This window comes from Sparus aurata, chromosome 6 (genome assembly GCF_900880675.1).
Source record: "Sparus aurata chromosome 6, fSpaAur1.1, whole genome shotgun sequence".
NCBI classification, from domain to species: domain Eukaryota; kingdom Metazoa; phylum Chordata; class Actinopteri; order Spariformes; family Sparidae; genus Sparus; species Sparus aurata.
Genome location: NC_044192.1, coordinates 14,120,483 through 14,347,005, shown reverse-complemented (window position 1 = coordinate 14,347,005; position 226,523 = coordinate 14,120,483). Strand labels below are relative to the sequence as shown.

Sequence of the window (226,523 nt, the reverse complement as noted above, 5' to 3'; positions counted from 1 at the left end):
AGGTCTCAGCGTGTCCAAACGAACGCTTGAAACAAAAGGAAGAAAACTGATGTGTGATACAGCATTTGCCGTTTTTTTCTTTCACACAATCAGAGTTCAGAGAATTAAAGATGGTTCTGAGTTTAAATACAAAATTTGATTTAGGATTTAATATAATATCATTTAATATTCAGCATCACTTTCCAAAATTACTATGTAGAATTTTGGAATAACTTCAAATGTTCATCATAATCTCCCTCAATATAAGCACAACTATATATATAGCATATACTGTCAAAAAAATTTCTTGGACCACATGAAATGCACCTTTTTCCTGTGTTCTGATTTTCTGAGGTGAGTTTCTTTTTTTCTCTAGTAATTAAACACAATAAGTAATGTTGACAAGTTGATCTTAATTCAGCGGCCCTGAGGGCAAAATCACAACAACAATTCAGAAAACGCAACATTTTAGAAAAAACAACATTTCACAAAATACATAATTTCAGGAAACACAACAACATCACACAAAACACAAAAACATAAACAAAACACGGTAACACTACACAAAACACAACATCACACAAAACACAATAACGTAAACAAAACACAACAACACTACACAAAACACAACATCACACAAAACACAATAACGTAAACAAAACACAACAACACTACACAAAACACAACAACACTACACAAAACACAACATTACACAAAACACAACACATCATTTCAGATGTGTCAATCAGCAACAACGGCTGTTCGGGTTTTGAATATCAAATGTCTTCAGGCACCAGTGAGACTTTAACATGAATAGGAAACAAAAAATTCTGCTGCTCATTGCTCAAATGTTATGGTTTTCTTTCTGAACAAATGACTCACACCTTTTTTCCACACTTCTGTTTTTGTGAGTGAATCCTGCATGTTTGGTCCTTTTTCCAACCTCATCCACTCGTTTCTGACAACGAATCAAAATCACTGAGCAGACCGAGCTGCACCCCCTCCTCTCCCAGACAGAGCAGCAGCAGCAGCAGCCAGCCTGCCAGACGCAGGCCCCTTTGGCCTACCGCAGATCTAAATTACTGTAATCAGTGGATGAAAAGCAATCAGCAGCCTTGTATGTGCTGCTGGCAGAACGCCTGACCCCCGGCTCTCTCCACCAATCAGACCGCTGCGTCCCATTCACAACTAATCACGACCTGCACTCAGAGCTTGCTGCTTTCCTCACATTTGATGGAGGAAGCGCTCTTCTCCTTGCCTTTTGTCTTTTTTGTACCGGGGCTGACCGGAGTCGGCCGGATTGATGAGGGATGACGGTTCGAGCTGAAGCTCTTTCCTGTGCTTACACGGTGGCAGCCATGGTTTCCCCTCCTGGCACCAGCTGTGGAGGCTCGACCAGATGATGAGAGATGTTTTATGCACAAAAGTAAAGTTTCACCATCAAATTTAGAGTCTAGTCTCTGCTGATAATGATGTGTTCAAGTGCACCAGTGAGGGGATGGAAAAAACATGTAAGATTTAGAGGAGTGTGATGAGGTCATCTCTGATGAACGTAATTCGTCTGAGCGACTGAAGGGTTTGAGAAGTGTCCGTGTAATTTACTGTGGGTTGGAGCGTTAGATACCACTGTAATGTTTCTGTTGATGTCGGGTCTTTAAGTCCTGTTTAAGGACATTTTTACCTAAAGCTTTATGTTTTCTGTCTCATTTCTTTATTGTTTATTTCACCACACACCAGACAGAAAGATCTCTCAGATTCAGGCTTCTTTGAATTACCTTACCCCATCCCATAATATCCACGAGCTCCATCTAGGTACCGTAATTCTTCTGAAACTCTTTAGATACTTAATCCAAGTCTCATTTCAAGGCTTGGAGGTCAATGTTCAGGGAAACCTTTTCCTGTATATCAAATATTATGATCAGACCGATGTGTGATTTTTGAACCCGATACTGGTCATCATTCATAAGAGTTTACAGAATCTGATGACATTTCAACCAATGTTTGTCTTCTTTGATCTTTAACATGTTTTCTTCTCAACAACTTTGAATGAAGAAATCATACTCACAAGACATTTTAAAGTACAAAACGAACTCACAGTGTTTCGAGACATATATTATTGTTCGTATATCTCATATCTGTACTTCAGTCGCCCCAACAATGAGCTGACGTGTGTCAAGTTAGTTTAAAACGCAGCTCATCTGCTGTGGTTGGATCAGTGACCTTCAATGATCATCACTTTTTTTATTCTAATGTTGCTCCGTTCTGATTGGTACGCAGAGGTAAGTGACCTCACCTTTGGCCGACCAAGCCATGCCCACTTCAAATGAGAGAAAGGGGCAGAGAGAATAGAAAATGATGATAATCGAAACCAGATCTGTTCTAACTTTGGCAGAAAATGGCAGTTTCCATCGATCACTGTCTGTGTCCGGGGCTCTTTAACCTGAGAGCACGAGACGTCTCTGGTGGAGACCCTCGTTCCTCTCTTGATAAAGAGTGCAGTATGCAAAAACACATTCTTGGCAGCGTGGTGGAGTCTTTACCTGATCATCTAACTGAACTGCAATTTTATTTCACTTCATTACTTCATGCTGTTTCTTTGTTCAGCATAAATCTGAATTTGATGGTATCTGTGGGCTGTAGACTGAGTGTGATTTTGTAAAATCTTTATTGGGTGTGATGTGGAAACACAATAAACTCTGAGAGTGAGAGACATCGCGTGTCTGCAGGTGGAATCAAAAGCATTGGCTTGTCTCTATAGTCTGGATTATTATTCAAAGTGTTTGTATTTTTCTGTTTGAACAGGATCTTTTTATTTTTTTTTATTTATTTATTTTTTTTTAAATCTGACTGAGTCAAATGTGTAAAACAGACCCTGACCAACTTTTGTGAATAGGAGATGAGCAGGAGGGGAAATGTGGGTCTGCAGGGAGAGGAGAGGGCTTATCTGTCGTGGACGAGGACGCACGCTGTCTTTGTCACATGACTCGCCCTCCCCCTCCTCCACCTCCTCCTCCCCCTCCCCTCTTATCTAGACTCTCCCTTTCTTACCCCCGGCCTCCCCCCTCCTCACTCCTTTCCCACCCTCTCCTCGCCGCCAGGGGTGGATCCCAGCGTTTATCTCTACCATCCAGCCTCGGTGTCTCCTAGCAACCGAGCATGGATCATTTAACTGCCCCCCCCCCCCCCTCCTCCCTCCTCCTGCATCCTCCTGTTTTATCCACGCAGCTACATACAGCGTGCCAACCGCCTTTATTCACATGGTTTTTCTGCTTGTGTTTTCACCTCCCGAGCTCCTGAATCTAAAACCTCTGAGCCTGGTTTGTTTCCTCTGTGCTGTAGTACTTGTCTCCCTGGCTTGGAGCACTCAAACTGTATCAGTGCCACACTTGAGGCGAGACAGACAGGCAGGAGAGGCTGTTCTGTCAGGACGTGTCACCGCAGGATCCAGCAGGTGCACGAAACACACACTAACACACAATCAATGGGAGAAGACAGGACTTGGCCCCCATCGCTCTGAAAGGCCCCCTTCGCAGAATCAATTAGCATTTAAATTAATGAAGCGCGTAATGAAGAGAGCGCTATCTCTCCAGCAGGAAAAAGCCCGACAGACAGGCGGCGAGCTGATTGTGGATCTGCATCGGGGAAGACACACTGTAAGGGACATCAAAGATATTCAAATAGACACTCCGTCCCTTTTTCTTTTTTTTTCTATGAAGGAAATAGAGACAAATTAAAAGCCCCGGCTGTTTTAAATAAACCTTTACAATATGGATGCTGTGTTAATATAATCACATTACCATATAAAAAGTGCCATTAATAAAGCACATAATTAAAGATAAAGTGATTGCATGAAAAAGGGCCCGTCTTTATCTTTCAATATCCATCAGCGCAAATATGCTTAAAGGAGGCTGCTTCCGGTGGCAGATAACCCGAAACTGATTCACTCAGGCTGATGGGAGCTGGGGATCATTTTTCAACCATTCAGAACATACTGTAGTTCTCAGGCTGGAAGATGTTATATTACATTAAAAAAAAATTCTTTTTTTTTTTTTGTGGAAAACTAGAAAAATAATATCGCAATGAGGAGATGAGGCTGAGCTTGTGGAGCCCTGAAACTCACAATTAAACCGGCTAAAGATTTCAAGAAAAAGAGGAAACAAAGAGAAGAACTCATCAACAGTGAAGTTAGGTGGATAATTAATAGAGATATGGAATGAAGTATTAAAGCTTTGGGTCCAAAAGTCCAAACTGTAGATAAAATGAATTAATACTTTTAATTTAATATCGATAAAATTTGTACACAGTAGCTCATTTTCATAATAAAACTACACCAGCTCGTGAAGGTAATCTGACTCCTGCAGTGTGCTGTGAACTGCTGCAGCCGAATTAGCATTAGCTGAAGCAATTTCATACACAAGCTAATGCTAACACAGTTAGTGACAATGGAAGTTAGCTGCAATGAATCAGCAGGGGCTGAATAGTCTGCTGCCCAGAGGATGAAATGAAGAACAGGAAGATGTCTTGCTATTCCAACTTCTCACATTATTCAAATTGTGCAACAAATTTTGTAGCTTCGCGGCAGAGTTAGGGTTGAGGTTAACTTGAAAAAATGAACGTGTCTTTCGCACCCGAGCATACAAACCGAAGCACACTGTAAAGTTAAAGTTTGTTCAAAGTGAATCATCAACTTGTGAGGGGTTTATATTATACTGTAAGGCTTTACTTTTCCGTACACCCCTTTAAACCATTTGGTAGTTGCACACATGAAACTGAAAAACTGAAATACGCATACTCACTGATGATCACTGCAGGTTAATGGATGGAACGATATTTTGAGTTTTTTCCCCTTTTGATTTTATGCATGAGGGAAATGTGATACGTTGCCAGAGAAAAAATAAATGATTACATGTGTGGCAAAACCAAACATAGACTGAATGATCAAACTGATCAAATGTATCAACTGCTCGGAGGTTAAAGGAAAAGTACACATTTGTGATTTGTGATAGTCTTTTTTTCGCACAACGTTATAACGACAACTCTCCTGGTAACCTTTTACTGCCTTTTGTTTTCAGCCTCGGGGTTGTAGCAGAAGAAATTGTGTTTACTGCCGCAGCGGCTTTTGTGTATGTGGCAGCTGATGATGTTCGTGACAAACACACACACACACACACACACACACACACACACGGCTGGCGGCGTTTCTCCACTCACCTCGACAGACATGCCATCCCCTGGGTTACTGCCCACACACACACACACACACACACACACACACATAGAGACAAAACGGTGACACCTTAGACTGACAGCATGTCGCACACTGAACACATCTGACTGTATGTATTCATACTTCACAGAGGAAGAAGGAAACGTGTGTTTGTGTGTGTGTGTACACATGCTGACAGCTGCTACTGAGCACCACATAAACCTTATCGCTACACAACAGTGACAGTAGGGAGCTTTTTGGCCCAGAGCATCAAAAAACCCCGCTGAGGGAGGGAGGAGGGCTTCCTCGACATGACTCATGACTCCCCCGCCGTGCATCACTGTCATCAGAACTGCCACCAGCACCCCCCCCCCAACACCAACACACACATCAAACACACCCCCGTTTGATCCAAATACTGTACAACATTATAAAAGCTGACATTTGTTTTCATGTTTGTTACTACAATGTCTTCATCTGTCACCTCAAAGTTGACCTTTGTGTCTTTCACATCTGGAGAGGAGAGGAGAGGAGAGGAGAGGAGAGGAGAGGAGAGGAGAAGAGAGGAGAGGCCTGGAGTGGAAGAATAGGACCAAAGAAGAGCAGGAAGAAAGGAGCAGAGGTGAGGTGATATTTAAGGAGGAAAGGAAAAGTTGAAAGTAGAAGATGAGAGGAGGGAACGAAAGGAGGAGAGACAGAGAAAGGGTGAGGGGAAAGAAAGAAAGAATGAAAGAAAGAATCTTGGAGAAAAAACAAGGGACAACACAGTAGGTGAGGAGCAAAAAGGAAGTAAAGAAGACAAAGAAAGGATGATATAGGAGACGAGGACAGATAAAACAAACAATGAAGCAAAGATGCAGAGGGAGAGAGTAAGGTAAGGAAGGAGAGAATAGGAGAGGAAGAATGCAAACAGGGAGGGAAAGTAAGAGGAAGAAAGGACGGGAGCCCAGATGAGGAGAAGATGAAGAGGAAAAAGTAGAGCAGAGTCATAGAAGAAGAAGAAGAAGAAGAAGAAGACAATGAGAAGATGAAGACAAAGAAAAGAAGAAGAAGAAGGAGAAGAAGAAAGGCTGACTACGCCTCTTTGTCCTTCAGACGTCTGGCAGCTCCTTTGCACCAGAATTGTGAGCGTGCAGGCGCAGATCCAACAACCAATGAAGGACCACGAACTCAGCACACGCCCACCGACACTGACCACGTCACCACCGCATTGTCCCTTCTGCCGGTTCCTTTGACTTTACGCCATGCGTAGTGTAGAGAAACACCCACGATGCACCGCTCCACCCTCCAGGGGGCTTTTCCTGACCACAGCACGAGGAAGGAGGAAAGAGAAAGGGAGAGAGATGAGGGGAGACAGTAGTAATGATGACAGTGGGACGCCGGAGGTCAGCAGACCAAACACAAGTGTGTGTGTGTGTGTGTGTGTGTGTGTGTGTGTGTGTGTGTGTGTGTGTGTGTGTGTGTTGCAGTGAGGGTGGGGGACACCCCTGTGATGTTAGTGTGTCAGAAGATGATGATGCTGCTGCTGTGTTGTGACAGAGAGACGGGACAGAGTGCTTCATTCAGCTGCAGACAGACTGTGACGTGACACGGTTACACACAACACACAACACACACTGGATTTATTTTCATAGTAAGATATGTTTTACTATTAAAGATTATCTAAAAATAATAATAATACGGTAGAATCCAGTGTTTAGAGCTTACTGAATATCTCTCACGAGTCCTCCAACATAAATGAAATACACTACTTCTGTAACACCACTACTTCTGTACAACTATAGTTCTACTATGACTATATGTTCTGCTGCTTAATCATTGACCTCTCCGTCTGTAGTCAGTCTGCTGATTGGTCAGAATATGTGTTGAGTGTTTTTTATATTAACCGCAAAATCTATGAATTTGAACCTCACATGTAATCTTCAGCTTAAAGGACCCAAAAATGAAAATTCTGTCATTATCTACTCACCCCCAAGCCGATGGACAATGGAGATTCACAACAGGGAACTTCTTTTTAAAACGTAAAATGGCTCCAAACAGCTCATCCAAGTCTACAGAAGCCCTGAGATTCAAAATGTATTTGAAAATAATTTATTTTCACCTTCAGTGTGGCCTAGCTTTGTTAGCTTAGCAGCTACAGTAAAGATTTTGGGCTTAAAAATGGTGCGAATAACTTTCATTCTAATTAAATTTTGCATCTCAGGGCTCGAGGAGACTTTGATTATGCCGATCAAGCTGCATGAAATAATCTTTTTTCTTTTATACCTGTGCAAGGCCGGTTATTTGATTGTTGGTTGTTTGGTTTGTCAGCAGGATAACAAAAAAAATGTACTAAATGGATTCCCACGAAACTCGGATGGAGGATGGGTCCTGACCCAGAATAGAGACCATTATTTTTGGGGCGGATCCAGATAAAGGAACAGATCAAGGATTTAGTTTTTCTTTAATACTGTCAGATACGATGTGTTTCTATTTCTATTTCCAAGTAGAAATATGCACTCTAGTGCTGTTCTAGTTAGATTTTTTTGACTAGAAATTGGACAAAAACTTAGTATAACTCGAGTTTTTGCAGGTAGCTTTTGGCTTTATTTTTCAGGGTTTTGCCAGAACTGTGTCCTAGATCTCTGCCTCCAGCTTCATATATTTGTGAAGTTCATCTAAAAAAGGATAAACAAATCAGATTATGTTGGTGAGGTTGGTGAACCTGGCTCTTACCAAAACTTCAGTCTTATTGAGAGTACATCTCGACCTCTTGTCGTTTTGTATTGCATCACAATGCAGCGAGGTGTTCCCACTATTTTGTCCATCCTTTGCATAATGGGCCTTTTGTGATGCGTGAGCTCTCGCCAGCAGCTGGCGGTGCAGTACCGTTTCCTGCTGCTAGTTTGCAGTGTTGCCTCAAGCCTCCGAACTCATTGTCAATCATCCTCTCTCTCTTTCTGTCTGTCTACAGGCTCGAGACACCATCACACACACACACACACACACAATCTCTCTCTCACACACACACACAAACTGCTCTGCCTCCCAATTATCGTGACCATGGCAACTATCTTGGAATATGGCCTGTGAATACATTCACTATTACCAGGTCACTGCCTTGCAGCCTATCTGTCCCCCTATTGACACACACACACACGCGTATGCACACACACACGCACACACACGCACACACACACTGTCTCCCCACACCCAGACTCTTTCTAGCCGCTGTCGGCTCTAATCATCGGCCGCTGAGGAGGCACAAAGCTTTAACAAAAAAGAGAGAAGAAAAATAACCATGGCAACAAATTTGAGGCAATTTCAGTAATAATATGAATTAGAGGCCAAGCTGAATTACGTTGGAAGGGGAAGAAAAAAGCTCTCAGCTCTCCTTCTGAAGTGACAAGAAAGAAGAAAAAGCTGCGGCTCCTGTGTTTGTGTTTACATTTACAGTTTTAAACCTTAGAAAGTGAGTTTTATTTCGTTTAAGAGGCTCTGATGACCGTGCTTTGCTGTGATGACACTGTTTCTATTTTAGGCCGGATGTGAAATTATGCTGGCCAAAATAGGACACACACACACACACACACACACACACACCCACACAGTCACTCATATAGAATGAATGTCTGAGCATAAATGGCAGCTGGCAAAACAGGTTTAGCCAAGCATGAAAATCAACATGAATTCCCACTCGGCTGGAGCTCGATGCCCTGATGCGGCGCTGCCTGCGACCCGTGTCCACGTCCCCAGACACCCCTTCACACAGCGAAGTGGAGAGCCATGCCACTCCACGAGGCAGACATAATGTGAGAGTTTGAGAACAGGAGGGATCTCAGAGGATCTAACGCAGCAGTACACTGGAGATGATGAGCAGATACACTTAAATCATCTCAGATGTCACATTTTAGCCTGATAAACCTTTTTTCTACCACCTTTATTTCTCTTTTTCAGTGTTTTTTTTTATTGTTAAATATGTTTTCCCTCTGAAACTGAACTAGTTTCTTGACAAATATGTTATCATCAGTCATACATTTAATTTAGTTTACACTATAGTGCTTTCATTTCTTTTTGGAAATGTTTTTTTAAACAATGTGCGATGAGATGCATGAAAGAAAACTGCAGTTTTCCTTTCAGATACCAACTTTTGCACATGTAACATTGACACGTTTCAAGAGTTTAACCTGTATATACAAAATACTCTTTTAAGGGTTTGTTTATTTTTTAAAACTTTAACTTTTAATTTCTCCTGTTCTCTTTCTGAACTTCGCACACGTTGTTAAATAAAGAAGCATGTCAAGTTTGGAAAGAATTTGTCTCGTCAATCTCAAGGAGAAACTTATCATCTCAGTTGTTTTCTCTGTAAATGACACCTGAGCTTGAAAAAGCCACGATCCAAAGCTCAGGACAAACTACTGAACATCTGTTTGTAAAACGTCAGATTCAATACAAACTGAACACACATCTGCTCAGTTTCTGTGACTCTTTTGTTAAGTGGCGCAGAAATGTTGCAAGCCAGAAGAACTGATCCTCGCAGGCAGCGATTCAGCCGTCTGATGTTCACATTCAGTCAGCAGTGGAGAAAAGTCACAACAGTTGTGTCATCAGTTCACATCAGTTAGTCAAGCTGGTGTTTTCCTTTCTGCCTGCAGATATCAGCAGCCACATTGTAATCTGTTGGGCCAGGATTACTTGTACTCTGATGGCACTAAATAGATCAACAACTGTGAGTCTTTGAAAGGTATCAGCTTAACGTGTGTTGAAATTATGAAATAACTGTGAAGCTGGTTTTAAAGGATAAGTTCTTAAAAAAATGAAATAAAATTTCTGGAGCTTCACAGCGAAACAGCATCGAGGCATTCTCCTGAACAACTTAAGTACACGAGGACTTGTTTTAAAACGTGAAGAAATAACTGAATAAAAGCATAAAAATGGTTCCATAGAGCTCTTCTGATGTAATCCAAGTCTCTGGAAGCACTTTTCCACATCTACGTCAGCTGTTTAGGAGACGCTGTAATGCTGTTTCGTTGTGAAGCTCACAAATGTGGTCGAGTAGGTTAAGTATACATTTTTTTTATTTTAGGGTGAATTTATCCTTTAATACAACAAAACATTCTTCCAGCATGAATATCAGAAAACAATGATTTAGTGTTCAGATTGACTGAAAAGCCCAGTGAATTATCTGAAAAATGCATTTTCATAAAACTGAAAAACAGCAATGTTTTATTAACCGATGATTTTGGAGATAAATGTTTTTTCCCAGGACAGCGATGAGATGTTGTAGAACTGAAAGCCAAATTTGGCCAACACATTTCAACTGAGCTGATTTGAACGTTAAAGTTTCCTTAAATTTGACATTAGTAGCTGTTGGATGGAGAAGAAATCCAAAAAGGTGCAGAAACTCTTCCTGGTTGATGTTTGCAGAGAAGGACAGGAAGTCAGCACAGGTTACAGCCCTGATCACTTGTGTCATCTCTTTCTTATCTGGGCCGAAGCAAAGTGTTTTTGCTTCAACCTGCTCGTGTGCCATTTACACAGAAGCCTGCAAACCACTGCTCCCCCTGTGCCATTTAAATCACGCTGTGAGCTGCGCTGCCCTCGGGTCAAAATTGTCCTATTTGTAATTGCAAGAGCAAAGAGGCTCTTTTTGAACAGCACCTTGCTTCTCTCACCTTCCCTTAAACCGGCTTTAAATACGCGGCAGTTTAATTAATGTGTGTAAACAAACTGTTTCAGAAATAATCTTAAGAACATATAAATGTAAAAGACTGAATCAAAGGGGGGGGGGGGGGGGGGGGGGGGGACACTTTCTGAGCCTGCGTGTGACTTCCATCCTCGACATGATCGTCTTCTCCTGAAACAGCCTATAATTTACAGATGCTGCTCAGCAAATTCAAAATGGGACATTCAAATGGATCGGGGTCTTTTCACCCTTCAGAAAGCACCAGCTGTAGGAGACGGCATTGACAGAAAGTGGAGGAAAGAGGGGGAAAAAAGAGGAGAAGGGGAGAGAAAGAGTGAGGGGGGTGCTATTAATCTCTCCCCTTCATTCACTATTCTACAATGAATTGCAGCTGTGGCTGCAGATAAAAACTGAGCTTTTTTTCTTTCTTTCTTTCTTCTCCGGTGATTATCTGCAGTTAGGTGCCCGGGTGGAGGTACGATCACAACAGAGCAGAGGGAGAGAGCACACAGCCCGGGAGGGAAAGAAGAGGAGGTGGAGGAGGAGGAGGAGAGGAGGAGAGGGCAAGCAGAGGAAAAGGGAGGATGAAGTTCAAATAAGAGGACAATGGAAGATGGAGAGATGAGCGGGGTGGTGGAGAGAAGATATGAGGGAGACAATGAAAGTAAGGAGGCAAGTGTTAATGACTGCAGGTGATAGCCGGGGAACGCAAAAGAGAGAAATCAAACCACTGAGAGGAAGTAGAGGTCACCGGACGAATCATTATTTTCATTGTTGAGGATCCTGACAGCTATTTTCTCAATAAATCGATCAATCGTTCGATCTGTAAAGCTGAAAATGTCTATCACAACTTCAGTCCCAACATCACAGACCTCCAGTTTTCTATAATGTAAGACAAATGTTGAAATTATAATCAAGCATGTGGGGGCGGGGGGGGGCATATTATCACATATTAAAGCATGTAATTAACAGGTGTAATTCTTAATTTCTTATGTGGAAAGTTTAATGCATATGTGACAAAAGCAAATCAATTGTAAAAACGTCCGCACAAGATATTATTTTCTTTTCACATGCTAAAATGTTATTTAACATGTGGCATTTTCATCAGGGAAAGCAGCGAACTTTCACATTTGAGAAGCTAAAGCAAGAGAATGTTTAACATTTTGGCTTAAAATGGAATTTACCTGTTAAAACCTTACCGGAATATTTCATCAATAATCTCTGACTGATTAAAGGAGTTGACTGTGCAATTTAGGAGCTTTTTCACCCTGTGAATAAATGTAACACAACTGAGAGTCTACAGTCATGCTAGCAGCTCTGTGGGGCTGCTCTTAGGCATAGTTAGCTCTGTGCTAGCTTTGTTGTTGTTGTTTTTTGTTTAGAAATCTACTTTCCCAAAATTTACTTGCCCCCGATACAAATAGTTTTATGTGTTTGCATTTATCAAATACTAGAGGTTTTCTTTATCATCATGTCATTTATTCTAGTCAATCAGTCAGGTCGATGACACAGGTTGACGTAGATGCAAGGCAACCATCATTCCAGGACAACTGATACTTGCTTGCTCTCAGCTCATCAACATATCTACCTGCCACCATTTAAGCTAGTATTGATCTAGCACCATTTAAGCTGGTGCCCGATTGATACTGCACATGTGTAACTCTTAACAGAGATGTGAGGGAGGAGAAAATATGGGTCTAATCCTTTATCCCCACTTTTCCAGTGGGGCAAGTGAGTTGATAGATTTACGAGCTTGACGTTGCATTTTACTTGGCCCCCTGTAATTGGACAATTCTTATTTTTGAGCACACAAAACACAGCTGAGGGTGATAGGAATGTTAATAGATTGCAGGTTTTTGGCTATCATGGTGGAACATCCAATAGTTGTCGAGACATTTCAAGCTAATGTTGGTCCTGGATGGAAAGCCAGAGCATCACCAAAGTCATTAGGATTCATCATCTGTGATCCCTGAATGTCCAGACAGAATTTCATTAATTCATCAATGTGAGATTTCAGTCTGGATCAAAGCAGCGGACCGATCGTCTGACAAACCAACATCACCATCCCTTGGCCCTGCCTCCTTTCATGACTAAAAAACAAAGAGATGCAGGAGGCAGGAAACACACACAGACTGGTGGCACAAACTGAAGCTACACTAGCAGGACACACTAGTACTCACTGAGAGGACGGGGACGGGGGGGGAGGGAGGGAGGATACAGGAGAGCACAGAGGGCTGTGAGATTGAAATGCAATAAAGCAGCAGTGAGAAGTGGATTGTGTGATGAGAGAGGAGGTTCAGATACGGAGGTGTTTAATATTGTTTGCTGTTTATCTCGGCGAAACACAAGCGCACACAATAGAGATGTTATCTCGCCCTCTGAGGGGGGAGAAGCATTTCAGATGGTGGTGGAGACCTGATAAGCTACATTCAAGATTGAATTAGGGAGAGGTGTGATCTGATAGCTCAACTTCTGCTGCTGCAGACACGACCTGAGGGATATTCAGATGTTTATTACGGGTATTTAAAAGGAATTCCTCCAGATGGACACAAACTCAAAGGCCTATATATCATATGATGCTATGTTATGTTATATTATATTATATTATATTATATTATATTATATTATATTATATCATATTATACAGACATTTCCTTCAAATGATTGCATGTTCACAGACTCACCTCTAACTCTGAATTGTGAATGTGATGTTCTCCTGCTATATAATCCAAATCAAACACATTTGGACTAAATATGCTATTTTCAGGTTCATCTTAATTGCTGTATTTGGAAGTAAAATAAGATGGGAGGTGATATTTTAAGTGTCTGTCAGCAGCTCCATGCTAGCTAACATTAGCCTCAAGGGCTAAAATGTTGACCGTTGCCCGGCAGCACCATCAGATGCTCACTCATTGGATTGTTGTGGTCTGGCTCAGAAAGTAACCAATGTAATCATTGTGATTTGAACTCCTAAATATCAATGATTAATTACACATTATGCTTACCTGTAACCTCATCCCACAGAGATGTTGTCCTCCTTCTCTGTATCCGAAAGTGTCACTGACGTCTTCTCAGCCTTCACCAGTGGGGTCCGGGTGACATTCTTAGGCGGTTTAAAACATTTTTTTACGATATTATTTTCAAGATTACAGACTACGTAACATCTACAGCACTTCTTGTGTGTGTTTTTTTAAAGCAGCTACATTTTACTCCATGCAGCAAAATCCAGAGAGCAGATTCAAACCCCAGGCCTGAAGACGTCGGTGGCTGAAGTTGAAAAGTTGTCTAAAATTACATTGTAAAAACTTTTATTTTGAACCCTGAACGGATGTCACTCGTGAATGTTGAAAAGACGCCTAAAAACTTATTCCGGCTCTCCACTGGACGTCTTTTCATCGCCATGAAAGACGTTGAATGGATGTCTTTCGGAAATGTTTTTGCTCAGTGGGTTACACGCTGCTACGAACTGAAACTCATGTTAACCCAGAAATGTAAAAGGGTGCTTGCTTGTTGAAAATGTGTGGCAGTCCTATTAAGTATGTAAATTCCTGTTAATGGACTAAAATGTGCAAACTTGACTGGTACGGTCCTCTAGGTTTTGTCGAGTTCCGCCCTTCAGCGCTCTCATGGTAATTACACCCAACACCTGCACAGCGACGGGAGGGGGGTGGGGATGTGGAGGAGCTAAACACGAGGCGGTGGTCAGACGGCAGAGAGGCTGCTGACAGGTCCTGATTTGTGTTTTCTGTCAAAACCCCAAAGATAGAGGCGATGGAGAAAGATGAGCGTGGAAATGGAGACGCTCTGCTTTGCATATCGCAGGCTGTGGTTATTTTGAGCCCACGATTAAAAGTAATCACAGTCTCCATCGTCGGCCATTTCAGCCGGGAGTGGCCGCAGTGTAACGTGTTTACAACAAAAGGTGAGTGCAGAAGAAGGCAGACAGAAGGCCTTTGTGTTGCACAATAAAGATAGTAAATCAAGAAAGTATTCAGCACATATCATTTTAGTGATTTAACAGGATATTATTATGAAAACTCGACCTTTAAAAGGTTAAACCGCCCGACTCTGTTTCCTGTGTGTTTCCTGTGTGGTCGGTCGGTCTGCCCTCTGCAGCCGCGCACGTGTTCCTAAATGTTCTGCTTAAACAGTACGAGAGGGAGATCAGAAAGCAATCAGCAGCGGATTGTAGACACACAGGGAGAGCACCCGAGGGCCGGTGTCGAGAGAGGGGAGAGAGAAGTTGGAAATATTGACAGGTTTGTACGAGATGTGTTACTGCGGTCGCCCTCGGGGGAAGCAGCTCTCCGTGGCACAACTCAGGCAGAAAAACAACTGACGGGATCAGCTTCTGGTCTGTCGGTGGAAGATGCATGTGGGACATTACTCCGAACTGTTTTGAGGACATATTGAAAGCCCTCAAAACATTTTTTCTCCATGAAGCGGTGTAGCAATGAGGTATTTGTGCAGGCTGACCCGGAAGTTAGCGTCACCCTGGTTCCCTCGACAGAAAGCCCGCGAGATTTAATGTCTGTGGCCAACGCAAGTTTGTGACACTCACACGTTTTGTTCCGCAAGATAACCTTCATTGATGAAAAACCACCTCTGTGATTTTAACCCAACCCTAACCCTACGCTTAAAATAAATCGCTAGAAGTAAAAAAAAACAACTAATGTTAGGCTATAAACAGACCAGATTGCAGATTGCTACACAATTCCCACACACGCATTCTATAAATGGATCAATGTGCTAGCTGTTAATTAACTAAAGTAGTCAGTAGATGATCCCTGACAACTTCTGTAGTATAAATTAGCTGCTTGTCAGCAACCGCCATTTTTAAGACATGCAAGTGCTTTATAATTTAATTGTGGGACATTTTTTTTTAATGAAGTGTTGTATGCAGTAGAACAAAAGTGTTAATATCTTAAGCCTGAGGTAACCACATATCTTGTTTGAGGCATTTGTAACTGAAAACTATTCGGAAACCTGGTGTGCTTTGAGACGAGGGAAACCGGATGGGCAAAAATGCTGAGTGATTTCTGGTTTTAGGACTACAAACTCTATATATCAGCCCAAAAATATGGAATATCTTTTCAAAGTCCAGGTTTAATCTCCCTGACTTGTCTGCATTTGCGCTTCTAAAAAACTAATTCCACTCACCTGACAAGTGTTCCTGACAGGAGAACGAACTGTTTCATTTCCTTTAACTCGACGTCGGATCAAAAGCTGAGATGAATCCCATGTAAACCGGCGACAGAGGGAATCCCTTTTTTTTTTTTTTTTCAAATTAGCATCGCTGCTTTTGTTTGTTCTAATGCATCCCTGTGTTTTTATTAGTACAACCCGTCCATTTTCTCCCCCCTGTCCAAGCTGAATGATTCATTGAAATGCACATCTTGTTTGCAATTGACTACATTCACAACCTGCTGAAAGCTTCTTTTTGTTCCGGCTCCTGTGATGTCGGCGGGGCCTTCAAACGGCTTTGATTTAATTGAGCCTCGCAGCGCTCGTGCAGAGTGCTCGCAGCTTCATAAAGGCAAACCGCTGGCCATGCTGCACACAGGTTTATGAATAAAAACCATGTACGCTTTTGGAAAATGGGTTCTCCCCCCCTCACCACCACCACCACCACCGTCAAACCGTGCAGCCACTCTGGGGCTGTCATTAACTGCTATTGTCAGCATCACAATCAAGAGCTGGGGGGGGGGGGGGGGGGGGGAATACTCCAGCACTTATCATGAGCTCAGCCACAGGAGCTCACATAAACACACAACACAGGAACACAACGACAAATCTCTCACACACACAGCACACACCGGGAGAATGGATGTTACTATTGATTTCTGGGCTGATGTGCGAGACGTCGCACAAATACAGAAGCCCGGCTTACAAAAGGTGTTTTGTTTTTTTTAGGATTTCGAGAGCTGTAATCGTTCTGCAACACCCCGGCAAATGGCTGGCTCTATATTTAGACAAGCAGGTCAATGCAGCGATGAAACAGACCGATGCACCGAATCACACCAATCTTCAGCTTCATCTGAGACGCTCCCGCCTGCTAGACTTCTTATAGACCACCGCTCCCTTAGAGGGGTTAGATACAGCAGCTCGGCTGTATAATACGTGATGAAATAATGTCACAATAATAATGCGCTGAAAAGCTCGTGTTCTCAGTCTGTGTCACACATTTGACCTCCTTTGCAAGGTTGAATCTGGTGATGTTCTCATCATCGACAAATCCAATAAACAACAACAATGAATTTATGCAAACAAACAAGTAGGATCAGTGTCTTTGCATCCAGACTCTGGTACAGCTCGTTCTTTCCCTGCTGTTGTCCAAAAATGATTTAAAAACGGTGTGGTGTGGTTTACTTTCAGGAAACCTGTAAAGCCAGGGTACATTTTGGGTATGTGTACCATAGACAATTAACAAATTCACAATAAAGTCAATGTCATATGTTCAAAGTAGTGACATATAGATATATATATATATATATATATATATATATATATATATATATATGTATATATATATATATATATATATATTGACCTTTGTGTTCCTTTATTGATAGTACAGGCACAGATATGACAGGAAACAGAATGAGAGAGAGAGAGGGGGAATGACATGCAGCATAGAGCGCCCAGGCCGGGACTGGAACCCGGGGCCACTGCAGCGAGGACAAAGCCTCTGCACATGGGACGCCCGCTCTAACAACTGAGCTAAGCGGTGCCCCAAAACGACATTTTTAAACTCAACCTTGAGATCATAATTCATTTTACACAATATGTCATTTTCCAGTCGAGCCCAGTAGGTTATAGAGTGTATACAGATGTACATGTACCTGTATCTAAAGCTCAACACACACGTACTCCAGTGTGTGTGTGTGTGTGTGTGTGTGTGTGTGTGTGTGTGTGTGTGGAGTGCCTGCAGGATGAAACACTGTGAACCTCTCAGCCCTCTCAGTCAAAGTGTCACCGTGACTCAAACATGAGGAGGAGGGGGGGGTATCCCTGTGAGAGCTGACAACATGCCGCCACTCTCATGACATCAAACTTTAATGAGAACAAAACTATTACACATCAGTTAACCGGCAGCAGCCACAAGGTCTGCTCGTTTATTGACTGAGTGGGACCACACACACACACACACACACATACACGTTTACAGCACAGTCACACATACATCAATACAAGCAATGGAAGGAGTTCTCACTGTAGAAGTAGATTATGTGTGATAGATATCGATGATTTGAGTCCTGATCAATGCAGCAGGGGAGCCCCTTTCTCTTTTGTCGCTCGCTCGCATGATGATGTCTCCTGGGTTAGAACAACTGAGAATAAAAGCGTTTAGATTCATTAAAAGGCAATTTAAAACAATAATTAGCTCTTTTTATTCCATAATTTATTCTCATGGCCCGGAGGCAAGTGTCAGATGTGCACCAGATACCCTCCATCAGGAAGGGGGTGGGGGGTATTCACCAAAACACGCATGGCCATGTCTATGTTTGTTGATGACTGAGATTTTTTTTTTCCTTTTTATATATTTTTTTTTTTTTTTATATTATTTACTGACAGTGTGTGAAAAATCGATGGCATAGCTTTGTGGCAGGCCCCCGCGGCCGTGCGGGGGGCCCCCTGAGGACCGGCTCGGTTTATTGTACTCAAAAAAAAAAAAAAAAGGCAATTACAATGTTAATGTGTCTCAGCAGGAGAGTGAACCCGAAAAAAGGTTTGATGGAGTGAGCGGAGTCAGCGAGGGTTAACAGCCAAACGGCGTCTGGGGAGCTTTTTATATCAAACACACACAGAGGAAGTCTAACCCTGTAGGTACAGTTTAGATAGATAGATAGATAGATAGATAGATAGATAGATAGATAGATAGATAGATAGATAGATAGATAGATAGATCAGAGTAGAAGAATTTGTTACTTGTCTCTGTTGTTCTCAGGCAGGCTCCTCCATGCAGGACTAATACAAACCCCTCTCCCTGGAAGTCTCTCGGGAGCCCATAATAAGCCATTAAACAGACGCATTAGGAGTAATGAAAAGGCTCTTAGTGGTTTACCACCTGGATTTTCTGTGTGTGTGTGTGTGTGGAAGTGGCCGGCAGCGACGGGAGGGAAAACAGAGGAGATGAATATGATGATATCGTGATGTTTGCATGAAGGACAGGTTCTTTTTCTAAACCAGACAGTAACACTCTGCCTGCCTGTCTATCGTGGTCTCAGCCGGTGATGTTTCCTTTTTTTCCCTTTAATTATAAAAAGATATAAGAAAAAAAGAAATGGATTCTTATCATGTGGAGTAATGGCTGACTTTGGAAACCACCCTTCTCATCAGAATACTGCATTACAGCATCTAAACTTGAAAGTCTCATTTATTTGTAGGGATATGTTTGTTTGTGTGACCGGCTGATGTTTTGGTGTGCATCTTGATCTCGGTGAGACTACCTGATTAAATGAAGCTATATATTCTTGTTTATGATTTTGTTTCCTCTAAATGTGTCCCTGGGTGAAAGTAAATTCCAGTACTTTAGCTCCAGCTTTCATGATATTGCAGCTTAGTTTTGAGTTTGTCTGGCTCCAGCATCACCTGTATACAGAGCCATGAACTGGTCTTCAAACAGCAACATAACAAATGTCTTATAGTTTGGTTGATTAGCAGTTCTTCTGTTATATTGTCTTCTTGAGTTTCCTGCTTTTGCTTTGAGTCAAAACACTTATAGAAAACAAAGTCTGTTTTAAAAGGTTTCACATAAATCAAGTAAGGTAACTTTCAGGGTTTGAGCTCACCTAACTTTCATGATATTGCAGCTCAGTTAAAATTCAGATGATGGTTCAGTACACTGTACATCACCTGGACACAAAGTATTCAGACTCACTAGACTAGACCAGAGTCTAGTTTGTTAGGCCGCCATTTGGCTGATACTGATATATATCGGCCAATATATGCATGTTTTTTGCAAAGATTCCTCAAATGTAGTTGCCAAACACTTATTTATAGTCATTACACTGAAACCGTCAACTTTACAGGGAATTTCATCATTACAAATCACCCAAGTGTCTTTTTCTGCACTATAATAGCTTAGAATGTGTAAATATCAGACCAATATCAGACAACTTATACCAATAGATCTGTGGTTGTCTAATATCGGCTAATAATAATATATCGTTCAGGCTCTACAGACAGTCGATAAGGAATCATCCAATAGGAAATAATGAAAGCATGAGGATGGCTTTCAAAATAAACTTAATTCAGGTCAATATCACAACATTCCAATGCCTTTGTCCCTGTGTACTTTCTTTTAAATGTGTCATGACTTTACAAATTCAGGTCTGTTCAGGTAGATTTTGAAAAGAAGGCTTCAGGACGTCTCCAGGACGACTGAGCAACATGTTGTATGTATGAGTATGTTGAGATTCCAAACTGCTGTTCTGCAAACAATAATAGAAATTAATTTAGGGGGTGTTGGATTTTCCCTTTAAAGAAGCTGAACGGAGACAAACGCTGTCCGTGGTGCTGAAGCCTGCTCTCCCACCACCACCAGGCTTTGAGATGTTTCCCCTCTCTCTCCTCTCTCACTCTCTGCGCCCTCCAAACGATTCGCCCGAGCGCAGACAACACCTAATCCAGTCGATAACGCAGACAGCCTGCTACCTGTGATTGTGATGCAAATGTTAATGGACTCTGAGGTCCTCTGATTAGCCTGATGTGGGCTAATTTCCCTCCTCTGCAGTCCCCCGGGGGAGGGGAGAGAGCGCAGAGAGCCCTTTTTCTTTCACCGTCCCCTTATTAACTGATGGAGTGTCGGGGGTGGTGGGGTTTTTTTTCCGGCTGGCTGGGCTGGTGGAGGGACGCAGCAGCCGGGCAGTCATGGGTTAAATGACAGGTAATGTAGCAGAGGATGGATGCTTTATGTTTGCCAGAATCTTTTTTTTTTTTTTTTTTTTAAGTCAATGTATTTGCACCTTTCTTTTTTTTCTCTCTTTCTCTCCCTCTCTCCCTCCAATCTGGGTCGTGCGTCAAGCGATTCCTGTCTCACACTCCTCCCTCTCTCTCTCCCACACACACACACACGCGCGAGCGCGCGCGCCTCGTCATTACCTTGTCTGGCTGAAAAACGTTTAATGGAAGAGGTAATGATAGCCTACAATGAAAGTCATTGTAGACCTACATAATTGCAGGCAAACGGCGCCATGGAAACATAAAGCCCAGTTGGTACAGTTTGGTGTGAATTAAAGGCGCACTGCAGCAGTATTTGAAAAAAAATAAGAATTATAAACAAATCAAATGGCCCGCAGGGTGATCAGGTGTGGAGATATGCGCGTTTTTCCATGTGATGCGTAATCACACACAATAAAAGGCTGAAGCACACTTGTTTTTGCAGTTCTTTGTCGTCAGAATGCTCTTTTCCTCTCATAGTCGTGGATTGGGCTTTTATTTTTGTGGTTCGAGGAAAAGATGGGCGGGGGGGGGAAGGGAGGAGGAGGGGGTACATGAAGGCGGAGAACCTTGTGCCAGCTCACCCATGTGTGTAATGTGAAAAAGGAGAGCCGGGGGTGAAATAGTGAGGAGATGAGGGAGAGAGGAGGAGGAGGAGATGGAGGAGGAGGAGGGGAAACGTGTGTCCGAGCGGGGTGTGGGGGTCCACTGGAGGGGATGAATTTGAGGGCACGGTGAGATCAAAGTGCCATTTTTTATTTTGTATTTTTGGTTTCTCTGACCCAAAAAACAAAACAAAACAAAAAAGGGGGGATATCGAACAAGATGGAGAGTTTGATTGGTCATATCTGAACCGACAGAGAGGATGATCCCCCTGGGGAGGTGGCACCCTGACCCCCCCTCTGATGACTCTCGTGATGGGTGATAAAGGGAGAAAATCACTTTCCATCCTCGTCGCAGATAACAGCGGAGCTCACGCTGATGAGCGCTGACCTGCTGAATTCATTTACAAAAAAGGGTTTGATCCACATCCACCAGCACTGTACTATCTTTTTGTCACATTAAAGGCTCTCTGTTGAGCTTAATTTTATACCAGCTGAGTGCATCTCTAAACTAATGTCAGCTCTCTGTTTTGGAGCAGAGGGAGGATCTGGATTGTGGCGCATGTAGAGTCACATCCTTTGGACTTGGTGCGTAAAATCCCTTCACAAAGACATCCACGGTGCAGCAGCAGCTTTAAACAACAAGGAAGGCCATATTTTCCACATCACTTAAGGAATCACAATAGAAAAGTGACCAATACATGTTAGTTGTTATCAAATGTTACACAAAGCTGCTTTTAAAGGCACAGACTGGCATTTGTTAGGGTGTGGCAGAGCGCCCCCCCCCCACCTCCAAACATCCTGGACGCCCCTCATAATCCTACTGTAAACTACAAGCTCACGTCTTTTTTTCTACCATTAGCAGCTTTTATTATTATCGCTGCACTTGTTACTATCAGTGCAGCAGGTCGTGGGGAGGTGTGTGTGCGCGGTGGCGGTGACCTCGCTGGCTGCCGGTGTCACGGCTGCTCTTTTCATCCTGCAGCGCACTCCATCAGACAGATCAGAGGAGGGCTGCAGCCCGCTGATAACAGCCGCGCTCATTAACTCTTTCATTCACAGGAGGCTGCAGACATGGGTTTTTTTTCTCTCTCTCCAAGGTTCACACAACTGAAAATGTAAAGAAAACACACAGGCACACATAGATAGTGGAGGAGGAGGAGGAGGAGTGAGTGAATTTGAGAGAATTTATTATTTGGCATCGATGGAAAATCAGGGCCTTGGCGCCGCTCGGCCTGCAGGGACCGAGCCTGTCAGTGAAATCATGGCTTCGATTAAATGATGTTTTGAAAAGAAAACGAACAATGGAGCGGATTATTCTTAAATCCTCTTTTTATTTTGCGTATTTGCCTTTGGATCGTCATTGTTCTCCCTTTAAGAGTCGCTGATTTCTAAACCAGGCCTTCGTATTTTAAATGACCAGCGCGCATTGAGTGTTTCATCCTCCCTTTGAATCTCTGTCACGGATCCACAAAAGGCCTCTCGTGCCGGTTCAAGTGGTCACATGACGATCACCAGGTTACAGCCCTATTCAAAGGAGAACCGGTTAATGGGCCACGTTGTTATTTTTCTCTGTGCGCGCAAAAGCAAACAGCCTGCACGCTCCGCCCGCAGAGACAGATAGTGTTACAGTTTACTGTCTGTTAGTCGAGGCTTTGTATCGTGGCGGTGAACTCTTGACGCTGCAAGCCCGAGGAAACACTGAACATGGTGGACACAGAGCGCAAGTGACAAGGCGCTGTCAACAAACCGTTTGGGCCTCGGTTAGTGGAACCACTCAGGGTGCGTTCAGGGACCAGAAATGAAAAGCTTTTCGAGTGAAATTAAATAAGTATAAGCGTTTTTTTTTTTGTTTTTTTTTCTACTTGGATCTGTGAGTTTATTCTTCTGATAACTGTATATTTAACTCTGGTTGGAAGACAAGAAAAGATAAATCAGAAGTAAAAAATAAAATAAAAATAAAAGCTCACACCTTCCGGATCAAACTAGGATCGCCTGATTTAACGCCAACGTGTCTTGTTGAACTGGCCCTGAAAAGATCTTTTAAAATGAACAGCCTGTATATTTTTTTTTCTCAACGGACACCATCGCCATGCTGGGCTCAGACTGTCACATCGTCTCCACAGACACAAGCGAAGTCGCTGAATGAGCGGACGGATGAATGAATGAATGAATGAATGAATGAATGAATGAGCGCGTCCTGAATGGAGACGTTCAGCCGGCGGACGAGGAGCAGATCAAAACTTTACGTCGCTGACTGTGGAAATAAATACCACCATATCTTACCATCATTTAGCAAAGACAAAACGCAAGAAAAAAAAGAATATATTTGTGTTGCCCTAACCAACAAGCGCAACACCATTTTTTTAAAACTCCCGATCCGTTGAAATCCCAGAAAACCACTTGGGTTACTATTCTGTTGCTCCGAGTCCTCCTCTCGTTAAAAAACAACAACAAATTAAATGTCTTTAGAAAAAAAAAAAAATTAAAAATACAAATACAAATCCTAGTTTTGTGTGTTATATAAACTGGTCCACAGTTTGGGTTTCCGTCAAATTCCAGCCTCCTTTTATACGCGTAAAGTTATGCGAGATTTGAGGCCCCCGGAATGTCATTGGACGTTGGGATGAGGTATTATAGATTATGGGTTGGGGAAGGGGTGGCGGGGGTACTACAAGCGCCTCCCCTAGAAATGCAGCAAATCTCTCCCGTTTTTCCTCCTGGTGGGGCACTGGGAGGGCTGGAGACGTGCTTTGCATTGGCAGGCTGATGAGAACACGTGTCTCCTCCCTGCCTCCCCCCAACACCCACCCACCCTCGACCCACCCCACCCCCCGGGCTCCACGGTACCGCATTGGCATCAGTAAAGGCACCTGAAAAGCCCCGACAACCATCTCCTGGAAAACGCTGCCTGCCACCTTATAACCCAAAAGAAAAGCGATATCATAGGCCGAACAGAAACCTGTGGCTCAGCCTTCCTGGGTTTCTTTTTTTTTTTTCGTTCAAAGTCGTGCGTAAAAAGCTTTTTTGCGCACACCGCCAAACTGCCTCAGAGACCGAATAGGTGCGCTTACTCGTCGAGCGTCAGAGCGCAGTGCCAAGATGCAGAGACGGAGCGGCGACGTCTGAAGGTGACATGAACCTGGGGATAATCGAGAGCAGCCGGCTGAACAAGAAGTGGAGATAGCAACTGAAAAACCGACGGTGTCTTGAAACAAAAACTCGCGCTTTCTTATTCCCCCCCTTTCCCCTCTCCTCGTGGCTTCATCTGACGCGGAGAACCAGGAGCTGCCATCCAAAGTAGCCTCGCAATTTGTTTAACTGACTGGAGGAGGGCGAAAAAAAAAAAAGGAACGCTAATTGAGCTGCAGCAGACAGTTGAGATCCAGGAGAGCCAAACGGAAACATGGCGACGTTAATCAGAAGCAAGCTTTCGAATAAACTGTCAAATGCGGCCACGGCCGTCTCCAACAAATCCCAGGCGAAGGTGAGCGGGATGTTCGCCAAGATGGGGTTCCAGGCCGCCACCGACGAGGAGGGTCTGGGCTTCGCCGCCTGCGACGACCTGGACTACGACCACCGGCAAGGCATGCAGATGGACATTCTGACATCCGACGAGCTGGGGGGAGAGGGGAGCGGGGAAGGAGGCGCGCTGGACGGGGACAGCCACTACCAGAGGGACGGCACCGGTCCGCCGCACTCCGCCTCAAAGGACGGGACTCCGACGAGCGACTTGTCTGAAGTGAGACCAAAAATCACCGCTTGGGAGGCGGGCTGGAACGTCACGAACGCAATCCAGGTAAAGATATGAACGCTTTGCGGATTAGAAACTGGGCGACCAGGGCGATCGGTAAACCGTCAGAGTAATAAAGTCACACCTGCGACACAAAACCGGCATTAAAAAGGTGCTCAAAACGTGTTTCTGTGCCTTTGATGGAAACTTCGTCAAGTTGTTAATAATATTCACCAGGGTAACTTCTGCCTGAATAACATTAGTTGTGCTCTCATTTTTATTCTTATATATATATTTTTTTTTTTATCTGAGGAGTGCGGAGATATTCAGGCGTTACAATGTGCTGGAAAAATAAAAGGGAGGTATTGATGCCTCCTCCTCCTCCTCCTCCTCCTCCACCTCTTCCTCTTCCTCCTCTTCTTCCTCCTCCACCTCCCCTCAACACATTCTTTGTCTGTGTAATAACGATGTCCAGTGTCGCCGATGTCCTTCCCTGATAACAGCTCACCTGCTTCTCGAATGAATAAATTAATATATGAAGAAAAAAAATAAACATAATTTTGCTGATGTTGAGCATTGAGAGTCTCAAAGACTAATTTCCTCAATATGTTTTGTGTTTCGTTATTTTTTTTTTTTTTTTTGCGGATATTTAAACGCACCATAATTAATGTAAATGTTTACATGTGCTATATTTACACACATTTTAATATTAAAATGTGTGTAAATATATTAATAGAATATACATATAACACATGTTTTCATGCATTAAATATCCAACTCGTGATTGTGTGCGGAGAGGAGAGTGTGTGTGTATGTGTGTGTGTGTGTGTGTGTGTGTGTGTGTGTGTGTGTGTGTGTGTGTGTGTGTGTGTGTGCGTGCCTTTTTTTTTTTTACTCGAGAGTGGAGTCTATGCGACAATCAAAAAAAAAATCCCTAGACGCAATCCCCTTCATGCCTTATCACGGCCGTGGTCACCGTGACGTCAGAGTGTGTATGTGCGCGCGCGTGCGTGTGAGCGTGTTTGTGTGTGTCTCCCTTCGCCGGCTCGTGGTGACGTCAGAGGCGGGCTGGATGCGCTCAAAGCGAAATGGAAAACCCACAACATGAAAAAGAAAAAAAAATGGAGTGACATCCAACTGAGGCCTAAAAGAGCCACGCGTTTTAAAAAAAATAAAAAATCTGACTTCATGAATTAAAAAATGAAGGGTTCAGAAATGTGTGAATGATTCATTTCTTACAATTTAACCCCATTTTTCTATATTTTTCTTTTTCATTATGTTCACAGGGGATGTTCGTCCTGGGGCTGCCCTACGCCATCCTGCACGGTGGATACCTCGGACTCTTTCTCATTATTTTCGCCGCCGTGGTGTGCTGCTACACGGGGAAAATCCTCATTGCCTGCCTGTACGAGGAGGACGAAGACGGGCAGCTCGTCCGTGTGAGGGACTCCTATGTGGACATTGCCAACGCCTGCTGCGCGCCCCGGTTCCCGGCGTTAGGAGGCCATATCGTGAATGTAGCCCAAATCATAGAGCTTGTGATGACTTGCATCCTGTACGTGGTGGTCAGCGGCAATCTCATGTACAACAGCTTCCCCAACATGCCGATCTCCCAGAAGTCGTGGGCCATCATCGCCACCGCCGCCCTCCTCCCCTGCGCCTTCCTCAAGAACCTGAAAGCCGTCTCCAAGTTCAGCCTGCTGTGCACGCTGGCCCACTTTGTCATCAACGTCCTGGTGATCGCCTACTGTCTCTCCAGGGCCAGGGACTGGGCCTGGGACAAGGTCAAGTTCTACATCGACGTCAAGAAGTTCCCCATCTCCATTGGGATTATCGTGTTCAGCTACACCTCGCAGATCTTCCTGCCGTCCCTGGAGGGGAACATGAACAAGCCGAGCGAGTTTCACTGCATGATGAACTGGACTCACATCGCTGCCTGCATCCTCAAGGGCCTGTTCGCCCTGGTGGCCTACTTGACCTGGGCCGACGCAACCAAGGAGGTCATCACAGACAACCTGCCCCCGGGCATCCGCGCCGTCGTCAACCTCTTCCTCGTGGCCAAAGCCTTGCTGTCGTACCCGCTGCCGTTTTTCGCCGCCGTCGAGGTTTTGGAGAAATCCTTTTTCCAGGACGGGGGACGTGCCTACTTCCCAGATTGCTACGGAGGCGACGGACGCCTAAAATCCTGGGGACTCAGCCTCCGATGTGCCCTCGTCGTGTTTACCTTGCTCATGGCCATCTACGTGCCGCACTTCGCCCTCCTCATGGGCCTCACCGGCAGCCTGACGGGCGCGGGCCTGTGCTTTCTGCTTCCCAGCCTCTTCCACCTCAAGCTTTTATGGAGAAAGCTGCTATGGCATCAGGTTTTCTTTGACGTCTCCATCTTCGTAATAGGAGGTATATGCAGCATATCCGGCTTTATCCACTCGATGGAGGGGCTCATAGAGGCTTTCAAGTATAACATAGAAGAGTAGACGCGTCGCTGGAGCTAGATGTTAACTGCAAACCCCCTCCCCTCCCCCCTCCCAAACATTTAGTGAAAAAAAGATATATATATACATATATAAATATAAAACACACGACTTCCTGGTAAAAAGCGCAAAGCCCCCCTCTGCTTAACTCATGCGTAAAAACGCGCGCACTCATACAGTCTTGCGTCAGTTCAGAAGAAAACGCGCGCACATGCACACACATAAACACACACAGAGAGAGGAATAGAAATAGAGGGAAATCCACAAACACACTATATGGACAATACATGTTGTATAAATATGCGAAGCAAAACGTATACATATTTTCCAGTGGAGTGAACGTTTACAATATTGACCTTAAAACGAAAACGTTGCAAAAAGGGCAGTTTGTCTCTATCGTCGCTCTTGTGGTGCTTCCCTTCCACCTCCCCGCCACACGAGACTTCACTTCACGTAACGCTCCGGTGTGTGATGGCACGGATACCCGACGGCATAATGTGATTCAAACCATGGTTACAAGATATTTAAACGAGAGAATTAGAGAGAGAGAGAGAGAGAGAGAGAGAGAGTGAGTGAGAGAGAGAGACAACAAAACAAAGCAAAACAAAGCGAAATAGAAAAATGCAATTTTTCTGCTGTAGGTACTTTTTTTTTGTTGCAATATGATTATGGGCAGTGAATGTGGTGTTTTTTAAAAAGCCTGTGGACACACACACACACACACACGACACACTATGGCAGTAACCAGCAGTAGAAAAACACCTGAACGCATCTAGAGAGATAATGTTTTCGTTAGAGATGAGGAAATTGGACCTTCCCCCCCCCCCCCCCCCCCCCCCCGAGCTGTTTTGAAAATACTGGAAATGCAAAATATCAAAGTTACACAGCAGCTATTACGAACTATGCATTGAATGTATGATATTTCAGACACATAATGAAACTGGGAAGTGGAAATCAATTTAGAAAAACAACGAAAAAAAATCCCTGCGAATTTCGATTCTCCTGCGTGAAAGTGTCAAAAGCTTTGATATTTTTTATTTTCCAATATTTGAGGTTTATTTAAAAAAAATAAAATTACAATTCAAACGCATTCAAACGCACCTGGCCCCCGAAATTCCGAAAAAGAAAAAGTGATTGAAATCCGGCACACTCAAATTTCACCATAATGCTTCTCATTACCATTTTGAAAAACACACAGTTCTGAAATTAAATCCCGTCTCGACAATTCGGTGTCTGAAAAAAAAGAGAAGAAAAAAATAAAGAGGAAAATGTGCATACAGACATTTTTCATTCTGTGCAATCCAATGGGTCCTGTGGAAATGTTATAAAAAAAAAAAAACGTCTGTGTAGTGTGTTATTGTGGTTTCAAAAAGATGGAATGTATATCTCAAAGTCGTTATCATTATATCGTGAAATTAATATTAAAGAATAAAGACATAAGTGAAAAAATATATTGTAAAAATGTGTGTGGTTTTATGTAAAATGGAAGAAAAAAAACCCGGTCAGAACATGTATTTTTTTTTCTCTATATAATAAAAAGACAGAAAACGATGGAGAAAATAGTCGCATTCATATTATTTTATTTATTTTTCAATTATAAAACAAAAAAACAAGATGGAGGTTAATTGATACCCTGTGAGGCCTCCAGGGCTCGGAGAATGATAATCCTGCAATGTGTTGCTCTCCCTCAAAAATCCCATTATTATAATCATTTTTCAAGATGGAGTTTTTATCTAAATATAAAACATGTTTCCCACCGGGCCTCCGACCCTCCTGCAGCTCAAATGAAGCGTCTTGCGGACAGACTGAGCGCTGCAGGCGGACATCAGGGCCTCATGCTCGACCTGCTCATCTGTGCTGATGTTCCTCCTCCCCCCCAAAACATCTGGAACACAGCGCGTTTTTTTTTTATCCTCTGAGCTGGGTTTCATCTCCAGCTGTTGAGCACGTCGAGCTACCTGGTGCATGTGGATGTGCGGGTTTTTAAAGAGTTTTTAAAGGAGCAGTTCACATGCAGGAGGAAGAGGAGGGAAACGTGGTGAACACCCGAGAGACGCGTGCTGGTGACTATTAAAAGAGAGCGATGCTGCATACATCTTAAAAAGTCCTTGCAAAGCTCTGATTTTCAGGTTAGATCAGTATCCAAAATAAAAACCCGTGTGAAATAATTGCTGGTATTTTCCTGAAGGGATGCGTGAGACGTTTATATTTACTACCAGAGGCAGCAGTTCGAAGACACGGCTGAGGAAAACAAAATACCTTCAAACACACAAACACATACAAGGAGAAAATATTATATCAAACATTAACAAACGATCAGACTCATAAGTAGAATGTCCTCCTATAATCATCTCCAAGACAATAAACATCATCGTGCCTGGGGAGCCACCTAGCGGACACGAGAGCGACTGCATTCAAAACATGAGACATTCCAGCAGGAGGCATTCAAACATGAGACACACACCAATACTAATTGATTCACCCATAGGTGTCATATACTCTGGAGAGGCTGTGAAGTCGGGCTGTGGACAAACCTGTTTTAAAACCATCACTTTAGAGATACATGTTCAGAAATGGGCCACAAATAGCAGCAAGACATGCAAACTAATAATGAGAATGTTCTGCTCTCCATCAGACCTGCTGAAACCAGCTGCTGCTGATTTTGGTGCAAAATGATGACAAACTTTTCCACCCAGGAGCTGCAATGGAGAGTACACTATGAAATAAGGCTAAACAACATCTGCTGGAAAGGTATAACAGATGTGATCAGCAATTATATTGTTCATTAGATGGAGTGATTAGGCAGATAGCTGGCTTGCGAACATATTAAAGGCATACGATGTGGTTTTGTAGAAGAAATCCAAACCGAGAACATTAATATTGACAGTGCTATTAGGAAGAAAAGTAGATTTTTGAGTGTCATTCCCACCTCGGGATTGTAGGAACGGGCCGGACGCTATCTTTGATGAGGTAATTATACAAACATACAAATAAATAAGCTGTCCCCAGAACACTGTTTGAAGCTAGGAAGCTATATTCAAAGTAAAACAGCGTGAAATTGTGTTGTCCTTTAAGGTCAATTTGTGTATTCAGTCATAAAAATGAAGGAAAATCAGTCAATGAAGATTTTTCTCTTCCAATTAAAAATTCTTCCACAAAACTTGAAATTGCTCCTTTAAGACCAAGAGTGTTGAAAGGTGGTGGAGGCATTAGGGCTCAGATGTATAAGAAAACATTTATTCAACAGTGTTTAACATACAGTATGTGATTTATCTATTTCGGAGCCTCAAGGAAACAGCTGCATGAAGTATTGTGAAATATTTTTATTTCAGACTTTGATATTGAACCACCCGACATAAAATTGTAAGTTTCTGTGATATAACAGTGTAAGCCGACTGTTTTACTCTTTACGACGACCACAGATGGAAGTTTTATGGCTGTTTTGAAAAAGCAGGATTAGCAAATTATCTGAATAAGTTGCTGAGAGGCTAGCGTTAGTCAGATAATGTGGTAAACATCCTCTTCCAATCTCCGGATAGGAAGACTGCCTCTAATTCATACTGATCAAATTCAGTTTTTTTCATTTGCAATTCAACTGTCTGGATACAAGTCCTGTTCATTTTTCAATCGCCAGAAAACACACATACAAACCTTTTAGCTGCAGCGCTAAACTACTACCATCTTCTTTACATTCCAACAATTACTGCGACAGAAATTCACTTTTAAATACATCATTTAACAGTTATATTAACAGAGAATTAATTCCAGGCCTATTTAAAATATGTAACATGCTTCCATTAATTTCTAGTGGTATTCTTGTGCCCTCTGCTGGAGACAAGCCACTCAAGGAGCTTGATAGAACAGTACTGGTGTTGATGGAGGCGTCTCGCTCATGTGAATGGTCGTGCAAAGTCTTGTCACCAAGTACTTGAGATAATTAACTGAGAGCTTGAAATGCATGGAAGACGAACATAAAATCATTCCCAACGGACATAAAAATGCTTAATTCTAAAGTGACATATTCCATGAAAGATAATTTATCTTCTTTATTTCAAGTAATGGCATTTTAGAGAAGCTCAATAAAATTTCATAATTACACAAACACAGTGAAATATTTACAGGCAACAATATGCCATTGGTAAGACAAGAAAATGTAAGAAGACCAAAAAAAAAAAAAAAAAGGTAAGAAAAAGGTAACGAAGTGGCTCAAGATAACAAAAACATACACATGAAGTGATTTTGTTGTTGGCATATAAGCAGATTTTGACAAATCAGCTGCACACAAAAGCCAGTGTTCTGCACTACTCCACCCTCAGACGTTGGGTGGAGGGGAACCAAAAGGCTCATTTTGGTGGCTCTTCGTTGTTCAGGGTTGTTGGCTTCTTGGTGGAGCACTCCACCACCCAGGGGTGATGCAGGACTCCCTGGATGGGCAGTCTTTGCATAGGGTTGTGCTTCAGCAGCCTGGCAATCAAATCTTTGGCTCCAGCACTGATATTGAACTGTGCAGGGTAAGTGTACTCCACCTGGATGACAAAGACAAAGTACAAAACATTAAACAGCAATTTCAGACAAAACATAAAAAAGTCAATCTTAGAGGGTTTGCCATTTATTTTTAGATTGTCGGGGTCTGCAGCTATCCTTTGCTTACCCTCGATATCCTACGGTAGGTCTCCTCATGAGTTTTTGCTTCAAATGGAGGTTTTCCAACCAGGAACTCGTAGCAAAGGACGCCCAGACTCCACAGGTCCACCTTCTCATCGTGAGTTTTTCCCTCAATCATCTCCGGAGGCAAGTAGTCCAGTGTTCCACACAGAGTGGATCTCCTGAACAAGTAAAGAGAAATGGATAAAGTTCATTTTTAATCCCTCTGTGATGTATAGCAACACTGAAGCCAAACAAGTAAGTTGTAAATGCAAGCTAGAGCATTATTCTTCTCCAAACATAGAAGGTGCAGTTTATAGAAAAGCATATGCGTACCTGGAAGAGGGTGTGTGAACAGACCAGCCAAAATCTGCAATCTTCAGCTCCCCGTTGGCTCCCAGTAGCAGGTTCTCTGGTTTGATGTCCCTGTGAATCACCTTCTTGGAGTGGCAATAGTTGAGGGCATCTGCAAGCTCCATGATGTACTACAACACAGAAAGCACAGTTAACACAACAGGCATCACATTATATTTCTTCTAAATTTTGAAATGCTCATGAACATTGTTCTTGTGGAATTGGCACACTCCTAACATTGAGGACTACGTTGTTTAGAATTATAAATGTGTTTTAAGTTGCTGATAAACTGAATATTGTCTTAAAATCAGCAGACTTACTGTGGCACTTCTGTCCTCAGGAAAGTTTCCACAGCGCTGCAGCTCACCGTACAGTTCACCTTTGGGCGCAAACTCAAGGATGAGATACACACGAGATGAATCGTGGAAGTAACCGTAGAGCCGCAGGATGTTGGGGTGCCTGCAGGAGGTCGATGCCAAAAGTATTCCGAGTTTAAAATCACCGACATATGAAACGCAAAAGCTGGGAAAAGCTAAAACATCTACATTTGCCAACGCCTCAGTGGCTGCTTTGTCGAAGAGTATCAACAGTCTGATTCAATATGAAGGATTTAATCCCTATACTTTGCAAAATGCCACCATTGTTGACAAAACGTTCAAACAAATAATTGAAAAAGTAGATGAGAGAAGAAACATGAACTAAGCATGATTTTGCACTGCAAAAAAAGGATAAGTCTGCAGCAGTGGTTGAGTTTATGTAATCAGAGTTAACTTCCAGGCCTTTTTTTTTTTTCTCTTCAACCCTACCAGTCAGTCATTTGAGTCTGTTACTTTTTCCCATTCAAACTATGTGGCATATACTTTGTACTGGCCAACAAATTATGGAGGCTTGTCTTGCCAATATTGATAACTCAAAGACAGTTGGCCATAACTGAAGTCTTGCAGCACTTTAAACCAAGGAAAAGACAGCAGGGATGTAGTTATCATGATATCCAAGTTTATATATAGTCTCATATCACACCAATAAAATATCAATATATTGTCCCGCCATAAACTGACACTTTACCTGAGGTGAGACTGGATCTCCACTTCTCTCCTCAGCTGGTGCTCTACACCAGCCTTCTCCAGCTGCTTCTTGAAGAGCACCTTCAGAGCCAAGATGAACTTGCTCTGTCGCTCTCTGGCCAGGTAGACATTGCCAAATTTACCCTTTCCTAAGGGACGGCCAATGTCAAAATTTTCCAGGCTCCACCGCTTGCTGTGTGAGCAGAAACGTTCAAAGTTATAGACAACACTGTCGACAAAATGTGTAAGTGTACCAAAGATGATATAAAATAAAGATGTGTAATCACACTTATCAGACATACCTTGAATCAGAGGCCTTTTCAGATTCAGTCTTGGCAGGTTTGTCTAGCAAAACAAAAAACAGGATATATTTAGCACCGGAAATACACACCACTGATTAGTTTGTCCAGTTCTTCATTAAGCTTACTCTGTGGCTTCTCGTGCTTTGCAGATTCCGATGGTGGTTTGGCCGGCTGTGGTTTCACCTTGGGCACACATGTCTTTGGCTGGTTTAGCTGGGAAGCATGTTTGGGCTGTGGCGCAGGATTTCCTTTCCGAGTAGCAGGGTTCAAATTCTGATCGGTGTGTTGTGTGGACTTCACATCGACATGAGATACTGGTTTCTGATGACTCACAGGCCGCTGTATGCGCTGAGGTCCATTTGACAGACCAAGGACACGCTGATGTGGAGTTGGGGTAACTACAGCCGTCTGCGACTGATATGATGTCGGAATCCGCTTTGGACCATCACCGCTTGACTGCAATCATGGGGGTGGGGGGGGGTTACATGAAAAAGGGTTTAATGTGGAAGAAATGTGAAAAACTCCACCTTTTATCTTCGTGCTAGTTTCCTCACCACTTCACTAGATGGGTAAATATGGATTTCCACATTCAAATAATTATTACTAGCTCCTTTTTGCTAATACAGAAAAATGATTTCATATTTTTTAAAAAGTAGTTCCTAACCTGTAATTTAGGCTAAATTGTAGTGAACAAAGATGGATGTTTTATGATTCCACATCTCTCTGAACCATTATGCAACATGTATGTATTGCCAATTGCAATTGCATAATCTACCTATGAAACTGTAAATCCATCAGCAGCGACCACACATTTGGCTCTCTTGTCTCAACTAGTCTCTTGAGCACAACAGGCTACACTTCTTTTTCGCCTCCTTTGTGGTTGTTGGTGGACGGCAAACAGCTGTCTACTCTATCAGAGTTCCTAAATGCACCTCTTGTCAAGTGAGTGATGGCAATTTGGCTTCATTTTATGCAATCCATTTACTGACTTTTACTTCTAATCCCAATCCTGTGTATTCTATTAACATTCCCATTCCCATGTGTTCTACCTGTGCGTGCATGCCTTCTCACAGTTGTGTGTCTGATACATTTTAACCTGTGTGTTAAAAAGGGGCACTATGTAGTTTTGGAGAAGAAATTAAAACTCAGAATATTAATGAGGTTTTTTCACAAACTCAGCAATATTTATCTTTGCCATAACTGAATAAATATGCTGTCCACAGAGGAAAATAAGGTCCCCAGGAGACAGTTTGAAGCTAGAACCGTGGCAGTTTCCACCAAATACTAAAGTTAAACAACATGACATTGTGTTGTCCTCTATGGTCAGTCTGTTTATTCAGTCATGAAAACAAAATAATTGTTAAAGCATAAAATAGTATAATAATCAGTGAATGAAGATCTTTCCTCTGATTAAAATGTATCCCCAAAACTAGTAGTGCACCCTGAAGATGTGCAGAGACAATGCCTCTCAAACATGGCTGAAAGCTTAAAACATCCACAACAGATATGCAATAACAAAATGTAATAAAGTGAAACCCCAATCTGTGAGAGCAGTGATTTTATAGTAATATTTTTTTCTGGTCAGGCTGACATTGTGCATTACCTTTACTTCAGGCCGATGAAGTTTCATGTCCTTTGTCAGCTTGAGCTTCGCTGCAGAGTCCATATTCTGAAGAGAGGAATTATGGAGGTGTTTTTTATTAACTTTTAGTCAACCTTATTATGGTTTGGCACTTAAATAAAAAAGGGTGTGGGTCTCTAACAAAGATATAGCGAATTTATTGAGGCGTTTTAGTCACTCTAGCTAAAGCTACAAATGTCTGACTAACGTTACATTGTCTCAATGTGGAAATTAACTGTAGCGTTATCACCACAAAACGTTTACACTGATGCTTTTATAACGCAAACAAACGAAGTAATAGCTAGATAGGACATTAAAAATTACATTACAGAAAGATGAAACGTTAGCAATCTCCGTCGCATGGCCGTTTAGACAGGAACGTTAGAGTTAACGTTAGCCTTTTTAGCTAACCATGACAAACCTACACATGCAACACAACGGTATATACACACTTTTAAGTATTATAAAACGTGACTTACCTAAATATATTATTGCACAGTGACCAATAGCAACCACTTAAATCAAAGTCGTCCAGAATTCCTGCCCAGAGGGGGTCCAAGGCAGGCAGCTTAACGTTACCCTGACTAGCTAGCAGCTAGCTAACATACGTCGGCCAGTTGACGAGAGCTGATATTTGTGGCTACATAAATGTCAACTCTACGTTACAGCGAGGTGGATTTTCGTTGTAACTCCTCTTAAAAGCCGCTTCGATGTTGTGAAAAGGTAAAGACATACAAAACAAGGATCAACGCCGTGTATAAAGTAAAGAAGTGCGACTGCCTGAACACCTCCCCCTGGCCACTGCTTGTTTAATTTCAAACGTCCCTCTGTTCAAAACCTTTAAATACACCACAGGCTCCGATTGGCTGAGGGAATGCTCTGTACTCGCTCGTCATTGGCTGACACGGAAAATCATGTGACGTGAGCGTTACGTCAGAGGAAATCGTCCAAAGCAGCAGAGGGCAGCAGCAGCAGCAGCTATCTGGTGCCTGGAAGGAAATCTACTGAACTGGTACATGATCTGTACAGTCTGCATTTATCATTACAATAAAATGACATGTAAGAAGAAGTGCACATATCTACAAGAGGAGACAAGAGCATTTCTTTAAAAGTATTTTTTACAGATTATTTTATGGAGCAACAAGCATACCTTTCATTCTGACATCCATTAACACTGTCTTTTTAAAAATTAAGTCCATGTTTTTAGATCCAACTACAATGTGTTTCGTAAATATCTTTTAGGAGCAGTATATAAAAAAAAATTCCCTGACTGATGATAATCTTGAGGTCGCTAATAAAGTGAAATATCTTGGACATTTTATTACAGAGTAAACAAGGCGATGATTATGATGATGACACTTACAGGCAATCCCGAAAGATGTATGCACAAGCAAACATGCTTTCAAGTTTAGTATGCATTTAGATGGAGTGAAGATACATCACTGTATACTGCATGCTTGTGGTCAAACTAAAGAAAAGCAAGTGGCTTTTAATTATGCCTTGAGAATATTACTTATGAAACCTAGATGGAATAGCACAAGTAAAATGTTTGTTGCTGCAGGAGTCAGTACATTCCAAGTTGTGTTAAGAAAGCTTATGTATAACTGTGTTTTCCGCCTTGATGTCTCTGAAATTGAAATCCTGGTAACAACAAAAATTAGGTTTAGCACTACAGTGTTGTGGAGACACTAGGCGGCTGTCTCTTTGTAATACACTCATGTATATTATTTCTTTTTCATTCTATTGTTAAATTGTTTGTTATTTATTTGATGGAATGTCTCACTTTTATCTGTACCGTGAGTCTGCAATAAAGTTTTTAGTTGAATTCAATTTAATTGATATGTGTTCAGTCTTTGCCTATATTTTCTTCAAAATTTAAAGTACAATACTGTTGATGCTTTTTCTCCCAGAGCACCTGAACCAGGATGTTTGCTGCATAGTTTGGTAGGTAAGAAATTGTATTACATGACTGACTTCCTTGTGTTTATAAAAAAAAAAACTGTATACAATTTGTCAGCACTACTGGCTAAAAAAAAGAACTGCAAAACTAATAAAACTACAGAAACATGCAATCTTAAAATATATAGGAACCATAGCTTCTTTGGAGGTGCTCTTCAATTCCACATCAAAACTATCAAATGTATTCAGTCATTACTATTTTTCTGACAGGGTAATCATACAAAACAACAATGTTAGGAAGCAAAAACAAAACAGTCTCAATGGACAAAGTGCACGTAACACCCTGCTGTTATCCACATAGAGAGACCACTCAGGAAGAGACAAAAATTGCAGAAACAATAAGGATGATAATCGAAATAACTTTATTTTTTAACCATTCACTTCACATCTTTTCCAGTCGGTAAAAACAGCAACGTTTATTAATTTTGGCCCTAAACCTGAAACTTTTGTCAAGACTTGACCTTTTTTCTTTACTGCTTATGATGAAATTACAGGTCTGGTATTTGGCCACAGTGTGGCAGCACGTGGCTCCTTCATTTCATACATTCAACATCAGCCTATGACCAGTGTTAGAAGAATGCAGCCGTACAGGCCTGCACCTACTGTAGGTGTGTCAGGGTGTAGACTCTACTGCGAAAATAGACCATCAAACCCTACAGCTAACAAAACTTTTGGAATGCATCTCAGGAGAACTCCAATCTTGGCATGATCATATGTTCTACATAGTGAGGCCATGTTAACTTAATAATAACAATCAATATGGATAAATATTCACTATATGTTAAATATTATTAAACTTAACTCAAACCGATCATTATTTTTCTAAATGCATTCAATTACCATTTTGTGTTTGAAGAATTACTGGCAAAAATATTCTATCGAACAGGTTAAAATAACTTATTTTATTGTCACATTCTGCAGTTGGTAAAACCATTATTTTTTCCAGAGGCACAAAAATTCACAAATAACAATTTCTAACTAAAAAGGATGCGATATCACAATTCACTACTTCAAAAAAACTTTTTTCTTGAAATAAATATTCCTTATACAGGTTTTTAAAAAAATATATTAAAAGAAACTAAAGCTTCCACCATCACCACACTGCTGTCGTTACATGATGTCGTTATATGAAGAAAGACCTTCTCAAGTGCTAATTGTAACCACATTTCATATCTCAAACAGTAATATCAAATTATTCACAAATCATCAGCACCATCAGAATGTGTAGCAGCTTGTCTTTTTTAAAATATATTATTCTGTAAGTGCAAATAGTCATTAGGTCTCGAAAGACATGCTGAGAGGACTGTGTTTAAACGGAGGAACAGTAGTTTACTGTGTATCGATAAAACTGTTTGAGAGCAGCAAACATGCTCAGGTGCAGTATGTAACTGAACATTTTTAATGGTTTGTTTGTCTGGTGTTTGCAGCATTTGAGAAGGTCTTCATAAATATAAATATGGCAATTATCTTGTTCCCTTCATTTCACTTAAATACCTTAATAACAATATTAGTTACCACATAACAACAAAAAAACAGTTTAGCTCATCAGGCTTACATTCATTGCCTGGTACAGTGTCTCGCTATTACTTGAGGTCCCGCATGAAAACATTGTTGAGATGCCTCTCTTACACAGACAAACCTGACAGTGAAACATTTCAATAAACGCGTCACTGTTGATGGCGGTGTTAACCAAACCATTTACTTTACCGACTCCTGAAACCACTTCCAAGTACCTTTGACATGCATTGCACTTGACCTCTGCTTCAACATGGCACTGTTTTCTGCCATCATGTCACAACCATGTCTCACCTTAACTAATTTGTTCATAGCTCTGTCGTTGTGATTACAGAGTTCGTACTGGAGGAGACTTGCTGGCACTCTGAGGTCTTCTCCCAGATGAAAGCACAGCTGGCTATGGTGCTTTAAGAGGCTGGGGGGAAAAAGCGCTCCGTCAGCTTTGGCACTTTTCTTTGGTCTTCAGTTGAACTCAGTGCCTTTGATACCTCCTTGCCAGTGCTACATGTTTCCACACAGATAACAGTGGTGTTGTCCCCGCTTTCCTCCCCAAGTCTCTCATAACTGTGGTCCTGCCAGGCAGCATCCCCTGAAAACACTCCACAGAATCCCTTTATGTTGCTTCTTGGTGTTCAGAAATATATCTAATGTAGATAGTAAAGTGAATGAGATGGATGAATTGTACCCTTAAATAATACAAAAACCCCAGAGCACCAAAATAGCACCAGAGCATCATAAAGGGAGGCTGGTTGTGCTGGCGTGAAGTTTCTTTTAGTCTCTGATGGAAAAGAGGGGCAGGTGTCATTTCTCGGTGACTGCAGCAGCCATGGGGGTGCGTATGGTCCCCCGCGCTGTGGCCGTCAGCTCCTCGATTTCTGCATTCAGCCGCCTGATTACCCACTCCATGGCTTCACGGCCCTATGGGAAAACAAACATAACATGTTAGTACATAACAAAGAGAATTACATAAATCTCAAAAAAAAGAAGGACAAGAAGTGTTTGCAGCTGCTAAAGAAGAACAACATTCAGACAAGCATGCCCACTTCACACAGCAGGGTGTGTGGAGATGAGAAAAGAAACCAGGATTTGGACTAGTCTCTTAAGCATACTCATAAGTTTTCTTCTCCGCTTGGTCCTTTAAATTTCACTTAATAATACATAACTGGACACTAAATGGACTTTGTTGTCTGGAGCTGGCAGGGTAAGGTCTCTTTAGTTATTACATAATAGCGTGAAGAGATAAAATTCAAGCTTGTATTTGATGCCTGGTATAGAGTGTCTTGTTAATACTGATGTTCGTTGAAGAGATGGCACCGTTACACAACTTTGGTCAATCTTTAAGGTTTATTGAGTGAGTGTGTTACCTCTATTTGAATGATTATCGTGTTGTAATCTTCTATGATAGCAACTGGAAAAAAAGATTGTATGACCTAGTTTGTTTTTTGCATACCTCAGCCTATGAAATGAAAAAAACTAACTGTATTTCCACCATACAAACTATTTTTCTCTAACCTTTCTGTAAGTTTCGTGTATTTTTTGGGGAAATATCAGATACCTTTTAGTTTCTGACACTGTAAAAAAAATCATCTTGTATGAAACAAAGTGAAATCTATTTGTTTTAAATACTATTGTGCAGTATAGTCCTGACTTTTCACCATTTATATTTTCATATACATTTTATTTGTTCAGTTTTTGCGGTCCATGTTCCTGGATGTATCTCAATTTCTGTGCAGTACATTGAGAGCAATGTAAACCAAAGTCTTATTCTTTAAATGTGTTCACATACTTCACCAAGAGCCAAATCCGATTTTGTTTCTGATTCAAAAAACCTTAGAAGTTACCCTTGGGCTGAACTGCTCACAACTTTGGTCCACACAAAAAGGACTAGAAATTGCTTAATTTTAAGAGATCACAAGGCAAAAAAGGTTGGTAACCATTGACCTAGAAGACAGTTTTCAGGGATCTCTTACCTTTCCAGCGTTGGCAGACATGGTGCTGGCCATAACTCCCTCCAAATAACTGCTGAGGCTGACTCCTTTCACAGAGATGATGGCCTCCTGAGTTAGTATTGTTCTAGAGTTGAAAGGGGTTAATAAAAGAAAAAAAAGGACATGGTTATAAGGGCTGAACACTTCAAACATCATTATAATTAAGTTATTTAAAAATCACTACTATGTGGACTTACTTGTCTTTATCCTCAGGGTGTGGTTTGTATGTTAACTTTTCATCTACAGATACCATGTTCGTGAAAGTGATCTGTAGAGGAAATATCACAAGAGACAAATTAGATAATGTAAAGTCATGTAATGTCTTATGCAAAAGAGTGAGGGCATGTGAAAGCAGCAACATGAAGGTTCATTGTTGAAATGTGAGCCATTGACTTGTGTAACGAGCAAGACTTCATTCCACAGAGGAACACTGAGCCCATGTGTTCAGACAAATGAAAGTCAAGCAGAGTGCAACTTGACGGGACATGGTTGTTTTTGGTTGACACATACAAAATAGAATATGTTTTGTCAACAGGTGAAATGGTTTCATAAGAATGTGTACCGTACAAAAACGTAGTTAAGTAGTTAAAAAGTCTTCTTCTTGGCAGACATAGCATGCACGCATTGACAGTTAAATATCAACATTGAAGCGGAAGAGAGGGTGTTATATCATATCTTTACTCACATTTGTGGACTGAAGTTCGAATGTCTTCTCTTTGGGATCCACAATCGAGTGCTCCTGAATATAAGTGTACGATCGCGCGTTACCAATGATCTGAAGACAAAGACAGAAACATACGTTATTACAAACTTAAATTAAGAGCTAAACCTTTTTTTTCCCTGCAGATAATACATAATCAAGGATTTTATTTGAGTAGCCTTTTTGCTTCTGAAATGGTTCATTTATCTACCGATTGATTTATTTATTATTTATGCATTTATTCTTGCCCTGTGTCTGGTTGTGCAGCCCTGCACCTGTTGACCTTGGCTTAATTTCCTGAAGTGAAAATATTATGTTAAATGATCTGACTTGCATGTTGATTTGTTTGTGAACACTATTTTTCTTTCTTAAACACAGCGGTTGGCAGGATGCATGGTGACGGGATAATCTATCTAATTGTGGCTGTGTAAGATCAATAACCGTTATATGACGAAGGTGAAAAAAAATAACTACTTCACTACAGTACGGTCCCATCAGACGATAAAGCAGCTTCTTTCCTCAGGCTGTAATTCAACCTCAGCACTCTGCCATAAAAAAAATCATCTTTTTATATCTATTTCCAATTCATGAGTTATCTGATCTGGATAATTCAGAATCCAACCCGGTGACGGTATTAAGAATAACTATATAGAAATGGCTGATCTTCTAGCTGATAGTCCTGTTTGCTTACGTAGGTCACATAGAGGCAGTAGTATTAAATTTAGATTCATGACCAGTTGTTTTCAGTGGAAACTCACAGTGCTGACTGATATTGCAGTTGAACTGTGTGCAGGTAATCACCACCTGTCAAACTCTCTCTGAACCATGACTTTGTTGAATGAAATCACACACATCTTTTGATTTGATGTTGTCAAAAATTGCATCTATAATTATATTTTCAGCTCAATTTTAAATGTTAATTTGCCTTATTCACATTCTCAATCTTCAGCCGATAAGAGGCTTCTTGTCGGTGTAGTTTTCATTGACTTCATGAAAATTTAAAAAAGGAGATTGTGAAGATTGAAGGGACTGTTCCATTTGACTTCTGGACAACTTGAGCTGTAACAGTTTTCTGTCATTTAAACAACGTTAACATTCAAGTGTGTTCAAATTAATGGTCATAACTGTCTAGTTAAATAAGAATATAAACCATGATGCACTGTTTTAACGAAGTACAGAGGTATATCAACTGTAAGACATCTTCATGATACACCTAGTTTACATACACTAAGACTAAGGAGTGATTTGCTTTGAGACAATCTGATTAACACTTACGCTAATATGCTATCAATCACTTGGACTGTCAGTGCCATAGACTGCCCTTGGAATTAAAGGGGCTATTCATAGACATCGTCACTGACTACAACCCTGTCCTCCAAGCAAAGGTCGTTGCTAAAGAACACCAGCTGATTGACCAATGTTTACCCAGGCTTAAACACGACTGAGAAGCAGGATATTATCTCTCTCCAGCCTTATCATTACCAAGTTCAGACAGTCAAAAGAACGAGGGGAAAAGTTCAAATGACATGTTGCAGAAATCCAGAGGTCGCATTCGTCACTGCTCTGCGATCCAGTGACCTCTAGTTTTAACCGAGCCTACAGAGACGGAAAGTTACATCACATGCTGTCAAGGGTTGCATCTAAGGCATTACAGAAATGGCACTACCGTGTTCTGTACAACACGAGCCGTGGCACACAGCCATAAACTCTCATGGGCTCCAGTATCCACCCCTGCTGCAGCAGAAATAGCCTTGCAGGCTTAAGGTCACGCTGGCTGGAGAGCATTAACTTATCTCCGGTGGTTAAATGACTGGGGTAAAACTGGATTATTGTGTCCTGATTTATGGTTTGACATGACCATTTTTATCACAAGAACATAGAGAACATACAGATTTTGTGTTTTTCACCATCTCATAGTACTTTGATTAAACAAAGAGAAGCAGTCAGACCACAACCAAAAACTTGCACTTTCTGTCATGAGTTTCTCCGTTCAGAGTCACATGTGTACATGTGAGTTCATCTAAATGGTTGCTGCAGCAAATCTTTTGACATTTACACTAGACTGCTGACAATCATGCTGACACAGTTTGGGATTTGCAAACTTACAGATTTCACTATAGATGGAAGACCCCACTCTGTGCTGAGAAGTCTTTTACTGTGGAGGCGTCCCTGTTTGTCAATGTCTCTGTCCAACACATCCACTCCGATCACACTTGGGTTCATGGGGTTGGGGTACTTCTGCATAGCAGCCTTGGTCACCGTCTCCCAAGGATGGCTGTTAAAGGATGCAGAGAAACAAAAGGGCATTTATAAAACCTTGTAAACAAAAGTCATACAAATGAAAACACTCTCTGACAGTCACTTATAACGTTTGTAAACATGTCTTTGGAATTAAATTATATTTTCTTTACGATGGTAAGACAAAAATGAAAACAAAAAACTGCAATTAATATCCAACTGGACTATTTTCATGAGGAAAGCGTGACCACTTGAACATTTAAGTCCAGTTTTGAGGTAATTGTCCATTTCATTTTCATAGTACTCTGAAATTGCACTTCACTATATTTCAGAGGGAATTATTGTACTTTTTACTCCATTACTTTTATCTGACAGCTGTTGTTGCTTACACGTGGTATGAAGCACTGTTAGTTTAAATTAACCTAAAGGATACAAAACAGTTAAAATGAGCTTTACTTTGACCAACTACAACAGTAAATTGCTACATAAACAGAAATACAAGTGTGGCAATAATATATTAATATAAAAACAGCTTGAAACCTACAGGGGCCATTGGCAGCTAGTAGTCTTACTTAAAACTTAAGCCAATAATAAATACTTTCAAGTAACATTCTCTCAATGCAGCTCAAACGTATGTATTAACAAACAAAAGCGACATTTCCAAAGTACTCTTTTAACTTAGCCGAGTTCCAGTCCTCTGAATGACAGTCCACATATTTATTTCAGAGAGGGTGTTTATTTTCAGATTTAGGTAAACTGGTCGACGTGAAATGAAATGTAATTAATTTGTCCTTAAAATCAAGGAGGTTTTATTAAATCAGGATCATTTTTAATATCTAAAAGTAAAAATGGCGGTCATTCAAATGAAGTGGTGGATGGTTGCCACGGAGACGCGTGGGCGCGCAGCGTAGTCCCAGTGACGCAGGCGTGAGCGGTAAATGTAGGGGAAAGGTCGCGCGCTGGGGGCTGGCCCTGACCGGCTGATTACGCAATTTGACAGCTTTTTTTCAGCATCCACACACCGACAGTCAAACATTCACATTTGATACGTTTAACTTACAGGTTTTCATTTCTTAAAACATGCACGTTTAGAGGGTTTGTGTGTGCCTCCACACAGTGTTAATGTATTCACACAAACGACGTTAAAAAAGGAGGGAAGTCTGGCTCCGAAACACTACTAGCTTCCACTACTAGCATGTTAGGTAACGTTAACGATAGCAATGCCAAAGGTGTAGTAAGCTAACAGCTTTTGTGGTTGAATTATTCTGCCGTAAACCGTGTTCATGTTGTTCGCAGTCTCGCAATACGAGATTACCTAACAGCCAGAATTAGCTGGCTAGACAGTCAACCTCTGACAGACGGACCTTTAAACATGTAAACCGGATTAAAAACGTGTCTGTGTCAGCTAAGAAGACTCCTTACTTGAAGATGTGCTCCGAGGTCCAGATCTTCATGGTTCAACTCGTTGATGCTGGTGATGTAGGTCAAGTCGAGGAGTGGACTTAGCCGGTAGGTGGTCACAATCACACTGACTAAAATCGGTGAACCACGTTCAAAGACAAGCGCAAGTTAGTCCCCTCCCACTGTACCAGAGCAGTCACATGAGGAGCATTAGTGACGCACTTCCGCTAGTCCATGAATGCCGCATGAGTCCATTGACACTGGAGAGGCAGCTCAGTGAGAATACTTAACATTTAAAATCGGGAATACATAAAGCACATAACTGTAGATAGACAACCATATGACTGTAGCCCTTTACTTAAATGTCTAGCATGCCACGTGTTTCCTTTATGGCTCTGTAACCTCCAGCATGTGGACATCAGCCGTTTAACCTCTGATGTTGTTACACAATTCATCTGACTGAAGGTTGAAAGTTCTCTGCAACCTTGGAGGAATGACAGCCAGCAGGCAGTTGATGCAGGATCAACTCAGTTGTCAAATATTGATGGAAATCTTATCTTTATTGTTGTACGAATCGGTGTATGTGGGCTATCTGGGTGCAATAATTTATTGGCTTTTTATTTTAACCCTCTGCTGTTAGGTTGAGGGAAACCAGCTCTGATGCTATTCAAACAATGTCTGCAAGGAAAGTCAGGATTTCTGATTAATCTGATGGATCTTGAGATGATTCACCTAAAAAGGCCCTTAATAAGCTCATAGTATAAGATGTTTGATAACATCAATTACTCTATAAGTGTTAATAATAGTGCAATAAACATGTTTATTGTTGGACTATAAGACAGTTTTTTAAATTATGATTAAAACAGGTAATTCAAATTGTTCTTGCTTTGGATCGAATACCAGCAAAAAACATATGTATGTTTTTAGGTGCATATTTAACTGCTAATAAATGCATAATGAAGTATTCTAATCCTTAAGAAACAAAAAATAATAAGAGTTAATTCAACTCAATAGATGTTTTTGAAATGCTATAAGAAAGTCACAAGGCTTTTTTTGAGGCTCTTGAGCTTCTATTAAGGAAGTTTCTTGTAGTGCTTATAAATGTCTTAAAATCCTATGAAAAATGTGTTTATTTTGCTATTGTAAGTTATTTATGTTTGTTAGGCATCATGTCAGAACTAAATGCCTTAATATCTATTAAATAACACTTATTACAAAGAACTAAATGCCTTAATATCTATTAAATAACAATTATTACAAAGACCTAAATTTAAAGTATTAACAAACATGTTTATGCTAAAGAAAATTATGCTCTTTATTAGAATCTTTTTTTTTTCTTGTGAATTACCGAATTAAAAATGATTTACTTTTTTTGGAGTCTAAACAGTTCTAAATGAAAAAAACACTCTTTGGTGGAGGGGTTGAAACAGTTATTATCTAAAGACATATGCTAACAGTGACAAGGGGTCACAAGGGGTCATAAGAGGACATTGGAGTCACTCTCTACTGAAATTGTCCGTCTGTTGCGTAAGCGCTGGCTTCTAGCCCTCATCGACACCTTGTAACTTGAAGCAGATTGGCCTCTGTCAGGTAGTGTCAGGTAATCTGGCACTTTAACCTATATTCACATGTAGGTTACATGCATTATGATCTCCTTTATCCCCAGTCTAGTCGACTGTATTGCACTAGTGCAGGGTCATCTCCACGTAATGTGTGCTTATCTCAGAGTGCAGACACTGTGGCCAAGTTATGTGTAATCTCTATGGCCCAGACTCATAAATGAGCGGGAGGAAACAGCCTTGTGTGACAGCCTTGTACGGTATCACTATCACGGTCCTGTCAGACTGCTGTCCATCATAGCAGCTTAGTTTAGTTAGTTTTAGTCCAGTTCAAGTTCAGCTGAATGAAACAGAAAAGTACTGATGGATTTTTGTAGCTGTAATGACACTTAGACTCTTTGGATTCACTGTTTTTAATTACCGTCATAACCTAGATACAAATCACTGAATGAAACATCTGCTATACGTCTGAAAAAAAAAAAGGATCCAACAAACAGTGTTAATATCACAATTTTGTTTTTTTAGCTGTGGATTATATAGAGCGGAGCATAATGACATACAACTTTATATTTACATTCAAAATTCCTATGATTTTAAATTATTTAGTTTCTAATCCTTAAAAAGTAATATACAAGCTTTCAATTTGATTGAAGCGTACATAAAAGACAATAAGCACTATTTTTTGAGCACATTTAATCAAGTAAAGACTACATAAATCAATCATTGGCATAAATTAAACTACAAAATAAGTATAAAATAATGAGTTCCTTTTCAAACCTACACACCACACTGTATACCCTTTGTCTTCTACTCATCTACAGTGTCTTTGCTTGTTTCCGTCACTGTTTCCAGTTTAACTTCCATCTGAGAACTGACTTTTGTTGTCGCTGGTGTTGCGGGTTCCTCCTCTTCTTCGTCCTCACCTTCCCAACCTAGATCTGCTGTGGCGTCTTGGTACTGCTGGTACTCCGACACCAGGTCGTTAAGGTTGCTCTCTGCCTCATTGAACTCCAATTCATCCATACCTTCCCCTGTATACCAGTGGAGAAAAGCCTTGCGTCTGAACATCATGGAGAACTGCTCACCTACACGACGGAATATCTCTTGAATGGCTGTGTTATTTCCGATGAAGGTGGAGGCCATTCTGAGGCCTCGCGGGGGGATGTCACACACGGCAACCTTGACGTTATGGGGGATCCAGTCCACAAAGTAGTTGCTGTTTTTCTGCTGCATTGCAAGCATCTGCTCGTCTACCTGCTTGGTAGACATCTTGCCTCTGAACATGCCAGCAACTGTGAGGTAGCGCCCCCGCCTTGGGTCGCATGCCGTCATCATGTTGCGAGCATCGAACATCTGCTGGGTGAGCTCCGGGACGGTGAGGGCTCGATACTGTTGACTGCCACGGGCTGTCAGGGGCGCAAAGCCTGGCATGAAGAAGTGGAGGCGGGGGAAAGGCACCATGTTGACAGCCAGCTTCCTCAGGTCTGCGTTGAGCTGTCCGGGGAATCTCAGAGAGGTCGTGACCCCGCTCATGGTCATGCAGACCAAGTGGTTAAGGTCCCCGTAAGTTGGCGTGGTCAGCTTCAGCGTGCGGAAACAGATGTCGTAGAGAGCCTCGTTGTCGATGCAGAAGGTCTCGTCTGTGTTCTCCAGGAGCTGGTGGACAGACAGGGTGGCGTTGTAGGGCTCCACCACTGTGTCGGAGACTTTAGGGGAGGGCATGATGCTGAAGGTGTTCATGATGCGGTCTGGGTACTCCTCTCGGATCTTGTTGATGAGTAGGGTTCCCATGCCGGAGCCGGTGCCACCCCCCAGCGAATGAACCAGCTGGAAGCCCTGCAGGCAGTCACAGCTCTCACTCTCGCTCCTCACCCTGTCCATCACCTGCTCCACCAGCTCCGCTCCCTCTGTGTAGTGACCCTTTGCCCAGTTATTCCCAGCTCCTGAATTCCCTATAACACCAAAATAAAAGTGCATAGGTTAATCTAATTGTATTACTTGTGAAGAGAATTACTGGAGAAAAACATAAAATATCGTTTGCAATAACTTAAGCATGAATCACAAAAGTTATCTCACCATGGATGAAGTTGTCTGGCCTAAAAAGGGCCCCGATGCGGCTTCCTCTTACACTGTCCATTGTGCCAGGCTCCAGGTCAACAAGCAGGGCCCTGGGGACATATTTACCACCTGCAAACAGAATGGAAAGGATTTACGAAAACAGCCAGAACTGGTCATACTTCAAAAATTGCAGCTGTTAAAGAACAAATTACAGTCAATATCCTGTAACCACTATATTACCATATGCCTCATTGAAGTAGACGTTGACCCTCTCCAGTTGGAGGTTGCTATCACCCTCATAGTTGCCTGTTGCATTGAGCCCATGTTCGTCACTGATCACTTCCCAAAACTAGAAAGACAAAGAAGGAAATCATCCTAATATGGAGAAAACTCAAGACATATGTTAGCTCAAGCCGAAGCAGAAGAGACACAAGAGATGAAAGAATTCCCCAAAATATTCATACAAAGACAGTAATTTCATTTTTTGATCCAGGATTGTGGTTGCTTTCTCTCAAGGAGAATTTTTATGCAGTTGTGCTGAAGTATAAATGTTGCAGCCCAGCCACCAGAATAAATTATTGGCTTTCTACGTGTCTACTAAACTAAACTATAGATACTTTAAATGTGTACGTTTACTTTAAAAATGAGAGACCGCTTTCTGAGATGGCATTAAAAGCAAAAGACCACTGTTGAGACAGTGTTTCAAGAGAGAGGCCGGCATTCGAGAGGGTTTTAAGCATGAGACCACTGTTCCAAGCAACGTTTCGCACAGCAGACCACTTCTAGAGATGGTGTTTCAAATGAGACACTACTGTTTGAGACACTGCTTATAGATAGAGACGATGGTTTCCAGAGCGTGACCTCCTCTTCGCTATCCCCCAGACCATGAGCAAAAGGTTGTGTAATGTAAAGTCTCAACAAACCTGTGCAAAAATGTATATTGCCAACATTTATTCTGGCAGTTGGGTTGAATATTTTTATCTGCGTCTATCAGACCTTCAGTCCATGTATGACAGCAAAATCTATGCTTACACCAACTCTTTCTAACATGAGTTCATATTAAAATGCATCCCTGCTTCTTGCAGTGCAGCAACACATGATCTTGTGCAGCCTGAAATTCGAATCCCTGCCGTAGAGGATTAAAAGACTAATAACTAAAGTTGGTTGATTTTTAGACCGCCACATTCTTCTATTTCAGAATCAGATCAATCTTTTATTTGTCCCGCAAACGGGGACATTTCTGTGTCAATTTAAAAAAAAAAATTTAGTGTTCTTTCAGCTGTATTATCTCGTAGTTCCTCTCTCTTGTTTCATGGTATAGCTATGATAAAAATGTCCCACCCATGCCAGTCTCGCGTTGGCCCTTATCTTTTCACTGAATGCTTGAGAGGGAACACCCTGTCTCACTCACAACTGCTGCTGGCACAATGCAAAGGAACAGCGCATGTCAAAATATGCATCATCAGTTAAATTGAGTGAAATACTAATAATTTTTAGAATTCACAACATTGACGCAACTTAAATATTTGAGCTGAAACATTTCCTCATATTCCGCTAAACAGAATATCATGCACATTTTCATTGAAACAGTCAGATTTTATTACAACAGATGTGTTGGTGAGATTCTTAAAAGACAGAACATTATATTAAAATTTTGAACATTTTCACCAAAATAAGGCTTAATATACATTATAGTTTTTTGTAAAATAAGGATTTTACTTTATTACCTTTGAGCCAATCTGGTTGCCGCATTGTCCAATTTGGAGATGTACAATTTCACGCATGATGGTCAGGCTACAGTACACAGGGCAGCTGGGAGTGTCCGATAGATTTGAGTTCTCCAACGAGTCTTTTATAGAGAACTGGAAGTGATGTCATCAGTGATGTCAGGAAGTCTCCCCAGTTTGTAATATGTGAGGGGCCTGAGGGGCCTCTATGTAATCTCTTCATTTTTGTATGAGGTAGTTTACCATATTTGTATACTCAGTGGTAGACTTGTGTCTTCCAGAATGCTCCCTTGTGTTTTACTGTATATCTGTGTGTGTCATTTTGTTTGTACGCTGTATTGCATGTCAGTCATTCACCAAAATGATTTAACTGCATTTAAATGGGCCTGTTTGTAGAATTATAAAAAAAAACTGTACAAACTTGGTGAAAATACTTCATCAAATTGATTTTGTTAAGCTCTCATAAATTAATGAATTATCATCTGCTGCATAAGGAAGCTTTTGGTGCAATGATGCACAACATAACACCATTATTATTCAGGCTGTATATTGATAAAACATATCTGTGAGCTGTACCAGTCAGAACAGGAAGGAAGTAGAGGGAGGATGAATGAAAGTAGTGTGTTTCTCTGGCCAGTGCGAGATAAAACTCATTTGATTAACTACACATTATATGAGACCACACACACACACACACACACGCAAAATATCAAACATGTTGTTGACAGGATGGACTACTTTTATATAAAAAAAACTGCAGAAACATTTTTAATAAGATTTTAATATGAGGATTTGTTGTGTTTTTTGCTGCAGAATGTTGATAACATCTTATATTTTCCTTCACTGGAGATCGAGATGTTAGAAAATCATCCGCTTTTACATTTTCAGCTCTTACAAGTGAGTGTAGGTGTAATAATGATGGATTTATATGTTGAAGCAGTTGGGAGTGGTACATGAGAGATGCTACCATCTAGAGGGCTATTAAAGGCATAACATGATATCAATGGAGTTATTTATAGATAAGCAAGCTGATTTATTAAAATTCAACATTTCTGATTTTTTCTTTAAGGGACTGATAACAATTTACTGAGAATCCCATTAACCAATTTGACATATTGGTGTAACGATACTGCAGAAAGTAGTATTTACAAATTTAGAGAAACGATATGTTACGATGTTTCAATATTTTTAACAACATTAATGTGTTTGTAATGTAGTTGAATGTCACACAGGCAATACTTCAGTTATTTTGTATGTTGCTGTAATACATCTATTTTCCACCATGTTTCCACCAGTCTGTAAGATGCTAATACACAAATGTTAAGTGTCCACAGGTTTCCCAACGGTGGTGAAACATGCACTCAGCTTATTTTTATGCAATTAAGTAGAAATACACACATATCATCAGGGAAATGCGCTGTAAGAAGCATTTTACTGTTGTAGCTTTGTGCAGTTAAGCTTAGTCCTCTGGTCCCTAATAAAGAGACACTTGATAAATATGAGATTAATTAGTCTTGGTGAAATATTTGAGTTTTACCTAGTAGTCGATTTGAGAGGGGATGAGGAAGGACACCATCCCCTTTGTTAGCAAAACGACCAAAGTGCATCCCCCTGTTAACCTGCAATCCACCTACTCCAGTTCCTTATAGTAGCAGAGAGGGCTCAGAGACAGAGGGGCTGTTTAATTAAATATATAAATCTAGTATCACTCACTGAGCCTTAATCTGACTAAGTTTTGTGTAATATATAATCTAAAGCCCAGAACATAACCAAAAAACCCCAAAAGCTAGGTCATCTAATTCACCTACTATAGCTGCAGGTGAATTAGATGAACTGGGTTCATCCGTGAATCTTTGCTGAAAACCTTCACAAATCATCTAAAATTACCAAAAGAATTTAAATAAACAGCAGTAATAACACTATGATGTATGTATTGTGTTGCAGAGATATTTACTGAAGTGAGCATGCTAACCACCTAGCGCTCGTCCCGGACCAAAGCTCAGTTAGCGGCACTTAGCAGTCACTCTGGTGATATGCTGCCCCCTATTTGTTTTGAGTATGGTAATGTTAATTCTTACATATATTAAGAATTAACAAATTACGCACTGGATTTACCTGTTTGGGCATTTGACAATAGTCTCAGAATTTTAAAGTGAAAACTCTCGCCAAAAAGCAATCAAGGCTTCATCTGTGATTGAATATGAGCCAACCCTTCGTGTGAAAGCATAATTACGACGAAAGAGGCACTTTTAAGATTTACCGTAGTTTCGTTTTCGGGCAAGCTAATTTACAATGGAGTGCGGGGGCACTTTTACGCTAGCATCAAAAACGCTATTTTTAAAACACTAAGAAGGCTCGACACAACATGAAACTTTGCTTGTAGTATCACCAGGGTCTCTACACATGAACACCAGCATTGAGAACATTGTTTGTGTTCACAGAGTTTACTTAAAAGAAGGTTTTTGGACAACTCACGTTAGCAGTATCATCTCCGGCGCGCCACCGTCATGGCAGACAGAAAGTGACGATCCCCGAGTGCGACCTAACAGGCAGGAGAGTAATGCGTGGACTGCTCCTCAAGTCTTCCTGTTAGGAAGCGTAAAAGTGCCTCCGCACTCCATTGAAAATTAGCTTGCTCGAAAAAGAAACTACGGTAAGTCTTAAAAGTGCCTCTTTCGTCGTAATTATGCTTTTACACGAAGGTTTGACTCATATACAAACACAAATAAAGCCTTGGTTGCTTGCTGACGAGAGTTTCACTTTAAAGGGGAAATGTCTTTGGTTATATCTTTAGCATTACATTATATTTTATAAACTTATAGATGGATTTTTATGTAAAATATTAATCCTAAAGGTAACTACAACTGTCAACAACAATAATTACCTATAAAACTGTTCGGGTCTTTAACAGATTATGCAGATTAATGTCCTGGTCTGAGTACACAAACAACACAGAAGTACAAGGTGAGGTCACAAGGGTACAAGATGATGTCACAGAGGTACAAGATGATGTCACATGCCAGGTGAGGTGTTTGTTGTTCTGGCAGATTTTAATATTGACTTTAAGAGGCATAATCATTACTTCTCTTACTTCTTTAGGTGTCTGATGGGGTTCATTAGCGCCACAGTAGCATTTAGTTGTCATTGATGACCTTTATGTGTTTTGCCCTGAGCTTCTATCCCATGCCTTTTGACGCACTCGGTGTGTGTGTGTGTGTGTGTGTGTGTGTGTGTGTGTGTTTGCGTGCCAGTCCGTCTGTTTGTCTGCTGTGTACTGTGTCTGTGGGTGGACGGTTTGTGCATGAGAGCTACAGGGGAAACAACAGGGAGCTGTTTAAAAATTCAGATCACTATGAGGTGAATTAAGTTTAAAGGACATCTGGAGCTCAACCCGTGTTGATCAATCAAAATAGTGCTGCAACTGATTTGGATAACAGTCTTGCCATAGAGGGGAACTCAAACCTAATGGATATATTGTACCAGTAGTTGATTAATTCTGTCGCTGTCCAAATTAAGATGTCGTCGGGGAGTGAACAACATGTAGCCCAATGTATGAAGAGGAAGACATCAGATACTTTTTGTTTGTCATTTCTGAAGCCTTCTGTTGTGTGATAATAGGATAAGTTCGCCCCAAAAATGAAAATTCAGTCATTATCACCACCCTCACCCTCATGCCGAAGGGAAAGTTGGTTGAAGTTTTGTAGTCCAACTAAACATTTCTTGGGCTTCGCAGCAGAACATTGTGGTAGGTTTTTCGTAGATGCAGGACTTGCTAATACATTTATTTAGGAACTGTTTGTTGTTAAGTTGCATCTAATGTTCATAATACTTCATAAATGGTTAATACATACTGTGCAGTTCACCTATAAACATTATCTGGATAACACTGATTAAATACAGCATTTCATTGTTTGGTAACAGTGAAATAAATATTAGATCAAATTGAATTAACTATAAATTTACCATTTATTAATGATGCTTATATAAAAATTTAGTCAAAGTCACCACTGATTCTCCAAATTTACCATACTTACTGTTGCTTGGTCCAAATTTGGTGCATTGGAACGTTAAATAAAAAGCAATTATGAGTGGGACTAGGTTCAAACACAAAGTTTAGGACTTGGACTTGGGACTTGTTGATCCCTGGGACTTGACACGGGTCTTAATAGCTTGAGACTTGAGACTTATTGTGACTTTCAACAAGGACTTGTCCCTCGTCTGGCAGGCCCTCATGTCCTGCATGGAACAACTCGACTGACGAGGTTTGGTGAGCAAAGTAACCTTCATTTTATTGTTAAATTTGTGTTATTTGAATTTACCGATTTTACCTATAAATGTGGATTTTTTATTTGATTTAATATAATGTAATGTGTATGTTTCCTGTGTTATTGGTTAATACCTTTGGCTGGATAGGTAGATATTCACTTTGCTTCAAAGAGGGCGCCTCTCCCCTTCTGTACCTCTGCTTCATGACGCTCCGGGCAATCATGTGATCCAACCCTGCTTCATTCCAGATGCGTCAAGCGACAGCAAGGAGGAAACCGGAAGTACTCTGATATTAACTTCAACCTAAAAGCACCACATTTCTTTCGCCTTGATCTGTTAAAAACGTTAATTACTCACGGATTTATTGTGTTTGTTGTCAATTCATGTGTTTTGTCATGAAGTATAAATATTGACTGTATTATTGAATAATATGCTACTTAGGAGTAGACTACTCACACAACATCATAGTCATGTAAGTTTGTTTAAAATGTTTTTGAGCATTATAATTGTACCAATAGTTATTTTTTTATTTAAGGTTAATGTATTGTAAATGTTTTTTTTTTTTTTTTTTTTTTGTTAAATTACATTTTTTAATTGATCCGAAATGTTAATTCATATATAGCATCGCCAACAGGAAATATTTAAAGTAAAAGTTTGTAAATAATCAAGATTATTGCTGGTGCAAAATATAAAACTATATATAAAGTTTTTGGTTTGGGGACTTCTCCATTGGATTATTTGCAGGCATCAGCGTGGACAGCACTGTTGTTGACCCGCTTCGAAAGGCAATCAGGGGCCTGTTGTTTAGTTTTTGATGTTTTTTCACTACTGAGACATTTTTCTTCTTAACTTAAGTCAAAGTTTTATTTGAATAAGAATTCAAGGTCTGAAGCAGTAAAATTATCCTTTGTTTTATAAATACAATGTACTTACTTTGTTTTTACTATGACCATTCTGCCTTTTTAGATTGGTATCATTTGTATTATTATCATTATTATTAATATTATTTAAGTGATTCTTATTTGATTCACTTTTTATATTTTATTTATTCACTTGTTTTATCTTTATATTTTATCTTATTGCTTGTTTTTAATCTTTATTTATCTTTTATCATTGTATTGCTTGTTTCTATGTTTTATTCTTTATCTTTTATCATTGTATTGCTTGTTTTATAATTTAGTCTTTGTCTTTTATTATTTAAACTATTCTACTACCCTTTTACTACAATTGTTGTGCATAAGTCTCTACCCCTTGTTGTTTAAAGTATTATGTTTTTGTAAAGCACTTTGAATTGCATTTTGACTTACTACTTTATATAAACTTTGATGGATGGATTAATGCTTTCTGAAAAAGCACATGAATACAAATATTAATATCGTCATAGAGAGCAGGTCAGATCATCCTAACCACCGTGTGAGCATCACTTGGGCTATGAGGCGGGCTTTTATTGTGAAATATTTTAACCGGAAGTGCAAATTGTCGTCCCGGGGAACTTGACCACGACTCTTCGTTCCCAGGGTTCCGTGAGAGCCGTTTGCCCCACCCCACCTCTTCAACGCTATCTATCTCAATGTACAATTCTCAGAGAAAAAAGGGGGCAACAATAATTCTGAGTAACACCGCAAAGAAACGATTCTCATCTCCCCGACCGGTTCATCGGAGCGGGACGCGGGCCTCTCGGCGGTAAAAAAAAAAAAAAAAAAAAAAAGAAAAAAGAAAGAAAGAAAAAAAAAAGAAAAAGAAAAAAAAAATGAATGCCTCGCCGTCGGACCAGTGATTGAAAACACCGCGGTATGTTCATGTATCATGCACATGTAACCAAAATCTACTACACGGATTCAAAGGGAATACAACAAGCCGAGAGACCTGACAGCGGGCTGTACCTGCGCCGAACGGGAGAATAACGGAGGATTCTTCCAAACCCAATATCACCTGGATATTGCGATACATTCAAGGACATCCAGCTGCCACACAAAAAAGAAAGAAAGAAGAACACCGCCTTTTGCTCGCTCGGAGAGGCTCCCCGATGTGAGGAAAAACACAAATTAACGTGACAGAGAGGAAGAAAAAGGACGGAGAAGGGGCCTTTTTTTCTTTTTTTCTTTTTTTTTTTTTGTGGTGGGGTTCTGGTCAAACCCCACTCCGAAGAGGCTTGAGCACCACCACCAGCAGCAGCAGCAGCAGCATCTGTTGACGGGGGGAGAGAGGGAGGAAATAATCTTGACATCGGCAACAAAACAGGATATTATCGATAAGGTCGCAAAACATCATCATCATCATCATCATCAACGAGGACAACGAGCCTTTTTTTCCAGAAGAAAACAAAAAGTCAATGTTATAATGTGACGGATCTGCGATAGAGAGCAAAAGAAAACCCCGGTGTAAAGAAGCCTGATGATTCACATGCCGTCATTTTAAGAGGAAATATTTATTTTTTTATTATTTTTTCCCCTTCTTCTTCTCCTTCTTCTTCTCCTTCTTCTTCTTCTTCTTCTTCTTCTTCTCACCCGCCCCTCTGATGTGCTTTGGTGGAGCTGGACAGCGGATTTCATCAACCTTGTAAAATAATAATAATAATAATAATAATGATAATGATAATAATAATAATAACCTAAAAATATCATATTTACGAGGAGGAGGAGGAGGAGGAAGAAGAAGAAGAGGAAGAAGAAGAGGGTTGTGAGTGGAGATGAATTGAACGGCAGTGTGAGATATCTGCCGAAGATGGGCTCCGGAGGAGACGTTTGCTGAGAACAATTCAACATAAAAAGGAAAAAAAACAAAAAACAAGCGTGAAAATAATATCTTTTTTTAACATTTGTATTTAATTTTATTGTTTGGTTTGGTTTAAACGCAACATATCCAGGGAGAGAGAGAGAGAAAGAGAGAGAGGACCACTGTACGTTTTGCAAGGCTGGAGAATTCACATCCACTCTCATATCAATGTTGATGACTTCATTGCGGATTTACAGTGAAAAACACACGAATCGAGCGTCTGAGAGGGCGGCATCGTAGCTCTGCTCCTCTTCTTTTTTTGTGTGTGTATGTGTGTATGTGTTTTTTTTATGTTGTGGAGAAATCGCCAGTAAATAGCCACATCCATCCATCCACCCATCCATCCATACAGAATTGTGCCAAAGCCCTGGTGGAGCCCCACCGTCTACTACCTGACAGTTCAACATCTGTTTGCGTCTGCTTCTGGCAACATAAATGTCACCCATTTTGAGCCAGGTGTTCCTCTGTTGGGCCAGTCTAGGAATTTAGGATTGATTTTTTTTTTTTTTTTTTTTTTTTTACACTTCTGATCAACACCCTCCCTTCCTCTCTTTTTACACCCACCCTAACCAACCACCCATCCAACCCTGCCTCCCCCCTGAACCTATCACTGGGGGTTTTTTTTTTTGGGAAGATGGGCTGTCTTGGCAATAGTAAGACTGAAGACCAACGAAATGAGGAGAAGGCACAGAGGGAGGCCAACAAGAAGATAGAGAAGCAGCTCCAAAAAGACAAACAGATATACCGGGCCACTCACCGGCTACTACTATTAGGTAGGTTGTGTGAAATGCACCGTGTGCCATGTGTCCATTTTGTGCTTAAATGCGTTATTCACCTGTTTATTCAAATATCATATCAATAGCTTCACTGAAAAACTGCCTCAAAGCACCAACAAATGATGCAATGACAATATGTCACTACACCAGCGGGTTTACAGGGTCTTCTGTCAGGCCTGTCTCCTCATTATGGAGCATGATCACAGGACATGTGAGAGACGGTAGACAGACAGACAGACAGACACCATTTGTGTAAAAGGCAGCATGCAGAGGCTGGGAGGCCACCGATAGGCGTTGCGTGCACGGTTGTTTCTCTTCCCCACGCGAGAAGACGTACAGGACGGCACGCACGGGATCGTGTGTGATGTGTTGGTTGTGTCGGTACCCTCACCTTGAGTTATTTAGGCCTATAGACTGCTCGCTCACCTTTGCATGTTCCCTGTCCACACAAGCCAACCTGGATATGTATGTTCTCTAATCAAGCTTGACTTGTTTTTTAATTCAAAGACATGATTCCCGGCTTCACCGTGTAGGCCTTCAGTTTCACGATACAGCCTGAGAACCTTGAGGCCAGCAGGGCTAGTATCCTGCTAAGCCTCTCGGAGTACGGAGAGCAAATTAGGATTACTATTAGGATTACTATTAGGATTACTAGCTTTCCTTGAATGACTGTCCCGTTCTTTCTAATCTGAAATTGATCCTAAATTTGTTAACTTACACTTGGGTGCTAAATGGCCGGCCTGTAGCCTACAGCCTCCTCGTTTCCAGTCGTGGACGTGTTCTTTTTACCTCATTTCTTAGTTTGCTATGATGGACACGTGTAGGATTTCTTCTCATTGTTCTCCAGAATTACAGAGAGTGACAGTTTATCGATACTTCAAAGTATTTCGCCGGGCCTGACAGGTTTCCTCCGTCTGCCCTGGGTGACGTTTCACTACTGCTAAAAGAAATAAAACATTTAGGCGATATATCCTGAGCTGATCTCGTCAGCTTCATTCCTGATGCTCGGAAACGCTCCTCAAATCTGGAAGCCTAGGTGGAGGAAGGAATCGGATCTTTTCATAGTAAGAGTACCAATATAGCAGCGTAAAAATACTTTATTACACATGAAATTCCTGTGTTCGGCGTTCTCTTACCTGTAGCAGTAAGCATTTCACTCTTGTAGCTGGTTAACGACTGACAGGGAACCCCAAACAAGACTTGAAAAGTTTGGGCAACCTACTGGGGTAACCTTTAACATTTCATTTATTTCATAAGCTTATCATATAAACCTGAAACCTAAGCTGTCAAGTTACCGTAGTGAGGTTAAAAAGTGCATATTTGCCTCTGAAATGTAGTGAAGTAGAAGTGCTATAAGCTAGCATGATACAGTAATACTCAACTCAATTAAACAACAGTACATGAGCAGTTGAGATTATTTCTGATTTACCTTGCCCTCTGATTGGCTGTTTCGAAGTCTCACCATCATGCTCGGCTTAATTGAGTGCGGTGGTGCAGACGAAAGCTCGGGTTTGTGATTGTGGACAGTGTCCTCGGTGTTGAGGCAGAGCGGAGAAACAAATCCCTCAAGTTCAAATCAGTTATGGATCAAACTGAGCTTGTAGCTCTTGAACGTCATCGCCATCCTGGACCAGGTATCCAGCGACGAACCATCGTCCGCAAGTTTCAGGTGGATCTGGCTGTTTTTTGATTAGAGCACAAGTCTTAATCAACATTGTCTGACTTATCGTTTCTGTTCTCTTTCTGCTTTCAGGGGCCGGTGAATCCGGGAAAAGCACGATAGTCAAACAGATGCGAATATTGCACGTAAATGGCTTCAACGCAGAGTAAGTGTCAGTTTCTTTCGTGGTTTGTGATCACACACACCTGCAGCGCATTTGATCACACAGTGTATAGGTGAAGAAGTGATGATTTTAAAGGTGATACTGACGGGATCAGTTACGATAGTTGTTGACCAAATACCTTGATGATGTGCTGATGTTTCGGGCACGACTGTTGTTGCATTCATGAAATACAAATGAAAGGAGTAACGGCAGGCAGTTCAGAGAGATTCGCTGTCCGTTTCCTATAACAAGATGATCAATTGATTAGGAACTATATCAACAACAATGTGTATCAAAAATGATTGAGGTGAAACAAAGAGTTGATTAGTCACTGGACAGAAATTTTGTCAAAAACTACAACCTCTGTTGTTAATCAGTTACAAATCTCAATCGAAACTAATCCAATATTCTCAGGTTACAGCTTCTCAAATGCTCGGATTTGCTGTTTTCAGTGTGTTTATATCTCATTTAGTCAGTCGGTATCACCGTTACTTCAATTTCTTTGGTTTTAGGACGTTTCGTCACACTAAACAAGACATTTCACAAACCTGCGATGAGCTTTTTTCCCACAGTTTTCCAGCATTTCGTGATGAAGTGATTCATGGATGAATTGAGACAATAATCAGCAGATTAATTTCCTAACAATGGATTAAATTATTTGTTAGTTGTTATAATAACAATAAGTGCACATAGCCAATCCCACTGGCTTGTAGTTAGCTACAATATAGAAGTTGTATGTTTAAAATGAAATATTTTCTAGCCTTAGAAGTTCTTGGAGTCAAGTAGTTATTTTTTAGAAATGGAACCATTAATGGATCAGTTATCAACTATCACATTGATAGGCATCTATTTTGATAAGCAATTAATCGGTTTGACAATTTTGTTTAAGGGAGAAAAAAAATCAGAATTCTTAAATTTGATTAATTTCTGTTTTCTGTTTTCTGGATATCTATGGGTTGTGGACTAAACGAGACATCTGAGAACGACATCTTCGAAATTGTTCACCATTTTTTGACATTTTATAGACCAGTCAACTGATGGATGACTCATGAAAATAACCAGCAGATTAATCAACAATGAAAATAATCGTTAGTTTCAGCCCCGGTCTTGTTTAGACAGCGAAGAAGAATATGATTACCCTCTTTTTCTGAAATGTGGCTTCTTCTGTTCTCGGGCAGTTTTCTTGGTCTAATGTAAATTAGCAGCTTTCCACTGTCTGAAGGAAGAGGAAACCTGATTTTCCTTTTATTTTATAACATGACATATGATTGTACTGATCGTTAGAGGGAAAACTTAGCATCAGTTTCCAGACATGAAGGATGTTAATCAGTTGAAACTGATCACCTGGCAGGTAGACAACTATTTGTTTTCCCCATTTCCATTGGCACGCTTCGCATTGTTTAAAAGAAAACCTACCCCAGTATGGGCTAATGAAGACAATGAAGTCACATGTTTTGGGCAGATTTATGTGATGTTTTGGAGTAAATACTCGAGGTTTGTGTCGCAGAAGAAGAGCAGCTTTATCTGTTTCAGGTTTTTCATGGAAACATTGCCCTGGGTGTTTTTCAAGCTATCCCGTCTTGTGAATGTCCTAAAAACTCGATCCCAAATTGATGTAATGGAAACAAAAGTCACATTTTTCTATTCTTAATCATCCGTTTTCCTAGAAAGGGGTTTTGGGTACAGGAGCATCATCATGTGCTTATTTTTGGGTCATGTTGAACAGATGCTGCTGGCAGACCCAGACGCTCTGGTGTAATGACAAATCCACAGTCTGCTGTCACTCCCCAGTCGTGTTAAGCTCCGGGGGTTTTGTTGCTCTCTTTGGGCCAGAGGGGTTTCACCTTGCTGCGTTTCCCCCTCTTGGTGCAGGGCAGTGCCAGGCAGTGCAAGGTGCTGGGAGGATGGGTACAGGAAGAGCTGATGGGGAGTGACACAGTGATATAAGAGGAGGGTGAGAGCGGGTAGTGTGGCTGAGGTGAGAAGAGACCAGTGTGGTAGTGCATTTCAAAATGGGTGTTCTTTTTTTTGTTTTGTTTTTCGTCGGAGGTCCGAGTGTGAGGAATGTAGTCTCTCTCTCTCTCTGTTGCACCGCGGTAGCTCTGAGTGAACTAAAGGGACGAGGAGCCGAGGGAAGCTCTCTGAAGCCACGCTTATTAAGTAAAAACATCTCCTTCCTTTAAGGAAATAATCAAAATCGAGGATGTTTCTCAGCTTTTTTTGTTCGGTAAATCTTAATTTTTAAAGAGGGACCAGCAGTCTAATGAGATCACTGAGTATGAGAACTTTTCACAGTGGAGTCAGCGCCGATAAACATGCAAAATGCCGTCCCAGTTACATGAAACCTGAGACTGAAAGCCCTCTTTATCATTTTATGCATTGTAAAAAGGGTTACAGCTAATGAACTTTTTCATTGTTGATACATTTGCTGATAATTTTCTTAATAAAAAAAAAAGAAGTCTGTCAGTTTCCTGGAACCCAAGGCGTCTTATTCTGATGTCTCATTTTGTCTGAGCAGCAGTCTAAAACCTGAAGATATTCAGTTTACTATCATCAAAACCAGGATATACATTCATATTTGAGTTGAGGCACATGATCACTTATACAGACCTCAAATGATCAATTCAGAAGTTGATCAAAATTGTTTCCATTTAAGTTCCTTTCATTCTAAAAACCGGATTAATCAACACATAATTTCTGATGGCACCAAAGATATAATGAGTCATTCCCAGAGTCATAGTCTTGGTCACAGCAGCTGTAAATCACCTCCTTACTCCGTCCCGTCTTAAATCTGGTGGTCTCAGAGGCTTTGTTTGGTCCTACTCTAGTGTCCAGCCTTGTTCACTGGGAGGTTGGTTGCGCGCAGTGACTCCCCCATAACCCAAGATTTAGATGCTGACACAATCCCGTCAGCCAATGGGGACATTTAGCCTAGATATACCTGAGCCACATGGTAATAGCAGCTCGGTGTGATGACAAATGATAGCTACAGCAAAGTAGCTAGTATACCTTGCAGCAGTAAGTCGTTATGCTGCCTCCTAGAGTTTTGGAGCTACCTCTGAAGAAAGATCTTCAATGACTGATTTTTATGACTAAACAAACGAAATAAATGAAAACAGAATAAACAAATTGACCTTGAAGGACAACACAATTTCAAACTGTTTCACTTTGTTTATACGGGGCGGACCCTGCCACCTTTCCAGCTTCAAACAGTGTTGTTGGGACCTTATTTTCCTTTGAGAACAGCTTGTTCATTAAGTTATGGGAACAATAAATATGTCTGGGTTTGTACTATTACATCAGTAATATTAAATTCTGAGTTTGAATTTCTTTCTAAAATAACTGAAAAAAAAAATGTATGCATCCCATTTAATTTGGATCTATTCAAAGCTTAGTGAGATAAATAAATATCTCAATTGTTTTGGTCAGGTTATCCTCTTGATTATTGATTATTCCTTAAAAATCACCAGTAGCCATCCCGGAAACACTTCTTACTTGATTGATATTGAGGTATGAGGTTATGAATAATATTGTCCGTAACACCGAACAATGTTAGTTAACACAGACAGAAGTAAGAAGTAATGGTCTTCCAACTCAGTTTCATCAATGCTAGTAATTTGGAATCCTTCTGATCACACAGGCCTGATTCAGTGGTCTTGATGGGATCCACTGCTGCTGTAGTGTCAATATTGCTGCACACTGCGCTCAGACGTAACACACGTTCTGTGCTGAGTCTGAGCTCTGATATACTCAAGATATTTTGGGTCATTCAGGAGAAATCGCACCATGCAGGTACCCGATTGTGTAAGCGGCTCTATGGTCGTTTCACTTCGGGGAATTTTAGTATCAAATCTGCCTTTCGATTGTAAAGCTTTTGAAAGAATTTAACACCTAACCCCGGCGCCCGTGGTGTCTGAAAGACCTGTGTGACGTTAGGCCTTTACTACTGGTATCAGCGAAAGCCCACAGATTGCATAAACTAAGTGCCATGCACTGGGGCTGATGCTGAAATCCTGTTTTATCTTTACAACAATAAATGGGCACAATCTGGAATGTGTCATTGTGTTTGCTAATACTTTGGATTCTTCTTTGTTCTCGTGGTAGGTTGTTGTTGAAATTGGACGCAAAAAAACACCTTAAAATGTGCAGTAACAGTCCGCAAACCTCCACTCGACTGTTTTTCTGTTTGGTGAATGTCATTGTCAAAATTAAGACACATACTGCTGTTCTGTATCAGCACGCACACAAAATTCAGGAGGTGCACTTGGTCAGCAAAATGAAGGTATCTGTTCATCTGAAGCAGCTGTAACACTGATGTCTGCTGTTATTTAACCTCCTCCACACTGAAAAAACAAAACACTTCTTTACAATTATTTTGGAAGAATCAGGGTTTTTGTTATAAGTGATGGACTGCAAGTGTTATGTTGGCCTCGATGACTCGGGTAAATAATGCTTAATTCTCTGAATTTATGCTTCTGTGTTAAAAAGTAACTAACACCAACCCTTCTTTGTTCTTCACAGGGAGAAAAAGCAGAAAATTCACGATATTAAAAACAACATTAAGGAAGCTATAGAGGTAAGAATCTGATCTTTTGACCCCATAGTGCATGGTACAGCGTGAAGTTTGGGTTTCTTAAACAGTTTGTAGCACTTTAACCACCGTATAGGCAGCAATGATGAGAGATATGACTGACAGATTTGAGGACTTGATGAGCAAAGTGTTATTATTTGATTTTCTATAAAATATATGAGCTTTTCAAAATTATTCCTGACCCATTGAGGCAATAAAGGAACTTTGTGTCAGTGTTTCCTCTCTAATTGTTTCGTAGCGGTGGTGGCAGCGGTTAATTTTCTGTTTTTGTTCCACGTCTACATTGGTTTTAGTTTTGGTTCTAGGGTTAAATTGCTGATGATTAAAGGGCTGCTGCAGTAGCAGTAGGCCTTATGCCCGTTGGTCTTTTTGTTTTGTTTTGTTATCGAGATTATAATGTTCAATTTCCCCTTTTATCTAGTCGTGGTGGTAGTTTTCTTAATGTGAGTGCTCACCACTCCTGGATGGACCGTAGAGGAAAACACTGTTGTTTCAAGACTAACAACAGTCTGATACTTTTAAGATATTGTCTAATGAACGTCAGGAAACAGTTTTCCTTCAAAATAAGAGTCTAGTTCAGTGAAAAGATGCTTCCTTTGACGTGTAGATGTAGGAGTTTTAAGCTAATATAAACTAAATAAAGTTGACTATTAAGTCTGTAAGTGTTGAGTTTTAAAAAAAACTGATTATAATATTAAGTCTTCTTCTTCTGTTCTTTCCATCCAGACGATTGTGGCAGCCATGAATACACTCACACCGCCATGCCAGTTAGCCATTCCTGCAAACCGATGCCGAATCGAGTATGTCATGAACATAGTAAACCAGAAGGATTTCGAGTTTCCTTCGGTAAGTTGAACTCTTGACTCTCTTGACTTCTACAGTGTTTTTTTTCATTCTTTCTACTGCAAGTCCCAAGTTTTGTACCGATGACCTCTAAATCCTAAAGTCATTGGGAGGTCCGTGAATTGCTGCGTCTTATAACCAGAGGCAGTTCATAAAGTTTATACGCTGTCCTACTATTTGTGCACAATTGTTACAAAAAATCTGAAAAGCAAATATTTAAATGACAAAGTCCGGAGCTAATCTGTGTGATATAAAGGCCAGTGTTGGGTACCCCGGTTTTATGTAACTTGATGAGAACCAAAACAAAAAGTTAAACGAGTTAGTTGATTTGTCGATGGAAAAGTTTTTGTCAACAATTAGATCTTTTCAGTTATTAAATAATACAAATTGTAGCTCCAGCTTCTTAAATGTGAATAGTTACTGTTTTGTAAAGTCTTCTACGATATTCAACTTAAATGGACTGCAATTTTATAGATTTTTCTGACATTTAATAGAGCGTGCGATTAATCATGAAAATAATCTGTAGTTAATTAGTTGCAGCCATAAACTTAATTCAGCTCTTTGAAATGAGGACTTGAGCAACATGTTGAGAGCTAATGAAAATTTAGCTACGTTTCAAATTGTTCTCAAAGTCTTATTAAAAGTGCTAACAAACGTCGTTGAGTGTCAGATCTCGCTTGCTGAATCCTCCATCTCCCCTGGCGAGGTGTGCTGCAGGTGTGTAAGATACCTCACAGGGGCAGCCTGGTGTGTTTGCGCAGTGGTTCAGTAATTAGCAGGTGTGCTTCCGCTTGGGAAGGCTGTCAATTGAATGAGCCTCTCACCTGAGAGATCCACAGCACCTATTAACACTGATTGTCTGTAATAACCCTAAATGTGTCTGGAGGGACCTGTCCTCCAGAAACACACAGGCTCAGAGGGTTTCCCCCTCGAGCTGCAGTCTGCTCCCGGCGGCCCGGCTGGGAGCCGCCGCAGGTCGCGGTCCTGCATGAGACTCACTAACCAGAGAGGTCCAGTTTACTCTAGTGAGAAGGAAACGGACCAAAGAAAAAGGAGTTTGTTTTCTTAATGTATGTTTGTGCAACGGAAGGACGGGTTTACTACTGTACGGCCCTCGTTTCCTCAGGCTGTATATGTCATACGATTAACAAGTCACCTGGTCCACTATAAAAGATAAAACCGTAACTGAACATTGTTACAGTAAAAGATTAGTTCTTTCAAAGTAGCGTCAGATGAACATGTAATGCTAGCTAAAAGAATCGGTGAGTCACTTTTGAACGATTGAACGGAAGCGATTATTTAAGTTTAGTTTCTTGACAGCAAAAAATCAGGGAAGATTTTGATGACTGATTAATGCTAAAAATGGAAAAAGTGCGATGATCTGTAGCTTTCATTGTTAATTTGAAATTCTTTGGTTTTGGACTGCTGGTCAAACAAAAACAAGACGCTTAAATACGTTTTTCACTTTTTTCACTTTAAAAACTTATTTATTGAGAAAATAGTCTGCAAAAAATCTGTGTTGTAGCTGTATTTTTTCAAAAGTATAACATTGTAATTTTCTGTATATCAATAAATGGTCATGCATTTGATTTAATGCTCAGTCAAAATTGAATCATGATCATGATCTGTGATCATCAGGCATATAAACTCACATGATGCAAACATTCACACAAATCACTACTCTGTTAATTTGACTTAAATTCCTGTCAGTTTTTATTTTTCAAAGAAAAATTCTCAGATTTACTGGGGGGGTTTTTTAAAATATTTTTTTGGCCTTTTTGCTTTTTGATAGAACAGCTGAAGACGTGACAGGAAACAGGTTGAGAGAGTGGGGGAGTGACACACAGCAAAGGGCCCCGGGCCGGGACTTGAACCCGGGCCCGCTGCAGCGAGGACAAAGCCTCTGTACATGGGACACCTGCTCTAAGGCACCAGATTTACTTTAAAATTATGCAACTTATAATGTCCCAAAATAATGTGTTTGCAGATTTTAAAAGTTTTATAATATAAGGAGTGATACGTCACTTTAATCAGTAAGTAGAAATACATATTTAGAGGACAGATGTGATGTGGTCAAACTTTGAAGCTGCGAAATGAGAAAAAATCTGTGCCGTATTCTGCACTTTTGTCAGATAGCGTTTCAACTGTTTAATAAGGGAAAAGGTTACATACAGAGGAAGAGGAACGCTGTGTCTTCCCTGGTGTTTTTCCAGCGTCAGTGTTTAAACCGGTCGTTTCCACTGTGTAGATTTGTACACAACAGCTGAGTTTCCAGTTAAGTGTGTGTATTTGTGTGTAAGCAAAAGGAAGTCTCCTGATATTGTTTCTGTTACTTCATGGCAAGTTTATTATGCGGGCCTGCCTCGAGCCGACCCTTCACTCAGGCTGGACCAGACTTCCACTGCAGGGCCTCTCGACTGGAGGGAGAGGACCGGCACTCGGACTTTGATTTGAGTTTGGTTGTTTTTTTCGTGTTGGGTGCAGCGGGCTGGAGCATAAATGTGGGGAGTCGTCGGAGTTCCACTGTCATTTTAGATAGAGGATTTCAGCGCCGGTTACCTAAAGCGATGTTTAATCAAAGTAGCAGCGTCCAGAAACAGAAAAGCTTTGTTTTCTGCCCGTGGAAGTGATTGGGTAGTTATTCAGGAAAGAGATTACAGTAGAAAACTATCTGATAGGCTCCTCCAGCTCCTCCACCGCCTCCCTCTCCTCCTCAGCCCCACTCCCCCCTCGCCTGGCCTTAGGGCCTACTGGAAACCAGTTGGACTGGTTGACTCTGCCCTCAGCAGAGGAGGAAGTGAGAGAGAGAGAGAGAAAATAAGCACAAGAACAGGATTTAATCTTCATAGTCTCGATTTCCTCTTCGATCCTCGTTTCTAATCAGTTTTTGATCCCCATTCTCCTACAGTGTTACTTATAAAATGGACCACGCCTTTATGCGAGATTAAAAGATTGTTCCAGAGGTTGTTTACTCACGACGTGAATTCCACGCAGACTGATTACTGCCATGCCCACCTGCCCTGAGCCACCTTGTATAGTACAGATCCACAGATACACATCATTGTTCTCATTATTTACTGTAAATACTGTAATAAAAAATGCTCCCATTCCTACAACAGACAACACCTTCTGTTCTTAAAAAATCCTCAGTTTGAAAAAGAGGAAAAAAAAAACCTCCAACAGGAAGCAAAAGGGAGGAATCTCATTACGAGCAACAAAGGAGGCATCCTTCTTCCCGACGGACAAACACAAAGTAGATGTTGAACATACAGAGAGACTCTCTGAATCCAATACATAGGTTTTAAAGACTTGAATGTTGTGCATATGCAGGAATGTTTAAAATGCATTTCTGAGGTCTCAAAGAGTTGAAAACATACACAATGTAAGAAATATCATACATCATTTTACCCGGTAGGTTACTCAGAACACCAGGACATACATTAACATTTACATTTAGAGCATTTAGCAGATATACAGATTGAATTTACAGTAAATCACATACTGCAACATGGCGTTAGAACACAATCTAACACAGGATCTAAAAGTAGGTCTATGTATACTCAGGTCACAGCCATTCAATATTCTTAAGCAGAGCTGCGTCATGGAATAGTTTTTTCTGATTTGGTCAGACTCTCTGAATTTTAGAAAATTTAAATTATTCGACTTTAAGAGAAACTGATCGACGATCCTGAAGTCGACCTTCATGATCTCTTAAAAAATAAGAAGCTGTAAAGCATTTCACCTCAGTTATTGGCTAATATAAAGTGTCGTGGCTTTATGAGGTTTATAGTTCTTGATCCTTAATATATATATTTATATATCTTTATTATACATATATACATTTTTATACAGCAACGTTGTTCTTATTCAATAAAGCTTCTGTAAGATATAACGAGAGCTGCCACTTAAAAACGTTTTCATTATCTATTAAGCTCAGTTGTTTAGTTTTGAAAGAAGTCAAATGTTAGCACCTGGAGCCCAAGCTGATGTCTACAAAATTGACAAAAAATAAAAGATACTGGATACTTTTAAGAGGCGGGGACCAGCAAAAGTTTTTGTTGGATAAATGAATTGACGATTAGCGAACAGGTCAGCTCTAAATTGCGCCAAATCAACTGAACCAAGTATTAGATTTTTTGATCGATAGAAATATATATCAGCAAGTGTTTGGGATGATTTAATTGTTTAGCCAAAAATGGTGAACCCTCATCTCACCCCCTGTCTCAGTTGTGTTGATTTGGTCCTTTTTTCTTTGGAATTTTAAACTGAATACTTCAGGGTTTTTAGACCGAAGAATGCAGTTGAAAGAGGGTCACCTTTGGCCTCTGGAAATTGTGATTGGCAGTTTTCACTACTTCAAGGTTATATTTTTTTCTGGGTTTGTGAGTTACCCTGGAAACTTGTTCTGATTTGTTTGCTTTGAGGGATCCTAGTTTTAACTCAAAAGAGTAAATAATAGCAGAGGACAATAAAAAGACCTTTGACAACACTCTAGCCTCTTTCTAATCACTCTTGGTAGCCTTCTGACTTGTTTGAGAAACAGGAAATAAATGATAAATTGCAATACTAAACAAACTGGAAACAAAACTGCTAGTTTGAAACGGACCCCAAGTGTCACCTTGTTACCGCCTCGGTCATCCCATCTGCTTTTTACAAACTTGCATAAATCCGTCAGTTACAATCGTGGCCATTGCAAAACCTGCTCACGCTCAGTTAAATGAAGTACTTCTGAGGGTATACAGTCTAACTCTATGGCTCATAATGGCTTATTTGTGCTTGACCACATTGTATGTGAGCGGCTGAAGATCGTAGTGAGGAGATAGGCCCCTGTGTAGTGACAGCCAAGCCTTGTGTCAGTACAAAGCTCTCCGTTTCTTCGTGAACTCAGTGAACCACTCTGTTTCCTGCCTCCGTCAGGGCCCGCTCATCTGTCGCTCCTCTCCGAGCCGGTCTTAAACCACAAGCCAAATGAGGGAGTATCGCCGCCTCTCCCCCCAATCTGTCCTGAAGCTTTTTTTACCCGCCAAGACGAGAAATGGGCTCCAACCAGCCCCAGACCTTCTCTTGTGTTACCGTTCACCAGTGTCAGGACTCAGTCATTTGGTGTTTGCTGCATTTGAATAATCATGAGCAACTTTTTTTAACAGCATTTCTCCTCTCATCATTTTTAAGTCCTGCAACTAATGATTATTGACCTTATTCTCAATTAATCCCTCCTCGCGGTGTCACAATTTCTGTTCAAAATTCAAAATCAAAAATTGAATCTAATTCCTTTCCCTTTTTCCCAAACTTTAACTTTAACTCTAGAATCTTGATTTTTAGAGAATAATTTTTGAACCTGACTAACCCTAACCTGCAAAAAGCCATCAGGATCAAGTCACACAAAATACCAGCATCTTTTAAAAGAAGAATTTAAGCGCAAAGCTTGTGATCTGTGGATCTTTACAAGTCCAGATCGAAAATAGTCTTTCAATGGCATAGCTGTCGGCGCTGAAAAAGAACAAAAAACAATTCATTGAAAAATCTAATTTAATCGTCACCTAAAAAGTTGAAGTCAAATTGAATCATGGATTTGGAGGATCGTGAAACCCCCTAATTGTGTGATTTGATAAAGTGTCAGTAAATAGAGAAATATGCTTCAACAACTCCAGGCTTTAAATACGTTCATTTAAATGTCATGCAGGACAAATAAAAGCATGAAATCCTCTGACGACAACAGTTATTCAGTGATCAAAATAGTTGCAAAGTACGTGTTGCTCAACTAATCGACTGAACACAGTGGAAGATTTGCCTCGTTCAGCCAGCTGCTCATTTGCGAACATTGTGTCAATAAGCAAATCTGCATTTTTTGCAAAACAATTTTGGTGACTTGCTGCTGGTAGCATTTTCTCTATGTCTGCATCTGTAATCTTAGAGGCTCAGGACACTGAAAAGATGGATTCAGAGTGATATTCTCCTCCACAGAAAAGTAACTACAGCAGGTCAAGACTGATGCTGATGGATGTCCACTGCATTGCTTATTTGTTGCACAGGCGCCAGGCGAATGTCACCCTCATTTGCATGAAGTTTAAATTGGTCAACTAACTTTCAGCCCCCTTATTGATTATTGGTCCAAAGAAATAAATAAGGTAATACACTTTCAGATGTAATAAATGCAGGAGGAAGCTTAACATGCTTGTTGACAGCCTGTCTGGAGTTCTGAAGAAGATGTAAATGGTGTCCAAACATTAGTTCTAATCACTTTGTTGCCTTAATTTGTGATGTCACATCATTGTTTCAGGGATCCTCCCCCGCTATAAACGAGAGCCCGACTCGCAGTTATTTCTAGTCGTGGCATGATGTTGATCCCGATGCCTCTTTTCTCTCTTTCCAGGAGTTTTACGACCATGCAAAGATCCTCTGGCAGGACGAGGGTGTGCGCTCCTGCTGGGAAAGGTCCAACGAATATCAACTCATCGACTGTGCACAGTAGTAAGTCTCTTTTCACTCCATTTTCAATTAAACATCATATGTCTAAGGGCTCTCACGAGGTGCAGGTGGACACAAAGACATGCTTCCCTTTTCTCTCTTGTGACCCTAGTTCACACATACATAGATACACACACATATATATATATATATATATATATATACAGATCTCACGCTGTTTGGTGTTTGGGTGTTGTTGCCATGTGGTTAATGCGAGTGCTGTCATGGTTCATGAGGTGAAAGTGAGCGCTGTGCTACCTACGCTGTGTGTGTGTGTGCTAACCAGTGTGAACTGATAGTAGGTAGTTAGGAAGCGGTAATTAATACACCTCAACACAATCTGTGATTTTTAACTTCCCGACCCTGTTTGTGGCTCCAAGCCTCAAGCCCACCCTTTACTTCAGAGGACAACACGATCATGCAAAAATTTGTTATATCTTGATTTTAAAAAAAGAAGTAATTTACTAAAACAGCATTTTTGCAGACCTCACACAAACAGGAGTAAATATTGCATTTGGGGAGTAGTTTGAGTAGCAGATTTGGTGTGTAGTGACTATTTACAGCAGCAAGACGATGATTATCTAAGAATAAACTATGGTGTGGCTCACTGATGTGTTTTTAATTGTTTTTAGCCACACTAGCAGCATGGCTCTAGAGGTCGACAGGAATATCTCTACAACTACAATGGCACTCAGTAGAGCACATACCTCCGCCAAGACCCCTACACTGCTGTTTATTTCGCAACAAATTGTACTCATTCAAAGACACCAGCAACCACATTTCAGCAGATTTTTCTTCCATCAACATCCATGCACTATTCCTTAAGAAATAAACGACTATTCCTGGGACGTCTCTTTTAACCGGATCAAAAGTAAATGGGCGCTATTCTGGGCCGAGACCCGTCCTCCATCCAGGTTTCGTGTAAATCCATTCAGTAGTTTTTGTGTAACCCTGCCGACAAACCAACAAACCAACAAACTGATGCGGGTAAAAAAAGCCAGTAACCTCCTGGGCTTAAGTCTTCACGTCCCGCTTAGGATAGCTACTGTCGTTACTTCTCGAGTTTTCACCCCAAACCTTTCCAACACTTTGGTTTGCTTCTGTACTTTGTTTACTGTGCTTATTAGCAAATGTTAGCATGCATAGTTTAGCTGAAAGGTGCACTGTGTAGTTTTAGGGAAATAATTTCTGATCTGATCTTTTTTATGCCTAAACAAATAAAATAAACAAACTCTCTTTGTTTCCATCACTGGATAAACTGAATAAACAAACTGACTTTAAAGAACAACACAAATTCATACTGTTGTACTTTATTTATATTTGGCGGACCCTGCCACCTTTCCTAACTTCAAACAGTCTTCTGGGGACCTGATTTTCCTCTGAGAACAGCTTGTTTATTCACGTATAAATATTTCTGAGTTTCTATTATTACGTCATTAATATTGTAAATATCAAAAGTCTGAGTTTGAATTTCTTCTCCAAAACTACATAGTGCCCCTTATCTCTGTGCCCGAGAACAGCGTCACATTGGCGCTATGGTGGCCGCAGACTCATAGTGATGTTGGACAACAATGGAGGAGACTTTGGCTAAACAGGCGATACTTGACAGTAGGGTCAACATCATAGTTGGGGTGGGTTTTTGTCTTTTCACAAGACTTATTTGCAATCAGGAAAATATAAATCATCAGCAGATTCAGGGCTGCAAGGTATTATTTTGACAGATATTACAATTGTAATATGATTTTGTGATGTGGGGAATGTTCCTATGATGATATTTACTTACTTTGTATTTATCAGTTGCAAAGTCACGCTTTCGTAAACTTTCGTTTTAGGCTGCACTAGTTTGCTGTTGTGCCAAACAACTTCAGCACTGACCTGGTGGTTTGTGTGGTTTGTGTGTTTTGTGTGTGTGTGTGTGTGTGTGAATGGGGGGTGGCAGCGACAGAGACTGTGTCCTTGCTGACTCTTGAATGTTTTCATTGCTGGTGTTTTGTGCGTATCGAAATTATTCGTCACAAGTGCTGAGGCAGGGTATTTTTTCCCCAAAAAATCCTGAGCTTCCTGAAATCCCCCGTCGGTCCGACTCTCCCTCCTCTGTTTCAAACTCTTTTCTTTCTTTTCTGGTATTTTTTTTCTTATCCGCCTTTTGATCAGGCCTGCCTCTGTTATAAGGCATGCAGCGGTCACATGGAGCCGGAGTTTCTCGGAGGGCGGAGGCTTGCAGAGTCTCTCACATGTGTACACGAGCGTGTTTGTGTACAGTATGTGCCGCTGCAGCGACATACATGTGTGAGATGGCTGGGTTAGTGTTTTGTAGAAGTAACTTTATGCAGTGGTGGAAGAATTTCGTCACTAAGGTAAAAGTGTCGGTTATGAATAAAAGTCCCGCATACATTAGAATACATAAATATTAACAGCAATTGTACTCGGAGTATCTCAAGTGAAATGATGATGTTGTAATGCTGATCAGTGATCAGTCACTTTGTAAGTACAGTTACACTGTTGAAGGTGGTGCTAGTTTATGTAAAATTAGGAAGTTGTTTCCATTTTATGGGTCGGGCCCCTCCGAAGGATCGTAAAATTTAAAAAAGAACAAGCAAAGTTCTGCTCCACGAACTTTTCTCTTGTATTATTTCTATTACTTTTGGACCTGTTTGGGCCTCGAACAATAACCCTCTGAAATCTGAAATGCTTCGTTTGTAAGAGACACTGGTTTAACTTGCCATAATTTTTAAGGGGTTCGACTATATGGATCCGTTTTCAGTTTTAGGATTTAGTCAGTTAGGGCTATAAATAAAGGCAAAACTGCAAAAAAGCTTAGCAGTACCAAAACCCCCCAAACCTTGATAACCTTGGTGAAATGTCTTTTTTTTTACGCAATAACAAATACCAATACTCGAGAATTAATGAATTCCTAAAAAATGAATGCCTTTGATTAAACTGAGTAACATGTGTTGCTCCTCTCAGCAGAGAAAAGAAGAACGTCTGAATGCTTTGAATATTTGCTGTTTATTACCACTAAAAATCTGAAACAGGACGAGGCATGGGACGATATGAAAATTTCACGCAGCGATCAGCCTTTCCAACATAACTGCATTTTCACAACATCATCCGATCATCCTCAAAATATCTCAAAACTGTAAGATAAAACCATGAAATTATGGAATCACTTTAATGTCACATTTTATGAGAAAACAAATGTATTTTATTTTTTTTTAACAATGAAGGAATGAAATTAAATGAGTGATAATAAATCATAAGGTCTTCCTGCACAGATAAAGGAAACGTAAATTACAGTAATCTGATCTCCCTGTCGGTCTTTAGTTTGGAATTTTGCTCAACTCAGCGTCATCAAGTGATTGATGTGAGGAATGATCGTGTCTATCCCAATGCTGAAAAGTCACCATGATCGACGCAACGTGAGTGTTTTTTATTGTGATCTGCCGTAAAATCTTTTATCGCCCCATCCCCGACATATCTACCTGAAATTGACCGTACATGTGCACATGCCTCGTGGATGTGTATGTGTGTCCTTGTCACCTCAACTGCATGCATGTCCACAGGTGTTTTTCGTTGCTTCTGCATGTGATACTTTAGTTTAATTCTTTGTGGAGAGTTCGGATGTCAGCAGAATCTCTCTGTAAGATGATCATGAAAGACTTTCCTTGCAAGAATATGTGATTGGGGAGGGGCGAGCGTTGCAAAGCTAAAAGAGAGACGAAGCGGTTGAAAAAATGGATTGAAGAGACGGATTCATTGAAATGGAGAAAGAGAGGGCTACCCTGCATTGCGGGATCTCTCCTCTCCTCTCCTCTCCTCTCCTCTCCTCTCCTCTCCTCTCTCCCACACCCAGCAGCCCCAGTGTTATGGATCAGATGCTGGGCTGGGTGGCCAGACCGGAAGTGCTCCCCTCCCCCTTCTGTGTGCTTATGTAAACGGAGAAGCAGAGAAAGAGAGAGGGGAGAGCTATTTTTAACCCAGGCAGGCTGCAGAAGGAGAAAGAATGAGCGAGTGTGTTAGGAGAGAGACAACTTCAGCATTATTGATGAAGGTTGTTAGCATTAAGTGAAAATGTAAACCCCTGGATCAGCGCTGGAGAAGTCAGGGCCACCCCGCACGCCCCCGCTCTTTTTTTCCTTTTTGAAAAGACCAATTATATCATCCGATTCATTCCACGATAGAGATAAGAAAAAAAAGGGAAGAAGAAGTAGTTGATGGGCCGGCGATGCTTTGTTGCCTCTGTCTGACAAGAAGGAAGTCACTGAAGCTTCCCTGGCTGTGTTTCTGCTCCGTCATGCTCCCTCTGTGATGTGGTTTTTGTTGTTGTTGTTTTTTTATTAACACTTCCTGACTACCTTATTTGGTCACACACTTTGTTTGCAAGGAAGTAGTCGTCCTTGATTGCCCGTGGATGTGTCGTTTTCAGTCGGTGTCAGTTTAGTTGCTGTAATGTTGCCGGCAAGTCACATCCAAATTGTAGACCGAACATCCTGAATGATCCAGCAACCCTCCCCTGATTGTAGATCACTTGACTGCCATATTGATTAAATGGATAGACAGAGAGTATTTTGATAGTCGATTGTTGTAAAAAAAAAAAAAAAAAAGTAATTTTTCATGACAGTTACTTGCTTGCTTGGCATTCAGAAAGTTACAGAACCTGACCAAAACCTAGTCAGCTACATACCCCCTCTAAAACCACCATTCATTTTTACACCTGGTTTTTGAAAGAATTGAGCATTAGTCGTTATGCTAAGCTAAGCTAACCAGGTGTCGGCTGTATCTTCATACTTCATGTACGGACGTGAGAGTGTCAGGGGTCTTCTCATCGACCCCTCTGTGAGAAAAGCTCACAAGTGAAATGTGTCACGGTTCCTTTGAAAGACGAGGGAGGAACAAAAGACATTTATGGGCGGAATGTGGCATAAACAAAGAAAATAAATGCAAACACATGGCCTAGAGAGAAACTGGTGAAAAGCAGCCAATCATGAGACACTGCTGACCAGTTGCAGGCGATTATGTATTTGGAGAGAGGGTGAACAAAGGAGCCTGTTCACAGAGCTGTGCTATGGTTCTGTGTGACACACTGTGTATTTGTTTATCATGCAGTGTATACGTACAGACAGTGCAGACATTTAGAGATATCTAATGTTTCTGCATTAAAGGTGCAATATGTAAGATTTTAGTTGAAAACTATTTTTAAAAAGCTAAAAGGATCACAGAAGAAATGTTGACATCATGAAATCTATGTATTGTGTTGCAGAGATATCTTCTGATGTTAGCATGCTAACCAGCTTGTCCCGACCTGTCCTGGTCCAAAGCTCCTGTTCTGATGATTTGTAAAGACCGACGCCTCCCCAGTACTCCGAGCTCCCAGCCTGTACGGCTAGCTGCACGGCTAACTGAGCTAACTAGCTAACTGCAGCCGAGTTGCACCCTAAAATGTCTAAAAACGACAAAACCAAAAATTAAAATGATCCCAAATTCTGGTCAAAGCGAGAGAAATCGCCGCATTTCGTTTAGTCAACAGTCGCTGTAACTTCCAGGAGAGAGTAAGAGAGTAATAGATTTTCATTCGCAGTGGTACTTTAACTTCCATCATCCCAAGCTCCTTCAACTTTTGTGTAGTTTGCAGTACAATAAAAATATTTACATGTTTGAGCCAATCAAATGTGAGAATGTTTGGGTCCATTAGTTGTGAGTTATGTTGGTACCTGTGGAAGCCAAAAAGGGTTGTTTTTTTTCTCGATTGTACTTTTGAGGCCTTGCACCACGTTTCCAGAAGGAGACAACTAGAGGACGAGAGGAGGAATGTGAGCGGACGTCTCCATACGTTCAGTTATCCGTGTCTGTTTGCGTTATGTGTCGCCTGGCTGTGATACCAGCCGAGCGTTTGCCGCTGTGTTTATTATCTGTCGATTCTCTGAAATCTTGTCCCGGCGATAATGTGCCGTCATGTGCTGGAGTCCCCCTGATTTACTTCTCCGGCATCCTCCCCAGAGCTTCTTTCCTCTCCTCTCCCCTTCCTCCCCCACTCTCTCTCTCACTGTGTCTCTGTGATGTGTAGTGGTGTTTCTGCAGGGACAGAATGTGGCTCGGATTGAGTCTCTGACTCATCATGAGGAGAGAGGGAAAGAGAAGGAGGGGTGAGGGATGGGAAAAGATGGGGGAAAAAACTGATTTTTGGGGGGGTAGTGTCAATACTTGGTGTGCAGAGATTGTGAATAAATTGAGATGTATGTGCAGGCAGCGGATTAAACATGCTGTTTCCGTGTGTAGCATGAGTCAGGTAGATGTATCTGCTGCTGCTGTAATCTCACTGTATTGTGATTTTCTGAATGCTGTGTGTGTTCAGTGATTGTGCCGCTCCCAGTGCTCAGCTGCTATGTGACGGGCCAGTGTTCCCAGTGCGAGGTTCACTTTCTTTCTTTCTTTCTTTCTTTCTTATTATGTTTTTCGTTAATTGTTGTGGTTTCTTTTTTTCTTTTTTTACTTTGTTTTATTTTTTTTTTCCTCCTTCTTTTCTTTGTCCTCCCCATTATTTTTTCCTTTGTTTCTATTTGTCTCTTTCTTTGGTTTAGTTTGTCCTTCTCTCGAACTCTTTCCTTTATTTGTCTTTTTTGTTAGTTTTTTTTCTTTAATATCATGTACTGCCCTTTTTATTTTATTTTTCTTTGTTTCTTTCTTTCTTTCTTTCTTTCCTTTATTCTTTCTTTGTTTCTCACATTTTCAATTCTCATTTTTGGTTTGGTTTTATATTTTTGATCTTTCTTTCTTTTTTAATGCGCTCTTTCTTTTTTGTTTTGTCTCTGTTTGGTTATCTTTCTTTAAGTCGTTGATTCTGACTTTGTTCATTTTCACTTCTCCTCCTCTCGTGTTCTTTTGTTAATTGCTAACTTTTTAAAATTTGATCTTTGTTCTCCTTTTCTTCCCTCCTTCTTTCTCGCACTTCTTCCTCCGCTCCGTCTCTAACCCACTCCATTCCCTGCATTTCTCTCTCTCTCTCTGTGTCTCTTTTGTTGCACGCTCTGTTTCTCCCCCCCTCCTTGTCTTTTCTATCCGTCGATCGTGCTCTTTATTTCTCTCTTTCTCTCTCTCTCCCTGTCTGTCTCTCTCCCTCTTTCTGGCCTCACTCCAGTCGCACAAGATTTGGAGCCGATTGTCTATTTATAGCGCCTGTGGTTCTGTCGCCATGACAACCAAGCTGGAGGCCAGGGCGCCAGGGAGCTATTTTTGGAGCAGCGCTGTAATGTCAGACACAGCCTTCTCTCTCTTTTCTTTCCTCCTCTTTCTCTCCCTCTCTCGCTCTGGATGTGGTGTGTGTGTGTGTGTGTGTGTGTGTGTGTGTGTTTGATTAAGGATCGGCCGGTGAAGCCGTCGGTTTGGTCGGCTCTCAATGCGAAAGCGCTAAACGTACAAAGAAGCAGTAAAGCCCCTCGAATCGTTCCGCTCGGTGGGCCGTGCACGATCTTTTCCCCCCCTTGAGGAAGCGCCAAGACCATTTTCTGACTTGACTTGTTGTTACGGAGGCTCGTGAAGCTTCAGGGTTTTTTGTTTTTTTTCATATGCAGAGATTGATGTCAGTGTCCTAAAAAATGACAAATTTACTGTTTGCTCTCAGTTTTGTAGTGCAATTTCCAAGTTGTGCAATTTAGCTGGAACACGTCACGATAACGATGAACTTCGGGGGAATAGTGAGAAAGACGTAGTGAGAGCTGCTCTTTAAAGTGTTTTTGCATTTATGCTTTGTTATTTAATAAAGTGAAGGGCTGTAAGGAATAAATGCATGACGTGCCCCAGCTTATCTCCATTATTTTATTGAACAAATATCCGTCACATTAATAGGAAACTTTTGAATTCAGTACATCATATTTACGAAAGGAGATTCTACATTTTCTGTTTCTCCTACCTGTTGCTGTATTAAGTTTTATTTACGGTACGTGAAGGATTGCTTTGCATTTTTTGCCGATTTTACCGGGTCCTCAGTTTTACTGAAAAGTGAAATTAGTTTTCTTTGTTAATGTTGAAGCCTTTTGTCTGAGCTGATTTCTGTCCTCATAGGAAAGAACAGTAAATTGCTTGTTAAACTTGTGAAAATCTGGGAGACATAAATGGATTTTGGCAGATGTGGAAAGAGGCACTTTTTAGAGACGTAATCCTGCCGGCCAGCTCGTACGTGTGTGTGTGTGTGTGTGTGTGTCACACAGCCGATCAGCGGAGGCGCTCGGATGCAGGGCAAAGGTCCCCAGATGTTGTGTGTGTGGGTGTGTGTGTGTGTGTGTGTGTGTGTGTGTGTGTTAGTCACATTTAACATAAATATTGTTAAGTTTGTTTTTATAGTTCACTTCTTGTTTAACGGTGAACGCGGCCTGGTTTTTAAATGGAGGAGAGAACACTGACAAACACTTCTTTAATAGGTCCAGCTGAATATGAATTTTTTATGCCATGTTTTAATTTGAGACGCTCCTCTCGAACCTGCTCACTTTACCTATTCTATAAAGTTTATGATGTTTTTCACCCCGGTAAATGAAGCTAATAATTCAGCATATTTTCCAGCCCCGGCTGTTCGTGTGCAGGCCAGACGAGTCCGAGCAGATTAATCCCATGTAGAGCTGAAGATGCATACTGGCTCATAATCTGGGTAATCCTTTGTCCTAATACTGCCACTTTAAAAAGATGAGTGCATTATGGGAGTGTTATCAGCTTTGTCGGCGCCCGAACACCGCTGTTGATGCTGGAGCCTCTTATGTCCATCCAGCATGCGGAGAAGGGAGTTTGATTGTTGATAGTAGGGGAGATTTTTTTGCCACACAGAATTTTTCTGTTGCAGCCGTTGAGACTATTTTGTTTCAGGGCAGGAATTTATTTTTTTTAATTTTCCTTTAGTGTCTGTCGAAGGAGATATATGGATTTCACATGTTGCTTTTTGTTGAACGGAGAATATTTACATTAGTGAACTATTGGAAAAGGGAGAATGATTTGATATCAACATAAGAAAAAAAAAATTGTGGCCTATTTTTTCTTTAAAAAACATTTTTAAGTCAGAATGTTGAGTTAAATTTGCCTTAAACTTTTTTTTTTTCCTCAGTTGATGCAAATTAAGTTAGAATTTAAATAAAAAATGTCCGGGGTTGTTTATGCGGAAATAAAACATATTAGATATTAAAATATAATTTTCTAAAGGACATAAATAGTATTTTTTCTGTTTGGCTGTTCTACATTAAATCTCTCACTATCACTACCACTATCACTGTGTCTGCAAACCAGCAAAAATGACAGAAAGTAAAAAAGCGCAGTAGAAAAAGTTAAAAGTATACTTTATCTTTTCTTGTAAATATTGAGTTATTTTCAACCACCAGACAAGAGTCCTGTGTGTATTTCCAGAGTTTAAGTCAGCCCGTCTGCCACCCCAGAATAACCCTGACAGGTTATACATAACACCGCAGACCTCTCTGTTACTGGGGCAGCCACTATTATTTAGTTCAACTTACTAAGCACGGTTATTATTGGCACTTCTCCTATTAATAGGAAGAACTGCTAAAAATTGAGCAGTGTGTTTGTCCTGGGCGTGTCGACGCCTCAGACCAGAGCTGTGGATAAACAAGAGTTTGGCCCCGGCAGATGTCAGTTGCGGCGGCCATGTTAACTCTGTCATCATTAGAGCTTTTAGGTTCTGTCACTTCCCAGGTTATTTATGCGTGTGGGAGCGGAGTGTGGGGATGTTATGGGAGGGTGAAGGTAGCGGGAGCTGGGGATACGGGGCAGCTCGGCTGAACAGTTGTCCACTGAGGGCTCTGGCTGTTCTGGCACAGCGGAGGCTCTGTGGTGTGGGAACAGCTGAGACGCTCGGCCCCTGCAGGGAGCCCGTGGTACCAGACGGGTTGGCTGTTTAATTGCCTCTGTGTGTTTTTTTTTTTTTTTTCAATATGCATGTCTGTGCATTTGTGCAGAGATATGCACACTGTTTGTCCTCTTGTTTCTCTTCCCTTCCCCGACTCTCCTCCCTCTGTCTATCCCTCCGTCCCGTACCGTGGCGTCCGCCGACCCAGCCCCCCTGTTCCTCTCAGTGTGTTACCTGCAGCTCTCCTGTCACATTTCACCCCTGCCTGCCACATTCCTAGTTATCTCAGAGGGGGTTACATACCTTTGCCCCGAGAGGCAGCGACGAGCGAGCGCTTGCCTTTCTAGTTGTAAGAACCGGCAGGCAGGCGATCAGTCAAAACAGACAGCCGTGCAGGAATCAAACAGGAAATTAGCGTGTTTGTCTACATTAGCAGCCACTTACGTTAGCAGGTAACCAGCCGTCATTCTGAAAACAGAGTTTCACAAATATTTCAGCTCGCAAACCCTCAGAGAGTTCACCAGGAAAGTAATTTGTCAAGGTGGTCATCAGAAACAATCACCTCACTCGTTACATCGGGGTCCTTTTTTGTGCAAATTGGTGCTCATTAGAATTGATATTATAAGCTTAGTATTATATTTCATGAAAATGTAAAAATTATTAGAGGTGGTCTTGATTTTAGGCAAATATACTGCAGACAAAACTTCCTTTTAAAAACTAGATTGTTACTAGTCGTAAATATCCACGTGTTGTGACCAGTTGATTTGACAAGTTGTTGACCTTTGCTTTTTATTATTTGATTTTTGTTTTTAAGTTTTAAGTCTTGAACATGTTAGAATATCGAAACATCTACATGAAGACACCGCAGATATTAGAGGCAACTAAAGAAAAAATATGCTGTTCCCTGTTTTCTGGTCTCTGTTACTATTAATTTCTTGTATTGCGACACTAAGGGATTTTTATATGAAGCTCAACAATCAAAACGCGGCTTCCCAGTCTCTAAGTTCATGTTTATAAACTGCCGTTAAAACGACACTTCTGTCCATATTGAAGGCAGGTTGCAGTAACAGTTTGCCTTGTTGTTGTTGTTGTTTTTAATATTCTTTATCTTAATTTTGTACTTTTGCGATTTGTAGCTTAATTAATTGTATCTGATTGAATTTCGGGGCTTCCTGTGACTAAAGTTCTGGACCGGTGCTGGCACTTAATTTATTTGTGGGATCTTTTCTCTGTAAATGTTTTAGTGTTTAACAGAAGCCTATTAGGGATAGGACAGCAGTTCTCTTCCACAATTTTCATTTTCACTGGTTAAAACTATTTAACTCAGTACTCAGTTATAATGTGTTTGTCACACATTTTACTTTAAAAAATAATTGCAGCTTGTTGTGATTTGGACATTGTGTTTGGCCATGTTGCAGTTTCAATTAAATTTATTGTAGCCCCGATGCTATTTAAGTTTGTGAAGATGATGTGTGTTGTTGGCTGTACACAGAAACTTTGTTAATTCTTCCCCGGTACGCTCAGCTGTTATGGAAGTCCTGCTTCTGCAGATGATTCCCTCATTACTGACATGTTGTCGGTGCCTGATGGATGCAGACTAGTGGGACACTTCCCGTAGTGAAAATTGTGGCCTCATCTTAGTGATAATCACCAAATTCCTACCAGTATAACATCACTGATTTCAGGCCATTCTACTGTGAGGGTGTCTGTGTAACATCATCCAGCAGCTCCTTCTGCTCACATTCGTCCTGTATTCACACGTTTGCTGGGTGAGCAGCCCACGCACTGTACATGAGGATGTTTAGTCAGTCGGTTTTTACTCTCTGTCAAACTTCTCCAGCCTGCGACACATGAGACACTCAGTCGTGTTTCCCTGACGCACTCTCATTTCAAACTCTCAGCCGTCTTTTCTCGAGCCCTGTTTTGAGTCCCGACTTGTTGCAGCCTCCAGCAGGTGACCCTGATACAGTCATCATGAAAACACCAGGGCAGCTCGCACTCCTTGAAAGAGCAGCAGCAATGTAGGCCAGTTCATCGGAACAATTAGCATGCACTTGGGTAGGCGCTCTGCAAATCTGAACACCGTGGGCCTGCATACCCGCCCACGCACACGCACACACACACACACACACACACACACACGGACACACACAAATACACACCTCTCCTCCTGCGCAAGTATTACTACAGCAGCTCCATTGACGAGGCTTCTCTGGTCTGACAGAGCAAACGGCTGCTGGTGACTCAGACTGGCTGCCTCTGATCTCACTGTGAATTAAAGCACACGCCCCCTGGTGGCCATTCAGGGACCAACATCCTCCATCTTTCTCGAGCTCCCACTTAATGTACTGGGATTTACCGGTGTCTGTGTGTCTGTGTGTGTTAGGAGGCCATAATGTTTTCACTATACATCAGCACAGCAGGATTTAAAAAACTGCCCGTGTGATTGCTTTCATAATGAAATCAACACATTGCTGAATTTAATTTAATTTCATGTTCACTGGGAGGCCAGGTGACATGTTTTACTCTGTTATCATGTATGTATGGGATAAACTTGTTGTTTTGTTGTGTTATTACATCACATCATTGTTATATTCTGTTATTCAGGTCTAACCGGCTGTATTTTTCTGCTCTCGTTGCAGCTTCTTAGACAGGATCGAGGTGGTCAGGCAGAACGACTACACACCCACCGATCAGGTGAGATGTTTCCGTGTGTTATATATCGAAGCACTCTGCTCCGTAGCCCTCTCCCTCTCTATATTTTAACACCCTCTTGTTCCTTCTCCATCTTCCAGGACCTGTTGAGATGCAGAGTACTGACGTCTGGGATCTTCGAGACAAGATTTCAAATAGACAAAGTCAATTTCCAGTGAGTTAGCGCCAAGTGCTGCGGTGAAACTGATCGCCAAAAAAGAAACACACTTCTCCCGAATACTTGAATGAGCCATTTGAATTCCCTGAATGACAAATTAATCACAGTTAATTTACTCTGTTTTATTGATATTGAATAAGAAACCTAATGAAGTCGTAGTTTTTTTCTTGTCATGTGATCCAAACCCCTGTTCAAGGATAAGTTCATTCAAAAAAGTAAATTCAGTCGTTATCTACCTCCATGCGGATGGAAAGTCGAGTGAGCGTCACAGCAAAACGGGGTTGATTGAGACTTGTTATAAAACAACTGACATAAAAAACAACAACTGTAAAATGGTCAGTACAGTTTGTCAGGCGTAAACCAAGTCTCCAGAAGCCCTAAGATCCCAAATTAATTAGAAAAGATGTTATTTACACCCTGACTGTTGGTCGAGCTTGTTCACCCACTTGGCTAAGCAGCTACAGTGAAGATTGCAGCTTTAATAGGGTTTAAACTTTTGGGTGAACTTATCCTTTAACATTTTCAGTGTTTTAAAGTCTTCAGTCTTCTGTTAGATTGCGAATTGAACTCAGCTGTCCTCTGTGTCGCAGTATGTTCGATGTTGGCGGTCAGAGGGATGAGCGTCGAAAATGGATCCAGTGTTTTAACGGTAGGATGGCTTTTTTTCTCAGATGCTCGTCTGTGTGTTTATTTAATACTTATGTAATCAGTGTTTGCCGGTTTTGTCCATCCTGGGTGTGTTAATCTCAGTCTCTGGTGTTTCGCTGTGTGTGTGTGTGACACAGATGTGACAGCTATCATCTTCGTGGTGGCGAGTAGCAGCTACAACATGGTGATCAGAGAAGACAATCAGACCAACAGACTACAGGAAGCCCTCAACCTTTTCAAGAACATTTGGAACAACAGGTGAGCATTTACTTCCTGAGTTTTTCGTCAAACCGGGAGCATGTTATTTAATCCAGTTTTGACTTGTTTTAGTTATAAATGTAAATGTAATGTATCTCAAGGTGGGGGAATGAAAAAGGGGACGTAAAAGATGGTCAAAAAAAGCACGTGGCATGAGAGAGAGTAGTAAATACACAATGTCATCTATTCACAAGCATATGTACATTTCTTTTTGTAATTTTCAACAACAATACAATCCTACATCTACACCTGCAGAAGTGCCTGCAGAAGAACAAAAAAACAGAGCAGGTTATAACAAAATTTACTTCTGCTTGTGATTCAGAGATACATTTTGTTTATAAAGCTCCAATCAATGCAGGGAGTCTTATACACACACAGTACATACACCACTACATGTGTGTTTGGTCTTTGAACGTACAAGAAGATTTGTCGGACTCCACCATAGACATGGTGAACTGAATGTGAATGTATTGCTTACTCAGTTGACTGTAACTGAGTGAAGCCCAACTGGAAGCTCGGTACCGCCTCTGCTGCTTCTTGATCGTCACTGTGTCAACGCTCAAACACTGCTAATTAAACAACTCCTCCAGTTTATGTGACTTTACGCCGAGCAGAACTCAGCTTTTGAATCTTAGGGACACAATTATGATCTCCTGCTTCACAGACGTATATCCAAGATTAAACTTCTCGAACCGCCACTGCATCAGTGTAAAATCTTAGCTGCTTGGGCCTGGATGCATCTAATGTTAAGACTTCATTTAATTAATGACAGCTTTCACCGACATGTGGAGCAGATCTTTAAAACTTGATAACCTACCCGCATCTGTTGTACTCAGTGTAATCCCATACACCGTCTGATTCTCGAGCAAAGATGCCCCTTAAAGCCTGAAACTGCCTGCTTGGCACATCCTGGTTGCTGTATCTTAGAGGCACCGCATGACATGTTGTAGTGTGTTTTGGCTCATACTTTGTGTTAATTACCCTTTTATACACTCTTTATTCTGTTTTTGTAACACAGCAAAATAGACAGAGGCCACTCAGATCTTTCGACAAATCAAATCACTTCATGGCTGTTGGTTTTCATCTGTTTTAAAAGAAAAAAAGTATATTTCTTTAACAGATTACCACGTTTCTGTTTGTCAGTTCTGGGCTATTCACTGTGCCTGTACATTAGTAGACCATGCTAATTGGATACAGCCTCCTTCCGTGACTCTTATCTCTCTGTGGGACCACACAGACTGTTAATGGCAGGAGCACTTCGACCTTTTCAGACCAGAACTCCAGAGACAGACCTGTAACATATTTCGGGTCCTAAATAAAGTCCAAATAAAAATCTGGCACTGAACTCGTTCTTCATTTCCCTCCACAGGTGGCTACGGACCATTTCGGTAATCCTCTTCCTGAACAAGCAGGACCTGCTCGCTGAGAAGGTTTTGGCAGGGAAATCTAAAATCGAGGACTACTTCCCGGATTTTGCACGCTACACTACACCTGATGATGGTAAGAGGTTGACACTCTTATCTGTGGGTGTCCGATACATAACGCACACATAAGTATTCTGTGTTTGTAGCGGACACATTTAAATAGTTTAATGTTGATCCTGTCATGGCAAATATTTTTGGCCATAGTATTTCATTAGGTAGTTGTCATCCCTGTGAGTGTAAAACTGACTTTATTGTGACTTGATTTCTTCTTCTCCAACAGCAATACCAGAGCCAGGTGAAGATCCTCGTGTCACGAGGGCAAAGTACTTCATTCGGGATGAGTTTCTGGTTTGTACAAAGGTTCACATTTTACCAGTTTTTGGGATTTGTACCTGATTGGTTCACAGAACAGTGTTGTTAAAAAATGTAACAATCAATCAACAATTTGCTGTTGTGTTTATTCGTTTCATCTGATTTCTTTACGAGAGTGGTTTCTGAATTGGTTCTTACGCCACTCAGCTCCACTTCACTCCAATTATCCTCCCTGATTTTGCTGTAGCACGTGTTTAGATGAGTTGGACGAAGTCTCACCAACAATTGACTGAAACATACTGGAGCACGCCGTAAAGGAAGATTTCACAGTGGCACTTTTGAAATCATATAGTTTATTAGAAATCTATTTGAATCTTTTAATAAAGATTTTTTTCCATTGTACATGTACCATCTTCCATCTGTCTAATATCCAAATTATAAATAATAATGTTACATTTTCACGTAAATGTGCATTTTGCCACCTGTGTCGATAATACTGTATAACTCAGCGGTGAACTGGATGCTGTTTGAGATTTTGTATTCCCATTTGCTTTTCTTAAAATGGATACAGAGGAAGTTGTGTGCTCAAATTAAAAAGTCACAGTTTCATCCAAACTGTGTGATTGGCAAATGTTTTTCTCAGATGTGCTGTGCCAAACCACGCCAGTGACAGCTGAGCACCAAAGATATCACCAAAGTCAAAGTAAAATCTCGCAGATGGCCACTTCACTGCCCCTAGCAGTTGCTGTGCACTGAGGAAGTTTGCCTTTAAGATATAATCAGTAGATTACAGTGGCAGGTGTTGTCCCAGTGGCTCATGCGAAACCCAAAAGTAATGAATAAATGGTTAAACTAGTTTGCTTAAAGTAATGGATTAGTGGCAACCCTCCAGGATGAGCGCCAGGCTTTGAAGCCCATTTGACAAAGTCAACAAACCCCTTGAATTACATCCTGACATGATGCACCAGGTCCCAAAAATACTATTTCCCATAAGCTTACATTGTGAAAGAAACGCCAGTAAAACCGTGGAGAATTTACTGTTACGTCACCACCATCGCCAAAACACTCGTTTCACTTTTAGAATTTGGTCCAAATGCTCATTTTACATTTGAAAAGTCTAGAAGGGCCACACAATTAAATAACTGTATCCTTTTTCAAGTTAGCCGGGGTCTATACAGGAAATTAGCCAACTCGGCTGACAGTAGTCTATAGAGCACGTGCTGTATGGGCACAATGACGCTGAAGATCTGGGTCATTTTATGTCGGGGGAAAACAAACTTTTTTTTACTGCTTCATGCATTGTATCCAATTCCCATTTTACGTTCATGACTAGTGATTGAAATAGTTATCTGAAAGTGATAAACGTCACAACACTTTCAACCCTTATATGACCAAACAGACTTGATGTTTCAAGAAACAAGACAGTTGGAACATGCCAGGTGGTGTTGTTAACATGGTCTTGACTTCCTCTGACTGGCCTGTGAGGTTACATTGGACAAAAGCACTGATCTAAAACACTAACCCGACTTTACGTTTGTGTCTCTTTTCAGAGGATCAGCACAGCCAGCGGGGACGGACGGCATTACTGTTACCCCCACTTCACCTGCGCGGTCGACACAGAAAACATCCGGCGCGTCTTCAATGACTGTCGCGACATCATACAGAGGATGCACCTACGGCAGTACGAGCTCTTGTGATGAGCGGCGCCATCCGGTCTACGTATCTACCTACCTACCAACCGACCTATCTACCCCCCGTCCCCCACGACCAGTTAGCCAATCACCCCCTCCACTTCCACCAACTTCACCAAACAACTAAGCGAGCGACTGACATCCTGCCTTCCCCCTTCATCCCCCCATACAGCTCCTACTTTCAGATTTCAGAAAATATGAGCAGTGGAAAGACTTTTTTTTTTCTAAAAGGATACACCAACAACCGTTTCATCAACTATTAGCCAAGACTGTCTGCTGTACTCAGCTATACTTTGACCCAGGAAAGAGGGTCAGGACTGGAAACCCCTCAGTGCAGGCTATCCCTCCTTTTAGCTCTCTTTGTCTCTCTCAGATATATGAACACGCACACATTCGCAGGTACACACACACACACACACACACACACACACACACACACTACAGCATAAGACATCCAGAATAGGTTTTAATGTCTCATATCGCAGCCATATGCGCACACACGCACACACACACACACACACCCTTTTAAAACAAAGTCCTCATGCTTCTAACAGTTGGCAGAGGCTGAATTGAATAATGCATTCTGAGAGAGGGGAGTTTATTCACCGCGTGCTGAAGACGAAGGAGGAGGAGGTTGAGAAGGAAAAGACGAGAACGATGGACATGGAGGGTGGCAAACTGATATGGAGGAGGGCTGTGAGCCTTTTTTTTTTGTGCCCGAACAGACAGACTAATTGACTAACCGCTGCCTGTGGACGTGAGCGTGACTTGAACATAAGACCACGCGGCTCACATGACCCGCTCTTCAAGAAACCAATCGAGGAGGGATGGCAGAAAAAAACAAGAAAAAAGGACAAAAAAAAAACAAACAAGAAAAATATCATACAATGCATAAATTCATGCATACCAGTGAACTTAATGCAGTGCAAAAAATCCAAGCTATATATATAGATATTTATATATGTGTGTATATAAATATGTATATATATATATATAAATATAAATATTATATATTCCTGTAATAACACAATTCAACTTTTAAGTTTTTGTTAGTTTTTACCCCATGTTGTGTGTTGGTGTACACTGTGTGTGTGATCTTGCCTTTGTGCACCATTTAAACCCCCCCTGCCTACACACACACACACACACACACACACACACACACACACACACACATATCTAATTATACACACACTCACACACACACATCCTCGCTCCCTCCCCACGCCCCTGCTGCTATTTGACAACTATTCAACATATGGAAAATAAAGGAGAGGTTTTATTTAATGAGGAAAAAAAACAATGCAAAAGGAAAGCATGAAGTAAAAGAAATGACTTATCAAGACTGGACGCAACATTTTTACCTGAACACACACACACACATGCACGCACGCGCGCTCCAGCCCTCCCTTACCACACAACACATCACCCCTCCACCTTTCGTCTTACTCCCTCACCCCCTCCCTGTCCCACCTCCTCCTCCCCTCCCGGCTTTAAGTACGTCTGTCTTTATTTTACTGCTGGACTATTATTCTTGTACAGACTGTAAAATGTATTATTTTGTACAACTTTATTGAAGAAAAAAAAATAACTTGTAGAAGATCCCTGTGCCTTGATCACGACTGTACGTGTAAAAATGAGCTAATATGTAAGTTATGTTTCACTGCGCTGTACAGCTGGACGGGTCTGTGTCCCACCTCGTCCGTGCTAGCTCGCCCCCTCCGCCGGAGGCCGGGGGGGGAGGGGCATCGGATCGGGGCGGAGGCCTTTCGTCTGTTGCTTAGTTTCCATTTTTTCCCCACATTTGTTTGTTCGTTGATTCATTTGTTTTGCTTTGACTCTCCTCTGGTTTATATAATAGGATTTGAAAAAAGAAAAAATGAAGAAAAAAAAAAGATAATCAGACACACCACCTTAATGCTGTGTAGTGAAAGATACTGAACCCTAACACATTTTAATATATATAAAATATATTTCAGATTTTATATTTTATATATATGTACTGTACACTTATATATATCTCCCTTGTGAGCTGTCCCCCAGGTTTCCTTTGCTTTCTGTCAGTAATACCTGCATACATTTTTCAGGAGGTGGCGATTCAGGGTACAGTGGGACGGGTTTTCATTTCTTTCTTTTTTCTTATTTTAGCTTTAACTCTTTTGAAGGAGAGGGAAATATCCAGTTGCAAAACATTGCTTGTTTCTACATAAACCAAATTCTTTTTGCTTAAACAAGAAGAAACGGTTGTATTAGTGTTTGGTTCATTCTTAGGCTACTCGATCCTGTAACCTGAGATCCACGTCACGTGCACTCAGTTGCCAGTTTATTAGGTAAACCTATCTTATCTAAAATGTGCTACAAGGAATTTTTCAACTGGTTATGAAACAGTCTCAGTTTGATACTGATTCCTCTATATGACCTACATGAGCAAACAAGACCATTCAGCAAGAAGATTTGCTATTTCTATATAGTCCTACTTGATGCCTGCCACCTGGTTGGATTACCAACAATAAAAACTATTTTTATATCAAAGTGCTGAAGATGGAGGAAAGCTGCTCTGTAGTCTGGTGGTATAGCAGTGGGTACGTCTTTATTGAACAACAGGCTTATAATGTAAGATTTTAAGATGGCTTTGCTACCGAGCTATATTTACTGATGCCTCATTGACATAACATTACTAGGGAATGTTGATAACTTCAGCTTTAGCTCAACAAAGTTACTATCACCAAGCAACCAAATGTTTTACCTGTATTATTACATGTTAACTAGGTGTATGAAAAGAAAATTTGCTTTGTTCCGCCATCACCGTATTAGCTATTAATCTCACATAGCAGCAGTTAAATACCGTACCTCATTAATATGCCTCCTACAAACAGTTATGTTCACAAAACAGAAACATTTCTTCAGAAAAACGTTTTTCTTTTTACTCGCTACCAAAACAAATCTGCACCCTAGCCAGAGAAGATCTTTTTAAAGAAAGCCTGGTGCTCATACCGCTAATCCACAGGGGGCGCCAGAATCAACAATACATTAAACTTCCTCGTAGCTGCTTTAATGCGCAGTCCAATACAACAGTCCTCCTTGAAGGTTGTGATGTTCCTTAAAGAGGTGTTTCTTACATTTTACCAATCAGTGAGGGTAGACACACCTCTCAGTTAATCATTAAACTATAACAATGGTAAAGTTTATTTATGTATCACCTATCAAAACCAAGGATAAAAGGGAATATACATAAAGTCATACAAGTACAGTCGGAGAAAAGTAGACTCTAATATAGATCAATGCAGGTGGACACAAACCAGCATACACAAATACCTAAAGTTGAATCCTCCCCTCTATAAAAAAACTCAATGTTATGACCTCAAACCAGCCTGTTGTATTTGGCTGCATTTGTTTTAACTAGGTGTACCTATAAACTGGCAACTTAGTGCAAGTTAATCTGTGTTTCTGACACCCATCAGTCATGAGGAATATCATGGTTTTTACCTGAAAGTGTCACATCTTGCACAACTCATTTTTCACAAAACGTGAGGTATTTTACTGACGCTCACAGAGCAGATTGGGGCAAACATTTTCACTACTTGATGATGATTTTGTTGTTACCTAAACTGACACATTTTGGAGGATTTCTTGTCAGACCGTGGCCTTGCAATGACGAGGACATCGGGGGACTATTTTCTCAAGTCTCGCAGAGTGGGACTGTTAGAATCATAAACTTATTTGTTATTCCCTGCAGTCCTAAAGTCAAAACTGAATATTTGTATTGTAGGTCTGGATACACTGAAGACACCAGCCAAAGCCAAATTAAACAAACAAAAAAAAAAAGGTTTTCATACCATATCCCAGATCACATTGACTGTCTTTCCGGGAACAACTTATCACAGAGCGATTTGAGTCGCTGTGTTTACTCCTTTAATCCTCCAGATCTGCAGCCGTGATAATTTGAGAGAAGAGAGATTACATCCACTGTTTATTTTTATGTCAACACCTCCACACCTGTGTTCTCCTTAATGCCGCACAGGCTGCAGCAGGAAGTGAGTTTAATTTTAGCTCAAAAAGAAAAAAGCCAACCTGCCTTTTTTTTTGTTTTCATATTTTGGCATCAAGTGTTTCCAGTATTTTTCGGTTTTCCAGGTGTCTAGTTTTTTCTTGTTTATTTTGTAAAAAGACTTCAATTAGAGGTTTAAAATCAGCATGCAGCACTAAGAAAATTTGAGACTCACAGGCACATGGATACCAGGTTTCAGGTAAAGTTAAATCTACTGTTAGTTCAGTCCTATAGCTCACTTGGCTGGTGTTTTTAAAACATTTAGAACACAAAGGTCTTACACAGTGTCCTGCAAAAGGTGATGATATATGTTTTTAAACATGATACAAACTATTACACAGTCATAATGAAGAGATTTGGCTTCAGAGAAGAATGAAGCTCGTTGTTGGGGGTTTAAAAACTAAGTTCAACAGGAGAATGTGTTTGCAGAAGACAGCAAAGATCGTTCGGCGAGAGTCTCCGTGGAGAAGACAAACTGCTGCACGCCTGCAGGAATGTTGCCGAAACTCCGTCTATTTCCTCGTTGGAGCAACAGGATTGTGAGGTGAAACTGGTTACAAGAGAGCCTTCAGAGTTACAACATGTGAAGATTGACAGTCGCACCTCACAAAGAAATGCACTATTGTTTCACCTCACACAGGGTTAATGTTAAAGCTAAGTCTGTAATGAAAGCTCAAGCACATCTTAAAGCCCAGGTGAGACTACACCTGTTCAGAGAGGATGCAGGGAGGGTTTCACTGCCTGCATCAACCAGTTAATCTTCATAGTATTACACCACCCACTGCATTAAAGTGAAACTGGGTAGACAAGTTTAGCTAAAGGCACTTTATGCTGCTGAAATCAGGACTAAAATAACACATGGTAGAAACTGACTCTGCACAGTTTTTCTGTTGAATTTAACTCCCAAATGTATGTGTGCACCTGAATTTAATAACTATATCTGATGGTTGAACGTCTTGTTCACAGGTTATGGGTATTAATGTGGTGCTGTAACAGCCTCCATTTTTCTTGGAAAGCTTTCGACAAGGTTTGGACGCAGGAAGTTGGTCCCACGGCGTGTTAGGTGGATGTTAGGCCTGGTTCACAATCATCTTCTTCATCCCAAAGATTTGTATGCTAGAGTTTAGGTCAGGCCAACCATTTATATATCAATCTCACTTTGAGCACGAAAAACAAAAAAGGTTTTCCCAAAACTGTCACTGCAAAGTTAGAAACACAGAACATAAAGATAGCATTATGCATGATTTTTCCTGACTGGAATAGTTCATCCAAAAATGTAAATCAGCCTCATGCTGTTGTAGTGTCAGGGGAAGTTTAGTAGTCCACAAAAAATCTCTGGAGGTTCGCAGGCAAATAGCATTGCAGCATTCACACAAAACAACTAAAGGAGATGGGGACTTATTTAAAAAAAAAAGAAAAGAAAAGAAAAAAAACAATTGAAAAAATAACTAAACATAAACTGGCTTCTTAGAGCTCTCCCAGCATGATCCAAGTCTCCCAAGCCCTGAAATCCTTTAACAGGAACTAAAGGGATTTTGTCCAAATCATGAAGCAGCCCAGAAGTACATAAAAAGGGATGTTGGCATACACTTGGCTGTATATTGTATATTTGCGCTCATGACTACACCCTACAGCAGGTGTTTTACATGCCTCTCAAAGGCCAAACTTGTGTTGCATTATTTTGGGAGACCAAAAATTTTCACGACACAAAATAAAAATTCAGATATGACACAAGATAAACAATTAAGTGAAACACTACAATATCACAATATCCCTAACTTCTTAGGGATATTATTAATTACTACATATTAATAATTTATTAATTCATTTATTATGTATGGAAGCAAATGAATAGCTTATTGTGAAATTTAGTCACCATCTATGGATTTGTGTGGTCAGTACCCAGGGTACTGTGCATGCAGCAACCATTGGCTAAAACTTTACAGGCTGTAAGAGGCAAACTGTTTTGTGCATAAAAGGCCACAAAATATTATTTTGCAGTCTTATAGAAGCGGCTGTGAGTATGCCACTCAAAATTAGTTAAGGATATCGGGATATGGGTGCATATGTGCATGTGCACGGACATGCAATACAAGTCAAAAAACTAATGATCATGTTAAGTTCACAAAATACAAAATATAAATTGAGATATGACACAGAATAAACAATCAAGTGAAGCTCGAAAATATCCCGAACTCATTCTGAGTGGTGTAATTTTCCCCCGCTCCACAAGAGGGAGCCAGAGTTTTATAAACAAAAACAGACCAAAAAAAAAAACACGTGTGCCGAACCGGACGACAAAATGTGCTTCCTCCGACAAAACCCCGCCTCCACGTTTCCATGCATTGGCGCGCTTCGCGTCTGTGGCTGTGGTTCTCTGCTCCTCCCCGGGTGGTGGTGGTGGTCGGACTGACTCTGTAGCGGGCTGCGGGTGAAAACACAGCAGGCATGAGTGCAGCGGGTAGTGCTCGGCCCGGTCCGGCCGCCGGCCCGGTCCAGCAGGGACTGAAAGAGGCTCTGATCGAGACGCTGACGGCCATCCTGTCCCCGGTTCAAGAAGTGCGCGCCGCCGCGGAGGAGCAGATCAAAGTGCTGGAAGTGACAGAGGGTGAGTGGGGGGATAGTTTGTGAACGCTAGTTTGAGGAGTTAACGGCGGCTAGCTGCCCGGTGTCCTCACCCATCATCAGCGTGGGCCTCTGCGGGGAGCGTGCGGACAGCTGTCTCCTTCCTCCACCGGGGCTAACTTTGTTTTTGCTAGGCTGAGAAGTAGCTAACAGTCAACGCGTTAGCCGGCTCCGAGTGTGCTAACGTTAGGCCGTATTTCCAGAAGTTGGTGATGACCAAGTTAGCTTAAAAACGTGTTTTACTTACCTCAGCTCCGGATGTTATCTGCTCAATGTTGTTCAAACCGCAGTTATCGGACAAGTCACAGCTAACCGTCCCCACGAGTATAATCATTAACGTTTGCGAGGGAGGAAGTTATATGAAGCACATGGAGGGGGGCTGAGTGGACCCCGGCAGCACAGCAACAGGGTGGACGATACTTATCCGTCTGCCTCTGTAAAGACATCCAGTTATCGTTTATTTAAGCGAACTTGTCCGTAATGTGTGAAGAATAGAGCTAATATATGAAAAATCAATCTGAAGCTACTAGCTAGGCACGCACCGTTTCTGGTCTCGAGCGCTTTGAAACTTAACAACGTCAGTTGGAAAAAGATGGAGGGGGGGTGACAGCAGTTAGCACCCTGAACCAACTGCTGCTAAAAAGAGTACTTTATACATCTTATGATCGACAGTGTGTGAGGTGCAGTCCTTCTAGACTTCTAGTGAGCCCAAAAGTTAGATTTGACTTGGTCATTAATCTCCTTCCGCTGTTCCTATGGCAACCGTTCAATGCCCGATGACAGATTTTCCCGCGAAGTTGTCTCTCCTGGGGCCTCTCCCGCCTTACATCCAGCTCCATCATCATCATCATCATCATCATAATTATCATCAGCACCATCAGGTTACACATGCAAGAGGGACAGATCAAAGAGGATAAACAGTCTTTTTAAGGCACACATTAGATGGATTGCTCGCGTCTCATGGCAGATAGCGATAGACTTATAATTTCGCAAGGTCCCAATATGGAATCGATGAAAGTCTGTGGAAGATGTATTGAGCGTTAGACAGAGGGTTGAACCTTCTGTAGCTCTAAAAACATTTGTTGTGTTCATACTTTTCTGCTCACCCCTGAACTGTTATCGAACACGGGTTGCCAGTTGCAGTTGTGATGTCTTCCTCGAAAACTGTCAAAAAAAACCCCCACAAACATCCACATAGAGAGCCAAAGTCGATTCTCGTTCGGTTTGCTCCATGGGACCATATTTCGGAAAAACTTTGTATGGTAGTGAGTAGAGAGAGAGACGAATAATTCTTTGATCCAGCTTGAATGGTGACATGAATCGCACATCTGATGTTTGTCAATTGAAATACAAGACTGCAAATCTATAATAAAGACTACACCGCCAATGGCCGCATTAGTGACGTTGTCTCGTTGAACGCTCGCCAAAACCCGTAACTTCAACACTGTAGAGTCGATCCTGTATATTAGCAGCTCACAGAACTGACCAACTCTCCTCTCACATAATCACAGTCGTCAATTTGAACTTTTCTAGTACTTTTTCTGTGCTGAGTGGGCAGCCGTGTTGTGTTCAGTTGTACGACATGTGTAGTTCATGGCACAATTCAAACAGGATCAAAAAATTACTTGCCATTCTCAATTCACTGCCATTCAATGTACATCTGAAATAAGGTCACATGGGGTCCATTGGAAGGGATGTGACCAATACTCCTAAAGCGATATATAGGGCGATATACATACCTTTTTTTTGCTGAGATCCCTAAACTGTGGTTATCAAACAGTTGTGACAAAGATTATGACAGAGATGGGGATATTTTATAATTTAACAATCTGTTAAATGTTCCTGTTCCTGTTCCTGAACAGCATCAGTGCAATTAAACAGCAATACTTATAACTGACCCCCTGCAACTTTTTCTGCATTATAGTTTCTAAACGTTTTGTTACCGGCCAACATATACGATGATATATATAAGCTACTATCTTCCCAGGTGCAGCATTTTGAGGTCATGAGCACAACGGGCTGCCCTGCTTCTTCTTCTTCTTCTTCTTTTTCTTCTGCTCTGTGGTTATTTGTGGGTCGCAAACTAACTTTCAAGGTGCAAAAAGTAACCTACTGTATTGGACTTTTTCATTTCTGCACTTGTTAAAATTGATTTGGCATCATATTAAAGCTCATAATATACATTATATATATATATATATATATATATATATATATTATATATATAATGTAAATCATACATCCCTATTATCTTTGTTTTGACTGGAGGGCAAAGCAAAAGTACATGGAGACTCTAAGACATTATGTTGATCATCAGTCAATGCCCATATTAATGACTGAATATAAAGTATTCTCATATAAGCATCATCTCACCACGTGCATTACTGCAATAACGGCCCACAATAAGCTCTTTGTTCCCGCTCCATTCCAACTTGTGTTGATTTAGTTCAAATTAATGTTTATACCCCATTGATTTGTCTGCTTGTTCTGCTGTTATATTCTGTGAAGCACCTTGTAAATTTGGTTTTGAAAAGTGCTTTTGGAAGTTTATTGTTGTTATCAAGATGCAAAAGGATACCAGCATGGTGGCACCTGTGTTTTGGGGAAATGATGCCCATAGCCCATCGTGATCTTTTTTTATATGGGACAGATGGATACAGTACCTAGCGGCTGTAGCTTATCCTCCACCAGACTTCCCATTGTCTGTCCTGCGATCCTCGTGCCCTGGTGAAAGGCTGATTGTCCACACTGTGTGTCGGCTGTACTGTAGCGTCGCAGCGAGGCCGGCCCTTTCCGCTGGCCCCTTTCTAAGGCAGAATTGTCAGCATTAACATTGTCTTCTGGCGCCTGATGTCACTCTTAGTAAAACCCGGTGGGAGAGAGCGGGTTCAGAGCTGAGGTTGGTGCTGATCCTGAACTGTGTGTTAATCTCTCTGCATGCCTGTCAGCCCAGGTTCAATCCCTAGTGCCTGTTAGCTTTGTACCTCAGTGGATTATTGGGATGTGTTTGGCCTTTGAACCATATTACACAGTTGTTGTCATTTACTGCAGTACAGTATTTATCATATTTACTTCCACCTTAGATACAATTGTTCTGCAAATATGCTCTGGCTTTATGTGTTTGTTTCTTTCTTATTTATCTTGGCATAACACAGTGCGTCTGTCATGTGTAATTGCTGCAGCTAATTAATCTTCCTGAGAAAATTAATGATCACAACTTAAAAACAGCAACATCTGCCGCTACAAAAGAACGTATTTTTACACTAAATTTGTTGAAGTTGGTATATAGTTGATGCATCGTCAGAAGCAGTCAGCATGAATTTGTGCAGATCAATCTGTGTTAATTTACCTTTGATTTCCACCCTCAATCAGTTCCTTGATATGACTCCTTATTACTGTATAATGCTCTGCATGATCTGAGATTTATGTGCTGTTGTTTTTTTTTTTCTGTCTGGTTTATGTTGTAGAGTTTGGCGTTCACCTGGCAGAGCTCACGGTTGATCCTCAGGGGGCTCTCGCAATCCGTCAGGTGAGCACAGCCCAGTCTCCACATGCATGTCACAATTCTTCTGACGTTATTGATGATGATCTGCTCATGCGTTGTCCTGACTGTGATTACAGTTGGCATCAGTTATCCTGAAGCAGTATGTGGAGACTCACTGGTGTTCCCAGTCAGAGAAGTTCAGGCCTCCTGAAACTACAGATCAGGTAAACATATCCTCACCTTTGATACATCTGTTTTACTCTTTTCTCTTTCAATTTGACCTCAGAGGACTTTTTGTGCTGAATGCTGTCAAACTCTGGTGTCCCCATCAAGGCAAAAGCTGCCATTAGAGGGCTGCTGCCCAGCGGTCTGCGAGAGGCAATCAGCAAAGTCCGCTCCAGTGTTGCGTACGCCGTGTCGGCTATCGCCCACTGGGACTGGCCCGAGGCCTGGCCGCAGCTGTTCACCCTGCTGATGGAGATGCTGGTTAGCGGAGATGTCAATGCTGTTCATGGGGCCATGAGGGTCCTCACAGGTAAGTGATCAAACACATATACACACACACACTGAAGTTGTACATGTACATCCTCTAAAATCTGTTACTGTCGTATCTTCTAGCACAAGATTGCTTTTGAAAGCTAGTTATTTTTGTCTTGTTTCACATTTTGCATCTTTTGTTGATAGAGAGCAGACCTGGTTACCTCAACACAAAGCCTGTAAGCTTTTACAAGTGAATTTTTACTTTTACAAAGTGAGCACAGCGCCAGCATCTTTCTCCCTCTAGAAAAAACTCTATGTGGACATGGGCGCCAAAGCTTGTGTTAACTGCAGACTTATTTTAAAAAACCATTAAAAAAACGTAATATTTGACATTCCTACGGTAGTCTTTATGTTTTGTAACAAGCTCTCTTATGTGTCCAGAGTTTACTCGGGAAGTGACAGATACTCAGATGCCGCTGGTGGCTCCAGTCATCTTACCTGAAATGTACAAGATCTTCACCATGGCCGAGGTATTACCACAACTCTTATCTTATTGTGAAACCAGGCCAGATGAGGAATACAGTCACTGTATTACTTTCAGTTATCTACTTGTAGTTACTGTGCTTTCTCATGTTGCTGATATCTTGTGCTGTTCTGCACTGTGTTTGACGTGAAGTTTGAGTCGTCTTTAATGATGTCCCGAACTGTTTCAGGTGTACAGTATTCGTACTCGATCCAGAGCAGTGGAGATATTTACTACCTGTGCCAACCTCATCTGTGCTATTGAAGAGCTTGAGAAGGTAAGACAGTTGCAACAAGACATGATGATTTCTTCAGATATTATATGAATAATGACATATTTATATAGTAAACCTTTATTTTACTTATAAGTAACTGTCTTTTGCCATGGAAAAAGTTGGTAATTTACTTTGAAAGAGATAATTTCTCAAACAATACGACTGAGGAGATGGTGTGTTTGGGTTTTCTCTTAAATCAGTGTTTGTGAAATGTTTTGCAGGTTTGCTGTAGTATCACAGTTGTATTTACTGAACCTCCTGTATAGGGTGCAGCCAAAGCGTTGATCTTCCCTGTGGTGCAGCAGTTCACAGAGGCATTTGTGCAGGCTCTGCAGATGCCTGATGGACCCTCGTCTGACAGCGGCCTCAAGATGGAAGTCCTCAAGGTGAGAGACTGAGAAGAGTCATTGAGTAGTTGTTTGGCATGACTCTAAAATATGTAAAACTCTGAAGGGGAACCCTCTGTGTTTGACTGTGGAGGAGAAAAGAAGATACAGTTTGGAGGGAAATATAGTGAATCTATTTCTTAATATTTTTGGACCTGTTTGGCAATTGTTATTTATTCACTCAAGAAACAAGATGATATAAATTGTTTTTAATTCTTTTTGCAAATGCAGTGTCTGCAATTTAAGGTTTTGAATTCATATTTCCCCTTCTTCATCAGGCAGTAACAGCGTTGGTAAAGAACTTCCCCAAACCCATGGTGTCCTCCATGCAGCAGATTTTACCCATTGTGTGGAATACACTGACCGAAAGTGCAGCTTTATATCCTTCACAAGTTCTCCCTGCTGTAAGTGTTGTATGCTGCGATGGTTCGCCAATTGCAGCTTCGGTAAAGTAAGGATTTGCTGGGTTTTTTGTCATATATGACAGTAAATTAAGATTTTGGACTATTGTTTGGACGGAAGAAGCAATCTGAACATGTCACTTAATTGCTCTGGGAAATTGTGATGAGCATTTAACATAGACGCAACAATAAATTGATAAATCTGTATCTATCACGATTAATCGATTGAATAGTTACGACTCTATAGCGCTGTAAAAGCAGGAGGTTTTACTTCCTTTTGGACATTTGTCTCAGACACTTGAGAGATTTTTGTGGGCTTTTGGTTACAGAACATCCGTCTCAAAACCACTGAAATCCACCTCAGTTCAGCAACTCTCGCAGTTGCACGTAAGTGACCTGCTGACTCAGCAAAATCAAGAACTTTCATGTCGCGACATACGTACTGTAGACTCCAAAATCTACTTCTGAAATAAACTTTGTCAGGCTGGGTGAAGCAGATAGTAAGACTGTAAAAATACTGTTAGATGAGTACTGAGGAGAGAAAGAAATGAAAGCTACAGAGACTGAAAATCTTTTTGTCAAGTATTCCTTAACCAAATGTTCACTTATGTGAGGACAGAAGTCAACTACACAGAGGAAGTGGATGATCCTGTTGACTCAGACGGTGAGCAGAGTTCACATCATCCTGACTTCTTTTCATTCATCTGTTTTTACACTGACTTCTGAAGGTTTTTATCGCCATAGCAGCTTTTTGAAATCGAACGGTATTATTGTTTTATTTCTGCAGGTGAGGTTTTGGGATTTGAGAACCTGGTGTTCAGCATCTTTGAGTTTGTGCACACGCTGCTGGAGAACAACAAGTTCAAGAGCACGGTGAAGAAAGCCCTGCCCGAACTCATCTACTACATCATCCTGTACATGCAGATCACTGAGGATCAGGTGGGGCTGCTTGTATAGCAGTATGAGTAAACACAGTGTGTGTGTGTGTGTGTGTGTGTGTGTGTGTGTGTGTGTGTGTGTGTGTGTGTGTGTGTGTGTGTGTGTGTGTGTGTGTGTGTGTGTGTGTGTGGTGATTCACCGGTGTCAGGGCTGATTGTTTGTCCTCTTGTTTCTTCAGATCAAAGTGTGGACAGCTAACCCGCAACAGTTTGTAGAGGATGAGGATGACGACACCTTCTCCTACTCTGTCAGGATCTCTGCTCAGGACCTGCTGCTGGTGAGAGAAAACATACAACTCTTATTGCAAAATTGACAACAAATCACCTCTAGCGAAGTGCTTCTCACTCTCTAGAATGGAACCCAATATTTGCCTGATGAGCAAGTCAGTTTGCATATTAGTTTCCAGGCAAAATGCATGAGGAACTGGGTAAAATTAAAATCATACCTTTAAGTCATAGTTTTTTGACTGGTCAGGTCTGCAGAGGGTGGCAGGACTTGCCTGCCAGGTTTCTACACATATATCACGAGAAAACACCTTCTTGCTCTCCCTTTTCTTCTGCTACGCATACACCCTCTGCAAAGACTCAAAGCATCTGTTAAACCACTATGCCTTAGTCCTTGAAATGGACTGAAAATGGATATTTACTTATGAACAGAGATTTTTCTACGCATTGTTGAATCATGGAAATGCTGAACAGCGCAGTCACGTGTCAAACAAGGGTCACAAATGTCCAGCATGTATAAGTTTGCTGCGGTCTCATAGCAACTCTCTGCTCTTCGGCTAACTTTGCAGCCCTGGGGGTGTGTATGACAATGGTAACCTTTGACCTCTGCTTTCAGGCTGTTGCCGCAGAGTTTCAGAATGAGAGCGCAGCAGCGCTGGCAGCAGCGGCAACCAGACACCTTCAGGAGGCAGAGCAGGCTAAAAACAGTGGCAATGAGCACTGGTGAGGAGAAACACAGACTCTTAACTGCATCCCAGTGTCTGGTCTGAAAGATTTGTTGAATTTGAGTGACTATAATTGCTGACAAAATCTTTAAATATACGGTTTTTATTGTGTTTGATTTCATCTCTGCAGACCTGTGCTTTTAAGTCAGAAAAGTAATTGTTAATTTATCCAGGTGGAAGATCCATGAGGCCTGCATGTTGGCCCTTGGCTCTGTCAAAACAATCATCACAGAGAACGTGAAGAACGGTCGTATCCAGTTTGACATGCACGGCTTCCTAGCCAGTGTTATCCTCGCTGATCTTAACTTGGCAGGTAAGTCCTAAACTGACCCCATTTATAAAGAAATCTAATTACTGAAGTTCCCTTTGAAAGTGACTCAATGTCTCTTGGGAAACACATTACTACAGACAGACAGTATCATTATTGGACTGGGAAGACATCACAATGTCGTGCGAAATAACTGCCTCACTGTTGCTTCTGTTCACTCGTCCTTCTCTGCCACCTCTTGTTTTTGTTTTCTCTTGACCAGCGGCGTCCCCGTTCCTCCTCGGTCGAGCATTGTGGGCGGCCAGTCGATTCACAGCCGCCATGTCTCCTGAGCTCATCCAGCAGTTCCTCCAGGCCACCGTCAGCGGCCTCCACGACAGCCAGCCACCATCTGTCCGCATCTCCGCGGTCAGGGCCATTTGGGGGTGAGCAAACCGTGATTTTATATGCACTGATAACAGGCTGCAGTCTGGGTAAACTTATCAGTCCACCTAAACACTGGCTGAGTTAGTAGCTGAACACATTCCCACTGTCAGGAATTAACACATTTCACAGGAATTGAGAATGTATTATTCCTAAATGCATAAAATACAAAATTTGAATCCCAACCTTTCAATAAGCATGTCAAGGGTTTAAAATTGTCACAAGTTATAAAAATGTTCAGTTGATACCGTCTCTTTATTGACGCAAACTTTCCATGTCTTTCTTCAGGTATTGTGATCAGCTGAAGCTCTCAGAGAGCACTCACGTCCTTCAGCCCTTCCTCCCCAGCATCCTCGAGGGACTGGTCCAACTCGCTGCCCAGTTCAGCTCCGAGGTGCTCACCCTCGTCATGGAGACCCTGTGCATCGTCTGCACTGTCGACCCGGCCTTCACCACCAACGCCGAGAACAAGATCTGCCCCCTCACCATTGCCATTTTCCTTAAATACAACAATGGTAATCCTCCTCTGACCACATCATCTGTCAGACTGTAATGCTACATGCACAACAAACTTTTTCTTTTCTTTTCTTTCAAGACTTAGGACTTTAATTTGTCTAGCTTGTTTGTAATATTTTGACACAGATAAGCTGGAATCATTCAGGGACAATAACATTTCCAAGCAAGACATAGACATGTTGGCTTAAAAGACAAATATATTTGCTTTGCCTCCTCTCTTCTCCTCAGACCCTGTGGTGGCGTCCCTGGCTCAGGACATCTTTAAAGAACTGGCTCAGATCGAAGGCTGCCAGGGTCCCATGCAGATGCGTCTCATCCCGACACTGGTCAGCATAATGCAGGCACCACCTGACAAGATTCCCTCTGGACTGTGTGCTGTAAGTATACAGGGCCACAAACAGACATAGAAGTTTAGAAAGAAAGGGTGGCACAGTAAGTCCAATGAGGTCAGTCATTCTGTACTTCTTTGGTCCATAACACGATGTCCCAGAAAAACAACAGGCAAGCTCCTGTCTCATGCCAACTTTTCCCCCTGATCAACACTTTGGTGCATGGCCAAAGTTTCTCAAAAACAAAATGGGCAGTTTTCAGTTAAATTTGTGGGAGATGTTGAGAATGAGTGGAGCCTGTAATGGTTGTCCTTGTACTTTGTCCAATTTTATGCTTCTGATGTTGTCAACTTCTGCCTCCATCCCTTTTCATTGATCTTGACTTGTGATGCACCCAGGGCTAGTACAAGTGCTGGAAAACCTTGAAAAGCATTTTACAGTCTCGTCAGTTTATTATGCTTCCTTTGCAATTGCTCATGCTGTATATTAAGCATTTAGCATTAAGATGGTTAAATAATTTCTGTCAGCAACCACATAAGATCCTAATGTCCTGCATGACTCAGCATTGACATGCATTAGATCCGCAACAAAATCTGACCACTACTTCTCCTCTGTCTGTACCACAGACGTCCATAGACATCCTGACCACAGTGGTCCGAAACACCAAACCCCCTCTCTCAGAGATGCTGGTGTGTCAGGCGTTTCCTGTGGTGGCTCAGTGCACTTTGCGCACAGATGACAACACTATAATGCAGGTAAACCAGAGTTCTTGTTTTGTTTTTTCATATTAAGAATAGATATTCAATTAATAACTAAATTATGTGTAACCTCCTCTACTCCCTCCTCTCATTCCCCTTTTATCACCTCCCTCCCCTCTCCTCTAAAGAACGGTGGCGAGTGTCTGCGAGCGTACGTCTCCGTCGCCCTCGAGCAGATCGCTCAGTGGAGGGACGAGCAGGGGAACAGCGGCCTCTGGTACGTCATGCAGGTGGTCAACCAGCTGCTGGACCCTCGGACCTCAGAGTTCACGGCTGCCTTCGTGGGCAGGTTGGTGTCCACTCTGATCTCCCGGGCAGGAACCGAGCTCGGGGAACAGCTGGACCAGATCCTCCGAGCGATTCTGAGCAAGATGCAGCAAGCAGAGACTCTGAGTGTCATGCAGGTAGGAGGAGGCTGAACCGTCAGATGAGCTTGTGAAATGTTTGAAAACCTGGTCTTTATTTATTGATGGTGCAGTTACCTTCACTGCTTGATTAATTCTCCTATCCTGTTCTCTGTAGTCTCTGATCATGGTGTTCGCCCACCTGGTTCACTCCCAGCTGGAGCCTCTGTTGGAGTTCTTGTGTAGTCTGCCCGGTCCAACAGGGAAACCTGCCCTGGAGTTTGTCATGACAGAGTGGATGAGCAGGCAGCACCTCTTCTACGGACAGTACGAGGGTAAAGTCAGGTTAGAAAATTTTAATTAATCCGTTGTTTCCAAAAACAATTATTTTAAAACAAGACTTGGACTTAGTGATGTTTCAGTAGCTTGCTAGCTCAGCATCCTCTGTAAATAAGAATGGGAATTGAGGATGGTTTCAGTTGAGAATCAGGTCTAAATTTCAGATTTTCATAATTGCGTGCCTCCAAGCTTATCAGTTTCGCTTATCGATGCCGCCATGCTTCATGGCAGTTGCACATTCCAAAGCAATGACCTCAGAGTCGTGTGTCTACACTTCTGGAAAAAAAAGAGGAAGAAATGGCCCAAAGCATCAAGTCATGTCACCGATAAAGATGACAACAGTGTTAGTTGTCATGACAAATGATAAGTTGGTCACATGCATGCCTTATTTTAGACTCTGTTTCTACAATGTGTTCAGACACAGACATGATAAAACGGTTGCATGGAGGCTGATAATAGGTGTATTCCAGATATTGGCATCAATAAGATCTTATCCATTCCCATCGCTATCTGTCGATCACATCATCATGCAGTCTGAGAATCCATTATTCACACCCACTGTCAGCGTGGGTTGAAGTTCTGTCAAGCTCTTTTATTTTTTTCTTTTCATTATTTACACCATAATTTCTCTCACTTTTATTGTGTACAAATGAATGCAACACTAGAAAATGCCTTCTAGGAGAGACAATCTGAAAATGTTCAAGTTCCAGTTCAGCTAAACTGTTACAAACACATTTGCCTCTTGATGTCTCACAAACTAGTTTATGAAGTCAGCCTTTAGATTTGAAACGGCTGGCACTGCAGCTCCTCAAATGGATGACTCCGGCTGTGCCTGCTTTGGGGCACTTGGCATCAGTGACACTGGGTTTAATCTTCCACATTGATTGACAGTTTCTCCTTCCAGTATAGCTCTAAAAATGATATAAGAAGGCTTCTTCAAAGCCTTCAACTATTTCTTTCTTTTCTCCACCCTTGTCACATATTTCAAAATGTTGTCATCTGTTTTTTTCCTGCAGCACGGTGGCTCTCTGTAAGCTGCTGCAGCACGGCCTCAACACTGACGACAAACGTCTGCAGGACATTGTTGTGAAGGGAGAAGAGATCTACAGCCCTGAAGACGGCATTCGCACACGCTCCAAAGCTGCCAAGAGTAAGGCTCCAAATCTCTTTGGAGAGAGATGAATCCATCAACACATTATATTAATGCCTTTTTTTTATAGAAATGTTTTCACTCAGACTTCTTAGGTTGCAACAAACACTTAACATCCATACAGTGGTATTAGGATATATACCATGAAACAGTGCATGTTGTTAATGTTGCGCTCTGTTTCTTCCTCCTCCACAGACCCAGAGAGGTGGACCAACATTCCTTTACTAGTGAAGATCTTTAAATTGATCATCAATGAGCTGTCGACGGTAGTGGAGGCAAACACCAGCAGGGCAAACGCAGCAGACTGGAGCCAAGGTGAAAATATATAACACGAAGGCTTTTTGATGAACACTAATGAGTGGATCGACCTTGCATCGTTATCTCTCTGCCTATGGTATCTCTTGTATGAAATTATTGAGAGAAAACAAGATGTCAGCCTAAATCTAAACCTCTATTCTGCGAGCCTTTATTTATGTGGGTGTATTTATTTCCTGTACCACTCTCAGCTCTCAATTTGACAATACTAACTGGTGATTTATCTCTGTGCTGAGCGTTCCCATCGTCAGCATGTCCTGATTTCAATAAACGTTAAGTAGAATGAACTGTTGGATCTCTGCCGACTGTAGATTTGTTGTATTTCTTTTTTGAGCTGAAAAAAATAGGACAGCAGACGTTTCCTTAACCAGCTGTTGTTTCTCTCAGACTCCAGCGGCATGTGGGAGGACAACGAGGCGGAAGAGGGGGAAGATGATGATGAAGAGGACGAAGGGCTCGCAGGCCAGCTGCTTTCTGATCTCATCGCATCGAACAAATACGGTACTAGTGTCTCGCCAGTGCCTCAGCTATTCCTGTAGATTGTCTAAAGATCCAGCATGCTTCCTGCTCATATGTTGTTTTAGGTCACTAAGCTTCCATATGCTGGTGTGTTCTTGTTCTGCAGATGATGATTATTACGAGGATGATGAGGAGGATGATCCAGATGCATTGAAAGATCCCATATATCAGATTGACCTGCAGGTACACTCACCTTAAACTCTTTAGTTCCAGTGTCTCTTTTTAAATATCTCCATCAGTCACTTGGATATAAACCTTAAATGTTAAACGACCAATATAAAAATGTGCATAAAAATGTAGGTGCATGTGTCTTGGTTCATGAAATGTTAAAGCACTACGACACATTTTTTTTTTTTATTGGAAAAAAAAATCTACGGTCTTTTAAAAGTTGATATATAAAAGCTTTCTTGGAAAAACCGGCCGTTCAGAATGGCTGCTGCCGTCATGCCAAGATGCAGAGCGTTTTCTGTCCGAGAGTGATAATCAGATCAGAAGATGCTCCAGTTATAAAGGAGCTTTAGGCAGAAATGGTTCCAGCCTGGTTGGATTAATCTTTGAGGATGAAGCATGCACTTTGCACTTCCCACATCTTATTAATAACTGTTGATTGTGTGCAGCGCTATTTCTAGGACTTGCTTAAATGTCCTTGGTCAACAAAATGCAAACTGTGTTTCTAACTGAAGATACTTCAGATCCACTCCCTCTCTTGTGGACTCACTATCAGATCCGTCCTTGTTCTTTTTCTGAATTTAGTAAATCTGAACTGTTATGTAAAGGCTTGTGTACACCTTCAGTTTTTGGTACTAACGTACACCCCCAATCACATTTTTTTGCATTGTTTTGATTGACCTGATAGAGAGAATTCCAGACAGAGATCAGTTTATCACTTTATAACTCTACTGTGTCATCCCTCCCCCCCAGGCCTACCTGACAGACTTCCTGACACAGTTCGCACAGCAGCCGTGTTACAGCATGTTCTCAGGCCACCTCAACAACACTGAGAGACAAACCCTGCAGTCTATAGGCCTCTAGCCCCGCCGACGGCAGCTCCAACACATCTTCTTCCATTTACAACGCCCTCTCTTCTATTGCCCCATCAATTCTGCTGTCATGATGGATTTACAACACAGCAAAGAAAAAGGAGAAAGAAACATGGGATGATGAACTCGGCAGAGGAAGCGGAACAGGGTTTAAAAAAATGGACATGCACTTATCGTAACTCCCCCTGTCTCTACATACATGTGATGGGATGAACAGAGGAAGAGATGAGAGGCTGTTCCTGAAGACGGCCAGAGGACTCACCATTTTAGAGTTATTTCAGACTGGACATGAGCTTGTATAAAAAAGGTCGAGGCTTCACAGTGGGACAGGTGAACCATGAGTAAAGAACGGACTATTTTGCCGTGTCCTATTTGTAACTTAGCCCGTTATTTTTGTGTATCTGTGTAAACAGAGTAAAATGCAACATGGAAAATACTTTTGAGAGACTTTATAATGATTGAAGGAAAGTCAAAAACAAAACAAACAAATATCCTGATGTTCGGAGGGAAACATTTGGCGGCCTTGTATTTCAGAAAACGTTGACTGTTTCTGACAGGAAATGAAAAGCTCTTCGACCTGCTGTCCTGGGGTACGGTGGGTATTTTGGAATTCTCACTGTTGCAATGGTGATTCACAGCCTTGTCATTTCCTTCTACCCATTGAAAAGTTGGGATGGACAAAATTTCTAAATAAAAGTCCTGAAAGGACAACATTTCCACATTTGACGTCCAGATTCCTTTTTCTTTACTCCCTGAGCTGGAAATACATAACAGTTTCCAGTCAGAGTGACATCTCACTGAGCTATATGAGTTTATTCTCACCTTTTTTAGGGAAAATTTAAACTTTTCTTCAAGATGTCTTGGTCTACAGATGTGTGCTCACTACAAGTGTCTGAACAATGCAAGTTGTAGCTGATTGTTTTGACTTTTTTTTCAGTAACCTTCAACTTTTAAAGCTCACATTCATACTTGACCAAATTAAACTTGTTTTGGATGTGCATCATTTTTATCTGATTATCCACCAATCAATATGCTTAATTAAGAGACGAAAATTGCTAATATTCTCATAACACTGAAATTATTAAGCATTTATAAGCAGTATCTAAATATTTTAATGTCTGAGTAGAATAAATTGTTGATACTTCTCTTTTGTATTCACTGGGAGACGCATAGCGTAACACACTAAACACATAACTGATAACAGTGTTGAAAACATGAACATAATATATTATGCTATATTTTGTCAACCTGAGTATAGCATCATTTTTATCACCATCTATCATCTAGTTCACAACGAACTGAATATGCTTATCTCGAGCCAGTGTTTGTCCATTCTGGGCCACTGTAGAAATATGGTGAAACATGGGTTCAACCAAGGCACCTACAAAAGAAGGAAGGTTCATTACGTCACTGAATCTTGCTCTGGGGCCAGACTGTGGTGACAGCTGTGGTAAAGTGTCACTTGGAGACACATAGCGTAATGCACTAAAACCCAGCATATCTGTGTTGTATGACACTTCTGAGGGTAGGTTAACCACAGATTTCCTCCCAAATTGACTGGGCTGATAATATTGCGATCGAACGAGGTAGGTCCGACAAATTAACGCTGATAAGACTGCTATTGCAAACAGGAGCCTTTCCTACACAAATTTTGGGAAAGCAACAACTTGTCAGCAAAAATATCAGTCTTTAACCTCCTCTGCAAAGAGTGTTCTTTCATTTTCTGGAGGCATTTCCTCATCAGAGGTCATTTGGCGTAGATGTGTTGGGTTGAAGCGCGTTTCTGCATGCATCTCCCATTGACTTTAATATAGCCATCGCCACAGTCTGGACCATCAACATAATTATCTTTCCTTCTTTTTAAGTTCCTTCGGGTCTACGTGGAGGGGGACATGCTCCCTCTGTAGATATTAAAAGTCAGTTCTAAGGTCATTTAAAACAATACACCTAGAGTTAATTTTGACAGTTTGACTTGTCTGCTATGAAAATTGGCAGGATGGCAACTTGACATATTGCTGCCCCGATACCTTGACCTGACTTGAAGCTTAAAAACAAAACCTCATCGGGCTCTAACTGATGATGTCCTGAACAACAAAGAAACACAGACTGCAGAGCCAGACATGTTGGCTGGTATAGCTGTATTCAATGGCCTTTAACCCACAGTGTGACCCAGCTAATAACATTAAAGGGATTACAACAAGCAGCTTAAGGCACCCACACAGGTGTTTAACTTATTCGGGTTGATTAGGCCTCTGATCAGGTTGAAGTTGAAGGTGCTTTTCCAAAATTAGGTCACCAAACTTGATCAGAATCAGCTTTATCTACTATGTGTACTCACATGAGGAGTTTGCCAATAGAAATGGTCACAGAAATAGCTAAAAGACAGGTAAACAAATAATCATGGAACAATTATGTGAATGTAAGTAGGTGGAAAAGAAATATGTGTCTATAAAAATATATATCAAAACAAACAAAACAGTGCAAAGATTACTTTATATACAGTACAGAAAGTATTTTATGTGCTGTAACTGCATTGGTGTGCAGGATTTATGGAGTGATGATGTGTACCTGCCAAAGCACAATATGTATTTAAACACACATAAACACATAATTAAGTTACTGACAGTGTATCATCTGATCATGAGGAGAGTCGTTGCATGCTGCATAATGGACACTTGAATAAAACATATACATTGTTATTGTTACTACTACCAACACCTGTGCTTTTAAAAAGCGTCACAGGCCTGGTGCAACCAAACTAGGCTAAATTTGGCACATGTTTGCACAGACAGAAGAGGTCTGGTCAGGCAAACGTGCAAACACCTGTGTGCATGCTGTCTTTATTTTTTTGTGTATATAAAAGCTCTGTCTGCTGATATTAGGTATTCATCAAAAAACTTGTCATTCTTAGATGCAGGGTGCCTCTGGGACCTAAACACAAAGCTGCAGATTTTCCACAAGGTGGAGCTGTGAGCATTAATCTTTTTCTTTGCTTTCAACATTAACCCTGAACAGATGAACTGACTTTTTCACCTGCTTCACATAAGAGCCATAACGTCCACTGGAAGTGTGTTTTGAGTGTATATTTCTCCAGTCAAACTAATTAAAGTTGGACCTCTGATGCCCAACTATACAAGATCTTTTTTTCATCATTATTATTATTATTATCATCATAATCATCATCATCATCATCATCATCATCATCATTATTATTATTATTATTATGTTTAAATCCTCACAACAGGAAATGCCTTTAATGTCACTTTGTAACATCAAGAGGAGCTCTTGTCTTCAGCCTGTGTCCAGTCTCTCTCTCTCTCTCCCTCTCCACTAATGTAATGTCCTTGTAGGGAGGAGCAGGGAGGGGAGGGGGACTGCTCTGTCCTCTCATGGTGCATTTAGGGCTGCTCGTAAACATGAGCAACTAGTAAACATGGGGTAATGGAGTCAGTACAAGCCAGCTTTATAAACCTGTAACCCTGAGTTCAGTGGTGGAAGAAAAATGTAGTTTGCAGTGAAAGTTCATTAGTATTCACAACCAACTGTGCTGAAAATATGAAAAGTAATGTACATGTAGTGGCCCATTTCATAGTGTTGCATATGGGATATGCAACATTATAGGATTATCAGAATCGGAATCAGAATTTCCTTTATTTGTCCCGCATACGGGGAAGTTTCTTCATCATATAATCCCTGATCCAATTACATGAGCATCTTTAATCTGCAAAAAACTCAAAATCTATACAGACATTTAAAAAAAATTTAATAATAAAAATCTGATTTATACAATTGCAGTACCTTGACCAGCCACATTTTGTACTACCTCCAGATGCAAACACTAATTTATCATACAACATTTTTAGAGAGGAAACATCCAGATCAACCTGCAAAATAAGGTATTCAGGATTTAATTTTATAAAGAAATGTCTGTATAAGTCTGGAGGTTTGTACAGTTTAAAGTTATATACAAGATTTCAAATTACCTCGACCAACTGCAATTAAAAAAAGGCTGCTGATGGAGTTAAATGTACAATATTTATACTCAAAGCAAGACTATATCATTAAAAAGATGTGATTCTACACAGCCGCAGCTCCGATTGCCATTATTCCTACGCACATGAAAGGCACCGCCCCCCTCGTCCCGGTTGAACGGCGTCACAGCCGCGATGTGTCATTTCGACGGATAAATTACCGATCGTCAAAGCCGTCCCGTCTCCAGTGCTGTTCCCGGGGCTGGATAATGTCAGAGAAGCACCGTTAGTCTCCTCGTTTGTCTTCTCCGATGAAAACAGCTCCTCTGTGAAATCTCACCTCGCTTGGTTTGCAATCGGGATGGGGATGATCTTTCCAACGGGCAACATGTCTCTCATCGCGCTGACTTTGGCGCTGCTCACCGTCGTCCTCAGCTCCTCTCCGGGTAAGATCATGGCTGCTAGCCGCTAGCTAACGGTGTAACGGTCCGAGGCGTGCAGCCCCGTCTGTGCCTGCCTGCCTGCCTGCCTGCATGGCCGCTGTCTGTCTCATCTCTCCGCAGCCTCACGGGCAGCAGCCACCATGAGCTCATGCTGATGTTTACGTGTGATCCCGTAACCTCGATGTTAATTTCAGGCCTGGATAACTCTCCCTAAACCGGTCACTGCTCAGCGCAAGACCACATTTAGCCTCCATTAGTTCAGTCGTCTGCGAACTAGTCCTACTGGTTTTTATGCAACTATCTGTTTGTTTTGGAAAAGACAAATATTTGTATAGTTGTATTATTATTTGAATAGGAAAAATGGGTATTTAGCTAATATTGTTAAAGGTGCAATATGTAAGAATTTGAGTTGAAACCGAAGAAAACAACACTTTAAAAAAAACAACAAAACCCCCCCAGCTCTGAGCATGCTAACCAGCTAGCCCTGACCCGTCCTAGTCTAGGTCGGCTTGTGGTGTGATCTAAAAGACTAACCTGGTCCAATGAATTCCAGTTCAGTCCAGACTGCTAGCGGCACAGCTAACTAACCTAACTAGCTAACTAATAGTATAGCAGCAGTTAGCGGTTACATCAGCGATATGCTGCCCCCTGTAGAGCCCTGCAGTTTGTAGTCCTAAGACCCGGAAATCAGTTAGCATTTTTGTGGTTCAGTCGACTCAAGTCTGTGACATTAAAAGAAAAATAAAGGGTTTTCAGTTATGTGCCTGAAATAAGGTCTACATATTAATATGTTTTGTTCTACGACATACCATATATCATTTAATGTCCCACAATTAAACTATAAAGCATTTATGTGTCTTTAAAAATGGCGGTTGCTAACAAGTGGCTAAATGAGGCTGCAGAGGTTGTCACGAACACAGAGACTCATCTACTCACCAGTCCGTCTTTACAGGCCGACTTTAGTTACAAACTATTCCAGCTCTAACTTAACGACTTGCAGTTTTATCAATTTACAGTTAACGTGCATTGTAATTGTGTAATAAGACACTTAATGGTGGTGGCGTTTAAGTCATATGACCGCACTTATTCTGTTTATAACCTGACATTAGTGTTGGACTTCTAGAGATTTAATTTCCGTTTGAAAATCTCTAATGTGGTGTTCAGATTTGAGGATTATCTTGCCGAACAATAAGTGTCAGAATCATGCGCTTATTTACGGCGATATTCAGAAATCCAATTGAGAAATCCCATAGGCTTTGTGATCAGTGAACCGGGTCGATACTAACTTCCGGGTTAGCCTACAAAAATCTCCACAGCGCTCTATTTGCTTTGAATTCAACGGGCGGCCAAGTCTTACATATTGCACCTTTAGCATTAGCTCAGCAATAGTGTTAGCTCTTCTTTACCATCCGTTTTAGTTTTAAACTAACATTACACACATGGAGTTATTTTTTCTACAAGGTACTAGCTACTGTGAAGGAAAATTTTAATATTTTTGACCTGACAGCTTACACTGTGATCTCAAGCCTTAGTTTTACAGATCAATCAACCTTTTTTGTTTTTTTACAGGTTATGCCATTCAAACTGATTTGCATAATTTTCATCATTGCAAATAGGGCTGGATAATATATGGTTATAGAGATTTGATCATATACTGTTTATCATATTGGATTTTACCAGCATTAAATATGAGGCAACATGTAACATGTATGCTTTTATTTAACTATTATTCAACAAGTTGAGAGGAGACAAACACTACTACACAATAATAGTTTTTCTGATAACAAATTGCAGAGTATAGCATTCTCTAATCAGCACTCATCTCAAATTATTCTAAACCACTTCAGGAGCCAAGTCTGTTCAGATCTTGGCTGAACACTCTCCTGCAGACATCCTCTAATGGAGTTTCCATCAGTTTTATACGCTTGGAAAAAAATCCTCGGCTCATCGACGAAGAGCAGCTCACCGAGAATAAATGTGTCTTTTAATTAACATACGCTATCCAGTGTAGTCAAACAAACAGTTTCTGTCAGGGCTCTCTCAGACTGCGTTAACTCATGTTGATGTAAAAGTCACCGTTACTTTTAGCAGCCGGCGCATGTGGCTGTAATTATAGTGACTTTAATTCTCTGCTGTGGAAAACATAATTATACCAGCAGTCCTTGCAACTTAATTTAGGATGTAATATGCATTTATTGTTATGAAAGATGATGTGTTTCTTAGTCGGGATGTATACCTTTGTCTCCTGAGAGACCGCAGAGCTAAAAAATCACAGATCTGTGTGTTATATCTTCAGTTTTGTTTCATCTCTAGCTTTTGCAAAGAGTAAATCGTATGCACACGTCTATTCAAGGCGGTGAAATGTTATTTTCAAGTGTAAAGATTTACTTCTTTATCCCCAGAGAAATGTGTCTTGGACAAAAAGCCTGCCACACAAAGATGTGTTCAGAACATACATGCAATAAATAACAGAAAGAAAGTGCATCTCACAGACAACGGCAGACATAAGTAGGCCATATTCAAGTACATGCAGCGCCCCCTGCACATACATGCACGATAATGTCACCTGTCTCACTTGCTCGTCTTCTTTCCTCTACTCTGCAGACTTTAGTCCTGCATTATTTTATTCTTCCTCTCCTCCTTTTCAAGGTCCACATGATAATGAACAGACCACAGAACTATAACACTGCACGAGTGTTATTTCTCCAATTTTGTTTCATTTCATTCAGAGTTAATCATATGCACATGTGTCAATTCAATCGTTTTTTTAAGTGAAAATAAAAATAATTGATGGGTCTGGGTTCTCAACTGTGAGACCTATGCTGCTTTGCCTGGTCTTATCCTAGTAAATCAATTATTTGGGGTTTTTGGACTGTTGATATTATCCTGGACAGGCATTTATTTGACTTTTTTTGGTGTTTCTAAACCAAACAACAAGTCGATAAATAGGAAAAGTCCTAGAATTAATGACTTATTTTAGACCTTTAAATCTCCTGGGTAACTTACTCGAGCCCTAATCAGTTTGCAACCTCAGCCACAGGGAAGCATTGAATAATGCATCATGACCGTGTTTGGCCTGGAACTGGAAAGATGTAAAGAAAGAAGAGCCTCTACATGTTCAACATACATATTTATTTTGTCCTGAAGGCAAAACAAAGCAGTAAATCACCTTGAAAATGTGTCATAAAACAGAGACAGAAGCACGTCTGTAAAGCTGAGATCGTATGAAGAGAACGAGCTCTGTCTGACCTGCTGCTTCCTCCTTCTTTCTCTCTCTGCACCCTTCTGTTCTTTTACCTTTTTTGATCATCTACCCTGTAGAGTCGCCAGGCCTAACGCTTTGTGTTGCGTTTTGTTTTGCAGTCAGTGGGAACGAGGACTGTCTGTGGTACGTGGATAAAAACGGCACCTGGCACAACGGCTTCGACTGCCCTCTCATCACATTCTGCTGTGGGAACTGCCACCGGCGCTACTGCTGCCTGGACGCCTTCAAGATGATCACAGAGAGGGAGCAGAAACGCTGCATGCTCTTCCAGTTCAGGTGGGGAACGACGGCTGCAGCAGCAGGGATTTAATTTAATGACTTATTTATTCATTTGCTCAACACCAAGAGTCGGTGTTTGTGTTCACGATTCAAGGCTATCACCGCGGGATCGCATGTCCTTCATTTCCTGTAGGCAGACAGAACACTTAAGGAAAGTCTGCACAAATATCCCTTTCCCTGCAAGATGTGTCTTCAAATACCCATGAAAAACGAGATAAGGATTGCAATACATTATTAAATACAAAAATTGCGTTTGAAGTGGAGGAATTTTATGCGATGAATCTGGCAGATAGCTGCATTGGTAGCAGTTGTATCATGTAAGTTAACAGGGAGTTGCATCACCGAATGGTATTTGGATTAGTGCTGACTGAAAAAAATATAAGATTAAGAAAGTATTTTTAAGATTGCCTTATTTGTCTCCTAGTGAAATTTGTCTTGGACATAAAGCCTGTCATGTACAAATACATACAAAAAAATAACAGACACGAAATGCAGACATAAGTGGGTCAAGTTCAAGTACATGCAGCGCTGCCTTAGCATATATCTTCTTATGTTAAAAGAATAAGAATTGGTGAAAATGCTTTATTCCCAAGCCCTTCTGAAATGAGATGTAGGTGTCTGGATGCTTACGTTGGCTAGACATAAGCTACCCACATGTAAGATCGTGTCAGTGTGGTGGCAACCGAGAGCTTGGCTAAATTGGTATCCATGTACAATTTGCTCAATAAAAGCGTGCTTTTAAACTGGATTTAAAAGACATCATGTCATGTATAGAAATGAACATATATAGAAAATAGTTGTCCGCCGTCACCCTGCACTCTCTGAAGTTTAGACACTCTTAAACTGTCCTGTCCTCATGTCCCATCACCTACATTTGACTTAATGACCCTGCTTTGGTCCCCACAGTGTAATATGTTCACATTAGTCGTTCTGTTACATCAGCTCTCTGTGCTATCTGCGGTGTTTAGTTCCCTACGGGGGGATCCTGATAGTGCTGGACTAAGCAAGCTCGCACCCAAGAGACTGCGACAACAAAAGCAACATGGCAATTTTCCTCCTCGGCTCTGGAAACCATCCATCACCATCCAGTCGAGAGCAGACAACCTGCAGCTTATTAAGCCCAATGGGAGATCAGATCAGTGGGTGGTGGAGGCAGAGCTGAAATGGAGGGCTTTGTTTTCTTCACTGAGACTCGAAGGTGATGGAATCTGTTAGAGAGACAGAGAGATGCAGAGTGTTTGTCGTTAACTCGAATGTGATTTCAGGGTCAGTGTGTTTTGAATGGCGTGTCTGAATCAGAAACCTCACATCACTTCCATCTGTGCTTTAATCCTCGCCAAAGTGAGTCATAACTAGCGAGATAGAGTGGTAGGAACAATGCCAGGCTACATGATGAAAATAAGAGGAGTTCTTTGTAACGTGTTCTTTCTCTCGTCTCAGCCCCACAACTTTAGCTGGCATCGCCTCCTCCATCCTCCTGTTTGTGGCCGTCATTGCCACCATGGTCTGCTGCTTCATGTGCTCCTGCTGTTATCTCTACCAGAGAAGGCAGCAGAGGGGCAGGACGCCTTACGATGGTGAGAGCTCTACTCTTTATGTCCACGCTTGAGCAGAAAATCCACATGGTTGTAGGTTGTAGTCCCTTCACAGCAGTCTGTACATTTTTGACCATCAGCCCAGCAGATCCCCATGGCCAGCTACCCAGTGGAGCCCATGTACGACGCTTACGGAAAACCACTGGGACCCACTGAGTATCCACACCCAGGTTATCCAATGGCACCTCAGTACCCCGGCATGCCCCCACAGTACCCGATGATGCAGCCTGGACCTTATCCACCACACCTGATGGATCCTGCATACAGCCAGGGTAAGAGTGGCATTATTGATCACCAGTTTGAATAACTCTTTCTTTTAGTTTTTGCACATAGATAAATGAAAACAGATACTGTGCCAGTACAATATATGCAATACAAGCTGTGGGAAAGCAAAATTGGCTCCATTGATGGAATATTACCCATTGAATATGACACAAACCCTGCTGGAGCCAAAAGGATAAGGACAAATTGTGCCCCCTGTGTCTATCGTTCATTTAACAACAATAATTTGTTGATTTTCGAGTCCTACCGGGCAAATTGCTGTGAAATCTATTGAGGATATTTTTAAACTCATGTATAGAAATCCACTTAGACCGGTAATCTAATGAAATGCATTACTTTGCTCTTGATTTATTCAAGCTGTTGAAAACATGAAAGGAGTTGCCATAGCAATTTGCTTTCCTGCACCCCTTTTTTTTTTGTGAAGCCTACTTTACCTGCAGTTCAAATGAATTGCTTTGGACTACATCTAAATGTATTACACTTTGGTGTTATTTTTTGTGGTTATGGTTAACCAAAGCCTAATGTAAGCTTACACATAATACCAACAACAAAAACAACAACATTTATTTATTAAGAAAAGCGCTCTGGTATCAGTGTCAGCAGATATCCCAGTTCAGGTATTGTATTCGGACGAAGTGGATCTCTTCTAATAGGTAGCTTGCCATGAAATGTACTCATCACATTCATGCTCCCTCTAACTAGGACAGTTTTCTTGCACAACCACCAGTTGACTAGGTCGATGCAATACATCTTGTGATTTAGATTGTGTAGTCAGAACTTTATTTGGATTGTGAACATTTTATAGGGGTCTCTTGCTTGAATTTTTGACATTTGTGAATCAATTCTGAATTGTAGGACTCCAAAAGGCTTATTTAAGCTCCCTTTACGTACATAATTAGATACTTCTGATTCAGCATGATATGTATGCTCAGAGTCCACTTTTCCACTTTTCCTCTGCCGCTGTCCCAGTCATATTAAATTCCTGCCCAATCTCCTCCCAGCTGTTCTGTAGTTACTGTTTGTCTCTGTGCCTGCATAGAGTAACATCGTACAGATGTTTAAAACCTCTCACCGACTTGCAAAGAAGTTTATCCATTTTTAAAACTTCTTTCTCCTGTACTGTTGTCGTGTCTTGCTTAAACTTTTGGCAAAACCCCTGACAACCACCATCAGAAATATTCGGTCAAAATGAATGCAGAGTATGGACAGAAGGCTCCCCCTGTATGCACATCTAACACATAAATGAGCCATGATTTTTTGACCAAGACATGCTTTGCGGTTGCCTGCAGCAACAAGTCTCGTATGATCGTGGGACTTAAGGAAGGTTATTTGTTTCACAGACCTTTCAGAGGATCAATCCTACTGAATTCTTTGATTTATATATTTGTTTTTGGTAATCATAGAACTTCATGAAGATTTGACTTAATTTCATGTTTCACCTACTTGTCTTTCAGCCCCTCCACCGTACTCTCCACCTCAGTATCCTGGTCATTGATGGGCTCGTCTACACACACAACACACACACACAAACGCACGCACGCACACACACACACACACACACACACACACACACCGAACACACACACACAGTGAGAAACGGCAGCAACCAAGAGAAATGACTGTTTGGAAAGGAGAAGGCAGCAACAATCTCTCACACACTCAGACAGACAGACAGACACACGCTCAAATAAACACTACAGCTTGACTAGCAGTGGTTTGCCTGTGAAAGAGAACAGGAGGCACTTTAAGGGGGTTTTGTTTTGTTTTGTTTGTTTGTTTGCAACATTGTCCTATTTTTCTGGGGTATTTACATAAGTCTGCAACCTGACGCCTGATTGCTCCTGGCGGGTTTCACAGAGGGCGCCACACCATCCCCAAGGTGAGGGGGTATATGGCCAACGTCTCCACTCCGTGCTGCCACTTCTGCTCAGACACACTCACCTCCATTGACAGGGTGTCACCTGAAGACAGGGGCGCTCCCTCGTCATTTATTGAAGGGGGGAAAAAAAGAGTTTACTTCCTCACTTTTGTTAAATTTGATTAAATTGTTAACTGCCTGTGGCTACATTCCAGGTCATCAATCTTCATTCTCCAAATATAATTAACAATGGGATTTTGTTCTCTGGGATGTGGTTTCGGGCTAAAGGTGAAAAAACAAATCACATGTTTGATTTAAAAAGGTGACGTGTATGTGTGGCTCAAAGGCAGTGCGATGCTGTCTTAAATTTGTTCCAATGGCCTCATGGATTATATGGCAGTCCCTAATTCTGTGTAAGCAGCCTTTAGTCACCTGCTAGCTTCAACTCTGTCTCTTCTTTTCCGTGTCTGACTTGACTAATTTACTCCACGGTAGTATATTAGATGTACCATTGTAATGTAACATCTGAACATCAGCATGCTACCCCCAGTCAAAGTTATCTGTCCTCTCATACTTCTTTTGTGGTTTTCAAATGAATTCGTAATGAGTCTTTAGATTAATCCCATAATGGCAGGTGTGCTGCTTTACAGTGAAGTTCATGTTAACTGTTTATTTCTCTTGTAACATATCAGGTCAGGGGAGTTGCAGGTCACGCTGCTCGATTTAAACAGAAATGTCCCGCCTTACAATAATTAACAGTGATGGGGGAAAAAAAAGAGATTAACTATTTAAATAAATATTTTGTAAATCCGTTCTTCTTCTGCTGAATATTTTATGATATTGTAACAAGTTATTTTAAAACATAATGTATTGTTATTGTAACATAAGATATGGCGTTTTAGCATCTTTCCATGACGTATTTATTACTATTATTACGGTTACCTTTTACTGTGAATGGGTTCTCACCTTCTGGACAAGCTACGAAGCCAAAAATAACTACTGTGGAAAAAATGGGTTTTGTTGACCGATAGTTTGACATTTTGGGGGAAATGCTAACGTGCTGTCTTGCCTCAAGTTAGGATGAGGATATGAAAACTAATCTCATGTCTGTTTGGTAAATTTGTACGTTTGCTAAGCTAGCTGTTAGCTTGAGGTTAAGCCGGTTAGCTTAATTCAGCAACCAACAAAGATGGAGTGGAGACTGCTAGCTTGAATCTGTCCTGGGGCAACTATTAAACTATTTTACAACTGTTATATCTTGTTTGTTTAATCCAAGTTTTAAACACACTTTTGCCATTTTCTGCGAGGTTGCGTGGTGGAAGGATTTCTTAGCTAGGAGCGGTCGCCAGTCAAGACTCCAGGAAAAGTCGAGCACATAACAATATAACAATGTGAAATGGGAACTGTTCATTTTTACATCTGTGTACATTTATGTGTTAAAAACAATGCATATGAGTAAGTGGATTTTGTCACCTTTGGACAGGCTAGCTGTTTCCCCCTGTCTTTGTGCTAAGCTAAGCTAACCAGCTGTGGCTGGTCCACTTAGCAATATGTGAGTGGCATCAGTCCTCTTGTCTGGTGTTCAAGAAAGCAGATAATCTATGCTGGGTGTGTTTCCTAAATTGTCAAACTATTCCTTTTAAATTTACACGTACAGATCTGGGCTCCGGTGAGGTCAGGGTCTGTAACCTGTAATTACTCTGTAATGTGCCCCTTGTAAAATGTATGAACTGTAAAACATGACGTCTCAAGCATGTGTTGTACAGTTAGCTGTCAGACTACTGGGTGACGCCTGGCTTATTTTATGTAGAGGTTATTTATCTCAAACTAACGGCAGTGTGTCACTGCCAAGCCAGAAAAAAGAAGGAAAGAAGAAAAGATCAGAATCTCGTTATAACGTTAAATTTTTTTTGTTATAACAATATAAGTTTTCATGTTCATGTCATGATCTGAATTATTTTCTTTATAACAAGATTAATTGCACATCGTTGCACTGTACAATAAGTGATTACGTTATAACATTAAACATTTCAAGTTTAATAGTATATTGTTAGAACATACTTGTTCTAATCATGCAAAAATTCTTCTTATAACGTGAATACATAGTTTATCTCAAACTTACGGCAGTGTTTTGTGGCCAAGCCAGAAAAAGGTTGTTAATAAATGTGTTTATTAATTAATGACTGAGTTATAACTGGAATCGTTCATTTTATAACAGGATGATGGTAAATTGTTATAACAAGAAAAATTTTTTTTTACAAGAACATAAGCTTGTTTTGCTGTAATGTGAAAACACTTTTAATAATTAATCTTTTCCGGCTGCCAAGCCAGAATTGAAGAATTGATAAACATCACGTTATAAGATTATAAAGTTAAATGACATGAATAAAATATTGTTATAACGTAAAAATATCTTATTATAACTTGACTCATTTGAGATTATAATACGATCAATAGTATATAGTTATTGAGTGGTAAGTTTTCTTTTTTCTGATGTGGCAGCAACACACATTAAGAACACAGTTGTCATGCTGATCAGTAAACTTTTCCTTGAGACTGAGACCTCACTGCTGTATCCTGTCTCGCTGCAGTGAACCAGACAGGACCTGTTAGTTTACAGCATAAACTGTTTCCTCCGACGGCGACGTCCATCTGTACAGCTTTGTTGAGCCTCTGTAAAGCACAAAGAGAACACTGGACTTTTCTTTGTAAGATGCTTTCATATGTAGTTTGACATAACAGTTGCTCAATGATGTTTTTCCTGTTTTATTTGTGCTTCTAAACCAACTCCATGAGTGTGTTTTAATAATGAAACTGACGTCAGTTGGCAAAAATAACTTGTCTAGGTGGCTTTTTGTCTGTCGTCATATGGATGGTATGACATTGTAATATAAAGTGAGTGAGAAGTTTTTATTTCTATTAACATAAAATTTAACTTTGGAATGTAAAATACAACTGTCTCCTGTGTCCTCCTTGTTTCCAAGAGATATGATGTGTTTGAAAAAGTGTTTCAGTGAGTGTTTACATCATTTCCACCACTAGATGTCCATATTAACCTACGAACACTGTTATACATCATCACATGCAACACTGCTATTAACAAATCATTCACATATTTGCACTCAAATGTTGACAAGAATGTATTGTACAGTTTGCAGTGCAACCGTGAGATAAGTATATCTTACAATTTTAAATTCTGTCAATGATGGAATGTAACTAAATACAAGTATTCAAGTAATGTATTTAATTGTTAAGTTCTTGTACTTTTCTTGAGTACTTTCTTCTTTACTTAATACTTCCATTCCAATACATTTTGAGGCTGGTGTTGTACTTTTTACTCCACCACATTTATTTGATAAATTTAGTTACTAATTACTTTGCAGATTACATTCTGCTCTACAGCCGAAGCATTATTTGATTTTGCTTTCTTTTGACATATGTAGATTTATTGCCAGAAAATGACTTTATGTCCTTAAGTACATTTAATATCATATACTTTTAAGACTTTTACTCAAGTATTTATATGGGCTGCTCACACTTTTGCCAAAATAATATTCTAAAACAATATTGTTACTTTTTCAAGTACCACAATGTATTAAATTACAGCAGGCCAATATAAATGTGACAAAATATAAAAAACATGTTTTTATTTTAATTGATTTTGGTCTGTAAAATATTACACAAATCAATCTTGGACAAAAGACAAGAAAAAGAAAATGTGATACTCCCGACAAAACTGTTGGAAGTAATACAACACATCACAGACTGTTTCTGTACATGTGGAAATGTTGACAAGTTGTTGGTTGAAGCTAAAGCTTATTACATTATCTGACACCATAACACCCTGCCCTGATACCACATTTAAATCTTTGTGAAATTATTCTAAAACTTCTTTTCTAAATTTACAAAATGTGCAACAAATTATCAGTTCCTCATTATAACTGTTCATCTCAAATCTAATTTTTAACAACTTTCCTTTATGATGTCATTTGTTTTAAACCTTAAACATGAATTTTAGTTCCCATGCTTATAATGAATGTTAGTAACAGATTATAAGCAAAGCTCTATGGTGGGAACCATCAAATTAAATGAAGATCATTCTAAAAAAGAAAAAGAAGAGTTGTAGTGTCTTTGCTGTAATAAGCAAAAGGATAATAACCTTTATTGTGGACTCAAGTTTGCCACAATATATTTCACTGCACATATTTATTGACCATGATAATCACTGGTGGTCTCAAATGTGCTCTTCAGGGTGCATTTTTACTGTTTTTGCCTCTGCTGAACATCCAAAGCCAACCACCGATGTGAATATGAAGCTATAAATCTGGTCCCCCTAAATCATTGGCCTGCTAGTATTGTATCGTCTCTGCCCGTCTATATATAGACAGTCATAACAAAAACACTGTATATTTAAGTTGCCCTGTTTTTCCCAAACTGTTGAGAAAATATTTATTCAAACAGGAAGTAAGAGTAGAAACACTGGTGGCAGAGCATGATTTGAAATTCTGAGCTGTTAAAATTAGAGTCATTGCGAAACAAAAAAAGTCAGAGCTGCTCTCAATATAAACATGAATTGTGTAATAGGAAGTCTGTGTAACTCTGCTCTGACATCTCTGTAAACTTCAGCCCTTCCCATTACCTTTAAAGGAGTGTGTACCCTGAACTAAATATGGACATGCACTTTCACAGGATTTCAAAGAATGTCCCAGCCTCGCAGTCCACTCTGATGATGCGAGGCTCATGCAGTTCATCACTGGTACCCCTCACTGCAAGACTGTAAGTCAAGCCTCTTTGCACCAGGATTGATGCCTCCGGTGGCTTTTTGGTGAGCGGGACGCGACGGGACAGCAGGACACCAGCGTCTGACCTCTGGTAATACTCAGCTTCTCACCACAGGAGAGAAATTACACAATAATCAGATAAAGGGATTGACCGTGCTAACACCATCAGCATCTCCAAAGAGAATCTCTCTGTTCTCCTCCGCTGCTTCACCCTTTAAAACCCAAGGACCCTGAGGAAACCATGTCGAGGAGAAAGATGAGAGGCCTGACCCGTACGGGCCGTCAGGTCAGTGAGGACCCAGACCTGGATAACCTGCTGTCCACCCTCTCCCCTGAGGAGGTTGAGGAGCTGGAGAAGGACATGATGAAAGTGCCAGACCTAACCCCAGACGATGGGAAGGTTATCGTCCAAGGGGAAAGCCAACCAGTGCAGCCACCTACGAGCAACAACGTCCGGGGTGCTAAACTGGACGGCAGACGGGAGACCGATCCTAAAGGGAGGCTCAGTCAGAGGGAACAGTCATTTGAGGTTTGTGAATGCTTGATTCGACACCTGGTATGTTTTAGATTTGATTTAAAGAGAAATGAATGTTTGATAAGTACGACCCGTAGCCCTCTTAAAATGTTTGTATCTGAGCAGTTTGTTATTAAAAATCCTGCAGATGGGTGATTTTAGAAGAATTTTTTTTTCCCTCAAATCCAATGTTTGCACTCATGAGCAATAGATTTACGTAACAACCACTGCCCCAGAGGTATTCTAATGATAGCTTTCATGTGCTTGAAGCAAACCACCAACTGGACCTCATGCACCCAGAGTTCATCAGCTCATAAATAGTGTGGAGCTGTGTTCCATGCCAGGAAAAACATTGTTGTCCCCTCTGAGGCTCACTTACATCCATTTCACATCCTTAATCATCCTCTCACAAGCAAGGAAAAAAAACAGTAACAGACACACAACCAAAACTCCTTTATTCCCGTGACATGATGTAAAAGACTTCTGAGCCCTCCTCGATCGGGTGTCAGTGAGCCAGATTTCTTGCGTGTTTAAAAAAGTGAGGCACTTCAGTCGATGGTCCTGCAGAGCTTCTTAATCCCGGCCTGATGGAATTCCTTGGTTGATTGCTTCTACACTCACTGCCTTTTAAGGCTACATCTGCCAGGGCCACAGCCTCGCACAGCAAAACAGATGGAGACTCACAAATCAAACACTTTGCAAGCTACTCGCCGCAAATGTATCCCTCCGCCATAAGAAATGGCTCCTTGTCCTTGTGCTGACTGTAAACACACATGCCGCATTATGTCAGGGAGAGAGTGTGTGTGTTTACAGTGAGCAGATGGACGAGGAGCCGTTTCACAGTAAATGGACGCAGTGTTTGTATTGATATCATACTGTACATGTCATGCTCTAAATACTGTGTGGCTGCACTGTATAGCCGATAAGTTATTTCAACAATGGGACTTTGAAGATGTCTTTAATTCTGTCCTCATTCTGTATTTGCTGTGATTTATTTTGGTTAAAGACACACACTTTCATGAGGACGTTTTTAATCGTTTATTTTTGCTATTGGTGAATGTTTAACTGCTTTACTCTCCTGATGCCCCTAATGTTCGTCCTCTTGCAGGGTGAGTCAAAGAAGGAGAGCAGGAAGCAGGAATATCTGAGGAAGATGGGCCTGAGCCAGGAGGGGAACGATGACGTGAAAGTAGATTTGCGAAGACAAGCTAGTGTCTCGAGCGAAAAGGACACGAAGGTGGACGACAGAAACAGCAAAGACAGTTTGAAAGAGGAGCGAAGTCGGCTGTCAAGTAGATACCGGAAGCAGGAGAGCAAAGAGAGCGACGCGAATGATGAGACCAAGGAGAAAGAGAAACAGGAGGAAAGTAAGGTAAGAGACAGAAGAGAAACCAGACAGAGCACAGGAAGCAAAACATTGGATATGATCTCAAAGTTACAGGAGAAAAAGGATGACGTCAGAGAGAAGGAGAAGAAGGAAGACTGCAGGAGAAAAGACGACAGCAAAACCAAAGACATTATCTCGAAGCTGCGAGAAAAACATGAGAAAGATGTTGGCAAGGAAAAGGAAAGAAAATTGGAGAGTTTCAGGACACAAGGACTCGTCTCTAAAATGTTGGAGAAGCAGAGCAAGGTACAAGAGAACCAGGCCCCGGAGGGTAAATCTGAAGAGAAGAAGCCCAAAGCAGAGGAGAAGAAAGCTGATGATAAAAACAAGCCTGACGTCAAACTTGAGCGACAACCATCTAAGAGGGGTGAGGTGCAGGTGAAACATGACAAGTCGGAGAAAAGAACAGATAGAGAAGAGCTGGTTAACCACAGTGACCATGTGAAGGAGAAGGAGAAGATCAGCACAGAGAAGAAAGTTGTGGAGAAAGAGAGCTTAGGGAAAGTTAAAAAAGCTGAGAATACTGAGAAACTCAGCAACTGCGTGGCCAAAACCACCCCGAACAGCAAGGCCAAAGAGGAAGAGGAGGAGGACGAAGACTCCAGCATGTTTGACGAGCTGATGGAGCAGGTACGAAGCAACGACCCCTCCCTCACTGAGCTCAACGTCAACAACTCGGAGGTCATCAAGACGAAAACGCTCATCGAGTTTGCAGAAGCTTTGCACAAGAACACCAACGTTAAGAAGGTTGCTTTGGCCAACTGCCGCGCAGACGACCATGTGGCTTATGCCATCGCAGGAACGCTACGCAGCAACACGTCCATCACCAGCATCAACCTGGACTCCAACCACCTCACTGGTAAGGGCATCTTGTCTCTGATCCAGGCGCTGCAGCACAACTCCACACTGACCGAGCTCCGCTTTCAGAACCAGCGCCACATCTGTGGTGGAAAGACTGAGATGGAGATGACCAAGATCTTGAAAGAAAACACCACCCTGCTCAAACTGGGATACCACTTTGAACTAGCTGGTCCCAGGATGACCACGACAAACATACTGAGTCGCAACATGGACCGACAGAGGCAGAAGCGGCTGCTGGAGCAGAAGCAGGCGCAGGCCAACGGGGAGAAGAAGGGGACTCTGGACGTGCCCAAGACGGGTGGTGGAGGATCTCTTAGAAGCTCGCCCAAAGCTTCACCCAAACCATCTCCAATACCTTCGCCAATGCCATCACCGAAGCTGACTCCTAAAAGAGGTGGAGGTCCAACTCCGCCGCCACCTCCACCTCCTCCTGGGGGTGGACCTCCACCGCCACCACCTCCTATGCTGAATGTAGACTCCCTGCGGAACTCTCTGACTCCGGTTTCGCAGAGGAAGCTGGATGGGAAAAGCCCAGGCGGTAATAAGAACTCAAGGGACCAACTGCTTGCCTCGATCAGAGGAAGCGATAAGAAACAACTCAAGAAGGTACGTAATCGTCTTTATGAATCCTACTACTTTTCTTGCAAAGACCTGTCCTACTCTGCCTCTTATTGGCTAGTACTTGTTGTCTTTGGTCAATTCTGCCTCTGATTGGCATGCCATGGTATTCTTACACTACCCTAGTCTTGCTTAGCCAAGCCTATATCCACAGCACTGCGACAGCGCTGGAGAAAGGTCTTACTGCACCAATTATAATTCTGGTATAGTCGAAACAAAATGCCCTGGGTTGTTTCTATTTCTTTAAAAAATCACAATCATCTTAGGTGGGGCTACACCCAGGATACAGCAAGCAAAATAGTGTTGGGGTGAACTTGTTTTGCACGTGGGGAGGCGAGCCTGGGCATTAAAATGTCTAAATCCCCGCAAAAAAAAAGAAAAAAAACAGTAAGAGCTGCTTGTTTAAGTTTCTACCGTTAACGACCATGTTAGGGTTAGCATTACTTGCCATTTTTAGCATTTAGGTTGCTAGCTTGGAGGTTGTTGTCTACATCCACTATGTCAGTTCAATCCATTAGCAGTTTGTCGCTAATAAATGATTGATTGATTGATTGATTGATTGATTTACAGCACTGGGATGCTAGTATTAACAGCTAACTTCTGGGCACTATTGATAGGCTCCACGAGCCGCCATTACTTTAAAAGAAAATGGTCCATTGGAGTAAACAGAGAAGATTCCTCAAGGGCAATGAACTTAAATTACCGAACCAACAAAGGCATCTTACCACAAGCAGAATAGTGCAGGTCTTAGCAAGAATAGCAGTGGGATCCATAACTCGGTACGTACAATCCGTTTATGCATAGGTTAGTTCGGTCACAGTACGTTCTAACATACCTACTTTTTGATTTCCCCAGGTGCCGGTGCCAAAGTGGTTGCAGTAACATTTCTTGTTGGAATCTAAAGTGAAAAAGAAGAGCGGAGGAGAACAGACATCTCACCACAGGTTTTCAAGGAGATACAGTAAACTCTACATTCCCCCGGGATGCAGTCGAAGAACTGTGCTGTGGGACGGATGGAGAAAAGCGAAACGTGAGATGTCCAATCCGGTTGGACGACTAGCCCTCACTATGAGTTCTCCCTTCAAACACTGGACCAAAAGTACTCTGTGGAGAATGAGTGATGCAGGGCTCTCTATTAGCCGACTGCAGAGAGCGCCATGAGTTTTTTTGTGGTTGTTTGTCTTCAGTTCATATTGACGCTTTGCTGGTTATTTGCACTAGATAAAATGAAGCCGATCATATAACATGTGGGCTTGTGTATGCATCTGAATGTGAGCGTGGTGGGAGCGTGTGTTGAGCTTAATAAGAGATTCAAATAACTCTTTATAAAATTCTAATATACGAAAGTTTATCAGTAATATAGTGGACATTAATTTGACCATTTATTTATTTGTGACGTCTGTGGGAATCCACCTTATACTTGTAAATCCGTTCAAACTGGGAATTATGAAATGGCGGAAATATCAGGGAATTAACAAACATGGCGGCCTGACTTAAGAAAATCTGGGTGAGAAAAAAAAACAAAAGGTCAAGGTGGTCTTTGATTGTGTGTCTCATTGCCAAATCTCAAGACATCTCAGGCAGGGTTTAATGAATTAGAAAGCAGTCCAGTGGAATCCTGGCGCATGACGAAAGAGTTAGAGCATGAAAATAATTACATCATGCATTTTTATTTTATCAGGAAGTTAAAATGGCTGCCCTTCAAGTATCTGATGCTATATTTTGTACAGAATTATTCTAGCCTGGGTTGTCTGCATACCTTACATAACTTGTAATGTAATACACCGACATGTCTTAATCTAAGGGGGATTTGGAAAACTGTTACTGGCTTGATATCAACCCCGCTGTTGATTTATGCCATCCTAAAAGTGAATGTCATTTTCTAAAGGACTTTATTATGTTAAACGAAATCAGAGTGGCACTCACATATGTTCACATATGTACTGTGTAACAAAAGATGCATATCTGATTACACACGCCTTTCTTACAGAGCCTGTATGTCTTCAATAAAAGAGTATGGTTATGTTGCAATGACAAGTCCCAAGTGTTACGTTGTGCCTGGCTGATATCTTTAAGGAGAATCTGTACAGCATATGTTAAATTAAATACAACTGACTTTTGCAATATTTTTCATTATGATAAATCAAGGTATATATGTATAAATATCTGTCGAGCTGTCATTCATTTCCATTGAAAGTGTGCACTGTTCATGGTATACTCCAGATCGAGCTGTTAATAGGAATATATGCACAATATCCAAAGAGCCATATAAGATATGTATCAACATGCAGCGTGAATAATATCTCTAATTACACTTAAAGGACTTCTTAAAGCAAACCCGACAGCTGAGCTAATGAAGGTAATGTAAAGGTTTCGCCTCCATTTATACACTCACTCACATGCCATTTAGACTTTTGTTACATTACATGTTTAAAGCTGCAGGGAAACAGTGGGAGCTGTCTACTGTCAACCCACCATCATCCTGAGTGTTCAGAGGAGAACAGAAGAACAGCACCAACAGCACCAACAGCAGCAGCAGCAGCAGGCCAGTTTATTTCTCCATCTCTCTCTCTCTCCACGAAATGCCTATATTTGGGCATTTCGCAATGAAAGCTTGCTTTGCAATTCATTCCTTTCTCGTTCCTAATAATGGGCTGCAGGCCAGTGGTCTGTCTCTCCTCTGTGGCTGCTCCCCTGACCAACAGCACAGATCTCAGATGGAGCAAAAAGAGGGGGAAAGAATGAAAAGGTTGATATTGTGGGTTGTTCAGCGCCCAACAAAGGCAAGCTGAGGAGACTTGTATTGATTTATATGTAGAAGGTAACTCTAATTCTGGTATATTCAAATTTTTTGATTGATGTTTACATCAGGTACACAGTATGATCATGTTTAGTTTACTCTTCAAGCTAACTGAATGTTTAGGCATGACTGCATTTACCTGTTGTGGGGCCCAGGGCAAAAATGAGCTGTTGGGCCCCTGTTGGCCCCCCTCTCCTGGAATACATGATCCTAGTTTTGCTGTGTCGAAATCTGATTCAAAACAAATATATCTAATAATATGCTACATATAAACATTTAAACAGGCAGGCCTGTGTCAGATAATATCACAAATGTATTAAACAACGTTTTCAAACAGGGTGCGAATAGCTATTTTGGTTCCAGAAGTAAAAATCCCATTCACTTTTCTATGAGACTCATAGTTGTAGCATTTCTGGTTTGGATTGGCACAAAACTCTCCCTGTTCATCAGTTAAAAAAAAAGAAGAACAGTCGACTGTATCCCAGCTGGCTTTAGGCGAGCAGTGGGATACACAAGTCACCAGGTCATCACAGGGCATGGTCAAAACATGACCTGTGAACAATTCAATCAAGCTAATGGGGTTCTTACATTATCAAAGCAAAGTCTCATGCCTAACACTGAGCTCAGTGTTCAAGGAAGAAAGAGCTTCTATTATACTATTATTCTATAGCTTTCTATTCCAAAGAAGATTGTATTATTCTTCTCTCTTCCTTTTTTTAATCATTATTATGATTACTATAATGATTATGATTATGATTATGATTATTATTATTATTATTGTTGTTGTTGTTCTCTTTGAGTCTGGAACAATCTACAACAAAGTGCCAAGAAGGATCAGTGCACTTTTAGAAAGTATCCTAAAAGCAGCAAAGTTGTTTTCTTTGGCATATTATTTGAATTTCAAAGCTTTAAATGTTAGTAGTGGCACCTTTGTCTCTTTTTTATCTCTTTTTACTGTAATTTTTTCATTCTGCTTAACAATGTGCTTACTTGCTTTATAAATCCATGAAAACAGGATACACTTTACAACCTCCTGTTTAACTGTATGGCCATAAAACTTGTCTCCTTTGACACTTCACCTCCACCACAAACTAAAGCTGAGTATGGCGTCCCTGAAGTCCCAAAAATAAGACGTTTTAGTGCAGTGATTCACGGGACAACAGAACGACAAGCTGTTTTGTTGTACACGTTTTTGGAAGATCCATTTACTGCAATAACAAGTTGATTTCCCTACTAGATAATAACGCGTTCCCATAATGAAATCTTATTCCCTCGAACTTTACTTAAAAACACATGAAATGTCCCTTTAAGATATCACGTTGTGCCGTTACGTCAGGTTGCCCATAAGCGTTACGTCAGAGGGAACAGCGAAAGAACAAAATGGAGGAGTATGCCAGAGAACCATGGTGAGTCTTATAACCAAATAAAATATATTTTTCGTCTGTGATTTGCTAAGTCATCTTCATGACTCCATTTTGCGTAACTACCACCTCAGATGTGTATAATTATTTTTATGGTCCGACGTGTGGCATAGCTCGAAACATGTGAAATCCGGTTAGCTACCTAGCGTTAGCACACATGCTAAGTTTACATAGGACTGTATTGGCAGTGTGTGCTAGCATTATACCATCGTAGCTAAATCACGTTGCTAGTGACCTTGTCGGTTTACTTACCCACATGTCATTACATTTTGTTTATCGACTCGAGTCACTGAGTCTGTACAAGCTGGTATGTGATCTACATTGAATGTCAAGCGCTGTTTTGATCATTTTAGCGGTTCGGAGTTAATTAGCCCAGTTATGGTTGTTTGCGTTAGCATATTGGTAAGCTAGCTAAATTAGCCACCTGTGTGCTAACTGTATCTGTTGGGGGCAGCCTGAGGATTACTCAACGACAAGAGAAGGGCTACTCGAGACATGTCCAATTGTATAGGAAACCCTAGAAACTGAAATTGACGGTGTAGATATAACTTAGAGTAATGATGGATCCTTTTACCAATGTGTACTGGTGACATGTTTATTTCCATCGTATTGTATCATTCAGTAGGAGTGTCCTGGATCAGGTTAAGCTGTCACTAAGCCCAGGTGGTGCACAACAATATAAAGATTTACAAGTTTCACATAAATTAATGTGTAATTAATCAAATGGCAATAGTTCTATTAAGCAAGGAGTTTAGCTGTAACAAGTAGGTTTTTAAATAAATGGAAACTGTGCTTAAGATATTTAGTTTTTCAATTGTTTACTGTGTGTTTGCTGTGTTTTGGTTCTACTTAAGTGGAGATGCCCTTGATGAAGATTATGTTATCAGCGAGGTCACATATCTTAGTCATTTTACATCAATCTATTTGCATTGAGATTTGGATTATTTTATGACCTTGACATTTACATAATAAGAAGGTGCTTGTTCCGCTACAGTCAGTCTTGGCTTTCAGTCCATACTCATGGGGCATATCAAGACTGAACCTGCTACCAGAGATCATTATACCTATAAATACAGCTCAATGCCATTTAATTATATGACCTTCACTAATAGCTCTCAATTGATTGTAGTCCCTGGAGGATTGTGGATGACTGCGGGGGAGCCTTCACCATGGGAGCTATTGGAGGAGGAATATTCCAGGCAGTAAAAGGCTTCAGAAACGCACCCTCAGTAAGTTGAGTCATGTAGCCTAACACTGTTCTCTACTGTATTGTCTCAGTTAGATACAGCTATTATAACTTTCTCACACAAAACATAAAACATACGACATGGGACTGGTTTAACTCGTGTTTTAGAGCATGAAGTACATCATGTTTTCTCATTGTCTGGTGTGAATGGCACAGTTGACTGCAGAAATGTCATTGTTTTAAATAATCAATTGACATCGTTTTCAGCTAAAGTGTTTCAATTTTTTGGCCTACTGCCACAGCACTGGACAATAAAGTTAAACAAATGAATTAGGTTAAGTACCAGTACTAAGTAAAGGAATGAAATGTGATTCTCTGCCAGTGTGGTGTTCTTCAGTTTTAGTTACACTACAAGGAAACCTGTTTCTTCCACCATGTATTACATTGATATAATCTGCTATTTTGATTTCATCATATCCTGTCTTGACAAGGAATTTGCATTGATCTGTGTTTGCTGTTGCTACCTCTTGTAGGGGATGAGCCACAGAATGAGAGGTAGCATGACTGCCATCAAGACCAGAGCCCCACAGCTTGGAGGTATGAATAACTGCTGAATTTGGATATACTTGCCAAGAAGTGGGACATTTAATTATCATGTTGTTTCTGTTACTTACAATTCCTAGTTTGATAAGTTGATCATTGCTGAAAGAACATCCACTGAACTGCCTAAAACAACTACTACAATAATATAATATGGTCTTCCCTATGTATTCCCATGTAATTTAATGAAAATATGGTCAAATATATATAGGTACTGCCTTGTTGTCCGTCTGTATGGGCTGTATGGAAGTCAGCCTGTTAGTGTTGCAGCGCAGCTCTCCGTTACCACTGTGGGCTCTTCAGTGCATGAATTGTACTGCATATCCAAGAGAAATTGTCTGAAAAAAAAATATTATTACGATAGTATTTGAATGTGTTGGATATATATTTGATCATCATTAAGGAAAATAAAACAAGATTGTATGTTAAATGACTCAGATCTTGATAAGGATGTCCACTGGAACTCCTTTGTAACTGGCATAATAGACATGAATCCAAGCTCACTATTCCTTTATTTAGGAGGAGGCAACACATACATACTGTTGGAGCCTACAGTTGTTGTGTACCTGATGAATTTTGGTTTAAGTATAACTTAGAATGATGGCAAAATAGCCCAACACACTGTCCTAACTTGTTGAATCTTTTTTGGGTAACAGGAAGCTTCGCAGTATGGGGAGGCCTCTTCTCCATGATTGACTGTGGTTTAGTAAAAGTACGAGGGAAGGAGGATCCCTGGAACTCAATCACAAGTGGGGCCATGACTGGAGCTATCCTCGCTGCAAGAAGTGAGTAAGCTTAGACGAAGCTGGCTGTTAAGTCAACAGATGGCACTAGCATGCCTGGTACAGAAGGTAAACAGTGATGTTGCTGTTGTACACTGAACAGAGTTAAAAATTAATCCCGCTGCATTATCAAAATTATAAAGTGTGCTCAGGGCATTATTAAGACAAGTTAAGGTATAGATGACTTTGGATACGAGTATGAGAGAGGCTCTGCCCGTCACTGTGACTTGTCAAAACTTTCTAGCGCAGGAAGAGAGAGCTTAAAGCTGGTTGGTGTTGTTGTTTATTTCACACTAGATTCCTCCTGAAAAAGTATTTGTCTTGTAGAAATTTCTAGAATTGTGTGACAGCTGAACTGATTTTTCAACACTGACAAGAGTTATTGAATTTGTTTGAGATTGTCCTGTTTACAGCACATAACTGGATAATAATGGATTTAAGCAGACTATACTTGGCATGATTTGTGACTGTGCTACATGTGAGACCATATATGTTCTCATATTTAATGTGAGCTAGGTTAAAATTAGACCCTGCGTCTTAGCATGGGACCATATGAATATGACAATACGATTACCATGTCCAACATGACAGTGATTCAAAATATTATCCTGATAATCATTAAAATATTCTTAAAACTTAAATATAAAGTTGCACTAAAAGATACTGGAATCATTTTAATCTTACTTTTGTTTCTGTTTTAAAGAAAAACATATTTTCATTGCATCACAAATGGGACACACATCTTTTATTGTGAACAACAAAGAATCGATGCACAAATAATGGATAAATGAATAGGGGTAACATAATCTCCCTGTAATTGTAAAATCTTTAATTGTCTCATCCCTCCCCCTTGCACTTTTTGTGTCCACCTGCATAGCTTTTTAAAATCTTTTTTTGACAGATTAAATTTATTCTCAAAACTGTGTTGGCATGTAGACATCAAGCTCGATTCACATCTTTATTTGTCAATGTCCTTGTGCATTTTGTTACACTTACGTAGTGGAAACTTGCACCTTTTTTGGTCCATTAACTTTGGTGATCTTGTGTAATTCCCAGCCATGCTCCAGCGAACTTATGCTATAAACCAGTTTTAATTGTGGAGGACAGATGAAAATGCCTGTATGGCAGTGCAAGCTACAGTAACCTCCTAAAGTAAATGGTAATTTTTCATATACTTGAAAACAAAGTTGTGAAAATTAAACCATGGGTACCCTTTTTAACACACAGTAACAATATCAACTTCCATGTTTAATCAACTTATGTGAGTAGTGGAAACTTATGTTCTGTGTTCATGTAATATATTAACAATCCTTGTTCCTCTGTAGACGGACCAGTAGCCATGGTAGGCTCTGCAGCCATGGGCGGTATCCTTCTGGCATTGATAGAGGGCGCTGGAATCCTGCTTACGAGGTTTGCCTCCTCACAGTTCCCAACTGGTAAGTAAAAATTCTGATATTGGTATCATTAATAGATACATAAAGGATTCTGCATAATAGTATCATGTATATGTTATAAATCTACATCCATTACACAGCAGTTCATTTTGAAGTTCACCTTTTTTTTTTCTCTCCAGGGCCCCAGTTTGCAGAGGAACCCGCCCCAACTGCCATGCCCTCTGCTTCCTTTGGAGACTACAGACAATATCAGTGAGAGGACTCCCCACTTCTCGTCCACTAGGCCTTTTTGAATTCCTTGCTGAAGTTACGAAGAAGAAATGGAGATGCAAAGTACCACAAACCATAGCAACAGCACCCAACTTTTAACAGACTGTGTCGGAGAACTGAAGGACAAAAACACATCTTCATTTTCCTTCTTTCAGGAGCCATGAACAGATCTGCCTTTTTGCCATTTTCAGCCTTGTCACGTGCATCTGCTTCACCTCGCATTACTTAAATACAGATCTATTGTTCGATGTTCCAGAGTTTGTAAGGGTGAACTGTGTTTTTCTGTTTTGTTCATATATAGTATTCACTGCATGTAGACCGACAAGTGGGAGATCAAGACTGATGAGCTCTGGAAAATGTTGAATTTAGCAAAACACGTCACACATGGAACATCATGATTTATATATAAAGATGATGTATATAGAGTAAAAGCTTTCCACTTGTATTCAATTAGTCTTTATTTGCCTTAAATATGTCATCTGCTTGGGCTGGCCGCTGACATCTGGCTGGCCTTCATTATTTGATTTATGAAAGCAGACAACTATCGGATACAATACTATTCCTGGGATATTAGTTTGTTTTAAAGTGATTTATTTATTTTAGGTTGTATTAAGTTGTTCTCTTGCGTGTGACAGCGCTTTTACATTCAACACAAGGAGGTGGAAAACGACGGCTAATGACCAAGGTTGGCAAAGGCAGTATAAATGAAGGGATCAACTCAAGCAAGGGATTGATCCATACTGTATAAAATCTGTATGACAGATTGTACTATGGTACAATAAAGAATTAAGTTGTCGTGTGTGTCTTTATTTTTATTAATAATTCTTGTCAGAGCTGGGGAAAATGTATGAGTACCTGAACCTTACTTGCCCACAACCTCATGCTGCCTGGGCAGGAGTACTCATTCCCCACTAGAGGGTAGTCCTCGCCAACTTATCCACACTGGTATTGCACTTTCGTGCCTGGCCAAAACTGTCACTGACAGTTTTTAGGATGTGTTTACAAAAGCCACATAAGGGACCACTTAACTCTTACATTCTTGTATGTTTGTGTCACACACCTGTTATCAGTTTGAAGCCAGCTCTGTGTAGTCACAGGTGAAGGACACTGGATGAGCAAGGGAAGGGGCCTTGATGTAACTTTGACGTCACCAGATTGACATGTGGGGTCAGGGACTGTTTCTTTCATGGCAGAGCTGCACAGTTGAGACTCAAGTTGAGCATATGTGACAACAATCAAAAATGTTTTTCTTTAAAAATATTCAATAAATCAAGATAGTAAGACATCAAATATTTCACCTGACAAAAGCCATGGACTTTTGATTATCAGATTTATGAGTGGAACTAACCAGTAAGACATATTATCCAATAATCAGATGTTTATTTTCTCACTTTAGTAGTTGTAGTTGTTCAACCTATGAATATTGAAAAAAATATAAACAAATGCACATAAAAAGATCATCTTGACATTTAAAGTCCCTTTCTTCTTCAACCAATACTCGATAACCCCCCAAAAAACAGTTGTAGACCAGCAAATATGCTCAAGAAATTAATTTGAGGCATTTTAACAAACTAATGTTGATAGACTGGTTGATTAATTGACGCAGGTATATAATATATACTTCATAGCTTTGGAAGGAAAATGTCTGTCATTTTAAATGGTCAGTGTTAAAAGACCTACTGTATGGGATGACTTGAATGTGTCTAATCAAGGTTTGACTTTGACTCGTATCAATTGAGTTAAGACTTTTTGTGGACTTTCCCCAGAGGATTTAACTCCCATACCCCGAATTTACACCTCTAAGTTATAAATGGTTAATTTAGTCCAACCAGGAGTTACTAAAAGAGCAAATATTCTCATTTGAGAAGCTGAAACCTTTTATTTGAGCATTTATCATCATCCCTTATTTTTTATGTGCATTAACTGTTTGATTAATCTAATTGGTCAAGAAAACAAACAATATTCACAGATTTTAAAGGAAAATATTCAGATCGTCTGTCTCATATGGAGCACTGTGTAGTTCTGGGGAAGGGATTTTAATCAGAAGAGAAAGATTGATTGTTTTTTTATGCCTAAACAAACCAAATAAACATGTTGTCTTCGTTTTCATGACCGATCTTGAGGGACAAAACAACTTTATACTGTTTTACTTTGTTTATATGTGGCGGACCCTGTCACCTTTCTAGCCCCAGTTATTGTTTTGGAGACCTTATTTTCCTCTGAGAACAGCTTGTTTATTCAGTTATGGAAAAAATAAATATTTCTGAGTCTGAATTTCAGAATTTGATTGTAAACATCAAAATTCTGAGTTCGAATTTCTTCTCCAAGATTACATAGTGCCCCTTTAACCGTTTGATTCCTCTAAGTAGGCCCAAAAAACAATATTCCCAGGTTTTTTCATGTAAATATTCTGATTGTTGGAAGAAATTAAAGTTAATTAATAATTAATGAGGCAATAAGACAAACCCAGGAATATTTTCTGTACCTGAGTAAACAAGCTGTCCCCCCCCCCCCCCAAAAAAACAAAAAAGGTCCCCGGAACACTGTTTGAAGCTAGGAAGGTGACAGGGTCTGCCACATATAAACACAGTAAAACAGTATGAAATTGTGTTGTACTTTAAGGTCAGTTTGTTTATTCAGACATGAAAATACAGATTGTTTATTTAGTTATTCAATGAGGATCATTTTCTTTTGATTAAAGTGTCATCTCCAAAACTACATAATGCACCTTTAAAGCTTAAGTAGCTTGACTCTTGTGCTGTTGCACAAACGGATTTAAAGAAAAGCTATGACTCATAGAGTTTCTAATCTTGGACATCTTGGGCAATAATAATATTATGATTAGTGATATCACCTCAAACACACACATACACACATACACAAAAACACTTCTCTTCCCCAAACTAACATGTGTGCATTAAACCCTCATCCCCCAAGAATGTTGTAGCTGCTTTAAAAAAAAAAAAAAGTCCTGGCTGAAATGTAGAAAAAACACGTTTATATTAAATGAATTAAACGAGGCTGTGTGTGTGTGTGTGTGTTTTTTCCCCGACGCCCATGATTACTGTGCATCCCGTTATCATGCAAATGATGCGGGACGAGCGGCCAGTGTGTCATGCCCTTTTAAGAAAAATGAGAAATAGTCGGGAGTGACGTCTGCTGCGCACACAGGCCGGAGGCAAACTGACACTTGCGGAGCGGCGAAAGACAGCAAGCGAGAAACGGTGAGTGCAAATACCAAACTTTACTACATGCCAAACGCGGTCAAATAACGCATTTGCGTGGCAGTCCGTCGCGTCGACACTTGCGGGAGAACACGCAGACACCGCGGTGTGCTCGGCGCGCGTTGCATATGTCGGAGAAAGGCAGAAGAATTGTACCGCAAGTACAAAAACCGGAGTGTGCACTCCCATTTTAGTCAAGGCCAGGCGGAAGGGCAGGTAACGTTAGCGTCGCTGCTGTGTCTTTCCCGAGCAAATACACCGTGATGCGGGTCGATTTAAAGCCTGCCAGGTCTGCTCTACGTTTGAGCTGTGAAATGCGCTCGATTGCAGCGTGTTTCCGACAACCTAGCTGTGTTTTGATTGTACGGCGAGGACAGGAATGTGTCGGCTAGCTAGCTCGCATGCTAACGAGCTAGCGGTTGTGTGAAGTGTCGGCGGCCCGACGCAGCCAGTTAAAGCTAGCTAGTTAGCGGCATTTTGCTAACGAGCTTGATAACGGGACTTAGCGTAGTTGCTGGTAACGTTAATGAAACTGGATTGTTTAGGGCACAGATGCTGGTCTCATTTGCCCGGATTAAAGATTATGGTGTTTATCTTTTTTTTTTTTTTTTACGGATTTATACGTAAGCGGGTTTTGTGATTTGAACAGAATTTGATCGCTGCTGTGGGAAGCTAACGGTTGTGATAAGTTAATCATGTATGGACGGAGTGTTAGTTACTGCTCTGTGGGTAGTCACAGCCACAGATTGCGGGGGACTTAGCATGACCTGGAGTGATAAGCATATGCTACTGCCGTAAGCAAATTAGGTAGATTCCCAGTGAGATAACCCAAGAGCTCAAGCGACTTTCTCTTGTCTGGGTCCGCAAGCTTTATGCCAGCCTGTTGCAGGTTATTTTATGCTGCAGGGAGATTGTTATGAAGCAGGAAAGGTGTGTATTCCACCCTTTAAACTATAAACACACAGCATGTCAACTTTATTAATAATGGATCAGTGCACTTTCCAAGTCAAGTAGGCATCTCTTGCAAGGAGGCTAGCTGTGGCAAAGGCTCTTTTTTTCTTCAGCATTTCATTTATCTGCCTCATCCTGTGCCCCGAATCTCCTCACAACCCGGGTTTGATGATGAGATACAGGCTATAAAACCCACGCCCTCCTCCCCCCTTTTCTTCTTCTTTCAGCAAGCCTGCTGTCTGGGGTCTTGAACAGGAACAGAGACTGGAAGAGACTATTTTAGTAGGTAGCTACTCCTTTTCCATCCTATCAGCATGAAGCCTTCTTGCGCTTTGGAAAGAGGATGTGGTTACAGGTCAAGGCCCCAGTGACACAGATGCATTCTGCTGATGTTTGTCAGTTACAGATCTTTGTCATAATTAAGTCACAGCAGAGTTTTTGTGTGCCGGGCTGCAGTTTTGCTCTGACTCAACGGGGCATTCAGGGTTACAGTGAACCTGAAAAAAGAGATCCAAGAACTATTCTGAAGTCGTGTTCTTTTTCTCTTTCTGTGTAATTTTGATTGAGAAGATTGCTGTTGGAAGTTTGACGCTAAATGCGAGAATTTCACTGTACTTTCATTATTTTTTTCTTAAAAGATAAGTTCCTCCCCCCCAAAAAAGGAAGTCTCCTTTTTATTGGCCCCCAAAGCATTTCGGGAGCTTCGCAGTTAAACAGCGTTACAGCATTTGGAAAAATCAAACCTAAAAAATTAAACAAACATTAAATCCGTACAGCTCGTCCAGCGTAATCCAAGTCACCGGAAGCCCCGAGATCTCATTGATTTCAAAAGACGTTATTTTACACCCCAACACGCCATCCAGCTCATGCAACCACTTCAGGTTTTTTACCTTCAGAGCTGCAGTGAAGATTATGGCTTTTAACAGGGTGTAATGTATTGTCAAATTTATTTGGGACATCAGAGACTACGATTACCCTGAGAAGGTAGATAGAGCCATTATATATGCCATTAGTAAGTCCCCATTACTTGCTGTGAAGCTCCAAAAATATATTTTGTGGACTAAAGAAAACTTTACATCAGCATGGGGGTGAGTAGATGATGCCTGAACTTCATATTGAAGAGAACTCATCCTTAAGGGGTTTAACCTCAGAATCATCCGCATGACAGATAAGATATATTGCATTAAGTTAATCGAATTTTGTTTATTACATGTGAAGATCAGCTCTTTAAAACATTGAAAAATATCACATTAGTTGCCGCTTACTGCTTTTTTTTTTTTTTTTCTGAGCTCAGGTGGTAATGGTTTATTTTACAAGCTCATAAATTCCTCATCCAAGAACAATGTAATTTGGCACTAATTATAGGTTAAATTAGACACAGGGTTTCTTCCAATTAATTAATTCCGATTAACTGTTAAGCCAGCTTGTCTTTTAGCTGGGGCACATGTGCATTCTGAGGACAGGCAATCATGCCATCAAACACATATAAAGAATAAAGTTGAGAGTTGTAAATGCAGTGAAATGAAATGATCATGATGATAACTAAGGAAATTCCTCTCGATCTCTAGATTTCAACAGGGGTTAAAACTCGACATAACTAACTTAAATAACAAGTAAAAAGTCTTTATGTAGTACCAAATAAGAAACTCTTTCCAGGAAATGTCCAAGATATCAGTAGGATATCAAGTAGGAAGTGAGAAGGCTGTAAAATTGAGTGTGACCGCCACTCTGTCTTCTTTACTTAAGCTGTTTCCTCGACAGATTTTTCTGCTTTCAGTCATTTCTGCATTGTCCCTTAATGTTTAGGGGGTTTCAAATGCTGATCCAAGGGTGAACAAATGATGTGAACTGTGGTTTTGGTGAAGGTAATGAATAACTAGGAGCTTATCAACATAAAAAAACACTACCAGAACAACTATTACCTCATCTGGTAAAATACTAAGTGGGGTATTTTTCTTAACCGTGTCAACAAGCAAGCAATTGAGAAGATGGGACAGGGTTGTATCATGCTACCGGCTTAACCACAGGATGTGTGCATTTTCTTCACCATCCGCACTTGGTGGAAGATACAGAGGGCAGCTGCCAATCATCGCATCCTGCTGAGTCAGCTGCTGTGACAACTTCATTGCTGTCAGATTAGCCTCACAAGACCAGGAAATCGTGGATCCTGAATGTTGTAGTTTAGCTGTGAAGCCTCCTGCTCTTTTTATTTCCTTGAGTTTGAGACATAGTTGATCCAGACACGTTCACTGCATATTCTTGCTAGCAGCTTGTTCGTCCAATTTCCAGCCTTAGATGGATACATACCTTTGGCCGTAGAGGGGTGAGTGATGCAGTGATGTCATGGTGGAGCATGTTTGCTGTGGCGTGTGGCTTTCCCTCACTCCTTATTTGCTGGGGTTACTACGAGAGCAGAGTAACAGCAGCAGCCATGTGTTTGTTTTGTTGGGAATGACAGTGTGTAGTTGAGGGCAGTGGAAACAGGCAGAGGTTTGGTTTTAAAGGGAGATGGCCTTAAATGGCCTTGTGTATGTGTGTGTGTTTGTGTTAAGTGTGTAGGCAGGCGGTTGAGAGAGTGCAGTGCTGTGTGTAGTTTTCTTGGTATGAATGTCTCGTAGATAAGATGTCAGGAGGAAGAGCATCCTTTTCTGTCACGTCCCTCATTTTATTTAATCTTTCGAAGAAAATGCTGCACATAATAGCGAGAAAGCTCAAAAAAGAAGGTATTTCAAAGAGGCTGATGTTTGTCACTGAATTAAAAGCAAGCAGAATTGTTTTGAGCCTTGATCTCTGAGGTCATTTGAGTTATGTAGGGTGGTATTTGTGTCAAAGCAAACCACTTTGCTGTTCTCGAGAACATTAATTAATACACTGGAGCTGAGAAATGTTTTCCTTTACTCCTACTCCAGCTCAGAAATACTTAAAAGCTTGCCCTTTAAAGTGATTTAATGCTTAGTGATGTATTCCAACCTTGATTGTATTTTATCTGAAGGCAAAGCTTTGATGTCGCTCACCAGGACAGTAGCTTTCTTCATACAGTTTTATGAAAAGGGTTGCAACAGTATGACATTTTCACAGCATAACATCTAAAAAAACATGGTTTCATGATTTTTCATGGTTCATGAAAAATATTTTGTTATGATGACTTAAACATTAGAATTTAATTCCCCAAATATCTTTTCACGGTATCACAATCATTCATTTCATATAACTTAAAAATGTAATATTGCCACAGCCCTGATTTTAACACACAGTACAGGCTAAGACATAGTTATGTAGAAGTCACCAGGAAAATGACTGATTTTGAAAAAACTAAATCAACACCCTCAAAGTAGCTCAAGGAGACTGGTGTTGCTCACTTACATGTATAACATTTTAAGGACAATGTAAGATAGAAGTTTATTAATACCGATGGTATTGAAGTGAAGGTGACTAAGCAGGGTGCTGCTTATATGGCGCTGGAAGTATCAAACTTTGCCAGAAAACTTGTTCATTTCTGTTTGTGAGACTATTTAGACAAGAGCCCATCAGTTCATGTTATGAATGTGCTTAGTACTCCGTTCTTCGTCTTTTTTTTTTTTTTTTTTTGCTGTGTTAAGCAACTAAAATTACATAAATGAAAAGAAGTCTTGGTTAGTTCTCTTTTTAGTTGGGAAGTTAGTTTCCAGATGTGGGAAAATATCAGTAATATTGAACTGAACTTGCATTCCCAGGGTCAACATAGGCAATAAACATAAAACCCTAATAATAAAGGTCATGCAAAAACTAAGCATGTAAACTTCTCACCATTTGTGTTAGATATTTAGAAATTTAAAGTCAGTTTAAATAAATGGCAGGTAAAAACCATGCGTGTTTACACTTTTAATGGTGTCTTCCCAAGCTAATTTTGATTATGTCCATTTTCTCTTTATTGTTACTTCCACCAAACAAGCTTGTTTGTTAATTAGTCAGCAAGTTTAAACAAAAACTCCTGAACAGATTTCCGCTAAAGCTGGATGGAGGATGGGTCTCGGCCCACAATAGACCCAATGAACCTTTCGTGTGGATCCAGATAAAGGGACGGATCCAGGTTTTTTAAAACATTTTGTTTTACATTGGGCATTTTTCTTAATTTTGGGTAAATTCTCAGGAAAATGACGCCTTGATCTTGATGCTTGATTTTGGGGGGGGGGGGCAATAGGCGTATTTAGGTGACTGGTATCTATGAGTGAGTAGAAAAGGTGAATGTTGAGCCTTGGCGGAGGTATGCCCTCTATCACATGACCCTTTTTAGATGCGGGCTAATCAGTTTAAATTGATCTAGAACTTTTTTCAAAATCCCAGATATATGTTAGAGAAAAATAATAAGCCCTAGATATTCTCACGCATTGATTGGAAACCAAGCTCCTAATGGATAGATTTGATGTACCTCATCACCTTCAGGGATTTTGAAGCGAGGAAACAGATAGAATTTGACACTTTTTGTAGGCGCAAATGTCCGCCATGATGACCTCTGAAGCAGTCACATACAATCATAATCTTACTGGTACTGTCATGAAGCGTGTTCCCGACGTCTTCTGACTTAGTAGGAGTCATTCCAGTCTCCATACAAGAACCATGACGTGTGGATAGTTGACAAGTGTGGCCAAGCCTCAAGTGTGACATTGTCTGTATGACATTGTATATCTGACACTGTGCATGCACTTGACTCTGTACTTGAGTGTTTACATGAGAGAACAGCAGAGACTCTTTGCTTAGCACCCCTTTTTTTTCCCCTCCCAGTGGCTCCTCCCTAAATCGCGCAAGGAGAATTTCTCTTTATGCATAGAGGATTAGTGGGTATGAATTATTCACAGTCCGGGCTTCATATCCCACATGGTCACTGCTTGCGATTGAAGTTGGAGGTCCTTTGTCCACCCTACTGAGTATTTAGATGGAGTGTGCTGTAAAAAGAACAGTGTAGGAGGGGATCATCTGCCTCCCAGAGTGGCCGGCAATTAGCTTTCTGATGCTGTGCAAAAAAAGGGTTGATTATCAGTCGAGGTTATACTGTCTTTCCTTGAGACCTGATTTTAACATAAGCCACTTCTTCAGCACAGGCTTGATGCCATCATGCTGCACCTTTCAACCCATGATTGTACAGTTGAATACCCCGGTCTCCAGGCTTCTGATGTGCAGGGAAGCTGGTGTTATGCTGTCTCTGTTTTCCCTCAGAAGGTTTGGCCACAGCTCCATCTTTTGTCCGTAACTGGATAAAGTGTTTTAAAGCTGGTCGAATGGATGATAATTGCTAAGAATGGTCTTGCCTTACCTGAGTGTACAGTGTGATTCAGTTTTGCACACTGTTATGAGTAGTAGTAGTAGTAGTAGTAGTAGTAGTAGGCTAGTAGTTGCAGTAGTTTGCTCTTTAAAAGTTGATGCTTTGGAGAAGCTTGAAGACATTTCCTTTGAACTTGAAATCAGTCTTTTCCAACTGCCGTACATGGACTTTTACATAAATATAATCTGTTAAGAAGCGTCCAAGTAGATGATGAATCAGAAATCCCCCACATCGCCCCAGCGACACAGCTAAACCTCCGTGTAACAGCCTTTCCTTCTTTGTAACCCAACTTGTAGTGACCCAGTTGGCTAACCCAACTGACTTTACGCCACAGTGTGTGCCAATGATTCGAAGCCTCTGCCTCCCTTAAAGGGATATTCCAGTGATTTCACAATTTCCTCTTCGTCGCAGTTTCCACTTCCCTCAGCTGTTTTCTGTCATTGGTTAAAAAAGACGGACGCTATATTGCTGTTGTACAATACCAAAGAGTGAGTGAGTGAGTGACTGAAGAATCTGACAGCAGGGTGTGCTTTGGTGTGTGAGAGCCAGATGATTGTGTCATTATTAGGAATATCTGCCAGATCCATGTATCATCTCCCCTTCAGTTCCCCTTGCACTCATACACACCACAGCTGGTTTGTGTTAGAGTGGGGTCACATACTCTTCACCTCCTCCACCCTGAAGCTGCTCCACTTATGGGTGTTCCCTCCATTGTTGTGCTGCTTCTTGTCCATAACCTCCAGGAATGACTAGAATCCTTCCTTTTTGGAGTGGAAAAACTCAGAGACCAGACTCGGGAAAATTCCTTTGTTTAGCTTGAGAGGAAAGCTAGATCTTGTTTGTTTTTTGTTTGTTTCTTTTCCTCAATTTTTGCAGCTTTCTCATTTTGTCTGTCCTATTTTGCTTCTCCCCTTTTGTCCAGTGCAGATTGTTGGGCTGTCCGGTGAAGCAAACCCGCCATGCGTGAATACAAGCTAGTGGTGTTAGGCTCTGGAGGTGTGGGCAAGTCAGCTCTGGTGAGTATTCTCTCTCCTTGAAACCCTTCCTGCCCCCCACACACCTCTAACCTCCCTGCAGTGTGTTTCCTGAAGACTCTGAAGGACTGTAATTTCTGTGTAAACTGTTCTCATATTCGTGTCACAAGGAGCCACAAAAGCACATATGAAACTGTCCTTTTCCTCATTTTTTACTGAAACTATTATTGCTTTTGCTTTTAACTATTTATAGTAAACATACTTGTATTTGGTCAGCATTCAGGTATCTTCTAGTCCAGTGTTATACAGCATAGTTTTTGAAAAAATTTGCTGCGTGTTTCTGTGTCTGCAGTTCCCATTAGAGCCTGTCCTATACTGGATTTTTGGAGCCAATAAAGGGAACTAAAAACATTCCCTATATAGATAAAGGCGTAAAGACACAAACATATATACATAATTATACATGTTTAGCCAAACTGACAAATGACAGTAGTCGACTAAAACATTCAACTTCACCGGGAATTGAATAATTAAAAATTATCCCAAGCATCTTTTTTCTGCACTATGCTCTGTAAAATGTAGAAAAACAACCAAACACATTTTAATATCCACCTATATTGAACAATAATATTGGCAAAGTGGATATATATCAGTCATGTTCTAGTTTCCATCCATTTGGAGCAAGGTTTAGTTTAAGGTGTACGGCTTGTTTACAGTAAATATCGGCTGATTATTGGGTTTTTATGTCCCGTATCAGTACAGATAAATACATATACATCAAGCCCTTGTTTACATTAATTTAACAAACCTGAATCTCATTGGGCAGAAAAACATGCTAGTTTTTGGTGGCTTGACAAAGGACAGACACAAATCCTGACACAGTTTTATGAACTTTATTGTCATTACAAGGCTGTCAGGAGGCCATGAATGTCTGTGAAATGTTGCATGCCCTGCTTGGCTAACGTCGACCAGGTGTTGGAGTCAGGTTAATCCCTCAAAGTGGCAGGCTGACATGTTTAGACCTTAAGTTCCTAAGGTGAACTCTGTGTACCCTAAATGTAAACCTACCATTAAGCACAGTGCTTAATGAAGCACATGTACAGTATGTCATGTGTGTCTGTACAATTAATTGGAAGATTTAGTTGTAGTTTGTCTGCATCCTGAGCAACATTATGGACAGCCTCCTCCGCACTGTCCTCCTGAGTTATTGTGGAGACACATTTGTTGCACTTCGGCCATATTTGCCACTCCGGATGTTTTGTTCTTGTGGCCAGAAGGTGACATTGATCTGACGTTTGAGTGCTCTCTGTCTTCTCTTACAGACAGTTCAGTTTGTACAGGGAATCTTCGTGGAAAAATATGACCCTACAATAGAAGACTCGTACAGAAAGGTGAGTGTCCCTTGAGGAGGGGGGAGGCAGAGTGCCGAACTGGAATGAGTTGATTGTTAGCAGCTGCTCTGCAGGTTCACGTCATGGTGCTCTTAGTTTTTCTCTTTCTCTCTCTTTTCTGTTTTCTTTCTTTTTCTTCTCCCCTCTTTGTTTTTACGGGTTTTAATATTTCTTGCTTCTGTTTTGTCTCAACCCGATACCAACCTGTATCGGTTGTCTCTCTTGGTTTTTGCTTTATGCAGTATTTTAGATCTGTCACAATCTGTCAGTTTAACTGAAATCAATATGGACATCATCATATTCTGTTGCCATTTTTTCTCTCTTACAGCAAGTGGAGGTAGACGGTCAGCAATGTATGCTTGAAATTCTCGACACAGCAGGCACAGTAAGTGAACTCGAACCACTCAATACTCTTTATTGTTGTGAGTAAGGACTCCTGAGTGGCTGTATTGAACACTGACATTTGGATTGTCAGGCAGTCGGTCCACCACTGTCCAGACTAAAATTATCTCAGTGACTGTTGGATGGATTCAGATTCATATTTGTCAAGACATTCATGGTCCCCGAAGAATGAATCCTGCTGACTTTATCGATCCTCTGACTTTTTTTCCTGGGCTCCATGGGGTTGACATTTGTGGTTTTGAGTGAAACATCTTAAGTTCTATTTGATGGATTTCTATGCTGTTTTGCGCAGACAATTCAGTTCCTGTTAAAGGGCAAATCTGGCATTTTACAGGTGTGTGCAGGTCTTGTGGTGCACTACTGCATATATATGAAAAGAAGTAAAATGCTTTTTGTGTCTCCAGAGACAGCTGCATGTAATCTAATAAATTGCCTCCAGTGACTTCACTAAATCGCTAAATTGCATTGTGGGTAATGTAGGCACCAGGTTTTAACAAGAGTTTTATAGTACTTTCCAAAACCTTGTGCCTACATTACCCACAATACAACTCGCCGGAAAAAGGCTTTGTTTTCACACACATGCAGTATTACTCCCAAAGACCAGTAAACACACTTTGAGTCGAATTGTGGTGTTGCCCTTTAAAGGATCAGTCAAATTATTAATTGATCCCTTATCAGTTCCTCCAGCATCATCACAAGTTCAAACTTTGTACAAAACTTTTCTTAAGTTTATGACTTAATAACAGCAAAACTACTGACATTCACAAAAGTCTTAACTTGTTAGTACTCCCAATTCATTGTTAGTGTGCTAACGTCCAATATGGTTAAAATTACATTTAATTATGATTAAATATCAGCATGTGTCAGCATAATCATTGAGAGGACGTTGGCATGCTCAAAACCAAGTGCCACACGGAGCTGCCAGCATTGCTTTAGCCACGAAGTCCTGTTCATGAAGGAATAGCCGACTTTTGCTGGAGGAATGTGGGAAGTTAATTTAATGTACTGTATGTTGATGGTGCACAAGCCACATCCATCTTCATGCCTGTTTTTAGTGTGAAAAAATCAAAGGGTGCTGATGGTCTTCCCAAACTGCATAATGGTGCACATGTGCTGTAGAAAAACTTTAGGGAGATTCTGCAGTTCCTTAGCATAAGTCAAAAAAATGTCATTACCTGTTGTATTCAGTGCACATTAAATGTTAAACATTGGATAAAATGTGAGACAATATGACAGAGCTCATGGCCTGTCCCTCCTCTTGTGGTGTTCCCGCTGTACAGGAGCAGTTCACAGCAATGAGGGACTTGTACATGAAGAACGGCCAAGGCTTCGCCCTGGTATACTCCATCACAGCACAGTCCACTTTCAACGACCTCCAGGACCTGAGAGAACAGATTCTACGAGTAAAGGACACAGAGGATGTAAGTATTCAGTACGCACACTTATAAGAGTACAAGCATGTTTACATCAGCGCTGCCACATTTTCACAGAACTTATTTTTGTTTTATTTCATGGTTGAGTGGGTTGCAGAAACAAAGATAGTGGGAAATAGTACAAAGTTATTAGCGCCCCACTTTCGTGTTCTCAGCCGCCTACATTGTTCAGAACCAGAGTGTTCCGTTGCCATGGATACCGCTCAACACTGTAATGGCTGCATTTTATGCCAATAATTACAAATGTGTATTACCTCAACATACTGCATGTGGTGTTACTGTGTTCATCCTGTGCTGTCTGTAGAGTGAAAACAATGAGAAAGCATTAAGTGACACTTCTGTTCTGTACGTAGCTTAGTATTTGCTAATATCAGCATCATGCACAGAGCCATAGTACCTCACTTAAGAGTGGGGGATGTCCAACCCTTAGTTTTGTTTTTTTATGAACACTTTGGTTTTCCCCTCCAAGTCTGCCCCTCTGCTTGGATCAGAAATCATGCAAATAAAAAGAGGATGTGTCATCTCGTTGTTTTCCTGGTTGTTTGTTAGAAGCACATTTCCATTTTTTTGTATCTCTGGTAAATTGTGAGGCTGTTGAGTGAGTAAGCCCTCCATCCCCTCTCTGGTGGGGCAGATAGTGCGTCAGCACGATCTTCAATGCCCATTTTTGGTGATCTCTGGAGGGAATGAATGTTACCATAACCCTCTCTCTCACTCTTTTTCCTCCCTCTCTCTCTCTCTCTGTTCCCTGTCAACCATCTGAAAAGCCCCTCTGCAGCCCGGCGTGGACGTTTTATTCATGTTCTATAGCATGACCTATTAATCATTCTCTTGCTCCCCTTCCTCTAAATCTGTGCCAGTTATACCTTTATGCTTTTTGTTTTGACTGGCCTTTTCAGCGCCTGTTGCACTGTGCCCCCGCCCCCTTCTCTATGGCCTGGCTTGTGGTCTTACTGTGGTCTGGCACTCAGTGTGGGTGATTGGACTGTCAGGGATGATGTGCAAGGAAAGCCTCAGCTCATCAAAAACACACTGGATCGTGAGGCTGTGGTGCTTCATTAGAGGCTCCGTGGTTGGGGAGCTGAGGTTAGCCTAAGGCTAACAGATGGATTGCAGGATCAGTGGCTCCTCAACGTGCAAGAAAACAGTTCCGATGTCCCTTTTCTTCTCCCAATCATGCTCCCTCTGAATAAAACCCCGCTCTTAACCTTTGTGCTTATCTGGTCATTACGGCCACTCTGTCAGTTATCAGTCCACGGGCGATTTGAGCCTGTACCTATGATGGCTGTGACATCTGTTTATCTTTCTTTGCCCCTTGCAGGAATGCACGACCAAAGGAAATGCTTAACATGTTTTCAAGCTGTTGCGGAGCTTAAGCAGACATTCTAGTTGTAGCTACAGCTGTTCTCATTCATTCTTAGTCTTGGCTCTTCTGCGCACCATTTACTGCAAAGCTGGCAAACTGTACAGACGTGCTTAATAATGCCAAGCTCAATTTAAAAAAAGCCTTAAAATGACTGTACTTTCAACACAGTGGGGCCAAAATTCCATTTACTTCAAAAAGTCGTTGGGAGTGAAGAATAGAGTAAGTAAGCAGTCAGCAGTGTATTAAAAGCTCACTTCCCTCACTTCCTTCCACACTTCTTATGTAAGAGAGGTCTTATGACTTTTCAGGGCCATCTCAGTCCCTACTTGTGTGACTCTGATGGTACTAATGCCTGAGTCCATGCTTGTGACTCACCGCTGCATCAGGAACGACTGGCTCCATTCATATAAGCAACTCTATACACCCCTGTTCTGTGTTCCCCACAATCCAATCTCTAGCATGCCTTGTGGGCAGGACAGGACCTGTCTGTAGCATGTTAACAGCATCTGAACAGATTCTCTGTGGCCTGCGTGGATTCTTTCAGTAGGCTAACGCTGCCTCATTTGCTGCTGACACTGAACATTTTTTCTCTCCTGCATACCTCCATCCTGCCATCCCTCTCTCCATCCTCTTCACCCCAGCTCGGCTCAGAGTTTGCGTAAGGAGGGCATACCACTGGTTCTCCCAGGACCCCTTGGGAGAAATGTCGTTCAGCAGTCCAGTGCGAGGGGCTTGTTTGGATATCAAACATCAAGCAGCAACCTCCATGGGGTTAATCTAAACATCGCAGCTTCCTGTCGTCTGCCTCACAGCCCAGAGAGAGTGAGAGAGAAAAGAAAATGGGGCCCTTGAATATTCATTCTTCCTTTCAAAGGGTTACATTTTCTAGAGGAATGTGCTGTCAAAAACAACGTCTGAAGAGTAAACTTCTGGGTGGGCGTTTGAGCAAGTTAGCACATGTCGGGGTACTAGCACACTGCTTACAAACATCCAGTTTGTCAAGATCCACAAGACACGTCTAGGGGCCAATTCTGGGACCAGGAGAAGGGAGCGACTGCAGGATTTCCCATGCATGGATTCATTTGTTGCAGGCACACCACAAATAGATTTCCCCAGCTGATTTATTATTGGCGCCTGTTGTGCTGCATGCAAAATTTTCCACTAGTTGATTATGTATCATGCTTGTTAAGCTCTACCGTACACACCAGTATCCTGTTAACTGAATTGTTCCTCAAACCCTGCTCAGACAGTTTCACAGTGGTGGTATAAGAAAGCCACGTTTAAATGTGAAATTACACTGCATACTAAATTAAATTAAATACAGCACACACAAACAAGCAGTCTCACACTATCATGTAATTCCAGACAGCAGGCAGAGCATGGAAATCCAGCTGAAATGTTGAAAAAACATTCAGGAAGGAAAGCGATGTTATCCTGGCTGGGCGGGGCTGCCATGACTTCCTCCGGGCCAGCATGCTCCCTAGATAGCCGGTCAGGAAACAGCAGGCAGGATGAGACGCATCCCGACACCCTGGCTACTCTGGCTCTGCCCACTGTGACAGCTAGAGGCTGAAGTTTTGCCCAGAATATTCTCTCTTCCTCAGAGAGTTTTTGTTTTTTTGACCTTGGTCATTAAAACATCTGAATCGGGGCACAAAAGAAGAAGTGTTGGGTATTTGGGAGATTCCAAAAGCATCTGCACTTCATGTCTGCAGTTGTGTCCTCTGTGGTTGTTTTCAGTTTTGGTCTGAAAGGAAATAAAGCCATGAGAAGCTGCATTCGCTGCTAGTTTATATTGATTCTTTAATCTCTTTTGTAACTGTTGTGTAACCTTAATGACTTTTTTTTGGGCCTTCCCACAGGGATTGATTGATTTTTCTTGATTGTGTCCCTCCACTCCAGGGATGAAATTGAAATTAATAGACTGCTAAGCTGTTAACAACCATCTCTCCACTACTGTACTGTGAGGATGAACATGAGTAGACAGTTTCTTGACAAGTTACTCCCGCTATCTCCCAGTCCAAATAACTCCCTCACAGACTTTAGTTTCACCAATGTGATGAGTTGTGTTGGGCCTACAGGGTTAGATTTGTTGTTGTACTTTCGCTGGGAAGGCAGCAACCTGTATGAAAGAACAAATGTATCCATCATTTACATTGTTGCATGTAAGAATTCAAGTTAATTTCATTGTTAATACTCAAAGTATCAAATTTGCCACAAAGGGATTAATACTTGCGTCTTGATTTACTTACTCTTACTTACAAATATTTTGCTTATTGTCAGGTGCCGATGATCCTGGTGGGGAACAAGTGTGACTTGGAGGATGAGCGTGTGGTGGGGAAGGAGCAGGGCCAGAACCTGGCCAGACAGTGGAACCACTGTGCCTTTTTAGAGTCCTCTGCTAAGTCAAAGATCAACGTCCTCGATGTGAGTATACATGCTGACAGATGCCTTTAGTGATGTGTCTTCAGTGTGAGGAGGATACTTTTACTGCTGTCAAATCACTTGACACTTTGTTTTCTCTTTGTGTCTTCTTCTCAGATCTTCTATGACCTGGTCAGACAGATAAATAGGAAAACGCCAGTGGAAAAGAAGAAGGCGAAAAAGAAATCCAACTGTGTCCTGCTTTAAAGACCCCTCCCCCTTCTCCAGCCCCTGCAGCAGCTCTGAGCCAGGTGTGTGCATCTAAAATTTCATAACACAAGTGTTAGTCATAATGGCCCAGTAGCTGACATGTTCATGAGGTCATGATGCATAGGCAGGCTGTGAGGTTAGTTAGCGTTACATAATATCCTTCTATGTCATCTTAGATGATGCTGCATACATCAGGTGTAGTTTATCATTCATCACAGTCCATTACGAGTTGGTTTGCCTGCAGCAAAGTCAAGTCAAATTAATCAGCCTAATATTATATCTTATCAACAGTGGATGCTGTCTTTTCTTGAGCTGTGAGAACCTGAGCACACAAGGAACATTGGGAATTCAGAGAGAGGCTTCCTTTAGGCATGTGGGAGTGAAACACTTGATGTGGGAAAATTACACAAAATACAAACACACATTTCTGTGGAAGCCTCAGTTAACTTGCTTGGTCAACAGTGTCAGTTTATTCCAAACTAAAGGACCTTAAAGGAACATCTGACCAGTCCTGTCTTCTTCTAACTGGACCTGGTTCAGGGTTCCCATCAGTCCTTGAAACATCCTAAAAAGTCTAAAATCAAATAATCTCAATTTTGAAGACCTTTTTGAAATGTCAGTATATTAATATTAAATATTCAGTCTTCAGTTCAACCTTTTTTAAATATGCTTTTTAAAACATTTTTGTTGTTTTAATCTATCGTAGCACACCCTGCTATTGCATTGCGTTGTGGTGTTTGGGCCAACATGGTGTTTTACAAGAATTAAATTATCTTTATCAAACATACGATAAAAGTTAATATGAACATCTGGTAACATAAACAAAGTAACAATATACAGTGCTGTGCACATAAAGGAATTCTTTATATTTACTTAATTTTTCACAATTGCAATTATGTTACAATATAGTTGTGATGACAAACTTTCCAAAGAGTCTCAAAGGTTTGGTTTAGGTACCTTTTTTAAAAAGTGCTAAAATGTTTACTTTACTTGAACTTCAAGAGGAACTGACAACACACCAGTCTGACAGATTTATTCCTAAATTGTACGTGTGGGATGTGTCTTGTCACTTTCTGTAAGTGACTGCGGAGTCATCCTGGGACAGTAATAACATTTCTTTGATGCTGATTACTTAGACATGTTTCTGGACAGGCCAACATCCCCTGAGTCAGCCGTCACTTCAAGTGTGAAGTGCTTTCATTAGCGTTTTCTTATTTTATCTTCATTGCTGTTGAATGAATGAGTCACTTTGTGATGGCTGAATTTAAAAATGGACCCCAGCAGACTGCAGCAGCTGCTTAGATCTGAGGAAATCCTGATCTGTCATCACGTTGTTTCCCAGGAAAATCCATATCGCTTCTTCTTTATTCATTTCTTTTATTTAGTTTGCCCAGAAACTGGTAAAGAGGAAGTCTGAAGGCCAGCACGCACTGTAAACCAGACTGCTTATTACAGTCAACCCTTCTCGTCTGTTAATTTTATATTGGGCTTTACTGACATTTACTCTTTATGACGCAATAATTAATCTTCCATGTGAGGCGCTGGATTTGAGCTTCACATTAGATTGGAGCTGATGTATTTGCAGTCCTTTTTTGTTATTTTAGCTGGAGGTTCTTAATGTGAACAATATCGTCTGTCACAATTAATCTACTTTCATATTTGAAACCTATTATGTGTTATGATATAGTACATTTTCTGGAGAAATAGCTGAGTAAGAGAAACTTATAATTAAATATACAGCCATCTTATTACATCTGTGTTTTTGATATTCTAGTAACTTTTGATGCCTGACAAATTATCAGAGTACTCCATCACATTGGTGCAAAATTCCTGTAATGCCAAAATTACCATAAAGCAGTCGAGCTTAATTGATTTGCAACAGAGCCCATAATGACCTTCAACGGGCAGAAATATTAAAAGCAATGCTTCTTTGTTAAATCTCTGCAGAGATACAAATCCTACAGTATACACTATATATCATCATTTTGCCCCCTTCTAATTATAGCTGCTCACATTGACTCAAAAACCCACCGTGGGTCAGAGGTCACTCTGAGCTCCTGATAAGATTTAACCCCAGTTAACACTCCCCTCACCATCTTAGAAAGTCACAGCAAGAATGTTTCCACCCTGATATGGAAAGTTTCCTTTTGAAAGATGAGTTTGGGTTCAGTCAGTTGAGCAAATCTTGTGAGATCTCATGATGTGCATCCAGCCTCACATGGAGATTACCGAGTAGGGCCTCATTGTTTCCAAACATTGAAGGTATAAGCCTAAAGAGTTTACTCTGCTTGGAGCAAACCAAGTGTTTGACCCCCACTGTGGTTGAAACTAATAGGCAGCACAGTGGCAAAATGAGTAGGGATCCAATAAAGATATCCTCCAAGTTTAAATTTTTCATATAGGGAGCTGACAGAATTGAAGTATCAACTGCCTCTGCTGAATCTATATGAATCAGTTCTTGAATATACTACTGCAGAAAAGAAGTTACTGCCTGTGGTATAATGACTTTATTGGGTTCAGGAAGTAGAGAGTCATCCGTTGATCTCAGGGTTTGATCCCTGACTCATCCTGTCCACGTGACGAAGTGTCTTTGAGCGAGACACTGAACCCGGAGTTGCTCTTTAAGACAGGCAGGCGCCACACATGGCAGCTTTCCCACCATCGATTGGTGAATGGGCAAATAAAAGGCGATATGATAAAGCGCTTTGTGTACAAACGCAATAGTCCATAAACCATTTATTCATCCTCTAAAGTGTTCTTCCATATAGAAAAAAATAGATAATCAATTTAAAACTGCAAAGTGACGATGTGAAGGAATACAGCGGAGAGAGTGCAGTAGAAATATGCAGATGTAGTCGTTCCAATTAAAACTGTACAGATGTGACATAAAAAGTGCAAGTCTGGTGTCAATATAGGACCTCTTTGTTGTTTGGCAAATTTAAAATGGGTGTAGCTGGACAGACCAGTTTTACAAGAGTTTTTCAACAGTTTCATTCAGATCGCGGTCCTTCAAAAGGCCTTTCCGTCACTGTTGACACAAAAACTTCAGTGTTGCCAAACCAGCGAAGCACAGCCCTCAGCAGAGATTTTATATCTACCTTATTCTGTTACTTTGAACTTGCAGTGTAGGGGGAAATAAAACTGTGATATTACTGATAACAGTGGATTAGTGAAACAGACAGTGCCATTGTGTCCGGCCCAGACATCAGGGCCGCTAAACCACCCACTGCGTTCCTCGTCTGAATCCATCTGTGTTGGTCAGTTACCGGGTACAGTGTGTGTGAGAGAGTGGGGCCTCTGTCAGCATTGCCCCAGGGCGGTGTCTGTTGCCCCCCCCCCCCTCCTCGTTCACACGCTGGCCGACCCGATGAACCAACACTAATGGGATTACGGCCTCACTGTTCCACTGCTCACAACACACCAGCCCATACACTGAGAGAGAGAGAGAGAAAGAGGGGGGTTACAGTGCCAGCCACAGACAGGACAGAGCGAGTTAATAGGACTTTGTACAACATGGACATTTTCCAGTTTGCTGACCTCATGATCCATCGTAGTGTGATTTTAACTGTATCCACCGGGACAGGAAGAAGCAGACAGTTGATACCTAATAGGATGTTGTATTGATTCTTAAGGTGTAGACGATCAGTACTTGCAGCTTTTTTTTCAGATTTCGGGTGTTTTTTTTTACCTTCTAGCACCTTCAGCAACAGGTGCCGTTTTTCCCCCTCAGTGTTAAAACTCTTTCTCAGCATTGACTCAGACCTGCCCACATGTTTTATCAACTATGCCATTAGAGTTTATAGACTTGGTAATTAAGCTTTAGAGGTTAACCTTGATGTTGCTGAGTGTTTTCCTGTTACAGACTTCACAGCAAGACCTTTTTAAAGCAGACATTTTGATTCATCTCAGCAGCAGCAGCAGCACAGGTGAAACCAATGACATTAAATATGGCCACATTATATTTAAATTCCACAGTTAGTCATGCCACTGAGCTGCAGTAGCACACATTAAAGCATGGCCCTGGACCTGGAACATCTAAATGGAGTGCAGTCAGCATTAATCTTGTTAATAACACCTGTGCTTTGAAGATATCACGAGTACAAATGTCTGCAGCGAAAAACTGTTGGCTTAACCGTAACGGGCTCACCAGTCAGCAGCCACACAAGCCTTTTTTTTAATAACTCAACTAAACGCAACACAGTTCTGTCAGTTGGCACAAAGGGAGACTGCATTCATGTCATATTGGAGTTATGATTAAGAGTTTAAGAAAAGCAAACACAAATGACAATCTCTGTAATAGAACCCTCTGGATGATTGCCCACAAGTCCAAATGGCATCTTTACAATCTTTTCCATCCATCCCACATGATGTAACTGTGGCTTAAGCACAGAATAAGCCACAGAGCAGGATGTCAGAAGGGTACAAGCTGAATGAACTTGAGGAGGTCAGATGGGTAGCTTCCACCATTGTACCTGTGCACTCCTTAACCCCGCTGATGGACCTGAACAGACCTCTTCACATTCTGTTTTTGAACACTGTCAGGTGGATCCATGGACCGACTCATCAGCAGGACATGGAGCTTGTTATAAAATGTGCTAAGGATAACACCAAGCAAGGTTTTAATTGTGATTTTAAATGGCAATTATAGTGAGAAATAAGGTTGTGTGTCAGGGCTGCAGCACATCATTCATAAGCTTCACACATCAATACAAACATTCATTCATTGTATCCCACTCTTCAGTTATTGGAGGTTGTGTGTCTAATGGAGGAGATCCCTGTAACATGCATATGTGAATAAAGGTCATGTTTAGCTGAGTCTGTTTTTACCGTAAAGAGGAAACCTTTGAAGGATTTCAATGTAACATTCACAAGTTTGTGTATTTAGAATACTTTTGTTTCTATTTAGCTAATTGCGAAATAAAACAAAAATGAACTGCATAAAATCAGGAAATTCAAGAGCAAAGACAAAACAAGAAAGTATAAAACAGAGAGAGAAACCAAAATACAAAAGGCATAATGTAAATGCTTGTCTGTTCAGGTATGTTTGTAAAAACGTTTTAAATTGAGGCACTAACTCAGCTGAGCAGCCTATGAATTTCTCAGTTTGCACAAATAAAACTCATTTCATTAAAGATGGTTCCTTTAAACGCCAAGCTCCTTATCCGCCGTGTTGCTGGCGATAAACCATGTTGCATTGTTTTCAATACGTCATCCACATGAAGCAATTAGTCTAATCAGCTTAGCCATCGAGTTGACTACACCACTCTATTGGTATGTTAACGCAGCGTGAATCTGCTCGTGAATGGAAGGCTCCGAAATCTACAATCTTAAATCGTCAGATTGCCCACCATTCATTGGCAAAGTTTTTACTGTGGTACATGCTGAGCAATGAACTTTTTCAAGGTTGGAAAGGTAGCGTGGGTATTGGGACTAAATCATCATTTAATAACAAAATATGGGGGGTGTGGATCTGCCACCTCTGCTGGTAAGTGAGTCAGAAAACTCCTGCTGAGTCCAAATCTTGACACCTGTGAGCATTTACCCATGACACATTTGTTTGTCTCCTCCTCCACCTGTAATGTCACTGACCGGCCACTAGAGGGCACTGACAACCTTCAGATGGTGTTGTGACCACTGTGCTGCTGTCTTGCAGAAATGCTGTAATGAAGAACTGTTGCCCTGATTGGAAGTGCCAGCATTCCAACAGCCCCACCCCCACCTCCCTCCATCAGCCATAAACGGTGAATCAGCTGACTGAACTGCTCCTATCGAAGACGAGGATGATCTACACGAGAGAGAGAAAGAGATGGAGAGAATAAAGAGAGAGAAGGAAAAGACAGTAAGGGAGAAAGAGTGAGAGAAGACTCTGGTCTCTCGCCTCTGAGGACCTTCCTCTGTGTCTCAGTTTCAGTGTGAACCCTGAATGGACAATCTCCATTTCTGCACCAACAAACAACACCACAAACTTAGGATGATGATGATGATGATGATAAAAGCCTCTGAACGTATAAAAAAAAAAAGTGTTCATGAGCTGCCTACACGGCCCGAGAGCATCCCCCCTCTTAATTTCTTTTTTTTTTTTTGGCAGTTTAACAAAAAGAAAAATGACAAGAGCGTTAAAGAAGGAAAAACAAAGTTAGAACTTGGATTCAGTATTTTTCATCTTTTTCAATATCAATATCGTATTTGAAAGACATGGAAGTTGACCTCTTTTTAGTTGTATGATTATAAATATTCTTCAAAAACGAGCATGAAAAAAATGCATCAGTTATTAAGTGTAGATGTTTTCAAGTGAAATCAAGTGGAAAAAGTGAGAATTTTTTTATAGCCATACACCTATTCTCCATGCCTGTCATGTCAGTGATGATAGATCAAGGTCTATAATATGTATTATTATTTTTATTATATATATATTTTTTTTCTTTGTTCGCCCTGTTGTTCATCATGGACTTCTCTTCTGCGAATATCTCTCTCTGATGTGACTTAATTTTATACTCAGTCACTGGGATTTCATAGCTCCCATAATATATTCTAATGCCATTTTTTGCATAATAATGCTTCAGAAATAAAATGGGTCTTTTATAGAAGAAATACGGGGAAAAATAAGGATTGATTTCTATGTCTCTTGAAGCTGAAATATATTATACTAAACCAACTCTAATAATGCTTCTTGTGTTTTTCTGTCAATGATGTTCCAGCTTTTATGGATTATTAAAGTACATTTTAGTACATTTTCATTATACTGGTCAATGTATTTTTGTGAATTAAACTTTTATCCAAAGTTGATTTGACTTATTTGAGAAATATGAAATTTAAAGTGTTTTTTTTTTAAAAGAAGTTGGAAGAAATGTAGGAGTCACACAGGGACAATTTGTTTATGTTAGTGAATTATTGATTCTATACAGTGAAACCCCTCTGTTCATTGATCAATAGATGGCACAGAGAGGACAGTTGCATTAACATACTATTCACTGTGCTCTATTTTAGGATGTTTTGTCTTACCTTTAACAGCCACTAGGTGTCAGTATAAGAGCAGAAATGTTTCACACATTCTGTTGGAAGCTGTCAAAGTGAACTGATTCAAATCCTGTCTCCCTGCAGGGAGTTATATAATGTGGCTTAAAGGGGACAATCAGTCTCAATAATTTTAGCGAATCATTTTTATGATTGTTCGTCTCTATACAAAAACAAAAGTCTTGGGTATAAGGAAGGTTTTAACTAGGCTGCACACTGCGCTCTGTTTTCTGGTGCCTTGTACACTGAGCACCCACTGGCTGGATTATTTCTAGTTTCTCACCTGAAAAGGGATTTTCTATAATCTTCTCACTGATTTCCAGTGCAAAAGAGCAAAGGAAAAGCTGCAGGGATTTAAAAATCTGAATAAATGAAAGGTTGAAGGCTACGTTGAATAGATTTTAACATAATTTCCGTTCAGTGAAGCGGCAGAATAGTTACACTTAGTTACATAAGCGTGTGTTGCCGTGTCAGAAGAGGCTAATGTGATCGCAGTTAGTCCTAAAGCGAGACGGTAACTGTTGAAAGAAGAAAGAACGTACATGAAAATTTGAGTCCGTAATCAGAAGAAGAACACACCATTTTTCACTGCTGTCAGATGTTTTGCTGCTACAACTTCACTTCATCCATGATGACCTCTTGTTACACTGTGCTTTAGCATTAAGGTCTAGCTATCACTTGTGGCTGCTGATCACTAAAAGTTACATAGTCTCACTTTAAAGGTTATGTTTGTTAATAAAGACAAGATATGAAGCAAGTGGAAAAAAAACAGTATGACGTATAGCAAGTGTAAAGATTCATGGTTTCTTGAACGGTTATGAATGGACAACATGGATAAAACCCTCTAACATGATATACATTATTAAATAATTGGTGTATGGCTGCAACTTATAATTATTTTCATGATCAAAGATTCGGTGCTCAGAACCTCTTGATAAGATTACCTGATGAAGGTCTGATAACAGAAGTGTACTGAAAGTGAGGTGAACAGTGTGCAGAGTTTTTTCCTGATGTCATCAACTAATCTACCAAGTGTTTCCTCGATGAATCTTCCCGTCCGTAACACATCAAGTCTCAGTTTTCTACAACACAAGGTGACATCATGAAAGCATTTGTTTTGTCCAACCAACAGTCGTAAACCTGTAGATATTATATTGACATATAAGAATAAAGAAAAGCAGTAATTTTTCAAATGTAGAGGTTGAAATTAGTCTTTTAATTGCTATTACAGTTGAATTATTGGTTCAGCTGTTGTCTAGTGATTTGTTTTTTTGTTTGTTTATACTGTCAAATGAGTTTAGGAACTGAAACAACTGATATTTTTTGGCTGATCAACAACAAAATCAAGACACTTTATCTCACTTATGCAAAGATCGTACATGTGAATGGGCCATAAAACACTGCGATGATTCACAGCTTTGCCCTAAATAATCTAATCATCATAGACATTGAGGGAACAGAGTGTGGGCTTTTGTGCCATCTAGAGGTGAAGTTCAGATTTTAATAAACAAAATAGCTCTCACCCCCAATCCTCCCTTGCAGTGGGCAATGAATGCAGAAGGCCCGCTCTAGAGGCAGCGTTTGGTTTGTCCATTCTGGGCTACTGTAGGAACATGGAGGTGAATCATGGCGAACTTAGTTGCTGTGTCTCAATTCAGAGTCTGCATCATTCGAAGGACCCAGCCTTTGTGGTCTTCGAAGGTGAGTCCTTTGGAGAGACCTTCGAATGCCGCATCATCCATTGTTAAATGGGACGGTCTAGCCTTCAGAGCATATTCTGGTTGTGTCACCAGATGTTCCCGCCCCTACCCTTACGTCACGATTCTGCTGCCCAGGCCCGTGAAAGTGACGATGTACGCCACGCGATGTTGCCATATTCTTTCTTTCTCTCTTTCTTCTTTTTTGGGCGCGCAAAGAATCTTGGGATGTGGGAGGCTGCGAAGGATAATAGCTCCAAAAAGAGGTAAAAGAAGGCCGCATTTGTGGGCTGCATTTGGAGGAGCCTTCGAATTGGGACAGCCTTTGCACAGTGTTGTGACGGAATTGGCCTTCCGAAGGATGCAGCCCCTGAATTGAGACACAGCAAGTGGAAGAGGACCTCCTCCATGTGTAGATATAAGAGGCTCATCATAAGGAAACTAAATCTTTAAGTGATTAGACAGAAATGAAAACACAATAATGATTGTTACCTTCCATTTCAGCAGACCTTTAAAAGATAGCTACTTCATTTAAAACATATATATAATATGTTTATATAATCTCCTGGAATATATTTTACATAATCTTACACATTTTATAATCTACTGCCCCTCTGCATGTTATATTGTGTATGTCGCAGGAACAACCAAAAGTGTCCGTGTCTTGTATGGAGTCAGAATAACGAGGCAGACAGGCAGCACTTCTTCAAGTTCACATTTTTCTTCTAGGGGAGGAAAAAAAAGAAGAAAATGCTGCATCATCTAAGCTCCTTACGTCTCAGGAGGAGGAACGTGTCACGCAGAGGAGGATGCTAAATATCTGCTGGTGAGAGTGCTGGAGAACGGATTAGAGCGTGTGACTCACTTCTTCTTCTTGTTTTTTGACTCTTATCACCGACACTGCAGCCTTGATCGGGCCCTTAATCCCTTTAGCGGCTGAGAAGCGGAGTAACACCAAAACACTTTTGCATTCATTATCCTCGCTGTGAAATAATGCCCGCTGTCATCCTCCAGACACCCCCAGCCTGGGGTTTCTTCAGCTCCTCCAGGTCCCCTCGGACAAGTGGGAAGGCTGTGCCGTATCAGGTGGGCTTGAGTCGAATCACAGCGCTCGCTTTAATGTGATCCTCACAAGTAACAGTACACGGTACAGTAAGATTAGTATTTTTGGCTCTTTTTGCAGTTCAGACGATAGTTTGCTTCCAACTTGAGGATGACTGCCACCTGTTTCAACATGACAGTGACCCCGATGCACAAAGGGAGGTTGATAAAGACTCTAACAGCAAAGTTATTGTTGCAGTTTCAAGATGTCAGCTCAGTCAAGAAACAACACCTTACACATCATCCATTGCTGAGTGTATTTGTCGAGTGTTGGAGCAAAGAAAGAATCCACCAAAGTAAATATTTTTGATATTCTTGACCTCAAAAAGTAAACCTGAAGTTGTTAACAGTGCATGGTGTTGAAAGCACTGTGTGTTGATTCGTGGTGATATTTCATCACACAAACAGTAATATTAAGCATGCGTGTGACATCATCAGCCTGATTAATGCAACTGACCAATCAGGTGTCACAGCTGTTTTTTTCTGACACCTCTATCTGCTCTTGATTAGGGCTGTAGCGATACACTAATCTCACGATACGATACGATACACAATATTCAGCTCACGATATGATATATATCACGATATTCAGCCAATGATACGATTCGATACGATTCGATACACTTACATCATTTTCTGAAAGATTTTAAAAGGGACAGTGTGATTTTGGTGACATCTTGTGAGTGAATACGACAATACAACCATTGAATTAATTGTAGGGCTGGGTATCACCAGGTACCTCGCGATACAATACCATCACAATATTTTGCCCTCGATAGCGATAATATCACGATACAGCGATTCTGCGATAATCGACATATTGCAAGAAATTTCATCCACGATACATCACGATATCTGTGTCACTGAAGAAATTCAGAATTTATTGACTGCACTGAATCCATTTCACAGTAATTACAAAACATTGTCAATCAATTTCACATGAATGACAGCCAAGTAAACAAAGAGTATATTGCACAGTGACTCTTCTTAACACACACACTGACTACAACTATCATTAAATATCTATATGTATGGGTTTCAGAGCTACTTAAACCATTTTTAAAATTTTATTTGGTTGTATACCTATGTTTGAATAAAGATAAAGCTGTCCTCCAAAGAAGGGTGGTAGTCGGCCAAAAAAAGTCGGCCATCACTCTTGATGATGGTTTTAAATCAGTTTACTGCAATTGACATGCGTTAATCACTCTGTTATTGGACATATGTGAGCAGATTGTAACGTGATGTGAAAAAGTGAAGTTCCTTGACTCTCAAGGTTGTTAATACAAGCTGTGTCCTCTGAAATCCAGCGCCTCTTTCAAATAGAAAATATTTGAATTTTTTGCTGTCAGAAGTTGCCTCGTTTAGGCGGCTGAATTACCTCTTCAGCACAGTTGGAGATCTCAGCGGTAAAACATTAGTTTAAAACGCTCTCAGAGACCGCCAACAGTAAACTGATGGATGAATACTTAAAGAGGTTTCTCCAAACAACTGCAAGCTCTCAACTGCTCAAGGTCCCTGAACCCATTATGAAAGATTATATATTTCTTCAGTAATGTCATCCCTCAATCTCTTACCCCCCCTTGACACACACAAACACACACACTTTCTCTCCTTCCCCCTCGCCAGATCAATTAACAGATTAGTGGTTGTGTGGGGCAGATTGAAGGCCCGGGCTCAGGATATCATCTGTGTCTAATGCATTTTCTGGAGAGGGAGTGAAAATGAGCTTCACCGTCAGGGGGATATTGACAGTTTGGAGTGCAAGGTTACGTCGGCCCTCTGAGGATTCATCGTCTGCCATTTCCTGCCTGTAATTTATTTATTTTTTGTGATCTAAACTAAAGCTGTATTGATGCACAGGTAATTTTCTAATATTTCATATTTTAACGCCATGTCAGCAGGAATTTCTTCTTTTTTCTATCTCTCTATCTTTTCTATCTTTCTTTGCTTCAAATAAAGTACACTGTACAAATATTTATATATAGTATAATGATGATTGAAATGGGTATTTCATGTACAGATGGTGCTACGGTTTCCTCTGTACTTCACGTTTTATTTTCATTTTTTAAAAACAGACTACGTGCACCTTTTTAAAATAAAATCCTTCCACACATTGTCCAATGTATAACCTCTCCATTAACACGGATAGTGTGCCTGCCCATGATTGTGATCACACCATTTTGTAATTAAAATGAAGGGCTTCGGCTCTCATTAGCATTGGCACCCTAATTGAAAATGGATGGCGTTTTTTCCCTCCGGTATGCCTTTATGTTTGCATAAGGAATAAGAGGCAATTTGTCCACGGCACATTCCACCTGTATTTACACAGGCAGTCATCAGCATGCAGCGCAGCCTGCGTCTTTGTTTACGCTCACAGATTTAGCTGCACAGGTTTGGTGGCTCGGCTGTTCAGACAGCAGTGTGGCTATTTCTGACGGCCGGTGTACTTCTAGTCAAGAGCAGCAGATTGGAGGCCGTGTGCTTCAGTCTCTATACTATGTCAAATATTTAAAGCCTGTTAGTCAACAGCAACAGTTTAACCTGCTGTACCTTTTTATACAGTAATCATTAACATTGCAATAACAGCTGCAGTTTCAGTCATAATCTCCACTCTGGAAGACACGCACACACATAGCTTGTTGCTAAGGAACTGTGGAGCAACATGAATGTAACGAGTAATGTAACGAGTAATGTAACTAATTACTTTCTTTCTTGGTCCATTATTATTTACATTATACTTAAGCCTGTTTTTACGTCTATCATACACTTTATGTGACTCTGTCTGGCTCTCATCTTCTGTCAGCCTTTGATGCTATCCAGATATCCTTTCTTCATTAAAGACTTGTTTTGCCTGTAAAGCAAAAACAGTGCTGTTCTCCACATTAACTTGTGTCTCGTCAAAACATTCCGCACTGAGATAGCACTGAGATAACTACTCGTGTATATTGGAGAGTTGGCACTGGAAGCAAAAGGGCGTGCAGTTCGTAAAGAAGATCTACGTCTCTCCACATTGTGCAAGTGGAGAATTGTTCGTTCAATATTTAGATTTCTGTGCTTGATTTTGGAGATATTCTGTATTCTCAACACACACTTTTTTCTCTCTAATGACAAATGTCAAGCTTGATATTGCTCTCTGTATCACAAAGATGGATGGACTTCTGTAAAGCTCTACTGTTAAAGCTTTTAACTGCCTCACTTCCTTCACTCATCTTAGTTTCTTAACTACAGTACATGTTCCAAACCTTAGATATTACACATTTATGTGTTAACCTTGGGATTTTAGAAGTGTTTATGATTCTTTTATGACTAATCATTCTTTTAAACTTTGTTTTGTCGCTTACTGGTTCTGAATGTTGTTGTTCTTGTTCTCAGGTCTATCTTGAAAAAAAATTATTGATCTCATTGAATCTACCTAATTACTTCCATTATTATTGTACACCTTATTATATTTTAAACTCTTCTATCATTTGAAATTCTGCACATTTGGAGTAGTATTTTACACATATATATCACCACAAAGCATTCCCCCTGTCTTTGTCCTGTACAGGAAGCTTTATCCAGTCCAGCCTCTGGATGCATGGCCTGTACAGTTTGTGATGACAAGGGAACAGAGAAAAATCAATGTCAATGTGTTTAAGAACCGAAGCGGTAGCTGCTGTTCAGGGACCTTCCTGTGTTTCCTGGCTTGAGTTCCAGTCAATTACTCTTGCCGATACGTCTCAGCAGCGTTGGGTGTCTGTCTGGAGATTGAGCAAATGCATTGCAGCCACTGACAGTGAATGAAAAATGGCTCCAATCATCTCACCTTCATGAAGTGGTTTCATCACGTTCACCAGATAAAAGATGCAGCTATTGTTCACGGGAAAAGCCGCTTCTAAAAAGGTGTGTGTATGTTGAGAAGATTCCTGTGAAAGCGTCGATAAGCAGGGGAAAAAATCAAGTATTCAGAATATCGACTGTGAATATCTCCTTTTAGTTATGTAGCCTTTTTTTAAAGAGTAATATGTATCTTTCACATCAGTTTTGTGGGATATCTGTACAAAACAGCCAGAGATCCATCATAAAAAAAAAACCTTGTTTTCCACAAACAGATATGTAAAATAATATGACATAGTCTTTACATCTGCTGCATTCAAACAAGGTCTTTGACTTTGTTTAATAGCGCTTTCATCCATCCATCCATCCATTTTCACCCGCTTATCCGGGGCCGGGTCGCGGGGGCAGCTGCCTGAGCAGGGACACCCAGACTTCCCTCTCCCCGGATACTGCCTCCAGCTCTTCCGGGAGGACCCCAAGGTGTTCCCAGGCCAGCTGAGCGACATAGTCACACCAGCTTGTCCTGGGTCTTCCTCGGGGTCTCCTCCCGGAGGGACATGCCAGGAACACCTCCCGAGGGAGGCGTCCCGGGGGCATCCGAAACAGATGCCCGAGCCACCTCAGCTGGCTCCTCTCGATGTGGAGGAGCGGCGGCTCTACTCTGAGCTCCTCCCGGGTGACAGAGCTCTTCACCCTATCTCTAAGGGAGCGCCCTGCCACCCTGCGGAGGAAACTCATTTCGGCCGCTTGTATCCGGGATCTTATTCTTTCGGTCATGACCCAAAGTTCATGGCCATAGGTGAGGGTCGGAACGTAGATTGACTGGTAAATCGAGAGCTTCGCCTTTCGGCTCAGCTCTCTCTTCACCACGACAGACCGATACAACGACCGCATTACTGCGGCCGCTGCACCGATCCGTCTGTCAATCTCACGCTCCATCCTTCCCTCACTCGTGAACAAGACCCCAAGATACTTGAACTCCTCCACTTGAGGCAGGAACTCTCCTCCCACCTGGAGGGAGCAGGCCACCTTTTTCCGGTCGAGAACCATGGCCTCGGATTTGGAGGTGCTGATTCTCATCCCAGCCGCTTCACACTCGGCTGCAAACCGCCCCAGGACATGCTGGAGGTCCCGGCTTGAAGGAGCCAACAAGACCACATCATCCGCGAAAAGCAGAGATGAGATCCATTGGCTCACGAACCAGATCCCCTCCGGCCCGTGGCTGCGCCTAGAAATTCTGTCCATAAAGGTAATGAACAGAACCGGTGACAAAGGGCAGCCCTGCCGGAGTCCAACATGCACTGGGAACAGGTCTGACTTACTGCTGGCAATGCGAACCAAGCTCCTGCTCCGGCAGTACAGGGACCGCACGGCCCTTAACAGTGGGCCTCCGACCCCGTACTCCCGGAGCACCCCCCACAGTATGCCACGAGGGACACGGTCGAATGCCTTCTCCAAGTCCACAAAACACATGTGGACTGGTTGGGCAAACTCCCATGAACCCTCGAGCACCCTGCGGAGGGTATAGAGCTGGTCCAGTACCCTGGAATAGACTTTCCCGGGGAGGCTGAGGAGTGTGATCCCCCGATAGTTGGAACACACCCTCCGGTCCCCCTTTTTAAATAGGGGGACCACCACCCCGGTCTGCCAGTCCAGAGGCACTTTCCCCGACTGCCACGCGATGCTGCAGAGACGTGTCAACCAAGACAGCCCCACAACATCCAGAGACTTGAGGTACTCAGGGCGGATCTCATCCACCCCCGGTGCTTTGCCACTGAGGAGCTTACGGACTACCTCAGTGACTTCGGCTTGGGTGATGGATGGATCAACCTCTGAGTCCCCAGCCTCTGCTTCCTCTATGGAAGGCGTGTCAGTGGGATTGAGGAGATCCTCGAAGTATTCCTTCCACCGCCCGACGATGTCCCCAGTCGAGGTCAACAGCTCCCCACCTCCACTGCAAACAGTGTTGGTGGAGGACTGCTTCCCCCTCCTGAGGCGCCGGATGGTTTGCCAGAATTTCTTCGAGGCCGACCGGTAGTCCTCCTCCATGGCCTCCCCGAACTCTTCCCAGACCCGAGTTTTTGCTTCCGAGACTGCCCGTGCTGCCGCACGCTTGGCCTGCCGGTACCCGTCAGCTGCCTCAGGAGTCCCCCGGGCCAGCCAGGCCCGTTAGGACTCCTTCTTCAGCTTGACAGCAACCCTTACTTCCGGGGTCCACCACCGGGTTCAGGGATTGCCGCCGCGACAGGCACCGGAGACCTTACGGCCACAGCTCCGGACAGCCGCGTCAACAATGGAGGTGGAGAACATGGTCCATTCGGACTCAATGTCCCCAGCCTCCCTCGGGATCTGGTCAAAGCTCTCCCGGAGGTGGGAGTTAAAGATCTCCCTGGCAGAGGGTTCTGCCAGACGTTCCCAGCAGACCCTCACAATACGTTTGGGCCTGCCAGGTCTGTCCAGCTTCCTCCCCCGCCAGCGGATCCAACTCACCACCAGGTGGTGATCAGTTGACAGCTCAGCCCCTCTCTTCACCCGAGTGTCCAAGACATACGGCCGGAGGTCAGATGACACGACCACAAAGTCGATCATTGATCTCCGGCCTAGGGTGTCCTGGTGCCACGTGCACATATGGACACCCTTATGCTTGAACATGGTGTTCGTTATGGACAAACCGTGACTAGCACAGAAGTCCAGTAACAAAACACCACTCGGGTTCAGATTGGGGAGGCCGTTCCTCCCAATCACACCCCTCCAGGTAACACTGTCATCGCCCATGTGGGCGTTGAAGTCCCCCAGGAGAACGACGGAGTCCCCGGTTGGAGCACTCTCCAATACCCCTCCCAGGGACTCCGAGAAGGCCGGGTACTCTGCACCGCTGTTCGGCCCATAAGCCGAGACAACGGTGAGAGTCCTATCCCCGACCCGAAGGCGCAGGGAAACGACCCTCTCGTTCACCGGGGAGAACTCCAACACATGGCGGCTGAGCTGGGGGGCTATAAGCAAGCCCACACCAGCTCGCCGCCTCTCGCTGCGGGCAACTCCAGAGTAGAAGAGAGTCCAGCCTCTCTCAAGGAGTTGGGTTCCAGAGCCCAGGCTGTGCGTGGAGGTGAGCCCGACTATTTCTAGCCGGTACCGCTCAACCTCCCGCACCAGCTCAGGCTCTTTCCCCCCCAGTGAGGTGACATTCCATGTCCCCATGGCTAGAGTCACCATCCAGGGATTGGGCCGCCGGGGCCCCCGCCCACGACCGCCACCCATATCCCTCCCCACCGGCCCCTTCTGAACCCTCCCGCGAGTGGTGAGCCCACGGGAGGGCGGGCCCACGTTGCTCGTTCGGGCTGCGCCCGGCCGGGTCCCGTGGGCAGAGACCCAGCCACCAGGCGCTCGCCTGCGAGCCCCAACCCCAGGCCTGGCTCCAGGGTGGGGCCCCGGTGACCCCGATCCGGGCGACGTGCACGTCCTTGGTATTCTTACTTTCATCAGGGGCGAGTGAACCGATCTTAGTCTGACCCGTCACCTAGGACCTGTTTGCCTTGGGAGACCCTACCAGGGGCATTAAGCCCCGGACAACATAGCTCCTAGGATCATTCGGGTGCTCAAACCCCTCCACCACGATAAGGTGCCGGTTCAATCAGTCTTTCAGTCATTCCATAAAAATGATATCACTATTTCCTCCTTCCATCTACATGACGACACTAGCTGTTATGAGCTCATCCAAGGCACATGATAGGACATAATTAAATTATGTTATCGCAAGTTGTCACAACTTGGAGTGTAATGAAAGCCTGCGACAAAAACCTGAGTTTGACCGCCATTCCATGGTATGTAGGAAATGACTCATAAATACAAGTATTTGCATGCACAGAAAGATCAAATTACAGAGCCAGACAGAAAAAAAATGACCACAAATGTCATGACCGCACGCTCAACCCATAACAAGAATGACACAGTCTACAGCATCTCTGTGAGGCCAGTCATGGAAAAGTCAAGGGAAGTTTTGTTACCCACAAGACATTTCTGGAGCTTCACAGCAAAACGCTGTTGCCACTTTCTCTTTAACAACTTAAGTAGGTGGGGACTTTAAAAATAAGTTAAATAAAATGTGTTCTCCAGAAGCCCAGAGACCCCAAATTGATCTGAATAGTCAACATTTACAGTCAACCTTGTGTACTCACTTCAGACGGGATGCTCTCTCATGCCTTTAGTCTAGCAGCTACAGTTAAGACTGTACCGTAAAAAAGGGTGTAAATAATGGCTTGGGGTATTTGGGCATTAGGAGACTTGGATTACACTGGATGAGCTGGAGAATGGCATGCTAACCAGCTGGTTCTGACCCCTAACTGCACAACTAACTGAGCTAACTGGCTAACAGCAGCTACAGTTAGCAGCAGTTAGCAGTTACTGTGGTGATATGCTGTCCCCCCATTTGTTTTGAGGATGAAGTTGAAAGTTCTTACACATGCATATTTAACAAGCAGACCAACATTGTTATCCCTGCTAACAACCACAAAAAAATGCAGTTTATACCCAAAAATCTGATATTAGCATTGGCAAAAATAAAATCGTTTGCTCAGCAATTCACAAGACTTGTGAAAATATACAGCACTGACTCCCCACAGGCAGAAGAAACAGGGCATGTACATGCACAATCTTATTAATTACGTCTCCAATGTTTGTAATCAGGCTTTACTTCACACAAACAACACAAATCACCATAATAATCACAGGTTCAGCAGTTAACGGCAGCTCCATGCAACACACCGAGTAGAAGATTTGTCTTCACCATCATTAAATTAGAGGCGTTCAAACAACGTCCCTGATTAGTTAGAAAGAATGTGCAGTGTTTTGTCGTATTTCCTGACATGTCACAATGCCTCTACTGTAGAAGCAGAAAAATGGTACGCTGAGGTAGTTTTGAAGATTTTTGGGATCCAAATCCCATCTTGCACACCCTAACACCATGTGATCGAGCTGCTTTCCCCCTTTCATGATGCATGATTAAATTATTGATCATCCATCACTGAATTTTTTGCAACCTGATCTCCTGCTTTTGTCTTCCTCTGTGGTCTTTTCATCGCCTCATGTCCCTCCATTTTCTGTGATGTCCCAACTACTTTGTCAGGTAGAGCCTAATCATTTTTTCCTGCTGTGTTTGCATGCCAATGTTTGGAGCATCATTTTGTTTTGGCTTTTTTAGTTTTAAATGCTTGTCATTCTCTTTTTCATGGGCAAATGACAGATGATGCAGCTGAGCACGCCTCCTCCAGCTCCTCCTCTGGAAAAAGTCGATAGCTCATTAGAGGGGGCTCTCCTCTCTCGTTGTCTCTCTGTCCGCACAGGCTTTTTTCATCATTACCTCATTCCCCCTCCTGGTCGCCAGCTCCCACATGTCTGTCACGCACCACAATGAGTGTGTGCGCGTGTGTGAGTGTTGATGTATGGCGCGCGTATGTGTCTATGTGCCCAGTCATTTGCGAGGAGGCGATGGCTGTGGCGGTGTTAGTGATGTCTCAATATCAATTCACTCCGAGGCCCGACGGTCTGCCGCTCCCCCCTCTTTGCTAATCTAACCTTCTCCTTGGCCCCCGTGTGATGTAGCAGCAGGTCACCGGCCTGCACAGTTATTCATGGTGGCTGCGGCGGAGCTGAGGAGACTTCTCGTGTGTCCATTTCCAACATAGTTGTTCAAAGATTCAGTCAGTAATGGTTTACTTTTCTCTTTTCTTTTTAAAATTTTATCTTTATTTGTCAATTGGAGAAATTGAGTTCTGTCTTGTGGTGCTCTTATTTATTTGGTTATTTATTAAGGTAGTCATTGTTAACATGAAGACCCGGCTGAGACAAAGACCCTCTTAAAGGTTCTATTTGTTAGAAAAGTAATTCCCAACTTCCTCGATAGTGATGCTTTGGATTTCCCATCCATCCATCCGACTCCTTCTACAATCCCAAAGCGAGTACCACTGTTTGATATTATTATTTTGGTTCCATTATAACACGGTTGATACAAAAACAGCCACCCCGATTAAATATGATTGCTGCTTTGACTGCATTATGAAAATGGCATCTTGTGACCATCAGATTCCACATTAATCAATATAAAATAGAACGCAGCATTCTTATTCTACTTATTTACTCTTATTCTTCCTTCACTGATGTAGTCTTTTTTTGATTTGGTTCCCATGTGTTCTCTGTCTTGCGAGAGGACACGTGCAAACCAGCCAGGTGAGCTCTGACCCTGAGGTGATCCTCAAAGACAGGAGCACAGCCCTCATGTAGCAGCTGCTGACATCTGGCTGTTTCGCAGACAGATGGACGGTACATGGAGTCTGCCTGTCGGTACAGATTTTACATGCTACCCTCCTATTAGTCACATGGAGAACACGGTCGTTAAACCTTTGCGAGATCTGAACAGGGCAGCACGAAATCGGAAGTGACACGTTCTATAATGACAACAGAATATAATGTGCTCCATGTTGCAGGGAAATTGGCAGACAGAGGACTGAGTCTCCGTGCCGTTGTCCACCTTGACCTGGAGTCAGGGCTGCAGAGCACTCTGCCACTGATTTAAAAGTCTAAGGAGCAAAGGGGAGCTTGTATTATCACAGGGCTTTTTATCATAGAGATACAGGAGCATTTTTCCTCATGAATGAAACCACTTTAAGGGCACACACTGCTGCAAATAGAGCTCTCGTCTGGCGATGAAATCCTATCCCTCTCCTCCTGGTGGCTCACGAAGGAGAGCTTCACCCTCCTGAGCGTGATGGCCACTTTCTGCATGCAGTCACGTTTGTGGGCTGCCATCGAGAGGGAAGACGTCTGGCACAATGGAAAAACAAGGGTGGGGGTTGGGTGGGATTGGTTTCAGCGGCCGGGAGAAATACGGCCAGCAGCATGAAATCAGAGCCAGTGGAGATGGCTGCTCTCTCGATGAATCCCGCTCTCCTGTTCTGCTGACTTGGAGGTTTGTGGCAGTAATGAATATCTTGCCTGGGATTGTGGAGGCTTCCCTGGGCTGCTCTGTATTCCGCCTCAGCTCAACACAAGGTAGACTCCATGACTCTACGGATGGATGGTTGGGTCCCTTTTTTTTTCTTTTTTTCTTCTGTTCCCCAGCTCTACATTTTGATGAAATTCATTGCTTGTGTAATAGGGGCTTTATGGTGCACTGGCGGGGTATTTATAATCTGCTCTCAGTGCACAGTGGAGATACATCAGCCCCTTGGAAAATCATTTTGAGGTATAATTGCTAAAGTGCACACCCAGTCCTCACCTGGGGTTTGCCATTTAGTTATACCGCGCCTCTGGTGAAATAAGAACAAAAAAAACAGCAAATGTGTACTGCAATGAAAAAAATAAAATCTACTTATATCATGGGAAAATTGGTTCAATGCCGTCTGCCCATCAGAACGTGAAGTACGCCTTTTCAAAATTGAATGCTTCTTTTAAAATACTCCTCAAAGATAAGCTGTTTTCTATTAGGTAACACTAAATTACACGTGAATGTATTCTGATTATCTCCATGCTTTCGCCTCATGGCATATTCAATTTCATGTGCTAATGTAGCCTAACTGAAATGGCTAATTGACCGTTAGTGAAGCCCATAGCTCGTCTGAGATTGGTGTCCCTTTCTAACCTCTCAAAATCCACTCATACAAGAGCAAATGCATGAGGGGTGAATATGTTTGTCTGCTCTGGCATCAGATGCAAACGTGAACCAATCACCACATTCAAGGCGGCCACGGAGCATTTCACGCTACATTATTTTTGGTTCATAAGTAGCGTACATGCAATTTCTTGCCTGGGACATAGATGTAGCCTATCTTTAGCTCTGTCACAATATAAAGTATGTAGAATATAAGACCTTTTTATAGTGGGTAAATATTACAATAATATAGTAATCCAGAATGAGCATTTTCAGTTAATTCAAGGTGCTCGCGTTAGCTTAGTCATCCAGCCGGACACAGCTGACAGTCAGCTGAGGAGAGTCGACAAAAAGTGAGGAAAAGCGACAGTTAACGCTGCTGTGGGCGCTGACATAGTTTTAGCTAACTTCCTGTCCGTTTCACAGTTAGCCCTTCTCTGTAGCCACCACACTTGCACAACTCCTTTCTTTCCGACGCTGCTCTCTTTGCTACTTTCTGTTCTTCATGTGTTCTTTTTTCCCTCAGCTTGGCCTGTTTGGTGGTAAAAGCCGTCACCTTGAGCGCTTTAATTGTTAGCTTACCCCACACTTACAGCAGCTTTATTTTTCAGCCAGCATGATCTTCTGTCTCCAACAAGAAGTAAGAAGAATAAGAGGCTTTTGTCTGCTTACATCTGAAATCAAATGTCTATTGATGAATGACTAGAATTTCAATGGTCAGTCTGCCATCATTAAACTGTGTATGTTCTGCATGAGAAAGGGACGCTTGACAGGTGTGGCAACAGAAAATAAAGGGGGAGGATCTCCGCCAGTTTTGAGTTTTGCGGTTGGACAGCTTGTAAAAATCCACTGCCATCCCCCTATTGTTTCTGTAAAATGATGTTAAACAATAAAATGCTATCGTCCCCCCCTCTTGTACGTTGGACAGTGAGGAAGTGGAAGAAAACACTAGAAAAGCAGCGTAAAAAAACAACAAAATCGGTGTGACAACACTGCATTTTGTGGCGAATAAAAATGACGGTAAAACAAAGGATTTTGTTTTTTTTATGTTTCTCTTCTGTCAGAATCAGACTGAGGAAATCCGTTTTTATATGAGTGCATCACTGGACTCTTGTGTGTCACAAGGTGGGAGGAAGAGGAAAGGTTCCGGCCAACTGGCTTCTCATCACAGCGCTCTGTCTTCATCACCACTCCCCCACAAACACACACACACACACACACACACACACACTTGCAATAACGAGAATATCACCCCCTCGTCCCCATGTGGTTCCCTACTACACAACCAGAGATGACTGAACTGAATACTGAGCTGCTTATTGGAGCATGATTACACACCAAAGGACCCACAGCTAAATATCACCCAGATGAACAGCCATTTCCCCGCAACAATAGATAATTGAACGCAGCGCGCTGCCTCTCAAAAGACTGTATTGAAACGTTGCAGGTTGATATTTCTTTCATAAGGGACTCTCAAGAACTGAGCATCCACAGCTGCTGTCTGCGGTAAGTGGCTCGAGTGTCCCTAATTTCCTGCAGCGTAACAAAGACTGGATGAAATGCTGCTTGATAGTCACTCAGGAGCAGTGAGTGAGTGGGTCTGATTTTGATACATGATCCTGCAAAGTCCCATCACAAGGATACGCGATAATCCTGGTCTACATAAGCAGTCAGCACATTGGGGATGAAGCATGTCTGAAGCATTTCTTTCCTACCATGTGAATGTACAAGTCTGAAGCCAGCCCGTCCTTATCAGAAAGATGACCGCATTACGACCCATTTTTCTTGTCTTGAACGCTGAGTTGAAGTCAACAAACAGTATTCTGATGTAGCTGTTGTTATTTTCAAGGTGTGTGAAGACCGAGTGTAGGGCAGTGGATATGGCATCCTCTGCCTGAGTCTTCTTTTGAGGAGATCAAAAAAGAGTCGGCATAAAATGTGTTAAGCTCATCTGACCATGTGGCCTCAATCATGATGGGGGATATTTTGAATTGCCTGCCACATATCTTATCTGTCCTCTCCAGTCTGCTGATGTCTCCTCTTTGCCTCCTTGATGCCAGATTTCAGTCTTGCTCCGCCAGCTTCTCTTGCTCTGGATAGAACCCACACACTTTTCATCTTTTCATTCAAGCCTTCTGTTTGGGAGATATCTTGCTTTTCTCTGTGATCACATCATCAACACATTTGCTGATATATGAAGTCAATGAATATGTATATTGAGATGCAGCTTTGATTCAGTGCACAGATATAGGATGGACAAAATAAAAAAACATTTTCCATCACAACAAGACCACCAATGGCTGTCTTCGAGATACCACCGCAGAGAAGAAGACTGATTGAATGAAGAAGTATCAAATCCTCTATGACACAACAAATATTCACGATAAGCCTTAACAGTTTAGGTTGTTGTTGCAGGGTTGTTGCACTGGATTGCGTAACACTGCTGTCGCTGTTATCGTGTCCCACTGTCCTTCTGTAGCTCTCAGTTACTAATGGAGGCTCAGCTTTGATATCAGAGCCCAGCATGTTGTCTGAATGTTTGGACACATTGCGATGAGGTGCAGCAAATCTGCTTCTGTCGGAGTCGACCTGCCAACATCAGGCCCCCTCTCCTAGCCTGTAATAAATCTGGAGAGCCCTGCTGTGCTGTGTGTGTGTGTGTGTGTGTGTGTGAGGCAGTACTAAGCGCCACTGAAAATACAGCTTTGTATGAGCATGTGTGTGTGTGTGTTTCTGTACAATTGCATAAATGTTTGCAGTGTGCAACCGTGCATACTAATGAGTGCTGAACCTGCAAATAACATACAGAACAGCTCAGAATATGTGATGTCTGACTCTCGTTACAGACAGACAGACAGATAGATAGATAGATAGATAGATAGATAGATTGATAGATAGATAGATGGGTGGCTTGAAGGTCGATAGAGGCTGGTTTGGAGCCTTCAGGGCCTCCTGTCAATCTGTCTACTCCTGACAGGTCTTTATCTTCATAATGATGAGATACGGGCTGAGATACGGGCTGAAGGTAATCTAATTCATTCAATCAGTCTTCCAGGCAGACAGTGACTTGTGCACCACACACACACACACACACACACACACACACACACAGTTTGAGTTGGTCGGGTTTTTGCTTTTGTGTCATTTAATTTTTTAGAAACTTTATCGACACATCCTCTGTGACACAACACATATCTTGGAAACTAAACATTTTGAAACACAGACCCCTGGAAAAATCTGTCATTTCTTCATACACTTCCTTTACTTATCTCAACAGTTTAGGATAAACTCACTTTGAATTCTAGCGGCTTGCTACTTACCTTTTTTCAAAGCTGGATCTTAATCTCATGTTTAGTAACGGGGAATGATGCAACAACTAGATTTATCCTCATTATCTCCATTTTCATCAAAATGTTGTGAAACTTGACCAACTAGCTACGGCCTGGCTTGAGTTGAGGACGCAACTGCCTGACATGGCAGACAGTGACCATAACCATGATACAGTGTTTGTCATGCTTTTTGTTATTTCCTGTTTTATTTTGAAGTTCTGCCCTCATGTGTCCTGTATTGTTTTCCAGCCCTTTTTCTGTGTTCACCTGTCTCGTATTAGTTCATCAGCCCAAAATATCTCATTCATAACTTCTATGAATCTTGTTCTGAGATGAATTTTAAAATACATTCATGACAAAGCACATTGCATTTCAGTTTGTGCAACCATAAGCACATTTTTCCTCAAGCTGAAAGCAAGACTCACTGATTATTATAAAATCCTTTTAGCTGGTCCACAGACAGTATTTGTTGGTAGGATTTTGGTCAGAACAGTGGACACGCTGAGGGTGTTTTCAGGGGGAACAGAGGCTCTCTGGTTCAGTCGGTTCAAATTCAAGTGAAACTGATCTGGGTGTTTGAGGATCGAGCCGCTTTGGCTCTGCTGGGGGAAATCCTTGATTGCTGTCTGTGTTCACTGGTTTCATGAAATGCAAATTGGCTGCGATGGCCATGAAAGAAGAAACTTGATTTCTCTGCAGTTGTTTTGGCTTTAGTGGCCCGCATAAGCATATGAATGCATCTCTTTCTTTTCAGTGTGTGCACGTGTGTCTCTGCTGAAGATGCACTGATGTTTAAAACTGTGTCATCTTTTTTTTTTTTTTTTGTGTCGTTACTCCCAGCTTGTCTTTCGTCTCTGTTTGGTCTTGTCACGTGTCTTGTCTATGATGTAAAATTAATAAACACATATATAAAAAAAAACAAAAAAAAAACTGTGTCATCTGGTGAAATCATCAGAGCACAAGCCAAATGCCGCTGGGTACCATCGCTGACCACAAACTTGCTGCTTTGAAAGAGAACAACGCATCATCTAGTTTTTTTTTTTAAAAAAATGCATCTCCCGGAATTACCACCTGTGTTTGGTATTTGCCTCATTAAAGACGAACACAAGTGAACTTGAAAGAGGTTCGGATGAAAAACAAAGAGGTGCACAGACCCCTTCGTCATCTTCTCTGGGCCTCCGGGGTTCGAGTTTATGGCCCGAGTTCCTGCTTTGTAAATAAACACCAAACAGCCGCTGCTCTGCTTTCACTTCACCAAAGGGAATATCTCAGCGTGTGTGTTTAATGAATGCGAATCTTGTACTTGTGCGTGCCAGCGGAGTTTGGGACTCGTTTGTGGGTCTAATTAATGTTTTAGTTGATGTATGTGTCTATTAGGGTGTTTGTGTGCGTGTAAGCATTTGGAGTTTCGCTTTGTGTGTGTGTGTGTGTGTGTGTGTGTGGCTTCTTGCAACATAATGGAAGTCATTTAACCGACAGGCGCCAAAATAGGCTCAGTGTGTCCAGTCACTTTTTAAAGCGAGCTTGTCATGTGTCAACAAAGCCCTTCCCTCCTTTCGAAAACAAGAAATGTCCATAGCAACAATTACATCTGTCAGCGTGTTGTTGTTATCAACATCTACGCTGATTGTTCTTTGGACCGAAAATGACAAAAAATGACACAACATTTTTTTGCAAGCGTGTCTGCACAACGCGGATGAGGAACAATGTGTGTGTCTGTCATTCATTTTACAGCGTCACAGCTCAGCTACAGCTGCGAGGAAGAAGACAGGCCTCATTTAATTCAAACTGGGAGGCTGTGGGAGCTCGGGGGGGGAAGGGAGCACACAGGGTTTTTTTTTTTTTTTTACACTCGCACGTCACATGTCCTCCCTGCACCTTGTGCCGCAGTCGCCTCTCTCTCCTCCAGTGTTGTTGGAGACATGTTGAGTGCTGAGAGCACCCCATCTGCCCACACAGCCAAATATGATGCACGAGAGGTGTCAGACAGCTTTATCAATGATGAATTAAACAAGCAGAGCAAGTCGTGAGGGAAGGTAAACAAACAAAGGCATCAACAACAAATTAGAGTGGATTTGGTTTTAACGCTCGGGTGTTATAGATGTTAGATATGAGGTTGACATTGATGGTGGCGAGATCCTCACTAGAGTAAAAGCAAAAATACTTTGTAAGTTAAACTAGTACAAGTAAGAATGACTGGTGAACTTAAAGATAAAGCAATCTTTTTTGCATAATGTTCCCCCCTTATATCCATTATAATATTGGTTTATTCCTACAGATGCCTGAACATGTAAGATGCATTTAAATGTTGCAGCAAACTAACACATATATTTTTATTATAAACCACTGATGAGCTGCTGATCATTTTCTAAATAACAAACCCCTCATTATGTCTCATCATCTGAGGTGAGTTACTCATCAGTAAGTCGGTAGTCGGTAACACTTTCCAATAAGGTACACAAACATGCGACTAGTAACTGAGGAGTGAGTAAGGACAACTTGATAGTTAATGACTTGTTAATGAGTAATTCCTGAGGACTATATTGTAGATAATGATGAATTACTAAAGAACAGACTGGTAGATACCATATACATGAAACATTAGATATGAAAGGTTAATGAATATCTATATAAATATAACGAGCAAGTCATTACATATGCAAATGAGGTCAAATCATTTAATCTTCACTCGCTCCTTAGTAACTATTCACATTTTGTGTACCTTATTGCAAAATGTTACCAATAAGTCCTAATACCTAATGATCAGTAGAATGTTTTTTTAGTCTGACCAGCAGAAAGATATTAAGTTGGCTGTGATGTGAAACAGAGAAAAGCTGCAAAAAAATACTTTCAGAAGCTGATTGACCTTTAATACCTTTAATTAGGTCGACTTTCTATTGCGTTGGCTGGTTCAAATCGTGAGTAAAACAATTTATGATATTTCAGAAGCTGAACTTGTGTTTTATATAATCTGTTAAAGCGGAGTGAAAATAAAGGTGTATAAAGTATAAAGTGCCCTAAAATGGAAATACTAGTAAAGTACCTGTGTGTTTACCTAATGATATTACTTAAATAAATGTTCTTACTATCACTGAAGGTTGAAAAAAATCAATGACCTGTATAAAAACTTGCTTACTACTGAAAAAAATACAGCGTAAATATGAGTATATGTCAGTATTGACCCTGGGGATTGATCATGTGAGGAGATGAGACCCAGGAGAGTCAGACATCAGCGACACTGCGACGCTATGTCTGCTGGAAACAAGCTGAACTGTGTTTTCATTTGGCCCCCGAGGAGCAACTGGTTAATAAAACCAGTAGGACAGTCTGTAACACTACGAGCCCCCTGGGGACAGGCTGACTCCACCGACACACACACACACACACACACACGCACACACACACACACACACACACACACACACACACACACACACACACACACACACGTGAGCTAGCACATTCATAAGGACACACAGCCACAGGCATGATTCAAAATATTTCTATTTTCAGCTCACAGAGGGAGGCAGATAAAACCCAGATTAAGTACTGTATTGGGAGAAAAGACACCTGCGAGGGATTTTAACTTGCAAATCAAAGTGTTTGACTTCTGTGAGGCTCAGTAATGCTCCCGAGAAACAAAAATGCCTGTGAGGCATTTTTGATGTGCTTCATGATAGCCTGATGTTGCTATTTTTAGCTCCTTAAGAGTCCTAAAGGAGCAAAATATGGTCAAAAACGATGAATTCCTTTTTAATTTGAAAATTAACCAAAATAAGATTTTTATTGTGAGCATGCTGATGTTCATATTCATAATAGCATATTCTCTTTAGCTAATTAGCAGGTAGTTAAGGTCATGAAATAAGGTACTAAAGTACTAGTTTTTGACCTGATGATGGTGCTAGATTAAAAAGTGAAGGGATCACCAAAGTTTTAGTTACATCCAAATGCATTATGATTTCATTTATTTGTGACACTGAACATTGAACTCGCTGTCATGCCGCTCTGTGCTGGTGGCAACCACTCACACAGCACTTTGCTTTCAATAATTAAACTCAGCTTCAAGCAACAACACACATTTCCTGACTCATTTTCTTGTGCAAATAGGGCAACATGAGCCTACAGCTTCGAAAAAGCTGCCTTGTGACAGAGTTTTATATACACACTGTCGAAAAACTGGGGGGTGGATGTGTATGTGTGAGTAATGCTCTCCCATAGGGAATACTACTGAGGTGCCTTTAGGCAAGTCACACAACAGTAAAGCATTGTGATGTTACTGTGCAGCTCCCATTGGTGAATGTGTGTAATTGACCTTAATTTGCCTTTTGTTTGATTTGTTTTCTGCGTCATTGCAGTTTTTAAACAGCTGTGACACGATGAAGCTCATTTGACTTTCCTGATAGCTGATGGATCAGTTTGTTTGTTAGTTAACGCCATTGGTCCACATAGTGAGCGCAAGACTCTTTGGTAGTGTAGATATATTGATTGTGCTTTTTACACATTTGTTATAGCTCTTTCACTGGCTGGACATCAGAGGTCAAAAGAATAAATCACTGGACAACTCCAGCATGAACTCCACTTATCTCAGGATATCTGCTGTAGCAGTGCAGATCAATGGGGAGCAAAGTGAGTCTATGGTGGAGACTGAAATAGTTCAACCACGACTTTATGAATTGCCACAAAATTTGGTAAGTTTCCTACATGATTTATCCTTCCTTTGACTATGCTGACAGCCCAGTCTCCTGAGTTAAATGTTGGTATTTTATGTTTCTGCAAACAGCTGTTCAAATTTTAACATGTCATGTGTCATATCAATGTTTCTACATCATGTACTTTGTCATGTCGCGTTCACTTTACATGGCGCTGGCCTTACAGCTGGGCTAAAAGGAAGCCAAGCCAGAGACCACTGTTCAAGACAGTGTTTCAACTTCTGTAAGCATGAAACCAGTGGATACAGGACATCAGGTTTTTTTTCAGCCGTGCTTGTGGTGAAACATGATCTTTCCCTGACCCCAACCAAGTAGTTTTTGTGCCAACACCAAACTCGACCATAAGCATCATCAGCCTGTTGTTTGTCTTTTTGAGCATTTTAGCATGCACGTTTAGCCCAAAATACTCTACTTTCTTGCAAAGCCTTGAGCATGGCTGTATTCTTTTAGTCTGGTTACATGTTTACAGCACTACTGGGCTATGTGGATTAACTATTTAAAGGAGATCCAAATGGTTTTAGGCATGTTGCTTAAAATGAGGCTGCATTAAGTTTAAAAGTGAAATATTTGTTGTGATGTCTTCATCTTAACCACAGTACGTCGTATAAGATCTCATGGCACGAAACCCTCGCGAACATTTGGAACTACATGGGAGCCACAATATTAATGTGAAAGGAGAAGACATCGAGCGTTCACTGGGTCACTGCTTCTTTGCCTACTTAGAGGAATTGTTTGGGAAATCTTGTCACTGCTCGCTGAGTGTTGGATTCCAACAGCCGTGACAGAAAATATGACCACTTCTGCACCCAAGTCGGGAGATTCACCCATCTGGGGACCACCACATGCATCTCTGCTGCGATGACACAGAAAAGGAAGCTGTGACACAGAAAAAAAGCCAGCAGAGATTGTAGCCTAATGGGTTAGTGTTCCAGTAGTGTGTCTTTCTGCACCAGGAGATGATGTGATGTAAGGCTACACAACAGCGGCTTTCAGCCAGCAGTGTAATCGTGCCCTGGTCTGCCTTTATACCGCGCATGCATTGATAGAGGCCTCCTCACATATTCATGTGCTGAGGGAAAAGGATTTTGTTGCTCTGAGAAACTAGTAAAAGTCAGCCGTTAAATGTTTAATGTCCGCTGCTGTGCTGAACTTTCAGGATGAAGGGTGACGAGAAGAGGGGATGGACGAAGGGCAAGATGGAAGAAGATGAAGATGAGACACGGTGGAAGATTCTCAAGGGAATTTTTATTTGATGGACACAACACCACCACAAAGACGATCACAATAAATGTGATATATATATATATATATATATATATATATATATATATATATATATATATATATACTAACACACTATACTACTATACACACAAGGCTGCACACATGGCTAAATATAAACTGTCCACAGGCAGCGATGTATTATAGCTTATAAGCACAACTCTGCCACTGCAAGTGCCTCCTGAAGGATTGTGCTCTTTATTGATGTCATGTTACATAATTTCTGGGTAATTAAATCCATCAAACATTTAAAATGTCAAAGTTATGCTGCTGCAACTCGCGGCTGTGAAAAGTGCAAAGTTTCCTTGTGCTGACATGTGGAGCTTTTCGACTTAAACGTGAGTGTGTTGTACATAAAGTGTTGGAAACTAGTGATATTATTCAAAAACCAGATATTGTAGGATTATATGGGCTTTGTTTATATCTTTTTTATGTACATAAGTTAAAAATACATTCTTCATATGATACATTTATAATTTAAGCATTTAGCTGAAGCTTTTATCAACATCCACTTAGCGGCATGGCTGTTTACTTTGACAGGATGTGGAGATTGAACCTATGAGTCTCATTGTACAGCATGGTCTTAAACTCCCAAGCTCTCTGGAAGACAGTTTCAGAAGAAACATTCACTGAGCAGCAAGACCTGCAGCTTTTTTATGTGTTTTATCATTTGTTATCTGACATTTTCTGAGCGAGCAGCCCATAAACAAATATCTGTGAGATTTTTCTATACGTTCCGATTTAGAGTCGGGACGGCAAATAAATGCAATGTTGACCCGACAACATGGAAATCCAAAGTGCACCCTGCCATCAGGACGTGAATACAGACTGATAGTTGTGCTTTCAAAAAACATGAATGGAAGAAATCCCTTCATCTGGCAGTCACCATGGATTTGTTTGGTTTCTCATCCAAGTGAAGCCAAAATTTATGTAAGTTTAGGAAACAAAGGAACATAAAAGCTAGAAAAAAAACAACCACATTGTAATTTTATAGATGGAGTTGATTCAATTATAACCACTTAAGTAAATATCTTGCATTATTATATGAGCCTTAGCACTGCTGCAGATGTATTAAAACAGTGTGTTGAATTTTCTTTATATTGCTTGTCTCAGTCAGTTCTGCTCAGACTTGATGGTATGCAAGTCGTTAAAACTGCGATTTGACCGCATGATGGTATCATGTGGTCAAAAATCAGAAGCTCCTCTCAACAGGGAGGGTCACCACGACTGTACAGAGGTATTTTGGGGGTCTCTGCCAGCTGCATCCCTCTCTTACTTCGGTCTCAGCCTCACCACACGGGGTTTTGCTCTGGATCAAATCGAAGTGCCCTCTAATTGCCAGGCCGCAACAGCTGCTCCAGCTACGGGCAGGGCCGTGCCGTGCCCCGTCGAGCCGCTCCACGGGGGTTAAAGTTGAAACCAGCATCTTTAATTTGGGATATATGTGGGGCAGTTAATGACAGAGCTGAGGGACGTTGAGGTAAAATGAGGGCTATTCATTACCCTGGTTTCTGCACACACACACACACACACACACACACACACACACACATACAGTATGTCCATGCATGCATGTACAGATATGCATTTTTGCACACATGCGTAGGTGCTAACGTACGTGGAAAATCATGTGAGCACACATGCATATTCAAAGTTTAAATGTTTCATTTTGACTTATTAAGTTCATTAGTGTTCATGAAATTTAAAATAGGGTTTTATATCCACACACAATGACACACACACACAAGCACACCCACACACGCACACACACACACACACACACACACACACACACACACACACACACTCATCAGGCATCCCTAATACTGCTGTTCCTCCTCAGGGGCAGTGTTGAATGTCTCATCTCATCCCATCAACCTCCTCCTCCACATCCTCCTCCTCTCCCTCCTCATATTCAGACTAAAATAAAGGGCAGAGTTGCTTTTCTCCCCATTCCCATTCGCTCCTCTTACACCTATGCTTCTGCTTTCGCTCATCGCCCCCCCAAAAAAACTACAGCTGGCTGAAAGAGATGGTCCAAAAAACATGGTGTGTAATTTTGAGGCAGAGTCGTGTCTAAAGTTCATGACACTATTGCAAATCATTTCTCACCTTCTAAACTGATGCAATTCAAGGGTTGTGTTAGCAATATGTCTGTCATACCCGGACCGCCCGCCTGCACACACTGATTGTTGGTGTTTCCTCTGATTGCAATGAGAGTTTGGAGTAGACACAGAGGAAAGTGTCTCAGCAGTTTCTCCAGGTTCAGTAATGAACACATGGTGGTATTTTATAGTCAGATTCTTTTAGTTTTAGACTCATTATATATTAACCGTGACCTCATTTTAGGCTAAATAAAGCAGTCACATTTCCACATTACTTGTCATATCACATTCAGATGACATGCGTATGAGTGATGAGAGACGTTTGGATATCCTAGGCATGAAACCGCTGGACATTTTTAACAAGTAGTTGCAACATTTTCCAGCCATGTTTGTTCCGACGGATCCACCAAAGCGAGCCATGGCGTAATCTTTTTCCGAACCCCGACCAAAAAGGTTTTTGCACTTAAAACCTAACTAGACCACAAGCTCAGCGTTGTCACAACATAGAATTAACCCACACATGCTGTGCAGAAAAATCAAACACATACAGACATGTGAGCTCTCCATCGCTCACTCTTTCCTTCTCTTCTCCTCTCTGACTTCTCGACATCTTGTTATTTTTCATTACGCTTCCTCCTCAAACCTGCAGGCCATCAGCTTGTATTTCTATTAGTCCTCTTTTGATTTCGACATCCAGAATCAGCATCAGTTCCCTTTTATACAGATAACCCAACATCTCAGAGCCTAAATTCAGTCACAAATAGTAAACATACCCATTTGTTATTGGTGTCGGGCTATATAGGTCCGGTTACTAAAAGTCTGGTTATCTTTGAGCCAATCACAATCATGAATTTTTAAAGTATATAAGAGGTAGTATTCCCCCACTGGAGTTGTTGTTTCCCCTGACAGGTGGGAGAAGGCTTTAAAGGAGAACTTCGGCCGTTTTTAACTCATATCCCTGTTGATCGAGGTTACCGAGTGCTGTCAGTAGGAAAAATAATGTGAATTTTTTGCACAATATTGACCAGATATCAGGACGGCAGCTAAAGCGTACCTATGGGGGCAGACATCCTTAACTTTCACTTTCGGTTATATCTGCCCCCATAGGTTCGCTTTAGCTTCTGTTCTGATACTCGGTAAACACTGTGCCGAATGTTCTCATTATTTTTCCTAATGACAGCACTCGGAAACCTTGATCAACAGGGATATGGGTTAAAAAACGGCCGAAGCTCTCCTTTAAATTTGCAGGGTACAATCAAGATGGAGAGAGAGACATGAAAATGCAGGTTTTAGTTATATTCAGACACTTGACATTGTGTAGGAGCACCACACAGAGCCACTATGGGTCATCTTTTGGCCCAAAACCAACCCAATTGGCAGAATAAACCACAAAACCTTTAATCTTTACATCTCTAAACTTTACATATCAACTAATTAAAGCTGTCATTTTGCCTTAACATACCTGGTTTTGGCGCCGCGAACAGGCTGCAGAATGTCCTCACGTCTCGATGAAAATACCTGGTTTTGTTGCTAACGTTACCAGCTGAAATGTGGAAGTAAACAGTGGTCTCCCCGGCACCATCCCCCTTCTCCTCCTCTCAATGTGAAAGTCAGCACATAATCATATAATCTAAATGAAGTGTACAAATTGAACGCATCAGGTTTTTGCAGAAACGTTCAGCGCAAACATTTTACTCTGGTGACCGGGTTGCAAAAAGTCCTAAAACTGCTGATAAAAAAAAAAAAACCTGCAAGAAAGTACAAGAATGTAGATGTTTTTCTGCATATTTACAGGCATACAGCTTATTTATAGCAGCTCAGGCAACATGATGAACTTTCTATTTTAATCCCACTGATGTGTTCATCACCATACGCTGACAAAAGAATCTGCTTCGGCATTAGCATGAGAAAATACTCCTTGGGAACGTAAAAGCCTTTCTTTTTTTTCTTTTTTATCAAACTCTGCAGTTTCCACTAAGCCGTGCTAATTTAACACATCATCGTTTGCATGAGAATACTGGGATGTAATAGAGCCCGACCTCGAAGCGGCAAGTGCAGCAGAGGAATGATACCGTAAAGCTCTTTTTTTTCCTTTTCTATTCAGCTTTGAGTGCGGGAGGAATAGATGTGCTGAGAGTTAGCAGCAGGCAACCCGTGACATTTCGGCTGTGACTATCGGTGTTCATCAGACTGCAGCCCGAGACATTTTGTGTGTGTTGTTGTGACTCGAGGCAACCGCGTTAGCGAGCACAATGGTCCGTCACTGAGATGAAGAAGGGACGAGATAGCAAAGGGAAAGGAGAAACATAAACTGTGGGAGGAAATTGAACGTGATGGAGATAAAAAGACAAGAGGATGAATTTAAAGGTAGGGCAATAGAGAGAGAGGGATGGGTGCATGTTGTGGTGGGGTCAGCTGCAGGGCGTAAGAGCTGGAAAAGGTGGAAAGTAGAATATTTTGTCTCAGGATGCTTTTAGAATTGGGCCAAGGTAAAATTTTAAAACTCTGATTCAGTATTCCACCTCTATGAATAATTAACCTCACATTGCCCTCAGACAAGAGGGCAATGTGAGGTAGAGGAGAGAAAGAATGAGCCGGTTTCAAAAGGTTAGGATCTGGGTCACTTGGAATGAAACTGCTGAGTCACAACGACAGAATAAAAAATAGAGTTTTAGGAGAATAATGACTGCACAGCGCAGGAAGGCCCCGTCCTTAAAAAAACAAAGAGTTTACTTGGCTTTTAGGATCGTGCTAGTAAAGAACATCCACCCAGAGCCTCTCCTCAAACCCTTCTTCTTTCTCCTCTCCTCTCCTCTCTCTTCCCCAACCGTCTCTCTGAGGAGGTTCAGTGATGCAGAACCAATGCTGCAGCATCTATGATGAGGAAGGACTTTGGATTTTTTGCGGGCCACACATCCCAGGGAACAGGATGCGGTTGTGATACCAGACAGAATTGGGGCCATGATTAGGGAGTCCCTCCCCTCGAGGCCACATGAAGAGAAGGAGAAGAGAGAGCAGAGCATGAAAGAAGAATGTTTTTCTAGTTCAACTGGCAAATCATGTTCGTACGCAACTAATCTGCATGAGCAAATAAAAAAATGTATGGGCAAAATTGAATGTGAGGTAGTGTGACAGTCAGGGAAAATTAGAGGGTGGAGGTTAAGCATGTGGGTGGATGTGGCTACAAGCCGCAACTGATGATTATCCAGGTTATAACTCCATCTGTCAATTATTTCTTGATCAACGACAACTTAAAGGGGCACTATGTGGTTTTGGAGAAGAAATGAATGTACAACATTAAGGTAAGGAGGTAATATTACAAACAACTCAGAAATATTTATTTTTTCCATAACTGAATAAACAAGCAGTTCTCAGAGGAAAATAAAGCCCAGGACACTGTTTGAAGATAAAGGTGGCAGGGTCCGCCACATAGAAACACAGTAAAACAGTATAAAACTGTTGTCTTTTAAGATCAGTTTGTCTATTCAGTTTATTCAGCCATGAAGACAAAGACATATTTTGACAGGTAATTAGTAACTATATCACAGTGTTTCCTATTAATTACCTAGACTATGGTGGGTTGCCAAAGTCTAATGTGCCCTGGCAGAGTTTCATATTCTAATACAACAGTAAAGATCTGTAATGTGTTGTGCAGTTTCTTTAGCAAAGCATCATATCCGTGTGCACAAAATAAGAATAGTGTTTTTCAGTATCAACCTCAACCAGACAGACCTGACAGTATAGAGGCAAGATCGCACTCGTCTCTGCTGTTTAGCATATTTAGATAACAAGTAAACAAAACAAAGATTATTCAGCCTCTCAATTGAGGTTTAGTTACAACTCGGAACCAATGCCAGATGGAAAACAATGGTTAATATTGACTGTTGCTATAACCTGTGTTAACATCGTGTAACCAGAGCCGTACAGTATAGTGATTTGGGATGACTGTACTCACTACCAGGCAGAAGAGCCAAAGCTCAATGTATTCTTTAATATTTTCTAAATGTTTTATTGTCCATTATTTCTTATGTATGTTCATGTTACTTATAATCCTGCCTTTTCCATTTTCTCTCAAAGTGTGCCAGATTGATGCATTAAACTTTAAAACATGCAGAATTCCCCCTCGAGGGTCCGAGGCTCACCCACCACAGTCGCACGAAGTCCTGTGGGAAACTCTGGCATCAGAATACACCCCTGTCAGAGTTTAGGAAAGCAAACATCACCATTGTCCTGCACACTGTTCATTCTCATGCTTATGTTTTTTTGTATAAAATGATACACGCGACACAATCTCTTCACACACGGTGTTCACATTTTGACTTTGCTCACACACTTTGTATTCAGTGAGGCCGGAGAGATGTCGTATCTAAAAGGCAGTGGGTTTGAGTGTTAAAGAATCAGCGGAGTAGGTTCTCGCAGCACTCAGCTTCAGCTTGGAAATGCATTAAGTTGAGGAGCACTCTCCCACACTGTACATTCCTCTCTTCTGGCACTGAGACAGATGTGGAGGAAAATGTGGGGAGACAGTCTGGTTAGCTGGGTTTTGGAGAGAGAGCGTTTCAAATGTCAGATAGCAGAGATCAGCTCAGGAAGAGACTTCGAGTTGTGGAAAAAAAAAAAAGTCTTATTAAAAAAGAAAAAAAAAGATGTCCCCAAAGCAGACGGAGGCTCAAAAATGACTGAAAATGATGACTTATGTTGAGTAACGGGATGCAGCGTTAAATAACTGTCTGTGGGTGTGAGTCAGAACTGGAGATTTGTGTTTAATCTGGATTAATGATGACGAAGGGCCCCCATTGGCCCGCAGTTTATGATTTAATGAAAGCTGGGGAAGAGGCAGACCCCCTGGAGCGATGTGTGTGTGTGTGTGTGTGTGTGTGCAGGAATGGCAGAAATAGAGGGAGAAATTAATAGAGCAAGGGGTGGAGGAGGAAGGAGAGAGTGTGTGTGTGTGTGTGTGTGTGTGTGTGTGTGTGTGTGTGTGTAGCCGATTCATTGGTGTTTAAAAGGGTGTGAGAGCAAACAGCCACTTCATGAGAGCAACACCCTGTAGAGATAAGACCGGCCGAGTACAAGGCTCAATTATTTACTGTTTGAAGGGTTTAAGAGAGGATTGGAGGGGCTTCATGAAAATTGATGCTTCTGTGTCGAGGGGGTGGCGAAGTTCAAACGCCGGCCGCTGAGCCATTAGCAGGGGTCAGCTCTAATCTGAGTGCATGTTGGTCATGTCGGTGGTGGAAGAGTCTTTTCCCTTCTGACTGGGGCGGCTGCCACGACCGTCAGGAAGGGAAAAACCCAGTTCCCGTTTAATTATGATGAACGATCTGAAAAGCGGAGAAAGAACAGCTCCATGCTGCGGCTCCGCAGGCACTCGGATCTGAAGCCGCCGGGATGAGACGTTCTGCTAAATTATCGCTGAGGAGCAGCGAAGGGAAGCGGCGCTTAATGATATGTTTCGATGCTGTCATTGTGGGAAGCAGCGGGCTTCATGCAGCTCGCGATGACAGAAGTAGAATAAACAGAAAACAAATTAGTCGCTGTCTTTTCTCACATGTTTTTTATATCTCATAGGGCTGATACGAAAATTTTTTTTCATTATCATTCAATAGTTTGGGTTGTGAAATCTCAGAAAAATGGTCCAACCAACTGACTGAAACCTAAAAATATTCAATTCACTGTCACAGAAGATGAAACAAATCCCTACATTTCAATAAAAACCCAAAGATTCTCAGTTTCCTATCACACAAGACAAAGAAAATCAGAAACTCTTTACAGACGAGTAGATAAAACTACAGTTTAAGATACTACGGGTGTGTTTTCATGAATGTATAAGCAGTTGAAGCTAGGCATCGCTGCGTTGTCGTTACCATAGAATGAGCCTTTTACATCTTCAGAGGTAAGCACCCCCTGTTACACGGAGTCTGCCATGTTGCACCGCCATGTTTCTACAGTAGCCCAGAACGGACAAACCAAACACTGGCTCCAGAGACGGTCTTTCATGTTTTACACGTTTTTTTTTTTTTAACACCGTGGGAGAGGACGAGGCAAGGGTGTGTCACGTGTTGGTTGCAATCTGTACGCAAACCACTAGATGGCACTACATCCTACACACTGACTGGTCCTTAAATACACTAATTAAATAATGTATTACTAAGTTCAACTCTATGCTATGATTATTTTCCTTACCAATTAATCTGCTAATGATGTTTCTGTATTAATCAAAATGTCTTGTCTTGTTGACCAGAGGTCCAAAACCCAAAGATAATCAGTTTACTATGATACGATACGAGACAGAAGACTGAAGCACATTTTCTCGTTTGATGGGCTTGAATGCACAACTGACACTGGCATCAACCAATTAACTGATCATCAAAATAGGTGCATTGTTTATTTTTCAGTCAACAGCCTAATCAACTAATCAATTGTTTATTTGTGTTAACACACCGTAACATTGTACACATTGCGTGTAGCTGTTGTAGCTTGGTGGAGTGAAATTCCTTAAGATAAAGAGTGGTGTGATGTTTCAGAGTTGTCCAAATGCTGTGGTTTTAATGCATTCCCTGTACTTTTACTGTTACGCATCACATTTTCATTCATATGTTGTGAATAATCAGGTAATTCAAATTAGAAAATAAAAAAAAGGGCATGTCACAATGTCGTCTTTCCTAATGTACAGTGATGTTTTCAGATCGCTTGTTTTGTCTGACCAACAGTCTAAATATATTCAGTGTACAAAGATATAAAACCAAGGCAGGCATCACTGACCAAGCTGTGTTCAGTCGCTGACGATAATTACTTAATTAAATTGCTGCTTATCCACTAAATCAATCTACTGAGTCTAAAATAAATCCCAAGTGCAAACTCAGCACCAGGATCAAACCGTCACTGTTTCCGTTTTCACCCCCCCCACCAAGATCTCCTGGGCAGGACTCAGCAGGAGTCGGAGAGCCAACAGCCCTGAAACAACAGCACCGACAGCACTTCTGCTCGTCTGCGGTGGAGTTAGAGCAAAGTCAGACTGCATTTGTACAAATACATGTTGGATTCCTCAGATTCACAAAACCTGGGCAGGCAGGGAAGGGGGAGATCAAAGCGCCGAAACATTCCTGTGTATTAGGTTCACTTGTCAGAGCACCTAAAGACATCAATCATGGCTTCAGAGGAGGGTGGTCTGCAGGGAGCGTCACGTTGCAGTCTGACAAAAAAACAGTGCAGTGTTCTGTCAGGCTGAAATATTCAGCACTCCTGGGATCCATCTTTAAACTCAAGTTCTGTGTTCAGAAAACATTTCACAGTGAATAACATCAGACTCTCTGTGCAGATTATCATAATAATGAGGGTCAACATGTGTATTTTGCTCCCAAACGACGGTCCAAAAAGACAAACTGTACATCTACTGTACTAGTACTCACATTACTGCCTCTGTAATGTTTGTTTAAGTAGCAAAACTGATGCATGTGCACATTATCATACTGGAATAGCACTCAATTAGGCTAGTGCTATAATTCATTATTACTTGATTATATGGTCCTTTTATGGGACTTCTTGATGATATGATTAGAGCCCAGGAAATTTGGGGCCAATAGCAATAGTGGAGAGTACGAAATAATTCTGATATCGATATATTGGCTGATATATACACAATTCTTTTATACGCAGAATGTGTGCATAAATACAACATTTTCGCAGTGATACCTCAAATGAGGTTATGAAACAGTTGAGAGAAACAAAGATAGATACGTAATGGAGGCTGGATACTTTGTGGTTTAACAGGTCCGAAATGTCACCAGTGCAAGGAAACCTTAAACTTCATTGGGAATTTAATAATAAACTACTATTTTCTTCTGTAGAAACTATACACATCTTTTTCTACATCATTTGCCATTTCTGTAAAAACAAAATCGGCTGCTAATATCGACTAACCAATATATCGGTCAGCCCGACTGGTAAATTACTAAGGTGGGCTACAGCTACTGATTTATTTTCATCAATCAATTATTATTTATTGAAGATTTTCTGAAATATTTACATTTACCTGTTACACTGTCCTATATTGCTTGTCTTAGTTGACCAACAACCCAAATCCCAAAGACGGTCGATTTAATATTGCACTATGTGGAACAGACAAACACAGAATTCTCATGTTTGTCGGAGAAATTACTAAAATGATACTAAATCAGCAGAAAGATTAATTTTCTATTTCATGCATTTACAGTGGAACACCACTTATTGTGGCGTTCAACATGCACATGTATGAATAAATATGTAAAATGTCATGTTTTTTCGCACATGTGCATGTTTGCATAAAGTTGCCATGTGTTGATCTCACATGTAACAGTCTTCTTATTACCTTGATATTGAGTTCAATCAGTTTTTCCAACTCTGATGTTGATATGTTTCACTGCTACAGTATCAAATGGATACAACATTGCACAAAGTACACTTCTTATGTGGTTTGTTCAACGCTACAGTGTATGCAGCTCTTTTTTCAAGCTTACGTTGACCTATATACAGTTATAAGTGCCAACAACAGTGTATATCGGGCACTTAGGAAGAGGTTATTCAGCATCGACATCCGTAGAAACAAGTTGCTGTTGTACTTAATGATCTCCAAACTCACATGCATTTGTTTATCTCATGCGTACACACCCACACCTTTAATTCATATACATGAATTTCCCAGTTGTACACACTGATCATGTTAAACTCGACACACATTAAGGAGATGTGTGCATGTGGTCACATGATGAACCTTTTGAAGCGTCGACAATGCATTATTTTTTGCGCAAAGCCGTGGCCCTCTCACCTCATTACGAGCCCGGGTTAATAACGTTTAATGCAACAGCGTTTCACGTCTATGAAGTTCCACTTTGCATGCATTAACAGTACAAGAGAGTGTGAGACTTATCTCCTACCATAAGCATTGCACTGCAAAGCGGCCAGATGTTAAATCCCAAATAATTCGCCCTAGATTTAACTCTTGCATTTATCTCTCCACCAAATCTGGCTCTGCTTTGTGGCTTTAAGAAGTAGTCTTTCATTTCCAGAAGTGGGGGTGTTTATGTGCTACTACAAATGACCTATGGTTTCGCTAGCTTTAGCATGTGTGAGCTTGTCTCGTGTTTCTTGTGGGAACTCCTTGCAGAAAGCCGCACTGGGCGACGATTCCGGACTTTTAGTTGCTGACGATTATAAAAAGTGAAACGTGAGCGCATTCCTGAGGGCCAAGGTAGCCGAGTGGCTCCACAGCTGAGGGCTTATTGAAAGATGAGCGCTTAGCAGGAAATTAGCCTACAGTTGGATCCAGAGGGGTCACAGACACATGCGTGCACACACGTATGCAATACACACACACTGCACGCACCTCCCCCCACTCATGAGGATCCCCCTTTTTTTTTATATGCACATCAAATGCATCCCATCATTATGCCCTGGCAATAAGTCACAGTTGACTGCTGTAATATGACCCGTTCTTTGTGCTCAGTCCTCGCATGACTCTGAGCTCTGTGCACTCTGCTGACTTGTGAAGTTGTAACTGTGCTGCGCTCAGGCATTGCATGCCCCAGATTTGGGGGCGGGGAGTAGTGAGGCTGTGAGAGAGTGACAGCTGACGAGCTGAGACCAGAGAGGAGGGGAGGTGGAGAGCGAGGAGGGGAGGAGGTGGTGGTCAGACAGTCAGCGTCCACTGCTGGGATCCCGGGGGGAAGAGAAAGGGCCAACAGTTGCAGCTGTTATTCAGCACACACACACACACACACACACACACACAAACACACACACACACACACAGATTATTCTGAGCCCATCTCTTAATGAACCCAGGCGTCTTTTTTAATCTTGAATGCTCACTGACCTGTTCGCTGAGTGTTATGTAAACTTATGCTATATATACACTATTATACTATACTACTGATCAAAGCACACTTAGCAGCACATATTCTATATGTGAGGAAAATGACTTCAAGGGGAAATTTATCATAAAAATAGTTGTAATCAATGAATAATTTGTAGTTTCAGGTCTGACACAGCCACAGAATATCATGTTATGGAGTTATTTCTGCACTATAGCGCTGATATGTCTTATCCCAGGATCTCTGTAGTACTGTAGGTATTACTTTCTTTTTTTCCCAACAATGTGCTTGGGGACAGAAAGCCACGCCGACTGATATGGGTTGATGTATGTCTCATAAAAAGCATCTCAGGGATTGAGTGTCATGAAGAGCCTGCGATGAACTGCGGGGCTTTAGAGTTTGTGTTGTCTTTGTTTATTTATTCAAGAGGCCGATGGAGTTGTTGTACAGATTTAGAATCAATTTAGTGCTCAGTTGATGCACAGGCGGTGAGTGACTTGCTGGCTCTGCCCTCAGTGAACCTGTTAGTGATGCAGCAGCACTTTACTGTAGTGAGGCTGCTGAGCAGAGACAGGCTGAGAGCTACGGCTGAAAGCAAAAGCTGGTTGAGTCAGATATCTGTCTTTATTTCTTGCAAGGATGTTTTAATGTGTTTGCTATATTCTAGAATCTATAAGACTACATTTGGTGGTAATGTGTAGTGAAAGATTGTGTGTGATACAATCAAAAGCTCCAGAAATGCACATTGTGGTGACATTGTTTTGTCAGCTTAAATAATCTATAGTTTTTTTGTCAAGACTTTTAAAACAATGGATATAGAGAATCCTGACCCCATGATCAATTTGATGCCATCATGCTATTACATCCTGCCCCAAAAGCCTTTAAAGGCATAGTTCAACGTGTTGGGGATACTCTGCCAGGCTGTATTTCCCAAAATATCAAACTGTTCTTTCAAGCACACTTTTTTTTAAATTTCTGCTGCTTTGGGTTTTCAAATTAAAATGATAAACGCAAAAGATGCAGCCCAGCTTGATGATGATGTGAAATAGCATTGGATCATGGGAATAACGTTAAACAACCAATGTTGCCGGTGAAAATCTACCTGACGTGACTTGAAGTATTCACAGATGAGGTAATGTAGTGAAGTTTTAATTGCATTACACATGGACAAGTCAACTTCCTTACTCACACACTGATGAATCATCTGCCATTTCCCCTGAATTTATAGCAAAAGGCGGCCAAATACAGCCACTGTTACCTTCAATCAAAAGAAAAATCAGAAGAGAAAGATCTTCACCAACTGATTTTTTCTTTCAGTGTGAATGATTCCAAGTAGGGCTGAATAATAAATCTAATATACAAATCACAGGAGCTGCAATTTTTTGATAAAGGTCAAATATGTCACAACACACCATTAGAAATGAAGCATTGTGGAGTCCCAGAGATGCTGTGAATACAAATCATATCCTCCAGACTTCATTGAACCTGCTTGTTTGGTCCAGACCTCCAGCAAAAATCACATATTCACCATTTTTACATTTTTTTTTTCAGCTAAAATGAAATACAACAATGAATACTACCGCTTAAATCCTGGGTCCTATCATAATTGCAACCTTTATTCTGAGCAAATTTTAATTAAACCCAACAATAACAGTATTTGGATTGATGTAGAGGAACAAATGTATGAATACTGTGATCTTTATTTCAGCCATGTTCATCAGGATGTCATTTGTCTCGTGCTTGCAGAAAGGTTTCCTCTCCACACTAGACCAGCTAAGAGGAAGAACAGAGCCATAATTTGATACCCAAAACTCAAGTCAAGACACGGAGTAACATCTCTTTCTGAGAACAGATTTAATTTACAAAGAGTCAGTGACAGTTTTACAGTGCACATGACACAGAATCACTACTGAAGGTTCGCAGAACCCTGATGAAAAATATCAACAACAGTGCTGAAAAATTACACTTAGACAACCGTAAATAGGAGCAAATAAATGTTACATTTACATACACATATTGTGTGATATGACATCTCATAAACTGTTGGTGTGTGTGTGTGTGTGTGTGTGTTGGACCCTCTGAACGTGTGGTATGTATTGACCTGAATACTGAGACAACACCATATGGATCTACTGGCCAAGACACTCAAAAGACCTCAGGCCTAATCCCTGCTGGCTGAACTGATTGGTCTGGGATCCCTTTTTTTAAAAAAAAAATTAGTGAAATTAACAGGTTTTTTTCATAACAATAAGAAGTTAGAGCATCAGATTGTCCTTGCATAACAGTGGTCTTCTATACAAAAAGAAGTGTTTTAAGTCAGAGCGGGCAGTATGGTCTGTAATCCTGAGGGCTATATTATGTGAATCTACCTGTTAACTGTGAGATGAAGAACACTGAAGCATGTCTATCATGATACAAGAGAACAGATGCTGTAGGTCGAAGACGAGCTCATCAGTCTGTAGTTTAAATACAAGCGTGGTAGTGTTGTTGACATATCATGGCAAGAATTGTAATATTAACTTTGACATATTTATCTGTGCAGAAGAATGAAAACCATGCGATGCGATATTACAATTAATGTTCGTTATTGCTGCTGTTCGGTTGATGAGAAATATATGTACACTGTTCTGTACATTTACCTCGACCCTGCCTGCTTTACCTCCACTCTCAACCGTCTCATCAGCCCTGTAGTGTATTCACCTGTGTGTGTGTGTGTGTGTGTGTTTGTGTGTGTATATACAGTATGTATCACCATCGTCATAAATCAGATCATCCACAACGCTTTGGGATTAAGCAAGCCCGTTTTGCATCTTCTCCGAGGCTGTGGCGAACGAGCTTTAGATAGCGACCGGGTACCAGATGGCAGTCAGTCATTCAGTCAGTGTACTGGCTGTGCCATCTTCACCCCCTCCTCTCTCCGGCTAACAAACCCAGGCGAACAGACAGTTGACTCAACATGTGCCATATCTACACGGCGGAGAAGAATAATTAGAGTGTCTACCGGAAGAGGGGCAAATCTCAAAGTTTAATGTGCAGTCCTTGAACTGGCCATGCACCGTATTGCTGTAATGTCTTTCTAGGCAAGAAAAAGATGAGGCAAGACTTCCCTTTACTGTGTTTGAAACCCATTTAAATGCGGCAGTGTCTCATAATCTACTCCTGCGTTATATTCATTCCCTGAGCAAGGTGAATGAGACCGACGGGTTCAGTTAAACCTGAGTTTCCAAGGCGCTGAGGCCTCTTGGAAACAAAAGGAAAGCTTAAGACTGTGTTTCAGTGGCAGTGCGTTCAGTAACAGCTGTTTCGTAGCATCACTTATAAAAACAGTAACCACGCAACATCCAACAGTTGGCGTTTCTATTCATAGATGTAAAGAAGTGAGATATGTGAGAGCATGTCATGAAGCGAAGAGATGAAATAGTCTGTGGATGTTTTTTATAAAGATCTGTGATGATGGTGACATTCTGAGAAACATGTCCATTTCAATGTACCGTCGTTTAAGACATCCAGACAAGCCATTCATACATGCACACACACGTACGAACAAATCTGAATAATACAAAACTTGCAGCATAATGTCTCTCCAGCACACACTGACACAACCAGACACACACAAGCAAACGAGGTTTAGGCTTTAGGATTGTCAGACAAACTGTTGCCCTGATAATCTGGTTGTGAGTGTGAAGTTCATTTGGTTCATTTTTGGAAGATAATGTGTCCAGGCCTCTTTTTCAGTCAGTCAGCCATTCATTCATTCCCCTCCAGCACAGCCACAATCCCCCAGCACCTGTCACTCACTCACACAGTCTGGCATCACTGGCAGTCTGTTGGCCTCGCTGTCAGACCCACACAGCTGTGTTGTAATCAAACAAGGGCTGCATTTTTTCCAGACCAGTCTCTGGCTGTCTCCTGTCTAAATAAATCCCAGCAAATGGCTGCTGGTGGACCTGGGGGAAGTGGTGCTGGTGGTGGTGGTGGTTCCTTTCTGCTTCAGCTAGATGCGGACATGGCCTGCCTTTGCCCTGCTGTCCGTTTGCCCAGAACGGCAAGTAGAAGCTGCCTTTTGAACTTTTAGGAACCAGTTTCTTGGGCCTCTTGAAGAGGTCGCCCTCTGGCAGCTCAGGTGCCATCCAGCCGGGTCTCTCCTTGAGCAGCTTGTCCCTGTCGGGTCGGACGCTGCGCAGGAACTTCTTGAAGATGTTTGTGGTTAACGAGAACTTCTTGCAGATCTCCTGTGAGCGGCTGAGGCGAAGAGGGTGAGCTGGGGTGTCTGGTCTGTCCGCCCCTCCATCAGCTATCCTCTCCTCCCTCTTCTTCCTCCTCTCCTCTTCTTCCATTTCCTCCCTGTCCACCTCAGGGAGGTCCAGCCAGTTGCCCACTAGGTCGGCGAAAACGTTGTCACCCAGCACTAAAGGCTGACGGTTGCGGCTGCGGCTCATGAGCGAGGAAGTCCAGTCGCTGCCATCATCTGTGCTGTCCTGGGAGTAGTCGCTGTCCAATGAAGGGCCCTCTCTGGAGAGGCTGTACAGGATCCCGGGCAGGTCCACTACCTGAGCACGACGAGGAGCCTGTGGCTGAGGGTAGGGCTCTGGTGGAGGGTTTCCCACCATTGGTCCATAGAAATCCACCTGTGGGGCTGCGTATCCAGACCACCTCTTGGGGATAGACTCCAGGTCATTCTCACTTCTTGCGCTATTTTCACTTGTCTCGCTCTCACTCTCAAGGCTGGATGCTGAGGAAGATGAGGTTCCCAGGCTGCTTCTGTTTCGAGACGAGCTCCTCTCATCTCGACTGTAGGTGTTTCTGCTCTCCAGAGACGGCCTTGGACTTTGCATCGGACTATGGCTGGGCTCTTCTGGCATGGTACGGCTCAGGCAGGACCCTTGATTCTTGCTGTAGGTCAAAGCCGCTGTAGTTGATGCTTGAGGAGGAGCTGGCGGAGCAGGATTTGGGATTCCTCGGTTAATGGGTCGACCTGAAATGTCAAGGTTTTCTAGCGCTGTCTGGACCTGAAGGAGCTTAAGTTCCTGGAGGGCTCCCATCATAGAATTCATCTGAGCGTGGAGGCCATCTCCGGCTTCTTTCATAGACACCTGAAAGGAGACAGAGAAAGCAATTAAGAGATGGTGATGATGGACAAAATTCTAATGTCAAGTTTAGCTTAACAGCTTAAGACCTTGTAGAGGTCATCAATTCAATCATTTGACTGCTCAGCCTCCCGCAGGACCCATCTCATCCATCAAAGACTGATTTCCTCTCCACCCCCCCCCCATCGTGTTCATCATTTATCTCAGCACCAGCACAAATCCAATTACACACCATCAACTGGCAGGATCAAAGGCACTGAATACATGTATTAGTGGATAAAAAAATCACAGTAATAGTCCTGCTTTTTGCCTCTCCATTGATGAGACTCCTCTCTTGTTGGTTTCAGGCTGCGCACCTTGTATAATTATGGGTCATGTGACCTAGTTTTGGATGACAGGCCAGGGTCCCATATGGCCTGCGTACGGGACAGGATCCAACCCATGACAGCTGTAAAACAGACCGGCTTACCATTTTCTTTTCTCTTCAACTCATTGTATCTCCGTTTTTCTTTTTTGCATCCGTCCATTTACTTTATTCCATATTTGCCCCGTCCTCAGAGCTCTTTGTCTTCACTCTTACTTCCCTCTCTGTGCAGAAGTAATCACACACTCAGCTTTTATCCTCCTCCTCCTCCTCTCCTCTCATTCTGCTCTCATCTGTTTAAGAGCCTGTGTCATGTGACCTCGACTAACCGTCTTCTCCTGAAGGCAGACAGAAAAGCCCAGAGGCAGCGTGACCTGTGTCTTGACTTGTAGGCCTGAATCATTTCATGCCAGACTTTGAATCACTCTGTTAATACAGCAGCTGGTTTAATTTGTCGAACGCGCTCACCGTTGGCAAAGGTAGCGACTGATTGATGAGTAACCCTCCTAGAGAGCCCTCCTTCATTTTTTTAAATAAACATAAATCCGTTGGAAGACGAAAGAAGGCATGCCAGGAATTTTGAAAAACGTGCCATGGATGTGTGGGAAATTGTTGGATAGAAACTTCTGAAGCACACCTACAGTGCTCAACAGTAGATAAAACTGACAGACAACTCATATCCCTTCAAACCAAGCTGTCTGTCAGGATCTGTCGGTTGAACTACAACATAGATAACTGTCAACTAACATAAATGCAGTTTATGCACATAAAACAGGCCTCTACTTTCGGCACGCTCAAATGTAATAGCCTCACATCTCACTCTATTAAACCACTATTATGCATGTATAGTAATCAACACCAACACCTTACCTTCTATAAATGTCTGTCACAAAGCAGGAGGTATAGATATCCCTGTCTGTCACTCTGTTGTTGTTAGTCTGCACCTCTGCCAGTCTTGTCCCTGTCTCTCACCTTTCAAACGGATCAGTGTGACAGCCCCTATATGTATCACTCTCCAATGGGGGGACACCGCTGGGTGTGACAGCCAATCAGCGCTGCCCGTCTAGACTTTAAGCCCCGAACGGCGGGCGATACGAGGGGGGTGGGGTCAGTCAGGCGGAAACAGACTGACAATGAGAAGAGCGAGAGGGGACACGGCGAGCAGGAGGGATGGTGAGAGTCAGCCGGGTGAGCAGGGATGGAAAAGGGAGGAGGGAGAGAAATGCAGAGGGGGAGGGATCCCTCGCCATATGTTTAGATGTCGAAGGGAAAACTGTTGATGGATTTAATTATGGATGACACCATAAGAGCACATGAGGGGGGTTATAGATGGGAGAAGGAGGGGGGTTGTAGGTGTAACATCGCCAGGCTGTGATACTTAATCTTGAGGGAGCCGTGATTGTGTTGAAACCCCAGGGTGAGAAAAGTAGACGTGTAGAACAACTGACAGTGTAGCATCGTAAACAAAGCAGCCTGTAAGCACCGTGAGAGACGTGAATGCTGCAGAATGTTTGGTTTACTGGGAAAATAGACAAATGTCATAGATAACTACCATTCATGGGCTACATCAAGATTAAAAACCAAAAAATATAAATATTTCATGAAAAAAAAACACCAAAAAAGATAATCTATTATAAAGGAGTTGTCAATTTAATCTTATAGTTGATAGTTGCAGCTCTAGTATAAACTCCCAGAGCTTCCAGCATGGCTGTGGCACAAATGCAAAAACTGAAAAATCATTTTCTAAATCATTAGATTATTTTTCCATGTTATTATTTTCTTAATTAGTAATTGAATCTAAAAAAAACTAAATTGGTTAACACTTTACAGTACAGTACTCTCATCTCAGGTAATCTGGGAAAGATCATGAAGAAAGAAAAAAACTCTTTAATTACTCCTTAATGATTCATTAGTTAGTATTCTGTGTCTCCTCAAGTAAAGCGATGCATCATACTAAGTACTTACTAAGTGGTACATCATTACATCATGATTACCTGAACATTACCTACCCTTTTTTAATAATCATTAAGGGGAAGTCTGTCTATCATAACTCATCATTATCTACTATATATTCCCTGATTCAGAGTTTTTTGTTGTCTGACCAGCAGTATGAAGTCATAGACGTAATCTCAGTAAATGACGTTAAATCTAAAATGAGAGACCTAGAGGCAAAATCTAGCAGGAAACATTTAATTTAGAGAAGATCAGCAAATCTTTGGCATGAACTGAGCTGCTGTTTATTCACTTTCTGTTTCACGACTAATTGGCCACTTCACTTGTTCTGTACCTTGACACTTATCCAATACCCCTGCACCATTAACATTCAACCTCTGGGTTAAAACACTTCATCACTAGCATATGGCTGAGTAGGTGCACCGGGGCGTGAATAGCCTCTAAGATCAGATAATAAGCCTATCAATGCACATGCTGGGAACAAAAGCCTCCGAGCTTCCCGTTGGCTCGCTAAATTAGGCAGCGAAGGTACGTGTAATTAGCACAATGAGGTTGTCTCTTGTCTCTGTGCCTTCCACATATGGCTGACTTCATTAGCTGCCATTCCCTGCATCCCAGGAGAGGCCGGGAAAAGGGCTCATAATTATGGTTTACTTTCCTCCACATCAAAAGTCAACAAGTCTGAAGACAAGATGACGTGTATTGTTGTTACATCTCCAGAGGCAGACATGCGGCTTCGGCGAAGTTAATGCAGGGATCATCTGAGGGATAACTGCGCACTGAGCTGCTGGTGAAATCTGGATCACTTAAATGCATTAAATCTGAAATATCATCTCTTAAGCAGTCCATTCTCATGCAGTCTGAGAGGGCCGCACCTGTTTGCACATGCTCACCACAAACACCCTAATTTAACACTCACATGCAACTTCGCTGTTGTTCCCAAAACGCAGGCGTTCCCACTGGTTATTTAAAAAAACACTGAGTTGTTTGCTTGCATTTCTATTCTAAGGTAACATTAATTATTCATATTGTGCCCCGGGGAACAAACAAAAGGAACAGTAGTAAACTAACCCCCATTATTCCACCTTTGCCATGCCAACTGACTCCAGGCGCTCCACCACTGCAATTTCAAGGCTGAACTTTGTGGCCTAAATCTGTCAGCCTCTTCAACTTTCATCCTGATGTCTGCTCAAGATGCTAAAAGAGGCTTTACAATAATGTCCCGCGGCGGTTTTCTTGTTTAAAAACAGATGTTGTTCATCCTTAGATGTCTCACTTTTTTACAATGTGTGAATCAGCTCAGGGGCCTTGTTAGGACAAAGACAGCGAGGATCTGACAAAACCTACACAAGCACCTTATGGTCTTACAAGGAGGAAGAAAATGGAGATGAGGAATAAAAAAATGTCTAATCTAATTTAATAAGAGAACTGGGGGATGGAATTGGGGCTTCGGGGAATTGCTGTACTGCCCAGAAACACTGGCATCATTAACCGAGTCTTGTGAAGTTTAGTTAAATCTTCTTTTTGAACTATAAAGCCTCCAAACTATTTCAGCCATTTAATCCATCAAGCGTGTACTCCTATAAAAAGATCGCCATAAAAAAGCAAGCCAAGTGAAAATCTGTTGAATGAATGAAAGAAGGACAAACAGGCGCTGTCCAGATTCCCTCCCCCTTCATCTCCTTCTTCTTCTTCTTCTTTGGCTGCACTGATGCCAGCCAACCAGACATAATTGCCAATTAAGGGCTGAATGCTTCAAAGTTTAAGAACAATAGTTGGCAGTCTTGAATTAATGTTGAATGGAAGCTTATTAAAAAAAAAGTTCTGGCCATTTAAAAAAAAAAGGAAATCAGTTCATCTGGGATTTTTTCACGTCAAGCTCCGTCTACTGTGAAGAAGATGCGTCCAAGACGGCATTCAATATGCATGCATGTGAATTAAATACCACAAAGTATATGAATAAATCAACGCTCCTCCTGTGCTGTCTGTTACGGTTTCCAGCTCTCCGCCCTCGCTGCAGCCTCAATGTAACGTCCTTCAGTTATGGAGGGAAAAATGAATTCACTGTGCAAACACACCCAGCTCACACATGTCTGCACACGCCTTGCTTGAATGAAGTCTAAAAGCATGTATGTGTGGGCTCACTCACATACATTCAGTGGATTATCAGGTGAGAAGTGAACACAAAAAACGAGGGATCGAAAACAAACCGCTGCTCTGTTCTGGCTGTAAAATCCAGGCCATTTGCTGTTGTTGTTTATTTGTTATTGGCTGGAGGGAGGGAGGAAACAGTGAGGCCAAGGTTATCGGACCCAAAAGGTCTTCCTGTTTAGAAGAAGCTGGCCAGCAGCAGCAGCAGCTTTAGTGTACTCCACCCTCCCTCCACCTCCACCCCCTAATTAAAAATGAATGGGTGGGCTTGTGCGGGTCAAGGACAGGAATGGGGTCTCTCTCCGGCGGGGGTAACAGAGAGGGTCTCTGTGAGCGAGCTGCTGGACTCGCCACAGACCGCTGTGGACAGCCCCGAGGTCATGATCAAGAGGGCAATAAAGCTGTGAAGCGCTCGCCGAAAGAAATAAATTACTGTGCATGGGGCAATGAATGCCTCTTTGACGAGATGTTATATGGTGACTCTGTTTGGTCTGAATGTCCTCGGGGTCATGGTCAGGAAAGAAGTGGCACTAATGTTCAGCAGAAGAACACGGGACATGATGTCATGACAAATTTGCAGTGAAGGGTTGGAATCCACATTTTTTAACCAAAATGTTTGACTTGTAACCTTGAATGTGTTGTTATGTGTCTCTAGTATGTGCTACTATACAACAAGACTTCACATTACGTAGGACTTTTTGGTTCCACGTTCAACCCAAAGTGAGGTCACCCATTCGTATCTGCACAACCATTTTGCAGCCTTCAGTTTGGTATTATGCCTGCCGCCATCTTGGTTTTTAGGAGCCAGAGTGTTGCCAGAGCACGCCCACTTTTTTTTTTAGGCGCTTGAAGATCCAATAATCAATGAAGTGTCCATGGGAAAGGTCAAAGATGACATTTAAAGTGCTGACATTAAGCTAATTGATTCATGACGTCAACCATGTTTTGACTAACATGCATGTTCCACCATTATGGCTACCACAAACTAGTAATGACGAAAAAGCAGCAAATCATCCTTTCATTTTTTTGGAACAGCTAAGAAAAAGTTCACAATGTTGTTGGATTTGAAACTAGGGATTGAAACCATAAACTCATTAGGAAACTGTTTGATAAAGCAAGTTAGAAGTGAGGACATTTTCTCATAAGTTTACATACGATCAGACTTCGAAACCAGTGGCGTTGCCGCCTGCTGACCAATAAAAATCTATGCAGGTGTAAGGCCACTGTTCAAATTCCCACCTAGCCTGATAATTTGTTTTTTTTTTTCTACCAGATTTTGGATATTTGTCTCTCATAATTCTGCCTCCTCTCAGTACGATCAAGGCAAATTACAGCCCCTGTCGTTCTTAAAGCTAAAAATGTCAGGCTTGGACACAAGAAGCTGCTATTTCCATCCTGTTTTATCCTAAGAGTCAACATTTCATTTAACCGTGACCATGATCCATAATTGTGTCCCCACAATGTAGCTAATTTAACCAAAGTCGTAATCTTTTCCGAACCTTAGCTTGGTATTATTTTCTCAACGTACTGGGGCTAAGCATCTTGATTCATTATCAATGCCTAAATCTGACCAAACCTTGAGGGTTGGGGCTAAAAAAAAGTAATATAAGTAATTTTAACTGACAATCAATCCTGCCAGAAGGGGCATCACAACCAAGAATGCTCATTCAGCATGGTTAATTTTCAAAGGCAAGAACTGACGCACTTTGTCCTTATTTTTGGAATCCTCACAGTGAGCCCTGTGGTTTATCCAGAGCAGTGGGTTTTTAGAATGTTTTCTTTCTGGAAATAAACGATGCTCATGCATTTTTTAAATGTAACCTCAACTGCAGTGCTGTGAGCACTAAGGACACCGCATTCACCTCCTTTGCAATTGTGATAGCAGCCTAAATGTGAGAGACAGCTATCTCCAGCGCCTTGCAAATAAAAACTAAACTATCAGCGAGATGTTAATGGGAATGGAGAACTTGGTGAACTTTCCCTTTACAACTGAATCAGATTAAACCAGCTTAATCACTTCTTCAGTGACCTGCCGCCCAGCAAACATCCCCTCATGGCATTTTAGAGATGGGAGTTGGTTTAATAGCTTGTTTCCTGCTAGAGCTCATTTACGCTCACAAAAACACACAAGTCACAGAAACAATGCTGCTGTGGGAGACACAGGATGATTAGGGCCTGTGTACTCATCTTCTGGCAGATGGTCTTTGGAGAAAACTTTCGCTGTACGTGATGATCGTCAGATAGATGCTTGATAGCTCAGCAGTTGACGTCAGCACCTTCTGTGTGGGCAGTGAAAGTGCACGGCCAATACTCCAGCCCACAGTTGTAGCATCAAGAGTGATGTTAATTTTGCAGATCCTCCCCCGTGTCTTAGTCTAGCTTCAGAAGCAGTTTGAATGTGGAGCAGCACATGAAAATGCATGGGATTGCGGTGAGCTTTCATGATGAGTGGCTTGATTTTTGTCCAGCATTATAAGGACTTTGAAGCTCATTGAGTTGAGTAAATGGGCCTTTAAAGCTGCACTCATTAATATATTTTTATATTAACAGTGGATTGAATGATTGTAGATGGGAAATGGGTTGCTTGTGGTGGTGATTCTACAGAGAATTAGCTGCAGTCTCCCTCAGTTCTAGCAACCGTTTTAGTGACTTTCAGCTCATTGTTTCGGTTTTACAACCTGCAACGTTACTCTTTCAGTTCAGTGTCAATGTTCTGATAAACCCACTGCATGCTGGCTGCTCAGCACCGGACAGCAGACAGAAAAAGTTAGAGACTAGCTACATTCTGGAGCATTTAGCAGCTAGATATGCTTCTCATGAGGAGGTGGAGACCAAACAGTGAGCTAAAAGTAAAGTGAGCATTGTCCAGAACTATGACTCCAAGTTACTGTTAACGTTAATAAACTGTCTGGGTGTGTAAATAGGCATCTGTATGATCATATGTTCACCACTGCTGTGATTATTTGTCAATGTTCTGGTCGTAGCTTGTTGCACTGCCCCCCAAAAAATCTATAACTGTATCTATAACCATACAACACATCTTCCAAAAATCCAATTTCTTTTGGCCATAGACCAACCAATAATGGAAGACAAAATGTAATTTTAAAGACCCAACAACACAACAGAGCACAATATTGACCTAAACCTCAGTGACAGCAGCACCCATGAGAAATAATGCACATATTTTTGCTGCAGATGAAAGCAGAGACACAACTCGATCTTGGACCAGCAGGGTCACGTGTGGTTGCAGCAGCAGTATAATTAGCAACCTTCTCTTTGAAACAATAAATCGTAAATGTCTCAGGTTATGTGCGTGGACCCATAATGATAAACAGGCTTTCTAAAAGGTTAGTGGCTCCATCTCAAACACAATAATCACCCATGCAAAACCCCCGCAGCTGCCCCCCGAGAGCTGGGCCAATTTTAGCCGAGGGGAAGGAAGGGACGGTTGGAGAATGGGAGCCGTGAGGGAGGCACCAAACAAACGAGCTTAAAGCCAAACCACCACAATGCTTTGTGTTGTGTGTGGTTTTTCTGATCCCACACCCAAAAGGTAACAAAGAACAACTCTGAGGCACACGATCAAGAATAGACTCTAAGTTTGGCACTTGTGCGAGTATTTTTCTCAGATATCATGATCTCATATTTGCTGGCTTTGGTGTTGGATTCCAAGGTGACAGTTTGTTTGAAAATGTGCCTCAGGTGCAAAAGGGGATGAAAGTAGTATGATGCATATGCATTTAGCTTCAGGAGTGACGGCATCAAAAGCTTTGACTTATGCTTTAGTGTCTGAAACGTTGGTGTTCCTGCAGGTGTGAACCCTTCGTTCAGACGAGATGACTCAAAGACATGTCAGCATTCGGATCTTCGGCTCTAAGCAAGCAGGAAGGGCTTATGTTGTCTTTATCCATGAGTCTTTCGTCTAATGAGTCATGCCAGAACTTAAAAATAATTCATTGTTACCATTTTATCCTCAGGATTTATATGGAGAGCATTTTAAAGGAACAAAACAAATGGAAGCTAAAAGCATGTTGACAAACTGTTGAGAAATGTTCCTGACTTGAGGTTAAGTGTCTCTGATGTGTTGGATCTGCTCGTCAGCGAGGACGAATAGCCCCGGAGCTTGTCGGGTGAAGGGTCGAGTGTTCATGCGTGACCTGACACTACCCCACACAGACTGACCCCCCGACCCCTGACACAGTGTTCACACTTTCGCATGACACTCGTCTTCTTTTAGAGCTGACAGTGCATTGGGTTTCAGGGTGCCCACTCAATGGAGCATAGAGTTCACAGTCGTAATTTACTTGACTCTTACAAAGACAAAGACTTCACACCAAACAATTTTTTTAAAATGCATGTTAGCTTTACAGTTTTAGGTCTTTGGATTTTTTCGTCTGCCATTAGTGTCCATCCATTCCCACACATTCATCAATTAGCAGACTCTTGAACTTGGCTTGGCTCCAGACCTTTTAACGACTGTTTCAGAATGGTCTGCTGCCCATTGACGGCCCTCCATTTGTGGGTGGGTTAAAGAATAAGGACATTGTGTTCTTGCAAACAGCTGGACTAATAGAAACAGAAAAATGGCTATAAAAAGATGACTAGAGTGGATGAAACTGACACAGCGGTTTGTGTCTTTTGACTGTTCTGATTCTTTTGCGGAAGTGAAAATGACATCAGTGAATCATGAATACACCACCCATCACTGATTAGGGCAAGGTTAAGGCAAATTAACAACCCCATTAACAATTAACAACCAACATAAAGCATGTCACACTGATTAATTAAGTGAAATGACACTGCGAGTATCACATGGACGGTCGCGACACAGACCTTCTCTCTTGTAACGTGGATGTCGCGTCACGTAGCTAACGTGAAGCTGGAAGTTATTTATTCCGATGTTTTTGGCAACCAGACGTGTCCAGTCAACCTTACTGATTGTTGGACACATTCACAAGCTTTACTTTATCACCTCTGCTGTTAGCACTGTCGTTAACAGCTCACTTAGTCCATGCCAAATATATATCAAACTAATATCATAAACATGTGACAACTAGATGACTCATGGCTCAAATTAATAATACTACTAGTTGACTATGAAAATCTTTAGTCAGGGGGCAGCCCAAATTCAATGTGATGGATTTACACAACAGGAGCACAATACAGAGATTAACGAAACATAATGGATTCCGGAAATTAATTGTTATAAACGGATTAGATTAAAGAAAGTGCCACTGTCCTTTTTAAATCTACATCACAGCCTGGTCGCACGTGTTACTGAAGAAGAACCGCAGGACTGTGTGTGGCAGGTGTAAGTCGGCTGTTGGATGTTTGTGAGCTGCGTGTTGCAGATGGAGCGATTTTAACCACTCTCCAGTGAGCAGTGGATGAAAAGCTGTCACAGTGGAAAGAAAAGTGACAACCTTGGCATGGACGCCCCTTGTTTTCTGAACAACAGATTGCGGCCCACATGGTCCTTTGCAGGGGGAGACAGCACAGGACCATGTGCGATGCCTGTTTGATCCCCGTCATGGCACAAGACTTTTTTCTATTATGTTACCAAACTGAGATGTGGCAGCTATAACACAACATGTCCTCCTGGCAGTCGGCGTCTACTCCTATGAAGTCTCAAGTGCCACTTCACAGACGTGTGGCTAATTTGGAGGAGTGAATCGAGGAGTCACAGAGCCGATCGTATTGCAAAACACGCAGCCGTGCGAGGCTTTTCTGTGGGGCCAGTAGCTGGATAAAGAGAAAAAAAGAAATGTGTGTCTGCTTTGAAGATGATTCCAATTGAAATCTGTGCCAGTTAAGGCTCCTTTTGAAAACGGGTCTCATGGTGTGTCGCTGCCAAATGATTTGGGTTTGCGGGCGCAGCTCACACATTTTGTTTTTACATTTCAAAGATGGGGGGTAAGAGTGAGAGCTCTACAGTCGCCACCATCAAACACATTTGTTTATTAGGGAAGAGGACACAAACAGAGGAGATAAGAGAGACTGAGACAAATTCATTTAGGGCATATTTATGGGCTGTGACTCGCTGTGACTGCCAATTTCACTCACTCCCCTTTGAAAGCGAGACCTCACAGCTGCCCCCTGTTGTGGGGCTGCAACTGCTTTACTGGTTAAATTGATGATTATCTTCTTGTCTAATTAATTTTGTCCATAAAATGTCTCGTGTGACATCTTCACAGGTCATATTCTGTTTGACCAACAGTCCAAAACTCACATATAGTCAGTTTACATTCATGTAAAACAGGGAAAAGCAGCAAATCCTCACACGTGAAGAGCAGAAATCAGCAGATTATTTGCATTCCTGCCTCAAAAGTAAATCAGAAACAGTCGCTGAATAATTTTCTGTTGACTATTTGTTTCAGCTCTGTTGCAACACAGCGATGCATTCACTGCAGCGCGTCAAAAATACAGCGAACATTTATTTTAGGAAACTCAGCACAGTCTTCCAAAGGAGAAGAGTACAAAACTGTCTTGAGCTCATTAGGCTTACAACATCTGTCCCAGATGTGTGGACAGAGAGGAGGAGGAGGATATGTACACATGCCTCTGGTGTGCTCAAAGCTTTAAGCCTACACAGATTAATAATAAAAATAGATAAATAAATAATAAAAATACACATTAAACCCCAACTGAGGCTAAAAACTAGAATTTGTTCTGAGAAACAACATGCAAAGAAACATCTGATGTTGTTTTGACTATTTGAGAAATAAATATTAGATAATTAATCCGAATTTTTGCACATTAACAAAGTAGAACAACACCATTCAGCACTGCAACAGTAGAAGTGGCGAGGACGCAAACACAACATACCAGTTCTTGCTTCAGTCGCCTCAGACACGCATCCATGTTCTTGCATTCTGGTTTCTGTTGTTCCATCTCTTCTTCTTCTTCTTTCTTTCTTTCTTTCTTTCTATTTTTTATTATTATTTTTTTTTGGAAAGGCGAGAATTTCAGATGAAGCGCTCCTTCAGTCGTCGCTCGAGCATGACTCCCAGAGGGTTTTATTTGCTGGGCGAGAGGAAAAAAAAAAAATTACAACAACGCTCCGGTGGGGAGCAGAAAACAATCTGCCATCGGGAGATGCGCAAAAAATCCTGTTGAGGAATGCGAGCACGGCTCGTTATGACGCGGATCCTGTGATCACACTCCTGATGACGGAATTGTGTTTTTACTCCCCCACAATAAAAAAATGATATTGAGCTCCTTCTTGCAGCCGCATCAACAGACTCAGTCCGTGTCTGTGTGTCTGTGTCAGTGTGTGTGTGTGTGTCTGCTCGGCTGCTGTCAGCCTGTGTGTGTGTCGCTCAGCCGGTTTTCTCTTTCTCTCTCTCTCTCTCTCTCTCTCTCTCTCTTTGCTGTTTTCCCATTCAAGAGGAGCGCTTACGTTGCCCATCCAATTTCCTCCAATGAGCGAGGACGTCACCAAATCCCATTCAAACCGGGATATTAAAAAACGTTCATCTGTCATTTATATTATGGGGGAATAGAGCATCTTGTAGTGGTTTCACAGAGATATGAAAAGAAAAACACTGCAACATCTGGAGATTTTTTATTTATATATATTTTTTTTAATCGAGGCTGCAGGAGGCATGCATGATGAAAGTAAAAACATGTCTAGCAGAGCAGATTCTGCAGCATGGCCACTGTTGGGGACTGGAGGAGGAAGCTTTCAGGAGGATGTGTCTTAGAAAAGAAAAAAACATATGTGTCATGCAAAGAGCCATAAGGACAGTTTCCTGGCCACCGGAGAGGAAACACCTGAGCCCCGGCAGGCTTTTTGTTGCATGACCCGGATACAATACTTTATTAGCAAGGGGAAGGAAGAGAGCTCATATTCAGGGGACAACAATCTGGAAGTTGTTTATCAATCCCTGTCTTATAATATAGATTTGACATCGCTGAAAGGTTGCACACGCAGAATGTTAAACATCCACTCTGAAGACCTGAAAGATAAAAAACGAGGTCTGCTTCAGGTTGAGGTGATTGTGTTGCCGAGAGGAAAAGGAAAGGAAGACAATTCAGGGGAAACTACAGCAATAATCAAAACAATGACAAGGAAAACACGCTTTTGTCTTCACTATATAGGGCAGAAAATGGATGAGGGAGGGAGGTTATATGTAAGATGCATCACGTATGTGATAAAATCAGGCTCACAATAAATATTGTCTTCTAAGTCACCCAGATCTGTGGCTGACAGAAAACGTGATGTCCTCTGACCTGCTTCTGTCATCTGGAAGTTTTAATATCGGGCCTGATGTTGCTGATGCAGCCCAGATGGAAGCAGATCTAACTCTGATCCCCGAAAAGCAATGAAAGAGGGAAAAAATGAATAAATCATCTCAGGGAAACTTCACTTTGAGGGAAGAGCTTTGACTGACTCGCGTGTTTCATTCTGTTATAAATCCTCAAAGAGCTGAAATGATAGAAAAGTCGTGTGCTGCGTTCAGAGCAGATTAATATCTGTTTCTGTTTACTAAGTGTCGTGTTGACTCTGTTTGTTTTATAAATGATATTAAGGGGAACAATCTTCTCAGATACAATAAGGGATCATCCCCAACCTTTGCATTTCAATCCTAGAAGAGCCTCTTTGTGTCCATTTTCTCTCATTTATCTAATTAAAGCAACATGATGCGACTTTTTTTTTACCTTAAAATATCAGCTTTAACTTCATTTTGATGGCTCAGTTTCTTGCAACGGGGTGAATGGTGCCTCTGTCACTTGCGTCTGCACTGTGTAACTTCAGTGAGAGTGTCGGATCACAGCGTAACATACATGTTTACTTCAAGACGCTCGTTTTCAACACGTAACATTGTTGTGACGTGACAAGTTTTATTTGTAGTTAGCACCTACGTTACGTCTGATAAACTGTTTCAGACCTGGGATTCGTAAATTATGATAGTGGCGTTACACTCAGAGGGCCAATTTCTACGTAATGTGTAATCAAAATGTCAAAGATGACCGACTTCTAATGCAAAACACAAAGGGACACACAAATGTAAATATAATTTATGTGGGCAGCAGAGGGTCGAATGCTGTGTGGTGAACCCAATTTTCCACAATGGGCTCCAAAATATCCAATTATTGAGGACACTAAGCAAGTAAAGAAAAGTCAATAAGTGAATAAATCAAGTAAATTTGATTTGCTGATTGAAAGTCAGTCAGAAAGTGGTAAAAAAAGGTCATCAGCTGTTAATTTGGATGAACCATAAATTCCAATACCCCAAAATACTCAATCGACTGTGAGATGAAAAGCAGCAAATGTTAATTTGGACTAACACTTTTTTTTTAACCAATTAATGACTAAAACTATTGTAATTTGTTTGAAAAATTATTTAAAGTTGACTAGTCCTGCCACCACCAAAGTATAGTCGACCAGAGTCACAAATTCACATGTATATTTTCTTAGAAAACAGACAAAAACATGCCAAGTGTCATCATTAAAGAAAAAGACGATGACTGAATGCTCTATGTAACATCATGTAGACAGAAATTGTGTAGCGTGCGCAGTCAACACTGAGACGATGATGACGATAACACGATTGGCCTGTCTAAAGTTCAGCCGGCTGCTTCAGGATTTGAGGCGATTTTTTTATCCCAAACGTGACCCCGACCTGCAGCTGCTTCTCCTGCATGTGTCCCACTTCCTGATCCAGTATGCGTCCACGCTGACAGCTGGGAGGAAGTGTCTCCTCACATCGTTCAGCACCGAAACACATGCGGCAGCCGCGGCAACTGTCCAACTATACATCGCTGCAGACACAAAGTATTATCATCCTTTATGTGACTCACTGAGCGCTATGACTTGTTTGGTTATGCCTCTGTTTTCTTTTTTGTGTCCAGGCCAGAAATAATTCTAACCACTTTCAGTTGTCCTTGCAGGGAAACAACTCACGCACACTGCCAGAGTTATGGTTGCAAACAGAAACTGCTACAGATCTCTGCTGTCTGGGCCAAATCACATAAAGACAATAAATCTAAAGGGTGAAGCTGATATGTACAGATCTGATCCTGGTTTGTGAGCCCGAGGTTTGGGAAACAATGAATATGCTCATTCCGAGTCCAAGAAAAGAGAGAAAATTAATTAATTGCTTTGCCAACTGCTTATCATCACAAATGATACACTGGGTTGGAAAACTAAAGAACGATTGTTCTCCGCTGCCGGCAGTCATGCATCCACATGTCCTTTTGCAATAAATATGCAACACAGAAGCTGTAATTTCTAATATGAGATTATTTCCCCTCTGGTTAAATTTGAAATTTTAATGTGAATTCAAACAACATACTTTCATTCGTGAGGACACAAACGTGATGTGTGATTTCACCAACTGTAGTCAATCAGTGTGAAGTGAGCGGTGATCGTGACTTCGCGACTACCCAACCCTTTTCCCGAGCTCGTCTAAATAATGCATCGGGTCTATTAATGGTCTTACTGTACATGTGAGAGCAGTTGCCTTGCTGTGTAATGTCACTTCTCTTTAGTTATGAGAGTAATTGGATGAGAGGACATGCTTTCATGTTTCATATTCAAACGAGAGCAGGAACTGGGATGGTGCCGGCTAATGTAGTGATGTCTTTTCCCAAACTGTTAATAAAACCACATTGTGTATTTACATTATCGTGATACATGAACCAGCAACTGTTACACAACGTAACAAAGTATTTGAGGAATCCGACAACTTGAGTTGTCACTTTAGTCCTCAGCATCACATTGTAAGTCGAACAGATTCGATTCCTTATAAGGTGGCGATGGGTTAGGGATAACATATGTAAATGTGGCAGGCACCTACAGTTTTTATTTATCTTTTATTTATCACTAGAGTTGATGACTCTATTGGTCGATCAGCACAAAGTTAATCTCAAGTTATTTTGTTGATCAATTAACTTTAATGAAGACGTTTTTGAAGCAAACCTGACAAAAATCCTCTGCTTCCAGCTCCTCACTTGTTAGAGTTTGCTGTTTTTCTTAACCCTCCTGTTGTCTTCATGTTCTGTATACACCTCTTCTCCTCTGGGTCAAAAATGACCCACTCTCACAAAAGATCTGAAATGAAGTAATTTCATTTCATTTTAAATGCCAAATCTATTATTCTTGAAGAAACAACCTGTCATCCATCAGAAACTGTGTTAATATCAGACTTTTCCTTTTTTACAGTGCAGAAAGACAGCAGCCTCCATATTTTTTAAAGTCCTCTAAATTTGTCATCTCCAGGATCTTTTTGATAGCTGGTGGGATGAACAGGTGAAATGTTGAGGTAAATTCCTCAACATGGCAAACATGTTGTGGGACCTGGAGTCATCTTTATGACATTTTGTGCTGCCATCCTGCCCTGGTTGTGGTATGGTGATATGTCATCTTGTCATTTTTTGACAAAAAAAGTTCTCTTCAGACACTCCTCAATCTCCCAAATCAAATGCGCCTTGCTGGAGATTTGAGAAAATCAGCTCTACGGCCTGTTCAGCAGTGAAACGTGCACTCATGGCTTCAGCATAGACAGAACTAAGAGTTCTGTCACCTGCAGCAAATTTAGAGACTGAATATAGAAGTGTTAGTAAACAGGGCCTTAATGGTTGTGTGTGAAATTGTTTGAACTTTGATCTTTGAAAGTTGTGTATGGGGCGTCATGGAAAGGTGATGGTGGCACACCTGCACAAGAAAATTTAGGTTCTGTCTGAGATCAATCAGCATTGTGTGTGTGTGTGTGTGTGTGTGTGTGTGTGTGTGTGTGTTATGTAGTCTGTAACTGACTCTGTGACTGCTGGTTCAAAAATGACCGCAAGATAATCTTTGTACAGGGTACAGCTTCCATGAAAATATGAATAAAGGCAACCTTCCTTTTTTCTAATCTTGGGGTCACTTTAGGAAAACATAAAACATTTCAAGTTGAAAAAACAACATTTAAGGGGTCTCCGCTATTAAACACAGTTTAGCAAAGACAACAGGATGGGTTAAAGTCTATTTTGTTTAGTAGTTTGAATTTACCTGAAACGCCTCTGAAGACTGAATTTTCCGCTCTGAGAAACTGTGATAGGTTTTTGTCCTACAATTTTCTAATCAAATCAATATATAACAATTTGTTGAAAGTCAGAGTTAATTTAAACAAAAAAGGATTGACCGATTAATCGAATTAATTTTATCTATATAGCCCCAAATCCCAATCACATTGCCTCAGTGGGCTTTACAATCTGTACAGCGAGGGACATCCTCCCACGTACTTGACCCTCGACTCAAGTTAGGAAAAGCTTCCAATCCAATCCTTGGTTTTCATAGCAATTTCGGAAGGTATTACATTATTAAGCCACGATTGGATGGAAAGAAGGAAGGAAGACTTATGGAAGAAAATGCTTTGATGACTTTGTTATGCCAAACAAATACACTAAATATAATCCACCTATGTCATCCAAACTCTGACAGAAGTGTATTATAGACACATTTTTACATGTTTTTGTCCTTTTTGCTTTTCACTATTTTGCCTACAACTGTTAAACATAACGAACTTGTTATGAAGCCAGTACTGACGTCATTAATGTGATAGATAAAGTATAAAACATGTTACATTACCTGTTGCTAGAAGCTTAAGAGTAACTACATGTTTTGTGCTGTACTCACTGTAGAGGACACACGAGGCTCTAATGTGTACGTCCAATATTTATTGACCTTGGGTATAGACAAGACTTCTTTACCATATGTCCCTTTGCAAACAGACGCTGGTGTGTTTGTCTAATAAAAGCTGTTCGTATGCTGCCACCTGATGGCTGGGATGTGTCACCACAAGTCAAAAAATCCTGGAGATCATCTGCTCAAGTTCAGGGCTTGACCTTTTTTTTATGATTTCTTTAAAAAATATGCTATTTTCTACCTGTAATAACAGAGAAATATTGTAGGTTTTACTCCATTACTCTTATTTGACAGCTTTAGTTACTAGTTACCGAAGTTGTAGTTTCATAAACAAAATAGTGTTACTATTATACAAAAAATGAGCTCCACATCAATCGGCTACAGTAGCAAAAATGCTCATGTATGCATGATGAGGATGAATGAGTAATCTGATGATATAATAAATTGTAGTATCATGGTCACAGAGGAAATTTAATCTGCATGAGTACATTTTATACTAAAATCAAATTTTCAGATTAAACTTACATATTTTTCTGAAGTAGCTAAACTTCGAATCGATAGAGTATTTTCACAGTGTGATATTAATACTTTTGAGGAAGCAGAGACTCTGAGTACTTCCTCCACCGCCGCCAACAGGTTTAAGCTGCTGACCGTGAGTTGCATGTCATTCTCCACCCGTCTTAATCCTTATTATCTGTCACATCTCTACTGTCAGTTCTCATTTCAAGGCATAAAAGTCCTTTTTCTAGTGCCTTACAATGTGGAAGCAGTTCAGCGAGAATTTGTGAAAAAGTCCAGCCCAGTTTTATTCTTGACAGCTATTAAATATGAATCTATGTACATCATTTCTGTTTAAACATGAGCTTAAAGAAACTAAAAACTACATTTTGTAATACAACTTTGTGTCTCTAAAATGATAATAAATCCATCTTGAACATGCAGTATATGTGCTTGATAATTTCTCCAAGAAGCAGTTGGATGTGTGGGTTGTTATGAGTTAGTCACAGCCTGTTTTCGAGTCATCCAGTCCATCTGCTCGATGACATCGTCCAGACAACCACTAATGATGGGTGATGAGCTGTGAAAGGTTGTCAGAGTCACTCTTGTGGCTGGGCCGTGAGCTGACTGTGAAACACCTGGTTAATAAATACATGAAAGCTGTGTTTAAGAGGTGCGTCAGACACAAAACTTCCCCTTTGACTGTGTGCATCACATCACATTACAGCATTTAGATGCTTCTTGGTTTTGTTTAGTTCTCTGTCATTTTTCTTTTGGTATGCTCGGTGTTACAGAAGCAGTTCAGTTGGGTCAAAGGTCAGAATAATATAGAGTTTATTCATTTTTTAGGTGATTTTGAGGTGAGGTTTCTCCACATGGTGCCCGTCCTTCATGCTGCGGATCTGGGACTTGTGCCTGGGTCCCCAGCATGACGGACGGGCACCATACCACTGAGCAAACCAATTCATCAGTAAGTCACGGTACACTGTGCCATGTGCAATGGCCACTCCATTTAACAAAATTCCACATGGCTACCTCCTGAGTGTGGGAGACCTGTGTCTTGAACCTGGGTCACCCACACAAGGGACACCCTGCCACTGAACCATAATTTCTTTCACTGTATATATCACACACATACACCAACCTAACCACCATGTGATCTGCATGATGAGGGATATTGATCATTACACATATATTAAAGCCCCTGTACAGACTTTTCATTTAGTGTTGATTTTGGCGGCCCCGCTGGACGAAAGCGGTAGTGTTTTGCCGGAATGAAGACTGCATTTCCCATGAGCTCTGGCGCCCACTGTCGTGAAGACGTTTGACTGGCCGGCGTGTGTAGATTTGTTTTGGAAACGTCGGAAAGACGACGGGACTTGCTTTGAAAACTTTTTTTTTTTTTTTTTTAGCAGCTATCTGCAGCGTGCATATGGACGAGGTAATGTGTCTATTTGTATTTCTACTTAATATAATATGCCGCCGGTGAAACAAAGTAATGCTGCTGTTGCACTGCAATTTCCCAGCTATATATATTACCCACGGTGCTACAGAGCTAGCGTTACAGCAAAGTCACAGTGATTGTGATGGATGTTTTGTTCTAAGTAAGAAACTGAATCATTTATAATGACAGAGGATATTACCAATGCATCGTTGCAGGTCGGCTGGGCTGAAGCATACACACAGCTGAAATGGATGCGTGATCTAAGACGTTTGTTGTCGTTTTCACGAGTGTAGTATCTAAAGCTAATCTAGTGGTAACGTTTGCCAGCTTTGTTGTAACAACATAAATTAATGTATTGCTGTAAACTACGTCCCGCATTACATTTCATAAATGAAATAAAATTTACAAACCTGTCTAGGAGGAATCGGGCGAATTCTGGATCCGACCCTCCCTTTAAGCCCCGCAACTCTCTCCATCTCTGGAAGGAATCGCCAATGTTTATCCGTGTTTTAGCCCTAGCTCGATCGGATTCCCTCTTGGCCTTTCGTTGGTCTTCGGTTCGAATTCTTTTTCTTTTCTTTGTCTCATTATCAGCCATGACAAAAGTTTTAGCTCGGTTAGCACTGGCTAGCGTAGCAACAAAACAGCTATGCTGTATCCTGAATGTCGTCAGTTCCGGTCTGACTGCCGTAAATTGTTTCGTCAGTGGTCCGACCCGACCAATGCCTTTCAGAGGAATAGAATTAGACTACTTAGAAAAAGCGTATCTTCACGTTGATGGGTTCATTTGCTGTTGTAGGTAACAGAGACACATCAGCAGAAACCAGAGACTTTTCTATATCCAGTTAAAAACTCCGTACAGGGGCTTTAACTATATTATTTATTTATTGCTACTATTTATTTTATCCAAATTTTGTGTACAGGAGCCCCATATTCAGCTTTACTACGAAGCCTACACGATGAAATGTAAAGGCCACTAGAGATTCTTTTGAGGAGTTTTCCCTACCATTTTAACTTACTCTTTTATGTGTTTGCTCGTTTGTTTGTTTGTTTGTTTGTTCGTTCAATAGTTTTTTCGATACTTAGGTTGTTTTACTACACCTACGTACTAAAGGTATGCTTGATTTTTTTGTTTGACAAACATGCTCTGTCTATGAGCCTTATTTGAGAGCTTCTAACAATATCTGTGAGACAAACAATTACAGAACTACCCGGGCATTACAGCTTCTCCTGCCTCATGTTGGTGGCAGGCTTCTCCTGCCACCAACACCACAGAGACTGACCTAAAGAGAAGTGACAACCAGCTACGGACACTTTCTACAAGGTGAAACCACACCAATTTCTTTTCTTTTCCCATTTGACTAAGCATATTTGAATACCGGGTTACACACATGTGACTTATAATGCTTTAAATGGTGTTATTTTTATTTGTTTTTATCCTGTCTGTTTTATTCCTGCAGTTATTTATTTTGTCCACTAGATGGGTGACCATTAATTATCATTTTTGCTAAAACAAACTTGCTCTGCTTTTGAGCCTTGGTGGAGAGCTTTTAACCCCCCCAAGAGACAAAGAATTGCAGAGCCAACCAGGCCGTGACGACTGTTCCGACAATGTGTCCCTACAACAAATAATACAACTCAGACTGACCTTAAGTGAAGTGAGAGCCAATTCTTACAAGTTGTATTTAAACACAATTTGTCTCTACTCTCATTTAGAAAATATTTTTTTTTATTTCTATTTTTCTTTTGATTAAGCATATCAGGATACTGACAAACTGTTACGGCCATGGCTCGGGCCTTTGAAGATTCCTAGTGTGTTCCTGTGTTTTGTTTTTCTCTTCCTTGTGTTTCCAGTGCCCCCTGTCTGTCTCTCTGCAGTTGTGTTTGTGTGTGTCATGGCGTGGGTGTGGCTCTCCCTCCTGGCTCAGCTGAGCTTCCTGCAATTGGTTCTTCACTCCGCCCAGTCTGCACACCTGCCTCTCATCAGCTCATCAACCTGCACACTTCTACCTTGGCTTTCAAACCACACACCGCTAGATTTTTGTTTCACTACTGTGGTAGATACCTTACGGCTCCCTTAGTGCTTTTGCCTCCTTGTGCGCAGTCAAGGCCGGTTGATCCTACTCCTGATGTGGGGAGAGTTGGGCCGGAGATGAAGCCGTTCACGTTGCCTCGATTTGAACCCCTCTCGGTTGATTCCCGGTTCAAAGGTAGATGCTCGGTTAAAGCCCCGGTAGCTCGTCTGCAGTTAGACCAGCAGGAGAGGAGGGAAGAATGGGAGTTTCAGCTCTGGAGGGAGTTGGAGCTCAAAAAGTTTGAGGCTGAGACTGCTGTTAAGATGCGCCAGCTGGAACTGCAGAAGGAAGCGGTTAGCCTTCCTGGCAGTGTCCGCTCCTCTGATAACACCTTTGACCCAAGTAGGAATATTTTGTTATTCCCCCCCGTTTCGTGAGAGCGAGGTTGGGTCCTACTTAGGTGCGTTTGAGCGTCTCGCGGTTGCTTTGTGCTGGGTTCCGAAGGATGTGTGGGCCGTTTTACTCAAGTGTAAATTAACCGGCAAGGCACAGGAGGCTTGTTCGTCTCTGTCCGAGGATGTCTCAGCTATAACAAGGTGAAGAGTGAAATTCTGCGTGTGTACGAGCTCGTGCCTGAGGCGTACCGGAAACGGTTTCGAGACCTCAGAAAAACAACCGGCCAAACACACGCTGACTTTGTGAGGGAGAAAGTGCTTCTGCTTGACCGCTGGTATTCTGCATGCAAGGCTGACAACCTAAAGTTGGTGCGCAAGCTAATGCTGCTAGAGGAGTTCAAAAACTGTTTGCCAGACCGTGTTGTCATTTATTTAAATGAGCAAAAGGTAACCACTCTGCAGCAGGCTGCGTATTTGGCTGACGAGTTTGCCCTCACGCATAAAGAAGTGTTTGTGAAACGTGAACCATCTACTCACAATCTTGAAACCCCAACTGATGTGCCAATGACACAGGCTCCTGTGCTGCAGTTAGATGGTAAGGTAGAGAAGCTGTGTTTCTTTTGCCATAAGCCTGGTCATGTAGTGGCTGACTGTCAGTCCCTGAAGCAAAAGCAGCAGGCGTCAGTGTTGAATAAGCCCAATGTTGGGCTGATTAGATCTGTGTCACTGGTGGGTCCGCATAATGTTTCAAGTGAGTCTGATGCATGTTTCAAGCCGTTCATCTACAAAGGTTATGTTTCCCTCACAGGAAACGCCAAAGACCAACGTCCCATCACAGTGCTGCGAGACATGGCCTGCTCGCAGTACCTCCTTTTTAATGGGTGTATTACCTTTGAGTGCAGAGTTGGCATGTAACGTGAGTGCGGTAGTGAGAGGCACTGAGATGAGGTTGATGCCCTCACCCCTCCATGGTGTCCACATTAAGAGTGGGCTAATGACTGGTTTCTATCCAGTAGCGGAGCGTGCTGATTTCCCCATCAAAGGTGTTCATTTTATCATGGGGAATGACGTGGCTGGTAGCAAGGTCTTTCCGGTGCCGGAGGTTATAAGTCCCATTCTTCGTTCTGAGTATGACTGCCGCGCTAAACATCATCAAGGAGCGATGGTGGCTAAAGCGCTGACTCGAGTGCCGTGTCCTCAGCAGACCCATACTGCGGGTGATGACTTGTTTTCTGTCCCAACTGAGGGTAGGTTGCCCCCTGCTGCTGACGCAGTGGTTTGCTGGTCCCAGGAGCTCAACATCAGGCTAAGTAGGGTCATATAAAGTACATTTCTATAGTCGATCTGTTCCCTACCGTAATCACCGATCAGCGAAGTTTGAAGAAGTAGAGAGCCGCTCCAGTCCAGACACTCAGCTTTGTACTGCAGTGAACGGTGCCCAGATGCAAAGCGAATTTTAAGAACCTAAAACAAGGCCTACCTAAAAAAATCTATAACAGTTCAATTGTACGTTGTATCGAGAAAATTTGCACTGCTTTACATCGCCGTCAGACTGGCCTTTCTTTTGGCACTACATTTTCTCAACCATAGAACCTCCGTATCCCTACGCCTTAGCGCAACAGGTGATCTGCGAGCAGTGCGAGGCCCAGTTGCTGGACGAGAGGTTTATGCATGCAACTCTGTTTACTTTTGATCAAAGCGAAACTTAACAATTTCAGGCACAGGCTGTAGAACCTCCGTATCCCTATGCATTAGTGCAACTGTGTAGGAATACGGAGGTTCTGCGGTTGAGAAAATGTAGTGGCAAAAGAAAGGGCAGTCTGATGCCGATGTAAAGCAGTGTGAATTTTCTCTATACAACGTACAATTGAACTGTTATAGAATTTATTTTTTTTTAGGTGAGCCTTGTTTTAGGTGCTCAAAATTTGCTTTGCATCTGGGCACCATTCACTGCAGTACAAAGCTGAGTGTCTGGGCTGGAGCGGCTCTCCACTTCTCCAAACTCCGGCTATGCTGATCAGTGATTACGGTAGGGA

The 226,523-nt window shown here is 41.5% G+C and overlaps 11 protein-coding genes across 18 annotated transcripts; 7 read left to right on the top strand and 4 right to left on the bottom strand.

Annotated features, from left to right (window-relative positions):
• Window positions 1-24,212: 24,212 nt before the first annotated feature.
• slc32a1 (solute carrier family 32 member 1) lies at window positions 24,213-29,148 on the top strand. Its single transcript, XM_030420607.1, has 2 exons — window positions 24,213-25,193; window positions 26,414-29,148. The coding sequence occupies exons 1-2, from the start codon at window positions 24,801-24,803 to the stop codon at window positions 27,599-27,601; spliced, it is 1,581 nt and encodes a 526-aa protein (XP_030276467.1). The 5' UTR covers window positions 24,213-24,800; the 3' UTR covers window positions 27,602-29,148.
• A 2,471-nt stretch (window positions 29,149-31,619) lies between these two features.
• Window positions 31,620-36,417, bottom strand: aurka (aurora kinase A). Its single transcript, XM_030420608.1, has 9 exons — window positions 36,063-36,417; window positions 35,566-35,631; window positions 34,088-34,418; window positions 33,963-34,005; window positions 33,662-33,853; window positions 32,917-33,055; window positions 32,579-32,727; window positions 32,250-32,424; window positions 31,620-32,124 (listed from the first exon to the last, which is right to left on the bottom strand). Exons 2-9 carry the CDS (start codon window positions 35,626-35,628, stop codon window positions 31,942-31,944), a joined length of 1,275 nt encoding a protein of 424 aa, XP_030276468.1. The 5' UTR covers window positions 35,629-35,631; window positions 36,063-36,417; the 3' UTR covers window positions 31,620-31,941.
• Window positions 36,418-38,423: 2,006 nt separating this feature from the next.
• Window positions 38,424-45,565, bottom strand: prelid3b (PRELI domain containing 3). The gene is made up of 6 exons (XM_030420839.1): window positions 45,406-45,565; window positions 43,852-44,020; window positions 41,731-41,820; window positions 41,243-41,313; window positions 41,028-41,130; window positions 38,424-39,975 (listed from the first exon to the last, which is right to left on the bottom strand). Exons 1-6 carry the CDS (start codon window positions 45,435-45,437, stop codon window positions 39,859-39,861), a joined length of 582 nt encoding a protein of 193 aa, XP_030276699.1. The 5' UTR covers window positions 45,438-45,565; the 3' UTR covers window positions 38,424-39,858.
• Window positions 45,566-47,340: 1,775 nt separating this feature from the next.
• On the bottom strand, window positions 47,341-55,214 carry LOC115582611 (tubulin beta-6 chain-like). 2 transcript variants are annotated; one of them, XM_030418662.1, is made up of 4 exons: window positions 55,128-55,214; window positions 49,242-49,350; window positions 49,020-49,130; window positions 47,341-48,895 (listed from the first exon to the last, which is right to left on the bottom strand). In XM_030418662.1, the coding sequence occupies exons 1-4, from the start codon at window positions 55,197-55,199 to the stop codon at window positions 47,751-47,753; spliced, it is 1,437 nt and encodes a 478-aa protein (XP_030274522.1). In that variant the 5' UTR covers window positions 55,200-55,214; the 3' UTR covers window positions 47,341-47,750. The 2 variants fall into 2 exon arrangements, with proteins under 2 accessions (XP_030274522.1, XP_030274523.1); XM_030418663.1 differs by lacking the exon at window positions 55,128-55,214 and adding an exon at window positions 50,729-50,867.
• A 1,142-nt stretch (window positions 55,215-56,356) lies between these two features.
• LOC115582612 (guanine nucleotide-binding protein G(s) subunit alpha-like) lies at window positions 56,357-91,562 on the top strand. The gene is made up of 12 exons (XM_030418664.1): window positions 56,357-58,542; window positions 60,299-60,371; window positions 64,890-64,944; window positions 65,686-65,805; window positions 72,176-72,273; window positions 84,751-84,805; window positions 84,904-84,977; window positions 85,571-85,629; window positions 85,766-85,886; window positions 87,256-87,386; window positions 87,591-87,658; window positions 89,173-91,562. Exons 1-12 carry the CDS (start codon window positions 58,404-58,406, stop codon window positions 89,317-89,319), a joined length of 1,140 nt encoding a protein of 379 aa, XP_030274524.1. The 5' UTR covers window positions 56,357-58,403; the 3' UTR covers window positions 89,320-91,562.
• Window positions 91,563-95,670: 4,108 nt separating this feature from the next.
• ipo9 (importin 9) lies at window positions 95,671-110,144 on the top strand. 2 transcript variants are annotated; one of them, XM_030418659.1, is made up of 24 exons: window positions 95,671-95,969; window positions 99,454-99,515; window positions 99,608-99,694; window positions 99,804-100,005; window positions 100,392-100,480; window positions 100,664-100,750; window positions 101,014-101,133; window positions 101,412-101,512; window positions 102,140-102,198; window positions 102,322-102,473; window positions 102,652-102,750; window positions 103,314-103,420; window positions 103,596-103,735; window positions 103,953-104,115; window positions 104,402-104,628; window positions 104,858-105,006; window positions 105,585-105,713; window positions 105,845-106,120; window positions 106,239-106,405; window positions 107,416-107,549; window positions 107,745-107,864; window positions 108,252-108,365; window positions 108,490-108,566; window positions 109,305-110,144. In XM_030418659.1, exons 1-24 carry the CDS (start codon window positions 95,810-95,812, stop codon window positions 109,413-109,415), a joined length of 3,132 nt encoding a protein of 1,043 aa, XP_030274519.1. In that variant the 5' UTR covers window positions 95,671-95,809; the 3' UTR covers window positions 109,416-110,144. The 2 variants fall into 2 exon arrangements, with proteins under 2 accessions (XP_030274519.1, XP_030274520.1); XM_030418660.1 differs by lacking the exons at window positions 95,671-95,969; window positions 99,454-99,515; window positions 99,608-99,694; window positions 99,804-100,005 and adding an exon at window positions 100,155-100,186.
• Window positions 110,145-113,539: 3,395 nt separating this feature from the next.
• shisa4 (shisa family member 4) lies at window positions 113,540-124,068 on the top strand. Its single transcript, XM_030420932.1, has 5 exons — window positions 113,540-113,840; window positions 117,201-117,378; window positions 118,822-118,958; window positions 119,057-119,248; window positions 120,713-124,068. Exons 1-5 carry the CDS (start codon window positions 113,756-113,758, stop codon window positions 120,751-120,753), a joined length of 633 nt encoding a protein of 210 aa, XP_030276792.1. The 5' UTR covers window positions 113,540-113,755; the 3' UTR covers window positions 120,754-124,068.
• Window positions 124,069-125,847: 1,779 nt separating this feature from the next.
• On the top strand, window positions 125,848-131,440 carry lmod1b (leiomodin 1b (smooth muscle)). The gene is made up of 3 exons (XM_030418512.1): window positions 125,848-126,426; window positions 127,520-129,265; window positions 130,133-131,440. The coding sequence occupies exons 1-3, from the start codon at window positions 126,139-126,141 to the stop codon at window positions 130,157-130,159; spliced, it is 2,061 nt and encodes a 686-aa protein (XP_030274372.1). The 5' UTR covers window positions 125,848-126,138; the 3' UTR covers window positions 130,160-131,440.
• Window positions 131,441-133,370: 1,930 nt separating this feature from the next.
• timm17a (translocase of inner mitochondrial membrane 17 homolog A (yeast)) lies at window positions 133,371-138,525 on the top strand. The gene is made up of 6 exons (XM_030421458.1): window positions 133,371-133,483; window positions 134,628-134,727; window positions 135,218-135,281; window positions 135,941-136,069; window positions 137,392-137,502; window positions 137,640-138,525. Exons 1-6 carry the CDS (start codon window positions 133,458-133,460, stop codon window positions 137,714-137,716), a joined length of 507 nt encoding a protein of 168 aa, XP_030277318.1. The 5' UTR covers window positions 133,371-133,457; the 3' UTR covers window positions 137,717-138,525.
• A 2,279-nt stretch (window positions 138,526-140,804) lies between these two features.
• LOC115583577 (ras-related protein Rap-1A-like) lies at window positions 140,805-162,144 on the top strand. 5 transcript variants are annotated; one of them, XM_030420560.1, is made up of 8 exons: window positions 140,805-140,954; window positions 148,132-148,220; window positions 149,501-149,569; window positions 149,898-149,954; window positions 151,252-151,392; window positions 155,054-155,197; window positions 155,312-155,445; window positions 161,058-162,144. In XM_030420560.1, exons 2-7 carry the CDS (start codon window positions 148,164-148,166, stop codon window positions 155,399-155,401), a joined length of 558 nt encoding a protein of 185 aa, XP_030276420.1. In that variant the 5' UTR covers window positions 140,805-140,954; window positions 148,132-148,163; the 3' UTR covers window positions 155,402-155,445; window positions 161,058-162,144. The 5 variants fall into 5 exon arrangements, with proteins under 5 accessions (XP_030276420.1, XP_030276421.1, XP_030276425.1 ...); XM_030420561.1 differs by lacking the exon at window positions 161,058-162,144 and adding an exon at window positions 159,947-160,219; XM_030420565.1 differs by having other exon boundaries at window positions 140,857-140,954; window positions 148,127-148,220.
• Window positions 162,145-199,779: 37,635 nt separating this feature from the next.
• inka2 (inka box actin regulator 2) lies at window positions 199,780-214,840 on the bottom strand. Of its 2 annotated transcripts, none has more exons than XM_030421349.1 (2): window positions 214,330-214,840; window positions 199,780-203,042 (listed from the first exon to the last, which is right to left on the bottom strand). In XM_030421349.1, the coding sequence occupies exons 1-2, from the start codon at window positions 214,393-214,395 to the stop codon at window positions 201,789-201,791; spliced, it is 1,320 nt and encodes a 439-aa protein (XP_030277209.1). In that variant the 5' UTR covers window positions 214,396-214,840; the 3' UTR covers window positions 199,780-201,788. The 2 variants fall into 2 exon arrangements, with proteins under 2 accessions (XP_030277209.1, XP_030277210.1); XM_030421350.1 differs by lacking the exon at window positions 214,330-214,840 and adding an exon at window positions 204,271-204,390.
• Between the last annotated feature and the right edge of the window lie 11,683 nt (window positions 214,841-226,523).

Coding starts and splice junctions, on each gene's coding strand:
- LOC115582611 (XM_030418662.1), bottom strand. CDS start 55,199: ATGAAGCAGAGGTACAGAAGGGGAGAGGCGCCCTCTTTGAAGCAAAGT. Junction 49,351..55,127: donor ATCTACCTATCCAGCCAAAG/GTATTAACCAAT, acceptor TTGTCTTTCTAG/TTTTGGGAAGTGATCAGTGA. Junction 48,896..49,019: donor GCCAGACAACTTCATCCATG/GTGAGATAACTT, acceptor TTGGTGTTATAG/GGAATTCAGGAGCTGGGAAT.
- timm17a (XM_030421458.1), top strand. CDS start 133,458: ATGGAGGAGTATGCCAGAGAACCATG. Junction 133,484..134,627: donor GAGTATGCCAGAGAACCATG/GTGAGTCTTATA, acceptor AATTGATTGTAG/TCCCTGGAGGATTGTGGATG. Junction 135,282..135,940: donor CAGAGCCCCACAGCTTGGAG/GTATGAATAACT, acceptor TTTGGGTAACAG/GAAGCTTCGCAGTATGGGGA.
- aurka (XM_030420608.1), bottom strand. CDS start 35,628: ATGGACTCTGCAGCGAAGCTCAAGCTGACAAAGGACATGAAACTTCAT. Junction 33,056..33,661: donor GAGATCCAGTCTCACCTCAG/GTAAAGTGTCAG, acceptor GACCTCCTGCAG/GCACCCCAACATCCTGCGGC. Junction 32,125..32,249: donor CCTACCGTAGGATATCGAGG/GTAAGCAAAGGA, acceptor TTTGTCATCCAG/GTGGAGTACACTTACCCTGC.
- slc32a1 (XM_030420607.1), top strand. CDS start 24,801: ATGGCGACGTTAATCAGAAGCAAGCTTTCGAATAAACTGTCAAATGCG. Junction 25,194..26,413: donor ACGTCACGAACGCAATCCAG/GTAAAGATATGA, acceptor TTATGTTCACAG/GGGATGTTCGTCCTGGGGCT.
- shisa4 (XM_030420932.1), top strand. CDS start 113,756: ATGGGGATGATCTTTCCAACGGGCAACATGTCTCTCATCGCGCTGACT. Junction 118,959..119,056: donor GGGCAGGACGCCTTACGATG/GTGAGAGCTCTA, acceptor TTTGACCATCAG/CCCAGCAGATCCCCATGGCC. Junction 119,249..120,712: donor GGATCCTGCATACAGCCAGG/GTAAGAGTGGCA, acceptor CTTGTCTTTCAG/CCCCTCCACCGTACTCTCCA.
- LOC115583577 (XM_030420560.1), top strand. CDS start 148,164: ATGCGTGAATACAAGCTAGTGGTGTTAGGCTCTGGAGGTGTGGGCAAG. Junction 151,393..155,053: donor GAGTAAAGGACACAGAGGAT/GTAAGTATTCAG, acceptor GCTTATTGTCAG/GTGCCGATGATCCTGGTGGG. Junction 155,198..155,311: donor CAAAGATCAACGTCCTCGAT/GTGAGTATACAT, acceptor TCTTCTTCTCAG/ATCTTCTATGACCTGGTCAG.
- inka2 (XM_030421349.1), bottom strand. CDS start 214,395: ATGGAACAACAGAAACCAGAATGCAAGAACATGGATGCGTGTCTGAGG. Junction 203,043..214,329: donor GGCGACTGAAGCAAGAACTG/GTATGTTGTGTT, acceptor GTCTCCTTTCAG/GTGTCTATGAAAGAAGCCGG.
- prelid3b (XM_030420839.1), bottom strand. CDS start 45,437: ATGAAGATCTGGACCTCGGAGCACATCTTCAA. Junction 44,021..45,405: donor ACCTCGGAGCACATCTTCAA/GTAAGGAGTCTT, acceptor ATCCTTTAACAG/CCATCCTTGGGAGACGGTGA. Junction 41,314..41,730: donor TCGAACTTCAGTCCACAAAT/GTGAGTAAAGAT, acceptor TTTCCTCTACAG/ATCACTTTCACGAACATGGT.
- ipo9 (XM_030418659.1), top strand. CDS start 95,810: ATGAGTGCAGCGGGTAGTGCTCGGCCCGGTCCGGCCGCCGGCCCGGTC. Junction 100,751..101,013: donor CTATTGAAGAGCTTGAGAAG/GTAAGACAGTTG, acceptor CCTCCTGTATAG/GGTGCAGCCAAAGCGTTGAT. Junction 102,199..102,321: donor TGATCCTGTTGACTCAGACG/GTGAGCAGAGTT, acceptor TTATTTCTGCAG/GTGAGGTTTTGGGATTTGAG.
- LOC115582612 (XM_030418664.1), top strand. CDS start 58,404: ATGGGCTGTCTTGGCAATAGTAAGACTGAAGACCAACGAAATGAGGAG. Junction 60,372..64,889: donor GTAAATGGCTTCAACGCAGA/GTAAGTGTCAGT, acceptor TGTTCTTCACAG/GGAGAAAAAGCAGAAAATTC. Junction 64,945..65,685: donor ACATTAAGGAAGCTATAGAG/GTAAGAATCTGA, acceptor CTTTCCATCCAG/ACGATTGTGGCAGCCATGAA.
- lmod1b (XM_030418512.1), top strand. CDS start 126,139: ATGTCGAGGAGAAAGATGAGAGGCCTGACCCGTACGGGCCGTCAGGTC. Junction 126,427..127,519: donor AGAGGGAACAGTCATTTGAG/GTTTGTGAATGC, acceptor GTCCTCTTGCAG/GGTGAGTCAAAGAAGGAGAG. Junction 129,266..130,132: donor ATAAGAAACAACTCAAGAAG/GTACGTAATCGT, acceptor TGATTTCCCCAG/GTGCCGGTGCCAAAGTGGTT.